We start from the raw sequence: 288,358 nt of genomic DNA, 5'->3' as shown, positions 1-288,358 counted from the left end.
CAGTTATTATCAGTATTGTTCAAAAATAAGAGTGGGGGGAGAGTGGGTGGGAAGATAGCAGCAATTTACCTTGGATCTGTCCTTTTGATTTATTTGTAAATCACAAATAAGCTTCAAGAGTGATCTGGAAAGGAATGGGCTGAAAGCATGTCATAAAAGAATCTTGCCTTTTATATAATGTTTGAATTTATTTCCTGTCTAGAAGATGCTATCCCCTGCTATGAAACCAACTGGAATATTCTTTTCCTCAACTGTTACCAAATGTGCTAGATTTATTTCCACATTGTTTAAAGAAGCAAATCCAATAAATGTCACCTCCATCACCACCTCCCATTTCTAAAGCTTCAGCTAATCTATAAAGTGATGTGCTTTATCTGCCTTACTAAACCAAAACCTGTGGAGCTGAAAACAACTAAGTCCAGATCAGTTTACTTCTGGACTTCAGAGATTATGGAAAGGAGGGGGCTACAAAATGCCAGATAGTTTTAGGTCGCCCCCCCCCCCCTTTGAAGATAAAACCAGCATCTATAACTGCTGAGTCCAGCTCTGGGTGTTCAACCCCAAGCCTTCACTAAAGCAGTTTTTTTTTTTAATGTGTCTTGTTCAGATATAATTCCCTGCATGTTCAGAGGATTACATACTGTTTATGCATCACGCAATCTCACTGAGTCCTGTTTCTTTACAGTACTTACTCCTGCTGCTAAAAGGAAAATAGGCTCTAACAATCTCTTTTGGTGCCAAAGCTGCTGTACTGAATGAACATATCCTGCCTGCAGTTGTCTGATTGATTCTTGTGATCCCTCTATCTAACATGAGTTCAAAAGCATGCTACAGCTCAAAAGGGCTAAAAATTGGTATTCATTTAAGATTTACTTGCAAACTAGGGCTTTCTTACATATCAGCAGATGCTATCTGGCCTTTCAAGAAGTAAACACAGAAGTAATTCAAACTTTGGATCCATTTTAAAAGCTGCCATCATTAAAAAGGGAAATGGGCATGCGTGGACATGTCGTGCCAAACTCCATCACTTCTCAAAAATACCCTCTGAAAATAGTGAAAAAATAAATAAAAAAGAGCAAATGAGAGGCATACTATATATATACAATTTAGTTTCCAACAATTCTAGCCATTAGCCAGCAAAGCAATTTATCAGTTCAACTAAACATGTGTTTTTATACCAGCCCTCCCCGTACATTTTTTTCCCCACAAAGATCTGAGTAAGACTTCACAAATAGGTATATTTTGCTGATTTAAAAGCTCTCTCATCAATGACTAACAAGTTAACATGGTTACCCAAAGCAAGTCAGGTCAGACTAATATGACTCTTTTTAGGACAGAAATGAGTGGAATGGCTTGCCTTCAGAATTTGTGCATGCTCCATCACTGGAGCTTTTAAAAAGAGATTGGACAACCATTTGTCCAAAATGCCATTAAGTCTCCTGCTTGAGCATGGGCCTAGAGTGCTCCATCTCTGTTATTCTGAATTTTATAGAGCAAAAGAGTGCTAAGACCTGGTCTTAGAAAATGTTTTTCATGATATACTTGTGAACAATATAGGTAAATATGAACTGTGGCCATGACAATCTAGAGGTTGAACAAGCATACTTATAAATATAATGCATTGATTGGTGCTCCAAGTTCTCTCCTCGGCCCTGTGAGACAAGATTACTCATGACTTGGGGAATGAAACAGAAGGAATGCCTACATGACATCAAGTTTGGAAGATTAATAAACTGGATTATTCTCAACTGTGATAAATATGCATTTTGTAAAACAATCAAAAATAAAGGTACAGAACTAACCTGGCTTAGCAACATTGTCTATAAGAAGAATCTTCGGATTTAGTGGATCTCTGGGTAAAAAGACCAATGCAATACAATGCATCAACAAAAATAGGGCATCCAGATCAAAGGAAATAATTCCATTACATTCTGAGATGGTGGAGGACAATATAGATAATGTTTTTTTCAGATCATAAGAGATTTGTAGCAGTTTTTAAAATCTTTCACCCATTTTTTTTTACAAAAACAACAGTAATAAAGACAGACTTTATGTTCTTTTATGTTACTGATGGCTGGGTGATACTATGAAGGTATTGTGAGGAAATGATCTTAGAATATTTTATCTGGTTTTGGCACTGCACTTTGAAGGGATCTAGAGAATTCAAAGCAAGCAAATAAAGAGCTACCAGGATGATAAGAAGTCTAACAATTAATTTATGGAGACCTGATCATATCCATCTTGCAAAAAAGAGAACATAATTTAAAAATATTTAAAAGGCTGTTACATATAAGAAGGCATGGACCTACATTTTGTTGAAATCAAAAGCAGAACAATAACTACAATTAAAATAAAAGACTTTTTGATTAAATATTGGAGTGAATTTCCTGATGCTAAGACCTATTAAGCAATTGAGCAGTTTGCCAAGAAAAATGCTTAGTTAGAATGCCACATTTTAGACAATTCCTGCAGAAAGCCAATGTTTGGAGTACATGATATGTAAGATGCCTTCCAACACATTACATGACACTACAGTATTATCTGCTTAAATATGAAAAATTGCAGTGTGTGAATACATATGCATGTGCACATATCTAAAAAAAATACATCTAAACCACTAAGATATGAATTTGGCATACAATAAGCATGTTTTAAATTAGAAATGTTATTATTTAGAAAAGTATAAAATTATAAGAAAGATGCCTAAATGGCTGTATTAGCTTCTAGCTTATCTAAAATAAACTCAAATTCAGATACATTGGTCACTGGGGAATTTACTGAGGAAATCCATAAGATCTTGTCAGAAAATATAAGACTAGGTTGTCTGATTTAGAGTTTAGAGTGTTCCTTAATGCTTCAATTGGTCCAAGACTTGAGCCATGAGTAAAATCTGGTTTCACACCTTGAAGTTTTCCTTGTGCCATCTGGTGACTTCAAAGGAAACACTTGTGTGTAGAACTGAACTCCTCTGCCTAATATTTTACTTCTTTTGGATTACTTTATTGCTGATTTTTTTTACTGATTTTGTGTCCTCCTAAATGATGATGGTAGTAGTGACAAACATTATGTCTTTGTTTGAACAAAGGTATAAGTACTCAAACATCAGAAATGACATGTGTAATCAATCCTATTCAGGGAATCAAAGCTCTGCCTTTTGTGGAGTTAAGTTTTTATCGCACTATTGTGACCACCATCTTGACTTTTTTCATCCTGTTTTGTGGACACTTCTGATATCAAATATTTGGCCATAGTAAAAATTAAAACACAATAAAAGAGTGAAGAAAAATAACATGTGCAACAAGGGCAAGGAAACAAAAACCACAGTGCAGGTAGAAGGCAATTCAAAGCTCTAGTATTAACAAACTAGGTTTAATAAAATTGTTAAAGAAGAGTTTTATTTATTTATCAACTCATACACGCATAAACACACACACTGTCACACTAACAATTGCTCATTGTTATTCTATTTTGAAGTATTGTGAAGTGCCGAGAGTCATGGACAAGATGGGCAGCCATATACATTCAATCAATCATTCAATCGATCAATGGTCCTGGACTTTTACCAAAGTTTTAAAAAAATCTATTTGTACAAATCAAGGCAACTATTTTATATTATTTGAGAATATGCTGGTCTATGGAATTTGAAGAAGCAGGATAGACTCATTATGTGAAAACCAGTCTCTTTGGAAAACTCCTATAGAGCTGAGGAAGGTGAAAGGTAAGAGAAAGAGGCAAACCATCACTATGGTTGATAGACTCAATAGTGGTGATAGAGACACCATTGGAAGACTTGAAGAGCTAGTTAGGAAACTCTCCATGGTTACTAAGAGTCCCCACTAATCTGATGCATGTAATCAATCAATCATGGTGGCCTGTGACTCTAATAAAGATCAATTTGATTTGCTTTTATATCTGAGGATACCTCTGGCATTCAAAATTTTAAAAACTAGAATATTCTGGTTCAGAAAATTCCACAGGGGAATGTACCTTTTCTTATATACATTAAATAGGCAAAATAGGATAGGGATTCAGTCATGGCATTACTGTTTCCCTCTTTCCACCCCCTTCCCAGCAGGAGTCCATCATCATTGCCTGAGAGAAGAAGGGTATAAAATCATAAAGTCAGTGAAAACTCCAGAAACCCTCTGAAGCAAAATTAGTTGTTCTGTTGAGAGTTAGATACTTTCTGAGTCACAGGGAAGACACACCTGTCCTAGTTACCAAAATTATTTAGAAATGCCCCAAAAAGTTATGTTTTCACAAATAAATGAAGGAAGAATGAGGAACCCAGAGTTTTGGCATATAAAATGAATGGGCAGCTATATAAATCAAATGAATGAATCATTCATCCATTCATTATATAGCTGCCCATTCATTTTATATGCCATAAATCTGGGTTCTTCATAGGAGTGATAAGGATTAAAATAATAATAACAAAAATAAAACCAACATCCAATTACACTCACTACCAACTTCCAGTGTCCTAAAATAACTCTCCCAAATATTAGATTAGAGCTAATTATTAGACAGATGAAGGGCGATAACTAGCATCTTGAACTGTACCCAGAAGGAAATTGGAAGCCATTGCAGTTACATAGTAGTGCTGTAATATGGGCAAACCAAAGGATAATATATTATTTTAACCTTGGAATTAAGCTATGGTAAGGCTGAAAATAAGAATAATCCTATCTCCTACATCCCAGGAAATTATATCCCTAAAATAAATAGACAGGTTGACCTAATATAATAGCCTAATTAAACAATTGTTTCAAATTAGGGTACATTTTCTTCCCAAAACTGATGCTAGCACTTATAACAGCAACCAGTATATTTTTCAGTCTCACAGCCTAACATCTTAACATGTTTTTTTTATGTAAATTGCGAAATGCTGTGAACAGTATCTTTGTTTTTAGGATTGATTCAATCAGTTTTATTATCCACTTTCAGTACTTTGCATAAAACACATATTCTGGTAGCAACAACAAAAAATGGCTTACTGCATTTGCAATTAATTTTGCAAACTTGGAAGTAGCATATTTCTTGTTTTATTTTGCTGGTTCTCCAACCCACTGTTTTCTGTAAGTTTGGTTATGTTAAGAAAATAGGCATCACATATACCATAATACTCTGAAATACTGACACCTTGTGGACAGTAAAACACCAATAGAAAAATGGCAGAAATTATTTTTCTGAACAAATCCTTCATTTTCTCAAAACAGTGAACTAAAATTTATGTAACCAATTTACATGTTGTAAACAACAAATCCATGACAAAATTTACCCTTTATTTCAATGTATCACTGTGGTCATAAATATTATTGAAATGTGATAAAATATTTTTCACACTGAGTGTTATGGTTCAGATAATAAAATCATCCTGGAAACCCAAATGTAACCCATAAATAAACAAACATGAAAAATTGTTTCATAATTTTTCTGAATTATGAATATAAAAATAAAAGAAATATCAATAATAAAGAGTGTTCTTCAGAAATAAGATTCAAAAGAAATCTGAAATCTGATGTCATGAAATAATTATTTTAATCTGGAATATATGTGAAATAATTCACAAATATATCTTTCCTTAGGAATTGCTAAGGCAGCTTGGTGGCTCAGTGGTTAAGATGCTGAGTTTGTCAGCTGGAAAGCTCAGGTTCAGTAACAGAGCACCATGTAACAGGATGAACTCCCCAACTCACTGCCTACCTAGCAATTCGAAAGCATGCAAATAGATAAACAGGTACCATTTTGATAGAAAAGTAACAGTGCTTCCTGATATCATGCTGGCCACATTATCATGGAAATGTCTTCCTTCAAGTGTGCTTAATGACCATGAAACAGAGATGAGCACTACCCCCTATGATCTGCAATGACTAGTGGAATAAAATCTGCATAGACTGTTTCCTAGGAACTGCTAGGAATGTAACTGTATTATTTCAATTGTAGGGGAATCAAAGATTAATTTATTGTCACCGAGATAGTCTACTTAATGAGGGCAACTGAGGAACTTATCCAAAGAGCCATGCAAAGTATAGAAATGGGGTTGGCTGATGCTTATGTAGGTCTTTCCATGTGATCTGATGTGCACATTCAAAATTTATTTAAGTAGAGTTTAAATATACATTAAATAACAAAAGAAAAGCCTGATCTAAGACATATGTTGACCAGTTGAATTAAAAGATGTTTAATTTTGTAATTTTGTTCTTTGAAGTCAGTATAACAAGCATTTACTATGGAATTAGATTTTACAGAGAACAAAAACATTTATTTTCTAGGTTATGCATAAAACAGAATGTAGAATCTTTGGAAATATGTCAAATATCTGTCCTCCAGATTTTAAGGAATTATATTTTTGAGTAAAACATGCAAACATTTTCCTTTTCTTCCAATTCTCTTTACTTTGTTTTAGAAAAGAATAATTTGTAGACCTAAGAACTTTGTTTGTATCAGTATTTTAAATAGTCTGTGTATAGTTTCTTCACTTGGTCTAGCAGATCATTGATTTCTATTCAGGAACCAATGGAAAGGGAGAAAAATCCAATATTCTATTAACAAAAAGAAGAGGAACAGTGAATCTGATTCCCAGCTGAAGTTGCAAAATAGTAAGACATAGAAATGAAAAGGTCACAGTCAAATAGAAATATCTAGTAACTTACAACTTCTCTACATGGAGGTGTTTACTATTTGTTCATAGCCAGTTTTCTCAATATTCAAAAAGATACTCATGTCTTGGTGGGAGAGGAAAGAATAGGAATGGCTCTGGTTGACTGAGATTTCTGTATAAGTATCAGTGTGCAATCTATGCTACTTGATCACATCAGGATCTATAGAGAATTACAAGATGCAGTTAATATCATAGCCTTATGTTTTTCAGAACAAGATTAGATTAGTAACAGATTAGGTATAATGCATATGAATATGGAATTTCATTCTCCCAAAGGTTAGATTGGTATACTTTTCCTTATAGCCTTTAAGAAGGGTATGGAAATTTGGCTCAGCCATTGGGTCAATCAGTAATGGTGAGCCTTGACATAGGCTACATTGAATGGAAGTATGATTTATATTCACTGGCTGACAGTGATTCTGTTTAATAGAATGTTTAATTGATGTTTTAGGATAGTATAAGATAGTAGGTAGGTAGGTAGGTAGGTAGGCAGGCAGGCAGGAAGGCAGGAAGGCAGGAAGGCAGGCAGGCAGGCAGGCCGACAGGCAGGCAGGCTGTCAGGCCAGCAGACAGACAGACAGACCATGGAATGGGAACATTTATATGACTAAATCTTTTCAAAGATGTAAAATTCAAAATATATTAACTAGGTCAAATAGGAAATTCCTGATGTGTGCTTAATTTTTGTATGCTAATGCATTTTTTGATAATATGTCCAAAATACTATATTATATACATTATAATATAGTATTAATATTATATTTACATTATATACATATAATGTGTATATATGCATGTATGTTTGCATACATATGCATGTATGTATCTCTATATATAGATAATACATATAAATACATATACATACAAACACAAACACATACACACACACACACACACACACATATATGGCCTCCACCCCAGCAAGGTCGAACGTGTGATTGTTGCTGGCCATATGGACCCATACCTGTAAGCATTGTTCATGTCATCTGTGAGCAACGCTCACAGGTGTGGGTCCATATGGCCAGCAACAATCACATGTTTGACCTTGCCAGGGCAGAGGCCATTGCACAGGATATCTCCAAGGGTGGCCGGAAGAAGGCTTGGCTGTTGGATGAACATTCAATTAATCACCACATAGAGTTACTGCCTGCCCATCAGGCACTAAGGAAGTGGGAACAACAATGTAACAACCCACAATGAGTGCAATGGGTGCAGCCTACGCAGACCAGAACCGCTGTCTCATGAACAGCAAAGAAATACGACCGGCAAAGGGGAGAAATCCCCAGCATGATTCATACAGGAGTCAATGATGGGAGGCGGGATGCCACACTCACAACAAGGGGTGGCCACAAGACAGGAGGCACTAGGGGATCATCCTATAGCAAAGTGTACCCAGATATGTCCAAAGCGGGCAAAGAGAGCGACAATAAGAGAGGCGGTGATCTCTGAACTTACAAATATACAGACAGATGAAAGACTATTAGAAGTAATACGGTCAACTGGGGCGGGTAGACCGGTGATGCGTTCTATGAGCAGAGCACACAAACTGCCAGTCTTATGAGCTTTCAAACCTCCGGCATTCCACTCTGATGATGTTGGCAGTTAGCCGATGAAAGCTAAGTTTATCAAATAGTTGTTAGTTTATTAAACAGTTGTTTTTATTTATCCCAGTGTTCTACTACTTTTCTCAACATGAATATACCCGGGATTTGCATTTTTAGTATAATTAGAGACATATATATATATATGTATGTATGTATGTATGTATGTATGTATGTATGTATGTATGTATATATGATTAAAAATAAAAACAAAAACGTGACTCTTGGGAGTATTCATATTGTCAAAATAATGATCACCAAGAGAATATCTATCCAAAAATAGAATTTAATCCACCAAGCTTTCGTCAAATACATTTGACATCGTCAGGGTTAAAAGGCAAACGCCAGGGGAAGTCTTATATACAGTTGCTTAATGCCTGTTTCTGGCTCCTGGAGCGTGTCATCGGCCCCAGCTGATCAAATTGAGTCCCAAGCACACTCCCCACATCAGCACCTATCCTCTTTCCATTGCTAATTTGCATTCTGTCATACGTTACTCCGTTAGCTATTTCAGGGTTGGTCAGGTTGGGGGTCAGGATCTTTTCTCCTCTCCTGCTCATAATTCCCCCACCATCCCACACACGACTTCCCTTAGGTGGGCAATTATTTAAATCGCTTCCAATATCCCTGCAAACCCCAAGACCACTTTGATCTTGTTTATCTATCCCTTGGGGTTGTAACGCAGGCTCATAGTCACAGTCCATGCTATTCCTCCTCCCCTCCTCCGTCCCGTGAGTTCTCCTGAATGACCTGCTGTTCGTTTTCATGCTCTGTCCCTCGCGCATACTCAGGATATTTTCTGCCATCGTCCCATTGTCAGTGCCTTGTTGTTCCGTCCATTGTCGGTAAGCACCATTCCCACTCATCCCCAATTCTCCATTCTCACTCCATATGGGGCTCTTCCCCTTTAATTGCAGTCGCTGTTTCACTGTGCAGCTTTGTGTTGAGAATGTCAGAGGGGGGTGCCTTCCTCTGCTCGACCGCGACCGGGTTATCATAATGTGCCTGGTAGTGTCCTCAGGGGGGGATTCATCCTTGTTCTCATCATCCTCGTTAGACTTTACTATATTCCGTTTTCCCTCCGGTTCCTCAAGCCCAACTCCATCTCCATTCCGTCCCAAAAAGAGTCTGCTAGTGACAAACCTAGCCACGGTTGTCCGCTGAAGTTAGTCTGTTGTCGGTTAGCTGGTAATCGCATGTCTGGGAGGGAGGAGCTGTCAATTGATTACGCAGGGAGGGAGGCCAGGCGGTATTTTTTTGATTACAAGTTTTTTGATTGGGTCCCCTCCACACATTAATACGGTTGCTGGCACCCCATATTTTCAGAGCTTGATGTGCTGCACATAAGTCCACACGCCGATTGATGGACTCCATTCCTGAAAACCATGCCTCTTTCAGCAGGTGACCTCCTTTTGTCGTGTCGTTGGCCAAGATTTGGGCATTCTCAAAATCAAAGCAATGATTGTATTCTGCTACATGGGCCCAAATCTGCAAATGTTGTTCACCTCGTCTAATAGCCAACCTATGCTCATGTAAACGAGTCTTAAGTCTTTTTGAGGTCTCGCTTACATAATTACTCTGGCACCCCGTGCAGTTGATCTTATAAACTATAGCTGATCTTTCGGCGGTAGGAAGCTGGTCCTTGGGGCACATCACTTTAGCTCGGAGGGTCTGAGTAGGTTTGTGGACTACCTGTATATTGTGGGGTGCCAGAAGCCTGGCTGTGGCTTCTGATACATTACTAATGTACGGTAGAGACACCCGTACGGTTCCTGTCAGGGGTTCCTCTCCTTGCTGTCCATTTCGGGGGTCTGATACCATACTGTGTCGCTTAATAAACCTTAGAGGTACCCATTCATCTGGCATATGCAGAATAGATATTTCCTTTCTTCTGCCTTAGACTCCATGGTGCTGCAGTGCGATTGCACCCATTTAAACAGGGTCTTAATGCAGCTGGCTTTATGGGAGGCTGGATGGTTGCTATGGTAGTGGAGGATTCGATCTGTATGAGTGGGCTTCCAATAGACCTTGGTGTTCAAAGATCCATCTAAGAACGTTGGACCAATACGTCCAAAAAGGCTATCGAGCCCCGGATCTCCTCCTCCACCATAAATTTAATGTCCGGATATATTGAGTTTAACACTCCCGTAAAGTCAGCTAGATAACATCATTTGACGACAGCAAAGGTGTCGTCAACATACCGTGCCCAAAACTTGGGCTGTTGACGGGTCATGCCCTCGTGTTCTAATTGTTGGAGAATATATATGCAGGAGTCTTGGCATATTCGGGTCTTTTCCCATGTAAGATTGAGAGTATCTTGGTGATGTTTCAACGAGGTCTCACTTGTCATCTTCAGGTTGGGGTCTTCGGCTTCATGCTTGTGCGAGAAAAGTGTGAGCTGCCGTCTCTCTATAAATATTGGTGTGGGTGTGTAGAGTGCTGGCTTAGTTGCTGTAGGAGTGTTGGTTGGCTGTGATGGAGTTATTGTTTGTGGATTGTTCAGCTGTTTTGTAACATCCCGAATAGTTGAGGTGCTGGCTGTGTGCCCATTAATGACCTGGGTAATGGGTTGTGTAATGACATCCTGAGATCTAGTGTAGTGATATCCTGAGTTCTGTGTTTCACCATCCTGGATGGTAGGCTGTGTTGTAACATCTGAGCATTGTAACCTCCTGAGTTCTGTGGTGTGATGTCCAGGGCAGAAGGCTGTGAAGTAACATATCAGTCTTTGGTTTGGCTCTGAGTTTGAGGTCTAGCTCTGTGTTCATGGCGTGTGTCCGTTTGCTTTGTGTGGGAGTCGGAGAGAGGTGCAGCAGCTGGTGATGTTGTCATGGTTTGGCTTCTGGATGGTGGTTGCATTTTGTCTGAGGGATGGGTTTGAGCTTGGGTTTGGGTCTGGTGAGGGTGAATGGTGGTAGCATACTGTGTTGTTCTGGGTCCAGAGTCAATTTTCATGTCTAGGACTCATTTGTTGATTAGGGCTAGTTTCCAGATGTCTGGTAGGTGGGAGTTATCGTCATGTTTATTCATGCTGTGGGGGTATTTTTCTCTTGTTGTGGTGTTCAGTTTTGGAGATTAAAAATCAATTTCATGTCCTGTGGCTTTAAGGTGCTGGAAGAGGGAGGAAGTTTTTTCTTCTTTTCTGACTGCGTTCTTGTGTTCTGCGATGTGTGCATTTATTCTCCTATTAGTTTGTCCAATGTATGTGGCTGGGCTGATTTTGCATGGTATTTCATAGACTCCTTGGTTTTCTAGCTGGATCATGTCTTTGGGGTTTCTTAAGATGTTGGCTATTTTTTGGTTGGTGCCGAAGGCTGTCTTGATATTGTGTTTGTGGAGAATTTTGCTGATTTTATCTGTGGTGCCTTTTATGTAGGAGAGGAGGGCGATGTCGTTGTACTGTTCTATGTCTCAGTTCTTGGGGGGTGTTTCCCTTTGGATTAGGTTGGCAATAGTATTTCTTTGGAATCCGTTGGAGATCAATACATTTGTGAGAGTGTGTAATTCAATTTTCAGGTGGTCTTTGTCAGCTAGGCATTTGGTTCTGGATATGAGGGTCTTGGCAATGGAGTTTATCTGTGCAGGGTGGTGATGGGATTGTGCATTTAAGTAGCGGTTAGTGTGTGTGTTTTTCTGGTAGATGGTGTGTCCTAGGGAGCCATTGTGTTTTTTGTAGACTAGGATGTCCAGGAAGGGGAGTTAGTTGTTAGCTTCTATTTCCATCGTGAATTGTATTTTGGGGTGTAGGCTATTGAGATGCATGAGGAAGTTGTCCAGTTTTTCTTTTCCATGTGGCCAAATTACAAAAGTGTCATCTACATATCTGAGCCAGAGTTTGGGTTTGTGTTCAGATTTGTCTAAGGTGTTGGCTTCGAAGTGTACCATGTATAAATTTGCAATGACGGGTAAGAGGGGTGATCCCATAGGTGCTCCTATCTGTTTGTATCTTTGACCATTGTGGATGAAGTATGTGTTGGTTAGGCAGTGGTTTGTCAGATCTAGGATGTGCTTAGGGGGCTTGTATTTGTTTTGGATAGCTGTCAAGGCTTCTTTGATAGGCACTTGGGTGAAAAGGGATGTGACATCGAAGCTCACAAGTAGGTCGCTGGGTTGTAGGTTTTGTTTTTTTATTGTTTCTATGAAGTGGAGTGAGGTTTTTTATTAAAAGTTTTACAAATTTAATACAATATAACCCCAACCCCTCCCACCCCTTTCCCCCTTCCCCCACTTCCCAGAGCTAATTACAGGGTAACAAATAGACAATCATAATCTAACTAACATTATCCGCCTGTACTATCAATCAAACCATAACATACTTTAACTCCTTTTCAAAACAAATATTAACAAAATGAGAAGAAAAATAGTAATATAATTAAACCATAACACTAAAAATAATATAAATTCAATCATATTAAACTATTAATAATAACCTAAAATCTACTCATAAGCAAGTCTCATATTTCTTTTGAAATATAATCAATCCATCTTCTCCAAACCGAAATGTATTTTTCTTGTGAATGGTCCTTCAAATAGGCGGAAATTTTCGCCATTTCTGCTAAATTAGACATCTTAAAGTATCCATTCTTCCATAGTAGGCAAAGAGATTTTCTTCCAATATTGTCCCACCAATAATCTTGCAGCTGTTATAAGATTCAGCATCAAATTAATTTATTTGACATCAAAATCAACCATAATACCCAACAAAAATAATTGTGGAGTAAACTTTATCTTTTTCTTAAAAATCTTTTGAATATTCCACCAAATCTTAATCCAAAAAGCTTTTATATCTCTACAAGTCCACCAAATATGAAAATAGCTTGCATCTAAGCTTCCACATCTCCAACATTTGGGCTGTAAATTAGGATACATGTGGGACAACTTTTGGGGATCCAAATGCCAAGTATAAAGCATTTTATAAAAAATTTCTCTTAAATTTTGCACTTGAGTAAATTTTACATTTCTAACCCAAATTGTCTCCCATGTATTCAATAAAATCGGTTCTTGAATATTTTGAGCCCATTTAACCATACAATCTTTAACTAACTCCATTTTGGAATCTATTTCTATTAAAACATTATAAATTCTCTTTATTTGAGCTCGAGTTTGATCTTTAATCTGTTTTACCAAATTCACATCCTCTAAGGTAATACCAACCTTTTGATTTAGACTCCACCTCACTAACAATTGATTATACTGAAACCAAGAGTATACAATATTCTCCAGCATGATTGGATGGAGAACCCACGGATGGGTTGTCTTAATCTATCTGCTCCAATTAGACTGTCTGAAATTTAGTACCGCCCCCTCTGTGCCAACTGCACCCCAGTTTTAGACTTAGTCTCTTTGCTCTAAGACGCGTTTTTTCTTCGCTCCTGGAGCAGAAGACTGTGTATTCCTATTTTATTTTATTCCCTTTAGCTTAGTGCTAACCATTTTTATTAATAGATTTGATAATTTAAAAAAAATTTTTTTCCAGTGATCATCCCAACCTGTAGCCTAGCAGGCTGACAGGCTGACAAACCTCCCTTTGGGGGGGGGGAACTTTCCCTTTCTCCCTTTGAGAGCCTTTCAGCTTCACAATCAGCTTGAAAATTGGATTCCCAGAAGCAAGAGAAATCTCCTACCAGGGGCCGTTCCTCTGCATCAGAGGCTCCGTTCTTCTAACCAGAGCCTGGAGGCCTTAGAGGCAGGGGTAAGCTTGCCAATTGACTGGGGGGCTCCACAAGCGACGACGAGGCTCGTCAGGCCTGGAGGGAACCTTTTCTAGGTCCCCTGGCCTCAGCAGACTGCCCCAGCAGCAGGAGAAAGTTTTTGACACCGATCCAATTTTCGGAGCCTGGAAGCCTTACTAGGCCTCGGCCTGCCTCGCCTCTCTCAGCTCACCTAATTCCGAGGCCTGGAGGCATTATCGGCCTCGGCCAGCCTCAGCGCCTCCCGGCTGACCATCCTAACACCCTCCGCTGCGCTAGGAGCCAAGGCGATTCTCAGGAACGAGGGCTCATCACAGTTTAGGCCTCAGGCCTCAAGGCCTCCTTTCTAACGGCCGTTTTTGGCGCGCAGAGCCTGCAGCCGCCATTTTGAATTACCTTCCGGCTGCCATTTTGGAACTTACAGAGGCCCAGACTGCCTGCAGGATCATTCCAGAAGGCAGTTTTCTGACAAGTTGAGACAGAGGCCTCTAGATTGATCAACCTTATCACCGGACAAGAGTGATTGGATTGGGGAGGGCCAGCTCGTTCCGGAAGGACGCAGTGCCTACCAACCCCCCATGGCCCACCCCCCTCACCGGGCCGGATCATCTCTGCTGGGCTCCCTTAGTAAGCTATAACGCCGAGGGGGGTCATTTTGCTGAAGCTGAGCGCAAAGCAGATTCATCATGGCAGAAAAATCTACCATCGCCGGCCAAGAGGAATCATCCTACTGAGGCAAGTGGAAAGAATAACTCCAAACGAGCCAAGTCACGCAGGGAAACCACTAATCCACAGAGGTTCCCCAGGTCATACAGGCACAACGGGAAGGCCCATATTTGAACCCCTTTCCTCACATTGTGCCTCAGCCCCAAGGCCTGGTCTTCCCCCCAGGGGCATTTCCCAACTAGAATCAGCCACAAGGGCGGCCCCAGGGACAGGCTTGACTAGCCAGGATACCCTTAATTTGGGCCCTCAGGCCACATTCACCCCCACTGCAGCAGGGCTTCGCCCTCCTGAGAACCAGACTCTAAACCCAGACTACCTTCAGTCCATGATAGCCCAGGCTGTGGCTCAATTCATGGCTTCCAATGCCCAACAGCCACCTCCACAATCCATGTATCATTCCCAATCTCCAGATATCATGGATGAACCTTCATCAGATCTAGAATCAACAGGGGCTGAACCATCGGGCCTGATTATGTCAGAGGACAAAGGTATCACTTCATCTGACCCCACCCCTCCTGTCGGTCTCTTTGACCATTCACTTTAATTCCCTGCTAATCAGGGTCTGCAAAACTGCAAACCTCTCTCAAGAGCAGGAGGCCCCACCTGCAACATCCAAGGGTCCCCATGCCATATATACCGAGCCCTCAGCCTCTCAGAATCATATCCCCTTTTTTTCTCAATATGGTTCAAAAACATGGGAGAATTTAGGACCCCTCTCAAGTCCTGGTACCATAGAGAAGACATTATTCAATGTTGCCCCTTCCCTGACCTCCCTATTGGAGATTCCTGAGACTGATGAACCATTGAACTCATTGTTTTCCAATGCTAACATCCTGAGGATATAGATGAGGCACTTGGGGCGGAGAATAAAATGATTGACTCCGCATTGCGTAGGTCCCATCTGGCATCAGCCTGGGCAACAAAGGCGGCAACATCCATGGCGTTCTTCGCCAGGGCTTCAGTCCTTGGGTTATGTGAGCTCTAGGACATGATCCCTCCGGACCAGCTCAGAGCTCATCAAAATCTGGGTAAGTTAGTGGCTACATCCCAGTTCCTAGCTGACGCTTCTCGGCACATGGCTAGATACACTGTCCGGACCATCGCTGCAGACATCTCAGTGCGAAGGCTCCCTTGGCCCAGGAATTGGCGAGCAGACACCAAGGCCAAGTGACGTCTGGCCTCTAAATCTTACACAGGTGGACATCTCTTTGGTAAGGCACTAGAACCATACTTAACTGAAGGTAAGGACAAATGTAAAACTCTGGTTAACTCATGTCACAGAACAATTACAGAAGACAGTCCTTTCGACCACCTCCATCCTGGGACTGGGCCCGGCCATCTCTCTATTCCTTTCAAGGATCGTTCAGCATATAGAAGCAGACCACAGATCCAGGCCAAGTGGCCCCTTCGAGGCACGGGGGGCCATTACTCTAAACAAGACAAGTGAACTCACAGTCTCACCTCCCTTAGGAGGCCAGCTGGCTCTTTATTCCAGCACTTGGGCAGCCACCACTGCAGATGCATGGTGTTAGACACCATCACCTAAGGTCTGAGACTAGAATTTGTTCTCAACCACCTGACAAATTCCGCTCTTGCCCTATTCCAATGAGCAGGTCTAGGGCTGATCTTATGTCAGAGGCCATAGCTCATTATTACAAATACAAGCAATTGAACCAGTACCACAAGACCATGAAGGACAAAGGTTTTACTCAAACCTCTTCGTCATCCCTAAGACTTCGGGGGGCTGGAGGGCAATCTTAGACTTGAAAAGTCTAAACCTTACTTGAGGTATAAGAAGTTTAAGATGCAATCACTTCAATCAATCCTGGCCAGCATCAGGCAAGGTGACTCTCGTACCTCAATAGACCTAAATGCGGCATATTTGCACATTCCCATTTATCTGACCACCGCAAATTCCTCAGATTCAGCTATGCCCAACGCCACTACCAGTACAGAGCCCTACCATTTGGCCTCTCATTGGCACTGAGGGTATTCACAAAGGTACTGGCGGTGTTCGCAGCTCACCTTAGACAAGTTCCAATTAGAATTCAATGCTATTTAGATGACATACTAATTCAGTCATCATCATTCCGAAACGCTCAGTCAGACCTCGCCCTAGCCATCAAGGTTTTTCAGGAGCACGGTTTTCTGTTAATTTCTAGAAGAGTCATACTGTACCAACAACCCGGCTCCTCCATTTGGGCGCTGTTATAGACATGGACAATTGTACGGTCTACCTATCTCAGGACCGATGGAACTCTATTCAGACCCTTGTATGTCGGATCCAAAGGGACAGAGTACGCACATTGGCCTCCCTATCACAGCTACTGGGGAGGATGGTCCTGCGTGCAAATTGTGCCATGGGCACGCCTCCAGGCCAGAGAATTACAGTGGCCTTTCCTTCCATTTCAGAGACTTCACACCAGCACATCCCAGCAGAAGGTCCAAGTTCCACGACTGGTGTTGAACTCCCTTTGATGGTGGGACTCCCAGGCGCTGTCACGGGGAGCAGAATTCAAAGAACCAGACAGGATTACCATTACCACAGACGCAAGCCTGCTTGGGTGGGGGGCACACCTCCACACCACTGGGCTCAAGGTCAGTGGTCCAACAGGACCTAAAGAACAAGACAAACTGGCTGGAACTCAGAGCCATACATATGGCCCTAAAGAGATTCAGTGATATAGTACAGGGCCAACATGTCCTGATTTTAACCGACAGCATTACAGCCAAGGTCCATGTCAACAGACAAGGGGGGACAAGGTCCAGGCCTCTCATGCAGGAGGCCAAATTGCTGGGGTCCTGGGCGGAACTGAATCTTGCCTCCATCAGGGCGGAGCACATATCCGGAGTGGCCAACCAGCAGGCGGACTCACTGAGCAGAGCAACCATGGACCATTCCAAATGGCAGCTGGATCCGAAGGTGTTCAGAGAGATCGTGGACAGGTTTGGTTCCCCAACCTTAGACCTTTTGCCTCCCCCACCAACTCACAACTTCCCAGATTCCTTTCCGGCTTCACATCTCCATCGGTGGACGGAACAGATGCGCTCCACAGTCCCTGGCCCAGGGAACTGCTCTATGCCTTCCCTCCTCTGCCGCTTCTTCCTGCCACGATCAGGAAGATCCTTTGCAAATGAGCAGAGGTCCTCCTGGTTGTGTCACATTGGCCGAGACGCTCTCGGTTCGCCGACCTAATGGAGCTCTCCTCATCCCCTCCAGGGAAGGTCCCAGCAAATCGCATTTCCCTCATTCAGGGGGAACTACGCCAACCAGTCCCTCAAAGGCTCCAGTTAACCGTCTGGCACTTGAGAGGCAGGACTTAGGCTGAGACTTATATTCGTTGAAAGTCATAGCTATGATTCAGCAATCCAGGAGACCGTCGACGAATAGAATATACCATGCCACGTGGAGAGGCTCCCGTAATTGTTGTTCGGTTCAAAATTGACCTTTTGGCGGTTTCAACGCCAGTTATCTTGGACTTCCTGAGGGATGGTCTAGACAAGGGGCTTTCTACAAGCACCATCCGCAGGCAGGTAGGAACACTTGCCACAGTTATTTCCTGCGGTAATGAATCCTTAACACATCACCCTATGATATGCTCCTTCCTAAAAGGAGCTAACAACGCCAGCCCATCAACTGTACACGGATACCCCTCATGGGATCTTAATCCGGTTTTATAGGCTCTTGTTTCACACCCTTTGAACCTATTGACACTTGTTTATTCAAACAGTTATCGATGAAGGTGGCACTTCCTGTTGCTGTAACTTCAACCAGAAGGATCTCTGGACTGGCTGCTCTTTCAGTGAGGAAGGACCTGTGTACTTTCCATAAGGACAGGGTAACCCTTAGGCTAGACCCCTCCTCCGTGACTAAGGTTAAGTCCTTGTATCATAGATCTCAGGAAATAGTTTTGCCAGACTTCTGTCCTAACCCATCTAATGACATAGAGGTTCAGTGGAAAAAATCGGATGTGCCCAGGGCTTTATGTTGTTATATACAGAGAACCTCATTCTTCCACAGAACAGAGGCTCTGTTTGTGTCCTATCACCCTTCATCACTAGGTCAGAGGGTTTCTTCACCCACAATACACAGGTGGATTAGAGCTTGTATTTCTCTGGCATACCAGACTCAGTCACTGTGAGCTCCCAGGCATATCACGGCCCATTCCACTGGGGCGCAGCTACTACAGCAGCCTGGTCTACTCAGGCCTCCGTAGAGGAAATTTGTAGAGCAGCAACATGGGCATCGCCCTCTTCCTTTGTCTGTCACTACAAGATGGATATATATGCATCTTCTACGGCTTCATTTGGCCGCAAGGTTCTAGAACACGCATTAACATCGGATGGGACCCAGGCCCAATCTAATTCCCCACCCTAGGGACACAGGGCTTTGGTATGTCCCATCGTGGGTTCTCCATCCAATCATGCTGGAGAAAAGGGCGTTGTCTTACCTGAATGCCTTTTCTCAGCATGATGATGGAGAATCCACTCCCTCCCATTAGGTCAGTTGGCCTGGTTCCCATATTGTTCAGATGCATCGGACTAAAGTCTGAGTATCGCCTTAGCCTAAAACTGGGGTGCAGTTGGCACAGAGGGAGCGGTACTAAATTTCAGACTTAGTCTAATTGGAGCAGATAGATTAAGACAACCCATCCGTGGATTCTCCATCATCATGCTGAGAAAAGGCATTCAGGTAAGACAACGCCTCTTTTTCTTGCTTCAGCTCAGTTAAAGACTTTAGTTGCCAATCCTTCCCTACCAAACTAAATAATTCCTTATAAGAAATCCTATCCAAATTCATCCCCCTAGATATTTCCTCTATCGCGTGTCCAGGAATTCCCCAAATTGGAATTTTATAATTTAACCTATAATAATACTTCTTCCAGACATGCAACAAAGCACTCCTCAAAATATGGGATTTAAAAACCTGATCCACTTTTTTATCATAAATTAAATAAGCATGCCATCCATATACTAAATCCCATCCTTCAAGAGAAAAGATATTTTTATTTGTTAAATTGAGCCAATCACTGATCAGTGTTAAAGCCACCGCATCATAGTACAATTTTAAATTAGGCGCCTTAAGTCCTCCTCTTTTCCATACATCTTGTATAACCTTAAACTTAACTCTTGGCTTTTTTCCCTGCCCAAATAAACATATTAATCCCCTTCTGCCATTCCTCCAAATTAATATCTTTTTTCAAAATAGGTATCATTTGAAACAAGAAAAGAAATAGTGAGAAAGATTAAATATTAGGAGTATATATTACAGCTTCTAATGTTAAATTGTATAAAAATAATTATGAGACACTATGGGCAAAAGTTCAAAAGGATTTAAATGATTGGAAAAATTACAGTTATCTTTGTTGGGGAGAATCTTAGCAATTAAAATGAATATTCTTCCAAAGTTTCTTTTCTTGTGTGAGGAGATAGATTCTGTGTAGGGCTGAAGTTTTTTTGGCAAGATTCTGTAGAGGTGAGCCTATGGAGTGTATTCACAACTTTGGATGCATATGGCGCAAGAGGGCCACCAATTTGACTTTGCTAATACCTATATCGTAGCTAGTGATGCCACGAAGGGAGGCCAGCTACTGAAAGAGGCCTGGTTCTCAAATGACAGCTCAATTAATCGTCAGATTGACTTGCATCCAGCTCAATTAATCGTCAGATTGACTTGCATCCAGCGCTGAGGAAATGGGACTCAAATTACCACTCATTACATCGCAAGCGATCATACCAACACTTGCGGCATTATGGACAGGAAGCCGCATGCCCCCCCGCCAGGAACGCCTGCATACAGACGTAAATAACTATACCATCGACACCCCCTTGCAAAGTGACCGGCGCCGGACCGTGCAGCAAGAGAGTCTCCCACCCCAACATGTGGATGCTGGAATAGAGGCTACGGACTCCCCACGCACGGAAAAAGAAAGGGAGGGGGTGCCCGATATGGATGATCTACACACTGCCCAACAACCCCATGTGAGGCTCACCCCCCCCCAGGAGGGAGGAAGCGATACCAGTGGAGCCGGAACACCTAAAAGACTTGTTAAAATCTCAGAGTGTGCGGTTGCCCATAGCAACGAGGAGGAGCGTCCCACATGGAGAGGGGAGAGAAAGCATAGAATGACAACCCACTCGATCAGTAAGGGGAGGAGTAATGAGAGCGGTTTGAGTGCCAAACAATGGGAGGGAACGGATGTAAGGAGGATTGGGGTGGGGAATAAAGACATGATTGCTGAGGCATGCCAAACTCAGATAAGAGCTGTTGACACGACAAAGGAGGAGAGAGGTATACAATTGGGAAAGGATATTAACCCACAGTTAATGGAACCCTATCCCCATCATAAGATACAAGAAAACATCAGATTGAATCCTCCCCCCGATACGGCAGGCGTTGGTATTATCGGAAGAGGAGGGGATGCAAGGTTACTAACGCCTCCAAAGACCAATAGTGGAGGGATAGGGAAGGGCATCCGAAGAAAAGAACATAACGTTATAGACACATCTTGGTTATCAGCTGGCCAATCAGGGCCAGTAACATGGTCTAGGAGCCGTGCGCAAACGTTACTTGAACCTACTTAAACCACCTTTATTGTAATGGCCTTTTAGCCCTGACGATGCTGGGGAGTTCCCCCAGCGAAAGCTTGGCAACTCTTTAGTATAAGTATATTTTTAGTAAAATATTCTTATTTTAACCCTCCCTGTGATCGTATTTTATTCTTTTATTCATACACACACACACACACACACACACACACACACACATATAAATTATATATTGCTAGAAATGTTTATAAAATTGTGGACATTAAATTGGATATTACTGTGAAAATTGTTTGTAAAAAGTGTATATGAAAATGTATACATTTGAAGAATTTTCATCAGGAATTGCAGGGGCAGATTTATTCATTTGGACTTTTGCTCTGATCCAATTATGTAGTTAAAGTTTCAGCTGCCCTATAACATACTAATTAAGTGATTGCTGATAACCTAGAAAAGAGACAAAGTAAACAGAGAAGAATTGGTTAAAACATTATTTGAACTCCCTCCTCTTTTTCTTTTCAGCTGAAAAAATGATTATCTGTTACATGGATATCCTATGTCATGTCAAACAAGCATCACTAATACTGAAAGAAGCTTCCTTAAAAGATTAATAAAGGGTCAAATCTAAAAAAAATCATCATAGTTTCCCCTGTGGTATAATTTCTACTAAGTGGCCTTTTCCAACAGGTGTAAGCTCTTAGTACAGAATAGAGTCTTCCCATCTAATCCTTTCAAAGTGGTGGGATAATGTGTCACTTATCAAATTTACATTAAAAGTGAATAAATTGTTTTGCAAAGTGCATCACAGTGTGAAGCCCTCTCTAGCTCAGCTTTGAATTATGAAATGCCACAGTCCATAAAAATAGTATGCAGTTGGGGACAATTGGTAAGTCATACACTTACATACAAAACACACAAAAGAAACTGGGAGGGAGGAGGATCCTATATACACCAAGACAAGCTTTGCCAGAAAGCAAGTGAAGCATATTCATGATGGGCACAATCTTAGAAAACTGGGTACTTATATTGTGTTCATTATAATTAAAAAGAAAAATCAGGCTGAATCCTGATCCTTGTTTGTAAAAGTCTTTATTCTTAATGGAAACATTATTTTGTATAAAGAGTAGAACAATCTATTTTAAAACTTATTTTTAACAATATTTTGTTTCCTTCCATTTTTAAAATATTGTTTTAATTATTCTTTATTATTATTTTAAGTATTTCTAAGCAGAATGTTAAGGATTGAAATCCATCAATCAGGAAATATTCTATGGAATATGATCAATATCCTCAACACCAATCACAGAACATGAAATCATCTGTTAAAAGCAAATGTAGAAGCCCCTGAAGTCTTATCAGCCATTTGATAGCATGGGTGGAACAGAACAAGGAGGGGAAAAACGATGGTAGGAACGGTTGTGTTTTCGGCTCATTGGCAATTGATGAAGACACATGGTGAAAACAACAAGCTCTTTATTACTCTCTCCTACAACCAAACAAACAATAAAAGGCACAGGCCTTTTATAGTGCCTGAAACCCAGACAGTGTGAACCAATAGGAATTGACCATTTTTGCACCTTGCGCATGCGTACAAGGCTGGCGCACTCTGTCTTGTCCCAGGCAGTTTTTGGAATGCCCGGGACCATTTGCAATAATTCTGAGCCTGCTTTCAGCTCTTGCAGGCTCAGGACACAATACCCTTCCCCCCTAGATGAAACACACCTAGCTTATGCACAGGTGCATTGTGCAATGCAGGGAGAGTGGAACATAGATACATTATTCAAATGCAAGGAGGATAAAAATGCTCTGGTCTGCACACAGGCAGACACCTTTCAGAATAATTATTTAACTCAGATAAAATATATCCAAAATCAAAATAGTATATGAAACTTTCTCTGAGTGTTACCCTCCTCATTCAGTGACCTCATAGCAAGATTCCTTATGTATTGACAGGAACCTCACATACTCTTCTAGATGTTTAGGCGGGCACTTTACCTGCTGCGATCTTCTAAGTGCCGGTGAGAGTACCTGGCCTAGGCAGGTCAGGACTTTGGTGCCCTAAATACCTAGATGACCTGGTGAGGGTGCCTGGCCTACCTGCTCACCTACCAGGCTAGGCAGGCCAGGGCTTTGATGGCCCAAATGTCCAGGTGACCCACCCAGCTGCCGACTGGCTGGACCGTCTGAGTCCAAGCCAGCATACCTTGTTGTTGTTGTTAATTGCGAAGTCGTGTCCGACCCATCGCGACCCCATGGACAATGTTCCTCCAGGTCTTCCTGTCCTCTACCATCTTCTGGAGTCCATTTAAATTCACACCTACTGCTTCAGTGACTCCATCCAGCCATCTCATTCTCTGTCGTCCCTTTCTTCTATTGCCCTCAATCTTTCCCAACATTAGGCTCTTCTCCAGTGAATCCTTCCTTCTCATTAGGTGGCAAAAGTACTTGAGTTTCAACTTCAGGATCTGGCCTTCTAAAGAGCAGTTGGGGTTGATCTCTTCTAGGACTGACCGGTTTGAACGCCTTGCAGTCCAAGGGACTCGCAGGAGTCTTCTCCAGCACCATAGTTCAAAGGCCTCAATTCTTTTGCGCTCAGCCTTTCTTATGGTCCAACTTTCACAGCCATACATTGCAACTGGAAAAAACATGGCCTGGACTATACGCACTTTTGTTGGCAGGGTGATGTCTCTGCTTTTTAGTATGCTGTCTAGATTTGCCATAGCTTTCCTCCCCAGGAGCAAGCGTCTTTTAATTTCTTGGCTGCAGTCCCCATCTGAGGTGATCTTGGAGCCCAGAAAAATAAAATCTGTCACTACCTCCATTTCTTCCCCATCTATTTGCCAGGAATTTAGAGGGCCGGATGCCATGATTTTGGTTTTCTTAATGTTGAGTTTCAAGCCAACTTTTGCACTCTCCTTCTTCACCCGCATCAAGAGGCTCTTTAGTTCCTCTTCACTTTCTGCCATTAGAGTGGTATCATCTGCATATCTTAGGTTGTTGATATTTCTCCCGGCAATCTTAATTCCAACTTTTGATTCATCTAGCCCTGCCTTTCTCATGATATGCTCTGCATATAAGTTAAATAGGCAGGGCGACAGTATACAGCCTTGCCGGACTCCTTTTCCAATTTTGAACCAATCAGTGGTTCCGTGTTCGGTTCTCACTGTTGCTTCTTGACCCGCATATAGGTTTCTCAGGAGACAAATGAGATGGTCTGGTACTCCCATCTCTTTAAGAACTTGCCACAATTTGTTGTGATCCCCACAATCAAAGGCTTTTGCATAGTCAATGAAGCAGAAGTAGATGTTTTTCTGGAACTCCCTAGCTTTCTCCATGATCCAGCGTATGTTGGCAATTTGATCTCTAGTTCCTCTGCCTCTTCGAAATCCTGCCTGTACTTCTGGTAGTTCTCGATCCACATACTGCTGGAGTCTAGCTTGTAGGATTTTAAGCATAACTTTACTAGCATGTGAAATGAGTGCAATGGTGCGATAGTTTGAACATTCTTTGGCATTGCCTTTCTTTGGAATTGGAATGTAAACTGACCTTTTCCAATCCTGTGGCCACTGTTGAGTTTTCCAAATTTGCTGGCAAATTGAGTGTAGCACTTTTACTGCATCGTCTTTTAAGATTTTGAATAGCTCAGCTGGAATACTGTCACCTCCACTAGCTTTGTTGTTGCTCAGATTTTCTAAGGCCCATTTCACTTCACATTCTAGGATGTCTGGTTCGAGGTCAGTGACCATCTCATTGTGGTTATCTGGGATGTTAAGCTCATTCTTGTATAGTTCTTCTGTGTAGTTTTGCCATCTCTTCTTAATCTCTTCTGCCTCTGTTAGGTCTCTGCCATTTTGGTCCTTTATCATGCCCATCTTTGCATGAAACGTTCCCTTCATATCTCCAATTTTCTTGAAGAGATCTCTGGTCCTCCCTATTCTGTTGTTTTCTTCTATTTCTTTGCACTGTTCATTTAAGAAGGCATTCTTATCTCTTCTAGCTATTCTCTGGAATTCTGCATTCAATTGGGTGTATCTTTCTCTTTCTCCTTTGCCTTTCGCTTCCCTTCTTTCCTCAGCTATTTGCAAAGCTTCCTCAGACAGCCATTTTGCTTTCTTGCATTTTTTTTCTTTGGGATGGTTTTAGTTGCTACCTCTTGTACAATGTTGCGAACTTCCATCCATAGTTCTTCAGGCACTCTGTCTATCAGATCCAGTTCCTTAAATCTATTTGTCACCTCTACTGTATATTCATCAGGAATATGATTTAGTTCATACCTGAGTGGCCTAGTGCTTTTCCCTACTTTTTTCAATTTAAGCCTAAATTTTGCAACGAGAAGCTCATGATCTGAGCCACAGTCAGCTCCTGGTCTTGTTTTTACTGACTGTATAGAGCTTCTCCATCTTTGGCTGCAGAGCACATAGTCAATCTGATTTCTATGTTGACCGTCTGGTGATGTCCATGTGTAGAGCCGTCTCTTGGGTTGTTGGAAAAGAGTGTTTGTTATGACCATCGTATTCTCTTGACAAAATTCTATTAGCCTGTGCCCTGCTTCATTTTGTACTCCAAGGCCAAACTTGCCTGTTATTCCGGTTATCTTTTGGCTTCCTACCTTAGCATTCCAATCCCCCATGATGATAAGGACATCATTTTTTGGTGTTAATTCTATAAGGTGCTGTAGGGCTTCATAGAACCGGTCAATTTCATCCTCTTCAGCACCAGTGGTTGGGGCATAGATTTGGACTATTGTGATATTGAATGGTTTGCCTTGGATTCGAATTGAGATCATTCTGTCATTTTGGGGATTGTATCCCAGTATTGCTTTTCCTATTCTTTTATTGACTATGAAGGCTACTCCATTTCTTCTGAGGGATTCTTGCCCACAGTAGTATACCTGATGGTCATCTGAGTTAAATTCACCCATTCCTATCCATTTTAGTTCGCTGATTCCTAAGATGTCGATGTCGACATACCTTAGAGGGGTGGAAGTCCCCGAGTCCAAATGGATTCCTCTTGGGAACACTGTCCCTCGAGCCCAAGGCCAGCAGATGGAGAGGGCTGGGTAGCAAAAGTGCCCCAGTACTCCATAGCCCCTGAGCACGTGCCAGAGGTGCCAGAGTCAGGAGCTGCCTCCATGGCAAATCCCCTTGCTACTGACTTCCTTTTCGGAGCAATAGCTGAATTATGAGAGTGCCCCTATTGGAATTCCCTTTCTATTGCTGTTTGTGATTTATGTGGATATCCCCAGTCTGTCTCCCTGTCTGGAGCACTATCTCACATGTTTGAATAATGTGGATACTCCTGGTGTGACTCCCTGTCTGGAGCAATAACGGATGTGTGGGGTGATCCCCTATCCTGGGAATTCCTGCTTGGAGCACTTGCAGAATCTTGGGATGACCCCCAAATAGCCTCAGCAGCTTGTGAGGCCCTGTTAGGTCTGACAACCTGTGATCCAGAATGTATATTATGGTCCTCTTCCCCCCCCCCCCCCCGAGCAGATCCAGGAGTAGAAACGTGGCTGTCCAGTCTCCAACGCAGTTGGTCTATGTGTCTGCGAAGAGTGCGGCCATCCTCCAAGGCAACTTTGTATGACCTTGCAGACCACAGCCGTGACCCAGAGATGTTCAGGTCCATAGTTCCTTGCCCAAACTGGATCACCCACCTGAAGTCTTCTAGGTGCCCACGGTTGTGACACCTGTGAAGCCACCTGGTCTGGGTGCAACCTGCCCAGTTTGGTGATGAGGCAGCAACCCCAGCGGAGTTCAGCAGGGCTCTTCCCTGTGGCTGTGCAAGGTGTGGTGCGGTGTGCAAGAAGGAAATCTGGTAACCTATGATGCCAGTTACCGTGAATCAGTTTCTTGAGAGCATCTTTGGTAGTGTGCACCATTCTCTCTGCCTGTCCATTGGAAGATGGGTGGAAGGGCGCAGAAGTTGCATGCTGGATCAAGTTGGCCTGAAGAAAAGCCTGGAACTCAAAAGAGGTAAATTGAGGGTCATTATCTGAAACCAGGACATTTGGAAGACCGTGTAATGCAAAAATTCCTCTCAACATCTGGATGGTTCTGGCAGTAGTAGTGGAGGAAACAGGAACAACCTCTAGCCACTTGGAATTGCTGTCAATGATTAGGAAGATTTGCCCCTGAAAGGTCCCAGCATAATCTATATGCACTTGTGACCATGGGGTTTGAGTTTCCTTTCACCTATGTACTGGGGCCTGAGGCATTTCAGGCCATGACTGTTAGCACACTTGGCACCCATGCACCTGAGCCTCGATGGCTTTATCGAGCCCTGGCCACCAAAGATGGCTGTGTGCAAGCACTTTCATCCTTACTATACCAGGATGTCCCTCATGCAGAGAGATCAAGATTCTAGACCTCAATGAGGCTGGGATTACTACCCTGCTACCTCATAACAGGCATCCCTTGAAAGTGGAAAGTTCATGCTTCTTGTGCCAGAAGCTTTGGAACTCAGTATCTGGGCATGTGTCAGGCCATCCAGACAATACTCTGGTCAGCACACGTGTAAGCGTGTGATCAGTGGCAGTTTCAGCAGCCACGTCCCTAGCATTTAGGGGATATTCCAGCAACTCCTGAATGGACAGAATATTAATTGCAGGAGCAGGATCTGCCTCTACCTGTTTAAGAGGTAATCTGCTGAGGCCATGAGCATGGCCCATTTCTTTTCCAGGTTTATGAATTAAGAGTATAGTCATATGCTGACAGGAAAATGGACCATCTCAGCATACATGGGGTAATAATATGTGGTGTCTGTTTGTTAGTGGTAAACAGACCCAGCAGAAGCTTATGGTCTGTATAGACCATAAAGTGGCGGCCATATAAGAAATCATGGAATTTCTTAATGCCAGTCACTATGGCCAAGGCTTCTCTGTCAATCTGAGTGTAATTCCGCTCTGCAGATGACAGAGTCCTTGAGTAGTAGGCCACAGGGACTTGTGTCCCATCAGCCTTCAGATGGCTAAGTACTGCAAGTTGTACAGCCCAGTTACTTGGATTCCCAGAGCCTTGAACCAATTGAGTCCAATAAGACTTTTACGTTCACCCCAACTACCATCACATCCAGGAAACCTTCAAAATCCTTATGCTGTACCTTGAGTGTGGCCTCCCCCTTTACAAAGACCTTAGAAGTGAGTATTAGATTCGATGGCTTGAGTTTAACTTGAAGGCCACTACTGCTGCAAATCCTTTTGAAGGTACTAAGTGAAATAATTGATAGAGCAGACCCTGTGTCCAACTCCATCAATAAGGGAACCCCTTGCAACTTCACGTCAATGCAAAGTTTTTTCTTAAGGGGCTTGTGTGTCCCTGTCCTAGGAATACTCCTGCATGATGCACAGAAATCCACCCTGTTTTGGTTGGGGACCCTGGTACCTTTCTGAAGCAATTCTTCCTGAGGTTGGACCTTCTGACGACCCAAACAGATGGAGGCAATGTGGCCTTGCCTGCCACACACTTGGTAAATGGTGGAGCGAAACCTGCAGTCAGCTCGCTTGTGGTGTCCTCTGCACCTGAAGCACTGAAGAGATGCTGGGGCCTTGTCTGGATGCCCCTTTGGCCTTCTTTCTGCTGGCTGGTGAAGTCTGTCCAGCTCCTCTTCAGGAGCCACTTCTGATTCTTCTTGAGTGTCCTCTTGATGGACGGTAGTGGTGGCTGGAGGGTTCTGGTGAGCCGCAAAGCCTTCACAGCACTGTCTGCTGCTTCTTCAGCTGCCACCTCTCATAATGCGTCTTGGAAGGAGACATCTTCTTTTGCAAAGATCTTTTGTTGTAGGTCTCTGCTTCTTAAGCCACACACGAAGCGATCGCGCAGCCTCTCTTTCAGATCCTTGAACTCACAAGGCCTGGCCCACAGCAGATTCACCCAGCCTCTGGTCTCTCTGCTCGAACGCGTGCCTCCAAACGATAACAGATAACTTTGGCTGGAAGTGTTCCTTCATCATCTTCTTCAAGTCAGCATATGTTACTGACTCCAGAACTCAGGGGCCACCAGATTTTCTATGATGTCAAAAGCGTCCTGTCCATAGGCACACAAAAGAGTTGCTGCCTTCAGGCTGTCTTCTCTTATCTGATTTACTCTAAAGTAGTTCTCCACCCATGCTACAAAAGAATTCCATCTCTCTGGGTGGGAGACATCAAAATCAATCAAGCGGCCAATCTTCGACAAACTTTACGACCTTTGCCAATTGCATCCTCTGCAAGCTGAACTTTGGGAAAGAGCTCTTTTACCAAGCTCACCTCCAGCGACGCTGTACTGGCAGGCTGAGTTGTGAACGCAGGATGCCATCTTCCCAATCACCAGGACTTCCTTGGTGAGTCCTTAATTCTTTTTATTGCTTGCAGGGATCCCACCTTTGTTGCCAGTGTTGTGTTTTTGGCTCATTGGCAAGTGGTGAAAACAACAAGCTCTTTATTACTCTCTCCTACAATCAAGCAAACACTAAAAGGTATGCAGGCCTTTTATAATGCCTGAAACCCGGACAGTGTGAACCAATAGGAATTGACCATTTTTGCGCCTTGCGTATGCGTACAAGGCTAGCACACTCTGTCTGGTCGCGGGCAGTTTTTGGAATGCCCGGGACCATTTGCAATAATTCTGAGCCTGCTTTCAGCTCTTGCAGGCTCAGGACACAACAGGAACAATATATCATTGCAGTGGAAGACCTCCTTTTTTGTATGCATCCCAAAAGCTTGTCACTTAACATCATAATAGTGCTTTTGTCATTCTGGAGAAAGGAGTGAGTCTTTATGGATGGTATTGCACTATAATTTGGGGCTGTGGTGATATGGAGCAAATGGTAACATCTCTAGACCTCCACAAAACTAAACTAGGGAGCTTTGTATACAACCATGTTGAAAATTGAAAAAAAATGGGATTTTTACTTGCAAATACTGTCAAGTTCAGTAACATAGTCTTTGGAAGAAGGGATAAGTTTACCTCAGGGCTGGATTGATACAAACTATTTTTCTACAGTAGTGATAGAAAGTGTGCCACATGAAAGTTGTCATTTTTTACTATATAAATCAATATATGACTGTCTTTATACCCAAACACATACACTCCATACTTACTTAAAACATGTAAGTTTTAGAGCACGGTGGACCTGGTATTCATGGTCTATTAAACAGGCACACCATACTTAAGGGAGAAAATATGAAAGATAGAGTGGGAACAGTCTTAAATGCAATTTCAGGCAACATAAGCATACAGGCAGAGCATAACCTTCTATATCTGTTTGTTTTCCTCTTTTCCAGGGTACAAATTGCACATATTCTCAGGTGGAAGAGGAACTACATATTGAAGCAAGAATTGAGCAGAAGGAAGTAATTATTCCTTTCAGCCTGCTAGCTATTTTCTCTACTCTATCCCTCCAGAGATGTTGCAATATTAAGAAATAAACAAAATTAGTTTTTTTAAAAATAAATCAGTTCTGTATTTCCTTTAAGACGTTTGTGCAAATATGATGTTCCAATTATCATTTGTAGCAAATATGTCACTTTTTATACTCTTATGACTATTGTGCTGGTACATTTAAAAAGTACAGTTGTCTATTAACCTTTCTTCTCTACAGTTGTGAATAGTTGACCCTTACAGATATGAAGACATAACTTCCACTTTATATCAATGGCTTCTAGCTCCCCTTTACTTAAATTTATGCCATCTTCAACTTAATATGAAAATCTCTCTGTAAGTAAAAAATGACATCTGCCCCTTCAATGCTGGAACTTTTCAAAAGAGAGAAGAGGAAGAGTAAAGAAGAGTTAGAAATAACTAATGGAAAGCAGGGAAAAAAGAGAAAGAAAAGCTCATGCCACAAAATGTTGGCTTAGGATTTAGTTGCCAAAAAATAAACATCACTGACATTTATGCATTTATAGTATTGCTTCTGTCATCTCCACTAAGTAAACCAGACCAAGTAATCAACCCCACAGAAAGAATAAAACCAATTTTTATTAAAATCAGATATATTACAATAAAGGAATCTTCCAAGGGTAACTGCAATGTATCTTTCTTGTACTCATGTAAATCAGGGTGATGTCTGCCTGAATCTCTTATATTTAATTTCTGTCTGTCTATCTGTAAGATATGCTTCACCCCTCATTGCTTTGATACATATTTCTATCAAGGTCATATTCTTTACTTTTTACATCAGCCTTTTCTCTTAGAGCTCGAAACAGCTGGCATGGAAACAGGTTCACTAATTTTACAGTATACCCACAGCAAGAATTCTGTAAAGATGCTTGCATTTAGAGATAATTGCTCCAAAGCTATCCAGTAAATTCTGTGATTAAGCCTCCCCAGCCCATATTTAATACATGAACCACTATATTACATAGTCTCTCAGAGAGAATTCCTAATCTCTGGGTATAACAAATGTAAGCCCACCCCCCAAACATCTCACCATCAAAACAAAAACTGGCTAATAATGAACTAAATAGTGAGGAAAATATATTCTCTAACTTTATCTTCCTTGGTGGCAACACTTGTCCATAACAAAGGCTTGCTGTATCATCAGATAACTAGATGAGATTCAGTTTCTCTGTCCCATGAATCAGCCTTATCAAAACCAATGCTGTGGCACTAACTATATGCACAATATAATTTGAAGAATGAGGTTTAAAAAATTGTGTCCTGGAATAATCTTGCTTTCATATTATTTTGTGGTACTTTAATCTGCAATAGTACTTTTAATTAGTAACTTTTTCCTGGCTGAGCATATGATGTTGACTGCACAATGACTGAAAACCAGTATTGATACAATACAAATTCTCCAACTTCCAGCTCTTCTCTACTTTTAAGACACAGATTTGATCTCCCTTAACTTTAGGAATGGATGAAGTTTATATTCTAACAGGTTTATCCTTTGTATGTGAACACTTGTTTCTCACAGGAAAAACTGCCTGTCATGCCCCCAATTCCTAGCTACTAGCTAGTGGTATGTTCAGTCTAGCTATAAAAGAAAATTCTCAAATATTATTTTTTAGCATGTAACATCCTTAGTATTTGTTAGAAAAGCACCATTCATAGTTTATTAATAGAAAATTAAAACAAATTATAAAAACATTATTTTTTATAAAATTATATTATTAAAATAATATTTCTTACAATTACCTCATAACACTCTATTAGAATTAAGATTTTGCAAAGCATAACACAGATGTTCTCCAAATGCATGGGCTTGATGGAATGCTTGAAGTGTATTTATGCCTCTTTTTGTATTAATTTACAGAGCATGGGTGGCCTTCGGACATTACAGTCAGCAACTGTCCTATTTTCAGTAGAAAGAATAAGCATTGATTGACTAGCAGTGATTGGCTGAAGGTGCTTTCTAAGAGTTCCAGATCACAAGTATATAGAGAACACTATGCTGAAAGTGCATAAAATTAACAGATGGTGAGGATAATGTGGAGAAATTGTGGGTTGTTTTTAAAGTACACTGGGAGTCATTAGCAAATAGAAAGGGTGATGGTGTGGCAGATCTCACTAAAATTTCATTTGCCACATTTTACTATCTTTTGCAATGATCCAGGAAGTCATATCACATCTCATTTAATTCTTTCTTGTAGCTGCTTCTTAATTCATGGCACATTTTTTCCCAGGGACTAGTTTCTTTTTAATGCAAGGAGAAGAAACTCAAAAACTGAAAACAATTTTCAAAAGAACTGTGCATCAATAGGCTGAAGTGGGGGTAAATAAGCATAAAAACATAATAAAGATTGGTGATTTGGGTATTTGCCAAAGATCAAAGAAACACATGCACATTAAAAATGCTGTTCATATTGCTGAACATTAGCTGCCTTTTCATTGTATTTGAGGAAATGTTTAAAGTAACATGACAGTCTCTGTGTAGTTAATAATGTGAAATACAACAAAGTAAGTGAGGTCTCATTGCAATTTATTCAATTTGAATATTTCCAAATCAGCTAAAACAATGTAAATACACTTAAAGGTGAAAAATCGAATCTCTCTGTCATTAGACTAAAAAAATCCTTTTTTTCCTTTCCAGATCCTGGATTTATATCCACCAGGCCTAAGAGGCCCATCTTATAGTGAGGAAACAATAATGATGTGATATTATGAGGAGATAATCAGAACAGTCATCTTACATTCATTATAATATAATGACACAAGGGTTCATTTAAATAATTAAGGCAATGTAATTCTATATGGTAAGTCATCCTTATAAGAATTCCATGAATCTCTGTTGATACTAGAACCTGAGAGAACTACTAGAGTAATTCTGAGAATGTGATATAAAACTTTTGTAAAACTTTTGCATTTTTTTTAAAAAAAGGAAATAGAAATTAAACAAAACAAAATCAGTTCTTATGCCACAAAATCCTGTGCCTAAATTACTAAACCCTATAATCTTTAAATGTCAGGGATGTATTTGTTGGTTTTAAAAATATTTTTTTTTTAAAAAAAAACAATTACTTGTAAGCAAAATTACTTTACTTTCTCAAAGCAAAATACAAAAAGAGAAAAAATTAAAGAAAATTACTTGTAGACAGATGATACCTAAAAAGATATTTGTCTGCTCTTCTAATATTAGTCAGAGATAGCCTTAAAAGTCATGTTAGAAGAGAAAAGAGAAGGCACAGGTTGATCGGAAGGAAGTTCTAAATATCCAGGCTCTTTACATTTTAAAGAAATGCTTCACAATTCAAATCAAATGCTTCTTCACATACATGTGACTATCTACTGAGCAAACTATTAGTAAAATGTATCAAAACAAAAATCATTTGCACACGGTTTTCACTATCTGATGACAGTTTTAGTGATACTTCAAGACTGGTAGATACCAAAGGCCACCACTGTTTCTTTATATATTAATGACTTGAGAAATACTGAACTTTCTGCATCTTCTCTCTACCCAGCCTGAAGAAAAGTTCTGGGTGTTATAAAGTGTATTTATTCTACATTTTCTATTAATGAAGGCATTATCCCAGTGGATTTTGGATTTCTCTTTTCTTATTGAACAATGTGAGACATGTACAGATCTATACATTGAAGAAATAAAACAACCACTTCACAAATGCATAGCACAACATAGGAGAATAAACCATCAGAACAATCCTGTTCTCCCATGTTGTGTCATGCATTTCTGAAGTGGTTGATTTGTTTCTTCAATGTACAGATTTGTACATGTCTCATTGCATTGTACTGCATATATCACATTGTTCAATTTGTGGCTGGGTGTTTTATCCTTGGGGATGGATAAGCTTCTGCCTTAGTGTATTTTTTGCATTTAAAGTGTGTATATGTATTGTGTTGGTTGAAAATCCTCCTGAGCTTTTCAGATATTCCTGCAATGTAAGGAATGACAATGTTGCTTCATTTGTTGTTCTCTTCTTTGTCTGTTATGGAAGAGTTCTTGCTGTCTTATTTATTTATTTGTTTGTTTGTTTGTTTGTTTGTTTATTTATTTATTTATTTATTTATTGGATTTGATGAAGGCCCAATTGGAATAACCACAAATTCTGAGGACTTCCTTGACGTACTTTTTTTTTTTTTTCCATCTTTGCCAGTAAAAGCTTCTTGGTTGAGAAGCAAAATGTCTTCAAGGAAAAACAAAGTCCTGTTGCCTTTTGAAAAAGACAACCATGACCTGGATTACTGAGAATTTCTATAGACGTAATACTGAGCTGTGAAAGAAAAATGTCTATTTTGGACTTCTTAACATCTGCTGAGATCCATTATCATACCCTAAGACCAGGCATTTTAAGAATATTTCTGAAACTGTAAGAAGATGACCTAGACATATAAAATGGAGGTTTAACCATGATTGTGAAAATATATCTTCAACTTTTTATTTCTCTCTGGTTTACAGGAATCACAAGATAAACAACGGGGAAACTTTTGTTAGAGAAAGAAAAGGCTTTTGTGGCTGTTAGAGCTGCCATTCACTGGCATGAAAAGGAAGTTGCAGCTTGCACAAGTGCCAATTAGAGCTAATTAGAAGCTGATGTCCTGTCTTGGCACAAACATGCTTATAAGAGCTCCCTTTGATTTTGTCAGAGGAAAAAGGAAGTTGCTCTTCTCATTTGCTTTACACCAACCCTGAAGAGGGATAAGTTCAAAAAGCCAGAGCTTTGCAACTCATGGAAACCCAATCAGAATAACATTTCTCTGCTTCTGTCAGATTGCAGTGGGGCAAACAATTTCTCTTAATTAACCACCTTCAGGCCTATTCATTAATACACCATATTTATCAAAATACTGTATCACATCACCCCATTCCTTTGCATGTCCTTCATGAAACATGTTTCATGTTTCAAACATGTCCCTTGTTTGAAACAAAACTCTCTTCATTACTGAATTCTCACTTGACCCTTGGTTCCATGGCAGTCTGGCTGGGTTTTTTTTTTTTTTTTTTTTTCTGTGCGATGGATGTTGGGGACTTTCTTGCTCTTTTGTAGTAGCTACAAAAGTTATCTTCCAGAAGATTAAGTAATGCCCTTCTACTTCCCTTATCATTATCTCCTGAAGCTAGTCATGATTCTGTCAAGGACTAAATAAACAAACAAACAAACAAATAAATAAATAAATTTTCTACTGTTAGGAATATAAGCCACTGTAGTAGATTTCTTTAGTTCAAGGGGGAAACTGAAGAAAATTTACATATTAGATTTCACTTACCTGGACTTCAATGCCATAAGCAGCCTGGGGAGGGGGGAATGATAATATAATATTAAATTCCTATTTGAATTAATCTCTTTTGTCTGATGGCATTCTTGCAATTCTTCAATAAAAGAGATTGAACTTTTTCATGCTAGCATCCTGGCTCGAGAGCAGTCTTCTTTAAACTTGATATTTGGCCAACTAACTATCCTTTAAAAAAAAAAAGAATACATGAAAAGCAGTCTTGCTACAGTGGCTTTTATTTCTTACATGAATGCACTCAGGATTGGTGTTTTTATTATGTCCTTTCTGCTTTGTGTTGTGTTAATTAATTATCTGCTCTTTTGTTCAATTTTAATACATGCTCATTGTTAATTATTTCCTTTGTATCTCGTTGAAGAGAAAAGTAGGATACAAATGTTATAATTAATGAATCAAGCAAAGCTTCTTTCCCTAGCTATTGTTTTGTTCCTACTGAGAACTAGATAAACATAATCTAGTCTGTACCATTTCCAGTGTGGATTCACATGGTGGGACTAAAGGTGCTCCAGCATTTAATTCATTTTTGTTTAACTAGTAGTGTCTGCAGTTTCAGATAGTAATGTAAATATAGTGAAAATATAAGAGATAAAGTTCTTTGAGATTATTGATATAGGAGTTTTCTGTCTTATTCTTTGTACTTCTCAGAGATCGTACTGTATGATTGGATGCTACCATATTTGTATTGCAAAAATCTAAAGTGTCACTAGATGGCATCAAAGAGCTCTAATAGGAATCATGGTGAAAGAGCAATTGGGAGGAAAAAAGGACAGCAAGCAAGGGGAGACCTGTGGCTGCTGGTGATGCTCTCTCCTCTGACTTTGTAAGCAACTACAGCAACAACAGATGGCTCAGTATTTTTCCTAGTGATTTAACTATCCTCTTCTTATTCTCTCTCTTCCCATTCTTTCTCTGTACCATAACTGGGCTACAGATATTCAGATGACCATTACATAGCAGCATCAAACTCACACTTTGCTATGCTTCTTTCTAATGACTGTCTTTAAATGTAGAAATAAGATTTCTTTTACTACAGGTTTACAAAACTATTAGTAATTTTTTCATGTAGTAAACGTTTACAAAACAAACAACAATATCAAAAAGTAGAGAGTAAGGGGAAAGAGAAAAGGGGACATGGTTACTTAATGGTTGTTCTGAATTGTTCAGCCAAGTTATAAATAGGATTAACAGAAAGAATTTAAGGCAGCGGAAGGAAGGTGTTATGAACACACATAATGCTGAAGAAATTCTTTAGATGGTTGAGCTTACTTGTGTTCATAGAAAGAAGATACAGCCTTTAGATCTTTAGATCTGACCTTTAGATCTTTTAAAACATTTTAAAGATTGGCCTTGGAGGCCAGAATCCGTTATTCAGACCCCTGATTTCAAGACTAATGCTTGTTTGATTCATATTAAAACAGATAAAGAAATGAATACATAATTTTATATTTTACATTAAAATGCAGGTAAGTTGTGTATGTTCAAGTTTGCATATATTTCGTTAAATATTAATTATTGTGATTTGTCATGTTTTTTGGATGGGAGACTGATGTTGAAACATGACCAAATGAATTAATACAGGGAAAAAAAAGAAAACTGGAAGGGCTATCTATTTCTAGAGCAGTCTCTCCCTCTCCCCCCCCTCTCTCTTTCCCTCCCTCCCTCCCTCTCTCTTCATTCCTACCAAGGAAGAAGTAATTAAACTTCAGAATTTTTGTATAAAAAGGTTTTGTAAAATTCACTATGGCCCTTCACCAGTATTTCTGACTATTCTTGAGCTCTGTTGCACTTGATTAGCACATACTTAAAAAGTACAAAGAGCAACATAGAAAGAACAACAACAACAACAATAATGACAATACAAGAAGAGTTCAGGAATTGTTATATCTTTAAAATATTTTCTGATATTGCTTCTAGAAGTTTCATCTAAGTCAGTGTTTTTCAACTTTGGCAATCTCTGACGGACTGAATGATAGGTTTATTAAAGTCAAAGAATCTAGGAACAAACAAAATAATAAAGTAAGAAAATAGCACACATTTTGGCTTTTCACAGAAAACAAATCCTTCAAAAAATAGTTTCTTCCTGCATTTAATCACTGCAGCCAAATATCCGGCTACCACCAGAGTGACTTTGGGCCAAAACAGTTTGGATTTTTAACTCCCAAAATTCAAACTATGTCTGGGAATTCTGGGTATTGAATTCCACACATCTGGAGGCCCAGGTTGGGAACCATAGATCAAAAAGAAAGAGATTGAAGTCCTAACCTATATCAAGAATGGTCCTGGTATTGTTAAAAATCAGTGATGTAGTGTAATATATATATATATATATATATATATATATATATATATATATATATATATATATATATATAGATTTGTTTTCTGAGGTTTTCGCGGGTATTTGTATATAGGTCTTTGGTTGTTCGGGTTTTCTCCCGCGTAAAATTGGAAGTGTCTTGGCAACGTTTCGACGAATTCACATTCGTCATCTTCAGGCTGGTGTTTTTAGCTTCTTGCTTTGAGCAGCAATGTGTGGTTTTAGCTGTTTCTTCCTTTTAAGCGGCCAGTGGAGGGTTGAACTGATTGGATGGGAGCTTGGCTGTGTTCTGATTGGTTGGAGTTGTGTTCTGAATTTGGGGCTTGGCTGTGCTCTGTTGGCTGGGGGGAGTGGTTTCTGTTGTTGTGCTCAGTTATTCTGAGTTGCAGAGGGTTTAGAGATTTTGGGGTTAGGGAGGCGTTTGTCAATAAGGCAAGGTTTCCCAAATGGCTGGTAGGCGGAGTATCATTCGCTTGTTCATAGCTGTGTGGCGTTTTTCTATCTCGATGGCTTCTCTGATTATTCTGTTATTAAAATGTTCACTTTTGGCAATGGTTTCTGGTATTTTTAAAGTCAATTTCGTGTCCTGTGGCTTTAAAGGTGTTGGCCAGGGAAGATGTTGGTTCCTCTTTTTGACTGAGTTCTATGTTCTTCAATGCGTGCACTTATTCTCATGTTGGTTTGGTCCGATGTATGTGTGGACAGTGGTGGCATGATTTCGTTATACTCCTTGATTTTCTAATTCAATTTTATCTTTGGGGTTTCTAGGATGGTGGATATTTTTCTGTTTGTGCAGAATGCTGTTTTGATGTTGTGTTTATGGAGGATCTTACTGATTCTGTCTGTGGTGCCTTTTATGTATGGGAGGAGGGCTTTGCCGTTTTCTTGTTCTTTGTCTTGGATTTTGGTGGGGGTTTTCTTTTTGGATTAGGTTTGTAATCTTATTTCTATGGAATCCATTGGATGTTAGTACATTGGTGAGAGTGTGTAGTTCGGGTTTTAGGTGTTGTTCGTCAGCTAAACGTTTTGTTCTGGAGATGAGTGTCTTGGCTACAGAGTTGATCTGTGTTGGGTGGTGGTGTGAGAGAGCGTGCAGATAGCGGATTGTGTGTGTTTTCTTCTGGTAGATGGTGTGTCTTAGGGAGCCATTGGATTTCTTGTAGACTAAGACATCCAGGAAGGGAAGTTGGTTGTTAGCTTCTGTTTCCATGGTGAACTGTATTTTGGGGTGTAGGCTGTTGAGGTGTGTGAGGAAGTTGTCCAGTTTTTCTTTCCCATTTGGCCAGATTATGAAGGTGTCGTCTACATATCTGAGCCAGAGTTTGGGTTTGTGATCCGATTTTTCTAGAGCTTGGTTTCAAAAGTGTGTCCAATGTAGAGGTTGGCAATGCAGGTGAGAGGGGTGATCCCATGGGGTGCTTCCTTCTGTTTGTTTTGTATTTTTGTTCCGTTATAGATGAGTATGTGGTTGATATGGCAGGGGTTGGTCAGAGTCTAAGATGTGTTTGGGGGGGGTTAATTGTTTTTGAATAGCTGTCAAGGCTTCTTTGATAGGCAACTTGGGTGAAGAGGGATATTGACATCGAATCTCACTATGTATGGAGGTCTCTGGGCTGTAAGCTTTGTTCTTTTATGACGCTATAAACTGGAAATTTTTTTACGTGTATGTGATGGATTCTCATACTGGATGTAGTTTGTTTGGCGAGAATTTGGCTAGGTTTTGTAGAGGTGAGCCTATGGTGAGCTGACTATAGGTTTTTTCTGATGGGGTTCCTTCTTTGTGTATCTTGGGGAGACATAAGCGTTTAGGGCATCTGGATGATTTCTCTCTGGGAATGATTCTTTGCTGGATCTCTTCGCTAATGGGGGATGCTTTTATCTTGGTTCTGGTGGTTTTTTCCAGGTAGGTGGTGGGATCTGTATTTAGGGGTTTGTATGTGGAGTCTTGGAGTAGGTTGGTTAATTTGGTTTGGTAGTCAGATTTGTTCATAACCACCGTGGCGTTGCCCTTGTCTGCTGGTAGGATTATTATGCTGGTGTCTTCTTTAAGGTTACGTAGTGCTGTCTGTTCCTCTTTGGGTAATTTGCTTTTGGGTGGCTTGCTGGTGCAGAGGATGTTGGTGATTTCGAGTCTGATTCTGTTGGCGTCGTCGGGGTTGATTTTAGTCAGGCTGGTTTCAACTCCACATATAATGGTTTCAGTGGGGATGTGTTTGGGAGCGACTGCACAGTTGAATCCTTTGGAAAGGACATTGGTTTCGGCTTTGGTGAGGATCCTTCTGAGATGTTAGGCCTGTTTTTGTGTCATGTGGGCTGTTTTGGGAAAAGGGGAAAGGGGAGGAGGGGTTTGTTTCTGGCGTTCTTGTAGTCTTCGGAGTTTGTTGGTGTCTGTATCTGTCTTGAGGGTGGTCTGTGTTTCGGCTCTCCAGACGGCGAGTTGTTTGGATTTGTCCCAAAGTGCGGGGTGGATCTTGTTGCTGAGTTTGAGGTGGAGTGTGAGGAGATCTTTGTTAATTCGGTCTAGGAGGAATCTTTTTGTGTGACGTTCATTTCTGATTAGGGCCAATTCTGTTCTTTTCAGGATCCGTTTGGTGGCTGCAGAGTTGGAGTGGAATTTCAGTTGGAAACATGTGGGGATTAGATTTTGATCTCGGCAGTTACGTAGGAATGCGAGGTCACATAAAATGGAAGCTCTTTGGACTTCAAGTTTTTCATAGGTCCGGGTCAGATGGTGGATTTCCTCCCCGTAGAGGTTCGATATTTGTTTTCTGAGGTTTTCGCGGGTATTTGTATATAGGTCTTTGGTTGTTCGGGTTTTCTCCCGCGTAAAATTGGAAGTGTCTTGGCAACGTTTCGACGAAGTCACATTCGTCATCTTCAGGCTGGTGTTTTTAGCTTCTTGCGTTGAGCAGCAATGTGTGGTTTTAGCTGTTTCTTCCTTTTAACTGCCAGTGAGGGTATGAACTGATTGGATGGGAGCTTGGCTGTGTTCTGATTGGGTGGAGGTGTGTTCTGAATGGTTAGGGGCTTGGCTGTGCTCTGATTGGCTGGGGGAGTGTTCTGTTTGGTTGTGCTCAGGTTAGTCTGAGTTGCAGAGGGTAAAGATTTGGGGTGTTATCGGGGCGCGTTTGTCACATAAGGGCGCCGTTTCCAAATGGTGGTAGGCAGGGAGGTATCATCTCGCTTGTGTTTCAGCTGGTGTGGCGGCGTTTTTCTATCTCGATGGCTTCTCTGATTATGTGTATTAAAATGATTCACTTTTTGGCAATGGTTCTGTATTTTTAAAGAAATTTCGTGTCCTGTGCGCTTAGGTGTTGGACCAGGGAAGATGTTGTTCCTCTTTTTGACTGAGTTCTTATGTTCTTCAATGCGTGCACTTATTCTTCTGTTGGTTTGTCCGATGTAGTGGTGGGAAAGTGGTGCAGGGATTTCGTATACTCCTTGATTTTCTAATTCAATTTTATCTTTGGGGTTTCTAAGGATGGTGGATATTTTTCTGTTTGTGCAGAATGCTGTTTTGATGTTGTGTTTATGAAGGATCTTACTGATTCTGTCTGTGGTGCATTTTATGTATGGGAGGAGGGCTTTGCCGTTTTCTTGTTCTTTGTCTTGGATTTTGGTGGGGGTTTCTTTTTGGATTAGGTTTGTAATCTTATTTCTATGGAATCCATTGGATGTTAGTACATTGGTGAGGGTGTGTAGTTCGGGTTTTAGGTGTTGTTCGTCAGCTAAGCGTTTGGTTCTGGAGATGAGTGTCTTGGCTACAGAGTTGATCTATGCTGGGTGGTGGTGTGAGAGAGCGTGCAGATAGCGGTTTGTGTGTGTTTTCTTCTGGTAGATGGTGTGTCCTAGGGAGCCATTGGATTTTTTGTAGACTAAGACATCCAGGAAGGGAAGTTGGTTGTTAGCTTCTGTTTCCATGGTGAACCGTATTTTGGGGTGTAGGCTGTTGAGGTGTGTGAGGAAGTTGTCCAGTTTTTCTTTCCCATGTGGCCAGATTATGAAGGTGTCGTCTACGTATCTGAGCCAGAGTTTGGGTTTGTGATCCGATTTTTCTAGAGCTTGGGTTTCAAAGTGTTCCATGTAGAGGTTGGCAATGACAGGTGAGAGGGGTGATCCCATGGGTGCTCCTTCTGTTTGTTTGTATTTTTGTCCATTATAGATGAAGTATGTGTTGGATAGGCAGTGGTTGGTCAGATCTAAGATGTGTTTGGGGGGGTTATATTTGTTTTGAATAGCTGTCAAGGCTTCTTTGATAGGCACTTGGGTGAAGAGGGATATGACATCGAAGCTCACTAGTAGGTCGCTGGGCTGTAAGTTTTGTTTCTTTATGATCTCTATAAACTGGAATGAGTTTTTTACGTGTGAGGTGATGGATTCTGCATAGGGCTGTAGTTGTTTGGCGAGAAATTTGGCTAGGTTTTGTAGAGGTGAGCCTATGGAGCTGACTATAGGTCTGAGTGGGGTTCCTTCTTTGTGTATCTTGGGGAGACCATAGAGTTTAGGGCATCTGGATGATTTCTCTCTGGGAATGATTCTTTGCTGGATCTCTTCGCTAATGGGGGAGGCTTTTATCTTGGTTCTGGTGGTTTTTTCCAGGTAGGTGGTGGGATCTGTATTTAGGGGTTTGTATGTGGAGTCTTGGAGTAGGTTGGTTAATTTGGTTTGGTAGTCAGATGTGTTCATAACCACCGTGGCGTTGCCCTTGTCTGCTGGTAGGATTATTATGCTGGTGTCTTCTTTCAGGTTACGTAGTGCTGTCTGTTCCTCTTTGGGTAAGTTGCTTTTGGGTGGCTTGCTGGTGCAGAGGATGTTGGTGATTTTGAGTCTGATTTTGTTAGCGTCATCGGGGTTGATTTTGGTCAGGCTGGTTTCAACTTCACATATAATGGTTTCAGTGGGGATGTGTTTGGGAGCGACTGCAAAGTTGAATCCTTTGGAAAGGACATTGGTTTCGGCTTTGGTGAGGATCCTATCTGAGATGTTATGCACTGTTTGTTTCATGTGTGGCTGTGAGGGAGGAGGGGTTTGTTTCTGGCGTTCTTGTAGTCTTCGGAGTTTGTTGGTGTGTGTATCTGTCTTGAGGGTGGTCTGTGTTTCGGCTCTCCAGACGGCGAGTTGTTTGGATTTGTCCCAAAGTGCGGGGTGGATCTTGTTGCTGAGTTTGAGGTGGAGTGTGAGGAGATCTTTGTTAATTCGGTCTAGGAGGAATCTTTTTGTGTGAAGTTCATTTCTGATTAGGGCCAATTCTGTTCTTTTCAGGATCCGTTTGGTGGCTGCAGAGTTGGAGTGGAATTTCAGTTGGAAACATGTGGGGATTAGATTTTGATCTCGGCAGTTACGTAGGAATGCGAGGTCACATAAAATGGAAGCTCTTTGGACTTCAAGTTTTTCATAGGTCCTGGTCAGATGGTGGATTTCCTCCCCGTAGAGGTTCGATATTTGTTTTCTGAGGTTTTCGCGGGTATTTGTATATAGGTCTTTGGTTGTTCGGGTTTTCTCCCGCGTAAAATTGGAAGTGTCTTGGCAACGTTTCGACGAAGTCACATTCGTCATCTTCAGGCTGGTGTTTTTAGCTTCTTGCTTTGAGCAGCAATGTGTGGTTTTAGCTGTTTCTTCCTTTTAACTGCCAGTGAGGGTATGAACTGATTGGGTTCCTTCCCAATTCCTCAGATTGTAAGGTAAATGCACTTTGCACATATTCAGAAGTATTTTCATTTCACATATAATTTTATACTTTTTACAGCAAAGTTCTGATATAATAAATAGATTTTAGAATGGAGCCTTATTGACTCTGTCCACAAATTAAGACTTGTGTCTTACCTCTTGATTCAGCTTTCTGATGTTCTGCTTTACCTCATCAGTTTCTGTAGCTAACACAAGATTGGTTGGTCCTGTCCCTGTGAGAAAATCCAAAGGAATGAGGGATGTAATTGTAAATTTTCACAGGTTGGTTTCTAACCTATCTCTAATATTAAATTCATACTATTTATGTATTGCTAAAAAAGAAATATGTAACCTAAACAAGAAAACCAAAAGATGAGGGTCAGATATCATTTATACTAAAATACAACATATCTCCCATTGCTTTATGTCTCACATAATGCAAAATACTGTGCCCCAGTGACCAAAGTGTCTGCTGACTACCAATAGACAACTTGAAGTCTCTTCCTGCTTTTCTTTTGGGCTTGAACTGGACATATTTCAAGCAGGTCAGCTTTGAACAAAGAACTAAAAGTAGATCCCTGGATTTCCTTCCTTATACTATAATGGATGTCTAAGCATAGTTCGTATATTGTTATATGTTATGTTATGTTTTATGCTGTGTTGTATATATAACTAATTCTTTTTAAATAAAAAAAAATGCCCCAAGAAAATATAATGCTTACAAAGAAGATAAGCCTGTTTTTTTTTGGGGGGGGGGGAATGGCATCATGTCAGCTTTGGAGGGAATTTAGAGGAATATACAAATCTAAATCTCTATGCAGGGAAGAGGAGGAGAATGTTACAGAACTAGTTTCATTTCTGATGAAAAATTGATATTTGGGTGGAACATAGAAGAGCTTTCAGTTACGTGAGCCTCCTCCAGCAGCAAAAAACTGGTACAGGCTGGACAGAACATCAAACATTTGCAAAGAAAAGTTGAATTTCACAATCCATCTATATATTTTTCTATATATTTTATAAGTTGTTGCACAAAGTAATCTTACAGGGGAAATGGGCGGCATAAAAATTTGATAAACAAATACATACTATAAAAATGTCAAGCAAGCAAGTCAAATTGCATACCTTGCTTTCACTTTTTTAATGAAGAAGAGTCAAAATCATGCTTGCACTCTTAGCAGCAGAAGACCAATATATTTAGAGAGCACCAGTTAGGGGAAAGCAAATTTAGCTTATAATGAAGTACTGTTATTTATATTCCCCATTTCTTCTGGTAGGAAATGATAGGTTAACTTGGCATTATATTCTATATTGTAGAAGGTAACCTTCTGCCTGATGACTTCTTCTGTTTCAAAGACAATTTAATCTAAATCCCATTTAAAGATAAAGAACCTAGAAAGAGAAACTAGGGCTGTTGAAGATGCTCATCAATATTGAAGACCTAAAGCATATGCTGAATATAGACTCATAGAACACACATTCATAGTTTTCCTTATTATGCACAGTAGTTCAGTTTAAAATTTTTATCATTTCAATTTGGTATATTATTTGGTATATCCATGTATTTATTTTGCAATTTTTGGGGACTGACTAGAGGTATAAAGAATTCAATTATGCTAGTCAAGAGTTCAGCAGCACTAGTCTGCAAAATAAAGAATATAAATAATTTATCCTTGTACAGGTACACTAGAAAATTGTGAAACAGACTCCCGACTATTTTATTAGCTATCTTCAAGCCATTGCTCTCCAACCCCATCTTGAACATATGAGATAATTCTTATCAATTAGCACTATCCATCAATGCTCATTTAAACATAAAATCTGCCAGTGCCATTCAGCCATTGAAAAGACATTGCTCAAGCTTCTTGTGTTCCAACTGACATCTAGTGCTAGAAACATCAATAGTCTATTAGTGCCAATTAGCAAGCAGGCTATATAACAGATACGTCATCTGACAACATTGCCCATTGCAATTTTGGTTATTATTTTTCTATTTAATTTAACAACAATAATTGAGAAAGCCAAAACAAAATCATCCATTAAAACCTTTTCTCACCAAAATATACAACAGGATAATATGAGATTTTTCCTGGTCTGCTATTTAAATCAAAACAGTTCATTCCAGAGCCTGGAATTTGACATAGCTTTCACAAAGCAACTGACAGGAAGGCAAGATTGAACAACCAGGGCAATATTCAAATTATATGGAAGAACATAGGACTTTCCTAAATAGAGGCCTTTTCTCAAAGTTTTCTCAAAATTCACAAATATACACACTCTACTCTGAGGATTCTTTAGGACAGCACAAACAATCAGAAAATGTTTCCCTAATGAGAAACCATAATCACAAGGAGATAGTAAAATATATTAATATACTATAAAATATTATGCAAATAATAAACTCTTTTACATTTATTTCTTAAAATATATAATTTCATCAACCATATGCCCTTTGATAGATCTGATAGATCAGATGATGCTGATTAAAAGGCTTTGGAGCTTAAATAAAAGTAAACATGGAAATAGAAGTATTATTTTTCTATGAGACCTGTCATAAAGAGTTACTGACCAGTATCAGTGAGTTCCATACATACAAAAGGAAGAGAAAGAGAACTATTTTTGGCTATTGCCATCTACAGTGACTAGAATGATTGAAGTCTAATTAATGGGTAAACATTGATGGAGGTTTGTGGCTATGTAATAGAGAATTGGATTATGTGATTTTTTTTATAAATTTATTTTCTACATGAATAGTTCATTTATAATCATCATTAATGAAAGCTATTTGACAAAAATAGTTCTCCAATTCACATTTTATATAAGATCCAAAAGGTTTTTGTTATGTCCCGAGCCTTGCAAATGGGCTCGGGGCATTTGCAGGCAGTCCCGGGCAGGTGCAAGCTACCCGGGACCAGACAGGCTGTCGCCAGCGCCTGTGCGCATGCGCGGGTGCTGGCGCGGGAAAAGTAACACATTGACCTGGGAATTGCCTATATAAGAGGCTGGGAGGTTTTGGGCATTGCTGAAGCCTTCACCTGTAAGCTGAACACAGAATAAAAGAAAACCTGAGAACTACAACTGCTTCTCGCGTCTGCTTTTCGCCAAGGACTCAACACTGGCGACGAGGATGGGATGCCTTACATCGCCTGGAAAGGAAGAGGTGTAAGCTTACCCAAGTGAGTCCTGAGCAGCGGAACGGCATTGACTCGGCACCTACCCGCCAATCCAGTGCGCATTCGGGGGTAGGCTGGCTGATAGACCCGTCTCCTGAAAATGGCAAAAGTCGGAAGGCTTTCGGAATTCGACGTCTCACATCCAGAGCGGTGGGAGTCCTACATAGCCAGGGTGGAAAATTACCTCAAGGTAAACCAAGTGAGGGAAGATAGCTTGAAGGCTGCCACCCTGCTTTGTGTCTGCGGTCAAGACGCCTTCGAAATCGCAGAGAACCTTGCAGCACCTGTCCCATTAGAGTCTGTCAGCTACGCAGATCTAAAGAAGCTATTGAAGGAGCACTTCCAGCCCAAGATGTCCGTCATCGCATGGCGCCACACCTTCGAGCAGAGGGATCAACGATCCGGAGAGTCGGCCAAAGAATACATCGCCGCATTGAGGAAGGCCGCCAAGCACTGCGAGTTCAAGGACCTCGAAGAACGACTGAGGGACCGATTCGTGTGCGGTTTAAGGCATCGAGATCTACAACAGAGGCTTTTCGCCAAAGAAGACTTGTCCTTCCAAGATGCCTTAAGAGAGGTCACCGCAGAAGAAGCAGCAGGCGGCGCCGTCAAAAACATGCGGCCGATCAGGAACAGTCCAGATGTTGCATCCGTGCACCAAGAGGACGTCCAAGGGAACTCCGAGGAGGATCCGGACGAGGAAGTCGACCGTCTCCACCCCACGAAGGAAGGGAATCAGAAAGGAAGCTCTGCAGTTCCCCTCAAGTGCATCGGCTGTGGAGGTCGCCACAGGAGAACCGACTGCAAGTTCCGCTCCGCTATCTGCCGGGCGTGCGGGAAACAAGGACATATTGCAGCTGTGTGTCTGGGCCGACGAAAGGTACAACCTCAGGAAGAACTGCGCCTGAAAGGTACCAGGGTCCCCAGCCAGAATAGGGTAGGTTTTTGCGCTTCGCGAAGAAGCATCTTCAGGACAGGCACACAAAAGCCCATCAAGAAAAAGCTGTCACTCAAGGTGAAGCTACAAGGGGTTCCATTAACTATGGAACTAGACACGGGGTCTGCCCTTTCAATCATATCCTTACATACATTTAGGAAGATTTGTTCCGGCAGTGGAACTCAGGCTAAATTAAGGCCTTCTGACATTGTGTTAACAGACTTTCAAAATTCGAGAGTGTGTGTTAAGGGGGAGGCCACCCTTAACGTACAGTATAAGAATTTTGAAGGTCCACTAGACCTATTAGTAGTAGGGGGTGAACGAACGAGTCTCATAGGACTCGATTGGTTTGAAGCCTTGGGGATACACGTCACGGGGCTCAACAGCTTACAAACACTCGACCTACAGGAAGTCTGCAAAGAATTTGCAGATGTCTTCAGCCCCCAGCTGGGCACATTCAAGGGACCCCCTGTGTCCTTAAAACTAGACCCCACTGTCACGCCCATTAGAATTAAAGCAAGAAGGGTCCCTTTTGCTTTAAAGAGTAAAATTGACACTGAGTTAGACAAACTGATCCAACAGGGAATCCTAGAACCTGTTGATTCCAGCCCTTGGGAGACCCCCATTGTCACGCCTCTAAAGGCAAATGGGGACATTCGCATTTGTGCTGACTACAAATGCACTCTTAATAAGGCATTGCAGCAACATGCCTATCCTGTTCCTGTGGTCAGTCATATTCTGGCCTCCCTCAAGGGGGGGCGCGTTTTTGCAAAGCTTGACCTAGCTCAAGCGTATCAACAGCTGCCTGTTGATGATGATGCTGCTATAGCTCAGACTATTGTGACCCACAGGGGAGCCTTTAAGGTAAAAAGGCTACAGTTTGGAGTGAATGTCGCTCCTGGGATTTTCCAAAGCGTAATGGAAAACACACTACGGGGCATACCGGGGGTTTGCCCCTACTTTGATGATGTCTTAATTGCAGGAGACTCCACACACATTCTAGCTGAAAGGCTAAGGGCTGTTCTGTTAAGATTCAGGAAAACAGGCCTCAAGCTCAAAAAAGACAAATGCAAAATTGGGGTGCCTTCTACTGAATTTCTGGGATTCAAAATTGATGCTGCTGGGATTTACCCTGCTGAATCCAAACTAATTGCCATTTTAGAAGCACCTAGGCCAAAGTCTAAGGCCGAACTTCAGGCCTTTCTGGGCCTCCTGAATTTCTACAATTCCTTTCTTCCACATAAAGCTAGTGTAGCTGAGCCTCTTCACAGGCTATTAGACAAACAAGCAGTGTGGCAATGGTCACAAACACATGAGGCTAGTTTCAATGAGGTCAAGGCTTTACTCACTTCTAACAGTGTACTTGCACACTTCAATGAGTCCCTTCCTGTGTGCATCGCTTGTGATGCTTCCCCTTACGGGGTAGGAGCCGTCCTGAGCCACCTCAGGTCTGATGGAACTCAGGTTCCTGTTGCATATTACTCCAGAACACTGTCTTCTGCTGAGCGCAACTACGCTCAGATAGACAGGGAGGCTCTGGCTGTTGTTGCTGGAATTAAAAAATTCCATGATTTCTTGTATGGCAGGCATTTCACGGTCTTCACTGACCATAAGCCTCTGCTGGGACTGTTTACCACATGTAAACAAACTCCCCAAATCATTTCCCCTAGAATGCTTAGGTGGTCTATTTTTCTGTCTGCATATGATTTTTCCTTACTCCACAAGCCTGGGAAAGAAATGGGCCATGCTGATGGCCTCAGTAGATTGCCCCTGCCAGTAGTAGAAGCTGACCCTGCGCCAGCTGTCAACATTCTATCCATCCAAGCCTTGCCCGAGTCCCCTCTGAATGCCAGGGATGTCGCCGCTGAAACAGGCACAGATCACACACTTTCACGTGTCCTTTCTTGGGATTTGTCTGGATGGCCTGAGCACTGCCCTAGTCCTGAGTTTCAGAGTTTCTGGTCCAAAAGGAACGAGTTGTCCACTTCTCAGGGTTGTCTGCTTTGGGGAAACAGAGTTGTCATTCCCACCTCAATGAGGACTAGGATCTTAGAGTCCCTCCACGAGGGTCATCCTGGCATTGTTCGCATGAAGGCCCTAGCGTGCAGCCACTTGTGGTGACCTGGCTTAGATAAGGACATTGAGGCTAAGGTGCATGCATGCCACCTGTGCCAGCGCTCTCGCCCAGAGATGCCCCAAGCTCCTGTGCATAGATGGGAGGATACACAGTCCCCATGGTCTAGGGTGCACATTGACTACGCTGGGCCCTTTCAGGGCCAGTTCTTCTTGGTCCTCGTTGACAGTCATTCAAAATGGCTTGAGGTTGTACCTGTCTCATCCACCACCACTGCAAAGACTATTCAGGTACTGAGGGGGATTTTTGCTGCACACGGGCTCCCAGATGTCATCGTGTCTGACAATGGCCCTCAATTTACTTCCTCCAAATTCCAAGCTTTCTTACAGGCTAACATGATTCGTCATGCCACGTCTGCAACCTTCCACCCGTCCACCAACGGTATGGCTGAACGCATGGTCCGCATCACAAAGGACGCCTTGAAAAGACTCACCTATGGGGACTGGCATCACAGGTTGGCTGACTTTCTCCTTTCTTACCGCACCACACCGTCCACTTCTACAGGGAGAAGCCCAGCTGAACTTCGCTGGGGGCGCAAACTTACTACGAAGCTTGACCGGTTGCATCCGGACAGACTGCCTTCATCTACCTCACATCCTAGAGCACCTAGACAACTACTTGTGGGTGCCCCGGTTTGGACTCGCAATTACGGGCCTGGTCATACATGGGTCCCCGCTTCTATTTCCAGGGTCACAGGTCCTCTATCCTACGAGGTAGCCCTGGACAACGGTCGTGTCCTGCGTCGGCACATCGACCAACTCCGCCCTAGGCGGGATCTTTCAGATGAGACTCCTGAATCTTTTCCAGGGGGGAGGGGGACCCTTTAGACCAAAGGGAGGAGCACGAGCTGCTGCCCACCTCCAATGATGGAGCCACAAACGGCCCATTCCAAGATTCCGCGAGTGCCCCAAACAGGAATTCTAAGAGCCTATCCAACTACCAGGCATTCACGCCTACTCCAGCCAGGGAGTCACCCCGGGGGTACAATCACTATTCACCTGCACAGCACAGTACTCCAGTCAGGGAGGATACCTGGGAGCATCCCAATAAATCATATCCCGCAAGAGAGCTGGCACATAATCCCCAGAGTTGGCCTGACCTTACCCCAAGTCCTACAGGGGGTCAAACATACAGGGAGGTGGTCGAGGAACCAAGTCCCGACCGCAACACCTCTAGCCCAAATCAGGGAGTAACTGAGTTTTGGGAAGGTACAGAAACCCACACGAGCCCGGACACAGAACGGGGTTTAGGGATTGGACAGCCTCCTGACAGGTCTTGGACGGACCTAGGAGGTTCTACAGAGACGCCCAGCAGTGGCTATCACTTCAAGGGGCCCGAGGGCCTACAGCTAGGCAGGTCAACCAGGTCACAAAGTGACAGAAGCCCTGGCCTGACGAGCCCGGTGGGCGAGCAAGCAGGCCAGGCATTGGGGCATAGTCCTTGGAAGGCACCAAGGCAAGATAAGGAGAACAGGTTCACGTCTCCCTTCAGTCAGGATACACCTGTCAGAAACCCAGAGCTGAGAAGGTCACAGAGAGCAAGGAAATCTCCTAAGTACTTAGAGGATTACATAACATTGCTGGCTAAACAAAAGCCAGTAAACAGTAGGAGCACTGGGGAGTAGAACACTGCATCAAGAAATAATTGTATGCTGGTAGTAGTCTTAGCCCGGGGGAAAGGGGTGTTATGTCCCGAGCCTTGCAAACGGGCTCGGGGCGTTTGCAGGCAGTCCCGGGCAGGTGCAAGCTGCCCGGGACCAGACAGGCTGTCGCCAGTGCCTGTGCGCATGTGTGGGTGCTGGCGCGGGAAAAGTAACACATTGACCCGGGAATTGCCTATATAAGAGGCTGGGAGGTTTTGGGCGTTGCTGAAGCCTTCACCTGTAAGCTGAACACAGAATAAAAGAAAACCTGAGAACTACAACTGCTTCTCGCGTCTGCTTTTCGCCAAGGACTCAACAGTTTTGGTCACATATTTGCTGCAGTAAGTTTAGATTCAGTTTCATCTGCATTTGTTTTGTAAGGATATTTACAAATATGTAGAACATATCTGGCTTTCTAGTTATCCCTCATTTTTAATATTAAAATTAAAAGTCTTTAACTTGTACTATTGTATTTTTAAATATGATTATAATTTTTCTTCTCTTTTTTGTTGTTTACAATAGCAGCAAACATAGAGAACTATCTGAGTAAGCAAAGTACAATTGGCTGTATATTCCTTGGGTTTCTCCCTTTCCAAACAAACAGAAAGTCTTCCGTTACCTATTGTTTTCTGTTTTATCAGATTTGTAAAGCAATGATGAAAAGATTTGAAATCAGCCAGATTCAGGTAACCCATTGTCCATCCAGTTCCATTTTTGTCCATTCTACCTTCAAGATTACACATCATAATTTGATGACAAATTGCTGCTTTTCATAAGATGATTTTTCATATTTGTAGAGACTAAATCGAGACTGTGGTCATGGACTTTTAGGGTCAAGTATCCACCCATATTCCTCACCTCTGATGTCAATATAAGATTAGTATTATGCTTCCTGAAAATATTGGAGGCCAAATTTTAGATAGAAAAAAAAAGATGCAAACCAAGTGTTATCCCACTCTAAATTTGCTTGTACCCTTATCAAAACATGGATGTTTCCAGATTTGGGGATCTTAGCATTGCTAATCAAAATTATCTTTATAGACAATTTGTCTTTTTCTTCTTAGGGGATTGGGAATGGAAAAAGTTAATAATAAAAAAGAAGGATGGTTGGAAAAATGTGGGAGATTTAAAAAGGAAATTATGTTTTCTAAGCTCAATTAGAAAATCTAGGTAAGAGCCTGGAAAATGATGATCATTTACTGGCTTAAAATGCATTTCTTTCCAGAGGGACTGTCCTTGTTAGTGCTGACTGACATCTTCCCTTCCTCCTGGAAGCAGGCAATAGATCATAAACTGAGCTCTTATGGGCTCTCTTCAGTATTCTTAATGTCTCTAGGCTTTGACCAAGCAAAGCAAGTAGTATTCAATAGAATGAAGGACATGGAGTTCCAAGAAGAACTAAATAGGTTGCCTCGCCACAGTAGGGGTAGAATCAAACAGGGTGTGTGGGAATCGGCAAGATATCTGAATGATCTGACCTTCCCAAAACAAAGAATAGCTTTCTTCAGAGACAAATTTAACATTTTTCCCTCAACACTCCTCCAGGGCAGGTATAAGAGACCACCAATAGCAGAACGAGTATGTATATGTGGTAAAGGAGAAGTCGAAGACATCTCACATGTTTTATTGTACTGTGAGTTATATCAAGTTTATAGGTCAGCATATATTCTCCCCTTATTAGAGAGATTGCCAGGGAGGGCAGACAATTTTTATGTAGGCTTTCTCCTCCAAGCCCTTCTATCACGCATGCAGTGGCAAAATACTGTATTGCGGCAATGTCTACAAGAAAATAATTGGTTACAGATTTATAGCTGTCAACTTGCGCCAATTTTTTGGAGATATCTCTAATAATTTTTGGAACATTATATTTACTCACACACTTATCGGCTTTCCACTCACGTAAACTAGGAGTGACCCCAACATTTTGAGATCATGTATTTTCTTAACAGGGATGTTATTATTTACTATTAATGTCAGTACTATTTTTATTTTATTTATTTTTTTCTTAATATATTGTAAAAAGTGATGTCTACTGCTGGTCTATGACCGTAATAAAATTATTATTTATTTATTTATAAGCTCAATTAAAATTCTATGATTGAGATAGGACAAAAGCATATTAAAAATCTAGTCCAGAAATGTTCCATATTTTAAGGATATTTTAATAATTAGGCTGTTTCCAAAGTTATTAACTGTAGTTTTTCAATTAGTTCAATTTACTTAATTGAGGAGTTTCTAATGGGTCCTCCCAGGAAAAGAAAAGGCAAAAAAAAAAACAATCAAATGATTTGTTCATATCTCAGTTTATATTTTTTTAATTTGAACTTGTCTAAAATATATACTGTACAACATTTCTTCATTATAGTAATATCCTGTTCTTTGCATGTAGGTTCATGTGTAATATTGCCCATTTTGAGATGCAATATGCAACATTTTTGCAAAATGGTATCCCAACATTACACTGAACCTTTACAAGTAAAGTATTAAAATACAACTATATAGAATGACTAGTTCAATCCAGGGAAGAAAGGCATGCAGAAAATGGCTCTGTAAATAATGGAGCCAACATTAGCAACTAAGAACAGGGAGCTGATGAGTAGATCATTGCTTCAACTTTCTCTGGATGAAGAGAGATCCATGGATCACCCAAGCTATGTTGCATACAGTTGTTTGTTTTGAGGACACTTGCAAAGCATGGGATAACCAGGAGGAGAGAGAATTTGCCATATTTACTCCAGCCTCGAATGTAGCCTTTTAAAGGACTCTGTTTTCGCAGTTCTCTTGATAATCATTTTTGGAAATTGCCTGTTAATTGCTTTAAAGAAGTTATGAACTTTCAAAATGACAAGTTTGGAAACACCAGGTGAGTGCCTTCAATCTCTAATTAATGTATGAGATATATCTTTGTAATCTTTAAAAATTTAAAATAAACAGCAAAAAGCAGGACAAGATTTTGGTTACAGAAACTTTTGAACAATGAAAATCTCAGAAACAATGGAATATTGGGTTTTGAATATTAAGACTTTGAAATTACTTTTAAAGAATAAATGCATTTTTATAGGAAAGAAAAACTTTTAGATATTGGAGACATAAAAAGACAAGCAACTTATAATGGTGTTCAGAGACATTTTTGAGGAACTGCATCAGGACACTGAATCAATAGTGTAAGCTGTGTTATGTCTTCTTAGGAACAGTCTATTCCCCATAGAAAATGCTTCAGAAAAAGATATGCAACAAAGTTTTGAGAACAATATGAACAAAACTTTAAACAAGAACTTGTCAATGGACATTAAAAAACATTGGATGCCTTAAAAATTAAGAAGGAAATACAATTGTCAATCACGGCAATTAGAATATTTGTTTTGCTGGTCTATTTAAAGTTTTGAAGAAATTTAAAACAAAAATCAATAATCATCTGAATGGATTAATGAGTAACATCATTTTATGTAAAAAGAAGGAACACAAACTTAGTTTATCTGATCAGGGTTGAAATGGGGCATATTGATTTGTTGGCATCTGGATTATAAAAATAATGTGATTTGCTTATAGTTAGTGTTTAAGCATTTTTTCTCTAACTTGCTTTATGCATCCTATTCTGATAGCATTTAAATTGGCTTTGTGTCTACAGTAACTGTCCTTTCATTTGAAGTAAGGAATTTTTGTGAGTTTGTTCTCTTTAAAGAGGAAATTATCCTTTCCTCTCATGTCAAATTTCAGTCTTTTGTTTATACTAGGACAGAGGTCCCCAATCTTTTGGGCACCAGGGACCGGTTAAAGGGAGAGAGGTTTTTCTGCCGACTGGGGGGAGGGGCGTGGTTTTGTGTTTTGCCTGCATCCCGCGGATAGGGTTTTGCTTGTTTGTGCAGCTCGGTTGCTGGAATGCTGCAGCCCGGTACTGATCCTGGACCAGGGGTTGGGGACTCCTGTACTAAGATATTGGGACTACTTTATGCCTTCTAAATATAGAATATTTATAGAATATAAGTATATTAAATAATCAGATTAAAATAAAATAAATATAAAATTAATTAATTAACTAATTAATAAAATATAAATATTTATAGAATATTTATTTGAATGGACATGTTATTGGAAATTCTATTGCAGCTGATAGCTGCAATAGAAGCATGTTGTCTATTGGATTTGCTTACAGTTAACATGGTGTTTAAGTCTATTTCTCTACAGTTATTTTATCCTAATTTCATAGCACTTAAATTGGCTTTGTATCTAATTGTTTTTCCATTTGAAGTAAGGGATATTTTTGAGCTTTTTCTCTTAAAAGGATAAACTGTCCCTCTTTATCATATTAAATTTTAGTCTTTTGTTTACACTAGGATACTTGGGACCACTTTATGCCTTCTAAATGTGAATTTGCTTACAGTGAGGAATAGAGATAGGGAATGGTGAGTTTTGTATGTGTTGATGTTATTATTTAGTTGCCTTGAAGCGTGAGATGGGTGGCAAATAAATTTGTTAATAATTATTATTATTTTAAAGCTCTGGTTGATCTTTTGCTGATACTTGGATTAGAGGAGACATTTCTACTGATTTGCTTATATATGTGTTTTATATCTGTTAATTAAGAGAAGGTGAAGAGATAGTGAAATTATTAATATTTACATTGATGACATTGGGAAATTGCTTTCTTAGGATTATTTTCTCTATCCCTCCCTTTCTATTTCTTTTTTGTATTCATGCATTTTTTCTTTCCTTTCTTCCCTTTTTCAGTTTGCATTATCTCTTACTATTGTAATTAAAATTTTAAATAAAATTATTTTTTAAAAAGAGGTGACTAATTTAAATTATTTGAAAATGAGCCATGTTGACCCTCTTTTGAGTTCAGAGGAAATAAGTAATACTCTACAATATTTTTTAATGAGTAATGATGGTTAATGTATAAGTAGCTTCTGATCTGTAAAGAACCTGTAAAGAACCTCTCTTCAGTTGTCTAGGTTACCTGTTATCATAGGATCCTGCACCAAAGTCTGCTGGGCTTGTTCCACATTAAAACTAAATGTTTGTGTCTCTGATGTTCCACTGTCATCTTCAATGCCATCAACAATTCTAGAGAGGTGGGAACAGGGAATCAGCCAAGAATTATGGGACAAAAAGTAAAGCCTCCACATTCAGAAACTTTCTCTCTATGAATAAGAAGTTGAGCATAAAGAATACAAGCCACCTTTCTCCATTATTTCCTTTGTGCCCCCTATGATAACTGGTGTTCTGCCCTTGTGTACAAAACACACATAATTGATTTGCAACTCAGATCTACATTGTTAATCAAATGGATAATGTATTATCCAAACCTGAATACCATATAACCCACTGAGAAAAATTACTCATTCATATGAAGATGGAAAGCAGACTTTGAATGGGGGCAGAGATATATATATCCACACAGATACCCACACAAAGAGATGAAAAATTATAATCTAGGCAATGCTGACCCAAGATATTTGGCACATGTGACAGAAAAGCCAAATGGCATAATCATTTTTGCTGGCTAATTAAAGTGGAGCATGACCTAAAGCAGACATGTCAAACTCATGATGTCACATGATGTCGTGCAACGAATCGGGACAGTTTTGCCATTGCCAGCAATGGGGTGGGCAAGGCTTCCACATGATGCATCCAGCCCATGGGCCGGCAGTTTGACACCCTGACCTTAAGGATATTATTTAAAAAAACATTACCATAAAGGGCCACCTGATCAAGAATGAGCTCAGTAGGAGCTACACAGAAGCACCCAATCATCTTTGACTGGTTTAAAAAAACTAAGTAAAACCAGAGATGGCTAATATTTGCCTTGGAAACCACCAGGGCTGTGGGTTAGACTGGGATGTTGGAAAAACATCCTTGTTAAAGTAAGTGGCAAACCACTTCTACCTTGCTGTCAAGAAAAGCACATAGATTTTTTTTCTTCCTAGCATTTTGCCTATTAGTGCAGGTCTGTTTTGGGGGAGTGGAGGTCAACTGAATGTTGATCCATTGGTTACACCAGCAACTGACTGACCTGCTTGTTGGCTGAGCCTGGTGTTTTAGGCTGAGAGTGACTGCCCAAAGTCACCCAGCCGGCTTTCATATCTAAGGTGGGACTAGAATTCACATCTGCTGATTTGACTCAAGAAAGTATTTATCTGTATCTTAAAGAACAACATACAAGAGTATGCATGCATTTGGCCAAATCCCAAAGTTTCTAGCTTTCCTGGTGCATTGTTAGTGATGTAGAAATTTGTACTAGAACAGATCTAAACAAATAATACCTTTTCTGCTAAACTGATCATATAAGGAAAATGTAAAATCAGAAGTAGAAGGAGGCAGTAGAGTAATATATTTCTAAGCCTTGAATAAACTAAGTTACAAAGAGGTTTATGGAGGCTCTCAGATAATGCTGACTTTCTTTATTAATTCTATCAGCCTGGAGCAAAAGTGTTAAAAGAATATTGCTGCAATCTATGGGATCCACACTAAATCATTAGCTTGCACAATGACATATGTTCAAATCAATAATCCCTACCCAATAGAACTTCTGATACATTACTAACTACAGAAAATAATTATTCATTATTCATTATCAGTTATCATAACTTCCAAAATTCCCACACATTCCCTTCTGAGATGCATGTCTAAGAGTTGTTCTGGAATTGGGTGATGCCAAATCTAAATAGATAGATAGATAGATAGCTAGATAGCTAGATAGCTAGATAGATAGATAGATAGATAGATAGATAGATAGATAGATAGATAGATAGAGTCATTTTCATACAAACTGCCAAACGAAACCATAGAAATAGAATGTGATAAAACCATCCCTGATGGTTTTCACAATTACATCATAATTAACCAACAAATCTGAAATTTTGAAGGCTTCCTAAGACTACTTCTCCCATATTCCATATTTATAACAATCTTTTCCCCAAGGTATTCTCTTTTGATAATCCTCGGTAAAACCTTCTTGTTCATAAAGATCTTGAATCTATCAAAATTAAATTTGACATGCTTGATCCTTGCTATAGGGGGCAGCTATGCCTGCAAATTTATCCCACTTCTGCTAAACAAATATAGGCAGCATTCGTGAAAAAAAAAATACAACAAAATCCAAAGCCCATTCACATATTTATCTGATATTTGGCATTCTATATCTCTGAAATAAATTTCCCTAGAAATTGAAATCAATTTGACCAAATTATTATTTTTTAAATCTTGGAAGTAATAGAATCATTTAGATCATGATTTGCATTTGGGCCAAAATTTCTAAAACTAAAGAAATGTAAGGTGCTAGTTAAGGTTAAAACAGAACTTTGTATTTGGATCGAATCTCTTCTATGTGTCCAATCCACACTAATGGAACAAATGCTCAAGAACATATGGTGTATTATATATACATATTTCATGAGTTAAATCAAGGATCATGATGAGGCCCTCTTACCTGGGGCTGAGGTCTGGAGGTCCGCAGTGTGCGAGAGAGGGAATGAGAAGTTTGCTAGGCTTCTGGCCAATGAGACCGTCACTGTCAAAATGTCGCTCCTCCTGACGGCATTGTGGAGAAGGACTGTGGACCCGGTTGCAGCGGACTGGAGACCGACAAGTTCTCCTCAGGGCAGAGAACTGACGCAAATCATCTCCCAGAAGACTGCTGAGTGAACCCCGCCTTACTGGGCTATTGAGGTTGGGCAACATGATTTTTCGACGTGTGATTGTGGCAGGTGAAGGCTGAAAGAAGTCCTCAGAGTCCTCACTGTACTCCTGGATGGAAGGTAGGGTCTTCTCAGCGGCAGTAGCACAACTTTGAAGATGAGGCTGGCCAGGTGGGAAGAAAAATGTGTAGATTAATGAAGCCTATTTTACTTTAAATTTTTCTCACACACTAGCTGGGTTCTTAGAACATGCTCAATTTTCTAATGTTCTAAAGATTGTGTTTGTTAACTTTGAATAGCTTAACATGCAGCATTATCTAAACACAAGCCCAATTGGATAATTTATGATTCAGTGTAAGATGGAAACCAGAAAATGATTACTTGTTCTGAGTAATCAGAATCCAGCATTGTGAATATATAAAGTGTTACTGTTGAAATATAAATGAACTCCAGTAAGCAATTTGTGCATGAATATGTCCTTAGTTTTCAAATGCTCATTTATCATCATATCCCACTTTTTATAACTTTCAGAGTATAGATATTGATTTTGGAAGGTTAGCCAATTTTTCCCCATTTTATAATTTTGTGGTAACCAAGATGAAGACAAATAATTGTATGAACAAAACTAAGAGTAGACATGAAATAAATTTATATGCTAACCCAACACTTGAAAAATAAATTTTATGAGAACAGAAGCAATTCTGGATCAAGATCTGAACTCAAATTCATACTAGTTCACAATCTAACACAAGAATTCAGTTCACTATAAAATATAGGGCTTTTAATGCCAACTTTGTCTTACAAATTTTTATTTTGGATGGAAGATAACAATTATAGGCAATGAAACTTGAAATATCATTACAGTACCCTGAAATAGGATAAGACCACATCAAATAACCAAACCCATGTCATTGTTTGATTAAAAAAAGATGCCATGTCTGAATGCCCTCATCTGGGTAGGTCATGATGAGAGGAAGTTTCCAGAATATCCTTATGTGTCACTGTTCATCGGTCCGGAAAATCTTCTATGTCATTCTTCTGCAACTGGGTACTCTTCAGATGCATTGAAACTTTAATATGGATTTCTACACTGACAAGGAGTTAAATTCAAAGGCCTAGACAGGATTATAAGTACAACTCTCTGAGCCACAAAGGAAACTTCTCAAATTACCCCTTGCCCCCAGTATTCAGGGCTAAATAATCCCATAGCTAATGCAACAGGCAAAGGAAATGGAAGAAAAAAGTCATACCATCTCCTCATCCATTCTGTCATCACAGCTATAATGGACTTGTCCTTATGAGGGTTTTTCCTCATGTTCCTAGTCCCCCAAAATATTACTCCCCCCCTTTTACTTGCTTTCTACCATCTAGTTAATGATAGCTGACTTTAGAACAAAAGCAGATGAGGTGATAGCTATGGTGTCTCTTCCATCACTTGTTTCCTCTTACCTACTGTACAGGGGCTCCAAGATGGTTATTTCTGCAGTTTCACTATATTTATGCCAATGATCCTAAATATCATTTCTGTAAATTTATTGGACTATAACTCTCAGTATTCCCAGTGCAGAATTTCATTCACATCCACACAACTCCTCAAAATTCACCATAATCCAATGAAAAAACTTTGCCTACTTTTTTTCCTCAGTATAAACATCAAGTTACCTGGGATAAACGTGGGGATCTGGAAAATCGGAGAAGCCCCTGGAAGAAAAACAAAAATAAGAACATGAAAAGATTTAATTAATTACTTTTTACAAACCAATCCTTTGTGTGTGGGGGGGTGTTTATGGGCTTTTTGGCACTAGTGTATTATGCAATCTCTTCTCTGAATTATCAAACAGCCAGTTTCTTCAACACAAACTACATCAAAGTCATTATCAAGAAATCAAATAACATAGCAATGATCTTCAGGAGAGATAATTTTCTGCACTGGTGATGCAATAATAACTGATACTATAAAAACTGAGGACCAGCATTCACAGGACAGAGATGTCATTTATGCCAACAACTATTTGGTTTCAAGGTTATGAAGCACAAGGTAAAGGACTCTATTGAACCATGTGAAAGATAGGAAGAAGAACAGGCTCCAACCCTGTTATTCCATGCTCTATGGTTAAACCACTGTAGATATAAGATGGGAATAGCAACCTCTACAAAAAAAAAAAAAAAAATGCTCTTCCATTTGGCTTCATGAACATTGTTATCTAGCTGCTCCATGTCATCTATTTAAGATAAGCAATCAAATTAAATGATTTGTGAAGCTTAGCAATCAAATTAAATGATTTGTGAAGTTAGGGGATTAAGATTTATTGTGAGTTTGGCCTAGGGAACCCAATAGCTACCAGCTGAACATAGAGACTGGATGGCATAACTGGCTAACAATACAACCATCAGATGCTAGAATATTGCTGCTTGAGGACTAGTGTCTTACAATATAATTTTCTCTTCTCTCACCAATTGCTCTCATTCCTACCAAACAGCCTAATAGGAATACATCATACATCTGGTATGATGACACAAAAGTGTCATCATACCAGACAGGTGAAGGCAGAGAGGGGTCCATAGGCTACATTAAAATATTAGAAGGAGTTAGAAAAAAGAAGTTATCAGTTATGAATTACATCATGTTAGTCCTATACAACTTGTGGGGGGGGCAAGGCCCCTCTAATAAATTAAAAATAATCACAGGTTTAAATCACTGCTACAGAGAAGTCTAAAAATATAAAACCTAGTTTTTGAGAAAGGAAAACTGACTGTTATAAAGCAAAGCAAAATAGGTTAGATTACTTTTGGTTGATTGGCTGGTCCTAGATGAACCTGCCTGCCTGTACTCTCCTGGCTGAGAAAGTAGTCTTGAGAGTTGTTCCCTTGAGTTGTTAGTGGGGAGCATTCTTGGAAAGAAGCCTTTTCAATAGCATAACTCCCTAAGGTAAGGACAGTACATGCTAGTACATGGGAGCATACTATGCCTTTCAGAAGACAGTGCAAAATGTTCTCTTCCAACAAGCCTTGGGAGAAGAGGGTCTGAAGATTTGGTGATAACTGTCTGGGGAAGTGTAGAATTAATAGAATTATTAGGTAATTCATCTTTTCTATTTTGATGTTGGTAGGATTTCATTATTTCCAGTTAAAGCTACCTAGAATCTGTGGAGTAAGTGACCTATAAAAGGAAGGAAGGAAGGAAGGAAGGAAGGAAGGAAGGAAGGAAGGAAGGAAGGAAGGAAGGAAGGAAGGAAGGAAGGAAGGAAGGGCAACATAGATAGCAAGTTTCCCAAATTCAAAATATGCTCATTAGCTGAAAACAGTTAAAAATTCTGTGCCTAGACATTTTGATGCAAAATAAAGCTATTAAAGATTGCTAGTCAAGATAAGAATAGATAGTCATCAGGACAACACACAGCACCACCACTTGGAATATCAATATACTGAAAGCAGCTGCAAGACAATTCTATTTACTTTATGTATAGCTTCAAACTAGCTGAATATATATTTCCAAATGCTTCCAACTAGCCCAGGGGTAGGCAACCTTTGCTCTTTTATGACTAGTGGACTTTAACTCCCAGAATTCCATGCTAGCTCAGGAATTCTGGGAGTTGAGGTCCACGAGTCATAAAAGAGCCAAGGTTGCCTCCCCCAGAACTAGCCCATATTTAAAACCCTCTAATTTATTTTCTGACCATCTATGTAAGACCTATTCCCATTGATTAGATAAGTGATTCTACTCTCAACAAAAGTCTTTTTAGACCATGGCATGCAGAGCTTAGGTATTTCCTAGAAATGAATTCTAAATTCTCCTGCTGCATGAGACATTTGAGATTTTAGATTTAGACTGAGTTCAGATATAGCCTTTGTCTGGGTATGTGCAAATGTTCCTGTAAGTAAAATCCTTGATCTTGCATCAAAAGTTAAATTGTCAAATTGATTTGGAAACCCTTAATGGCAAACCTTAAGGGCCTGAAGTCTCATTCCTAGATTGTCAGGAATTTAAAACTACCATTGCAGCTTTCATTAGGTGAAATTTGTATAAACTATATGGCCACTTTCAGATATAGCAGCAATATCAAATGTAACTATGCCAGACCTGTGGCATTATTGCGTCTCAGGAAGAGAAGAGAAGAGAAGAGAAGAGAAGAGAAGAGAAGAGAAGAGAAGAGAAGAGAAGAGAAGAGAAGAGAAGAGAAGATATGCTTAACATAGGAATCCTTGATTATAGCAGGTTCACTATGCATTTTCTTCCATGTAATGAAGTAATGTATAGTGGATGTTCCTAGTCTCTCTACATCTGATGTCTATCTCTATAAATTGTGCAATTGAGGAAACAGAGTGGGCTATACATCCTTTGCTCTGGATAACATAACCAAGAGGGAATGGGCTTATATACTGTATGTAATTTCTTTCCAACATTTTGTTGAATTGTGAGAACAGCAACCAAGAATATTAACTGGAGAATTTTGGGAGCTGAAGTCCACATATCACAAAGTTGTGAAAGCTGAGAAACACTGGTCTGCATAATTATGGTAAACACATAGAATATGGAATAAAATCAAATCCCCCTTTCCTGTTCTACTTGCATAAGGCTGTGGGATAGAGACAAAATGTAAAGGAAGCAGAGAACTTCCTTTCCATTATTACATAGAAGAGCTCTTCCAGAGCTGTCAGAGTGGAAGCATGGAGTTTAGTGGCTTGGACAAAGAAAATTCCTGCGGAAGTCAAATGATCTTCACTTAGAATGACTCACTCTGCCAGGATGAAGAGCTAGAGGCACAGGGCAATGTCATCCATATCTACCTACCTCAATCTCACTACCCTCACGTAAGTTGAAAGTGAGGTCCTGCTGGATATCTGCCATGAACTTGGCAGAATATTCAGGGTACAACTCCAGAACCTCAAAAAGTCCACGTAGGCTGATGTATTGCAGGTCACAGTAGGTCAGTGCCTTGACGTCTGCATTGGTCTTGATGACTTGGTCTTTACTGGGCAGGTCAGCACCAATGAGATCTCCTTTACCTACAAAAAGTTAAGGTTTGGGATATGTATGAATGGGATAGGAGGCAGAGGGGTTATTGCTGCCTTTGCCTTTGTATACTCAAACAATGTTTCAAAGTCATAGAATGAGTGGCTCACAAGTTATGCAAAGCCATCAAATAATTTGCTTGATTTTCGTTTAGAGTTTTGGGTTGTCCTCCGTAATATGTAAATCATGATTGATGACTTAATGGAATGTGTGAGCTTAGGCCACTCTTGCTAAATCATTCCATAGTTAAGTAAATCACAGTTTATCACAAAGTTCAAATGCAAACACTGTCTGGACCTTGGGACAAGACTTTTGCCTGCTGAAGATGGATTGTATTGTTATTCTTTCTTTGTTTTTGATTTTTATTATAATTATAATAACTCTAAATTGCCTGCTTTCTCTGTTCTTACCATTTTTTTCCACAGCTATGCTAAACAGATTTACATCTGGTATTTGCATTTAGTGAGAAATATTTATTACAATTTCACTTTGACAAAAAAGAGATAGAAAAAAACCGGAAACAAAAACAAGAAAGAAGGGTTCCTCAGACTGTATTAGGGGTTTTTTTTGTTCCATGTAGAAGATTCCCTAATCCACATGGAATATTTTGTATCAAAAGAAGTAAGAAACTGCTTCTAAATTGGAATAATGGAATGGACTTAGTAGATTTACAATGAGAGGGAAGCAATGTCATGAGGAAAATGCCCCTGGAAAATGTTTTGTAAAGTTTCTTTGTGCTAAAAGAAAATGAGCACAAGCTCCAAATCTGGACTACTGTTTAGTCCCCATTGTCCCCCGACCCAGCAACTATTACTCCCTGCCCAAATGGATGCTGTATTGCCTACTCTTCTTCCTGGGCCTTACCCAAAATGGCCAGCACAATGTTGTCCTTGAGGACTTCAAAGGATCCTGAGCACACAAAATAATTTGCTTGCAGGGCATCTCCCTGACGTAATAAATACTCGCCGGGTGCGCAGAATGAGGTCTTGATGTGCAGGGATAAAGCCCGTAGGCAGCCACGGCTGGCACTCTCAAACAACGGCAACTGCAGAATGTCCTTGTTCAAGTGCATAGTAATATCAGCTCGTAATTCATCTGGGAAATCATGCAGGAGCTACAGAGAAAAGGCAGGAAGGATGCTTTTGTATGGAGTTTGGTGCCAATTAAATTTACTGCTACACCAATGTTTTTCAGCTTTGGTAACTTTAAGATGTATGGACTTCAACTCCCCAAATTCCCTAGCCAGAGGGTTAGGAAATTCTGGAAGTTGTAGTCCACACATCTTAAAGTTGCCAAGCCTGAGAAACACTGCTACATTGTAATTTCCCATTGTGCCAAGATTTAACTTCCTTTACTTCCAGCCTGTTTAAACTACTCTCTCCCATCAGTTGAGGCCAACTCACTTATTTATCAACGAGATGAGCGATAGACAATTGTTATATTTTGTAGTCTCAGCTGGAATTAGATAAAGGTGATTCCATCATTCTTTTCAGAATATCAGTTAGATCAGACTCTTTCTTTCATTGAAGCATATCTAACTGATGATATTTTAAATCAACCTTCCCTTTCCCAGACTTCCGGTGGTTTCAGCGATGACGATGGCAGCTTTTTACAAAGCTGCCCGTTCCTGGTTCGTTTAAAAGCCGCGGGACTTTGACAATCAGCTGTCCCATGGCTTGAATCTCCTCCCTGGGAAAAAGGGAGGAGGAAAGCTCTCAGGTAAAGAGCTCTCCTGCATCCCTACAATTTTGGGGATCAGAGGGTAGAGCTCCCTCGGAGCCTGAGCATCTCCGCGTTCCAGGAAGCCTTCGTCCCGAAGTTCTGGGATGAAGCAAGCTGCTGCTTCCACATCTGCTTATTTTAGCCGCTTGTGAGTACTTAAAAGCAGATGGAGCAGACCAGGAGAAATTGCGCTTAAGATTGATGGTGTCTTTAACTCCAGCAAGTACCCTCTTCTTTTTTTTTATTGTTCACTCTCCCTTTTGAAGAAAGGGAAAGTGAAAGGCAAAATGGCGATTGTCTTTCTTCTTTGATTTGCGTTATAAAGTTAAAACCTGGATACAGATTAATGTTTTAAATATAGAAGCAAGAACTTGGCTTTTATTTTTTCCTTTCTTCTTTCCTTGTTATTTTTTTAAAGAACATTCAAAAGAACTGTGATTTTTTTAAAGACAAGAATCTTTCTTCTTGGAATTTAAGAAAATGGCTTCAAAACGCCTGCTTCCTGCTCTTAAAGCCACTATCTCTTCCCCAATGACTCAGACTGTTTCTCAGAAACCAAAATCACCTCCACCCTCTCCTCCTGCAATTTCTCTTAAAGATTTACAAGAACCTTTAAAAAAGCATGCTTTGGATATTAAGGAGGAAGTAAAAGATCTTATAACTGCAGAGAGGGCTATTACAGAAGAATTATTGGAGAAAAAAAACAAGCAAGTTAGGGAAGATATCCTTTTGGCTTTTCAGGGCCTTGCTCTGCATATAGAAAGGATTGACGACAGAATGGAGGAGATTACTGAAAATGCAACAAGATTGGAATCCAGAATGGAGGAGGTGGAGAACAAGATAGAAATTACACAGGATGAACAAATTATTTCACAATATAGAGAGATGGAATATGCATTGTGTATCAGGGGGTTGAGAGAAAATCTTCAGGAGGACTTAAAGATGCTTATTGTGAAAGATATTGCTCTTAATCTTGGCTGGAGGCCTGAAATAATTGGGAATGAGATAGGAAAATTTTTTAGAGTTAACTCACGGGTTGCTAGACAGAGAAATTTACCAAGAGATGTGGTCATCTATTTTTCCAGAAGATTTATTCGTAATGAAATTATACAGGCTTTTTATAAACAAAAGTTTCAAATTGCAGATCAAGATGTGATAATTCTAAAAGAAATACCTCCCAAAATTTTAAGAGGCAGAAAAGACTTTACTTTTCTGTCTGATGAGTTAAAACATCATCAAATTCAGTTTAGATGGGAGATTCCAAGAGGAATAGTAGTGAATTATGATGGGATACGTCATAGATTAACCACAGTTTCAAAGGCAAGAGATTTTCATCATTCTATCTTAAAGGCAAGATCGTCGTCACCCCCACAAACAAGGTTAATGGAAGAGCCTGTTGTGGCAGGAGCCTCATCAATGATGGTCATGGAACAACCTGTACAGAATCTTGAGATAAAAGAGTAAAAGATGACACGAGCTGCCCATAAACGTAAAGAAAAAGAGCAGCAGCAGAAGAGTGGTGATAAAGTTGAAGGTATGGTTACTACAGAGCCTGTGGGAGGGGAAAGACCAAAAAGATCTTCGACAGTTGATCTGCAGGCATGCTCCAGAGGCTCCAGGCCGGTGGAGATGGCCAGGTTTCTGACCTGGAATGTTAATGGCCTAAATGTGCCACAGAAACGAAGAAATGTTTTTCATTATTTGAAACAACATAACAATGATTTGATATGTCTGCAAGAGACTCATATAACACTGAAGGACTCTAAATTTTTGATGAATCCTCGCTTGGGTTCACATTTTATTGCTCCAGCTCCAGGGAAAAAAGGGGGTGTGGTAATTTATGTGAAGAAAAATTTTTCATCTAAATTAATTGAGACTGATTCTGAAGGAAGATATCTCTTTGTGGAACTATCATTACAAGGCAAAAAAGTTCTTATTGTTGGACTATGTGCTCCCAATCAACAACAGAAACAATTTTACAAGTTTTTGCATGGCAAGATATCCCAGTTGGATTACAAATCGGTAATTTTGATGGGTGATTGGAATAGGGTTTTAGATTCAACTATAGATAAAAGGAGCTCTTCTAAAACTTTTACCCAAACCAAATTACCTAAAAAATTTTTTAATTTGAAAGAAGAATTGGAGCTCATTGACATTTGGCGAGAAAGGAATATAAGTGATAGAGATTTTACTTTTTATTCGGATAGACATCAGTCATTTTCAAGGATTGACTTTTTTTTGATTACTAGTGATTTCCTTTCTAGAGTGAGGAAGGTGAAAATTTTCCCCAGGACTTTGTCAGATCACAGTCCGGTGTGGATGGAACTACATTTGGAAGATGGGAATAGAAGACCCTGGAGACTGAATGAGAATTTGTTTACTCGGGAAGAGTTTGTACATAAATGTAAAGAGCATTTAAAGGAGTTTTTTGCTATAAATATGAATAAGGGTATATCGATGTCCATGGTTTGGGATGCCAATAAGGCATATATGAGGGGAATTTTGATTCAATTGAATAAAGTTTTTAGGGAAAAAGGGTTACAAAGATGCAGAGAAATAGAAGAAGAGATTAAATTAAAAGAACAAGAGTTTGTTCTTAATCCAACTGATAATAACGTAAAGGTATCTATAAAGATGCTCAAGGAACAATTTAATATGCTGATGGCAGATCAGGTGGCTACCAATCTGTCGTATATGAGACATAATACTTTTTGTAATGCGAATAAGCCTGGGAGGTGGTTGGCTTATCAGTTACGAAAGAAACAGAAAGCTAGAATTATAGAGAAAGTAAAATACAAAGGTACTGAGGTTTTTCAGCAAAATTTGATTAAAAAGAGTTTTTTTAGATTTTTACACAAAATTATATTCAAGTGATAATATAAAGGGCTTGGATATAGATAAATATTTACAATCAGTGCATTTTCCTAAACTTTCTGAGGAACAACGAAATGGGATGTATTGTTTAATTACTGTGGAGGAAATTGGTTTAGCTATTAAGCAGTTAAAGGTTGGAAAGTCTCCGGGAACAGATGGACTGACTTCGAGGTATTACAAGACTTTATCTGAAGAAATGATAGGGCCATTAAAGGAACTTTTTAATAGTATTTTGTTGGGTACACAAGTTCCTCCTTCTTGGAAAAGAGCTTTTATATCACTGATTCCGAAGGAGGATCAGGATCTCACAGAGCCTAAGAATTATAGGCCAATTTCATTATTAAATGTTGATTATAAGATTTTTGCAAAAATTTTGGCAAATAGATTAATGCAGGTTATGAAGGGCTTGATTCATAGCGATCAAGCAGGATTTATAACAGGGCGATACATGAAATACAATGTTAGACAAATTATAAATATAATTGAGTATTTGGATAAGAACAACCAGATTCCTGTGGCTTTCATTTTTCTGGATGCTGAAAAAGCCTTTGATCAATTAGATTGGCAATTTTTATTCTCATTGGTAGAGAAAATGAATTTTGGGGATAATTTTTTACATGCACTTAAAGCTATACACCAGCAACAATCTTCACAAATTGTTGTAAATGGGGGATTGACTGAGAATTTTAATATTGAAAAAGGGACAAGACAAAGATGTCCATTATCCCCATTGTTATTTGTTTTAACGTTGGAAATTTTATTGATTCAGATTCGAGAATCAAAGGTAGTCAAGGGTGTAAAGATAAGGAAGAATGAGTACAAATTGTGGGCTTTTGCAGATGGTTTGGTTTTAATTTTGGAACAACCGAATCAAGCGATTGATTGTTTACTAGAACTTATAACACAGTATGGGAATGTTTCTGGTTTTAAAGTCAATAATTATAAGACTTAAGATATTATCTAAGAATATGTCAGTTAAGGATAAGGAAAATTTGGTTAAAGCTACAGGTTTCCAGATGGTAAAAAAGGTTAAATATTTGGGAGTATACTTAACTGCTTTAAATGGAAAATTGTATAAGAACAATTATGAACCATTATGGGTAAAAGTACAAAAGGACTTAAAAGATTGGAAAAAATTGCAATTGTCATTGTTGGGGAGAATTTCAGCTGTAAAAATGAACGTTCTACCAAAGTTCCTTTTTTTGTTTCAGATGATACCTATTTTTAAAAAAGAGGCAAATTTGTATGAATGGCAAAAGGGCATTAACAATTTTATATGGGCTGGGAAGAAACCAAGGGTTAAGTTTAAGATCTTACAGGATGCTCGAGAAAGAGGAGGACTTAAGGCACCTAACTTGAAATTATATTATGATGCAGTCGCCTTAACTTGGTTAAGTGACTGGCTTAATTTAACAAATAAGGATACTCTTTTTTTGGAAGGTTGGGATTTAATATATGGTTGGCATGCATACCTGATTTTCAATAAGAAAGTCGATCGGACTTTTAAATCACATATTTTGAGGAATGCCCTACTTCGTGTTTGGAAAAAGTATTATTATAGATTAAATTATAAAATATCTATCTGGGGGATTCCCAGACATGCAATTGAGGGAACTTCCAAAGGGACAAATTTTGATAAAATCTCGTATAAAGAATTGTTAATTTGGTCTGGTTCGAATTGGCATTTCAAATCCCTAGATGTACTAAGGCAAGAAAATATTCTACAGTCATGATTTCAATACCTACAAATAGTGGATAGATGGACTGTGGATAAGAAAGAGGGAATAACATTAGAAGATAAACAATTGGTTATTCAGATTAAAAATCAGAGTCAGGCTCATATAAAAAGAATTTATAATGTTTTATTAGAGTTAGACTCGGAAACAGAATTGGTTAAAGACTGTATGATTAAATGGGCTCAGAATATACAGGAACCGATTTCATTGGACTTATGGGAGACAATTTGGATTAGAAATGTTAAATTTACACAAGCTCAAAATTTGAGAGAAAATTTTTATAAAATGTTCTATAGATGGCATTTAAATCCTAAAAAATTATCTTGTATGTACCCTAATATACAGCCCAAATGTTGGAGGTGTGGTAATAAAGATGCGACATATTTCCATATTTGGTAGAATTGCAAAAAGGTAAAGGTTTTTTGGATTATGATTTGGTGGAACATTCAAAAGATTTTTAGAAGGAAGATAAAGTTTACTCCTCAACTATTTTTATTGGGTATTTTCGTGGACTTAAATGATAAAGAAACTATTTTGATGTTGAACTTATTAACTGCAGCAAGGCTATTAGTAGGTTTATACTGGAAGAAAGATTCTTTGCCTACTTTAGAAGAATGGATATTTAAACTATCTAGTTTTGCAGAAATGGCAAAAATTTCTGCTTATTTAAAGGATCATACACAAGAAAGATATATTACTGTATGGAGAAGATGGATAGATTATAGTCAGAAAAAGTATGGAACTAAAAAGTTTCATTTATTTTATGAATGAATATTATAGTAAATATTATAGATAATTGTTTTAGAGGTTATTGGAGTTAAAGGTTAAGTATGATATTTTCTTTTTTCTCTTCTTTTTCCTTTTTTTCTTTTTCTTTCTTTTTTTATTATTATAAATTTTCTTATTATTAACCCTATATTCTGCTCTGGGAAGTGAAGGGAGGGGGGTTGGGGGTGGGAGGAAGGAAAAGTGGGGGGCAAGTCTAATATAGATAATGGTTGCTTATAGGGGTGTGGCCTGGGCACTCCCCTTATGCTGCATTCATGGGTCTGATAGGGATGAGAGGAGAGAAGGTGTAGAGAGGAAGTAGGGCAGTGAGAGGAGAGGGGGAGGGGAAGAGAGTAGGATGGGAGGTGAGAAAGAGGAGGGAAGTAGGGAACGTTTTAAGAGAGGGTGGACGCAGCCTGGGGGGAGTGGGCAGGTCACACCAATGGTTATGAATTTATTTTATTTCAAAATTGTATTGTAATTTTTATAATGTATAAATGGAAAAAATAAAAAAAAATTACCGGTAATACAAAAAAAAAAACTCTTCCCTTTCCCTTCCTATGTGGCCATTGCTAAGAGTTGAACAAACGTGCATTGGGTGAGAAAATCTGATACACAAATCATTGTTATTCTTTAAGAACTTGTTCTTAAGCTTGATGGGTTCTATTTTTCATTTACTTCCACCATCATCTTCCTTTTATACAGAGAGGGAGCTTTTTTAAAAATATTTGCCTTTAATCCATTTTTCATATTTCAGATGGGAATGAAAGTGTTTTAAATAAATGAATAAGGAGCAGCTGATTTTATTCTCTCTTGTGTGGGGTTGATGAAAACTCAGGGAGAAAAGTCTAAGAAATGTAAAAATATGCTGTAGTCCAGAATCCAAAAAATGGGAGCTGGAAAAATGTGGGTGGGGTATAATTGTTGAAAGTCTAATAATTCATCATTAAAAAAATGACAGTAAAACTTGGGGCAAATAGATTAAATTTCTGAAGCCAAGAAGAGAATAACATGTCATCCATTCATCTCTTTATCTTGAAAATCTCTTTAAAAGAGATGTGAAGCAGGAATGATTAGATTTTGATTAGAAGAGACTTGGAAGGGTAAGGGCAAAGAATTTGGGAACTCTTGACTCCTCAAAAAAAAAAAAAAAGAACTCTGAACAGGTGTGCAAACAACTACTCTGGAAGAAAACCCTTTAATTCTTTTTGCTGTTTTTCTGATCTAAAATCCATCTCTCAAAAGATGCTTTTACTCCAGGAAAAAACATGCAACATTTCTTCCTCTACTACTATTGCTCTAAGCCAATGTTTCTCATTCTTGGCAGTTTGACGATGCATGAATTTCAACTCCAAGAACAGGGGTGTCAAACTCGCAATGTCACATGACATGTCGTGACATATCACGGATTTTTTTCCCATTGCTGGCAATAGGGTGGGTGTGGTTTTTCCATGACGCAGCCACCCCATGGGCCAGCAGTTTGTCACCCCTGTCCTAGATGTCCAGCCTGCATGCTGGCTAGGGAATTCTGGAAGCTGAAATCCACACATCGACTACCAAGGCTGAGAAACATTACTGTAAGCAAAATTAGAATCTACATTATATCTTTAATTTTGTCCTCTGCTTTTATTTTATCTCTCATGTTTCCAAAATTAGGGCTTTGTTTAAATTATGCTTACCTCAGACATTTTGTAAAAGCCAAGATTTGTTTCAGAGTTACTATAATGCGAATTGATACTAGAGTCTGGACACATTAAAAGAGGCTAAGATTGATGTGCTGATGTGGAAATGTTATTTTTGCGCAAGCTATATTAAAATAAACCAGTGATGCACAAGATAAGTAGTGCTTTTCTCTGAATTTGTATCGTTTCAATAGCAATCTTTTATATTCCTAAAGATTTCACAATTATGGACTCTTCCAATCTGTCAAGAGCTATTACACTGGCTTGATATTTGAAATTGTAAAGCCTGCTCCTTCTTGCAAATAAACAGATGACAAATTCAGGCCTCTTGAATTCATGCTGTCCTCTTTAGCCATTAGACAATGTTCCCTCCCAATCTCCCTCTAGGAAATTAAGGGAATGAGTTGACCCACCTCATTTGCATCAATGCCATTGTTGACAGACCATGTGGTCTGAAAGTATTCCAGCATACGCTGCTTGAGCTGCTGGGGCAGGCGGTGGACACGGATGAAATCCTTGAGATCCTTCATGCGGGTATGATACAGGGAGCGCCGTGAGTACATGCGTTGTATGATGGCTGTCACATTGCCAAAGACCACGGCATGCATCAGAGCTGAAGCAAAGAGGAAAAATGAGGACAAGCATTTCTTTGGATTAGTGAATGACACTTCTAATAGGAGCTGCTTTCAACAGTTACAAGAGCTGCTTCAAGGAAACCTGGCATGAAAGGAATAGCCCTTCCTTATTTTCTCTCTCTCTCTCTCTCTCTCTCTCTCTCTCTCTCTCTCTTCTTTTCTCTTTGCTAATATGGATTACAATTGAGCCCAAAATTTCTGCTGCTAAGTGAAACATTTATTAAGTGAATTTTGCCCCACTTTATGACTTTTGTTGCCACAGTTGTTAAGTGGATCACTGTGGTTATTAAATTAGTAACATGGTTGTTAAGTGAATCTGGCTTCCCCATTAACTTTGCTTCTAAGAAGGTTGCAAAAGATGATCACGTCACCCTCGGATACTGCAACCATCATAAATATGAGTCAGTGGCCAAGCATCCAAATTTTGATCATGTGGCCATGGGGATGCTACAATGGTTGTAAGTGTGAAAAACAGTCATCAGTCACTTTTTTTTACTGCTACTGTAACTTTGAAAGTCACTAAATGAACTGTTGTAAGTTGAGGACTACCTGTAGAATGTTTTGGATTACAGAGGCTTAATTTAATCATTTAGATGCAGGACTATGATGTAACTCAGTGTTTCTCAACCTTGACAATTTTAAGGCATGTGGACTTCAACTTCCAGAATTCCACAGCCAGCAATGCTGGCTGTGGAATTCTGGGAGTTGAAGTCCACATGCCTTAAAATTGTCAAGGTTGAGAAACACTGATGTAACTTAACAGAGCTTCCCTTTCTCATTGTCTTTTTTTTCCACAACTGCTCTTGCATAGTTGGAATCATATCTGAGACTTTGGAAGTTGTAGTCTAAACATCTAAGTTGGGAAAGATGGTTTTAGGTGCCAGTGCCAATTTTTCTCCTATTAGAGCAGACATGTCAAACTTGTGACATCACATGATGTCACGCAACATATCGGGATGGTTTTGCCATTGTCGGCAATGGGGTGGGCGTGGCTTCTGGATGATGCATCCAGCCCATAGGCCGGCAGTTTGATACCCTGTACTAGACCATAAGAGAAGAAAAATATTTACATACACAGGATGTACTTACCACCAATAAGCATGGTGCAGATAGAAAAGATTTTCTCAGCATCTGTGTTGGCGCAGACATTGCCAAAGCCTACACTGGTCAGGCTGCTGAGGGTGAAGTACAGGGAGGCAATGTAAGCACTGCGGATGGATGGTCCACCCACAGAGATGTTGACATAGGGGGCCTCAATTCGTTTGCCCAATTCATGGAGCCAGCCTGCTGGGCACAATGAAAGGTTAATCCTCTTGGGTAGACAAGAGTTCAGAGATTGTATAGCTAGTATCATTTTTAAAATTGAAATATAATTTGTTTGGCTTTACCTTAACATAATATTTTAATTTATTTTTGTTGACATCATCAAAGAAAGCTTCTGTTTTAAATTCTGGTTTATTTTTTACCATGGTTTGTAGAATTACCTACAATAACTAGCTTTACATATACCAGGCCATGATTCACTTGGTTGTGGCTTGTTAGAAAAATAAAAATTATTTGCATTCATACAACATGATAAGCTAAACAAACCATATTGATAAAGTCAACATGTGAACACATCCAAAAGTTATACTAAGTATAATAAGGCACCTTAGAACTTGAGATTCAGAGGATGAAAGTCTCAGAGTTCTGCCTAAACAATTTTCTTGTCAAAGCAGAATAGCAAGTTAAATGCTAGATCATCAATCATTTTTTTAATTCCATATTTCAGTTGATCAAAATGGATAGGACTTTCATCATAAGAAGAAGCTTGGCATGTGGCAGATTTTGACATACACCATGCAAAGTCCCATGTTACTCAGTGTATAGTAAGCTATATGGTAGATATAGTTATATAGTTAAAAAAATTCCCATCTCTCAAAGATTTTATCCCTATAATGTTGCTGATCATGAAATGATGGGTCATATTTTTATTGTATTGTAAATTTTTAAGAGTCTTCAGCAGGAAACTATCTGTCCTGTTTAATATTTAAACCAGGAATATATTTTAAAAAATCACTTGCAGATTAAAATATATTTACTTATTATATCTTTAAAAGCACTTTATTACTTTTTAAGTATCTTGGTGGTGAACTTGCATAATACTCCTTCCTTCTCCCATTTTCCCCACAACAACAACCCTGTGAAGTAGGTTAGACAGAGAGTGACTGACTGGCCCAAAGTCATCCAGTCAGTTTTCATGCTGAAGCGGGACTAGAACTCACAGCCTCCTGGTTTCTAGGCCAGCATTTCAACCATTATACCCAAATGGCTCTCTGTAATCCTAAGATTACAGCATCAACAGATCGTTGACTATAAAAACATGGTATTAGTAACAAATTAATGACCTGGGGTTTTAAGTGTATAATATATTATTTATTAAATATTTTACTTGTTATTCAATGTCAAGTTTAGATTATGTTTGTAATTTGGGTCCTTTTGACTGTAAATAAATAAATAATAATAAAAGTTGCATCACTATTCATGGGAGTCTATGTGCGAGCATGAAGTATTGTTGATGTTGCTGACATTAATGTTCTTATGCTCCAAAGCTGCTTTTCCCTAGATTAAATCAAATTAAGTTGGATACTTGTGCAACTAGGTTGCCACAGTTTGGCAAAAACTTGGCAAAGGTGGTTTCAACCCAGTGCCCTAAAAATGTTGCGTTTCATTCAAACTCTTTCAAAAGTTTAGATTCTATCTTGCTGAAATACTGACGGTCCTGGCTATGAATTCGGCGAAGAGATGTATCTGATTCTGTTTAGTGCAATGCACACAGGATTTGTATGACAAGGGCTTCCCAGTCATACCCTAAGCTCACCAATGTCCCAGGTCACAGGGTCGTTGCTCTCCTGCCGGCCGATGACATACCAGATGCAAGCCATCCAGTGAGCTAGCAGGGCAAACATTGACATGAGTAAGGTTAGGACCATGGCACTGTACTGGGAATAGCGGTCGAGTTTCTGGAGCAAGCGGAGCAAGCGCAGGAGACGAACAGTCTTTAACAGGTGTACCAGGTATGTCTGGGAAAAGCAGGAAGAGAAAAACAGATTGACATAAAGGAACAAGCCACTAGACCAGGGGTAGGCAACCTTGGCTCTTTTATGACTCGTGGACTTCAACTCCCAGAATACCTGAGTCAGCATGGCTGGCTCAGGATTCTAGGAGTTGAAGTCCACGAGTCATAAAAGAGCTGAGGTTGCCTACTTCTGTACTAGAACATTTAGCCAAAACTCCACCTGGTCACAAAGCTGAAGAAGTGGTCACAAGTCAGTAACCGCAAAGTTCATGCATAAGATTAAACATTAATGTGGTGATTTTGGGTTGATGTGTAAACTCAGCTACTATATTTTTAAACCATAATTTATTGCCTGTCTAAGAAATCATTGACTTGTGGGATCCAAATGCCACTTTTTACAATTTCCAACTCAATTTCATTTTAGGATGCCCCAAGCTCTTCTCAGGGGTGGGTGGGCATGATGAGTTTAATTCTGGACCATGGCCCTCACAGCTCTTCCTAGTGGTGTAGCACAAATGGTACCACTGGACTAAAGCCAGGTCACCGTCATCTGAAAGACAAGGTAAAACTGATAAGCCATGATTGGAGAGTAAGATACTGGACATTACTGATCCTCTTTTGTCCTCTGTGTTGTAAGGTTACCCAGCAATCTCATTAGCCAAGAGGTTGTATTGAAGGCTTCAAGTGCTTGGTCCTAATGGCATGCACACCTCAACATGCCCACCTAATGAGAACCCCAAAAAGAGATGAAAGGCAAGAAAAAGAAGGAGCTAGGAGATGTGGGATTTGCCAGAAGAAAAGACTCTAAATGGAGTTCAGCTGGAATCAGAACAATGTCTAGAGCTGCTCTGATATCCAGCTGGAAACATCTTGTCAGTTCAATGCTGAGTTTCAAAATGCTCAAATTCTCTGATTTTTTTCCGGGCTTTGAGGAACATACAAAACTTAGGCTGCAATCATGGTATAGATATATTATTAAAGAAGACAATGCCAATTTGCTGACTGGTTCTTGAGAAATTAAAAAAAAAAACACTTTAACACATTCTTTGATATGTGCCCAAAACTCACTATATTTCACAGATAGAAACAAGTGAAACAAGTAGATGGCTACATACAACATATAGACAATGATTTATTCTCCTGAGTACTAATCATTCTGTAACCCAGACAGCTGCACTTGTGAACAAGAAGGAAATATGAACACTTCAGAGGAATTCAATGATGCAGAAAAATGTTGAGCTAAAAGCTGACTAGTTTAGTGTGCATGAAACAATAATTGTCCCTTAACAAAATAAAATGGGTCAGCAGGAAGATTGAAGTTTTCTGAAAAAGTGGGCATGAGGGTGAGCCATTCATTATCACTTGAATCTCATTTCAAGAATCAAGTTTACATCTTATGTCCAATTATGTACATGTGCTTATTCATAAAGCACACTATGATCAAAGTAAGTCCACTTCTTGTTCAGATAATGTGCTGAGTTAGTATAAAAAGCCTCAGCCTCAACATTTCCCCTGAAAGCAAAATCACCTAAAGTGGGACAGATCTTTAGGTCGAGCGGGTATTAGAAAAGAGAGGGCTGCATAGTTAAAATCTAAGCTGGAGGTCTGGGATTTTGCAAGAGTAGTAATTACTCTTTCCAATAGGATAACTTCATGCGACAATTTTTATTTTATTTTCTTTCACAGTAATCTATCCCAAACCCAGTGGACTTGGGGCAGAACAATAACATCAAATGAGAGGAGAAGGAGGAGCCCAAATCTATACCAAACCTAAAACATAATTACGAAAAAGCAAGGATAAAGCCCTTATTAAATTATAAGGTAGGCATGAGCAGGCAGCTGTTACTGAAGGAACAGTGAAATAAAAGTTCCTGACAGACAGTATTCCATAAAGTGGGTGCCATTCCAGAAAAGACTACCATCTCTCATCTCTGCAGAGGTGAGAGACTTTCAGCAGGCCCTTTGTGCATCATGTCTGTCTAAGCAAATTCAGCTCTGGCAAGATGTTGAGAGGTTTAGGTCATTTTTCTCCACACCTGAGTTGGTGGTAAGGCTTTACCTTCGCCTTAATGGAAATAGATTTTTCAGCTACTTCTAATAGCAAAATAGCTGATGTATAAGAGATGCACCTCCCCCAGAACCTCACTTCCATATATACTAGCCTTATTTATGAGTCTTTAAAATATAGACTTATCTGTCACATAAACTAATGATTAACTGATTTTTCAACTGAGTTTTGACATAGTCAATTTATCATATTAAAAAGAATGTGTTGGTAAATTCAGGGGGCACAGAGATCTTCTGAATAATCTCTTTCTAAAGGGGACATGAAACCTATTGTGGAAGGACAAACAAAAAGCTATTGTTTCCAGTGAGGGGAGAATATGCCCAATGAGTATGAAATGCAGTGGGCTGAATGGTGGAGGAGAAGAATGAATGAAGTGGAATGCACTAAAATAAAAACTTGGCTGGCAAACTGAAAAAACACCTGAGTGAGAGCAGCTGCTTGGCTGCAGATTATCCCTGTGGTAAGAGCTAATAACATGATCTGTTCTTCAAGAGCATTGCAATTAATGTCTGTAAGTACAGTGTGTTTACTACTGTTGAAGCCTTTAACATGTTCCATGGATTTTCTTTTACTCATGGCTTACTAGATATTAGACACACTAATTCACACAACAGAAGAATGGATGGTAAAGGTAATGGAATTGGCAAAGAGGGCAAAATTGACTATTTTAATTAAAGAGAAGAATCCATCTAATTTTGTTTCTATTGGGAAACCATCTCTGGACTTTGTGCTTGAACTTGAAAAATAATGACACTTTAATTTTAGGTTATGATGACTACATTGACTTTGTTGTTTATAGAAATGGGTTGAAATAGATAGAAATGTAAAGCAAAAGATTGAGATTGTAACTTTTTTTTTAATTCTACTGCATTGAAAAAAGTTGGAAGTCACCACGTTCTTCTTTCTTTCTTTTTCTTTGTCCTCTTTTCTTTCTTCTTTATCTTTCCTGATTTTTTTATTTGCATCTCACCGGCTCAAGGTTGACTCAGCCTTCCATCCTTCTGGGGTAGGTAAAATGAGGACCCAGATTGTTGGGGGCAATGTAAATATATATATACATTGCTTACTGGTGTACACCGCTTAGAGAGTGCTTGCACTTAAAAGCGGTATATAAGTCTCATCAATAAAATTTTATCTCATAACAAATTTTAATAAAAATATAAAACATAAAAAAGGACTTACTAGATATTGATCCACCCTTCCTTATATATTTAGTTTAGCAGAGAAGATATTGGTATTTACCATTATTTTGGCACCTTATCATGTGAAGGCCACTTTACAGGAATAACATCTTTGACCTTGTACAATTATAAAGCATCTGCTTGGCCATGTAGCTTAAAAGCTGGTGCCTCTGAATGGGCTTCTCTTTTTGGAAATTCATCATTTGACTGTGACCTTTCTTATGGAGTGCTTTTGCTCATTGCCAGGAGCAGATGTAAAGCATTACTCACCACTGGAACATTGAAGGCATAGAGGAGGTCAAAGGGCAAGGCTGCGATTAAGTCCACGAAGAACCATGTCGCCACATAGTGGAGGCAAATTGAACGCTTATTATAAACCACCTGGCCTGATTCACTAACATATGTGGTCCGAAAATTCAAAATAATATCTGTCAAAAAAGAAAAGAGGGCGCTTAGACATTAGCCAGTATCAATTCTGCATAACAGCATGTTCTACAGGAAGGGACATTTGATATGCAGAATAGGAGTACATAGGGCTGTGTAGATTCAATACCACAAAGTGCTTTCGGGGTAGCTTTTTATATTAATTGCATTTTGCCCAGGATCTTATGGCTGTTCTACCGCATTGCCCAACTTGGTCTAGGAAACTCATAAGCAGTAGAAGATGGAGATTGTGTTTCGGTTTCTAGGAATCACAGATATATATCTTTGGAATATTAGAATTCTATTATTGGCATATTGAAATTTGTTTAACATACGTTTAATTCTCTATGAGGTAGAAAATACTGAAAACATGGAGAATTGTGAAAGTTTGAAGATTCTCTAAAATAAAAGCCTCACTAAGTCCAACACTCATATTCTATATAGGGACATCCTGGCTGTTTGGGGTAATACTTAAAAGCATTAGTCAGTGGTCAAACATTGTATATTCCATTACAATGTAGGTATAGGGCTGGTACAAGGCTGTGCTAGACACTTAACATTTGATAATAACAGTATTGTTCTGATCAGAGAATACTGCACAATTTAATGATCTAACTACTATTATTAAAAAGGTAATAATTACTCAATTACCAATTTTGTTTTTCTATTATATTTTATCCAGCATTACTGTACAGAGCAGATGCAGGATGGTTAAAAAGTATGGCTCTGAGTCAAAATGAAGTCTGCCATTATCTCTTTTGTGTCTGAAAAAAAGAAACACGCCAGATGAAAAATGTAGGGCTCTTTTTTATTCCTCAGGTTCGATCGCTTTTAGAGGCAATATAATTGTCTTAAGTCTTGAAAATGCTTAAGGCATCCATTTGAACCTTTACAATCTCTGCATCCAGATTTCCAAAAGAGATTCTGTCCCTCTCCATTTTTGAAAAGCACAGTAGCCTTTGACATGCCTCAAAAAGCTTGTTTTGATCCACTGCTGGGAGCTGACTGTTTCTTATTCTAGAACAGTGTTTCTCAAACTCAGCAACATTAAGCAAAATTAAGACTACAACGCTCAGAATTCCCATACCCAGTGGGTTGGGAGAATTATGGGAGCTAATTATGGGAGTTATTGAAGAATGTTCTAGAAATAAAGAATACTACATGATTTGATCTCTGTTCTAGGAATGTTGATGCCCATTTCAAATATCTGCTCAGATGTATCCTTTCATTCCATTGTTAATATATATTTGACTCCCCCCAACCCAGTCTTAAATCCTTACCAACAATGAAAAGCATCTCCACTACAATGTCACTGACGATGGTGCTGCGGGCAGCTGTTAAGCTGTCCTCAGCGTCAGTGAAGCAGACATTGTAGGGAACAGTTACTGCCACATAGAAAGTAGCCAGGAGGATGAGCCAGTCCCACAGGGCTTTGAAGATGCTATAGTGAAGAAGGATGAAGCGGGACTTCTGTACATAGGCCACTTTGTACTCTGGCACTGAGGGTTTGTTTTCAAAGACATCCTGAAAAGGACAAGAGAGGAAATGTAATTTCAGCTATCATCATCATCATCATCATCTCTTGAGAAGCCTCTGGGGGTTTTGCAATAGGCACTAGGCTGAAATCAGCAGTTTTTGCAGAGAAGACATCTTCCTAATCCTGCTGAAAAATAGCCCCTGGGAATGGCATTGTGTAATAATGTCATTCTCTGGAGTGGCTGGGGCCAGCTCTGCTTGATAAGATTTTGTGTGAGAGGGAAAATAGGAGAGAGAAGAGGAGGAATAGAAGGACAGGGTGGGATATAAAACAAATGGAACCCCCCCACACACACATTGTAGAATGAGGTTACCTAGTCTTCAGCCTCAGCATTCCTAAACATAGTTTTTGGAAAGCTTGGGAACAGCAGCCAGAGTTCCTGAAGAAGCTGTACCAAACTATAATTTCTATTGTATGAAAAAGTCAAAACATGTGATACATAGAATATAATCCTATTGTCTTTTGTGAATTTTATGTAATATAATTTAAATGAATTAACTTTAGTTTTTGTCTTGGATGTGTCCATTTCTTTGTCTTGTCGCCATTTCTTTTGTCATTAACATGCTACTCAAAGAGGGGGAAATGTAGCCTTCACTATGAAAAGTGTCATACCACATTAGAATGATTCCTCCCCAAATCTCTGAATTCTCTTCCTTTTATAGTGGCATGAGTGTTTGTAAGTCAATAGACTTACAATTAGTGGAGACACAAAGATGGACACTCATGATTCATATTATTAATTCATATATAGTAAGTTCTTCTTATGTTTCAGTAAAAACTGCTAAAGTAATAAACAATAAAAATTTGAAAACTAGACATATGCCCAACTCAGAAGATAAAATTATAGTGAAACAAAACATGAAATTATTAAAATCAGAACAAAGTTTAAAACATTTTGAGCATCTCAGGAAACAAAGCACTTGACATTAGTCCCTGACTTCCTCATTTTTTCATTTCAGTTGGGATAGCAGTCCATGCTGATTGCTACTGACCAGCTATTTGCTGAAAGATTGACAAAAGACCCTATCAGGGAAAAAAAAACAGAATAAAAATCTCAGGCAGCTTTAATTGAAATAGCATTTCATTCTTATTCTGAATTCATAGATCTAACATATAGGACAAAGAACTATTTTTTTCATATTTTTTCTATTAGCATTACAGCCAAGGAAGAGACAAAACTCAGTCCAAACAAACACTGAAAGGTTTTTCAAAAATTACCATGCTGATTTGTTGAACATCATTGAGCACAATATATACACTCTGAATAAGTTCCAGTGTTCTATTGATATAGATTTTTCAAAAATTTTTAAAATGAGGATTCATTTCATCTATTAAATCCTAAAACTAGACATCAGCAGGGCACACAGGAGCATGAACAGAGGGAACACACAACCTCAGCAAAACAACTCACACCAACATTTTACTGACAATCTTCGTACAGCTTCTAAGCACTGCCAGCACCTATGTTTGAAGCACAGCAATTCTCACACCTGCACACAACTTTGCATTTACATGCTTTTTTTACAGGCAAATATACTGGCAGTATGCATATTTGCAAGTGCATGCAAATACACTTCCATAAAGTTTAACTTCCCCATAGCAATTAGGAAAAAAAAAGTCTCTTACTTTCCAGGCAAACAGGAATGGCATGAAACAATTAAAGCAGTTTTCTTTTCTGTGGTCTGCTGGCCAGAGCATTCCTGCTATGCTGGATGTAGTGCTTATGATGTGCAGCCTCAGAGATAACACATTCTTTCTGACTTAGCTGAATTAGTGAGTAAGCCAAGCAACAGCAACACTGGACATGTGCAAAAGCAAGAGTGGTAGTGGCTGAATTCTACTGCAACCTAGCATGATTCAGAAGCCAACAGAAAGACATCTAGATGAGCCCCTTGAGGTCTTCATCCAGTGGGAGAATGATATAGATGCTCCGAGAAGGACTGGTAAAGATATATCTAAGCAAATCACATCAAGCCTCCTCCCTCTCCTATACATCTCTCGGATGACATGAGCCGTTGTTCAAATAAGCCAACAACTGGCTGTGAGTTTAACTCAAGTTAGTGTGTGTCTGCCTGTGCTTTGGAGGTGGGTGAAAAATACCAGCTCTCAGAAGTAAGTCAAGGAAGCCCAGCAATGGGAGTTTCATCTTAAGGAAGTCCACCTCTCAACTTAATGAATGACAGAGTGTCATTGCCTACCTTGAAGAAAACTTTACATCTTGCATTATTGATTGGTAAACAATAGATGTACAATGTGATACATTAATGCCAAGTTTGGTTACACAAAACAGGGATAGATCTATTATTTAGCTTTTCTTGGTTCATTTAGGCAGGACAGGACAGTTTATAATGTCAAAACTTAAGGAGACACATATATATGTGCCTTGCTAATTCATCTATGACCACTTGTTGTTCAAGTGGTCACATGACAGCTCACTGTGTCAGAGGAAGATTCCAGGACAGATGGAATCCAACTTATCTAGTCTAGCATCTCCCCTCACTTCATCTTCCACTGAAAATACTCAGCAGTCTAGCCCTGAATTCACCATTTAGCAAAATAACTGCATGCTTAGGGCACCAAAGGAAGGGGGCACCACAGAGTTTTTCCCTGGCTCTGATGCCTTTAATTCTTTTGCTGCCACAATTGACTTTAGTCTAAGTGTTTATAATTGTCCTTATTTGCTGTGTTCAACTTTAATTTGCATTGTTTTCTTTGGCATGGTGAGCAACTTAGTTTGAAGGTGTTTTAGGTATCATATTGGTTTCCCTCTTATGATATGAAAAGTTGCTTATGATATGAAAAGTTGCTTCTATCAAGAGTTACCATTGTTGATATGTGCTTAGGACAGTTGAACTTAGGCTGGCCCTGCAGTATTCATATGAGATTTATCTATAAGTGCTTTGTGACACCCTTCATGTCAGTAAGACCTTGAAAATGAAAAATCCCAAAACAAGTTATTCTGATAAACAGGTGTTCTTTAGGGGACCAGACAGGGTTGTCCTTTGTCCCCATTGCTGTTTGTTTTAACTTTGGAAATTTTATTGATCAAAATTCGGGAATCATCAAAAATAAAAGGAATAGAAATTAATAAAAAAGAATATAAACTAAGGGCCTTTGCAGATGATCTGGTTGTTACTTTATCTCAACCAATTCATTCCGTAACTGAGTTGTAACCATTGATAAATCAGTATGGACAAGTTTCAGGTTTTAAAATTAATAATAATAAGACTAAAATATTGCCTAAGAACATGACCAGCTTGGATAAGGAGACCTTGGTTAGATTGACAGGTTTTGAGGTCGTTAATAAGGTAAAATATTTGGGTGTTATTTTATCTGCTTCCAATGCAAAACTGTATAAAAATAATTATGAAACGCTGTGGGTTAGAATACAAAAGGATTTGGACAATTGGAAAAAGCTGCAATTGTCCCTTTTGGGGAGAATAGCAGCGATCAAAATGAATGTTCTGCCAAAATTTCTTTTTTTATTTCAAATGATACCTATTTTAAAGAAAGAAGCAAATTTAGATGAGTGGCAGAAAGGTATCAATAAATTTATCTGGGCAGGGAAAAAACCAAGAGTAAAACTTAAAATTTTACAAGATATACGAGAGAGAGGTGGACTTAAGGTACCGAATTTGAAATTGTATTATGATGCTGTAGTCTTTTTTTTTATTATTGAAAGTTTTTGAATTTTACAAAGCAAATCCCTTCCCCAACCCCCCCACCCTCCCATACCCTCCCCCATCTCCCCAAACCTCTCATACCCTCCCTCAACCTTCCCAGAGCTGAGTACAGGCTTAATTAAAATTTTTCAAAGAAAATAAAAAATAAAAAAACTTAAAACACATATAAATCCTAAACAAATCTAAATACATTAAATTAAACAAAATATCTTCTCTAAAAGATAATAATTGCAAACATTAAACACACATTATAATATACTCTAAACCTTTTCTAATATTATACTTATATTATTATCCATCATTCTATAAAGAATCCCCAAAACACAAATTTAAACATTACTTTCTTTAAATATCTATACCTACAATATAAAATCTAATCTCCCTCTTTCTTTACTCTAGAACACAAAAATAAGCATATAAACATTCATTATACCATCAAAACTGGATACTCATTTAAATAATTAAACTAAATACTTATATTAAAACTTCTTATCTAAAATTTTCATTCAATCTCCATGATCTTCTCTCCTATCAAAAAAAGGGACTTAAAAAACATATAAATCCTAAACAAATCTAAATACGTTTAATTAAACAAATTAATTTCTCTTAAAAATAATAATAATAATAGAAAAAATTATCCATCATTTTATAATATACTCTAAACCTTTTCATATCATACTTATATTATTACCCCAAAACACATATTTAAACATTACTTAAGACATTAAAATTCCCTTATACCTATTTAAATCTTTACCAATAACAAATTCCTCCACAATAAACACATTCCTTCTCTTATCCATAAGTCTCTTAAAGGTAATTCCAAAAAGTTTGTAAATCTTACTTCTCCCACAATTCAATAGTCTTCTGAATACTTAAACTAAGTACTTAAACTTAAACTTGTTTTCTAAAATTCATTCGATCTCCATAATCTTCTCTCCAATAGCCAGTTCCATCCACTATAAACACAATGATGCTGTAGTCTTAACATCAATCAATGATTGGGTTAACCTAACAAATGTAGATATACTCCTTTTGGAGGGATGGGATTTACTTTTTGGATGGCATGCCTATTTAATTTATAATAAAAAGGTTGATAGGGTTTTTAGATCTCATATCTTAAGAATTTCTTTACTTCGGGTTTGGAAGAAATATTATAGAAGTGATTCAAGAATTCCATTATGGGCTATTCCATGGCATGCAATAGAAGGAATAAGGAGAGGAGTTAAGATGGATACTATTTCTTATACACAATTACTTAAGTGGGATGGTAAAAATTGGCAATTAAAATCTATGGATGAATTAGCACAAGAAAATATTATTTATTCATGGATTCAGTATAGACAACTATTGGAAAGGTGGAAGATAGATTATAATGTGGGCTTGCTTAGAGAGGATGAGAATTTGTTAAAACAAATTAGAGATCAAAGTCGAACCCATATTAAAAGAATTTATGGTGTCTTGGTGGAATTGGATTCAGAAGCAGAGCTAGTTAAAGATTGTATGGTTAAGTGGGCACAAAATTTTGATGAACCGATCTTATTAGATACATGGGAGATTATTTGGGTGAGGAATGTTAAATTCACGCAAGCCCAAAACTTACGGGAAAATTTTTATAAAATGTTTTATAGATGGCACCTTGATACACAAAAAATGTCTCGTATGTATCCAAACTTGCAGCCTAAATGTTGGAGATGTGGTTGCTTGGATGCTACTTATTATCATATCTGGTGGTCATGTGAAAGTATAAAAGCTTTTTGGATTAAGATATGGTGGAATGTTCAAAGAATTTTTAAAAGAAGGATAAAATTTACTCCACAATTGTTTTTATTGGGTATTGTTCCGGATTGTGATGACAAAGAGATTATTTTAATGTTAAATTTAATTACTGTGGCTAGGTTGTTAATAGGGCAATATTGGAAGAAGGAATTTTTGCCTACTTTGCAAGAATGGTTTTTAAAAGTTTCTTACTTAGCGGAAATGGCAAAAATTTCGGCTTTCTTGAAAGATCAATCGCAAGAGAAGTATCTCTTGGTGTGGAAAAGATGAATAAATTTTATACAATATAAGTATGATATAAGAAAATATTATCTAGCTTTCGAATAACTTATATTTAAAGTTTAAGATATTATCTAGAAGTGTAATTATTATTATTCTTTAATCTTTTATTTTTTATTTTTTTTATCTTCTCTTTTTTTTTCCTCTTTTTGTTTTTTATATATAATGGAGTTAAAGTATTTTACAACTTGTTTATTGAGTGTAATTATATTTGCTTAAGGTTTATTTGGGCTTAAAACTTTTTTTTCTTTTAAGTTCTAGTTAAGCCTGTATTCAGCTCTGGGAAGAATGGGGGAGGGTTTTGGGGTGGGTTGGGAGGGATTGGGGAAGGGGTTTTTATTGTAAAATTTAAAAAAATTTTAATTAAAAAAAACAGGTGTTCTTTATAAGCAACGTTGCAGAAGATGATAAAACAGGAGTTAAGAGTACACTGCACTCTGCTGTCTCTTTTCAAAAATAAGACATTCAAAGCAATTGATACATCATGTTTTGGACATCCCAATTAAAAATAATGAGTGAGAATCCACATCAAAGCAGATCAGTTTAACTTTCTGTGCAATCCAACAGAACAAGATACATTTAATTCTAAACTGAGAAAGGGATTAAGATCCAACTCCTGAGTTAAAGCACTGTTGTCAACGAATCTGAATTTTTCTAAAGCTTGGAATATTAATATTAATAGAAGTGCATAAGATTCCTTAATAGTGGCCCAGCATGCCAATTTCCTCTATTGTTTAAAGAAATCACCGATGAATGGTCCAGAATATTTAGAACAGAGTTCCTTTTTTAAACAGAAGGAACAATTTATAGAAAATGCAATATATTTGCCCACACCTAGCTGGAAAGAGATGAGTGAGTGTCTGCAATAAAGAAATAAAAGACTAGAAACAGTCTGAGAATTACAAATAATGTTTTGTTCTGGAAATCTAAACCTTCTAAGTATTTTTAGCTGCTTCTTCTCTAGGAAATTTGATGGGGGCAGTATATTTCTTACTAGTGAGGAGAGTATATTATCTGTCTCTTAATTGTTCAGCTTGTATATATGTAAATAAAGTCAAATATAATAAGCTGTTTAGGCCACCAGAGAGCTCTCTTGTTACAAAAGAACAAAGGAAATGATGACTTGAGAGCATTCTGGAAAATTTAAATATTTTTAACTGCATATGTAATGTTTTTCCCTCATACACTTTTTGTCCCTTCTATCTTTTTCTCTTAATTTCTCAATTTCTTGCAATAAACATTTAAACAAGGAAAAAGAAAATGCAGTGGGTTATATGAGTTTGAAGTACTATAATTGCAGGTTACCATAACTCATCAAAATCTAATTACTGGCCATCATTCATCTGTGATAAGAAGGAAAACAAGGGGGCAGGAAAAGAAGGAAGGTGTAAATACCAAGAGGCTACTTCCATAGTAATAATGTTCAGCATTTCTTTTTTGTGTAGCTGCCAGTCATCTCACATTACAACAGGCATCTGAATACGTCTCTTATATGAAAATCAGAAGGAAACAGGATGTTGTTCTACTTTTTCTACTACCACTCTAATATTTGGAGGCCACTTTCTTTTTCAATATTCTCTTCCAAAACTCTTCAATGTGTGAAAACATGTGCACATCCCCTCACTGTGGATGAGGATCAGGACATCCCCTGCCCCAGAACAAAGATTAGCCACCATTATCAGCTTAGTATAAGTAAATACAGATTTTCTCATGGCAGAGAAGGGAGTTACCCAGCTTGTAGCTGGAATAGATAGCTGCCTGCACAGCTGCTTAGGCAGTTCTTCAACTAACTCTCCTCCCTCTCAACATCCAAACACCGCACTTCCCTCAAATAGATCAAAGCCTTTTAATCTGTCCTGGTCTTAGATCAGGAGGGAGCAGCTGTCAAGGCCTTCTGAGTAGGAAATGAGAAAAGCAAAAATCTGGTTTGTTAGGTACACAGGATGGTTTTCTAGCAGCTACCAGAATCTACCCCAGAACCTCCAGATATATCTGGGATGCATCCCAACTGCATGACCAGATAGCATGTCCATTTCTCTACATGCAACTTAGGAACAAGCAAGACCTTCTCCATTCTGCACAACAAACTCTGCTGAAAACAAGAAACGAGCAGCAGAAAGCTAAAAATGCTGACTTTGCAATTTGCAGAAGATTTTTAAGAGGAATCCCTATGAAGCTCCCTTTAATATTGAGAGGGACTGCTTCCCTTTACAATGAATTGCTTTAGCTGTACAGGTTTCAGATAAAACGTTAGCAGAGGTTAAAATGCTTTTTCAAAGTGAGTCTTACTGTTATTAACCACATAACAGACCTTGTGGTTACCTCAGTTTATATCTCTCAATTCATATCTCTTTGGGGATTAAGCTCTGCTTGGAGATAGTATGGGAGTGGCTCTACATTAAAAGCTGTTAAGTCTTTAAAGAGAATTGCCCTCCCCATCAAAATATCCTCTGTGCCAGATGATCTATAGTGCTAAACAGAGATTGCAAGCTATACTCTCATAAGCATCAAAATCTGCAAGATGGCAAGTGGTATGTTGTGATCAAAGTCCTGCCCCTATGTACATTCAGCACATTCATGAAAATGGTGGGGCTTGGATGGCAATGCCAAACATGCCATCCTGCAGATTTCTGATACCCACTGTTCCACAGACACTGCACTATCCTGGAATGTCCTGTCATTTTGGCAGTGGGTGATTCTAAAGAGTTGAACCACAAAGTCCACAAAGGAGTTTTGGATGTGCTAATGGAAAAACTATGTTACTATCATCATAGCTATAGTTGAAAAAGCTTGGTCTCAAGGAAGCCTTAATCCTCTCCCTTGCCCAGAAATAAGGGGTAAGAATGTAGGGGATATCTTTACACTGTTTATCTTCATCTCTGTCCCTTCCTTCTTGTTGAACTGCCTGGTGAGATGGTGCAAAGCATTCCGCCCTTGTTTCCTGGCCACCCACAAGTGGGAGCTCCTTGCCTTCTTGCAGTGATACTTTTCTGGAAAAAAAAAGAGTAAGACTAGAATCATGGTACCAATTATCAAACAGGAAGAGCTTGTATGTAGTGGTTCTTTCAACTTAGCCATTTTAACCTGCTTCCTTTTTCAGAGCTATCATTGTTGCTTGCTCTCACTACCTCTTTCTAAAATGCTGATTTCATAATTTTATCTGTCTATCTTGTATCTCCTGACCAGCTCTTCCTATTACTGAGAATTTCTATCAAGTGATTTGTGAAGGGTTCACACACCTGCTAGCCCTAGGGCATCTTTCTAAGTGAAAGAAACAATTCAGGAAAGAGAAGGATTATCATACAAGGTTTCTCAATAATTATCAATAGTTAAACTAGATCATCTTCTTAAAAAGAGATGGCTGAGAAAGAACATTTATTTTATGTATTACATACATAAAATAATTACATATTACATATGAGCTAATTACCATGTTTTTCATAGCAGAACTCTAAATCAAAAATAAGATAAATGTTACTATGTCTACTAAATCCAGTTTATTATTGAAAATAGGTATCTTCCTTGAAACTATTTTAGTTAATCCACCCTTGTTGTTAAAGACCTGTATGCTGATTATTGATGGTTTTACTTCTTCCTCTGATATAGGGACTTCTTTGATTTAATCTAATCAAATATTTATTTGGCTAGCATATTCTAATGGAGTTTCAGTAAACAAAAAACAAAAAAAACCCTGTTAACTAAGTTAGCTTTCCAAATTGTTCTTCTGACTAGCCAATCAAAAATATATTCTGAAACTAGAATTTCCACTATTACTTTCACTGGGGAGATGCATATAGTTCTGGACACTTAAGAATTTCAGTCTGAGAATATTTTTAGAAATGTGTATTTTAATGAAGCCTTTAAGAGCAGTTTCATGCCTTTTTGTTCAGTTGCAAAATAACAGGGAAATCAAATTAAATGATTTACCAGAAGCATTTGCAAAGGTTGCATGGACTGAAAACAGGCTGATTATTTCATTATATATTAATTCAATCCCCTGCTCCTTGAGCCTGTTGTTTTTCCTCCAAATACCCTCACCTTCCTTTTTTTCATTGAGATGGTTCTTTCCATGACTCTTGGTAATATCTTTGAAGGAGAAGAGGAAAAGGACCACCTCGCTTTTCTCATTCTTGATAGGGACAATGTCCAGCAGGCACCAAAAGGCTGTTCCTAAACCAAAGAGGAAAAGAAAAAAAAAGATCTCATACAAGTCTTCAAGGGTCTTTGTCCAGTCCACCAGATCTGACAAGGCAGGCACACTCCAGGTCCCCTCTGATAAATATTGTCATCTTGCAGGGCTGAGGAATCACGCCTTCTCGGTTATGGTGCCTACCTTATAGAACAGGGATTCCCCCTCAAATTCAGAGGCCTGAACCCTCTTCAACTTCCAGAAAGCAATTAAGATTTGACTTTTGCTTCAGGAAGTAGAGCCAGGAGGCAGTTAAGGGAATCTGATATAGATCTGATTGTGAAGTTGCAGTACCTTATAGGACCATGGTTTTTCTTCCAAATGTTGGATTTGTTTTTCTTTTGGAAATTGATATGATGAGATCAATTCCCATCATGTACTAAATATTGCTCTGAATTGTGATTATTCAAAGCAATCTTTAGTATATAAGACGGGCATCCATATCCATACTTCTGAATTTAAAAATATTGTAATTGCAACTGGTCTTATTTCAAACAGTGGAAAATAATCCAGTAGATAAATAGACACAATAACAATGATACATCTTTTTCTTTTAAGCATTTTTATTAAAGCAGCATTTTTTAACATCTATACATATATAATTTTATTAATGAGTTTTAAAAACAAAGATTAAAAACATACATGAGAAGAACTGGTGGCAGAGGTATATAGTTGTCAATGGCTCACTCATTTACAATTATTAGAAAGATTTAAAGTAGATGAAAAAATTATAGATTTGAATATTATAAGACTGAGTTTGAAATAGAATTGTGTAAATATGAAGAATATGTAATTGCTAAAATTTGAAACAGAAGAACAAGTGCAAGAATATATAATAAAGTGGGCTACAATGTTTGGTTATAATATACAAATGGAACAATAGGAAAACGGTTTAAATTTACACCGTCTTATAATCTTAAATAGAGTTTATATAAAATGATGTACCATTGGTCTATGTCTTCAGTGAAAATGTCTAGAATGTATAAAGGCACTTCAAATTTACACTGGAAATGTGTACCACAAGAAGGGACATTTTTCAGGTTTTATAGACATGAAAAAAGATAGAAAATTTTGGATTCAAATATATATGTTGATTGAGAGGATTGTATACAATTGAAACCAGAGGTTTTTATTTTGGGATTGATACAAAAATTGGAATTTGGAAAAAAAGCCAAGGAATTTTGCTGTTGTAGATGATAACTGCAGCTTGATTACTTCAAGCACAAAGAAAGATTCAACATTATGCACAATAGAAGAATGGTTGGTAAAGATAATGGAACTTGTTGGGCTAAATCAACTTTTTTGATCAGAGAAAAGACAATACTGTATCTGTGTTTATAGCTAACTGGATATTTTGGATAAATAAAAAAAATGAACTTATGATTTATGACTTTGATAGTCAGAACAGATTATAGAAAAAAGAGATGTGTGTTATCGTAATAGAGTAAGAGCTAAAATTACAATTGCACTTACAGCTGCTGCAAAAAAATGGAAACTATTTCATTGATTCTTTTTTCTTTCTTGTTTCTATTTTACTTTTTTTCCTTTCTTGAATTTTTAGCTTTCTTTTTTATTTCTTTAATTTTTCCCTTTTCCTTGCTTTTATTATTTTGTAGTTTTTGAGAGGGGGGGGGTAGACAGGGACAGGGACAGGGGGAGAGAGAGGGGGGAGAGGAAGAGGGGGGGTTAGGTCTCTGGAAACTTGTAGCTTCTTGGAAATCTAGTTGGAATCAATCTTTTAGCTACAGTTAAAGGTCTGTTTTATAGGCAGTTGATGACCTCATAAAATATAGATTACAGAATAATGGCTGCCAATAAAACTGAATCTCTGTCTGCCTTTCCAGATGTATTTTTGCCTGTAATTCCTTTCAAACCCAGCCAACACTCTAATGACAATGGATTATGGAAGCTGTGGTTAAAACATCTGGAGAGGGGCATCCTGCTGATCTTTTGCATATATCCTTCAACTCCAAATATAGCACAGAGGTGAAATAATCATTGCTTTTGGCACCAAGATGGATTAAGAACAGCCACACTGAGAATTCATTTCAGAGGTTTGCAAAGCCCAAGCTGCTTAGTGGCTTTGTCATTTAAGAAGCCACAAAACCCATCATCTCAAATTGCCTCTAAAGAATATGGGTATCCTAGGTTCACACTGGAACACTGTTTTGGCATTCCACTGGAAATACTTCCAATTGCTTTCTACTTTTGTGGGGAAAACCAATTAATTGTGCATTCTGCATTGCTCTATTATACTCCAGGACGCTGTGTATTCTTCAATTTAAATAATCCACTTACAGAGCATCTCTCCAATTCTGTCATCTAAAAGGATTTAGGTTCTACAGAAGCTTCCCAATACCAGTAGAAAGGAGCTCCATCACCAGGGATTTGTCTTCTGGCTTGCATTCCCAGGCGCACACATGGAAACTCCCATCAGCATGAATCAGAGAGCTGCTCTTTAATAGGATGTTCCAGAGGTGGGCAATGGTTACGGAGTTCCTGAAGGCAAGCTTATGATCTAGTGCAGCCTCAGTGGGAAAGGGAGGAAATTAAATTTTAAAATCCACCAAAAGGAAAAGAAAAGATCTGGAAACCTTACCTCCACCTCCAATTTTAGCAATCTATGTTCTGCTTTAGATGCACTGTAGTTTCCTTGACAATCCATCTTTTATAGCAAACCATCTTTAAATTGCTCTGCCCTTCAGTGTTTACAAATCATTTCCCTATCCATCTTCCCTCCCATTCTACAGTTCTACAACTTGTATAGATCATGTAAACTGAGTACTAAAACATTCTTCTTATTATTTTTTAATCTCTGGTAGGTTACCAGCAAAAACAGTAGATGGGCTTTCAGGCAGACCTACAGAGTTGAAACTTTCCCTTTAAAATGTGAAGGCTAATGTTCTGAGTATCCTGAGTTAGGTAAACACTAACTGTTTCTGCAGTTACAAAATTCATACAAAACAACATACTGGGCTCTTATTTTACATATAGTAAATAAGGAATTCTGCCCCTCTGGCAAAAGTGTAGGATTTATCAGATAAAACTTTGACCTGAATACCCTCAAGTTCTGTCCTGAAACCTGCTGTTGTCATATCCTCTGGAGTCACATTCTGAAGAAGAAAGTTACTTGAAAGGGCTTCCCAAAACTCACCGCCCTTCTTGTAGAAGCAGACTTCGGTCTGGTATTCCTGCTTTCCTTCCAATACTTTCTCAATGCGTTGCAGAACAGCCTCACTGGTCTCACTGCCACATAAGAAACGGCAGCTGCAGTTTTTCTGCATGACTTCTGTTCGGGCAAAACCAGTGAGGTCACAGAATCCATCTGAGCAATAGACAATGGGGAAGCCACGATGTACTTGAGCATTGGCCAGAAGGAAGTTGCTATCTGTGAAAGGCATAGAAGAAAGAATTTGGCCCTGAATTAATATGTCAAATTGCAAATAGCTGAGATATCAAATGTTAGTAGTAATTTCAGTCCTAGATTGTTTCATGGAATGCTTTCTTCCAACAGGAAGACACCTAAGGAACCCCATTTCCCAAAACCACCGCCAGCTATTGGCTAGGTAAAGAGTGCACATCCCATCATCAATATATCATTTCTGATGTTATTGTTTCAAAAGCCACAAAATTTTTGTGATGAGAAGAGATGAAAGACATTTATGGGTGCATGAAAGTGCCATAGGCAACTGCATCAAATGTCTTATGACTGCCTTCCAGAGGTGTTCTCCAGTTGTAGTCAACTTTTTTAATCCCTACCCTATACTTCTGAAGGGCAAAACATTAGAAAAGTCTATCTTAAGATCTGCTTCCAGCCATATATTTCATTAAAGTGCGTTAAAAAAAAAAAATCTTTGAGCACAAATCAGTGACCTTTGCCAAGGGTTTCCATGGGGAAGAGGCAAAGAAATCAAGAGGATGGCCACTAAAGACTGATCCCTTTTTTAAAATATGCATCATAAATTTTAAAAGTGGGGGCAAAGCTTCAGTTGTGTTGCTTCAGCTAGTATCTTGACTTTTTGTCCCCCTGCAGATCACCTTGATTTTTTTTATTGTCCCCTTCGAAATGTATAATTAAAAAAACCTATTTTTTTCCAACGCACAAGGCCAGGTTCTCATCCCATCTTTGCTCTTCAGTTCCTCCCTGGGTAATACAATGGGAACACAGTCCAAAAAATATTTGCCAAGTATTGAGACTTACTGCAATTCTGTATCAGAAACCTACATGTATGATGTGGCAACAACATCCCACTTTTCATTAGAGATCCTTTTCCCACTGAGTTACACATTTTTAAAGTCAGAATGAAGGAAAGTCTCTGCTGCTATTTCTTTCTTTCTCACGGAATTAGAATTCAGTCCTGTTTTTGTTGTGTCACCTGCTTAGTGGTACTCCCAGCTTAGAGAGTCTCCTCTGTACTTGTTGGTCTCTAGAGGGCTTTTGAAAGCTGACTAAATCTTTTTTGTTTACGTTGGACATTTTGTCTCTCTGCTACTTGATGATGTTGAGACTCTGCAGTAGTACACAGAACATTGTCAATGCCAGCTGAAGCTGTATCTTGAAAAATGGCACAGTGATGGGCAGCTGATATTTCCTAAAAGCCTTATAATTATACTTCAACAAGACATTGTGGAAATTAACAAGGTTGCTATTGCATGGTGTTTAGAATTTTAGTCTGTAGGAGTCATATTATAGAAATTAGTCCTGGCAAAGTATTTCAGAATGTATAAAGATTATATGTTCCTTTCAGAAAACCTCTCTTGGCATATAGAGATGCGGTCATGTCTACCATGTTTTATGTTATTTTGCCTGTCAAACTAGAGTCAACCAGTTCAGGGCTTCTAGCCTTGACAGACTTATTTAACAAGAAAAGAAACCACAGGGAAAGATTGTTGGGAGTTTGGGTGTGTGATGTCACCAGAACAGACATAATACCCAATGAAATTTCTCTCCAAGGAAAAGCTTTAATGTATAGCAAAGGCCACTGGCTTTGATAGAAACTGGTGTTATTACTCTTATAAGTTTCAGCTTGCATGCTATAATATGCTTTGATGGTTTAACAGACATGTTTTGCTACCAAAATGAAACAGGGCAGCAGACTTTTAATAGTATTAATGGCAGCCCAATGGCATGGAGATAGATAAGGGATCTATCTATAACTATGACAGTTCTCTCATTCTGGGGAAATAGCAATTATAGAAGGGATTATCATTCTCTGGAAAGTTTCTTATTTTCAGGGTGACTTCCAATCCTCACTCAGGAAATGTTCTTTACACACACACACACACACACACACACACACACACACACACACGTCCAAGGATACATCCTCCCAGGCATGCCTTGATGTAAGTGTGTTTGAATGTCATGGCTAACTGTACAGTTTGCTTCTGAAAAATGTAGGGATTGCTAGGATCAAATACTGTATACTTGTCCCTTCTGGCAATAAGGAGAGATGCACCATGACTTGATCCCTATCAGGCACTTGAAGAAAAATTGGAATAATGAATGAATTGGTATGCATGTGGATATATTATGTGCATCCAACATAAAGGGGAAGGTTCCTGCATGAGGCTTTCCTATCTTCTCTCTCTCTCTCTCTCTCTCTCTCTCTCTCTCTCTCTCTCTCTCTCTCTCTCTCTCTCTCTCTCTCTCTCTCTCTCTCTCTCTCTCTCTCCTGTCCCCCTTCCATTCAGCTTTCAAACAACATAGTAAGATGCAGGCTGAATGTTCAAACATTCAAGCAAACCCTTGAAAGTCACCACATATACTAAGAGTTATTTAGGGAAATATGTGTGTCTCAGCAGATTCGTATTACTTAAAAAAACTATGCACTCTGACGCTTGACGTTAATGCTTTATTCTACTGCAACAGGGGATGTCGGAAGTCAATCTCTTTTTTTTTCTTTTTCCTCCCTTTCCCTCCCTTTCTTCTCCCCTTTCCCTCCCCATTGTGGCCTACTATTTGCTTTGTATTTTGTGTTTTACTTTACAACTTAATAAAATGTTATTTTTTTTAAAAAAAAACTATGCACTCAAAGCAAGTTGCAATACAAAGAATAAGGCACATTCACAGAGGATTAAAAAATAAAATCAAGGTGGATGTTGGCAAAAACTTCCTTAACTTTTTTTTATGCCCCTCATAAAAACATTGTGACCTTGTTGGAATCATGCTGTAGTAGTGTTAAATTATTTTAGACTCTGGAATTCATGGTGTTATTGGGAGAAGGGCATTCCCAAGATGAAACTGTATATTCTTTTACTTCAAAAATTATCAAGCCAGCCTGCTACATTTTTGCCCCTACCTGTTCATTCTACTGATTGGAGTGCAAAGTTCTATCCTGATTATCAGTAAACTGAAAGTTTCATTAACTAACTGTAATAGTCAATGTGATTAGCTCTCCCCTGGATTATGTGAAAAACTCCCCTGCACTATGAATATCTCAAGTTATTATAAGTAATTTAGTTCAAGTTTCTTCCTGGGCCTATTTCAGAAATCAAAAAGGAGGAATAAACCAATAAGATAATAAAACAGGAAAGAAAGCATCTATAAGTCAAGAGTAGGAGGAGAGTTTGGGAATGCTAGGCTCTAAAATTGCAATTCTGTGGGATTTGTTCTAATAAGATTACAAAATTTGGCCTTAAATCTCTACTAACTTGATTCAATCAATTCCATTTATCTAAGAACTGATTTAGATACAGTGTCCCTTCAGCAGAATTCAGTTTGTCAAATTTCAAAATATCCAGAAAGCTCAGAAGTGGGAATAGAAAATGGATGACTTTCCCAATATTTCCACCCAATATGGCCAACAGTATGGTTGGTGGAAATAAAGTTTTGAACATAGAAATCACTGCCAAAAAGTATTTTATTTTTAATATTTAGTATATAGTAGTAAATCATAGCTCCAAATTTAGGGGCACATTGCATTACTAAAATCTAGAAGCATGGGAAGAGCAAGTTTCAGAAGCCAAAAACAGACATGCTTCGCTCCCCAATGCTCTAATGCTTAGCAATGGTAGAATAGAAGGGGTGTTGTCTTACCTGAATGCCTTTTCTCAGCATGGAGGTGGAGAATCCACCAATGGGTTAGCTCTGCCTTTCTGCCCAAGTCAGCCAAACTTGCCACGCCTGTCTTGGGATAAGCCACTCCCAGTCTTGATGAAGGCAAAAGCAGCTGACGACAGTCTGACGTGTTGGCTCCCAGATCCCTACTATGGCCTAACTGATCTTAAGGGTGGGAGTGGATTTTCCATCTCTGTGCTGAGAAAAGGCATTCAGGTAAGACAACGCCCCTTCTATTCTACCATTGCTAAGCATTAGAGCATTGGGGAGCGAAGCATGCCCAATGCCCCTTCTCCAACACCAGAGATGGAGAATCCACCAATGGGACATACCAAAGCCTTACTGTCCCAATGGGGGGGAAACAGCGGAAACCCTAGCCATGTCCCCAGTAGCCACTTGTTGAAGGACCCTCCTTCCAAAGGAAGCGTCCACCGATGCAAATCGGTCTATCTTATAATGCTGTACAAATGGGGTGGGTGATGACTATGTCACTGCCCTGCAAACCTCCTTGATAGAGGCCTGTGTGGCCCATGCTGTGGAGGTCACAGCACTGCGAGTAGAATGTGCCATGACATGGCATGGCACTGGCAGGGAAAGTGACCCATATGCCTCCACAATGTAAGCCTTGATCCACCTGCCTATGGTTGAGCAGACACCTTCTGCCTGCTAGAGGCATGGTGAAAGGAAATAAAGAGGGCTTCAGATTTGCGGAAGGGCACCGTTTGCTTGATATAGTAGCATAACACTCTGCGAACATCCAGTGTGTGCCACTGCCGTTCCAAGGCGTGAGACGGATTAGGGCATAAATCTGGTAAAATGATTTCTTGGGCCCTATGAAAAAGGGTGTTGACCTTAGGGATGAAGGTAGGATCCAATCAGAGGACCACCCAGTTTTGGTGGAAGGTGCAGAGGTCCTCTCTGACTGACAGTGCTGCGAGCTCAGAAATGAGCCTGGCTGAGGTGATAGCGATCAGGAAAGTGATCTTCAGGGACAGAGACCTCAGGGAACAAGATCTGATGGGCTCAAACGGTGATTTGGTGAGGGCAGGACCTGTGGCAGTTCCCAGGAGGGGTATCTATGTACCGCGGGTGGTTTAGTGTTGGTGGCACCCTTGAGAAAGGAGTGTATCCTGGGATGCTGTGTCAAAGGCACTGAATTGGCGCAGGTAAGTAAGGTGGACAGGGCCGTGACCTGCCTGCGGATGATGTTAGGTGCTAGGGAGCCAAATTTGTCACATCCATCTGGGCTGAAGACAAAGTCAAGACTGGGAGTGGCTTATCCCAAGACAGGCGTGGCAAGTTTGGCTGACTTGGTCTAATGGGTGGGAAGGCAGAGCTAATCCATTGGTGGATTCTCCATGCTGGAGAATAGATCTGTTCTACCACCATTATACTAGAATTAAAGTAGAACCAGAGTCCAGCCCTGTATTCTGTCTTCTATGCTAGCCTCATAATTGGGGGCAAGGAATACCCATAAAAAGGCCAGGATGTATTCTGTGCACATTTTCAGCTTTTGCACATTTCCTCCCCACAAAGGGCTTGGGAATGTATTTGAAATGATAGGCGGAACTTTTCAACTGAGCAGAACTCAGATTTGTGATTTTTCTTCTGCAGTGGGCAAAAAGGTTTCCCTCCCCATTCTACGTTAACCCAGTTGGAGTTTTACTCAAGGTCACCTCAGGTCATGGCTTGGATTAATTTGGGAGGGGCAAAGTATATCTGTGTGTCTGTCAAAACATAGTTTGCATCTGTAGCTAAGTCTAGTATTTGGCTTCGAGACTGCAGGATTAGGGGATACTTAAATGGTTCCGTATTAAAATATCCACTCTCCATGGTCCTGAACATCATGCTTCCATTCTCTCACTCTTTTGCTCTCTCTCCACACTGAAAGACTAACTTCCCGTGTAAGTACAAGAACTGCAGCCCATAAGCTTTGCTTTCAAGAGAATCCTAATGAACCTTTGGGCTGAATAACTAACACTGGAGTTCTCCCAATAGTCTAGAAATATTTTTTGGGAACAATCAAAAAATTATTTACCATGACTGGTCTGTTCAAGTTCTAATTCTTTGTTCAAATTGCATTTTCAGCTGTAATAATGAACTAGAATACAAATAAGGAATTAGCAACTATTCAGTTTTGTCTGAGGCATGAGATAACACTGCAAGTCCTTAAAAACAGTAACTTCTGCGCACTTAAATAATATTTTATGCTTCAGATTTGTAGAATTGATAGCAGACTTGTAAGTAGTTAAGGCACATGTTTTTTCCTTTATGTTTTATAACCTTGTAACAAATGAAAACACAGAAAACTCCTTAGAGTTCACCTATAGGTGAAAACTGAATGGAAGAATGAGGATGAGAAATAGGATGGATGAAATTATAGGATGGATGAATTTATAAGTGAAATATCTTCATTTTAGTTGGCCTTAGTTAGATTTATGCATCAGATTCTATATAGAGCACAGAGACCAATAATGTTTGGAATACAGGGTGCTATGTTGCAGAAAATAGAAAAAAACCCCAGATCAACTAACTTGATCTTATCTAATAGAGAAATGTTCACTAGTGAAATGAAAGTAATAGAACTTTGGGGGAAACTGCCTATATCATCCTGGTATTCATTATTTCATGAAAATACAGAGATATAGAACTATAAATATCTGATTTAACAATAATACATGTGAAAACAGTGGCCTCAGCAGGGTAAAAAAAGGCAGAATGTCAAAAGCAGCACTGCAACAGAAACTGTCCTTGTATACATGCAGTGTGACGTGACACACATGTACAAAAGGAGTGGAGCATGATGACATCAGGAAGCTTCTGCAGAAGCCCATGTATGAAAGGGTTCTTGGTGATCACAAACTCAACATCAGAGTTTCTTAACCTCAGAAACTTTAAGATGTGTGGGTTTCAACTACCAAAATTCCTCAGCTAGGAAGAACAGCTGGGGAATTCTGGAGTTGCTGAGATTAAAAACTCTACATTAGCAGCGAAGAACATGAGACAGCTGTCAAAAAAGGGAAGTAGAATCTTTAGGTTGCTTTATGATAATTTAGAAGTTAGTTTTCGGTTTATTGGAAATAACCGCACCAAACTGATCTCCATAGTCAAACCTCATGGGAGTATTGTAACCCATATTAAAAGGATGTAGACAAAGTGAAATATGTTTGGGAGGGCGGAGATCTGTGAGGAAAGTTTGAAGGACCCGAGTAATTTTTATTCAGAGAATAGAGATTAAAGGAAAACATGATTTTTCTTCCAACAGAGTATATGAAAAGTATGGATATTAGTTAAATATTAGGAAGCAGGTCATAGTTGAAAAGAAGGATGATAGGTTCATGTTAAACTTTCTCAAGCAGAAGCTGGTTTACCATTGGTTTGGTCCTTGCTCTAGATCAGTGTTACTGTATTGAAACTTGGCAACTCAAAGATTTGTGGACATCAACTCCCAGAATTCACCCCTCTCAGCATGCTGGCTCAGGAATTCTGGAGTTGAATCCCACAATCTTCAAGTTGCCAAGGTTGAGAAACACTGCTCCAGATTAAAAAGAATTGGAAGTAAAGATTACGCAGAACCCAGCCAGGTAACAATTATCTACAAGTGAGATAACTATGCTCACTCTACACAGATTTACAGTAGTTTCAGTAACTTAGAACAGAGTGTTTTCTAGATATATCTGGAAAGACCATGATTTGAGCCAGGAATATTTTGCATGGAAATAAATACCTTAATGCTGAATTATTACCCTTTTCAGATAATCTCTCAGCTAGAGGACTTGATCTTCAGCAATGGCATCAGAGGGCAGAATGGATGATATTTTGTCATAAAATGCAAAATCTTTGGCCAAATGTATGAGCAATAGTTCCTTTCTCCACGCCTAAACTTCTATGGTTCTGAAATCTTTCCATTCTTTGGAGAACCTGGATGTTTTTGATTTTTATATTCATTTTTCCAACTTAGATAACTTAGATCTAATATTGTTTTTATTTACTTTGCATCTCTTTTTAAGATCCATACAGTTCTTCTAATGGAAAAAATAAGAAAGAGAGAACTTGCCATAAACAGGAGTAATATATTTAGATGCCAGACTTTATAACATTGGATAGGTCATGAGGACACAGCATTTCTATGGATGGGAGATAATCCAACAAAAGCCATTCATGTCGGAGGGAATGAAATTTGTGAATTGAAAATCCTAAGCAATTGAGCCTCAGGATGAATGAATTTCACGGACTCTGTGAAATGAATATTAATCTCTCAATATGCAGCAGCCCTGTATGATCCTTGAAACAGCTCCCCAATTACAGTGCATTTGAACAGTCAGTTTCTGACATTCATCAGTTAAATTGTTTTAACAATTTAACCATTCCATTATTTTCTGCTTTAACCAAAATGGATAAGTTGGATATAGAAATGAAAAGTCTTACTCTACCTTTACTCTAATTCATTGAACTCTTCATTCCTATATCCAACTTACCTATTTTGGTTAAAGCAGAAAATGATGGAATGATTAAATTTTTAAAATATAATTTTTTTGTAGTCTAAACAGAAATTCAGAATTCCTGGCTTAGTTCCCAAATTTAGGAGTAACCATATCTCACATAGAACCAAGAACTTTCTCTCCTAATCTTAGATGTATGATGGCAAATATTTTATACATCACCAGCATTATTTTCATTATTGATTTCTGTGTTCCTAACCATGAAAAGATATTTGCTTAGATCTCTGTCTGAGTTTCCATTCCCATACATTTTCAAATACAAGAGTCATCCGAAAAGTACCAGACATAAAGTGAGTATAATTGGGAACATATACACTTTTTCTTGCACCATATTGCAAGAAGGCACACAAAACCCTTCAAATTGCATTTAGGAACTGTCCAAGCTGGGAGATCCTTTTTTTGCATATTTTTATTTAATATTCTGGCTTTTGTGTGAGAACTCAAGACACTTTCCCCTATCTTTTCATAATAACCAAGTCAAATTGAGACAGAGTCACCTTCCATAGCCAAAATGGATTAGAAACTGGATCTAGCTCCTATTGGAATAGCTCCTATTCCAACAATTTAACCACAATACTATACTTGCTCTCGTTCTCTTTAAATAATAAGAATTTAGGTTCTTTTGATAGCCAGAAGAATATGAAAACTAGATAGTGAAGGAATTTACAAATAGCAACCATCCCAGTGCAGTTCAGTCAAAGACACTTCAATTATAGTCTTATACAATGAAATATTCCAAATATTTGTGAAAAATGCACATTATTATGTGTTCTCTGATTTGCCCAAATTGTACAGGGCATTTTTTAGCCCTGACCAAACATTCTGTGCCCAGTTCTAGGTAAGTGATATAATTAAGATGTATATTATCATGACCTCCATGCTCTTCTACAAAATTTAATTATGATACCTCTTTTTCAAAGTAGTTGAACCAGATCATTGATGGTTTAGTGAAGAACAAAGAGATGGGTTATGAAAAATGTAGGATTTGGAGTTAGGAGTGAGGATATCCAGATACCTTTGCTTAGAGAAGCCATTTCTAAGTTAGTCTCCTTAACAAAATGCTGAATTAGTTTTCACTGATCTTTTTGAAAGCATTTAAATCCTTCCCTTACACCCCAACCATTCCACACCATCAGAATCCTCTTAAGTCAAAATCCTCTAACCACAATATGGCATTTTAGTTGTTTCTTTCAAATCATGCATGATTACTACACCTTTCCTTTCTATTCACATCTTTCTATCTAGCCAAAGTGTGTTGAAAGAAAGGGAAAGAAAAGAGACTAACCTATGCTTAATTTAAACCAATGTCCCAAACTAAGAATTTATGGATATAAAATAAGAACAGAAAACCATTTATAGCGCATGTAAAATTAAATTTATTTACTAGATCCCACACAAACCCATCTAGAATAACTTTCATGTGACATAGTTTTAATCCTTACATTTTCATACCTTGGGTTTTTTAAAAAAAATTAATTTAATTTTAATATAAACCAGACTTTGCTGTCAGGGGTTGCCTAATAATTCCTCATATTAACTAGAAATACAGAGAAAAATGACTGTGTTAATGCTAATTAATGTGAATAAAAATTAACTTTGCATAGAGGCAAAGTGATATTGATTTATACATCACTTTTTTTCCTTCAAAGACTCTGTATGTACTGGATATGCTACTTCTTATTCCACATATCAGCATTTACCTAGCAGTGGAGGTATAATTATAATAATAATAAAGTTGAAAGGGATCTTGGAGGTCATCTAGTCCAACCCCCTGCTCAGGCAGGAAACCCTATACCATTTCAGACAAATGGCCATCCAGTCTCTTCTTAAAAACTTCCAGTGTTGGAGTATTCACTGCTTCTGGAGGCAGGTTGTTCCACTGGTTAATTGTTCTAACTGTCAGGAAGTTTCTCCTTAGTTCTAGGTTGCTTCTCCAAACCATTTTTAAGGATGGAGTTTTGGTAAATTGTTTCAGTTAAATAAACCTTCATAAGTATTGATCTAACTGCGCATTTCCTTGTAAATAGGGAAAAAAAGAGGAAAAGTACAGTTACTGGACTGCCTGGAAAATAAAAGCTAGAAAGACGAAAACAGAATGAGAAAAAAAATGGAAAAACTATTCAACCAGAGCATGCTTTCCACTGTTGATTCCAGAAGTACTGTTATATAAAGCCCACATACTCATAGTTGCTAAAGACATAGGTCTACCATATCTGGGCTGCAGAAATATGGATCACTACTAGATGGCATGCAAGGATCCAGATTTGTGACCCAAATATGTTGGCCTAAAATAAGGACCAACATAGTAATAATAATAAAGTTGGAAGGGACCTTGGAGGTCATCTAGTTTCTCCTTAGTTCTAGGTTGCTTCTCTCCTTGATTAGTTTCCATCCGTTGCTTCTTGTCCTGCCTTCAGGCACTTTGGAGAATAGCTTGACTTCCTTTTCTTTGTGGCAGCCCCTGAGATATTGTAACACTGCAATCATGTCCCCCCTCGTCCTTCTATTCATTAAACTAGACATACCCAATTCCAGCAGCCTTTAAGAGATTATTAAGTTTATTATTAAGAGATTGAAACTCTAAATCGATTCTAATGGACCAATTCTAATGATCCATTTTAATGATTGTAGTACGAACTACAACCCCCATACTGTGCACAATAATTTAAAAGTTTAGTTTTCATTTTCAGAGAGATAATCCCTAGACATGGATATAGAAGACATGGGTGGTCCAAAGAGTTCACTGGCATTTAAACTTAGGTCCCTGAAATTGTAACAGAAGTTGTCAGCATTGTATAATTTAATCAAGCAAGCATATATACACTTAAGAGTTCCACTGAGTTTTATAGTTCTTATTTCCATTCAGACTAAGAAAAAAGAAATTTAGTACACTTATCATCATTAAAAGTATTTTTCTAAGAAGAAATAATAATGTCCTGGATCATGGACTGAAAGACTGAGGATGTAATCATATATAAATAAAATACACTGGGTGTATTATACTGTGGTGGAAGAGAAAGCAGTTTCATGACAAAGATCCTATATAACATTTATCATATTCCATTTCCTACCTTTAATTCAAGTACCAAGTATTTGTTAATGAGATCCGAGGTTTTGAAATGCATAATCAGCCTTTTAACCAGGACACAACATTTCTGGGAAGTTCCATTAGTTAATTTTTCCTGAAACCTAGAACCATCTGCTTAGAAATCAAAAGAAAGGGGGTTCACATTTTCATGGACTGATGTTCTGTATGGATGGTGATCCCTGATCTATGGATTCTATGCGTATTTACCTGTTCCACTGAGGACAGGAAAACAGGTACTAATCATTTTTCTCGAGGAGGGGGCATTTTCAAGAACATGTGATTTCCATTGACAGACTTGTTTCCCCACCTGTTCACTTCTGTCAATCCTTAATATTGATATCAAGATAGCAGTACTTGATAGAATGCTAGTTTGATCTAATGGTTAAGGCACCAGGCTAGATAGCAGGAAACCATGAGTTCAAATCCTGCATTAGCATGAAAGCCAGCAAGGTGACTTTGGGCCAGTCTCTCTCTCTCTCTCTCTCTCTCTCTCTCTCTCTCTCTCTCTCTCTCTCTCTCTCTCTCTCAGCCCAGTCAACCTTACAGGGCTGTTGTTATGGGGAAACCAGGAGGAGGAAGGTGTTGGATATGTTTATCACCTTGAGTTATTTGTAAAAATGATAAAGGTGGGATATAAATAAATAAAAAATAAAAATGCATCCATCAATGAGAAAGAAGGAAGGAAGGAAGGAAGGAAGGAAGGAAGGAAGGAAGGAAGGAAGGAAGGAAGGAAGGAAGGAAGGAAGGAAGGAAGAAGGGAGGGAGGGAAGGGGGAGGATCTTTCTATCAATAAACTTTTTTTAAAAAGCAAAGTCCAATCTTTCACTGTTCCATCCATAAACTGGTAAGTCCAGCCCAACTACTTCCTTGTTAGTTAAATCCAGTGACCCTTCTGAAATTATACTGTTTGGAGGATCTCCTGATGCATCCACTGAATGGGGTTTCCCACATTCTGTTTCAATGGCATTACAGTATTGCAGCCAAAATATTTGGTGGCTTATTGTGGGCTTGGCACCCTCCCACAATGTAACCTATGTCACAAGGCAAAGGCTGATGGTCAGCCTCATTTGCTCCAACAAATGAGCAAAAGAAGCAAGAAATCTTCCTCTATGAGCAAAACTACTTTACCTTAGTAGTGTAAATAAGTGAAAAAATGTCCATCACTATTTGACACATAACATCCCATAAGACTATTAAACTGAAATGTAATAGTATCTTTCTGTATCCTGATTATGCCATTTTAGCAGGAATTGTGCAGCAATACTATAGTGTGAAAAGGGACAGCAGTCAGCTTATCTACAAATTTTAATACTCTTAACACACCTAGAAACCCAGAATCTGAGCTTCTAAAACAGTCATTCTCAACCTGTGGGTCGGGACCCCATTTGGAGTTGAACGACCATTTCACGGGGGTCACCAAACAACGCAGTCTGCCATTTTTTCCCCCTTTTCCTTAGCTCTGCTACTCCCTTTTATTCTATTGGCTTTTGAAAGCCAATAGAATAGACTCTCTTGAATAGAGTCTAATTCTATTGGCTTTCAAAAGCCAATAGGAATTGTCCAGGCTGTCTCTGCCCTGCTGAGCCCGCCAAAAGTCCCATTCTGCAAACAGTGCTGCACCAGTTGAGTAGTCCTCGACTTACGACCGGTTGAGGGTCGCGGCATTAAAAAGGTTGAGAACCACTGTTCTCAATGAGAAGGAAGGAAGGAAGTTCAAGAACAAAGTCAAGGAAGATCAACAAGAACAACAACTTGAAAAGTTCTTAAACTAAATGATGTGTACAACTCATGGTCCCTTATTGACAGATTGCCCCTCCCTCTGCAGCTTTGGGCTATTGTTTCACAACCTATGTACCAAAAAGAGGTGAATGGGTCCCATCCCCTCCCCCAGAAACTTACAACTTAACATATTGCAATGACAGAGGGGGAGGGGAAAAGAGAGGCAAAATATTTTTAATTCAGGAGGAGAGATCATTTTTCATATCATCATATATCAGGAAAGAAAAATTACTTTGCACATACTCAGAGGCATTCTCCTACACAGATCCACATTTCCTGGCTTTGAAAAGAATAGGATTGGCCTCATATCAAAATGTTGGGGCAGAATCCCTCACTCGATCCCAACTAAATAAGGCTGGCTCCCTTTTTAGAGTGAAATTTTGGAGGCTAGCTAGTGGTTCAACTGCTTTGTTGAAAGACAGATTCCCACCTCATGGGAGGGGGGAGAAGATTAAAATGTTCCCTCTCCCCTCCCCAAACTAGGCTTGCCTACCATTACTTGGGTCTCCTTTCACACATCTAAACAAGCATAGTTTAAAGGAGAGAGCAGGTAAATGACTCCTAATGTTTAAAGCATGACCCCTAAAAATGCCAATCTGAATAGCCAAAGGAAAGAGTTCATCAATTCATCTGAACAGCCAAAACTGGGCTCAGGGAGGAATTTTTCCTACTACTGCTGAGGGGTGTCCGCCCCCGAAAATATCGACCTTTTCCCTGATGGGGGAGGGAGAATGAGTCTCAGGTTGCCTCTCGGATAAAGACAAAGAGGGTTTATCGGTTCTTTGTTAACTCGGGAGCGGGGATGACGGGGGAAGAAGAGGCGCCGCACAAAGCGGGACGGGAGGACGCAGGAAGAAACGGCGCGGAGAGCCTGACATTGTTCCTGGGGTTGGGCACATATCTCGTACCTCCCTCCCCATCCCAAAAATCTCTTTCCCCTCCGCGCTCCAAGAAACGAAGGGGGGGGGGTAATCTTGAGATGGCCTCGCATCCCCACCTGCCTGTCTCCTTCTCAAGTGGAGTTTTAAGTTTCCAACCGGGAATAGGGATGGCGCGCCGGCGAGAGAGGGGAGAGAAGACTCTCTGGGTGCGGAGGAAAGCAGGGGAATCCAAATCCAAGAGTTTGCCCCGATCCCTCCAGTGAACTCCGCGAGGGACCAGGGCGGTGCCGCGGAGTTCTTCTGCCCGCCTTCCAAACACAAAACCCCGGCCGACGAAGTCTCTTCCCAGTGAAAGAGAATTCTAGGGGCCACTTACGTGTCCCGTCGAACCTGTTGGCGATGTTGTCCAGGAAGGTATTCTGTGGGGCTAGCAAGCCTTTCATCACCGGCATCGCGGCGGTGGCACCACCATCGGCGCCTTCCTGCCCCTGCGGGGTCCGCTGGCCAGCGGCGAGATCCCAAGCGCAGCCGGACTGAAAGGGCGCAAGATGGGGCGGCGGGGTGTGTGTGTGGACTCGCTATGTCCTGACTGGGGTTGGCGCGAGGGGAACTGCGAGGCGAAACAGCTGCCTGGGAGCTCACCGCCTCCCTCCCTCCCGGCTGTCATTTCCCTCCCTGCTAATCCCAGCCGTGCAATTAGCGGACTGGCGCGGACGGCGGGACTGGGGAGGGATCCAGAGGGATCCCGCCCAGATCTCAGCGCCTGCTGTAGCTCGCGCGGGTTCCCACGAGCGGCATTTCAAGCGCTTAGTTCAGTGCACCGCGTACAAACAACGCGGAAACTCTTTGGGCAGAATGACCTTGATTTGCAACCAAAAAGAGCGGGCATCGGGTGATTAATTGATGGGATTTCTTCTTTCTTGGAAATCTACAGAAAATGTTAAGATAAAGTACAAATAAGAGGCAACATGTGAACCAATAGACCCACTGACTAGAGCAGACTTAACCTGGTTACTGAATTAATCCATTTTCTGAGTTTTCACAATAAACTAATCCAAGGTGCTGAATTCACACAATAGGAAAAAAGTTAAGTTTCATGTGTTGTGAGAATATACTTTTTAGGTTTGTAAGTGACCTATTTGTTCTGTGATCACAATCATATGCTCACCCATCACCAATCAAAGATTGTAAATTAGGTTCCATTTCTATTTGCAATTTAAGAAAACAGAAGGACAGTAAGTTCTGATGCTGAATTTTTACAACTGAAATTGTGCCACCACTAAGAAGTGTCTTTTTCTGTCTCTTTTTTCTTTTTCTGAAATTGGAATCTGGAACTCAGTATGTTATATGTTATATACACATGTCACAATCTTTTGGTTTTATTTGTTGTATGAAAATTCTGACTTTATGATTAGTTTTTACTAAAGGGCCTCACAGAATGCTAAAACCAGACTAACAAACACATTCATTGCATCCCTATTTAACCCAAACCTGATCCTCCTTTAGGAAAACTCAAAACTGACCATCCAGAGGATTTCCTATTTCAAAGGTATCTTTTTCAAATATTTGCAGCCCTCTCTAGCCCTCTGGATGTCCCACCCTCCCTTCATTAAATTAGCTCAAAGACTCTATTAAATTGATTGGGAACCCCATGCATATCTCAGAGTACAGATAGCTCAATTCAGCAGTAATATAATTGAGTGCTTGCCCTAATGCAGTGGTGGCAAACCTATGGCACGGGTGCCAGAGGCAGCACTCAGAGCCCCCTGTGTGGGCATGCGCACCATCGCCCCAGTTCTAGGTCTTCAGCTGGGTTTTATAAAACCTTTTCGCTTTAGGCTTCTGCTGCCATGTGCAAAAAAAAAAAAAGGTTCAATCAATTAGTCAATTTCAACTTCTCATGGGAAAAAAAATCTTGCAAAGTTGGAATTGATTGATTGAACTTTTTAGTCCCACCCAGTCTGCCGTTACCACTGCAGCCATGCCCAGCCAATGGGCCACACCCACCCGGCACCTGATGATGCATAAGTGGGTTTTGGGTTGCAGTTTAGGCACTTGGTCTCTAAAAGTTTCACCATCACTGCCCTAATGAATCTGCGAATTATGATGCCTGCTTCTGTACAGAGGATGCTATTGGACTGAATTATATTTAATGCTGGCTGTAAGCAAGTTACTGCTCAATTTGTAAAAAGTAAAGAAGATGAAAAAGGAAAGAACCTTCTATTTAGATATACATTGGTTAGCTTCATTTGGGCTAGGATTCTGTGGGACAAGGAAGCCCCAAATAAGAAGTGTTCCTGAGCCAACTTTGTACTAACCACAAAGATTTCTTACATAGTTTGAATTATAGATTCCAGATCAGACTGCCTAGCCTAGTGATGGCAAACCTTTTAGAGATTGAATGCCCAAACTGCAACCCCAAACTCACTTATGCATCAAGTGCTGGCTGGGTGTGGCCCATTGGCTGGGTGTGGCCCATTGGGTGGGCGTGGCCCATTAGGTGGGCGTGGCTGCAGTGGTAATGGCAGACAGGGTGGGACTAAAAAGTTCAATCAATCAATTCCAACTTCGCACGATCTTTTTTTTTCCGGGAGAAGTTGAAATTGCTTGATTGAACCTTTTTTTTTTTTTTTTTGCACATGGCAGCGGAGGCCTAAAGGAAAAGATTTTATAAAACCAGGCTGAAGGCCTAGGACTGGGGTGATGGCACCCGTGCCCACAGAGAGGGCTCTGAGTGCCACCTCTGGCACCCATGCCATAGGTTTGCCACCATTGCCTTAGATGGTCAATCAAACATCTGTCAGCACACAAAAGAATCTAGCACACAAAGAGTAGCCAGCTTTCTTTGCCAACACTGCCCTCTGGCTGCCAACTGCTGCCAACCCCATGAAATCATACAAAAGCAACAGATCTGGTCAGGCAGTGTTGGATAGGCAGAAGCAGTTATTGTAGAGATAGATCAGTAGAGCTCAAACAGTTTGGAAGCACGGAGATTATGGCAGTGGAATTTGCCTTTTTAAAAAAGCTTTAAAACTGTGGTATGAACCATATCTGGCAGAAAATGGGATCGGCACTCCTGCTGGGTTAACATTCATGATTGACAAGGAAAATGTCAAGGAAATTCTGCCTGGATGTTTGGCTTGCTGAAGGTTCATTGGTAGTTTTATAGACAATTGGAGGCAATATAGACTAGGCAATTTGAGCTTTCCTATTCAGAGGTGTTGTGGCTCTGAGCAGCAGAAGGGGTGGGGGAGTCTTACATATCCTGCTTTCTATATAAAAGAGTTTGAGAGGTAGAAAGCTGGTAGAGATGGGTCTTTAGTTGATCCATCAAGGGTTTCTGGGTTGAATTCACACAGATCTTTTCAGTTATTAAACACAAGAGGCTTTATTTGGAAGAGAATGTGGTGACAGATAAATGAAAGAACTATTTACAGAATGAAAGAACTGCACCGCTGCTATCTTTGGGCAGCACCTAGCACCTGGCTGGTGTAAAATAGCAACTAACAGCAGTGATGATAGAAAGCAGGAAGGACTTGTGCAAACTCTTGAAAAGGGTTTCCTTATTTGTAATTTTTTAGTAATTGTGATTTATGGCACTGGTCTTCTGGGGAATCAGGCATCCCATGACTGGGTCAGGCTCTGCAGCACAGGAGTTGGCATCATCTGGGAGATGCTGGGCGCATTCTTGTTGAGGCGCAAGGGTATCCCACTTGCTCTCTTGCCCATTGTGAGAATCCCAGCAGCCTGGTTTTCTGACCCATGCAAAAGGCGGTAAAGGCGGCTCTGGAAACCCTTAGTAGTCGTGGTACTGCCACGTTTGCCAATGGTCAGGATGCCGGCGGCATGGTTGCCCATCCCATGGAGCAGATCAAAGATGCGGCATGAACAGCTTTTTTGCTGGCAACAGTCTGGCACAGCTTGCTTGGCCCTGGCAAAGGAGCACAGCAGCAAGAGCAGGAGAACTGAGGTGGCCCTCTGAACCTGTAAAGACATGATGTAAGTGAGTACATTTCAAAGGTAGGTCGAAGTTGGAGAAAGTGCAATATTCCAGAACTACGTGTCCCAGCATGCTTCATTATTATAAAACCTGATCCTCGTGGATGGAAGATGTAATTTCCACCAGAGAAATGGTTAATAAAACAAGGAACTTCCTCGTTTCTGCCTTAAAAATATATTCTGTTGTGGAGATTATATCACCAAGGTTCCCCTGGCATGACTTTCATGAATATAATTAAAAAGATAAATTGGGGTCACCAAGGTTTATTTTAAAGTATGCTTTGTTGAATAGTGGGTGGGTTCAAACATTACTCTGTTAGAAACAAAAAGGTACATTATGGCTAGATATGATGTGTGAATCAAAAACACTGACAGTCTATGAATGAGGAATCAATCTCTGGAACAGCACAGATACCAAAGATATAAGGAAATTTAGCTGAGAGGGTAAGAAAGGCAAATTTAGTTTACTAGGTGGGAAGAGATATCGAACCTCCTTCAAGGTAACTTTTTTTTTTTAAATCTGCAGAGAGATGTCACAGCAAAGCCATCAGTTTCAACTGAGCAATGACCCAAGACATTGATGGTTGCCTGAAATAGACTTGCTTTCACTGTTAGTGTAAAGCCAACTGCTGATTTTGTATTGAAAAGCAAGTGAGTAAATGGTTATGTTATTCTGCCATCATTAAGAGTTGTATTCAGAGACAGAGAGAGGGATCTGAGACTTTACTTCTAGTTTAAAAAGTAACTTGAGCAATCCTGGGTATTATGATCAGCTCTGCATAGCATCCAAGGCAGCTCTTGGTGTCCCTGAGGCAGAAAATCCTATAAACATCTCTAATAATCAAGAAGATAGCTAGCCATTTGCTTCCTGTTCATGATACTGAAAATGATTGACTACCTCACTCTGCCTAATAGATAGGCTAGGGTACTGGCCACGGAGAAGAAAGTAATCTCAGTGGAGGAAGGAGAGAATTGAATTTGATGCCTCCTGAATGTGTGTTTGTACACTGCATATATATTTATTTGCAAGGTAGTTTTTACATTAGGGATTCTAGCATGAGCATCCTTGGGCTAAAATGTGGTTCTGGTTGTGTTGATGACATATTGGCCAAAATAAACAGGAAATATTGGTGCCTGTTCTTGCTTTCAGCAGAGAATATTGCAAGTAGCATAAGTGTAAACCAGTCTGCTAGCCTTGTCTAATTCTTGTGCAAAAAACCTTGATTGATTAAAACTAGGATAGCATTAAGAGGTCAAGGCCTATGGGTCCATCTGATGATTTCCTATATGAAAAATTGAGTTTTAAAACATGAGGAATAAATTAAAAAGAATATGAATTAGGAAATGAATGAAATAAAAGTAGATCAGAATAGAATAGAGCTGGAGGGGACCTTGAAGGTCTTCTAGTCCAGCCCTCTGCTCAAGCAGGAGAACCTATACCATTTCAGACAAGTGACTGTCTAGTCTCTTCTTAAAAATCTCAGTGATGGAGTGCCCACAATTTCTGAAGGCAAGCTCTTCCACTGGTTAATTGTGTTTACTTTTAGGAAGTTTCTCTTTAGTTCCAGGTTGCTTTTCTCTTTGGTCAGTTTCCAACCATTGTTTATTTTCCTGCCCTCTGGTGCTTTGGAGAATAATTTGACCCCTCTTCTTTGTGGCAGCCCCTTAAATACTGGAATACTGCTATCATGTCACCCCTTTATGACTGTGAAATTAAGAAAAAGACGAAAGATGTAATAGACCTAAATGAAGGTGGGTTCATCATGGAAAAATGGATAAAAAACATGTATGGGAGGTAAAATGCAGACTTAAATTATGAATCAAAGGACTAAAATTATGTCACAAAATATGAATTGGTGCTATTTTGGCTGTGGATATATTTGAAAATAGGATTTTATAGTTCCATGCTGTACCCCAGAGAATGGGGATAATGAAACCACCAGGGAACAATTGTACGGAAACCATACAATATTCTCAATGAATCTGACCTAGAGGAAAATGTTTTTCCACTAGGTTATACAAAGTGATGGGTGAAAATGTGAGGCGAGAGCGGAGAAAAAGTGGAGATCCAGAAAGGGATGCCAATTACCATTCAGAACTGAAAATAATAGCTTTATTCTAAATAGAACTAAATCTGTAACTAGTAAGATGTGCAAATTATTCTCATTATACTATTTTGAATGGCATGAGTGACTAGAAATAAATAACAAGCTTTTTAAAGCAATTAAATTGTAAATTAAAAGTTCAGAATAGTTTTTTAGTGGATACACAGGTAGTCCTCGATTTATGACCACAATTCAGCCTAAAATTTATGTTGCTAAGCAAGGCAGTTAAGTGATTTTTTGCGCCATTTTATGACATTTTGCCACAGTTGATAAGTGAATTACTGCAGTTGTTAAGCGAATCGTGCAGTCATTAAGTGAACCTGACTTCCCCCATTGACTGCTCATAGAATCCTGGCATGCTGCTGTAACAAACATTAGGTCATACAAGCTGGCCTTGCAGTGAGTGAGAATGCCAAGCCCCCTTGGTCTCCTTCCCGATATTCCCATTCATTAGGTCATACAAGCTGGCCTTGCAGTGGGTGAGAATGCCAAGCCCTCTTGGTCTCCTTTCCGATATTCCCATTCATTTTCTCAGCACTCAGTTTTCTATCCAATAACACAAACAGCCATCTTATACTCCATGCCCCACCCCAAGTATTTATTTTATTTTTAATTGTTTATTTATTTATCTTTTTTCAGTACTTCCCATCTCACTTGCACATCTCTGAGCAATTTAAAATAAAACCACAGAATCATATAAAATTCATAGTACGCCTGGTTTACATTTGCGGTCTTTGAATCACTCTTCTCCACAAACACCCTTAGAAAAAATTTCAGTCCTTCCCCCCCTCTTTTGTTGAATGATCCATTTAGGCTATCAAAGAGCAACTGTAGCAATTTTTATTAAGGACTTAATAGAAGTTGCAATCTGTTAATCTGTTAGCAGTTGATCTGTTAATCTGATTTTGTGAATTCACACAGCCCACTAAACCAGTGCTTCCTCAACCTTAGCAAACTTTAAGATTTGCGGACTTCAGTCCTAGAACTGATTAACTGAACAATCTGGGAATTAAACTCCACACATTTGGAAGTTTCCAAGATTGAGAAATATTGCACTTAAACCATGAATTTGTCATTCAGACCAGGTTTGCTGACATAAAAAGATGACTGGCTACTTTGTGATGCAGTATGTTGCATGTGAACCAAGTCTATGTTAATAATAAGGATGTTCTATGCTAAAGCATACCATTTTCCCTGAGAAGCTGAAATTAATTCTGACAAAGAAACTTAAGAATGCACCAAGGACACCAGAGAATATAATATTATAATAAGGTTGCTTTCTTAATAATAATACCCTCCAGATATGCTGCACTGTAATTCCCATAATTCCAGCCAACATTTCAATTATCCTTCCTTTGGTTAAATTAATATGCATTCAGATTGTAACAAAGAGATACTTCTAAATAGGAGGAATTGGGGAGGGGGAGCAGAAAAAAAGATCTGGATTAATAACAAAACTTTTTTGTTTTTCTAATATAAATGAGAAAAAAAGGGAGGAGGCTTGCACTAATGATGCACTTCTTTTCAAGCCTCAAGGTAGCTCACATAATTTTTTCTTTGCTGCTTCCCAGTTCTTTGATCAGGGTTACAACAGGTGCATTATGCAAAGCAACCACTGGGGTTATTTTATGCAGTGTGAACCCAGAGAATTGGGATGATTGAAAAAAAATCATGGGTAGGATAGCCATAAGTGTGTTCTGGGAACTAAGCCATTTTTTGCACTTTATATGCAAAATAACTGATGTTTCAAAATGCAGATGGCATTAACTAGTAAGAGACATGGGGATCTATAACCCCTTTCTTCTTGATACTGGGAAAACATTCCTTATTGAGACTAATTTCAGGAATTGGAGAAATTCAGTAAACCACGACCATTTTGTGTAATGGCTAATGAGATGCTTCAAGCAAGTTCATGAGCAGGATCAAAAACCTGTAATCCCTCCAGTTTGCATTCTCCAGTGTTTTGAGTCATACCGTTCAGTGATTACATATAAACGGCAAAACTAGTGGCCATCAATAGCTCCCATCAATTTGTGTGATCCCTTTTTTAAAGTGACCTAGCCAGTGGCTAGAAGGAAAACAAAAACTCTCATTCATTTTCCTCCATATCGTGCATAATTTCATCCACTGATGCTATGCACTGTAACTGTAACTTGTAACTTTGACCATTTATTTTTTGAAACTAGCAAACCTAGTTTGTAAACCTTCTTTGCATCAAAAGTGCTTTAACTCACCACTCCATTTTCAATCATTTGGGCTCCTTTTTTGCCATTTTCTCAGCCCCAATTTAGTATTTTCTTTCTGATACCAAGAAGTCAGAACTCTTTTTCCACCAGTGAATATCTGCAGTGCTTGCAGCTTTATTTATATATATATATATAATTAAATATTTTTAAAAGGAAGCTAAAAACTAATTCAGTTGAATATGAAGTAAGAAAAAGAGAAGAAAATAAGTCGAAGAGAAAGGTAAAAGTAGAAGAAGAAAAAGTAGAAGAAAAATAGGAAGAAAAAGGAAGATAAAAATACACAGACGTAGGTTCTAATCTTTACAGCAGTTATACCTACAGTCATAAATTTATCTGTTTCTCTGATTATAACATAAATCTCTTCTTTTACAATCTACCCTGGCTAATCATCTAAACCATAAATCATAAATTCATCTTTTTTTCTGTTTTAAGCAAAAAATCCATAAAGTGTTTGCAGTCATTTACTTGCAGCTTCTTTTCCAGATGGCTTCATTTAAAATCTGGTATGGAATGCATCAGTGGCACTTAAATTATTCAGCACCCTCTCCTTCTCCAGATCAAGAAAGACAATTCTTACTGGTCTCTTTTTCCATCTTCCATCTCTCTCTTACTCTATTCAAGCACATTTACTGTTGCCCCTTTGATTGTTTCTTCATGCAGCACAATTTCAATTTTTCTGCTAGGAATCTTGCTTCCCAGGGTCCTCCCCCACAAGGTCTTTGCTTAATGAGGGTTACTTGACTCAACTTTTCATCCATTTAATCCAAGGTTAACATCAACATCCTCAATGTGCATTTATTCAAGGGGGACATTTCTTGTACCTAAGGTCTCTAAAATAATCTGACCAGAGATAATAGTATTGCTTTTCTTCTCCATACCCTTCTTAGTGCTCTGATGCAACCGAGACATGACAGCATGGTAGAAATCAAGAGTAACAAAGAAAAATCGGTTACTTTTAAGCATAGTACAAGTTTATATATCTACTGCATCAATTTTAAATTGATTCATATATTTGAATTTCATAAGATTCTATACAATCAGCAGGATTGCAGTCTGCCATATAAACCCAAGCCTGTTGAAATAACTATTTTCAACATACAGATTTAATTTCAAATTGTATAGTAACATTAGATTGGTCAATTATTTTCCATTCTTTTCTAAATTAGTCCTCTGCACTTTCTGAGAGGTTTTCAGCTTGCATCTCTCTTCAATTGCTGTTTTAAAGTCAACATAAACCTCTCTTTATACATTTTGGCCAATTACAAAGGGGCATAACCGTTACCTTAATACTGTGGTTCATCATAGTCTTGGTCTCTTCAAGGCCACAAGAGGGCTTGTGATATAACCTTCCAGGGCAAAGCTCTAATCAAATGCTGGAATAAGATGCCGTTTTATAAGGTCAGGTTATGTGCAACCACATTGTTCCCATTTATGTCTGCCTCCCGCCCAAAGTAAAATTTTCCCCACCATCCCTCAAGATAGGGTCAAGAAAAAAAGAGCCAAATAACCTTTTTGTGTATCGTCTCTTAGAGACAAGGGGAGACATCTACTTGCTTTGTCATTTCTCCTCAACTAACAAAACCTACAACCGTCTGCAGAACCAAGCAACCATTTAGAAACCTACAAAAGGAGCTGTAGGCTAGCCAGAGATAATGAGACAGGCTGCATTCGTACGCATGGCCCCATTAGACTAATTGCCTCAAAAACACAGACCAAGAAGCTAGTCATACCCTTTTCTTTTCCCAGTCTGGCACGTGGCATCAGCATACTTCCACAGAGGCACACGGCTCCTGAGGGAAGAGAATCGAGAGCCCCCCAAATTAGTCTGGGTAGAATGCATTATCCAACAGAGTCTTATACTTTTCACTTGAAAGGGATACTAAGAATGAAATAGCGAACTCTCTTTCTAACGAAGATAGAATCCTAAAAGTACGCTGTCTCTGTGACCATCTCTTTGTGCATTGTGATAAGCGAGCCCTAATATGGTTCATTTGGTTCTGGCTTAATGTGTTTTATGTATTTATAACACTAGTCATTGTGAACATGTGAACGTAGACCATTCTAATTTATTAAACCCACAGTTAAACAATTCATCAAAACCATCAGTTTCCCTAGCTTCAAATCCTTAAAAATGAAAAAAAAAACCAACCTTGATATTAAAAGAGTTGCATTCATGTGATATTCAAACCTAAAAACCATAACTTACCTAGGACAAAAACAAGCCCAGAATTTTTATTCTTACTTTGTTACAAGTAGTTACACTAAAACTGCAGTATTCACTGATCAGGAGTTACTTCTCCATGAAAGTTCTTCTCAATATTTCTGTTGTAATTATATTTCATGCTCAACAATTCAATCTGTTTTCCCCAAAATTAACTTTTATTGTGACCAAATTCACTTTAGTTGATAGCTGCTTGATTGGCTTTTTTAGTAAAAGACTTATTGCACAAATCTGATGAACAGGTTTTGCAAAAAGTACAGTTAAAATTGAGAAATTGTATTGTGGGAGGAAGGATTCAGCCTTTCTGACCCTCTTCTCAAAGTTTTCTTTTCTTTTCATAAACAGAAAAAAGATTTCAAAAAAGAAAAGGCTCAGGAAAGAAAAAAGTGAAAGTGCAAGCAAGATAGAGGAAAATGAGAAAAAGAATGGCTTCCATGTGTGGGCATGTGTGTGTATGTACAAATGCATTAAAGTCTTTATTTAAAATTAACATTTGTTTATATTATTTCTATACATTCATGCAATTCTAAGCAACAGATCCCAAAATCAAGTTTTCATTTCTTTCAGTTTTTCACAGAACGTCCAAAAATGGTTTCCCAGTAGAAATAAAACTTGTCAAAGTCTTTCCTTTCATCAAAGCTGCCCCATCCCTGTCAATTCCACCAGCTTCACCTCCAATCTTCCATTGTAGGTATTTCTAAATCCTTCCACCTTCCATTCCTATTTATTCTTGCGACACTCTCACCACACAAACCTGTTCTTCTCTTCCATCTCTCTTTCACACATTGTCCTTAGTGGACAACCAGAGTCTGAGAGCTCTGCCCAAAAACTTGAAATGACTTTCTGCTAGTACTCTACAAGGACTGCCTTACTTTGTAATGCTTTCCTTTGAGATGCCTTGTGAATCTCCCTAGTTGGGAGCAAAACTAAATGGAAAACGCTAAGCTTTTGCAGCTTATCTAGCAGCTATCCAGATTTTTGCAGCATGGAACTGATGTCCCCAGAGGACAAGGAAGAACATAACCACCACCATCCCAAGGAGGTTTAAAGTATCCTTTTGAAGAAGTGGACAAGATTGATAGAGGAAAGAGAGCTTCCGGTGGTCAGCGACGATGATGGCGGCTACTCTGTAGCCGTCCTCCTGGGACGGCGTTAGATCTGCGGAGCACAGCGCACACCAGCTGGCCCGTGGCTCGAAATTCCCTTCCCGGGCGAAGGGAAGGGATAGAGACCACACGAGGTAGAACCTCTTAACGCCCCCTGGATTTCTTTTTTTGGGGGGTAGAAAGAGTGTTCCCTCGGAGTTCGTGCTTTCTCCGCCTCCCAGCTGTCTTTGTTTCTTCGGAAACAAAGTGAAATGCCGCTACCATCTCCGCGCTTAAAGTTTTCTGGTGAGTGACTTTTAAAGCAGACAGAACTGTTTAAAGGATTTTACTTAGAGTGTAGAGTTTTATTTCTTTTTATTTCTCTTTTAGTTTATGTAGATTCTTTTTCTTTTGTTTTTTTTGTGGTGGAGAGTGAGAGTGAAAGTAAGATGGTGTTTTGAAAGTACTTTTTTTCGGAAAGAAAGAACGGATTTAAATGAAACGTATGGACAGCACAGTCCTTTTTTTCTTTTAAGTTTTCTTTTTCTTTTAAAGTGTTTTTGAGGTTTTGAAGTTCTTTTCTTGCACTCTCCCTGTTTTTCTTTTTTAATTTTAAGGATTTTAGTATTTTTCTTTTTTTTTTTAAGAAGAAAGAGAGAATAAGATTTTTTAAAAATGGCTTCAAAGAGACAACCAGCTTCTATAGTTTCTAAGGTGGTTTCCTCTCCTGCAATTGCAATCATACAACAACAACTTAAAGCTACACTACCAGTGCTGCAACCTAAGGTTACACCTCCACCTTCTCCTCCCTTGCCAGGCTTATCTGCACAAGACATTAAAGATATAATGGGAAATGCTGTATCTCAAATCAGGGAGGAAATGAAGCAACTTCTTGAACAGAGCAAGTCTGAAAGCAAAGAGGAAATGAAGGATCTTTTTGAACAGAATAAATCTGAAACTAAAGAGGAAATGAAGGAGCTTTTAATGGAGAATAATATTATTTTGAGGCAAGACATAGTTACAGCTATATCAGGTTTGGCTTCTGTGGTTGTGAAGTTGGATTCCAGAGTGGAAGAGGTTGCAGAAAAAGTAGACCTCCTTGAGGACAAATTTCAAGATATGGAAAAAAAGATGGAAATCTCACAAGAGGATATTCTTATCTCTCAGTATAGGCAAATGGAATATGCTTTGAGACTTAGGGGTCTTAAAGAAGACATGAATCAAGATCTGATGGAGATGGTGATTAATGATCTAGCTCTTGTTCTGAATAGGGATAAAGATGGATTACGTAGAGAAGTGGAAAAAATTTACAGAGTTAATTCCTGGATTGCGAAACAAAAGAACCTGCCAAGAGATGTGGTGATCTACTTTGCAAAGAGATCTCTGCGTAATGAAATTATACAAGCTTTTTATAACAAGAGATTCCAGATTGCTGCCCAAGATGTTATCATTTTAAAGGAAATCCCATCTAAAATTTTAAGAAATAGAAAAGACTTTGCTTTTCTAGCTAATGATGCCATTTAGATGGGAGATCCCGATGGGTATTGTTTTGAGCCATGTGGGGACACGTTACAGACTTAATACAGTTGTTAAAGCCAAAGAGTTCTATAATACGGTCCTGGGAGCAGGCTCATCTTCATCTATGACTCAGAAAGCTCTGGGCGGCAAGGAGGTGGAACAGCAGTCTGAAGGATTAGGTTTGATGGTTGCTGGAAAATCACAGGTGGAATGGCTGCGCCAAAGAGAGGTTAAAGAGCAAAGAGTGACTCGTGCAGCATATAGACGTAAGGAAAAGGAACAACAGAAGAAAGAAGTTAAAGAATCTTCTCATGAAAGTGTCTCAATGCCGGTGGGAGGAGCAAGACCCAAGAGTTCTGCAACACATTCCTCAATGGCAGAGCTTCAGGCAGTCTTCTCCAGGCTTTTGGTTAAGGGAGATGGCAAAGTTCCTGACCTGGAATGTTAACGGCCTTAATTCCCCTCAGAAAAGAAAGAAAATCTTTTACTATTTAAAGCAACATAATAATGACATTATTTGTTTGCAGGAAACTCATATTCAACTTAAAGATCAAAAATATTTAGTCAATGCTCATTTGGGATCTCACTTTGTATCTCCTGCTCCTGGGAAAAAAGGGGGTGTGGTTATTTATGTTAAGCAAAATCTACCAGTTCGTCTGGTAGAATCAGATCTTCAAGGAAGATATGTTATGATTGAACTGGGTTTATATGGTAAGAAAATACTTATAGTGGGACTGTATGCACCAAACCATCAACAGGAACAATTTTACAGACTGTTACATCAGAAAATAATTTCGTTGGATTATAGATCTGTGATATTAATGGGAGATTGGAATGGTGTTTTAGATACACAAAGGGACAAAAAAGGTTCTTCCATTTTTCTTAAACAGGTTAAATTACCCAAAGCTTTTTTTGATTTGAAAGAGGACTGGGAGCTGAGGGATTACTGGCGTGAACGTAACCAAGAGGAGACAGACTTTACCTTTTTCTCAGATAGACATCAATCTTTTTCAAAAATTGACTTTTTCCTGATTACAACTGATTTATATAACAGGGTAAACAATGTAAAAATCTTTCCTAGGTCATTGACGGATCATAGTCCAGTCTGGATGGAACTAGTTCATGAAAAAGAGGAGAGGAGATCCTGGAGGCTGAATGAGAACTTATTTTGACAAGAAAGGAATGTTCAAAAATTAAAGGAGTGTTTAAAGGATTATTTTGCTTTAAATATGCATAAGGGAACATCAATATCAATGGTATGGGATGCAGGTAAAGCTTTTATGCATGGGATTCTGATAAAAATGAATAATGTCCATAGACAAAAGCAGATTCAGAAACGTAAGGAATTGGAAGATGAGATTAAATTAAAAGAAAAATCTCTGATTCTAAATCCTACAGATGAAAAGATTAAAGAATCTATAAAGTTGTTAAAAACACAATTTAACATGCTGATAGCTGATCAAACTGCAACTAACTTATTGTTTATGAAACAAAATACATTTTGTAATGCTAATAAACCAGGGAGATGGTTGGCCTATCAATTAAGAAACAGAGACAGAGAACTATAGACAAAATAAATTATAATGGTAAATTAGTGTATCAGAAGGAGTTGATTAAGAAATCTTTTTTAGATTATTATCAAAAACTATATAAGAGTACTAATGTACAAATTTTAGATATAAACAATTATTTAAGTGAGGCTAATTTTCCTAAATTAACAGAAGATCAGAAACAAGAAATTAATGATTTAATTACTAATGAGGAAATTGTGACAGTTATTAAATAATTAAAACTAGGTAAAGTGCCGGGTACGGATGGTTTGACATCTATTTATTATAAAACTTTAGTAGAAGAGATGACCCAACCTTTATGTGAGCTTTTTAATAACATATTACAGGGTTCAGAGATTCCTCCGTCATGGTGCAGCGCTTTTATATCCTTGATTCCAAAAGAGGATCAAGATCTTACCTTACCAAAGAATTATAGGCCTATATCCCTCTTAAATGTAGATTATAAGATTTTTACAAAAATTTTAGCGAATAGGCTTATGAAGGTTTTGCATCAGCTTATACATAAGGATCAATCGGGTTTTATAACTGGTAGGTATATGAAAAATAATGTTAGACAAGTTATTAATTTATTAGAATATTTAGATAAAAATAACCAAATTTCTGCTGGGCTGATATTTTTAGATGCTGAAAAAGCTTTTGACCAATTGAATTGGCAGTTTATGCTAAGAGTAATTGAGGAGATGAATTTTGGAGAAAAAATATTACAAGCTTTTGGTTCTATATATCAAAAACAAACAGCACAAATTATTGTTAATGGAGGCTTGTCAGAGGTTTTTGCAATAGAAAAAGGTACAAGACAGGGATGTCCATTGTCACCGTTATTGTTTGTTTTAACATTGGAAATTTTGTTGATTAAAATTCGAGAGTCACAGGAAATAAAAGGAATAGAAATAAACAAAAAAGAATATAAGTTAAGAGCTTTTGCAGATGACTTGGTGGTTACTTTGTCTCAACCTACCTATTCTGCAGTAAAGTTATTACAATTGATTTATCAATATGGACGGGTTTCGGGTTTTAAAATTAATAATAATAAGACTAAAATATTACCTAAAAATATGACTAATCTGGATAAGCAGACTTTGGTTAATTTGACTGACTTTGAGGTTGTTGATAAGATAAAATATTTGGGGGTCACTCTGTCTGTTTCTAATGCAAAATTGTATAAATATAATTATGAAAGGCTGTGGGTCAGGGTACAGAAAGACTTGAAGAATTGGGAGAAGTTACAGTTATCTCTTCTGGGAAGAATTGCAGTGATTAAAATGAATGTTTTACCAAAATTTCTTTTCTTGTTTCAAATGCTACCCATTTTAAAGAATGAGGTTAATTTAAATGAATGGCAGAAAGGTATTAATAAATTTATTTGGGCAGGGAAGAAACCAAGGGTAAAGCTCAAAATTTTGCAGGACTTCCGTGAGAGAGGTGGACTCAAGGTACCAAATCTGAAATTATATTATGATGCTGTGGTTTTAACATTAATTAGTGATTGGGTAAACTTAACAAATATAGAAATACTCCATTTGGAGGGTTGGGATTTACTTTTTGGATGGCATGCCTATTTAATTTTTAATAAAAAAGTTGACAGGGTTTTTAAATCTCATATTATAAGGATTCCTCTACTTCGGGTTTTGAGGAAATATTATAAAAGTGATTTTAAAATACCATTATGGGCTATACCCGGGCATGCGATAGAGGGGATAAGGAGAGGAGTTAAAATGGATAGGGTCTCTTATACACAATTACTTAAATGGGATGGTCAAAATTGGCAGTTAAAATCTTTGGAAGATTTAGTACATGAAAATATTACCTATTCATGGTTTCAATATAGACAAATAATGGATAGATGGAAGATGGATAGCAATATAGGCTTGCTTAGAGAAGATGAGAATCTCTTTAAACAAGTAAAAGATCAAAGGCGAACTTATGTTAAGAGAATTTACGGGGTTCTAGTGGAACTGGATTCAGAATCAGAATTAATCAAAGATTGTATGATTAAATGGGCACAAAATTTTGGTGAACCAGTTCTATTGGATACCTGGGAAATTATCTGAGTGAGAAATGTTAAATTTACGCAAGCCCAGAACTTAAGGGAGAATTTTTATAAAATGTTTTATAGATGGCACCTTGATCCAGAAAAAATGTCTCGTATGTATCCTGACTTACAGCCTAAATGTTGGAGATGTGGATGTTTGGATGCTACCTAGTATCATATCTGGTGGTCATGTAGAAATATAAAAACTTTTTGGATTAAGATATGGTGGAATATTCAAAGAATTTTTAGAAGGAGGGTAAAATTTACCCCACAATTATTTTTGTTAGGTATTGTTACTGATTGTGATACTAAAGAGATTATATTGATGTTAAATTTAATTACAGCCGCAAGGCTGTTAGTAGGGCAATATTGGAAGAAGGAATCTTTGCCTACCTTGCAAGAGTGGTTTTTTAAAGTTTCTTATCTGGCGGAAATGGCAAAGATTTCGGCTTTTTTAAAGGAGCAATCACAAGAGAAATTTTTTGCCGTATGGGAAAAATGGATAAATTTCATACAATATAAATTGGATATAAAAAAATACCATTTAGCTTTTTCATAACTTGTATTTAAATTTGATGTTTTATAGATTGTATTCTTTCTTTCTTTTTTTTCCTTTATTTCTTTTTTCTTTTTCTTTTCTCTTTCTTTTCTAAGTATTTTTTAATGTATATGTTTTTATTGTTATATATATTTTATTGTTAATTACCTTATAAGTTGATTAATTTTTTTTAGAATTTTTAAAATTTTAATTAAGCCTATATTCAGCTCTGGGAAGCTCGGGGGGGGGATGGAGGGGGGTGGTTTGGGAGAGTTTGGGGGAGGGTTGTTTTATTTTTTGTTGTTGTTTTTTCTTGTTTTTTGTAAAACTTTTAAAAAATTTTCAATAAAAAAAAAGATTGATAGAGGAAAATACTCATAATAGAGGAATAATTAGTGAAGATGATGGAATTTGTGGAGATGGTAAATTCTTTGATCAGAGAAAAAAAACCAACCACTTAATATTTATGGCTGACTGGAATGCTTTAGAGATTTTTTGCATGAAGTGGGGAAAATGCACCTATTTGTGGTTTTGCTAAATAGATAAAAATTGGGTAATAGAAAAAAATGAGGTTTTCTTTTTTGTAATCAGAATGAAAGATAATTTTGTAACTGTGCTTCCATTATATTTGCTGCACAGGAGATATGAAGCTTCTTTCAGTTTCATTTTATTCTTTCTTTTCACTTTTTTTTCTTTTCTCTTCTTTTACTTTCTACTATTTGTGTTAGTTTTTATGTTCTTTTTATCTAAAAACATTGACAGGAGAAAACCCATATGTACTACATACACATGACATACTAATCCTGAGTTTAGTTAACCATGGTTTATTGAATTACCACCAATGACCTGGATTTGCATAACATACTGAACCATTCACTAACTATAGTAGTTCTGTTTGTGCTAACACAGCCAATGGCACTAAAAAATAAAATTAAAAAGAAAACTACTTTAAAATCTAGTAAACCCAGTGAGGAAGAATAGTTATCCTTTCTCTACTTAGGTGTAGTATTCACTGCTGTAAATAGAACAGAATAAAATACATGGAGCAGGAAAATGTGTTGCATCCTAAGGACATCTGGCTTGGAACTTGGGAAATGGAGAAATTACAGCAGTACTAAGGAAAATTAACAACCATCTCCTATTTCCTTTTCTATATTTGCACTTTTAGGCTTCATGGTAGAGCTACCACATCTGGAGTGAAAAATTCAGATATCCAGTCTTCTCCTTCTCCTTCTTCCTTTAGACTACCAATCATTGACCAAAAATAAGACATTATTGGTACATGTTTTTGGTAGTAGTCGACATATCAGCAGATGGCTGGGTTCTGTGTCTCTCCACGTTCTCATATTATGTTGTTATCTACTAAGAGCCTCCACTTGAGTATACTGGTTTTACATTTAAAAACTCCAAATCTCAACCGTTTCAGGGTCCTCCAAGTAGTATAAGGGAGGTCAGATCCTCCAGCCATTTCCTCCTTTCCTAGTGTTGCAGCTCTGATATGGTGGCACTACATTTACAAAAGAACAGCTTGTTTATCTAAATAGGCTGTTTATCTGGACCTTTTAAGTGGTTCATTCAGTCTTGTCCAGGTATAAGTGATGCATATGCATAGAGCTTATATCAGGATTCTTCATGCATACAGGCTATTAACAAGCTATTAACAGGTGAAGAGAAACAGCAAATGGTCAGACTAGGTGTAGATGCAGCACAGTATAGCAAAAGGAATCTTACCAATTGCCTATACAATAGTGGCTGGTGAAAGTTAAGGACTGGGACCAAGTAAAGGCCTTACAAACCTCCAGCACTCAAAGATTCCTAAATAAAGCAATAGCTTTCATAGAATATCCTTTGATGTCTACTGAGATGGATTTAGCTTGTACATGTTAAGTCCCTAAGAATTGATTAAAAGAAAAAGAAGTATCTAAAGGGATAACTGCAGCTAAGTCTTGAATGACTAGAAGAATCATAATATTGGCCACAACCAAAGGATAAAGAGCAATGACATAATTTCTGGACAAGTCTTCTGATGTTGAATGGTGGGAAGTATGCAACTAGACACTTGTCCCATTTGGGAAGAAACAGAGCACATCCCCTTCTGAGACAACAGCATACAGCATATATACCTTGGCAAGTGGCACATATTTATAACAGTTGCATTGTCCTGGAATCATGTGAGGGCACCATTTCTAACCTTCTTAGCCAGCTTCTGACAAGCCAATTCAATGGGAGATGATTTGCTTAATGACCGCATGATTCACTTAACTGCAGTGATTCGCTAAACAACTATGGCAAAAGGTCATAAAATGGGGCAAAACTCACTTAGCAACTGCCTTGCTTAGCAACAGAAATGTTGGACTCACTTGTGGATGTAAATCAAGGACTATCTGTAATTGGACCTGGTACAAAATTCTAACAAGTGTTTAAACTGGATGCCAAAAAGTCAATCCTTCAAATATAGAAAATATTGAGTACTGCTGCCTGGTGAAACCATTATTTGGTTTGATGGCCCCAAAAGCACTTTGACCACAGGAAGAAATCCCGTGTAGCTGAAATGTATGTTTGGTATTGTAATGGAATATTCAGATATCACTCGTGTATTTTGATATCATTATGAGCCACCCAATTTGTCCAGGAGGCACTTGCCATCATTCATGTAAAAGGAGATTTTGATTTGTCATGTATCAAAACAAAACATTTCACAGGTTCTTCATGCTGAGTCATATAAATGCTTAATCTGCGGAACTTGCTAGAAGACACAAATATAAAAGACTGAAGAAAGCCCTGAAGCAATTTAGCAAGAGAGGCAGGGTAATAGTTCTTGTTAACCTTTCTAAAAATGAAGGCAGGAAGTGCTTTATATAGAATGTTATGGCTTGTGTACAGTTGTTGAACTTACAAAGATCAAAAGAAGACAGAGAAAGGAATATAAAATTCTTTTTTAAAAAAAGAATGCCAGAGTAGGATGATTACTTTTTATAGATTCTAGATTTCATTGTAATTTCTTTTCTTTCTCAGAAGTCTTGGAGTGGAACACCATGGCAAGTAATTTTACACTGATGTTGTTAGGACTAGAAAGGATTATGGAAAGCATTTATTAGTCTATTATGTTCTTCCAAAGAGGTACCATGAGATATCAAATGTATGCTGAAGGAAAGGTCTGTACTATCACTGCGGAATCAAAGACATTGTTTTTATCTCTGATTCACAGAGTAGAATTCCAGGTCTTGGAGTTGAGACGAGAACCCTCATGAATGTAGCACAGCCACATATATGCATGCATGGATGAACATTAGATTAGATGAATGGAACAAAACTGCCTCTTTACTGAGGGTGGAATGTATTTCTGAAATCAGTATAATAGACTGAAGTGCTCCCTCGCACAATAAGGCCCAAAGGTGGGAAGATCTATTCTGCCTTTCCTATTTAATAAATTGTTGTCAATGAGAGCAAACATCCAACATCTCTCTCCCCCCAAACCACAAAGGCAAAGAGAGTTACCCTCCTAGGGCAGGAACGTAATGCTCAATTTTATGTGTTTGTGAAATGTTGTTCTAATAAGCTTAAACTAGAAGGTCAAAGTGAAAGGCTAAGCCTCCATAATTCTTGATTCCAAGCATCTCAAGAAGTTTAGTTTTGTCTGTGCCTCACTGTAGATTTTTGAAATATAAGGAAATGCACAGCAAAAAAAGGGAAGAAATTTGCCTGAAAGAGCATGTCCTCAATGCTGCTGTTCACTCAGAAGCTGAAAGAGAACTGAAGGGAAAGGTAGGACTTGCTTTGCACAAGTGCAGTAGATGATGGGCTTCTTCTTTACTTCCTCTTTTACTGCTTCAGGTGTTGAGGGACATAAAAAGTTCTGGTTCTTGCTCTTCTGGCAGCCTCAACCATTGCTAATTAATGCTGTTGTAGTGTGTCCTTGATATTGTCTCTCCATCTAAATCAGTGGTTTCCAACCTTTTCTATACCCCGCATCCCTAGAATGCTTCTGATTTATTCTCACACCCCTTACAAGTGTTCGAAATAAAGGCAATGAATTATGCATATACACCAGGGGTGTCAAACTCAATTTCACTGAGGGCCGCATCAGCATTGCGGTTGCCCTTGGGGGGGGGCTGGGTAGGTGTGGCCAGAGTGGGTGCAGCCTACTGGGTGGGCGTGGAAGGAGGGGTGTGGTCTACTGGATGGGCATGACTAGTTCTACATCATTCGCATCAAGGGTGCCTGTGGGGGACTGGGCAGGAGCGGGACAGATCTGAGGGTCTCTGGCAGAAGGGGGTGGGACTGGGGCAAATGCCAAAGCATGGTCCACCAGGACAAGTGCCAAGATGGCCACCATAAAATTGTACATTGGCTCCCGGCTGTCCTGGGCCAGGGCCAAGGCAGTCGGGGCTGTTCCCACACTGTTTCAAGGATGGCTTCGCGGGCCACATGAAACCACTTTGCAGGCCGCATCCAGCCCCCGGCCTTATGTTTTACATGTCTGATATACACTATAATTTTGAAATTTCTAAACCCAAGTTTTCACACCCCCTGGAATATCATCTTGCACCCCCGGTTGGGAACCCCTGATCTAGATGATGGTTACCCCCCCCCCCGTCTTCTGTTTTAGAAAGTTCCAATATGTACTCTGTGCAGGTATTTAACCAATATACCTGAATGTTTAACACAGAAGTACCATGTTGGTAATTCTTTGTCTAGGAGCCATGCGGTGGCTATTATTAATAAACTAGTTTGAATTCTGTTGCATTAGTACAGGGTTCTAACATCAAGGACGATCATTAGTACAAGGAACAGCCAAAAGAGAAGGTCAGGCTTTATTGAAAACAAAATCCAGCCCATCAATTCCAAAACAAGTCTTCTACGGTAGACAAGAAAAAAGTAGTGCAACCTTACTTCCTCCTCCCAAGTCCCAAAGAAAAATGAAAAAGTAGAGCCCAAGATACACAACCAAAGCCCTGCTTTGCACAAAGTCAGAGCATAGCAATTTTCATCTCTACAATTCCAAATCTTGAAAAACCTTGAAAAGTATCCAAATTTTTAAAGAGTTGTGAATAATTTCTCAAGATAATGTTAAGCATTAGCTTCTTTTAACTGAATTTCCTAAAGAAAATGGCGTGAATGCAATGAGAATACAATTGAAGAAACAGAAACAGTTTAAAATTTGGATTTTATATTTATACTGATTTATGATCAACATAAATCTTTGCAAGATTAACTGGTTTTATTTCCCCAGTCTGACTACCCTTCCTTTTTTCCCCTTGATTTTTTAAAGGGGAAATGGAAAGGGCAACCCTAAACTTTGAATTAGAAGAATAACCAAATTCAACCTAGGAAATCTTAAGAATTCTCCATCGCCATTCACCCTGCACCCTTCATTTCAGCACTGAGGAAGGAAACAAAACATAAACACAAAACGTGAAGACCTTACTTTTAACCCAGCAGTTCTCTGTCTTGCCTCTCTCAGATGTTGTTGGACTGCATTTCCATTATCCTCAACCATCGTAGCCAGTGTTCTATGGATTGTGGGAGATGTAGTCCAACATCATTTGGAACCACTCCTATTTCTGCTGCTAAACTGTTCTGAGGAAAGCTACAGATAACACTTCAGGCAGGGGGAGAGTGGATGAGAAAGAGAAATTGTTAATATTGCCATCTCAAGAAGATCCAAATAGCAGCCCTCTCTCACTCATTAGAGGATTTGCAACAACTCATAACCAAAAAGGCTAATGTTTGCAATAGATCTTCAACCAAGAATCCTTAAGCAATATTAAACAGGAACTCAATCTAGGCCAGTGGTTCTCAACCTGTGGATCGGGACCCCATTTGGGGTCGAACGACCATTTCACAGGGGTCGCCAAACAACGCAGTCTGCCATTTTTCCCCCCTTTTCCTTAGCCAATAGGAATTGTCCAGGCTGTCTCTGCCCTGCTAAGCCCACCAAAAGTCCCATTCTGCAAACGGTGCTGCAGCAGTTGAGTAGTCCTCAACTTACGACCGGTTGAGTAGTCCTCGACTTACGACCAGTTGGGGGTCGCGGCATTAAAAAGGTTGAGAATCACTGATCTAGGCAATACCATCAGAGTCTATCATTATTCTTGCTAGGAGACTTAAGCAAAGTACTCCAGAACATCCCAGTTGCTATAACCCAAATTCCCTTCAGAGGATTTGCATCAGCCTTACTTGCTGGCTCTGGCCATTAGGAGATCTGTTTGTTGTTAGCTATTGGCTACTGAAGGCCTGCTGAAATGTACACAGAGGTTTCTGTTAATTTTAGTGTGGCTTGAGTCAAAAATCTGTAACTTCCACATAAGCTATTTCCCAGGTAAAAGCCATATTTTCTGTCACCTAAAATTTTCTCCTTGGGGTGGTTGTTTATCTTGCAATAAGGGACCCCTACATGTTGTTACAGACACAAATAATTTGCAAATTGATTGACATTTTTTCATTTGCCTCCCCAGTGTTGAAGACAATCCTTATGCCATGTCTCTTTAAGCACCTGCCACATTGTCTAAGTCTTTATATGACAATTTGTGTCCACAAATCCCACTGGTCCCCGTAGTCTTAGCCATTTCCAGTCAGAAAGAGCCCGGCTCACAGGCTCCTTCAGCTTCTGGGATGGGGTCAAGAACAGCTCGGTTGCGGAAGAGGTCAGGAGAGGCAGCGCCATTCCTTCCAATGCCACACGACTGGGCTGCATTGTGGATTTGCCATAGTATATCTAGTGCTTCAGCCTTGGAGTGCTTGAGCAAATCAGCTTGGCCCTATGGGTGAGGAAAGGTATGAGAAAAGAAAGATGGTTAGAAAGCTTAGGAAAGAAAATGTGAAGTTAAAAAATGCAGAACACCAAATTTTTAATTACATTTCTGCTAACTTGAGAAATCAGCAAGAATATCAGCAAGAAACGAATGAAAAATATTTATGGTTGGGAATGGAACATTGTTCAAATATAATATTGCTCAATGCAGGTGCTCCTCAAATAAGTTTTTGTTAAAATCCTTCCCCTCCAATCTGGAGGGGAATAGTTTGGTCTAGTGCAGTGATGGCGAACCTTTTAGAGACCGAATGCCCAAAAACCCCTACCCCCCCCCATCCTGCCCCTGCTCCGCCCCATCCTGCCCGCTCTGCCCCCACCCTGCCCGCCCGCAGGGCCATTCACCGCCTCCACAGCCTGCCGCACATCGCCCAGGCGACCCAGCAGCGCCATGGTGGCCATGCCCTCTGCCCACACCACGCAGCATCAACTGCGTGTGACAGGGCATGAGGGCGGAGTCTTGTCCCTGTTGCCTGGCTGCCATGTCCTTGGCTGTGCTGCTTTGTGCGGGCTGCGCTCAGGGGTGACTCTCCTCCAGGGGGGCTATTGGTGAGGAGGGGTCTGCAGGGGGAAGCGAGGCTGGGGCAATGGTGTGTGTGCCCATAGAGATTGCTCTGAGTGCCGCCTCTGGCAAACGTGCTATAGGTTCACCACCACTGGTCTAGTGTCTAAGACATCAGGATAGAAACCAGGAGGCCTGCTTTAGGCATAAAAACCAGCTAAGTGACCTTGGACCTGTCACTGTCTCTCAACCCCACTCACATCAAAGGGTTGTTGTTGAGGGGAAATTTGGAGGAGGAAGGAGAATTAAATATGTTCATTGCTTTCAGCTGTTTTCAAAAATAATAAAAGTGGGATATAAATTAAATAAATGAATAAATATGCACATAGTAGAAAAAACAGTAACTGTGAGAGGAAGCTTAGAGTCCTAGTAGATGATCACTTAAACATGAGTCAGCAGTGTGCGGCAGCATCCAAAAAAGCCAATACCATCCTTGGTTGTATAAGCAGAGGCATATAATCAAAATCACATGAAATATTAGTACCACTTTATAAAGCCTTAGTAAGGTCACATCTAGAATACTGCATCCAGTTTTGGTCACCAGATTACAAAAAAGATGTTGAGACTCTGAAAAAAAAAAGTGCAAAGAAGAGCAACTAAGATGATTAAAGACTTGGAGACTAAAATATAAGAAGAATGGTTGCAGGATTTGGAAATGGCTAGTCTAGAGAAAAGAAGGATTAGGGGGGACATGATAGAAGTATTTCAGTATTTGAGAGGCTGCCACAAGGAGGAGGGGGTCAATTTATTTTCCAAAGCACCAATGGCAGGACAAGAGACAATGGATGGAAACTAATCAAGGAGAGAAGCAACCTGGAATCAAGGAGAAACTTCCTAACAGTGAGGACAATTAACCAGTGGAACGGTTTGCCTTCAGAAGTTGTGGATGCTTCCTCACTCGAGGTTTTTTAATAAGAGACTGGACAGCCACTTGTCTGAAATGATATAGGGACTCCTGCTTGAATATGGGGCTGGATTAGAAGACCTCAAAGGTCCCTTCCAGCTCTACTCTGATTGATTGATTGATTGGATAAATACTTGTATATTTCTTCAAAGAAGAAAAAGCAAATACTGCAAGGAATAATTCTCAGGTACAGCCCTAAAATGTGTGCATTTATAATGAAGAGTACGCTTCTGGCCTGTATTAGCATTTGAAGTCTGCAGCTTGCATTTCATTACAGACATACAGACATATCAGCAAGTTAAATACTGCTTTAGCTTTTCATTTTGGCTCTGTTGCCTGCTTTTAATGATTTGCTTAATAGAACTGCTTAAAAGAATTAACTTACAAATGTATCTTTTAAACTTAATCTTCAGTCTTGCATATTTAACAATCTGGATATAATTTAAATTGCAAACCTGTTCTGTGCATTGGGAAGAGAAATTATGTAAGGAGCATCAATATACTGGCAAACAGAATTGTTCAAGGCTACAAAAAATGACACCCAAATGATTAAACATATGAAATCATGAGACAAGATCCATGGCATTATTGCATATATGTATATAAAGGGAAAACTTCTAATTGCAACATATTAATCACTTCCACCACCATCTGCCCATATCCCATGTATATCCTTCTCCAACATAACAACTTATTTATCTTTGAGTAATATTTGTATGCTATCTCCATCAGGAAAATAATTCTAGGCAACATACATATTATACTTCTAAAAGCTGCTGAACATGTTTTTCAACTTTCAGCCCCGAAGATAAGGTGGTAGACTTAGATTCAGTACAGCAAGCCTGTTTTTCACCTGCTTTCAATACAATAGGCTTTATGCTGAAATATAGGTCTCTATTACATGCAGTGAATGCTGCTGGGAAAACTCAGAAAAGGAAAAACACACACACACAAAAATCAATCAATAACCCTCTCTCTCATAAAAAGAGAAATCCATGCAGTACAGTAATAAAAAATGTGAGGAGTGCTGCTGAAGAAAACTATTGATTTATTTCAATGTTCATTTGTTCCTTCCTTTTTGACTCTGATTTTAATATTTGCTATAGGTGAATTGTTTGTCCTGTTTTGGTAGTGCACATTATTCAGTTAGCACTATAAAATTGTTCTAAACTGTTCATTTTTTGTTTAATTAGTGCATTATATTTACTTTTAGCATAAACATAATTAAAACAGAATTATCTTTATTGCTTTAAATCTTGGCCTATGTTTTAGATAGCACTAGAAAAGGAAAAGCAGCTGACAACAACAGTAAGTATTGCCAAACATCAGTTAAGGGTTTGATACTTGATTTTTGTAAATTAATATGAGAAAATAATCAAAACATGTAATGATGACAAACTCTTTACATTGGTTGGAATTGCATGGAATCGTAATTCTATACAAAAATAAACAACTCCCTCCCACTATAACGCTTGTATAAATTTTGTGACACTCCTGAAGAAACATACATTGTCTGCTCCTCACTTTTGATATAAAAAGCAATTTTAAATTCTAATTTGATTGCTGGGAGAGAAAACAAAAGATTCTAGTGGGAAATGTGTTTTAAACATCTACTTCTTACATCAAAAACGTGGCCCACAGAACAAAATCACTTTTTACTCTCTTCCTCAAATGAATACATAAGTATCCAGTAACCACTGGATGGCAGTATGTGCCAGCTTTAGATTTTAGGAAAAGCAGCTTGCAAGAGAGATTGCAATGTTTCAATACATTCAAAATGTTTGTTGTCATTTATCTAAAGGACAACCACAGGAGGCCCAATTAGAATCAAGGCATGACAAAGGAGAGATTAGTCTTTTCCAGGACTGCTGTAAATCTGGAGAAAATCCCCCCTCCTAATCCTATGAGCCCCACCACCGCTATCACCACTCTGTATAAAGAGAGGCATAGAATCAAGATCATGCGAGGTATTAGTACCACTTTATAAAACCTTAGTAAGAAAGACCACACCTGGAATACTGCAGCCAGTTTTGGTCACCATACCACAAAAAAGATGTTGAGACCTTGGAAAAAGTTCAAAGAGCAACTAAAATGATCAAAGGCCTAGAGACTAAAACAGGACTTGGGTTTGGCTAGTCTAAAGAAAAGAAGAAACAGGGGAGACATGATAGCAGTATTCCAGTATTTGAAGGGCTGCCATAAATAAGAGGGGGTCACATTATTCACTGAAGCACCAGAGGGCAGGACAAGAGACAATGGATGGAAACTAATCAAAGAGAGAAGAAACCTGGAATTAAGGAGAAACTTCCTGACAGTGAGGACAATTAACCAGTGGAAGAGCTTGCCTTCAGAAATCATGGGTACTCCATCACTGGAGATTTTTAAGAAGAGGCTAGACAGTCACTTGTCTGAGATGGTGTAGGTTTTCCTGCTTGAGCGGGGGGGGGGGGCTGGACTAGAAGACCTCCAAGGTCCCTTCCAGCTCTATTCTATTCTATCAAAAACAACTTCTCCCTAGGTGAGCCGTAGAATTTTCCTGTGTGAAAGTCAGTTTGCCTTTCTTTTTAATCCTGTCCATGATGCATCTATAGTTAACAATGCAGTTGCCCCTTCTCATGTCACCATTCTTATTATTTAAGTTCATTATTTATTACTATTTATTTTTTAAAAATTATATGGATGCTCATATTACAATACATAAAACAACCTTAATTAGCTAACAACCAATGCTACGGCATTCTGGATTACAGTTTTGGGATGGCATTTCAGGGCAGCCTCATGTACGGCATGTTGCAATAGTCTAAATGGAAAGTGACCAAGGCATGGGTGACCATGTACAGAGTTTTCCAGTCTGGAAATGGGAGCAATTGGCATACAAGTTGAATTTATACAAAAGAACCCTAAGGCTAAAACTGCCGCCTTCTTCTTAAGCAGGAGCTGTGAGTCCAGGAAAACTCCCAAATTGTGCACCAGTTCTACTCAAGAGAGTGCTATCTTGTCAAGAGTTAAAACCAACAATTCTCCAGCTCTAGAGGACCCCAAAACTCAGAGACACTTCATCTTGACTCCTGCCAATTCAGCATCTCATACCCTCTAGGTACTGGGTAAGAGTAGTATCACTTGTCTGACCTGGGAGAAAGGTGTAAAACTGCACTTGCTTCCTATGCTGTTCAATGATATCACCCAGTGATTTCCTGCAGATTATAAATAGGAAGGATATCCTGAGCAGGATTTGGGAGGAACATCTAGGAATGTGTTCTTATCTCTTTTCTAGATTTTGGTAGGCATGTTCTGGAAAGCATGCTTGGTTATGCAGCTTGTTAATTATTCCAAGACTTGCCAGAGTATTCTTACGGATATATAATTTCTAACCTGAAAAAGCCTATGTCACCCCAGTCCAATGCTTCATCTACCTTGAGAGTAGTGCAGATCCATGCACACAATTGGTACACAACCATTTACCATATTGTCACTGATTCATAAAATTTCCATGACACTTCTAACAGCTGTGAGGCACACAATGAAATGTGCAGACTTGTCGTGAAGGGCAGAATTCCATGCACTGGATTTTGCAAAATATTATGAGCCAGAATGAGGATGGTTTGCAAATATATCCCTGTTATATTTAAGTTACCTTTTTTTTTTTAATCCTGGTGGATTATGTTTTAATTAGAAATGCTTCCTATTTTACCAACAGGCTGTGGAGTGTACCTTAGTTCAGGTATTTTGTACATGCCTCGAAATATTTGTTCCTCTACTTTATTTCTCACAATTAAAGTCTTAATAAACTACAGCTTCAAATTACCTTGAGAACAGTGATGTTCCAGGCAAAACTTTCCAGAGCTTTTTGTAACTTCCGTCCTTTCAGACCTTCTTTTGCCTCCAAACGGTGCAATTCTTTATGAAACCCCATCCCTGGAGAAATTCAGGTGAGGAGACAAGAGCAGCACAAGGAATGAAGGAGAGACAAAGCAGACAGTGTCAGAGGCTGCTGCCATCTCCCAATCAAATGACAAATCTTTGATTCAGGCTTGAAATTTTCTTGTTCCAAGAATGCTAGCAACAGAATAAAAGTTAACATTGCCCAATTATGTACTCTCACCTCACTTTAGATCTATATAGGCTCTGTATTTTTTTTTTTGCAGTATTTTTAAAAAGTATGCTTTTTGTCCAATGTAAATGGAATACTAGGTTGTACCATACTATAATGCAAAATATCTTTTTAATGAAAATGTCTTTTCATTAAACATTGTGGATATTCTTCTACTCATCAATTTAAATTGTATTAATTGTTTTTCCTTATCCTGGCCTGCTTTGTCCCCTACATACAAATTGATTAAGGAAGCTTGAACTGCTTATTCAAAACAAAGGAAACCAGAGAGTCTTAAAATACTAGAAAACATGGAACCAAGGAAGTCTATTTACTTAAATATTATGCCGTCACTTACCTGCTTGTTGCACTTGAATAATTTTGGCATGAACAGTATCAGCTGATTCAATTAATGTCCGGCTGGTTTGGATCATCTGGAGATTAAATGAGGAAGAAAGAGAGAATGTGTCATAGTTGGATGGATTTAGAATAGCCGGTAAAGTGTCCCAACCTCTCAGAGGCCTTTGGATCAGCCTTCCCCTTGCATTTTAGCATCTATAACAGGATAGACAATATAATATTTTTTAACAGCTTCACTATCCCTCTGAACCAGTGTTTCTCAGATTTGAGGACATCAACTCCCAGAATTCTCCAGGCTGGTAGTTGAAGTCCATATATCTTCAGTTGCCAAGTTGCCAAGATTGAGGAACACTTCTATTACTTAGAGCCCTTATTATCCAAGAGAAGATAAATGTGGGCTTTAATTGTACCATTAAATGGCTCTTCCATAAGGACACTCCAACTATCTCCTTTTGTGAACTATCTCTGTTCACACAAGTTAGTCTCTTTGTTAATTGTCTATGTATTGTTGTTTTGGGATTGAGGATTATTGTTATTGTTGGTTTTTTATATTTTGCTAATTTGAAGAAATGTTCTGTTATAGCAATCCCTTCTTTATGGACAGTGTTAGTAAGCCCAAACATGGGCTTGCCATGTGAATGGAAATACAAACAAACCCTTCCATATTTTTTTTTAAGTACTTCAAACAAAAGACAAAACTCCCCAGCTATTTCCAGCCTAGATTGCTGAGAATGATGGAAAATATATTCCAAGAATGGCTGGATTCATATACGGTAGCACACTATATCACATTTTCTTAAACATGCCACATTGACTTATTTCTCTCATAACAGTAAGACATAAATGGTAGTTCACAATTTCTGGGTTCAAACAAATATTATTATGAGTAATATGATATATGAAAGTATCTAATGTCTGAGGATCCAAAAATGGGAACTATGATTTTCAGATTCTGGACAAGAAACCAGAGGTTTGTGAGTTCTGGAGTCCCTTACACATGAAAGCTGGCTGGGTGGCTCTATTCCAGTCACTTTCTCTTGGCCCAATCATACTAATTAGATTAAAATTTTTGTAGGGAAATTAGAAGATGAGAGCATTATATATGTTGCCTTGAGTCATATAAAATAAACATGGGAGGAGGACGGCATAGTTTTTGAAGCTTGTATATGTGTAAGAGTGTGCTCTCTCACACATACTTTAAACTATACTTATTTTTACATAATAATTTAGTGTCTTTCTCATAACTTAGCACCATTTCTCCAAACCATCATACATATTTTCCCATTCTACTCACCCCCTTTTTTATATTTACAACAGCCATGTGAGGGAGATCAGGATAAGAAAGAAAGACTAGTGAGTAACAAATGGAATTCAAGAATGGGAAGAGACAAAAAATGTGCTGTTTTTTCTAATCCAGGAAGAGACTGTTTTCTGGGCTTGATTTGGAGAGGTGTGGATATTTTAAACTCCCAATGAATGGTTGACAAGTGTCTGGAATTGCTCAAAAAAAGCAGTCTCACCCTCCATTCTTGTGCTAGATAAATGTTCTAAAGACCAGTGTTCCATGCTTGCCTGGGTCTACTACAAAATGACTTCAATTACAAAGGTGAATTTGCCGGATTATCAGAATAGAAAGCAATTCACTAAGAAGAAGCAGCCAGCATTCACTGCAGTGGCCAGGGCGACATCAGCACAATCACCAGTTGCACTCACAGTATCATAGGCAGCAAGTACTTTTCTCAAGAGTTCAGGAACGGGCCCCTGGGTCTCCATGGAAGGATACTCTTCACCCAGGTTGAGGGTGACAGCTGGGGGATTGTCCTTCTCGCTGGGCTGAAGCCATGTGGCCAGCTTCAAGATGCATTGTTTGATGTTGGCAGCTGGTGTTAGGCCACACAGTTCTTTGAAGGAGACCAAGGCATTCTAGGAAAAGAGGATGAGGGGGAAAAAACCAACTCAGAAGAACATCACTCTGCTCCATTCATTTCTGTTTACTCTTTTCTACTGCAACTTGTAATGACCCCATCCCGAAGGATTTAGAAATATGAAAGTCATGACCTTACCCCTCTTTTGGGGGAGAAATTTCTGATGCATACTGAATATCAGAGTCATTCTGTACAATTCTTTTTTAGCATAGTCACACCTATCATGAAAGCAGTGAGGGGTGGAGGTGGGAGGCAGGCATCTAATCTGGCGGTCCAATGAATTGAGACCACAGATAGATCAACAGAACTGAAACTGTTTGGGTTTTTACTTCATTTCTCCCAGTCTATAAAATGAAAATACAGGTGATTCTCAGTTAATAACTACTAATTCAGCAACTGTTCAAACTTGCAACAATGCTGAATGAGTGGTACTCACAATCTGTCCTCAGAGGTCTGGCCATTGCAATGGCCCATGGATACGAACATTGGCTAGGTGGCCTGTTCTGCTAGCTTCTGAAAAGCAAAGTTAATGGGGAAACTGGCAGGAGGGCACAAATGGCAACCAATGACATCCTCGCTTAATGACCTGCAGTGATTCACTTAACAATGGCAACCGTATCAGAATTGCCATTGCTAAGTGTTACAGTAGCATTACACGGCATTTTTATGACCATGCTGCTTAGCAATGGAAATTCTGGACACAACTGCCGTCCTTAACTGAGAACTACTTGTAGAGTCAAAAATACCAGCAGGGGCAAAAGGGAAACTACTGAGCATTCAAACAGAATTAGAAAAGAAGAGTTACTTATATTCAGTTTTAATCACAGAGAAGGATCACTGATTTCAAGTATGGCTAAATTTAGATCTGATATACATATTTTTATATGAACTTTCCTGTATGTTCAGGTTTATGCACGTACACATTTGCTTGTATTTTTATTATTTAACATATTTCTATACCACAAAGAACTTATTACTAATGTAATTGATAATTTTATATACATACACACAAACACACATATATAATGAAATTGTTATTATGTAAAAGTTTAGTGATTTATCAAGTTATTTAATTTGCTGGAAAAAGTCTCAAACTTCTCTATAGGTTTTAAAATTTCTGTAAAAAGTGGGATTTCATTTGTTGCTTCAATTCTTTTAAATATCTGGAAATAACTATTCTAAAAAAGGTTATTTGTGGATAAAAATATATCAATATTATAATGAAAAATCAACAAATAGTTAAAACCTAGTTATGGAAAAAGAAAAATGACTATTACTCAAGATTTATGTATTTACTCAGAGGTATTCATCTGCTAATAGCTGCAAGTTATTTTAAGCAGATTGATAAGATATTCGGATTTTTTTCTATGACAAGGACAACAAACACACTTTATTTAATTTATGGCTATCATGTGATGATGGGGAGGGAGGTCTTAACTTTTCAGACCTTCAACTTTATGACTGAGCATATATTTTGACTCCAATTTCTCCATGGAACATAAATGACCATGTTAAAAAAAAACTACAGAGGGCTAGATTAGAAAGTTATTATGTGACTCTTCTGATACCATAGCAGGGCTTCCTTCTACATTTAGCAATAGGTGTGTTGTATTTCTGTGCTGCACTAGAGGCTGCAGAAGACACATTTGGAAGCTGTAGTGACTCAAACATAATGTCAGTCCTTATTTGCATGACAAATTTAGACTCTGAAATCACCCCCATTTTAAAATTGTATGTAAATAAACCATTTATTGTTGCTTCCCAAAGCCATGGGTATTTAGGGATATGAATATTCTAGCTCATCTTACTGACAATCAATTTTTAAACAATATATATTATTGCAAGAGAAATCTGTATTGTTTACAGCTATATAAGGGCTGATTATTCAATTAAAAACATTTCTTGATTTCATAATTCAATCCAAATGATTTAAGTCTAAGCAATATCTAGAGCTCCCAAAATAATGTCAGAAGGAAAATGTGTTTGAATGATTTGCAGAATTTTAAAATAAAACAATTAAAGGGTACTGAGGTCAATATTAGTTATTTGCAAGAATTCTGGAATAAACAATCAGAATATCCCAAATTAGCAAATCAATGCCTAAAGGTTTTAAAGAATATTAAATATGTTCTTTGTGATTTTAAGACAAAATAATTCAATAAAAGATTTTCTTTCATATTTGTCAGACACTTCAAAGAATGTTTAAGAAGAAAGTTCACTGTTCTCTTTACTTTATTAGAAGAATAAAATGGATGAAAGAATCTTTACTCTTATGACAAGGGTTTGTCACACTATTATACCTTTTGGTTTTATGTCAATAAGTTCATTAATATAATATTATAAAGAAGAGATACGTTTAAAAAGGTGAATGTAGTTTACATGCTGGAAAGACTGATCAACATATTCTATATGATCAAAGTTTAATGTGCTTAAAATGGGCTAAATAGCTTTTTATATGCAATATAATGTTTGTGCAAGTTTTTAAAAAAATTTTATTCATTTTTTTCTTTTTTTACATTAAAGCAATCAGAGTACTTTTTGCAAAAAAAAAAAATCAGATCTATATTCAAAAGATTTCCCCAAAACCTCAAAAAGCGTCAGTCTCCATCATCTTTGTGCAGACCAGGAGAAAAGAGAGGTCTTGCCTTTAAGTCATTTTCCTAAAGGAAATTCATTTTTAAAATTATTTTTCGTTTTCATATGTTTCATCTTTACCATTTTGAAATCTTTCAGAATACAAACGTGGTACAGAAAATAGATTACTAGATGATTTTCCAGAAAACTTCAAATTCCAGGGGCCACATTAACTCAGGAGCCTAAGTTATTGTATCCCACTAACTGGATACCTGCATGTTCTCCCGCAAGTCTGTTGCTTCCCGCAATGGCTGAGTAGCTGTGCGAAATACTTCATCAATGGCCTTGATTCCCATGGCCTTAGTGGATGTGTACTCCCGCAAGTGCCGTCCCTTACGCCCTGAAAGCCCCCGTCGCTGTGCTTTGCCTCCTCCCCGCCGGTTGGTGATGGCCATATGCACGAACAAAGTAGCATTGGGGAGTGGCTCACCGGCCACAGATTGAAGAGGCACGTGACGATAGCCTGTCTGGAGACACTCAAAGGGGATGGTATATTGAGCAATGAACTCATCTCCAATATAATCATCATCAAGCACCATGAACCGGAGAATGGCTAGCTCAGGGAGATTAACCTGGAAGTCCAGGGTCTCCTCAAAAATAGGGTTATCTCCACTCTGCAGCACTGTTTTGGTGCGCTTTTCTGCACAGTCAGCAGGAATGCCATGCATCTCAACGCAGACGTATGGCTCTACCACATCTCCCTTGGCTCCAGATCCTTTGGGTTTAGGCAGATTCTGACCACTAATGACTTTGAGATGCAATAACTGGGCTGAAATGCCAGGTAAGGTATCCTTGGTATTTGCACTGAAGTAAGAGATCTCCTCACGCATAATTGCTGGGCGAAGCACATAGCCACAACCCCCATTCTGACGGAACCAGCCGGCATTCAGATCTATCATGAGACCAGGTGTCTGGTAGTTCATGGCCACCATCTGGCAGCCACATTTCCAGAAGTCCTGAGGGTTCATGTTGCTGGCATCAATGCGCATGGGGCTGGGATAAACTCGCGATAGGAAGCGCTTGTTGTAGGCCACAAAGTCCTCTGGCTCCTCATTGGCATAACGTCCAGCCTCCACCTCACTGAAAGAGCACACCTCCCAATAACACTGGCTCCGCCTAGAGGTCTCAAAGCTTTGGAAAGACACAGTCTGGCACAGGCTGACGAGATCTGAAAGTTCACGGCACAAGATGCGCTGAGAGCGGGGATGCTCTCTGTCCCCTTCAGAAAGTGGGAGGCCTAGCTCTGAGGCCTCATCATCATCAGATACATCTCCCTCACTTGACTGACAGTTTGGAAGAAGCTTCCGGCTTTTTATGAGGATGTATCCCTTGAGTCTTTCTGGAGATGGCAAATAGGTTTCATTTGGGTTTGGAGGTGTCAAGTACAGCTTATCCCCAAAAGTCTTCCTCAGATACTCAGCCATGAGCCTCTGCTGAGCAACACAACAGTGCACTGAGAGACACAGGATAAGTGGAAACTTGGAGGACTCAAAGGCATGCTCAGCAACAGCAACCACCACTCTAGAGAAGGCCAAACGGCTCCCTGCACCAACCACAGGCTCACCAGATGAACCATCGCAAACTACAAGTTCCAAGCTACGGCAACCAGCCTTAAGGGCTGCCACATAACCCCCAATGTCTGAAGTGGAGCCTCCCCAGAAGCAGCTGTCCTCAGCCAAGCATGCTCCATGTGCAGAGCTAATAAAGTAATGGGAAAGTGGCTGATTCATGTCCTGGCACACCTCCCGGTGCTGTGGGTCAAATATGTCACAATCAGCTGAAAGGAGGTAGCGAGTGAAGCCATCAATGGCCAAGTAGCCCTTTTCCCGACCCTCCTTGGATGGCTCATATTTGGCAATGATTTCCATGCACATCTCTTCGGTTACTTCTTCCATACCCTGCTCTGCCTCTAAGAAACTCATCAGATCCCTCAGACCCATGTATTCTTTATTGCTGGAAAACTGAACCAAAAGGAAAAATACGTCAGGCCTGGTACATAGCTCACAATATGCCTTTATGAAGATTTGACAATTCACCTCCTCTCCAAGTTGCTTACTGTCTGCTTTCTGGAGCTCTTTGAATTTCAGCTCAATTGTTGAGGCCTTCATGCCAGGGTTGAGAGCACGAATGAGCTGCACAGCACGAGAAACTGGGATTTGACCCTCTTTTTCTAGATCTGCAATGTCAAAGACAGAAGAGATCCAGGAGGTATGGGGATTTGGATAACCAGTCTCAGGAGCCTCATCCGGGGTGTGCTTCCCATATGAGGCCAAATATCGCAGCCCCATCACCCAAGCATTCACCACATCAGCAGAGCTTGCCACCAGGTCAAGGGATTCATAGTTCTCTCCATAGATTATGGAGAATGCACATTCATCTGGGAACTGGTCTGAAAGGCCATTGGAACGCAGCACAGGAGTTTTTTTCCCAACTCGCACTTCCCTGATTGACTTGATTTCGATTTTGGCTTTCTCAGAGTCCTTCTTGGATGGTTCCCAGTGCATGAAACGTAGGTCTGGGTCCAGCACAAAGAATCGGCTGTACATGCGGGAGTTAGAACGCACTTTTTTCATCTCACAGCCCTCCAGCATGAAAGAGATGCAGGCTGCTGTGCTGTTGAGCTTGCGATTGCTAGGCATGGTGCTGAAGGAGACTGTCTTCTTCTTCTGGGGCTGCATACGGCGCTGGCGGGATACATCCTGCAAGAATAGGAAGGAGAACAGATAAATCAGGAAATGCAATGGAGGGTAATGCCTCATTTTTTTTAAAGGGGCAAAATAATAAAAAAAAGATGAGGAAGAAAGGAAGAAATATTTGGCTTCATTCTGAATTCCACCATCCACTATGGCTTCCTATTATAGCAATCTGACTTGGAAGGTAGAGAAAGGCCTTAAGCCAGAGTGAAGAGATTACCTCAAGGAAAACAATACAGGACATGCAAACCATGTAAGAAGAAGAAACAAGGAGACTGTGAATAGTTTTTTTTTTTAAAAAAAAATCTCAGTATTGATCTACATTACAAATGAAGACAAAATGACTGGCATATTTTTTTTAATTGTTGCTTCATTCAGGTTGAGAGAACCATGGAAGAGACCCCCATTAAGCAGGAAAGGAGAAACAGGTTTTTTCTCAATGTGATCATGTTTAACGTTACCTCATTAGATAAGGCCCACTCCCAAAGTACAGGGGCCAAATAAAGCCCATTCCTGGTGCTAAATATACCTACATCCGACTATTCTGCTCTTTCCTTCCCCTCTTCCTTCCTGATGGTTCAACCGGAAGACCAGTTTGGGGACTATGGCTGGAATTGACAGAATGGAGTGAAAAATAACAGACAGTATGGAAGAAGAGGAGAGGGATGACAAATCTGATAGTTGATTTCTCAAAAAATTCTACTGAGGCCTAAATCCTAAATATATTAAATGTTGTATATTATGTGGACAGAGCAACACCAATCTTGATTTTGGATCTACCCTACTGGGAGGACTATTTTAGCTCATTGCTCAGTTTTTTGATATATGATTAGAATTATGCTATGCTATGCTATGCTATGCTATTATATTATATTATATTACATTACATTACATTATTTTTTTCAGTTTTGCTTCCTGAAGACCTTTCAGTGATTATGACAGACCCCTTCAAATTGAATATAAATATAATTTCAGAAATGTTTGCATCAGACGGGAATCTTGAGAAATATGAAATTAACTTTTTTAAATAAATGTTTTATTGAGTTTTATAAAGGTAATAAAGGAATAGGGTCAAAAAGGATAAGACAAAGGGAAACATATCAAAAGGTTAGACCAGGGAAAAGAGGTAACAAAAAAGTGGGATTAATCCCCCAAAATAACATCGCTTCAGCAAGTCTACCAATCCGGGTATACATATTAAATCTTAATAATTACTCTATTATTAAACAACTTTCAATATAATCATTTAAATAACAAATTAATCAATAAATCTCATTCATTTCACTACTTAACAATGCTTAATACTAATTAATTATATCTTTAAAATAATAATATATTACATATTAATTATAGTTTACCATATTATTTAAGATCACAAATATACAAAGAGGAAGAAGAAGAAAAAAGAACAAGTTCATATAAATGATCATGGAATATAAATACAAATTATCAATTATCTCTTTAAATTTCATAACCTTTTCTCATTCTAGCATGTTTCTAACCAATAATAAAATTTTCCGCATGTTTTAAAGTAAATTGTCTCTTCTTTCTCTTTCATTTCTAAAGTTAATCTATTCATTTCTGCACATTCGAGTATTTTTGTTATTGTAGTCTGGTCAGATGGTAAGTTTTCATTTTTCCAAAATTGGGCAAATATTATTCTTGCGGCTGTCAACACATGCAATATTAAATACTCATTCTCTTTTCCATAATTCAAACCTAATATTCCTAACAAACAGAGTTCTGGTTTAAATTCTATCTGTATTTTAATCATCTTTTCTAGCCACATGTGGATCTTAGCATTAGGACATATCCACCAGAGATGGTAATAAATGCCTGATTGTTGTTTACATTTCCAACACATATTTGATACATTTTTAAACATTTTCTCTAATCTAACTGGTGTCATGTGCCATCTATAAAACATTTTATATAAATTTTCCTTATATACAGCTGCTTTAGTAAGTTTAATATTTTGGTCCCATAGTTTTTGCCAATCTTCTAAATCAATAGAATAACCAAAATTCTTTGCCCACACTATCATTGTTTCTTTCACTTGTTTTTCTTCCATCTTCCAATTTAGCAGGAATTTATAAAGTTTCTTCATCAGATTTTCATCTGTTTTCAAAAGTACTTTGTCTAGTGATGTCTGTTCTTTGTAAAATCCCATTACTTTTACATCTTTTTCATATCTTTTTTGAATTTGCAAGTATGACCACCATGTTAGATCAATGCCATTTTGTTGAAGTTCTTGCCTATCTTTTAAGTTTTCCTTCTTTATCTAAAATGTCTTTATAGGCCACAAGTTTATCATAGTTAATTAAATTCAGATATGCAAATGCTTCCATTGTGGAAAGCCACTCAGGTATTTTCATATAAACTTTCTTTTTAACTGTCTCCCACTCAGAGAGTAATACATTCCTTATGGCATGGGTTTGAAAGTATTTATATACTTTATACCATGCTTTCCTTTGTACCAAAGGAAAGCATGCCAACCCAGTTGCAAATCATGTCCCTCTAAATAAAGAAGTTGTTTAGTGTGATCAATTCTTTAAGCCACAACAAAATAGTGGATTGGTAATAAAGTCTCCAGTCTGGAAGCCCAAAGCCCCCTCTGCCTTTTGATTCTTGCTTTTTTCCCTTGCCATATAAATCTCATTATTGTTGCATTTAAGTCATCAAAAAACTTTCTGGCTTAGTTTAACAGGAACCGTCTGAAATAAAAATAACAATTTAGGTAGAATATTCATCTTAATAGTCGCTATCCTTCCTAGTAGTGATAACGGTTTTTCCACTTCTCCAAATCTATTTTTATTGATTCAACAATCTTCCATAGTTATCTTCTTTTATTGTTATACATTTTGATGTTAAATAAATACCTAAGTATTTAACTTTTTTAACTATCTGGAGATTCGTTTTTTCCACAAATTGAGCTTTCTGTTTTTCTGTTAAATTTCTTGTAAGTACTTTAGTCTTTTCCCTATTTATTTTCAACTCAGCCACTTCTCCAAATTCTTCTATTTTCTGCAATAATTTAGTGGCTGTTTCCAAAGGGTCCTCCAAGATAAAGGCCAAATCATCTGCAAAAGCTTGTAATTTATATTTCTGATCTTTTATCTCCAGTCCTTTGATCTCCCCATCTTGTCTAATATTCCTGGCCAACACTTCCAGTGTAAGAATAAATAACAAGGGAGACAGTGGACATCCCTGTCTTGTACCTTTCCTAATCTCAAAATTATCTGTATAGTCTCCAGTAACTTTGCAGATTGTTTATTGTAGATTGCTTGGATTGCATTTATAAAATTTTCACCAAAGTCCATCACTCGCAATTGATGAAACATAAATTGCCAGTTAAGATTATCAAAGGCTTTTTGTGCATCCAAAAATATCAATGCCATTTGTTTCCCCGGATGTTTTTCACATTTAAAATAATTCTTAAGTTATTCTTTATCTGTCTTTTAGGCAGATAGACATTTTGATCTGAATGGATAAATTCATTCAAAAATTTCTTCATTCTTTCCGCTATTATTGCTGTAAATATTTTGTAGTCCACATTTAATAATGATATTGGCCTATAGTTTTTAATTTGTGTGAGATCAGTATCATCTTTAGGAATCAGAGAAAGATACCAGAGAACATGCAACATATGTTGAATGAGAAAATAACAATGATGGAAATTACTGAGGCTATAAAAAGACAAAAAAAAAAAGATAAAACTCCGGGATCTGATGGTTTACCAGAGGAATTTTATGTAGCTTTACAAGACATAATAAGTCCGATATTGAAAGATCTTTGTATTGAAACTTTTTGGGGGATGAAAATACCAAAATCCTGGACAGAAGCTAACATTTCTCTGAAATTAACTTTTAATGACTCTAATGTATTTAATCACATAATGTTTCTGACATGCTGCATGAGTTCAACAGAGCTAAAAGTGTTTTGATGCTGGTTTACATTTATATTCAATGTCTGATGAATTTCACTGCTGTGGCCAATAACAGTCAGCCAGCACTGATGGATTGTTCTGATACAGTTTTTCCATTGTGGCAATGTCTTGATAAAACTTTTCAATATGTTCATCACTGACTGTACCTAGATTTTAGGAAAGAAGTACAGTGTGAATGCAGAAAATGAACCTTCAGTGAACATTGCATGTGATTTTGTATGCTGTAAGAAATTTGTAATGGATGTTCAGTTCCATGTCTTTGTATGTTCTTTCCTGTGTACAGCATAGCCAACAGGTACTGAAGGATGTACATTGGCATTGCGTAAAAACAGAATATTTCTATAAAACAGCATGTGATAGGTTAAATTACAGGTTATTTTCATAATTAGCAGCCAAAAATCTATAAGATACACCCAAAAATGTCCAGGAAGCATAATCTTTGTTGTCCAATACTATATTATTATAGTATTTTATTGTTATTTTTTAGCAGCTTTGAACTTTTTTAAAAGAAGCCCCAGGTACATTTTAATAATGGTTAAACAATTTCTCCACATGGGTGCTTCAAGCTACACGTTGAAGGATTTTGAACCTCTCTCGCTAAACACTGCAAAGAGAGTAACAAAACATAACAGAATTGGAGGGGGTGTGTGAGGGTCTTTTGCCATTTTTGCTAAAGTTACATTTAAATGCGACAGGATTTGTCTGCATGACACACTAAAATTTTTCCCCACATTTCAACTAAAGTACTATAGACTCCATTCTTCAGCCATCAGAAAAAATGTCAGCATAAAATCAACTGTTCCACTGTTAAACTCTATCTTGCCATTGTAACTGCAGTTCTGGCCTATTCTTATTTTAGGTTTCCAGAATGTATTAAACAGACCTATTGGTTAAACCCTCTGGCTTAGCTGTGAGACACTTTTCTGAACATCACCAGTTGGGGGAAACCACCCACCAATCATACTGTTGTGATTGGCAAATAGTTTTGAAAGATAGCCAGACCTGCATGATTTAATATCTTTCAAGCCAAGGATCTTTGCAAGCCCACATATCAGATAATGAGTGCTGTGGGGGGTGGGTGGGTGGGTGGATGGGTGGTGATGCCTGATAAAGTGGGAATGCACAGGCCCCACGGATCAGTTATTTGGAGGGTTTGCTTTGAACATGGGTTTAGTGTTTAAAGTAAAACTGCACACAGATAAACAAACTATGAGCCAGTTCTTTCAAATCCAGAGAAAGATTTTTAACTCTTCCTCCCAATTTACCCATATAATGAGTCAACAGATTGCACTGAGTTGCCAGAGGAGATGATCAGAACCAAGGGGCAGAGGCTTATAAGCACCAGCCTGAAGTGACTGATAAGTACAGAGCTCATCCCATCCCTCAAACTGACTATACCACCACAAAGTTTGGCAGATCGTACACACCATAAACTGCCAGATGCTATCAAGGGGAAAACAGTAGTTTAACTCTAGTAAAGCTTACCAGGCTTAAAGCTGCTCACGTCATGGGCACATGGAAGAATAAAAATATTGCCAGAGGATGTTTATAGCATCATAAGGTAGAAGTGGGAAAGACTTTAAGCTACAGTTGGCATTAATTAGGCTGGGCAATGAATCTGCCTTTCATTGCCCAGACCCCTCAAGTTAACTACTGAGTCATTGGATTTTGCTCCTTCGTTGTGGAAACCAGATATCCCAGCAAACTGAGCCCATGACAGTCCAATGGGCTCCGAATCACTGTGTGTGTGTGTGTTTTGTGTGTGTACGTGTGTGTGTGTGTAGGTGTTCTTTTTCTTCTTTTTCACCAAATAAAGTGAGCCTCTAAGAAGTGAAAAATGTAAGTGAAGCTACAGAAGCTGTGATACATAAGAAATTTCTACTTTGTAGCCACTTTGACTTCCCTTTATATTTCACAGAAATTACATTTTGTTTTGTTTTATATTTTAAAGTAAAAGCTAGAGTATAATAGCAAATGAGGCAGAAATAAAATGTGGCATCAGCTGAATACCCATCTAATTGTAAATTTAAAAGATAACTTTTTTTAAAAAACTGACTCAAATCCAGTGGGAGACAAACCTATTTTGTAAAAGGAAAATACAACAAATCAACACATTTCAAGGACAGAGATAAGCTGTTCAAATAATTCAGTCCAAGGAATTGTGATTCAATCACCAACTAGACCAATTGGAGATGGATGGGTTTAAGGCACAATCAACTGTTGCAAGTTAGACTATGTTTGTATATATATCCTATCTGAGGTAAAAAAAAATGCATTGAGGACAAAGCTAAAGCATCATTCATATTTAAAAAATGGTCTAAAATTCAAGTTCAGTTAGCTCAGGGTGCATATATTTTCCTTCCATGTAGTTTCTTAAGGTTATTGAGCTTGCTCCCCACTTTCCAAATTATTTTGTTTTCTGACCCACTCTGAAGATTAACAAGAAACTACTCAAATGTGCAAAGGTCATAGGGAAGCACTAATTCAAACAGTGGATTTGTTTGTCTAGAGCAGGGGTAGGCAACCTTGGCTCTTTTATGACTCGTGGACTTCAACTCCCAGAATTCCTGAGCCAGTAATGCTGGCTCAGGAATTCTGGGAGTTGAAGTCCACGAGTCATAAAAGAGCCAAGGTTGCCTACCCGTGGTCTAGAGGATATCCAAGTGTCTCCTTTACACACACTGTTGTAAACTGATTACAATCTTGCAAAGAGTTGCAATAAATATCTCAGTGCTCAGGATTGAGGTAATGGAATGTAAGAAAGAAGCAATCACACCCAGCCATTTCAATCTGAATCTTTTGTGAGCATTCACTCCACTTACTCATGCCTTGACCAGCAGAGAGAAAAAAATCCTATTTACTTTAGAGTTAAATTGATGCTAAAAAGCCATGCTTCAATCCAAGATCTGCACATCCACCAAGGCAATAAAGGGCTTTTGACCAGCATGTCAAACATACCTGGGCATCTCTAGACTGGACTGCAAAAACTCTGGCCTCAAGCTTACACAAGCTGTTAACAATCAGTGTTAATGTTGCTTGGATATATGGATTTATTTTAATTATTAATTCAATTTCTAAGACTACCCAGTTGCAAAATGATTCAAGGCAGTATACAACTGGGACTGAAAACACCATAATAGCAAAGAAAAAGAAATGACAAAACAACTATTCAAAGGGATGAGAAACAGAACAATTTGCTAACATTCCAATGGGGCCACAAACTGTCTTGGCCCAATGCCTGCCAAATCACCTGGGTTTTTAAGGCCTTCCTAAATAACAGCAGACTCAGGGCAATACAGACTTTGGTTTGGATTGGACTGAATATAAGGTTGCAGATGGTTGATACAGTAATAGGTAACATACATCCATGGGCTTCCATAGGTTGTCATTGTTTTGTTGACAGGACTCATAGTATGTTAATCCTGTCTGATCTTATACAAAAGGCAGAAATTATTGAAGAAGGTGATCCTGCAAAAACATCCAGGCCCAAAGTCTTAGCTCAATAGTCTGAATCATTAAAAGGCAATGTTTTATTTTCTTTAATTTTTTTAAAAATCAGTATTTATACACATATAGAAGATAAGTTGTTTTAACATCTTATCTTCAAGGGCATCACAAGATGGTTAAGGTTACCCCTGATTTCATCTGGGTATCTGAAAATTAATGGTATTTTTTCTCCGTCATATTTTGGACAGCTGGGCAGCATTTTCTCATTGTGCAATATCATTGTCGGTAAAATGGGAACACTTGCAAATTCAAATCAAGGTGCTGGTCATGGCTTATAAAGCCCAACATGGCCTAGGGCTGGAATATTTGAGAGACTGCCTTACTCTGATTTCATCCACCCATCCCCTCAATCTAGCAGAAAAAAAACATGTTGTAGATCAACATGTTCCTGATGGGACTCAGGAAAAGAGCTTTTTCTATCACAGAGCATCCTCTCCCCTGAGGTGAGACTGAGACTACTTTGCTGACCTTTTGGAAGAACCTAAAGATATGGCTTTGCCAAATAATCTTGGGATTCAGTGACATTACTAGAGAGCCAGCTAAATTGCTGCCATTTTAGGAAAATGAATGAGGTCTCTCACAGGTTACATTTTTATTGTTTTAATAGTTTTATTGCTTTTAATAATTTAGCAATTCTTGTATTGTTTTGTGGATGTTTAACTTTGAAAGAGTTATGGCTGTCTAATGGGTGGCTATATAAATTTAATAAACAAACACTATGATACATCCATGCCACAGGACTTGCACAAAGGCCAACTTAATAAAGTATTTGAAAACCATCGCTTATTAAAAATGCTCTATGAATGAAGCTTTTCTTCTTCATACAGCATATGGAGCCAATGTTCAACTATGATTAATAAGCAAAAGGACAAGATTGGCTGCTGTCCCAGATTGCAGTTGGCTGCTGAGAGGGGAAATTTATTAACAGGAAAACCAGAGAGCCAGTGCTGAGGGCCACCAGAAGCAATGGCCACCCTCCCTCATTTTCTCAAGTCACTGTGATTGCAGCCACCCAGGAACCCACCAAACCTGTTCTAACTATTGGCAGCCAGACACCAGCGATGTCAATGGGGCAGAAAGCCAAGCTGATTTTTTTAGATGACATTTCACTTTGCCACCCTGGGAAAGAAGCACATGAATATTTGTAGAGAAAAATCACATATCTCTAAATAGGCACTTCGGATCTATTGTTTGATGTGCTAGACACAGGAAAGATCTAGGTTTGAAATACCCATTTAGCAATTTAGTTTACTACAGTAGGTAATTTCCATCCAATCTTTCTTTCTTAGCCTAACTTGCCCCACAAGACTCTTGTAAGGGTAAAATGGGGACATATGGAAATGTAGAGTTCTTGGAAGAAAGGATGGAAATAAAATAAAAAATACATAATAAAGTATTTCTGGATGAGAGCTAATTTGATATAGTAGTTAAAGCATCTAGTTAGAAAATGGGAGCCATGAGTTCCAGTCCCTTCTTAGGCACTAAGTCAATTTGGTGACCTTAGTTAGGATAGCTTCTCTCTCTCAGCCCTAGAAAGGAGGCAAAGGCAAACTACTTCCTAAAAATCTTGTAAAGGCAGTAATCAGGAATCAACAATGACTCTAAGGTGCATATGTAAATGCATACTTACCGGTACTTACTTACACACAACACAAAGACCCCAATGTAGCTAGACTGTGCCCTAAAATCAACTCTGTAATGCCTTACTTGGTTGGTGTTTAAGGCACAGAACTGGTATCTGCTATACCTTCTTTTCTCATCACATCACAAGTCTTTACTGTACTGGGACCAGTTTACTTCCTGCCTCCCTCATGCACTGTGATTATGACTGTGTTCCCAAACATACCAATCCATCAATCTAAGAATCTGAGTTCATGAATGCACAGTCATTGCTGCTTCATCTGAAACATCTCATGTTCATGCCCAAATAGTTAGAAAGTTGGCTTGTTCATTCTAATGCACATCTAGCACTCTCCCTTGAATTAGCCTTTACAGTTTTAAAAGTAAGCTTGAAGTGTGAGAAAACCAGCTTTCCCAAAATGTTAACATACGGTTCCTGTCATCCTGATTGATGATGGGAAGAGCAGAGCAATACATCAGTGTGTGTGTGTGTGTGTGTGTGTGTGTGTTGTGTTGTGTATGTTGTGTATGTAAAATGTTAGGCTACAAAAGACTGTTGTAAGTCTAAGATTCCTATATGCAACTAAGAGGTACTGCATGTTTCCTGCAGTTGTGAAATGCAAAACAGATATGGAAAAGTGAGAAGGCAAGCATCATTTTATCACTGCAGAGGTATCTATAATGTATTCAAGTGAAGAAAAGAACTCTATACGTGGCCACATGTTCCAAACAGAATACATACTGCTGAATCTGGCTCACACAGAACAATTGTTCCTCAGATAAACTGGTGATTCTGGAATCCAGAGGTTTGAGGTTTCAATCAATGGCAATAAAAATCGTGAAAACCAGAAGGAGTAGCAAGGGTATAATTTGAGAAAGAAAGAAGAAAAAGCTGCATTGTGTCCTTGACCCACAACTGGAATGATGCCAGCCTAGGGCCTTTTCCAGGCCACCTGGAGATGTTTATGAATCCCATATCTTAGGAGGGGAAGATGGTACCATCCTGAGAAAGGGAAAGACAAAATTGAGAGAGAAGGGGAGGAAGAGATGAGTCAGGCATCATAACAGTTGCATAACATGCCATCTCTACGGTTACCACAGGAAGGAGGAGAAATGGATGGTTTCTAAACTGACAGAGATCAATGGATGGTGATGGAGGAAGGGAGATGCTATTTCCACCTCATCAACTTTTGGCAGTAATAATGGGAAAGAGAAAAGGGTTTGACTCTCAATGTGTGGATGAATATTTCTGGAGCTATTTGGCTCCCACACATTAAAAAAACATTGACTAGAGAATGCTCTCTGAAGTGAAGATTCTATTTTTGGAGAATGATGAGAGTTTGTACTTCAATCATAGATGGAGTACACTATGTTAATTTTTTTATTTGATAAGAAAAATCTGTTCATAAGCTCTAATTTTGTTTGCTCTAATTGTAGGAGCTCCCTAAGCCCTTTGATAGTTATTTAAATCTACTGTACAATCTTTTGTTTTTGCTTTTTAAACCAGAGTTGAACCTAGGGTGAGTTTAACTCTGAAAGTTTTAATATTCAGATAGAAACCACAAAGAGTAATTGAGTTGAAATGCCTGAACATCATAAAAATTCAAGATCATCATTTGATTCATTGCCTTTTGTCTCAAACAGTTATGGAAACTTAGCGCAGCCTTCTGCAATTTAGTATCCTCCAGAAGGGATGGGACTGCAACTCCCGGAATTCCAAACTCAAGGAACTCTGATATCAATATATCTGAAGAGCGAACTTCCGGTGGATCTGCGCGCGTGATGGCGGCTACTTTGTAGCCGTCCTCCTGGGTAAGTGTTTGAATCGCTATGAACAGCGGCCATCAGCTGTTCAACGGTTCAAAATCCCCCTCCCGGGCTAAGGGGGGGGAAGAGGGTTGTCTGAATAGTGGTAGAGCCACTCTCATGCACCCCCAAGGCTTTTTTTGGGGGGTGAGAGGAGTGCTCCCACGGAGTTCAGACTGTCTCCGCTTCCCAGCTGCTTTTGTCCCTAGGGACCAAACAAGCCGCTGCAACCACCCCCGCGATTAAAGTGATCTGGTGAGTTTTTTTTAGAGGCGGACAGAGCTGAGTAGAGGATTTAGCTTTTGCTTTCTTTGATTTTATTTGGATTTTAAGTTTAAAGATTTACTTTTACTTTTATATTCCCTCTTTTTATTTTTTTCCTTTTGTTGAAAGGGAAAGTAAAATGGCGATCGGCAAGCCTTTCAGGTTTTTTTTTTTCTCTTTGGGAAGGTAGAATGGCGATCGGCAGGCTTTTTGGTGTTTTTTTTTATCCTTTTCCTTTTTTTAATGATTGGAACGGAATGTGGATTTGATTTTGATGTTGGGTTTGGATTTTAGAAGCATTATTATTTTTGTTTAACTTCTTTGTTTTGTTTTTTGTACTTTTAAAAAAATGGAATGGATTTTTTCTATTTAATTATTTTTCTCTTCTTCCCTTTTCTTTTTTTAATTCCTTTCTTTTTATTATAATGATCTCCTTTTGAAGGATTTTTTGATTTTTTGGAGTTAATCTCTCTTTTTCTTTTGTTTAATTTTTGTAACTTTTAAGAAGGAGTAAAGATTTTTTTAAGATGGCTCCAAAGCGTTCAGTATCTTTTTGTTATAATGATCTCCTTTTGAAGGATTTTTTGAATTTTTTTGGACTTAATCTCTCTTTTTCTTTTGCTTAATTTTTGTAATTTTTAAGAAGGAGTAAAGATTTTTTTTAAGATGGCTCCAAAGCGTCCAGTAATTCCTACAGCTCCTAAGGTGGTTTCTTCTTCGGTGTTATCATCAGTGCAACAACCTAAATCAATAGCTTCACCCTCTTCCTTGGTACAGCCAATAATTGTGAAGGATTTGCAAGATATGATGGGAAATGTTATATCTCAAATTAGGGCAGAAATGAAAGAGATTTTAGAGGAAAATAATAAGATTTTGAGGCAAGAGATAGTTTTGGCTCTAAAAGGAGTTGCCTCTGTTCTTGAAAAGCTGAACTCTCGTGTAGAAGAGGTAGAAGAAAAAGTGGAATTGATGGAGGGAAAATTTGAAAGCATGGAAAAAGAAATGGAAAATGAGATTCTTATGCTTCAATATAGACAAATGGAATATGCCTTAAGAATCAGAGGTTTGGGAGAGTCTGTGCAAGGAGATCTGAGAGAGATGGTTGCAAAGGACTTTGCTGTGATTTTGAATAAAGAAAAAGAGGAAATACTTAGTGAAATTGAAAAATTATTTAGAGTTAATTCTGTGGTGGCAGTGCAAAAGAATTTGCCAAGAGATGTGGTAATTTACTTTGGGAAAAGATCCCTGCGCAACAAAATTATACAAGCTTTTTATAAGAAGAGATTTCAAATTGCTTCACAAGATGTTATAATCCTAAAAGAGATCCCATCTAAAATTTTAAGAAGAAGAAAGGAGTTTGCTTTTTTAGCAGATGAACTTAAAAAGAGACGAATCTTGTTCAGATGGGATGTTCCGATTGGAATGGTGGTGAACTACCTGGGGATATGTTATAGACTTAATACTGTTTCTCAAGCAAAAGACTTTTATACTTCGGTCCTGGGGGTACGTTCATCGCCATCTATTAAATTTAAAGTTTTGGAAGAAAAGAAGGTAGAATTGCAGTCTGAAGAGCCTATACTTATGAAAATTGAGAAACCTCAGTCTGAGGGGCCTCAACAAGTTGAGATGGAGGAGCAGAGGATAACCTGTGCAACATATAACTGTAAAGAAAAAGAGCAACAGAAGAAGGTTAAGAAAGCCTCACAACTATTGGTTTCTGAATCTGCGGTAGAAGTAGGATTTATAAATTTTTTGGAGCAACCTTTAAGGGTAGAATTGCAGTCTGAAGAGCCTATATTAATGAAAAATGGGAAATCTCAGTTGGAGGGGCCTCAACAAGTCGAGATGAAGGAGCAGAGGACAACTCGTGCAACATATAATCGTAAAGAAAAAGAGCAACAGAAGAAGAAGTTTAAGGAAGCCTCACAAGGAGTTTAAGGAAGCCTCACAAGCCTGAGTCTGTGGGAGAAGCAGGATTTATAAACTTTTTGGAGCTACCTTTAAGGGCAGATTTCAAAGCACTTCTTTCGAGATTTATGGATAAAAGAGACTGACAAGGATTTAAGTACTTAGTTTAAGTATTCAAAAGAGTACTGAGTCTGTGGGAGAAGCAAGATTTACAAACTTTTTGGAGTTAGCTTTAAGGGCAGTTTTCAAAGCACTTCTTTTGAGGTTTATGGACAAGAGAGACTGATAAGGAATGTGTTTATTGTGGATGGAATTTGTTATTGGTAAAGATTTAAATGTGTATAAGGGAATTTTAATGGTTTATGGACAAGAGAGACTGATAAGGAATGTGGTTATTGTGGATGGAATTTGTTATTGATAAAGATTTAAATGTGTATAAGGGAATTCTAATGTTTTAAGTAATGTTCAAATTTGTGTTTTGGAGGGAGTTTATAAAGAATGATGGATAATAACATAAGTATGATATGAAAAGGTTCAGAGTATATTATAATGTGTTTAATGATTGGGGTTTTTTTATTATTATTATTATTATTTTTAAGAGAAGATAACTTGTTTAATTAAATGTACCTAGATTTGTTCAGGATTTATATGTCTTTTAAGTTTTTTTTTTTGATAGGAGAGAAGATTATGGAGATTGAATGAAAATCTTAGATAAGAAGTTTAAGTTTAAGTATTAGGTTTAAGTATTCAAAGAGTATTTAGTTTTAATGGTATAATGAAGGTTTATATGTTTATTTTTGTGTTCTAGGATAAAGAAAGAGGGAGAGATTAGATTTTATATTGTAGGTATAGATATTCAAAGAAAGTAATGTTTAAATTTGTGTTTTGGAGGGAGTTTATACAGAATGATGGATAATAATATAAGTATGATACTAGAAAATGTTTAGAGTATATTATAATGTGTTTAATGATTGCAATTATTATTTTTTTAGAGAAGATAACCTATTTAATTTAATGTATTTAGATTTGTTTAGGATTTATATGTGTTTTAATTTTTTCTTTTCTTTTTCTGAAAAATTTTAATTAAGCCTGTACTCAGCTCTGGGAAGGTTGGGGGAGGGTATGGGAGGGTGGGGGGGTTGGGGAGGGGATTTGTTTTGTAAAATTTAAAAAACTTTCAATAAAAAAAATATATATCTGAAGAGCACTAGGTTAGCAAAGGAAGATTTCACGCAAGGGATGTTGAGGATTTTGAAAGTAAAGATGGGGGAGCAGGGCAGCTGTTGGTGAAAATGCTTCTACTGCATACTCAGTTCTCTCCTTATTCACATCCCTCTCTATTGCTGTACCATTCAAATTTGGCAACTTAAAAGTGCATGGACTTCAGCTTCCAGAATTTCCCAGCTAGCAGGCTGACTGGAGAATTCTGGGAGTTGGAAGTCCATATATCTTAAAGTTGCCAAATTTGAAAAATATTGCTCTATTGGTTTTTACTCTCGTTAAACACCATATTTTTATTTAATTTGCTTATATATTTAAACCATTTATTGGGCCACCAATCTCAATTGCACAACCTGGGAAGCTAGCAGAAAGAAAACAAAAGCAACAATGAAAAACTGTTATAATAACAACCAGCTACCGTACTGTAAAAGCTCTGTAAAAGCAAACCAAAAGGTTTAATACCCTTGCTATTAAGAAACAGAATTTGCTTTCAGCTATACATGCACTAATTTTTAGTCTTACATTTATATTTATAAGATGCTGACTTACTTCCTCCTCCTCTTCTTATCATCATCATCATCGTCATGGCATGTTTCAGGTCTGTCCATTAAACAATGCCATCTGACAGGACACAAGTGGTATGTTTTTGTTGTTGTTTTTTGTAAATACACTTATATTCTGGAACCTATTTCCTTTAAGATCTGCATGTCCCCAAATATGCCTGTTTTTTTGTTTTTTAAAAAAAGCTTTGAAGACCTGGTTCTTCCCATAAGCAACGGCATCCCATCCTTTGAGTAATAATAATAATAATAGTAGTAAAGTTGGAAGGGACCTTGGAGGTCATCTAATCCTACCCCCTGCTCAGGCAGGAAACCCTACACCATTTCGGACAAATGGCTGTCCAGTCTCTTCTTAAAAACTTCCAGTGTTGGAGCATTTACTGCTTATGGAGGCAAGCTGTTCCACTGATTAATTGTTCTCACTGTCAGGAAGTTTCTCCTTAGTTCTAGGTTGCTTCTCTCCTTGATTAGTTTCCACCCGTTGCTTCTTGTCCTGCCTTCAGGTGCTTTGGAAAATAGCTTAATTCCCTCTTCTTTATGGCAGCCCCTGAGATATTGGAATACTGCTATCATGTCCCCCCTTGTCCTTCTCTTCGTTAAACTAGACATTGGACATTTGTATAAATTTATGATGATTTCTTTCTTGTTAAGCTCTTTTTATTCATGTTTTATTTTGTTTTAATTTACTGTACAGTTTTTAAACTTGTTAAAATACCCAGAGTTTTTTTTTAATGGGAAAACAAGCAAATATCTTTTTTTTTTTTTTTACCTGTGATGGTCTGGCATTCCTCAGCAACTGTCTTGGCTAAACATGCTCAATAGAAATGACAGATATTTAGATCAACAGTTCTCAAAGTGAGGTCTGGGGGCTCCTGGGGGCCCCAAATCTTTTTTAAGAGGCCCAGGAAGGCAAATAAATATTTCAACATTTCTCAGATTTAGTTTCAAATAAAGTACAGTAAATAGTACATGTAGCCCTATCAGTAATAATAGATAGAGGTTCTTTAGGGTCCTCAATCATTTTAAACAACGCAAAGACCCAAATGTTTGACAACCACTAATTTAGGTGATACAGGTCATCATCTGTATCTTCACCCTTGCCATTATCATTATTATCTAAAAGTAAAGGTAAAGGTTTCCCACATTGTTGTCTGACTCTAGGGGGAGCTGCTCATCTCTGTTTCTTGGCTGAGGGAGCCAGTGTTGCCTGGAAACACTTCCGTAGCCACTATATGTCAAGGCACACCAAACGCTGTAACCTTCCCACTGAAGTGGTACCTATTTATTACTCTCATTTGTTTGCTTTCAAACTGTTAGGTTTGCATTATTTTCCAGTTTTGCTAAAAAAACAAAACAAAACCAGGACTTGACTCTCAGGGCTTAATGGACTGAGATAAGATTACAATTACACTGTGTGTGAATCCCTTGCTTGCCATTTTTGTAAATGTTAAGTCAATTTTAATGTTAATTTAATATTTTACTTAATGTTTTATTTTATTTTATATTTTATCTTGCTGTTTTTCACTTGGTTGTAAGCTGCCTAGAGTCAGATCTTGTTGAGATGGGCGGAATATAAATGTAATAAACGAACAAACTAACTGCTGGGCTGAAGGACTTGGCAAGGCCTCCTAGCAGAGAAGGGGCGTTGGTCTTACCTGAACGCCTTTTCTCAGTACGGAGATGGATAATCCACGGATGGGTTTTCTCTGTCTGCCTGCTCTTGAGATCAAGTAGCCAAAGCTTGACACGCCCCCACTTCCTGTGGAGTCCATTCTTAACGAGGGCGAATTGGCTGATGATTGACGAGGTATTGGCTCTCAGCTCCCTACTAGCGGCCTGCTGGCCTTGGGGTGGGTGTGGATTATCCATCTCCGTACTGAGAAAAGGCGTTGTGTCCTGTGAAAGAGTGAATTCACCTTCGGTATGAAGGCAGGATCTAACCTAAGGACCACCCTGTCCTTGTGGAAAATGCATAGGTCGTTTCTGACTGACAGTGCGGCCAGTTCCGAAATTCGTCTGTCCGATGTGATGGCAATCAGGAACGCCACCTTTAGCGACAGGTGTCGCAAGGAAACGGTCGCCAATGGTTCAAATGGTGACCGAATGAGTGCGTGAAGGACTCGCGGTAGTTCCCAGGACGGGTACCTGTGAATTACTGGAGGTCTGGTGTTATAGGCGCCCTTGATAAGGGCGCGGATCCTGGGGTGGTGAGCTAAGGGAACCGAATCCGTGCAAGTGAGGAGGGTGGACAAGGCCGCCACTTGCCTGCGGATGGTCACGGGGGCGAGGCCTCTGTCTAGTCCCTCCAAGAGGTAATCTACTATCTGAGGGATGTAGAGTTTGTGTAAGTCAAACTGCCGTTCCCTGCACCAAAGGCAAAAATTTTTCCAAGTGGAGTCATAAATGCGGTTTGTTGCCAGACGGCGTGAAGCTTGAATTATGGTAATGGCCCCGGGAGAGAATAGTTCCTGTGCCATTATCTGGCGCTCAAGTGCCAGGCGGTCAGTTGTAACCATTGGGGTTCCGGGTGACTGATGGTTCCCTGGTGTAGGGACACTTGATGAGGGGGAATGTTCCATGGGGGCGACTGAGACAGGTTCATCAGGTCGGCGAACCACGGTCTCTGTGGCCAATATGATGCTACTAGGATCACTTCTGCCCGCTCCTGAATCAGCTTTGCGGATGACCGCCAGTATGAGTGGTAGTGGGGGAAAGGCATAAAGCAGACCCTGAGGCCACTGAGTTCTCAGAGCGTCCGTCCCCTCTGCTCGCGGGTTGAAGTAACGAGAGTAAAATCTGGGGAGCTGGGCATTGTCTGATGATGCGAACAGATCGAGGATCAGGTACCCGAACTTGCGGGAGATGTCTAGGAACAAGTTCGGGTGTAGCCCCCACTCCAAAGGGTCCACTGTGGTGCGGCTTAGGAAGTCCGCTTGCTGGTTGTTGACCCCCGATATGTGTTCCGCTTTTAGTGACTTCAGATTGGGCTCTACCCAGCTGAATAGGAGTTGTGACTCTGTCATCAGGGTTTCTGATCTGGTCCCCCCCGCTGATTGATGTGTGCCTTGGCTGCTACGTTGTTCTGTTAGGACTAGAACGTGGTGGCCTCTGATTCTGTCTTTGAATTGTTGCAAGGCTAGGTGGATAGCCCTGAGTTCTAGCCAGTTGATGTTGTTTCTCAGATCCGTGGCGGACCAACGTCCCTGTACAAACTAGGAGTCCAGATGGACTCCCCAACCATACAGACTGGCGTCTGTAGTGATGGTAACTCTGACTGGTTCCTTGAAGGGTGACCCCTTGGTCATGGCCCGAGAGCACCACCAGCGTAGCGCCCTGCGGATTTGTGCCGTGACCCTGACTAGGTGGTTGGATGCGCTGGTGTTCTGCCGTTGGTAAGGGAGCAGAAACCACTGTAGTTCCCGTAGGTGGAGCCTGGCCCAGGGTACAATGGCTATGGCCGATACCATCTTGCCCAATAATTGGGAAAGTGTTAGTATCGGAACTGAACGTTGCCTGTGAACCCAGCGAGCCAGTTCCCTGATGCCGGCCACCCGGTCTTGGGAGAGATAGACCATACAGTTGGTTGTGTCTATCGTGGCCCCCAGATGCAGCAGCCTGGACGAGGGAACTGTCTGGCTCTTCTGAAAGTTTACTGAGAATCCGTGTAATTGGAGGACGCGAATGACGGTCCTTACGTCCGCCTGAGCTGTCTGTAGGGATGTTGCTTGGATTAGTATGTCGTCTAGGTAACATTGGACGCGTATTGGGATTTTTCTCAGTTTGGCGGCTACCACTGCTAGTATCTTGGTAAATACCCTGGGTGCCGAAGATAGACCAAAGGGGAGAGCTCTGTATTGGAAGTGTTTTCCCCCGTAACAGAAATGTAGGAACCGGCGGTGGTTTGGGTGGATGGGGATGTGAAGGTAGGCTTCCGTGAGGTCTATCGATGCCAGGAAGTCTCCTTCTCTGATGCTTCCCAGGCTTGAATGTCCAACAGGTGTTGGATGGCCTCCTGCATGAGTTTGCGTTTGGTGGGGTTCCTGGAGACCGAGCAGTTGATGAGTCGGTCTGGGGGTGTGACCAGGAACTCCAGGGACAGCCCGGACTGGATGGTTTGTAGTACCCAGTTGTCCGTGGAGGTCTGCTCCCACTGGTGGAAGAAGTGAGCTAGTCTTCCTCCAATGGGTAGGTCTATGTAGGAGTCATTTTGTCTTCCGGTACGGACGACCCGTTCCACGAAAGGGTCGTCTCGACTGGTTTTGTTGTCTGGGCTGGAACCCCGGTCTGTCGTAGGGGCGGCCGTACGGTTTGTTCTGCCTGGGAGTGAATGGCTTGGGTGCCTGACTGATAGGCGTGGTTGTCGGTTGGCGAAAGGACTGCCTACGAAAGTAAGGTGTGGTACGTTTGTCTGACCTTTTGTTCAAGTGTGCCATGACCTTCTGCTTGTCTTTGTTCTCTACAAGATAGGGGTCCAAGGCCTCCCCAAACAGACCGTTGCTTGAGTAAGGGGCGGTCGCTAGCCGCCACTTAGCCTTGGTGTCAGCTTGCCAGTGTTTTAGCCATAGCATTCTCCTGGCAATTATGTTGGATGCTATGGATCTGGATGAAAAAATGGCCGATTGGAGCATTGCGTCTGCAGCATATTCCGTGGCTGCTACCATCTTAGCCAGGTCCTGGTGTGTTCGTATGTCCTCCATAGGAACTATGGTTTGTAGTTGTTGCAACCAGATCAGGGTGGCCCGGACAAAAAAGGAGGCCGAGGTGGCTGCTTTGATGGCCCATGCCACTGTCTGGTGGGTTTTGCGAAAGGCTTGTTCCACTTTTTGTCATCTGCCTTAAGGGCCTCCACTAGGTCCCCAGCCATGGCTGTCTGGGAGACCAAGGGGGTCCAGGCTTCATCTATTTTAGGTATTTCTAAGGCCTCATTGAGGTCTGTGGCAGTGCTGTATAATTTTTTGTCCGTACCACTCACTGATGGGAAGGAAGTGGGAGAGTCCCATGGCTTCTTGATCCCTTTCAGGAAAATGGCGGGGCAAGGTATATGGTGTTGCGTTGTCACCTTTTCTACGAATACGGGTCTGGATGTGGTGGCCGGTGTCGCTTGCGACTGAGAAAACTGATCCGTCCCCATGTCCGCAATGGCTGTGGCCTTGCGTAGTATCGTGAGGAAGCGGTTGTGATTAAATAATCTCCCTGAGGGGGGCTCAGAGGGAAGTTCCTCATCCTCTGACATAGAGATCCCAGGTTGATCCTCCTCTTGTGGTGAAGAATAACCACTCATGGAGGACTGGGCCGGGGAGACGGGTTCCTGAATGCCTGAGGACTCTGAGGGGAGTTCCGAGTGTGGCATGGCTGAGGTGGAGGGCCCCTGGTCGTGGTGGGCGGAGTGCTGTGCTAGGGCTCGGTCCACCACTTTGGTTAATAGGGCCTCTAGCCGTCCATCTGCCCAGATGTCCCCTATGTCATTATCTTTGGGTGTGGTGACCGCAGGTTGAGAGGTGGACTCAGTGGTTGTGCCTGCCACCGTGGTTGTTTGTTGGGCTGATGTAGATGGCAGATCCAGTGGTTGCGGTGTTCCTGGAATGGACCACGCGCTCTGGGTTGATGTGGATGGACCCAATGGTAATTCCATCTCGGTGGCCGCTATTTGAACCAATTCCAATTGGGCCTGCCTCTGCGCTCTGGAGAACTCCTTCTCCAGGGCCTGGTGCCTACGGCTGGCTTGCTTTTCCGCCAACTTGGAGGGCCTCTTGAGCGAGTGTTTTGTCTTCGCTTTGCACTTGCCTGCCGCCTTCTGGTCAGAAGGTGTGTTGCAGCCGTAATTGGGAGATGGAGGGGTCGTGCTCATGGATTGAGGCAACGAGGGTCCCTCCATTCCGCTTGAGCAGTCCCAGAAAAACTGAGAAGACGCTCAGGCAGGCAAGTATTGGCGGGAGCGAAATTGGAACAAGTACCAGGACTGTTCCCCTGATCACCCGACCACAACAAAAATATTCTCTCTGGGCTAAGGTCACGGTAGCTGAGGGAGGTACCGAAGGCACGTTTGGAACCACTCTTTGGGTTCCGCCCGGAGGCCTTAGGTGACCAGGCAACGTGCACCAGTAGAAAAAGGAAAAGGGAGGCAAAAAATATCAGTGGCGACCTCAAAAGGGTCTGTAGGCCTGACTTAATACACAACAAGGTATCAAATGGCGATCACCTAGAGCAGAATTTATTCTTATTAATATTATTACTATTATACTAATAATAGGAACAATAATAATAAAATAATAATAATAACAACAACAACAACAATAATGGTGATGATGATAATATTGTGTGTTTTGCCTTTAGGCCTGTTGGCCCTGCAGTCGCTTAATTTTTAGCTTTTTAAAAAAAAAATTTAAATTATTATTATTATTATTATTAAAATTTATTTATTTATTTTTATTATTATTATATTTTGTCCTATTATTATATGTGTGTATCGGGGGTGGAGCGCTGGCTGTGCGCTCCTATTCCGCCTCTATCAGTACTTCCAGATATGATGTGGAGCTTCCTTAAGCTCGGTTTGCCTTCCTCTGGCAAGAGATGGCAGCCGCAGCTCGTTTCTCCCTGAAAACGGTCTTTGCGGATCCCAGGAGGGTTCTCTAGCCTCCGTTTCTTGGTTGGGGCTTACTCCCTTCCTGTGCTTCGGCTTTTTAAAAAGGAGGGTGGCCGTGGCTCGTTTCCCTCTGAAAATAAGCTCCGCAGCCTCCCAGAAGCTGCTTGTGCCCGGGGATTTAAATTTGGTGCGCTGGTGACGTTTTAAGGGAATCCCAGTCAGGGATTGCCTTTGTTGCCTGAAAACGGCAACTAAAATGGCGCCCGCGGTTGCCCTGGGCTGCTAGGGAATCTCCGATGATCCGAATTCAAGTTTGAATCCGGACCTGGAGATTGTTATTTTTTTCCCCCAATTTGAGGAAAAAAATTCCTTGGAAGGTTGGGGAGAAAAGCTCAGCAAGTGGTCTCTGCTGATGCCTTTCCCCCCACCCTTTCCACCTCCAGAGCCCTGGGGCTGGCTGGGATCCGTGGGGAGTTTCCCCCCCCCCACACCCCCTTTTTCAATTTTAATATAGGATCAGGGATGATCCCAAGGAAAACTTAGTGGTTGGGGAAAAGGTTCAGCAAGTAGTCTCTGCTGATGCCTTCTTCTCCCCCTTTCCACCCCCCAGAGCCCTGGGGCTGGCTGATATCTGTGGGGAAGTTTCCCTCCCCACCAATCCCCTTTTTAATTTTAGGTTTGAGATCAGGACTGATCCCCAGAAAATTTTGTGGTTAAATTCCTATAGGTGGCAATTTTTTTGGAAGGGGAAGCCAATTATCAAGGGATAATCAATCAATGGATTTCTTGTCTAACCTGATAAGCTGAGAGCCACGCCAAAACGAGTCTTCTCGAGCAGAGACCAAGTTAAGAATGGACTCCACAGGAAGTGGGGGCGTGTCAAGCTTTGGCTACTTGGTCTCAAGAGCAGGCAGACAGAGAAAACCCATCCGTGGATTATCCATCTCCTGTACTGGAGAACTGAAGATTGCTTCTCCTTCCCATCATCCTAACAATGGTTGGACTCTGGTTCAAGTTTTGGCTTCTCTAGTTAAAAAGAATCCCAGGAAACTTTGCTTCTATATTTATATAAGACAATGTAAACTTGTTAAAATACCCAATTACATTGCCCATTTGTTGACTATTCTTTTCCCAATTCATTAATTAAATCCTATCCCTATCTCATTTCTGGGTTAAGATAAAGCTTAAGTCATAGAATGTGGATTTTCTCCATCCTTCCCATTTTGATCTCCATGTTACCATAGTTTAGCCTTGCAATTTCCACCTTTTTTTTTTTTGAAAATGCACTTTCTCTCTAAAGTGCTAGAAATTGTGTTGCATCATCATCATCATGTTTAGCATTAAGAAGCCAACTATCCCATACAGAGGCAAGTTAACCACTGAGGCACTGGCTTCCACCTCCTCTAATGCAGAGATTACATAATCCAGCAATCTTCAAACTAATAGAACCTCTAGTGTTCTCTCCCTTAAAATTATTGCCATTTTGCAAACAATAGACAAGACCACAAACATCTATTTGAGTTCCGAGTCACTGTCTGCAAGTTAGTCTTTGCTAAATCTTTCCTCAATCCTTGTCTCCCAAAAGAAATCCACGTTAGACTGTAGGAAATAAAAATAATATGAAGCTTAGCTGCAAATGGGTCTTAATTTTGCACGTTATTTTTAACTTCAAGTTGTTGTTATTAACGTATTCAGGGTAATCAAGTAATCATAAACTAACTATTAATCTGGATTCAGATTAATACATGCTGAACAAGATTAAAACAAGTTAGTTATGTATGTAAAGTTTTCTTTGAGTAGAGTTCAATGCCTGGTGATTAGGTTATCCACGTGATTTTCTTAGAAATGCTAAAGAAAAGGTTTGCCATTGCTCCCTGCCAAGATGATTTTTTTCTTTAGTTTTCCAGATCACCCTACAGCCCCTATGTTTCCCCTCCAAATACATTTGGGCCCTGATCTGTTTAGTTCCCAAGCCCAAGGCAAGGTCAGCCAAGTGATACCCTGTGCAAAAGCTATAATAAACTGGTTATTAAAGCTTTATTCTTAACCAGTCCATATCACACAATAAACCAAATCACAATACAGTATGGCTTAGCATGTCATGCAAACAACCTAGGAAACATATTTGAACCTACCCCCAGCCAGCGATGCTACATTATGCTGCTTTGTTAAAATCCAAGCTGCTCCTCAATCACACAGTTGGGGATGAAAAAACAGCAACTTTGCCACTTCCTAAAGAGAGACCCCTTCCTATACATTTGTTCATCAACAAGCCCAGCTGAAAGGCTAGATACGGACTTCCTCAGGAAGTTTGTACAAGAGAAATAACTTTTCCTGCCTTTAAAACCAGAACAGGTGCTTTAGCCTGAAGTGTGGTAATGAAACAGTGAAGGAGAAAGAACACAAAGTAAAGTAAAATTAGAGCCAGGAAAGCATGATTACCAATAAAAAAAGGCTCGACAAGCAACTTGCTTGGCAAAGGCTTAATTTAGAACAGATCTCACTGGAATTTGGCTTTTTATTGATCTTGGCAACTGGCACCAGTAAGATAATTATCAAGAAAATCCCCATGCTGGGGATACAAAGTTGGGTATCTAACTTATGGTGCTCTAATAGGGACATGGCTTGGCTATTCACAGGGGATTAAAAGGAGCATTGCCAAACAATTCTTATGTAAGTGTCTTCCACACCATTTGTGTACTCTTGGCTGCAGCTGTTGCATCAGACTTACAACAGCAGGAGTGATGGAACATGAAGGCTGCAAGATTATCTCAGCTAAAAAGCAACCTCCATCAAGCACCCCTTCTATCAAACATCATCTAGTAGTAACTTTCGAGCAGCCAGAGGAGTAGAAGAGATGGAAAACAAAGTCACCATATCTACTTTAAGAAGATGTAACAACACTGAACTCATGCTTCTACATATTACAGCAAGAGCAATGGACACCAATGAAAACTTTTAGAAAGGGATGATGCCACAGTGATGCAAGCCATGTCATGAACATGTGATGGACATCCCTTTTTGGTGAAAGCACTGTTTTTCTTCTCCTTGCCTTTGGTATGGGGCCTTTTTTCAGAGCTCACACTATATAGGTTTCATGTGTTTACCTCCTCAGAATGGTGGGAAAATCAGTTTTCCAGTAGCAAAAAGGTCATTCACAGGTCTGAACTGAAACTTCTAGGATCCAGTAGCAGCATATTCTACAAATGATCTGCTAGATAATTGCCATTTTATTTTATTCATTTATTAAATTCCAGAGAAAAGGGCCCTCCAAGACACATGCACATACACACACATACATCTTTTGGGGCAAAACTCAGCAATTAAGCAACCAGCTCAACCAGGCTTTACTCTCAAAAATCAGAATGTGCTTATCTGCTGTGGAGTAGAATTAATTTTGCAGTGGGATTCTGGAGAAAACTTGATCATTTCCTGTTTTATCCAATCTAGACTCTAGCTCTGGCTGATATCTTCAGAGCATACCTGAAAAGGGAGATAAAGTGGACAGGGAATACCCACTTTAGGAGCAAGGTCCAGCACTTGGATACTGAAACAACTGAAGTGCCATATCGGTCTTAGCTGCCTTTCTCTGCAGTCTTTCAGATCTATCCAGACCTTCTCTTACTGGCAGGATACATCCCAAGTCAAAGGCTCATTTGAAATTCAATTGAGGGCCCAGCTGGAAAGCAGCCTTTTGCTCCTGCTGAATGCCCAAAATAGTTTACCAGCCACCTGTGAATTCTCTCTGAAGTGCAGCCTCTGCCGGTTCCCTGCCACCAACCTTTCCAAAGAGTCACATCTTTTGGCAGCAGGAACACAGTCCCAGCCTCTCCTGTGACAGCTGCAGGTGGGGATTGCTGCAACAGGGCTTCAGCTGTCACTTGTGCACAGATAATACAGTAATCGCTGCGTCAATCAGCCAGTGTAATGACGACAATGACTATAAAGCAAATTTGTGGAGAGGGAGAGCATTTTCGTTAAAATCACACTTTAAAGATTAATCATGATGCTTGAACTACAGGTATCTGCAGGTCTCCATTGATGTGCCATACTCTTCTCTTAGTATTTGACAAAGATTGCACTATAGTTAAAAATTCATTTGTGCTGCCCTTTTCCATGCTACTGTATAATAAACCCTTATTTTGGGGAAGATCAAAATGCTGTCAGAAGCACCTGGATTGCTAGATTTAGTTTAAAGATTGCCAAAAGCCTTCAGATTTGGTAGTTTAAATGAAAAATAAATTTGGTATGGTGACCCTAGGTGAAAAAGTCTGAATGGACAGAATTCAAAAATGTGTATCCCTTCTAATTAATTTTACACAATGGTATTTATAGTGAAGATTAATCCCTGTCTTCATCATTTAATTACAGGGACCTTAGAAAGATAAGTTCAGGCACCAGATTTTTTTTTCATTTGAAGGTTACACTTACAACATTAGAAATTGAGATTTTTCCTTCTCTTGGGGAAGAAACAGTGAGTTTGCTTTTTTTATTGTCCACATTCTATAAAACAGGGGAACTGCTGCTTGAATGACAAGAAAAAGCAAACACAAACAAACAATATTTTGTTCAGCCAGTTTGGTCTAGTGATTAAGACACTAGGCTAGAAAGTGCAAGAACATGAGTTCAAGTCCCACCTTAGCCATGAAAACCAACTGGGTGACTTTGGAGCAGTCGCTCTCTCTCAGCCCCACAATCTTTCAGGATTACTGTTATGGGGAAACTAGGAGGAGGAAGGTGAGTTAGATATGTTTGCCGCCTTGTGTTATTTGTAAAAACAAAAAACAAATAAATAAAAATAAATAAATGATATTCAAGATCTCTGATCTCCAGTGAACTCTATACATGTATAATCCAAGATCTTATTTAAGCAGGAGGATACGAAAAAAGGGAGACTGTATGATTTTATTTGGAATTCTATTTATGTAGCTGATACCGTCCTTTGTTTTTAATGTATTGTTTGTTTCCCCAGTATATTCTTAATAATAATAATAATAATAATAATAATAATAAATCATAGAAAATGATAAAATTAAACTGCTCTGGGACTTCAGAATTGAAACAGACAAGCACCTGCAACATAACACCCCAGACTTAACAATTGTCGATAAGAAAGACAAAAAGTCTGGATAGTGGACGTGGCAGTGCCTGGAGACAGCAGAATAGACGAGAAAGAACTGGAGAAGATAACAAAATACAAAGACCTACAAATAGAAATAGAAAGACTGTGGCAAAAGCAAGCAAGGGTAGTACCAATATTAATAGGCTCCTTGGGTGCAATCCCAAAACAACTGGAGCACCACTTGAACACCATTGGCATTGACAAATTCGCTATAGTCAATTGCAAAAGGCAGCCTTATTAGGAACTGCTTCCATCCTGCGACGATATCTGTAATACCATCAAACATCCACATCTGCCTATCCCAGGTCCTGGGTAAGGACTCAACAGGTAGACAAAATGCCAAATCCAGTCTGAACATCTGGCTGACTGTGTGATGATCGATAATAATAATAATAATAATAATAATAATAATAATAATAATAATAATCAAGTGCCTAGAAATAACAGGAGTCAGTAGAAACATCAGAAAATTTGTGCAAAGATAGATGGCACAATGGAAGACACAGTTGCAGATCAATGGTGAGAGACTGGGAGAGGTTAATATCAAGAGAGGAATATTTCAAGGAGATTCATTGTCACCATTACTATTTGTTATTGCACTGTTTCCTCTGTCAACAATACTGAATAACTCAGGACATGGCTATCAAACATCTACCAGACTATCCCATCTCCTTTACATGGATGAGCTGAAGCTGTATGGAAAAACATCATCTGAAATAGAATCGCTGCTCAACACTGTCCGTATATATAGCCAAGATATTGTTATGGAGTTTGGCTTGGACAAATGTGCCACACTTACTATCAAACAAGGAAAAGTAGTGAAAACTGAAGGAATCAAGATGCCCCACGAAAATAACATTAAGAGTCTGGATGAGGAAGATTACTACAAATACTGGGTATCCTTCAAGCTGACAACATCAAGCACACTGAAGTCAAGAAAAAGATTAGAGGTGAATACATCAAGAGAGTGAAGAAGATCTTAAAGTCCAAACTCAATGGAGGAAATACCATAAAGGCAATCAACACTTGGGCAATTCCAGTCATTAGGTACACAGCTGGAATAGTGGACTGAACTCAAGCAGAACTAAAAGCAATGGATAGGAAGACCAGAAAAATAATGACAATGAATCATGCCCTTCATCCACGCGGTGACATTGACAGACTTTATCTACCAAGGCAAATAGGTGGGCGTGGAATGCTGCAAGTACATCAGATGGTTGAAGAAGAAAAAATGGCTTTGAAAGAATATCTGAAGGACAGTGATGAAGATGCACTGAAATTAGTATATCAGGAAGGCTTACTGACTACTGGAGAGACCAAACTGGCCTACAAGAAAGAACAAATGAAGAACAGAAGAGAGGCATGGGAAGACAAAGCACTACATGGCCAATACATGAAAAAAATAGCTGGGAAAGCAGATAATAATAAAACCTGGCAATGGCTAAGAGCAGGAAAATTGAAGAAATAGACCGAGGGACTAATTCTGGCTGCACAAGACCAAGCCTTAAGGACAAATGCATACAAAGTCAAAATTGAGAAGACAGCAACAGACAGTAAGTGCCGCCTATGCAAAGAAGCTGAAGAAACAGTGGACCACCTGGTAAGCTGTTGCAAGAAGATTGCACAGACTGACTACAAGCAGCAGAATGACAAAGTAGCAACAATGGTGCATTGGAAGATCTGCAAAAAATATCATTTGCCTGTAAGCAAAAACTGGTGAGATCATAAAATAGAGAAAGTCATAGAAAATGATAAAATTAAACTGCTCTGGGACTTCAGAATTCAAACAGACAAGCATCTGCAACATAACACCCCAGACTTAACAACTGTCGATAAGAAAGACAAAAAAGTCTGGATAGTGGATGTGGCAGTGCCTGGAGACAGCAGAATAGACGAGAAAGAACTGGAGAAGATAACAAAATACAAAGACTACAAATAGAAATAGAAAGACTGTGGCAAAAGCAAGCAAGGGTAGTACCAATAGTAATAGGCTCCTTGGGTGCAATCCCAAAACAACTGGAGCACCACTTGAACACTATTGGCATTGACAAATTCGCTATTAGTCAATTGCAAAAGGTGGCCTTACTAGGAACTGCTTCCATCCTGAATACAGAGCTAAAAAAAAACAGGAAAAAAAACATAAAAATTAAATAAACATCAATCAACTATACATAAATCCTAAAAAATTAAGAAAACACTTTAACTCCAATACAATAAAATCAGCAAATCTAACCATAACAACTTTACACTATAAATTATTCAAAAGCTAAATAATACTTTCTAATCCCATATTTGTTCTGAACAAAATTTACCCATCTTTTCCACACAGAATTATATCTCTCTTGTGAATGGTCTTTCAGATAAGCCGAAATTTTAGCCATTTCTGATAAATAAGAAACTTTAAGAAACCATTCCTCTAAGGTAGGCAAGGAATCTTTCTTCCAATATTGCCCAATCAATAACCTTGCCGCCATAATAAAATTCAACATTAAAATAATCTCTTTACTATCACAATCTTCAATAATACCTAACAAAAATAATTGTGGTGTAAATGTTATCCTTCTATTAAAATTTGTTTGAATGATCCACCAAATCTTAATCCAAAAAGCTTTTATGTTTCTACATGACCACCAAATATGATAATACATTGCATCCAAACTGCCACATCTCCAACATTTGGGCTGTAAATTGGAATATATGCGAGACATCTTTGTGGATCAAGGTGCCATCTATAAAGCATTTTATAAAAATTTTCTCACAAATTTTGAGCTTGGGTAAACTTAACATTCCTCACCCAAATTATCTCCCATGTGTCTAATGGAATCGGCTCTTCAAAGTTTTGAGCCCACTTAACCATACAATCCTTAACTAATTCTGTTTCTGAATCCAATTCCACTAAAACATTATAAACTCTTTTTATATGGGCTCGATTTTGGTCTTTAATTTGTTTCACCAAATTCACATCTTCCGTAATAAAACCCACTTTTTGGATTAAGATTTGGTGGAACATTCAAAAAATTTTTAATAGAAGGATAACATTTACACCACAATTATTTTTGTTAGGTATTATTGAAGATTGTGATAGTAAAGAGATTATTTTAATGTTGAATTTTATTATGGCGGCAAGGTTATTGATTGGGCAATATTGGAAGAAAGATTCCTTGCCTACCTTAGAGGATTTATGTATAGTTGATTGATGTTTATTTAATTTTTATGTTTTTTTCCTGTTTTTTTTAGCTCTGTATTCAGCTCTGGGAAGGGGGGGAGGGTTAAGGGGGGGATGGGGGGAGGGGGGGAGGGATTTTATTGTAAAAGTTTATAAAAATTTCAATTAAAAAAAAAGAGTTCAGAGCAATAAAACTACCACAATGGCCTTGATTATTTTGTTACGGACATTTATTTAACGGCCTAGGCCAGGGGTAGGCAACCTTGGCTCTTTTATGACTCGTTGACCTCAACTCCCAGAATTCCTGAGCCAGCATTGTTGAAGTCCACGAGTCATAAAAGAGCCAAGGTTGCCTATCCCTGGCCTAGGCCTATCTTTCAACCAACTCTGGGCAGCTCTAAATCAAAAATCAAAAGACACATAAAATATTTTTTAAAACAACTATTTAATACATATATTCTATTCTTATCATACTTATTATCATATTGTACGATATAAACGTAGTCCAGCATATACCTTCTTGTTACATAGTTGTAACTAGTTTATATTCAGGTAGTTCAATTACCAAGAAGCTCCTTGGTAAATTAACAAATTGATTAGGGCCATGAATTAGAGTCTCCTGGACCAATGGGGCTACTAGTATCAGATGAGTCAGTTTACCACTATGTTTTGGATCTCCTGTATATTTCACTGAGTACCATTGTCTGTAAGGAGGACATGCTTGCCTTATATGAGATTCTAGATCTTATTCAGTAGTGGATGACTTTAGGACTCATGTGTCTGATATTAACCTTGGATTTTAAGTAGGCAAATTCCATTTGCTTCCAACCCACAGGAATTCTGATGCTATGTTCATTACTGAATTTCCACTTTAGCAGGAGAAGATGTATCTCTGGTTTGGGGCTAGTATGACCTGTTTTAGGATCTCTGATACTCCCTCAGAGTTTGTGACCCTTGCCTTCATGCTTTTGTTGGTTAATGGCAGGAATTTCTTCTTCCCGTTGTCTGGAGTAAGACCTTTCTGTACATTTTGCTCCCCCTCCCTTCAATAGACTTGATAGAAGGAAGAATGTGGATTTAGAATTCACATTTAGTATTCCAATTCTTCAGTCACAATTGTCTCCCAATGATCATGTTAGCTACAGTGAGGGAGGGAAATTATTTGATCCCCTGCTGATTTTGTATGTTTGCCCACTGACAATGAAATGATCAGTCTATAATTTTAATGATACGTTTATTTTAACAGTGAGAGACAGAGTAACAAGAAAAAAAAATCCAGAAAAACACATTCAAAAAAGTTATAAATTGAGTTGCATTTTAATGAGAGAAATAAGTACTTGACCCCTTCGCAAAACAGAACTTAGTACTTGGTGGCAAAACCCTTGTTGGCAATCACAGAGGTCAGACATTTCTTGTAGTTGACCACCAGGATTGCACACATCTCAGAAAGGATTTTGTCCCACTTCTTTTTGCAGAGCCTCTCCAAGTCATTAAGGTTTTGAGGCTGACATTTGGCAGCTCGAACCTTCAGCTCCCTCCACAGATTCTCTATGGCAGCGGTTCTCAACCTATGGGCTGCGACCCCATTTGGGGTCGATCGACCATTTCACGGGGGTCGCCAAGCAAGGCTGTCCACCATTTTTTCCCCCTTTTCTGGCGGGTGCCTTACCTCCCTTGGGCTGGGCCAGCTGGTGGCCCAGCCAGTGGTCGGCCTGCTCTGTCTCTGCCGCTTGCCAGCTACGCCTTGGCCGGCGCAGGGGACGGCACCACGCACGCGCGGCGCTCCCGGGCAGGGAAAGTCCTCGACTTACGACCGGTTGGGTAGTCTTCAACTTACGACCAGTTTAGTCCTCGACTTACAATCAGTTTAGTCCTCGATTTACGACCGGTTGGGGGTCACGGCATTAAAAAGGTTGAGAACCACTGCTCTAAGGGATTAAGGTCTGGAGACTAGCTAGGTCACTCCAGGACCTTAATGTGCTTCTTCTTAAGTCACTCCTTTGTTGCCTTGGCTGTGTGTTTTGGGTCATTGTCATTCTGGAATACCCATCCATGACCCATTTTCAATGCCCTGGCTGAGGGAAGGAGGTTCTCACCCAATATTTGATGGTACCTGTCCATCGTCCCTTTGATGAGGTGAAGTTGGTCTGTCCCCTTAGCAGAAAAACACCCCCAAAGCATAATATTTCCACCTCCATGTTTGATGGTGGGAATGGTGTTGTTGGGGTCACAGGCAGCCTTCCACTTCCTCCAAACATGGAGAATTGAGTTGATGCCAAAGAGCTCGATTTTGATCTCATCTGACCACAACACTTTCACCCGGTTCTCCTCTAAATCATTCAGATGTTCATTGGCAAACTTCAGATGGGCCTATACATGTGCTCCTTGAGCAGGGGGACCTTGCAGGCACTGCAGGATTTCAGTCCTTCACGGCATAGTGTGTTACCAATTGTTTTCTTGGTGACTATAGTTCCAGCTGCCTTGAGATCATTGGCAAGATCCGCTCCTGTAGTTCAGGGCTGATTCCTCACCATTCTTATGATCACTGAAACTCCACGAGGTGAGATCTTGCATGGAGTCCCGAGGGAGATTGACAGTTATCTTGTGTTTCTTCCATTTGTGAATAATTGCGCCAATTGTTGTCACCTTCTAACCAAGCTGCTTGGTGATAGTCTTGTAGCCCATTCCATGCTTGTGTAGGTCTACAATCTTGTCCCTGACATCCTTGAACAGCTCTTTGGTCTTAGCCATGGTGGAGAGTTTGGAATCTGATTGATTGATTACTTCCATGGACAGGTGTCTTTTATACAGGTAACAAGCTGAGATCCCTTTAAAAGAATGCTCCTAATCTCAGATCATTATCTGTATAAAAGACACCTGGGAGCCAGAAATCTTGCTGATTAATAGGAGATCAAATACTAATTTCACTCATTAAAATGCAAATCAATTTAACTTTTTTGAAATGCATTTTTCTTGATTTTTTTTTTATTATTCTGTCACTGTTAAAATAAACCCACCATTAAAATTATAGACTGATTATTCCGTTGTCAGGGGGCAAACATACAAAATCAGCAGGGGATTGAACAATTTTTTCCCTCATTGTACCAAGCCTCTGGTTATGAATTGAATACTGTCCAAACTAGAGTCTCCATGAAGCTTGGCTAGCATGTTCACACTCTGTTTAAGCTCCCTATGATCTGGAGGAATAAGTTGATTTAGATTGTTTGGTCCAAAGGATGGGCCCTTGACAAAACTGAGATTCTTGAAGATAAAGTTGTTGCTTCATACACTCTGAATAGCAAGATCTCCATTTTTTTGTCCTTTGGGATTTCTTCTTCATTTTTGTCTATTGGGGTCCCTAAATCTAGGGCTACCAGGGGGTAACTAATAGATGAGAGTATTGACCTGATCTAGGGCTGCCTGAAGGAATGTTTAGATTGTCAAAGAAAAGTTCATTCCTCACCATTTCTAAGTCTTCCACTTTGTGGTCTTCTCTCCTTCTTCTCTCATTAGACCACAGTATAGCAGATATGGCCAAAGAAGGCTATTGTAGAGAGTCACGGAGATTGTCTTCAGAAGCCATTAAAGAAAAATGAAAAGGGCGTTGTCTGACCTGAACGCCTTTTCTCAGCATGAAGAATGGAGAATCCACAGATGGGTTTTAGAAGTCCTCTAGCCCAATTAGACCAATCAATCAAAGTTGCCATGCCCCTGCTGGACTGGACCATGTCCCAGTTTCAAAAAATGGTGAAGCCAATGATTGTGTGACGTGTTGGCTCCCAGACTACTGACACTGACCTGATTGCGAATTTCAAAAGGGAGGGGGTGGATTCTCCATTCTTCATGCTGAGAAAAGGCGTTCAGGTAAGACAACGCCCCTTCTCCAGCATGGAAAGAATGGAGAATCCACAGATGGGACATGCCAAAGCCCATGTGACCCTACAGGTGGGACGCAGGCTGGTCAAGTGTCGGCACTGCTTGGACCAGAGGCAAATTTGTCAAGTTTGTAATGACGGATGAAGGGGAAGGCGATGACCACGTCGCCACCCTACAAATGTCAATAGAAGCTTGAGTCTGCCACGTAGCCGATGTAGAAGCACTGCGCGTGGAATGTGCCATCAGACGGCTTGGAACTGGCAAGGATTGAATCTGATACGACTCTGCAATACAGGCCTTAATCCACTGGGTAATAGTAGAAGAAGAGACCTTCTGACCCTTAGAAGCTGGATGGAAGGAAACAAAAAGTGCCTCAGATCTATGAAATGCGGCAGTCCGCCTAGAGTAATATCGCAGTGCCCTGCAAACATCCAGAGAATGCCATTGCCACTCCAAGACATGTGACGGGTTGGGACAAAAGTCCGGCAACACAATCTCCTGTGCCCGATGAAACAAGGTATTAATCTTGGGAATGAACGAAGGGTCCAGCCGAAGGACCACTCTGTCCTGGTGAAAAGTGCATAGGTCTTCCCGAACCGAAAGAGTTGACAGTTCCGAAACACACCTTGCCAATGTAATTGCAATCAAGAAGGCCACCTTATGAGACAAGAGGCGCAGAGTGCAAGATCTAATGGGTTCAAAGGGTGATCCTGTAAGAGCCTGGAGTACCCGAGGTAACTCCCAAGTGGGGTAATGGTGTACTACAGGAGGCTTGCTGTTTGTGACCCCCTTGATAAAGGACCAAACCCTCAAGTGCTGAGACAACGGTGCAGAATTGGCACAGGTGAAAACCATGGAGAGTGCCACCACTTGCCTACGGATAGTGCTGGGTGCTAGGCCTTTATCCACTCCCTCCAAGAGATATTTGAGTATCCTCAGAACAGCAACAGAGGAGATGGGCAAACTATTGTGATCACATCAGTGACAGAAGTTTTCCAAGTAAATCCGATTTGTTGCCAGCCGCCTAGAGGCCTAAATCATTAAAATCACTCTTGAAGAGTACGAACCTTGTGTCAGGAACTGGCGTTCAGATGCCAGGCAGCTAGTTGGAGCCACTGTGGGTCTGGGTGTTCTAGGACTCCTTGCGTTAGAATTATCCGATCTGGAGGGATCCTCCATAGAGGAGCTATGGCGAGGTTCATGAGATCCGTGAACCATGGTCGCCTCGGCCAGTAAGGGGCCACAAATATCAGCTCCACTTGTTCCTGCAACAGTTTTCTGATGACAGCCGGAATCAGGGGAAAAAGTGGGAAAGCATATAGTAGCCCCTCTGGGCAAGGACTGTGGAGGGCATCTGCTCCCTCTGACCCCTGAGAGGGGAAATGGGAGAAAAACCGGAGGAGTTGGGCATTCGCTGGAGAGGCGAATAGGTCGACCCTCGGCTGGCCGAACTGATGTGTGATCTCCCGAAAGAGATGGGGATGTAGACGCCACTCTGAATGGTCCACCGTAGAGCGACTCAGGTAATCCTCCTGCCAGTTCACCTCTCCCGAAATGTGCTCCGCCTTCAGAGAAAGGAGACTTCGCTCTGCCCATGACCCCAGCAACATGGCCTCAGACATCAGGGCCCGAGATCGAATGCCATCTGGCCTGTTTACATGGGCCTTCACCGCCACATTGTCTGTCAGGACTAACACGTGACATCCCGCAATCGTGTTCCGGAAGTGGCAGAGTGCCAGGTGTATGGCACGGAGTTCTAGCCAATTGATGTTTTGTTTGAGGTCCCACTGGAATCACCGGCCCTGAGTGAACTGAAGTTGAAGGTGTGCCCCCCAGCCAAATAGGCTGGTGTCCGTGGTTAAAGTCACTCAAACAGGCTCTTTGAAAAGGGATCCCTTGGATAAAGCCGGGGATAGCCATCAGAGAAGGGAACTGAGTGTCTGCACTGGGACCCGTACCCTCTGGGGAAAAGAGCTTATGCTCCGCCTCTGGTAGGGGAGTAAGAACCACTGGAGCTGCCTCGTGTGGAGTCTGGCCCAGGGCACTATGGCAATGCAGGAAATCAGTTTTCCCAACAGCTGTGAGAGCAGGGCTAGGGTCACCCGTCACTCCCTGCGGACCTTGAGAACCAGAGTACGGATGCTAACCTGATGCTCCTGAGATAAGAATACTTGACAAAGGTTGGTATCCATTATTGCGCCTAAGTGCAACAGTCGGTTGACTGGAGTCAAGTGGCTCTTTTGGAAGTTGATCAAAAACCCACAATCCTGAAGCGTTTCGATTGTCAGTGCCAGGTCCAGCAATGCGTTCGGTGCAGAGAACGACTGGATTAGGATATCATCCAAGTAACACTGAATGCGAATTGGTACCAACCTGAGGTGTGTGGCAAGAACCGCCAGGACTTTGGTAAATACCCTGGGGGCCGATGATAGGCTGAACGGCAGAGCCTTGTATTGGTAGTGATGTTTGGAATACCTGAATCTGAGGAACTGTCTGTGACCTGGATGTATGGGGAAATGGAGGTAAACGTCTGTAAGATCTATTGAGTCAGGAAATCCCCCTGACGAATGCTGGCCAAGATGGATTGAAGAGTTTGCATCTTGAACTTGTGATACGCTAGGTACGAATTTAGGACTTTGAGATTGAATATTGCTCTCCATCCCCCCCAAGGCTTTCGGAACCACGAAGAGGATGGAGTAAAACCCCTGCCCCAATTGATCTGATGGTACCTGCTCTATGGCCTCTATGTGTAGCAGATGTTGAATGGCTTCCCTCATGAGACCCTGCTTTACGGGATTCCACAAGGGGCAGGCAATAAAACGTCAAGGGGGGGGGGTGTTAAGAACTCCAGGGACAGACCGTCCCTGATGGTGATGAGAACCCAAGTGTCTGTGGTGGTGTCTTCCCATTTGTGAAAATAATGAGTTAGTCTGCCGCCTATGGGAGGAGTCCATCCCAAGTCACTTTGACTTACGGAAGGGACAACCTCCCCTACCACGAAAGGGCTGCCTGTTTTGAAATTGTTGTCTGGGTCTGTCTCTGTAGACGGACCAGCCCGAGGAATGGTCCGGTCCTGCTGGAAAGGACTGGGATACGTTCTCCGAAGTCTGGTCAGAACCGTACCGAAAGGAAGGACGGCAGTTGTATGGAATGAAATGCCTGCCTGTTCTTTTGGAAAGATAAGAGAGTACTCTCTTCTTTTCCCTGTTTTCCACCAGGTAAGGAGTGAATGTCTCTCCAAATAAACGACCGCTGTGATATGGGGCAGCAGCCACTCTCCATTTATGCTTGGTGTCAGCACACCAGTTCTTAAGCCAGAACAATCTATGTACAGCAACGTTAGAGGCTATGGCACAGGCCGAAAATCTGGCTGACTGCAAAGACACATCCGCCATATATTCCAGTGCTGCCTGTACTTTGGTCACATCCTGGTGCACTCTTACCTCGTCTGGGGAGATCTTGGACTGAAGTTCGCGCAGCCAGATCAGTGAAATCCTGGCGAAGAAGGAGTTCGAGGTGGAAGCTCTAATCGCCCATGCTGAAGCCTGGTGTGTTCTGCGGAACGAAACCTCGGACTTTTTGTTCTCAGCTTTCAGGGCTTCAGGCATATCCCCTGGGATCTTGGAATCAGACAAAATGGGGAAAAAGGACTTGTCTACTCCTGGAACCTCCAGCGCGTCATTGAGAGTAGAAACCGTATCCAAAAGCTTGCGGTCTATTCCTCCAAGGGCCGAAAAGGTGCCAGGGGATCCCCACTGATCCTGTACGGATTTCAAAAACATGGGGGGCAAGAGATTTGCTGGTTGTTTACAACTGGTTCTAAAAACAGTGGTCCAGAGCCTTGACCAGGAACCTGATCGACCACTTGGGGTTTCACCGGTTCGATCTTTCCGGTGGCGCAGGCCTTGCGTAAGAGCAAAGGGAAAGAGGTGGGATTGAACACGCCAACCAAGGGAGTGGTCTCCATGTGCATCTCCTCATCGTCTGGCCACTGACCCTCGAGGGCCTGTTCGGAATATTCAGACACCTCGCTATCACATGCGAATGTGGAGGCAAGTCCATATCTGGATACTGATAATCCCTGGCCCGGGATGTCCCCATGGATGGGGGGGGGTGTTGGACGGCCCTGGGGCCAAAAGAGCCTGCACTGAAGACGCCATAGCCTGAGCAACTGCCTGAGAAATCATGGCCTGGAGTTGGTCAGTAAATGACGGCTGTTCCGGGGGGCGAAGCCCCACTGCCGTAAGGGTGAATGAAGCCAACGGAACCTGAGGTGGCCCCGCAAGGAAGAAAATCCCCGAGGTTCTATAAGCTGCTGAGGGAGAGTTGAATTCGTGGCTGGCACGAGATCCTGGATCCGCCCTCTCAGATCCTGTTCAAAAAGAGAAAGATGATCCTGGCTAAATCCGAGAGAGGGACCTTGCTCCAGAGCCTGTTCCGGAGACCAAGCTTGCACCAAGGACAAGGGGCACGGACCCTCTGTTGTGGATGTAAGGAGGAAGAGTTGAGGTAGCTGGGACCTCTACTGTACGCTGTTGGGCTTTGGAAAATTGCCTTTCTAAAGCTCTATGCCTGCTACCAGCCTGCTTTTTGACCACCATAGAAGTCCGCTTGGTTTTGGCCTTGATTTTTGCGGCCGCTTCTTGATTGGACGACTTATATTTCTTATTTCCACTGGAAGTGGAAGCCTGTGGAACAGTGTTATCCCCATAATTAAAAAAACAGGAGTTTTCCAGCAGATCGCTGAAGCTGTCCTGGTCTGCAAGAGATGTGGCTACAGCCCATCTGGGTGGTACAGGCCTACACGAGGGTCTGTGAAGTCCGGCCCACTGTTAAGCACGGAGTCACGTTGCACAATGGATGTCATGTGCCACCAAGGGAGCTGTCTTCTCCCCTTTTAATTGAATATAATTGTTGATTATTATTATGATAAATAATTTGCGTGATAGGGACCCTCGTGTCTTACTTAGTGGCAGCTATAACAGTAATTGCCAGACCACTAGATGCAGACAGGCAGAAGGAAACAGCCCAAATGAGTTTAACTCAACAGCTGGAGCAGTCTGCAGTAAGAATGTAAGAAAGGTGCTTATGACTGAATACTCCAAGGGGAGAATGTTATAATATAACAGTTGAGGAAGATGATTAAACTGCACGATGTACAAATGGATTTGCAATGGCTGGTCCCTGTCGCCAGCCATGTGGCGATCCAAAATGGCGTCCGCAGCCAGGGGAGGAGAAGAGCCTAGAAATCCCTCACAGATATAGGAGCCCCTATACCAGGCAAAAGAACTCAGAGAAAAAGATCTCCGACGTTCTGATATTAATAAAGCCAAAAAGGAAAGTAAAAGGGTGACAGGGAAGTAAAGACGATCATGCGGCGAGCCCCAAAATGGCAGCCGTGACTACCGAGGAGGGAAAGTAAAAGGTAAAAAAACTGTTTTGAGGGAAAAACAAATGAAACGCTGGCAGAATTCAACAAAAATAAAGGATTTCTGTGAGTCAGGGACCCGATCGAAAACACTGCGCAGGAAGCAACTATCGCGACGATCAGCCAGAAAAACAGCCGAAGGCAAACAGCTAATTTGCAAACTAGGACAGCGCTGATCCCAGCGCTGCCTAGCTGGCAAGCAAGAATAGAAGAATCCACAGAATCAAGTTAAGAGTATACAACCTGTCCTCCTAAATTCTTTTCTGGGAGCCAAATCACACATCTCTTCTGGGCTGAGACCAAAAAGAAACTGGGGCATGGTCCAGTCCAGCAGGGGCGTGGCAACTTTGATTGATTGGTCTAATTGGGCTAGAGGACTTCTAAAACCCATCTGTGGATTCTCCATTCTTTCCAAGCTGGAGAAAAGCATTCTTTAAGCCCTAGGAAAGGGAATCATGTTAGGAAGAAATTCAGATTGGCTTCTCCTTGATTCAATGGCATATAACTAATCAACTAACTACCAACTATCACCACCACCTCTATCACAGATACACCAATAACAGCCAAGTCTCCTACAACTGACCCCATCCCTTTGGGCCCCCCATCTCTGGTGATCACAGAAAAATATTGCAAGATCTATTTCACAGACAAAAGCCTGGAAAAGCACCAGGCCCAAACACGGTAACTCCTTTTTGCTTGAAAGCTTGAGCTGACCAACTGACCAAACATCTTCACCCGCATCTTTAACACAGAAATGTGTTATGTTCCTTCTTGCTTCAAACTCTCTACTATCATCCCAGTGCGAAAGAAACCCTCCATCAAGGAACTGAATGACTATAGACCAGTTGCTCTGACATCCGTAGTTATTACAACCTTTGAAAGGCTAGTGCTGGCCTACCTGAAAACCATCATGGATCCACTGTTAGACCTCTTGCAACTTGCCTACTGAGCAAATAGGTCAGCAGATAATGCTGTTAATATGGTTCAGCACTACATCCTACAACATCTTAAATCTCCAAGGACCTATGCAAGGGTTCTTTTTGTAGAGTTCAGCTTAGCATTCAATACCATCATTCCAGATATTCTTCTAACTCAGTGGTTCTCATCCTATGGGTCGGGACCCCATTTGGGGTCAAACGACCATTTCACGGGGTCGCCAAACAACGCAGTCCACCATTTTTTCCCCCTTTTCCTTAGCTGTGCTACTCCCTTTTATTCTATTGGCTTTTGAAAGCCAATAGAATAGACTCTCTTGAATAGAGTCTAATTCTATTGGCTTTCAAAAGCCAATAGGAATTGTCCAGGCTGTCTCTGCCCTGCTGAGCCCGCCAAAAGTCCCATTCTGCAAACGGTGCTGCACCAGTTGAGTAGTCCTCGACTTACGACCGGTTGAGTAGTCCTCGACTTACGACCGGTTGGGGGTCGCGGCATTAAAAAGGTTGAGAACCACTGTTCTAACTAAACTGATCCAACTAGCCATGCCTGATCACACTTGTAAGTGGGTCATAAGCTTTCTAAAAGCAGAAAGCAGCAGGTGAAGCTAGGCAAAATCATACCAGATACTATACAATTAACACAGGGCCCCCCAGGTCTGTATGCTCTCTTCTCTCTATATACCAATGACACCCATCACTGTTGTATCATCTGCAAACTTCAGTACTTTAACAGAGGGATTGCAGATGATACAACAGTGATGGGTGTCATTCAAGACAATAACGAATCTGCATGCAGAGAGGAAGTTGAACAACTACCTTATGGTGCAGCCAAAATAATCTTGAACTGAACACACTCAAAACAGTAGAAATGATAGTAGATTTTAGAAGAAGCCTTCCTATGCTACCTCTTACAATACTAGACAATACTAGTATCAACAGTAGAGACCTTCAATACTAGTATCAACAGTAGAGACCTTCAAGTTTCTAGGTTCTATAATATCTCAAAATTTAAAATGGACACCTAATATCAAAAATGTCATCAAAAAAGGACAACAAATAATGTTCTTCCTGTGCCAACTCAGAATGCTCAGGTTGCCCAAAGAGCTGCTGAGGAATTGCCACGTCTGTCATTTGTACCTCTATAACTGTCTGATTTGGCACTGCAACCAAACAAGACAGACACGGACTTCAACAGATAGTTAGAACTTCAGAAAAAACAATTGCTACCAGCCTTTCTTCCATTGACTCCCTATATACTGCACCAGCCAGAATGAGGGCTGTGAAAATATCTACAGACCCCTCACATCTTGGACATAAACTGTTTCAACTTCTTCCTTCAAGACGATGGTATAGAGCATTACACACCAGAACAACTAGACACAAGAACAGTTTTTCCCCCATGCCATGACTCTGCTAAACAACTAATTCCCACAACATTGTCCAACTACCTAGTAGGGTTGTATTACTATTATCCTTCTCATCTTTCCAATTACCTATTTCCATATCTTATGACTATAACTTTGTTGCTTGTATCGTATGATTTACATTGTTTTATTTAGTATCCTGATATGATTTATGTTGATTATTTTAGTATCATATGGTTATGACTGAGTGTTATATCTTGTGATTTATGATGAATGTATTTTATGATGATTAAGATCATGATTTTTCACTTGTTGCTTGTATGTACACTGAGAGCTTATGCACCGGAGACAAATTCCTTATGCAACTTATCACTCTTGGCCAACAAAGAATTCTAATATATGAGAGAAAGATGTAAAACATAAGCAGACTTGCAAGATTCTATTATTATAGTCTATCTCAATAAAGTATAGTTCTGCTCTTCCTATGGAGTCAGTTTCCTGATCTGGGCTACCTCTTAGGGCTGACAACAATGCCCTTAGGATATCTGGAGAACAACAAATCACTGGGCTTCCAGGAATTAATATTATCTGATAAAATCAATTTAAAGCATATTGGTATAATGATTAAGGCACCAGGCTAGAAACTGAGAGATTGAATTACCTGAGCCACAAAACCAGTTGGTTGGTTTTGGGCCAGTCATTCTTTTTTCAGCCTTAGGAGGAGGGCAATGGGAAACCATTTCTGAAAATCTTATCAAGAACACTGCAGGTAGCAGTCCAGGCAGTTACCAAGAATCAAGACCAATTCAAAGGCACACCAAGCTAGTTTTATAGCTTGAATATTTTTTTTCCCTCAGTGAAGAGCATGGGGGATGATCAGCACCTGCTGCTGCTTGTTTGCTTCTATCTTCTCCTCAGCCTGGGCTACCTAGTTGCCACTGGGAACAGCAATGAGTAACTGTGAAGTATGTAGCAGGTGGTCAGCAACTTGGGAGTTGCAGTACTGATAATATTTTATTTAGAAGATCATGGTGCAGAGTTAAAGATGCTTGTTGCTGCACAATGAGAGGTTAATCCCCCTTGCTCATTGCCTGTCATTGAAAAGATCTTCCAAGATATCCTTGGAATAAAATTAAATTAAATTAAAAAAAACTTAAGTACAATAACCACGGTGCAGTTGAGATACTCATGACCTAGAGAATGGCACTGGAGTTCATAGGAAAGCATGTTCTCTAGAACAAGGAAGGACAGAAAGTGGAGACCAGAGTTATCTCCCCATACTTGAATTGACATTAGGGTTTTTTCTAATCCTCTGCCTCTGGGGCGAAATGGAGGGAGACATCTATTTCAGAGTGGCCTGCCTCCAGCATAGTAAAATCAGATGGTATCACAACTTAGATTGATTGGCAAGCTAAGCTATGAGTTTAATCATGATATGTAGTCACATTTATCATTAAGCCATACTTTTATCAATCAAAATGGATGCTTAGCAAAGACCAAATAAATCAGATTATGACTTAGTGTATAAATCCTGTAAGTAAATTTCATTCATGCAAAAAGATGTAATTCATCAAACCCCACTACAGGTGATTGTTCCATAATAGATTTCATTTTGGGTTTTTAGGAATAGAGTTTGGATCCTTCAAAGCAACTTAACTTAGAAATTTTTCTGCATGTTTTTTTTCTGGATTTCTCTACTGTCTGCCCCTACTCATTGGAAAAAGGTTATTAGTCACACCATTCCTCACACAACACTTCCCAGGACCTCCCCCCCTTCCTCCAGCTACTGGGAACAATAAGCTTCCTCTCCCACCCCTACTCTCAAGTGTAAGCATTCATTTAGCCTTTAAAAGCACACCATCACTAGCCTGAAAGACAAGCTAATTCCTCCTTCTTCTCTAAGGTGCAGGAGAAAGCCTGGCAAGGGAGGGGAGGGCTGGAACACAGCCCACACACCCTTTATTAATAGCACTGGAGCATCAATGCTTAAAATAGGCTGCAAGGAGCAAAGAGGCGGGTCTCGGGTGACAGGCACCTATTCTGGAGATGAGCATCTATGATGCAAGAACAGTAAAAGCCAATTTTAGAAACACACACCTAACCGGGGCATCTCCCCATAGGCAGTGGCGGATACCCCAGAATTGATCTGAAATTGTTTGGGGTAGAAGAAAAGAAGAACAGTTATAACAAGATGCCTTAAGGGAAAAGAGAGCTGGAGAGGAAGGGATGTAGCCTGCAGATTTCCCCTCATAACTTATCATCCACAAACAGAAGGGTTTCTAGTTAAAGCTCAGCTAGATGCTGTTACCTAAGCAGCCTTAGCTACTCTGAAAAGTTAAGCTGGGATGAAGCTGGTTAGTATTTGGGAGGAAATCCCAGATTATAGGCTAGACTAAGAAGCTGAAATAATATCTCTGAAGAAGGCAATGGCTGTCTTTTTCTGTCCTGTTAGCAAGAGGATTGCATGGATCTATTCACAGAGTTGAGTTTTATCTACTTAAAAAGATTTAGAGAGAGAGAGAGAGACCACAGTTTAGGGTTTGAACTCCAAGCTTTGAATGCCGAAGGTCAGTGATGGACCTTGCCACTGCAGGATCAAGGAACAGAAAACTCTGTGCCCAAGATCCTGCAGAAATGCTGTCAGCTCAGGAGGCAAAAATGAACTAGATGGGCAAACAGACTGAGATGGTATGCTGTGAGAAAGCTTCTTTCCTCAGTCCAAGGAAAATTTGTGCCCCAAAATTTGCAAGCTACCAGTTAAAGAAGCGGCAGGGGTGACATCTACTTTCTCTGTTCAGGTCTGATAAAGTTCTGGATGTTGAATTTAAATTTCATATTAAAATGACATTTGAGAGGTCATTTAAAACAATAATGCTGCAGTGATGGAAAGATAGCTTTGTATGCATAAAATTCCCAAAAATCTGTAGCTAAAAGGCCCACCTGGTTGAATGGACCAATGAGTCAGTATGAAGGCGGCTTCATCTGCTCATAAATTTTGTCAATATATTTTAGATAGTTAACTATAAACTTAATTTAATTTTTACACCCAGTCTTTTTTGTATGTGCTCATTTCTTCACAATTTCTAAAACAGAAACTGTAGATACTGCCAAAAATAAAAATAAAAATCCATTTAGAACATAAATCTGGCAGAGGGAGGGGGGAGAAGGACAGAATTAAGAACATTTGTTTAAGAATATTCCCACAATCCATTTATTTCACTGAGCAATATGAACACTGTATCTGATGCACAATTAGAATATCAATATGTATAATTTTATTAAACTCGATAACATCTAAAAAGAAGTTTTTGACAAAGTTGACCTTTTTGAATCTTTTTTCATGTACATGCAGAATCTAAAATAGTGACATTTGATTTCATACATTTGGTTCCAAAATCCTAAACCATGTGAACAATGCCAAATGGGACCTAATATAAAGCTATTTATTTCTGAGTTTTTGTCTTACCACAAACATTAATTATCATTCTATGCATCCTGAGCATGCTGGATCTCACTAGTTTGTTTTCAGATCTTTCTCCTTAGAATCAAATCAAACAGTAACAAAACTAGCTAGACTCAAGGATCTTCTACAAACTTGAATGTCCTTTTAATCTGCTACCTTTTTTTCATGTATGGATATTATAGTTTACTACACAAAGATCTATCTCAGAGAATAAACTAATTACAATTTAGTATTTATTTATCTCAGAATAAACTTGCTATTTTTATTTATTAATTCAATTTCTAAAGCTACCCATCAAAGCAGTGAACTCTGGAAACAGACAATATTAAAAACAATTAAAATATGATACAAAAAGAAACCAAATACGAATACCAGCCAAAAGGTGGTATAATCCATTGGAGTCAGTATAACCAGGAAAAGGGGCCTTCACACTCTCAGGATCCCAGGTATGGGCATATAACCAGATTTTCAAAGCCTTCCAAAAAACCAGTAGGGCTTCCTAATCTCAGGAAGGAGGATAATCAAGAGGGCAGCTACTATAGCAAAGAAGGAATCCCTCCTAGTACCCAACAGCTGGCACCCCTTGGCTGATAGAACCTGAGAATGAGAATGCCCATTTTGCTGGACCAGATTGGACAGGTAGAAATGACTGGAAGAAGACTGTCCTTTAGGTAACCCAGTCCTAAACCATGAAGGGCTTTAAAGGTGATAACCTGTACCTTGAATTGCACCCAGAAACACATTTGCAATAATGGTGTTACATGTGCCGAATAGCCAACACTATTTGCAACCCAATCACCAGCATTCTGTACCAGCTGAAGCTTCTGAATGTGTCTCAAGGGCAGCCCTATGTAGAGTGCATTGTACTAGTCCAAGCAAGAGATCACAAGGACATGAATGACAGTAAGCAGAGCCTCCCAGAGCATTAATGAGTGCAACTGGCACATAATTTGAAGGTGTGCAAAGACCCTCTAGCGGCAACTATCACCAACTCTTCCAGCAGGAGTTTTGAGTTCAACAGGACCCCCAGATTGTGTTACCAGGCCCTTCTGAGGCAGTGACACCCCATTCCAGGGCCAAAGGTAGAAAAAACTTTGTAGTAGAAAGGCTAAACACCCAAAGCTACCCCAGTCTTGTTTGGGTTGAGCCAATGTCCATTGTGTCTCATCCATACCCCCCACAGCCTCCAGGCACAGAGTAGACGAAGGTGGAGATATAAATCTGGATATCATCAGCATATTGATGATGCTTCACCCCAAACTGTCAACTCACCTCATCCAACTCATGTAGTTGTTAAATAAGAGGGGGGGGGGAGAACTGAGCCATGTAATACCCCCAAAAAACAGGGGCCATGGATTGGATCTCTCCTCTGCTATCAACATCTGCTGGAACCAACAGTGGAAGAAGGAAGAGAACCAGTACCACAACAGTGCTGCCAGGATGCCATAATTGACAATGTTGAAGACCACTGATATGTCAAGAAGAGCAAGGATGTATGCACTGCCCACATCTTGTTGTTGCCAGATGCCATCCAAGAGTTTGTTTAATGCCATCTCATATGCTAGCCTGAATCCCGATTGAAAGGGATCCAGATAATCTACTTCTTCCAGAGTCCTTGAAACTGCCATACAACCACTTTCTCTACAACCTAAAAAGAGAAAATTGGAAGCTAACAAAAGCTCTCCAGATTAGTTGGGTCTAGTGATGGCCCCTTGACATATTAAGTCATAAATTAGTACTAGTATGTGAAATAATAACAAATAATGGTATCATATTGGGTGACTTCAATAAAAACATCTTCTTTACTATTGAAAAACTAATCTATCACATCTGCACAATACAGCAGAGAGGCAGAATAAAGTTAAGAGCGGATCCAGCCATTGCATCTACAGGTGGCAATATGGTGGAACACGTGGCTTTGATAGTATGCAGTTTAAGAAATAAAGTGGGAGATCACGTGGAAGTTCATAATCTGAGATTAATTTTGGAAGCTATCTTAGTCAAAGTCCTTTTATCGAGATCCAAAATACATGGGGAAGTAAAGCTAATGGAGAAGGATAACAGGAATACTTCAATAATATTGAAAAGGTCATAGGTCTGCCAACATTCATTTGTTACTTTCTATCAATGATGCCATTCCATCTGGTCTTATCTACATATTAGCACCAGAAATTCATAAACAGTTAAAAAGGGACATTTAGAATTGCTCAGTACAGAAATGTTGATTGCAGGAATCTCTGCATCACATTCAGAATTCTTTTTGAACTCATTCCTCCCTCCAAAAAAAGTGTAAACATTGGTTCACTTTTGAATTGCTGTTTCTGTTAAAAAGACTTTCCTAACATTTCCTGTAATAGGAATCCATGATTCAATATTCTATTTCTAGTATAATGGCCATCTTCTGACATTCCTAGATATATAAAAGGGGGAATTGTATTCCTCTTCAGACAATTTTTTAAAAGGATAAATATATCCAGTTCTTTTACTTTCTCATCATGAAAGCAGTCGCCTAGCCATTTGCATTGGTCTTGTTTGTACCTTTCCCAATCCTGTTAAACAAACTTACTTTTTATAGTGGTGCCCAAAATTGGATATAGTACTCAAGACCAATGCAGAATATAATGGATCTCTTACATATGATTTGGGAATTATACTTCCACTGGTGCAGCCTAAAGTCACACCTACATTTTTTGCAACCACATCACATTGTTGACTCATATTTACCTCATGATCAGCTACAATTTTAAAATTCTTCTCATAGATACTATTTTTACAGTACAGATCTATTTTTCTAATTGACAAAGATCCTGTTTAATTACGTTTTTGTTTTCTAGCACAGTTAATTGTTATCTGATTTAATTTCTGTATTATCTGCAAATAGGAGGGAGGTTTAAAGTTAATCTTAGCTAGGATCAGACACCAAAAACAAAGCTTTTTTTTAATCTCCTGCCTTCCTCTGCCTTTACATCCTTTCCTTCTTTGGCTAAAGGCTATAAAGAAAGGGGTGCTCTTGCCAGAGATGTGAAAATAGCACTAGCAAAGGGCTTTTAAAGGTCATCGTGTTTTGTGGAAATCTATACTACTTTTCCTAGATTTTCCTAGAGAATTCCATAACTGTCCATAAGCCTCTGATGCAGCAATTTCTTCTAAAACTTATAGTATCTCGGCACATTTTTTATTCACAAATATTCCAAAGAATCACAAAATCTTCCTTCTTTTTACCTGAGAATATTGATATTTTCAATTTCAGCAATATGGAATCCACAAAGTTTTCTCAGTTGGTGGGAAAAACTGTTAGGAAGGCTTGAGTCACGGCATTCCCATGTGTTTGCTTTAAAGTGAACACTATCATCCCAGCACTCAAAGAGTAGCAGGAAGGCCTTTTTGCTCAAACAAGCAACAGATTCTCTGCATGCCCTCAGCAACACCTTAGGAGCTTCTAATCAAAGATAGACAATCTGGCTCTCTCCAGATGTTTGGACTTTAGCTCCCATTAACCTCAACCATCATAGTCAATAGGAAAGGCCTGTGGGAGCTGTGGTCCAAAATATCTCTTTCAAAAATGAAGGTATGCAAATGTTACTTCCAAAGGTAATGCTAACTCAAAGTGGGCAATGTTAACAGAGCCTGGTTAATCCACAGTAGTAAAACATCAGGAAGTAGCAGTTTTTTTCATTAGAAAGTGTAAGGGATATGAGTTGCAGGTCACTTCATCCAGTTTATAATTTGATTAGGATTTAAAGTAACTTTTACTCAATGCACTCTGCACTGACTTTACCTTTAATAATGCTTTAAAGATTACTAGTTTTACTCATTTTTGTTAGCTCAGGCTGCTTTTATTGTTATGGATTTGGCTTCTTTCAATCAGTTCTTTTGTGAAAATATGGCATTAAAATTGATTTAAGGCTTGTTAATCTCTTATAAGAGATATAGGTTTCTACCTTAAGAAGCCATGGGAAGGCTGCAATCATGAAAGACAATTATTCATTGCATTGAATAAAACCAACATATAACATGTCAAGTTGTGAAGGTGCACTAATGCCCCAAACACATCCAATAACATTGACAGCCCTTCTTTATTCAGACTCATCTGTCATAGAATGAAACCAGCAGAACCTCTAGGAAGAGATTTTTCACAGAGCTGAGACCCACAGGATTACAAACTCCCACCAATTCATAATGATCACAATAAACTCAAACTTGTGACCTTGACCCTTTGTTTCCTTGGCTCCAGCAAAATGAAATGGCCTTGATCGGTCAGTTTGAATAAACAAGACATAAATAGCTCAAGGGAATCTGAGACCACTTCACAAAAGGGAAGGGGGTTCAAGGACAGAAAACAATTTTTGTCTTCCTACAAGGCTTTGGCTAATTTGCAGAAGATATCTCCTGTTATCTGATAGGCTAGCACCTTTATGGCTGACCACCTGATCATGTGGAAGAATGACAGTGATTCAGCTCACGCTCTGGCTCTTCCAGTTGAATGGATCACGCCTAGACTGGAAAACCGGAGGGGGGGAATCTCATCACCATATGCAGCCAGAGATGACAACTCCCTCAGGAGATTGAGTTGATTCATACATTGTGCAGCAGTGTGGGGCTCTCACTTCTGCTGAAGAAGCTGGCCTTCATGACTTTCAGTTGAATTATTTTTTGGGTGGTCTGATGTCTTGGGGTTCCCCCCTTCCTAATGAATATGGTTCAGGGATCTAGTAACATGCTAACACCCTGGTATGAGAAACAATATTAAAGAATATGATATGAAAAAGTAAACCAGGTTTGTTAAAGTAGAATAATGATCATCCTTAATTCCTTACAAACAGACTGGAAATCTCATGTTAGCTATGGAGATGAACTCGTAATGAGCCAATTCATAGATCTATGTTCTTTATTTATTGTATACCATATGCACCTCGTTCATTAAAAAAACACTCACAACCATCAGCAAGACTTGAATTCAATGTGCTTCTTGCCATTGGAAATAATTCAGGTGTTGGACTGCTGATTGCCATGTGCTTTCCACAAACTTGTAGAAATATAAACATGTGAAAGATACCCACTAAATTATACAAGTTCAAGACTGCAGATAAAATGGCAGGGATTGCACCAATTCCCATATGGAGAGCCATGTTACAGGTAGTCCTTAACTTACAACTGTTCATTTAATGATGGTTCAACATTACAACAGTATTCACCATTACACACCATCCCTGCAGTCATGTGATTGCAATTCAAGCACCTGGCAATCAGCTTTCATTTAAAACCAGCTGCAGTTTCCTCCAATCATGTGATTGTGTTTGTGACCCTTTTTGCTGATTTCTGGCAAAAAAAAAATGTCCATTGGAAACACTGAATTCACTTAACAACTATGTGATTTGCTTAACAGCCATGAAGATTTGCTTAACAGCAGCTGTAAAAATTGTTGTAAAATTGGGTCCAACTTGACTTATGGCTGCAAGAACTTACGATGGAGATTCCAGTTCCAATTGTAGTCATAAGTTGAAGACTACTTGTGTAAGTGACTTGAATATGTGATTCCCACATAAGATAATCCTGCAAGGCAGCACTAATAGGGATAATTACAGAAGGGTTACCCAAAAAAAGTAAAGTGGATGCAAAAAATCTTCCACTTGAATTACTTTTTGGTCTTTTATTACTTAAAAGATTACAATAGCAGAATACTATGGCATGTGGATCTGCAACCAATATAATGACAGTCACAATATGCATACCAGTTCAAATCCATTAGTTTTTTTGAGGTGGGCTCAGAGGCTCAACTTAGCTCAGCCATAACCACTGAACTAACACAGAAAAATCAAACAACATTTATACATATAGGAACCAGACTTCCAAATGCATCTCTAGTAGAACTTCAAAACAGCAGGATAAAAGTATGTGAAATGACTTTTCACATAAACATTCTGAATGAGCTAAGGAGATTACAGGAGGGAGAAAGAAAAATTATGAGGGGTTCAAAGCAGTCTTCTGCAGGAGAGAGTGAGAAAGAGTAGCAATCCAGCTTCAGGTAACAAAGAAGCTGGGTTCACCTAACACACTTAACTTGGTTACTGACTTTACCCATTTTAGGAATTTGGCTAATACATGTGACTTTGAATTAACCAAATAGACTGGATTTGTACATGTCAAAAAAAAAAAAACAACAACAACCAACAACCCAAGCCCAAGACTGAATTAAACAAACATAGCATACTCTTTAAATGGATTACCTAGATTGCAACTGACCTGGTTAAGTCCATCATATGAACTAATGTGAATGTTCAGACTGGGTTGAGCATATGAAATAAAGAATAGTTAGGAAATTTCCCAGAGAGAGATTGTATTAATCAGAAGTAGGGTTGAATCCCCAATCTCTTTCTTGATCACACACCACTCACATCCACATTGATCTTCAGAATATCAGACAAGAATGAGGAGACAGCACCTTTGTGCACATGCAGAGTGCCTTTTCCTTTCTCTTTAGCAAACAAAGTTAAAAAACCAAAGAATTTCCCACACACACACACACACACACCCAGACACACGCATCTACTCATAGCAAGAGTCTCAGAACCTGTTGTTTTAGAAATGCGAGGAAGTTAAGTAAAGGGCATTCAGAATAAAGGACGCTGCTGCATGGAAGGAAAAAAAATCGGTTAGGAATCTCTGGTGGGTCCCTCGGTTAATTTAGAAGGTCAGATGAGGGCAGAACCGGAGATATTCAGGTTGCGGGCTGGAGATTGGCTTAAGTTCAGGTAGGTTGCCCTTGTGGATTGGGGTGGTGGGAAATCCCAGTGGGATCCCTTATTCTGTAGTGAGGCAAGAGCCTCACTACAGAAGGGTCGGGGCGGGAGGAGGCGCAAGCGATCGGGACCCACCTTCATAATGCCAGCGGCAGGGGCAGGCTTGGCCACGCCGGGGGGCTCCCTCTCGGCCGAGTTGTCGCGGCTGGTACCCGCGGAGCTGCCCGAAACGGAACATGGCGAGCTCAGGTCGTCCAGAGGTTCCACAGCGGCCGCAGCACCTTCTCCTTCCTGGGGGACGCGGGGGGGGCCGGGCCGGGGCGATCCCGAAGGAGGAATACAAGGAGTCCCGTCCGCCATCCCCCGCAGGGGCTCCCAGCAGCCGCACCGGCCCGGCCCGGCAAGAGTACTCAGCGGCTGCCCCAGTGGCGCCCTCCGCCTTGTGCGTCTCCAGCCACCAAGCGCTCCCGCTCCTGCTCCGGCGTCAGCGTGCCTTGCTCGCTTCGATTTGCTATGCTTTGCCGGCGAAGGAAGGAGGGTCGGACGCAGGGAACGATCGAGGAGACGCTACCGCTGATGGGGTAGAGGGATGGCCGAGGCGGGGCCAGGCAAAGCACGGCCGCCCCTCTCAATCTCTGCGGCCCCGCGTGGTGGAGCCGCGCGCGCCTGTGCAAGCGCTACGCCACGTCTCGCCGCGGTTGTGCCGGGCTTTAAATTCGAACGTGCGCTTAGAAAGGCGACACCCCTCCCCTCCCCATTCTCCGCCGCCGCATTAGTCTTGTTCCATATACAGACCCGCTTCTCGATTGGAAAATCAAGCCATGATTTAGGGAACGCCAGGCTAAAATATATACAAGCACACCTTTCTTTTATGTAGTTCGAATGCAATTCTTTTCAGTTACAACAGTTCATAAGCTCAGCCAGCAGCTGCTATCAGGATCAAATGACCTGCATGTCACTGGGAATAAACCAGAGACACCGCAGGCGATCTAACCTAAAGCTGCCAAGAGGAGATAAGTGTATCCGTGTAAGAATCGGGCCTTCTAACAATACTGGGTTGGAGTTCCGCTCTCGTCATCGATTTTTGGCGTTCTATAGAATGATATTCATTCTTCTGAAACAAAGCCAGAGACTCCTTCCCCGTATTACACACGCTTCGTGGGGCAGATGCATAGAATTGCGGATATCCTTTCTCCTATTTCACTGCGTTTATTGTTTTTTTTTTTTTTAATTAATAGGGTTGCCAGTTAAGTTAGGCTTATATAGTCGCAGTAGACAAAAGTTTTTAAAGAATTTCCCTGGAGCAGTTTCTTAATTTAACATTTTTATCCACAAAGGAGGTGTGTATTTTCAGGAAAAATGTACAGATATCCACTCACAGACAATCCCATTGTTTCTAAATTGATTCTCTCTAGGAAGGCAGGAAAATAACTCCCATAGTTCCCAAAGTAGTATGACAAGCACCCATAACAACTGGGAACTATGGGAGATGCAATCTGACACAATGGAGCATGGCACCATGGAAAGATTGCCCTATAATTATCTGGCACCATAAACTCATATTCTGGCTTAGTATTGAGTCAACAGTCTTAATGCAATTTCCTATACAAACTACTACTACCTACTTTAATCTTGTGAAACCCCAGATTTTGAATTCAGTATCTTCCTTATCATTAACCATAGCTACTGTTCAATGTATCTGGGGAGGATAGGTTAGCATAAAGGCACTATGAAGCATAATTATCTTAAGTTTGGTTTCTTGACAATCACAATGATTTCGACTCACCCTAATCCCAGATCAAATCAAGCATATTTTATTTCCCATTTCCCACTGCAAATATGATTTGTAATATTTGATTGACACCTGAATACATTGTGTGGGCCACAATAATTATTCAGCACATCATAGCTTAGCACAATGTGTTAACCAAATTGTCTTAAGTCCTTGTACATAATCAACCCTCCCCTCAACATCTATCATCTTGAATACACAATGTCAAATTTGCCATATCCTTTCTTGAGAGTTAATTCCTCAAAAGTAAGTAGCTGGGATCACAGCAGCATCTTTCAAACAGATGGTCTGTGACTTGAGAAGGGCAGTTCCCTTAACAAGGCTGTTTTGTGTTTGGAGTCCTTGGACAAAGTGTCTTCAGTTGGTCCCCGTCTCTGCTGGTGAGCCCTCATAAGCTATACTGGGAGATGAGCAGTTTCTTCATCAAAAGATCTTCATCAAGACTCTCACTTCCATTTAAGATCCTGTGATGGCCCCCAAATTATGACTACCTAAGGATACAGTCTTTTCTCCAGACTCCGTACCCTGGGGCTTATCTGGCTAACTGCTGAATGTTATTTTTAGACTGGCAACAGGACTAAATTTTCCACAGCATCAGTTTAGTGGCAGCAAGGTAGACCGTGTGGCACATATAATGCTATTCTATTGTGCTGCTTTTCCCAAAGCCTTCTGCCTGAAGCATCTGTTTCACTATTGAAGGAGATTATAATTATGACAGTCCAGTTAGACATAGCTACCTTATTATTTTGGGATGCCAGAGGGCCCATGATGGGAAACCTCTGTAAACTTAGCGGTTGCCCAAGAATTCCAGATGGCAGGTAGTTCCATTCAAAGCATTTTAGTAAAGGATGCAATGCTGGCATTTAAAATCAAATCTAGAGCTGAACTATGAGGAGGCTATTATTGATTCTCTTCTGCCCAATTATTCTAAATGTTCTGTACTCCATCCATATCTCCTATCTCATTTTCTGTTTTATAACCACAACAAATTCTATATAACTTCAAAGCCTACATCTGGGATGTTAGGTATGCTTTGAATCATAGCATCTGTGCATATAATATTAAATCATTATATATGATTTATTCATCCTGGATAAAGTCTATCAGAGCATTCATTAAGGGCTGACACTGACTTGATGGCATTGATAAATCATGATTTATATGAAAGAGAATTAAGGCAAACCAAAAAAGAAAAAACATTAATCCACAAGCTATCTCATAGCACTTCACCTTTACTAGGTAGAATCATCTTCAAATAAATCCATTTTACCAGCCCATAAAATATTTTGACCATTATTAAATAACGGTCAAAATGAGAAAATAAATGCTTTTGCATGACACACAAAGTCTGAACTGGTAAAAACCAGGATTGAGCAATTCTGGTCTGTTGGAAAGCAATTGCTACAGAATATCATCCTGTGAAGCCCAGAACTTGAGGGAATTTTTTTATAAAATGTTTTATAGATGGCATCTAGATCCTAAAAAGCTCTCCTATATGTACCCGAACCTGCAACCTAAATGTTGGAGATGTGGTTGCTTGGATGCAACCTATTTTCATGTTTGGTGGACTTGTAAAGTTATTAAAACCTTCTGGATTATGATTTGGTGGAACATTCAAAAGGTTTTTAAAAGAAAGATTAAGTTTACTCCCCAACTGTTTCTTTTGGGAATTTTTGTGGATTTTAATGTTAAAGAAACTATTTTAATGTTGAATTTAATAACAGCAGCAAGATTACTGGTGGGTCAATATTGGAAGAAGGATACTCTGCCTTCTTTAGAAGAATGGGTATTTAAGGTTTCTAATTTAGCAGAAATGGCTAAAATTTCTGCTTATTTAAAGGACCATTCACAAGAGAGATATTTTAACGTATGGAGAAGATGGATAGAATATGTTCAGAAGAAATATGGAACTACAAAGTTTCACTTATTCTATGAGTAATGATTTTGTTTATAAATTTATGATGTTAAAGTTTGAAGAGAGTTAAGGTTTTTTATGATTTTGTTTATTGTATAATTAGTAAACTTAAATAGATCATGTTTAATATGTTTGTATAATCCTGTATTTTGCTCTGGGAAGTCGGGGGGGGGTGGAGGGGGTGGATGGGTTGAAGTTTAAGTAGTTCAGATAAAGTAGAAATAGTTTTATTGTATATAATATTAATGTTTTAATTTTGAGAGAGGAACTGCTCGGGCATTTCCCCTGGACCGCATCAAAAGGGAGGAGAAGAAGATGAGAAGTAAGTAGGAAGGTGGAGGTGAAGGAGGAGAGGGGGTGAGTGAAGAAAAAGAGGGAAAGAAGTAAGTTGGTTTGAGGTGGGATGCGGTTTGGGGGGAAATGGGCGGGCAAGACCGAATGTGGTGTGTATCAATTTGTTTTGTTTTTTATCTGAAGTATTTGTAAGATCGTTATGTATTGTAAAATTGAAAATAAAAATTTTTACAAGAAAAAAAAAAGAATATCCTCCTGTGCTCAGCTTTCTTTTTTGCCTGTCACTTGTAATAAAAAATTTCTACCTGACTATGGATAAATTTATATAGGCAGTTTCTGCAAACTTTTATTAATCAATGACTCAATTACCTAAATATTAAGAAAATTACATAAATATTGAATAATTATATCATGGAGAATGCATCCAAAGATAATTGTGTCATTATAGCATAGTTACATACTATATTTGCAAGAGTCAGTCTGATGCAGTAGTTAAGGCATCAGGCTAGAATTCTAGTTCTATTTTAGGTATCAAATTAACTGGATGATTTTGGGCCACTCTCTGTCTGTCTGTTAGCCCTAAGAAAGAGGCAGAGGCAAACCACTTCCAAGAAAACTGCAGGGACTTGTCCAGTCAGTTGCCAAAAGTCAACTCCGACTAAAAGAGTCCAGATTATACATACATTTGCAGAAGCAACAGCCAAAACAAATGGCTGAAACTTACTAGTGGGCAAAAAAAGGAGCAAAAAGCTCTTTTGTTTTTGTTCTTGTGTAGGACATTTTACAATTAAAATAAAATCACTGCTGACCTTAGGAATTTTCACTTCCAAGCATGTACAAAATAAGGAACTAAAAGTTTGGGATATATATTATCTAAGAACAAACACTAGATACAAAGTGTAGCTGAGATGTTACACTCAAGGTTTGATCAACATGCTATTCTTTTAAATAAGGAACTAAAGTTCCTTATTTAACATGCTATTCTTTTAAACAACTTAATAGGTTAAACAAGCAAGACTATTGACTAAATTTACCCATCACTAAAGAAGATTTGTTTTAAGGATACTAAAGCTGGGATGCAAAAAATCCAAAAGACCATGAGATAACAGGAAAGAGAGAAAATTCTAATTCTTTGCTGCCCTCTAGAAGTCATTTATATGTTTGCAACCTATACCTGATAGTTTTAGTTTATATAATAAAGTACCCTTGGCTGAATTTGTCTAATATGCCATGTAATAAATCATGATTTCAAATGGCAGTGGTGTTGGAAATTATACAACATGCTAAATCAAAAAAGCAGAAAACCACATTATGCAGTATATGAACCTATTATCTTTCAATTTATTAGAAAATTTTCGTTTGGTCACAGAGATCATTCATATTTGCCACATACTGTTCGAAAATGTATGAACACCAGCTATGGTATCTATCAAAGCTGGAACAGTAGCTCCATGCTTGCAGATACATACAAGAAAGTCTACCTGAAAAAAATCAAGTCCCTCTTCCCCCTCCCCCCCCCACACCTATAACCAGCAACTGCCATTTCATCAAGTGGCAGCAGCTGAAGGAGATAAGGTAGGAAATAGGTCCAGTCCATTACTCCTGTCAGATTTCTTATTTTCTTGAATTATAAGTAGTTGCCTATTACTTAAGAATCAAGACTTAATTTTAAGAGGTGGTGCTCAAGATTGAGATTTTTTTCACCTTTCAGTCCCATTCTCTCTGTTGTTTTTTTTAAATACTACCTCATTTGGAATGTTCAGCGTATTAAGCCATTGTTTGTGTAATTCTAGCTTACTCAATGAAACACTGTTGGTTCGGTTCATACAACATATTAGGTCTACTGAAGTCTGCTGTAAAGGCCTTTTTGGCCCAATAGCAGGTTAAAAACCACTGGGAGCAAATACCAACCACTTTTCAAATTGTTTCAGTTCTCCTGATAAGGAGTGGGAAGAAGTTTTTTCAATTAATAGAAAAATAGCATTACAGTATACTGTATGTTGTGAATGCAACAATGAAGTGCACTGGTGGGTAACATGGGTTCCTCAAATGTAGCTAAACCATAGTTCCCAACAGCATCTCTCAAGATGGCCGATGGGGAGGGATATTGTGATCTATAGTTCTCCAGATGTTTTAGAAAAGAATTTGACTTTGCAAGCCAATAGCCTAAATGATTGTTTGGACTATTTAATAAACCATTTAACCACTCTCTAGCTTAAGCAAGCATTTCAGGGACCCAGAATTGAACAGTATCCTGACAATACAAGTTAAGGCAACCTTCCATTCTTCATGCTGCCAGAGATAATCTGAGAGTTGTGATACCAGTACATCCAGAGGGCAACAGGTTGAAGAAGATTAAGTTAAAGCAGTATCACTTCCAGTTTCCCAAGATGTAACTCTTCTTGCATGTTCCTTGCCAGGTGAAACCGCTTTTCTGTCTTCCTTCCTTCCTTCCTGCAGATGGCTGGGACTCAAGAGCCATTTTAGTGCAGCTTCAGACAAAGGACTCTTTGTGAAATTGCCAGCTAAGATGTTTAGACTTAAATGGCACAAAGAGACTTATCATGCCGAACTGGATGGGAAGTATAGTTGAGACCTTTGCACAGCCTTATTTGCCTGATTGTGTAGACCAGTGTTTTCCAACCTGGCACCTTTAGACTTCAACTCCCAGAATTCCCCAGCCAGCTGATGTCCTCACATCTTAACTATCACCAAGGCTGAAAAACACTAATATAGCTGATTTAAAACAATTGAAGAAAAAATAAGGAAAAATTATTTCAAAAACTTTTTCTTTGAGAGAATTTTTGCAGGTTTGCCTATATAATTACTGTGATTAAGACTGTCCAGCATAGAGAGACAATTGAGGTAACAGGTTCTTGCTTGCTCTATAGCTGACTCCTTTGGGGATAGATGCTCTCCCCTCATGAGAGTTCAGTCTCCTTATTCAGGGCTTTCATTGCTCATTTAGGAGATCATAGCTTGATTTTGCACTTAAGAAAGACTGCTGCTCCCAGTTAGACACAGAGGTCTTTGCAGGCTCTTATAGGTGTCGCTAGAAACCAATGTATAATGCAAATAACATTTGTTTTTCAATCAAAGCAAGCTGGCTGCTCATCCTCTTCCCCCTCTACCCCTACCCCAGCCACCCTTCATCTTTGGACACTTTTTTTAAAGACTCGGACATGCAAATATCGAGGTCAGTAAACATAGCCTATATAGAAATCATCTGTGCCTGAGAAAACAAACAGGTTTTGGTGGAACTTATAGAGGGCAATGTCAGCATTGGATGGTCTGAACTGTGTGCTCTGCTGTGAGGACTCTTTTGGACACATTTGAAATTGCAGAAAGGGTTGGAGATCTCACCGTTGTAGGTTAGAGAGAACGAACCACCTGGCTATAGGTTGCCCAGATGCCTGTCCAAGGTGAAAAAAGAAAAACATTTGAGTGCTCTCTGCTGACTGCATTGTTTAACATATAAGATGGCAGGGATGAATTTTTTTTTGCCTTCTGTTGCAAGGAATGGGAAACGAGTAGAAATAGAGATACACATCTGATGTGAGCATAGTTTTGGCTTGCAATACACCAGGCATTATATAGCCACTGTCAGAATGCCCTTCTCATAAAGCAAAATGAAAGCAAGTTGTTAAAATGAATGCAAGTGGCTGCTTTCAACTTATTTTCAATGTGTGTTAGTGCCCGGTCCAATGCTCTAAGGCAAAATGCTTAAAAGAATACAAGTGAAGAATGTTAGCCTGTTTTTCATTCTTCTTCCAACTTGTCCCAGAGAATAGAGAAACTGCGAATCATGAGGCAGAATGTCCAAAGACATTCCAAATTGTTCCAAATGTCCAAAAATGGCTGTCAGAAATATCAGAAATGATTTGCTTTGGGAAGGGCCATATTCTTTACTAATCAAAGGATGCAGCAATATGTGTTACTGTGGCACGATTCTGCCCCATTTATCAACCAACCAAGCAACCCACCAGCCCACCCACCCACTAATATATTTCCATTTATAAAACCTCATTCATTTTTTTCTAAGTCAAATGCTTTCCTCTCCACTTACTGAAAATTGGTGGCAACGGAATAGGGAACTGGAACACAGAAAGGGGTCATGCAGGTTCAGTAAGCTCTACAAATCTATGTGTGGCTATTCAAAAATAAGCCACGGTGTCTTATAACACTACAGAATTGTTTGAATTATTGTCTTAAAACACAAACCTATAAAATGCATAGGCACCATTTTTTTCTGTAATGTAGTTGAATTTTCACATGTAAAGGACAAAGTTACCAAAAAATTAAAATGTATTAAAAAGTAATAGTTTTAACTGCTTTCTGTGTGGCACAATATGTATCAACACAACTTTCATATGTAAAACATCATGTGCTCATATTCAAAAAAATTCAGCTGCAGCCTGAAAAAAGCAGCAAAATGAAAAAAGAAAAACATAGTTGCTGTTTGGGAAAAATGACATTATCAGCTGGTTGTTTCTTAAATAGTCCACAAATAATGCTAATAGTGGTATAACTTTGAAATACATTGTATTTTACAGTACACAAAAGTTGAAATGGCCCAAAGTCCTATATTAAAATTACTCAAGGAGGAAAAAAAACCCAAATTGCATTTAGACAGATGTGTGAAGTGTATCACTTTTTTGACAAGTGAAACAGCCATACTGATATGATGTAATACCTATACAGATCTGCCTTATTGTGTCTCCCACTTGTCTCAAGGACTCCTTTTGCATATATTTATTAGCACATAAACTCTGTAGCTCTTGTTTCTTGTTATGAGCATTTCAACCAAATTGTTATTGTATTTGTTCAGTTACAGGCACAATATTTTTCCCTCTGGGTGTACTGGGTATCTGGAGTTAGAAACTACATTAGTCATTACTACCCTGACAATACTTTATTGTAGCACAAAGATAACAACATTTTTTCAAAACATGGATATTTCAGCAAAAAAGGATATTTTTTCACATAAATGGCTTTTGTGTCAAAAAAAAAAACCCTTTAAAAGCATTTAAGCAATATATCTTGAGGCTGTTCTAAAACAAAAATGAATACATTAGCTTCATAAGTTTTTTTCAAACACAAACAATATATTTAGCAGAAAATTTTACTCTGTATACCATTTAAACATTTGGCAAAACAATTCTTTAAAATAGTGCAATGTTTGTATGTCTCATTTTTATGGATATCTTCCTCTACACTATGAAACAATAGCCAGACCCATTTGGACTAATGAAAATGAAGTAGGCACAGTCCACCAAGAATATGTGTGCAATTTATACTAAACTAAACAGAAGCACCATTAACATTAACAACATACTTCTGTTGCAGATATTTTTTCATTTTGAGTGGGCATACCAAACTGTATAGCAGAAAACATCCCTATGGGTCAGTTCTATGTGCTGATCTTGAACAGCCACCAATGGCATTTGAACACAACTTAGTTAAGGTGGGAGTTATTCTTGTTATGGAGGAAAGGGCTCAATAAAACCTCAGGTTTCTAAAAGTCATGTAAATGATGGGCAGTAGGGAGCCTCTGTAGATGTGTGAGATTTTGAAACCTATTGTGAGCAGGCTCAGCAAAGTAGATGCAAAGTAGACTTGCTCATGTACAAACAGCCTCTTACAAATATTATCAATCCAAGACTAAATGGTGATTGTTTAGCACCTTAACTTAGGCATTTGATTTTTTTCTGGAGAGATGTACATATTTCCAGAGCATTGGGGCCAGCCACTCATCATCTCTAAGAATTGTCTCTGTGGCCGTGTGAGTCCAGAATTACTTCCAGCAATAAAGGTAATGTTAGAGCACTCTGGTGTCTTATTTCTCTTTCTTTTTAAAAATAAACGTCAAATGGTATAGTAAGTTTAACAAATATCAGGGGAGAGAGATTGATGAGCACATTGGTAATTACAGGTACTGTATGCAGTCTATTAAAAAATGCAAATTAAAATTTGTGGAAAATGCCACTAAAGGGCCTTAACTCAGGAGTAGAATGTATCATTTTTGTGCAGAAATCCAAAATTTAATTTCTGAAATGGAGACTCCTCTGCTGGAGACAGTTTTCTACTATAGACACAACAGAACCAGTAAATATATTAAAACTGGGGTCCACACATTGTGCTAAATCATAACCTGATTGATTTGGCTTTGGACAAGTACAACCTTCACAGTTATGATTCGTTGACCATACTTTATGGCTTAACACAGTGTGTGAACCAGGCTACTATGGCTTATCATTAAAATAAGATGGGAAAATATCAATTATGTAATTCATATGTAGTTCAGAAAACTGCAAGTCTCATCCTTCCCTTTCCACTGATCATGATGGTTCAAAATGTTGGAAACTGCAACCAGAAAATCTGGGAGACTGCAAATTCACCATGTCTGCAAATTCACCATCTCTACTCTGTATTTTTATTTGGAAGTGAATCCCATTGATTACTGACTTAAGAATAGACTTTGTAAGATTGTGCTGATACAATAACTACATAAAATTATTAATATTTGCTTAAAGGACAGTAAGGATGTTTGTGTGCAACCTCAAAAGAATCTTGAGACAGGAAACTAGTTTGAAAGAAAGTCAGCTAACATATAAGGATGATAAAATAAGGAAGTTGAGGCTAGATCAGCCACCCCTATAAATTGCTAGCTGGAATGATAAGTATTAGTGTCCATTACATCTGGAGGGCACCAGTTTGGCCTAAGATATGAAAATATTTTGAACTGGGTATAAATAATACTTCCCAGGAACATTCTATCCCAGTTTAGAAAGTGGTATTTGAGAAGCATTATTGCCCACAGTCATTCAAATAAAGGCAATGAAAAGACTAATCAAAAATGAGAGGAAAAAAAGTAATGTATCAGGAGAAGGATTTCAAAACTATGAATGAAAAAATTGAAATCAATGTAAATAAAGTTCAAAGATTTAATTTGTGCTAGAGACTAAATTATTACTGTAGCATAACTGTATGGTCCTGGGACATGTCCTCAGGACTTTCTTATAACTATACTAAAGATACTGTAAGATACTACTGCTGACTGCAACAATGACTGTATCACTGCACAGTGAAAGAAGATGAAAATAAATGTATTATTATAAGAAGGAATCTTTAAAAATACTGTAGTAAGTAGTATAATAAGCTTATGCAGAAGAAAAAGCTTTATATATATATATATATATATATATATATATATATATATATATATATATATATATATAAATTTTAACTACCAGTTTTTCAAAATAATGCAGGGAGTTCAGAGAGAAATTTACTTATGTTGCAGGTATTAGCAAGAGAAGTGAGTTACAGTAGTGAAGCAACTAACCCTATTTTGGGTGGGGAAAATTCATTTTCCAAAGACAATAGCTATTGATGCATTTGCTGATGATTCCACTATAATGAATATACTATCCTAAAGAGTATCATAGTTATTCCTAGAAATGACTTGTTTGAGGACAGAATATTAGCAGAAAGCAAGAAATCGTTTCAACAATATCTGATCTTTAAGGATGACTTCCAAGTGACTAGACTTTGTTTACCCTAAAGATATATATTTTCTAACCTTCAAACAGTTGTTATAAGAGTTACCGCAGGGCAAAGTACATATAACATGCTTTTTCTTAGCTCAATCAGCAGTTGGGGGAGTTCCTGAGGAGTAAAAAGTAGTCAAGCTCCTCTGTTGCAAAATTTTTTGCTTAGATAAAATTACCTAATGTTTATATTTTAAAATAAGCTCTCCCATGCCCCATATGACTTTTGTTGGGTAGTTTGTAAATCCCAACAAAAATATAATTGTGGCTGGACTAGAAATTGGGCCATTTTTCTAAATATAGCACCTGGCCCACAGATATATATGTAAAATCTGTAACTGTTAAAATAATCTGAGCTTTACTGAATACTAGGTATAAAAATAGTGCATATATGAATCTGTTTTCCCAGTTGTTCAGCCTAATGAGGAGGCAGTGGAGGGAGAGAAGAGAAATATAAAAGTTTGTTGGGACATTTAGAAGTCAGAAGGTCTTTTTTCCTCTGTACTTATCAGTTAAATCCTTGGAACTGCTCTCCAGTCACTGCCCTCAAATTCAAGAAGAGGGAAACCATTATTCTAAGTGTAATTCTGTATTTTAATGAAAGCCTCCTCCACAATCTGCTGTATTTGTGATTCGTAGGAAAAAAGCATCTGACATGTCAAAAGCCAATAGCACTAAATTACTTAGAGGTAAGTAAGCATCTTGCAACAAGGCAAATTGAAAAAGCTGGAAGTGGGTTTTAGGCCTGCAAAAAAAGGGCTCCAGAGCACTAAGGCAGGGGTGGGCTGCACTGCATCAAAGGCTCCCAAAAAAAAAAAAAAAAAGCAACGCTCCCAGACTGAATGCCTTTTTTACACAGAAAGCTGCACACAGGCATGTACCCTGGAAGCGTAAGTCAAATGCAGGCACAAGCATACTGTTTATCTTGGAAGGAGCAAAGAATAGAAATAAATCATTAAATGACAAGACTTTGAATAAGGCTAACTCTACCTAACTCTACTCACTTCTTGTCCCAGATACCAAAAGGCTTCTAGACAAGAAGGGCAGTGTGTATTACATTCTGGGAGGAGGAGGAGGAGGAAAGAGAAGGGTTCCCAGCATAAATGAAATGATAGCTTGGCAGAAGGAGTCGGTGTGCAGAAGCGGAAAGCCTGAGGCAAGCTTCTCAGAAGAGCAGATAGAAAATCAAGCAAAACACTCTACTGCCTTCCCCACATGGGTGAGGGGAGAAACAGCACCCACTGTCCCTTTGGTACCTTACCCTCTCAGCCAGAGATTCCCCACAGGGTGAGGAAACCCATTCTTGCAGCAGCTACAAACTCCCTCAGGGAAGTGCTTCTAATATTTCACAGTTGCCTCATGGTCTCTCCAGGGAAGGGGCAGGATCAAGACTGATTATGGGAGATCCACTGGTTGTCAATGGGGCGCCTCAGCAACTCCTCCACATGTCGTGCCACATCCATTGAATCATCCAAGTCGAAGTCTCCTTCTGGATCCAGCACTGAGTCAGGACTGAGAAAGAGAGAAAAACTGTGAATTCCAAAAAAGCTGTTTCTGAAATCTATTTTGGAAAACTTTCTCAAGAGGCTGTTTGGAAGACATTCTAATGATCTGGCTTTAGAAAAATATGTAGTCCTTTCAAATTCATTCATTTCCCCCCTCCAATTTAGAGAGGGGAGGGCTATGACTTTTCCTAATTCTTTACATTTTTAAAAATCTTTATAGACATGATTTCTGAGGTTTTCATCTTTGTTCTTACTAGGGAAATACTGAGGAGTGGGATATCCAACTCCACAGGTAAAGTGAAATTTAAACATTGCCCATAGAGTTAAGGTAACATGCTATATTTGCAACAAAAGCAGATGGGGAAAACCTGAATTGAATGAATTTACTATTTTAGACTGTGGTAAGTGCATATAGGATCACTTTATAAAGATGTCACCTTTTGCATTAAAAAGAAGTCTCTGTGTAAATTAAAAAAAATATTTCAGTAGGAAATGATAAGGTATAGTGCAGAACCTTTGTTGATTGAAGGAGTGCAAAAGGATTTGTGTAGAATGCTGAAGGACACACTCCCTAAAACAGGAAACGTTTGGGGAAGGCATTGCAAGAGTAAATGGGTGTCTTAAGAACCTGTAAAGCTTAAGGTACATTATTATCACTCCCCAAATGGCAAAATATCCTCTCCATAGGGCTCAAATTTAAGTTCCATGCATTCTGGGGAAATTCTGAGGATCATAAGCGAGATGTTGGTGTGCCACACTTTTTGTGCCTCTTCATTTTCTCCCGGTTTATTATTTTTTCTTTCTGTATAGGGACAGCATTCAAAAATAGAACACTCATTATAAGACTATACAAGCTCTCTCCATGAGTGGCAGTAACCAGCTGGAGATTTGAGGAGTTGGCAGAACTAGCATTACAATGTTTGCCACTGTGGTGTCCAGGAACATTCCCATGCTATGTCCTTTTCATAAATCACTCTGTTCTCCAAATAGTTGTTTAGTGGCAATTTAAATGAGGTGGTGTCCCAGAGGGAACAGGGCACTTGTCAAAATGATGCAAACAGCACTTCAATTCAGGTATAGTCCCTTTTCTGAGTGCATCAAGAAAGGGGTGACACCCAGCACAATGCTCTGAGACTTCTTTTATTATTCCGATGAAAGCTGCAAGAGCCCAAAGACACTACTGTCTCTTCTCAAATACCATTCTTCTTATTAAGAATATTAATATTCTTAATATTATTCTTATTTTTATGTACTCCGTTCCCCATCCAGGGGGCTGATGAACTCCTCAGTCTCTTCCAACGTCAGTTAACTGGGCAGTGATATGACAGCAACCTCTTTCTTAAAGCAGATGGAGGAACATGCAAACGGAATATTTACAGTATGTTGCAAGATTAGTATGTTTTCAGCTATACAACGCAAGACACTACAATAGCAGAAAACTTTCAATGGCAAAGGTCTTGCCTCACTTACTTTTGTGTGTACATGTTGTAGTGAGGAGCAGGAGGGCAAACAGCTGGTGAGGATGCTTGTTCCATGTAGGAAGTCCCTGCACCAATAGAGTCTCCTGATGAGGCAGCAAACCTACAACAGATGGAGCAGAAACAGAGAAAGATTTTCGCCTGACACCAATGGATTCCTCAGTGGTAAGAAGAACATAAACTGTTTGGGGATGATTTTATGGAAAGCAGGAATACACATTTCAGATTCCTTCCTTGAAATAAATATCCACAATCGCCCTGGTCTGAAAAGAATCAGAAAGCAGAGACATAATTGCACAGAGAACCCAAACTCCTTTTTTTTTTTAGAAAGTGCAACCATCAAGCTACAACACCTTAATATCAACTTTTTCTCATTCCTATCTTTGCACTGAAGCTAGCAAAATGGAAACTCAAAAATTTGCTTGCTTCAAATTTTTAAAATTATAAATCCCGTTGGGAGATGGAATAACTAAATCTGAAGATGGGTTGTTAGGACAATTCTGGCACTCCTAGCTGAAAAGATAACTCTGAAAAAAGAGCTGGGAAAAAAAAGAATTGCAATTGAAAGTAAATAGCTACCACTTCTTCCTTATTTCTCCCTCCCTTTAAAAAATCAAAATGCATTTTCTCAACCCACAGTACTTACTCTGGTACAACTTGCTTGATCTGTGGCTTTACGTATCCATCTATAGCCTTTGCTACAAAACCAAGGAGATGGGGTGTGTGAGAGAGAAGCGTATATAGTTACTGTATAAGACAAACTTTACATAGGAATCCTTTTTGGAAATAGTAGTAATGCATGCTGAAACTCTTCCCAAGGAGGAAAGAATGAATTTGGTTTGTCTGTTTTGTTTGTACAATATTCATTCTGAAAGCTACACCATTCCTTTTCCTTGTGGCTCTGCAAATCTTTTCTTGAGAAAAATCCATGTTGAAGATTTGCATATAAGTATATTTTGAAACTGCTCAAAATAAGTAAGTAAATTGAAACACATTTTATTCTTCTCAACTATTCAACTGACATGGACATTAAGAGAACCTTTCCTTCCTCACCAAAAAACAAAAACTAGTCGTGAAAAATACCTGTTTTACTTTAATTGTCTTTATCACTATTTCCATCTTTTAGAAAAAATATGCAGCTCCAATGTAGCTGTACCACTGCCTTCTCCCTTTGCACTAGCATTTACCTCTCTTTTTAATAGTGCATTTTTAAACATTTTTGGTAATATTTTCCGTAATACCAAGGATGTTTCTAAAACTATGTATATCATTGTAATACAGTTTATATGGCCAAAGGAGAAAGGATTTGAAATTGTCTACGTTCCTCTGCTGGGAATGAAAGTATTATATATATATATGTATCCATTGGAAAAGGCAATGGTCAGGAAAAAATTAGGCACTTTCCTGCAAATACCTGAAGTGATTGGCATATAATATTTGGAGAAAACATCTTCCTTGGGTCTGTCAGGATACACATAAGTGAGATATGGGAGATCACCAAGGCGGTCTGCCAGGGAGCGGATGGAGAAGTCACGGGTGGTGAAAGGCATTAAGTTCCAGAACATTCTCTCAGCTGCAAAAAACCCCAGATCATAATCAGATAAAATAATATAGGCTCAATATGCAGAGACTATCCTTCAGACTTCAAAGGTATTTCTATGGATTGCAGGAAATACAGGATATTCTTACAATAGATACAGCAGGAGAGGCCTAGCATTCCAGCAACAATGGGTAACAACTGTGTACTGTTTATGCCACATCTGTTTAGAAAAGTTCTTATGGTGATCAAAATAGGTATTAATGTTGTTGAAAAAGAACTTACCATTTTCAAACTTCCAGGCAACTGTAATCCCTCCAATTTCAGAGTCACTGAACCTCAAGAGGAAAGTTCCATCTGGTTTGCTGATTAGCAAATCATGTGCTTGCTGCTTGTTGATAAAACCTAGAATAGCCCTAGAGAAGCGGAAGTGATAGAGAGAAATTAGCCAGCTAAGTATCTAGACAGGGAAAAGTAAGTTGAAGGGGAATGGGGAATAGGACTTTTACCCATCATTCCAGTGAGGCTTCAGATGTTTCTTCAGGACCTCCATCACTCCATCAAACCACTGCCAGAATGTATAATTTCGTCCTGGAAGATTCTCCTAGTTAAATGAAAAGAAAGAAAAATATGGATCTGAAATCTTTCTATGGTTATTGGAGGTGTTTATATTTTCTCTGATCCTGTACTAATATATTAGAGAAAGAACAGATTTATAGCAAACTACACAGGCAATCGTATTCATCAGAAACATAATACATATTCTTTTAAGGCTAAGTGACTCCAAACTGATGGAACAATAGTTGGGGAAAAAATCGCACCTTCATGGATTTGAATGATTAACTACGGGAGACTTTTATTTTATTTTTATTATTTATTTCTGCACTGTTGAGTGACTCTCAATTTTTAAAAGGAATTCAATTAGTCTGTACAATTGATTAAGTTGTACAAAATGTATGCATGTAGTAAACTTTATATTTTATATACAGTCCCCAAATATATTTCTGCTGATGCAAGAAGACAGTTCATATGGTGATATTATGAGACAGTGTTTAAACTATTTCAAGAAGGATTTTGATGTATGTCTAATGAACTAATAAACTGAAGTTGTTCTGTAAGGAGGAATGTGCTAATCTTCCTCCAAGCTTATAATCAACAGTTACCAGAAATGTTTAATCAAGGTTATTTCTGTTCAAAGTGGGTACACCAGTTACTGAAAGCAAAGGTTCGCATACTACACAAACATGTAGCTTTAGATCATTTTTCTCAATAAATAAATGAACATTTTTTTATTAAAATATATTTTTAAATCATTTATTTAAATGGATTTTCTTTATCTAATTTTAAGACTTATGTGGAGAATAAATTGTGTTTTAGGCCACATTTATGCAGAAATGGTGAAAGTTCAAAAAGTCTCACAAACTTTTAAGCATCATTTTTTATGTTTCTTTTCACTGTGGGCATCTTTTATTTTGTTACATTTTGTGCAACTTTTGTATTATCTGTAAATCCTAATCTGTTCTCCCCTCAGAGTCACTTAGCAAATGATTTAATTCTGAGACAGTCTTGAAAACAAGCAACCTCCAAGTTTAATGGGAGCCTATTTAATGTTAAGAATGAGATCTAAGAAATTAGGAGTTCAAAATTCACTGTCTGATTAATACATCTTTAGTTTATATTATGCAAGAAATAACTCAATATTCCTGAGCTGTTATCAAAGTTATATATATGAATTTATTCATTTGGTTTTTAATCTTGTCAAAACAGATTTCTTCTCACTAGTTGCATGAATGAACTCTTCTAGCATAGTTAGGATTATCATTAAGTTTAATAGTAAAACTGTTTTATTGTTCTCCTCCTTTCTGTGAAGTAAATTAATGTTATTCCCTTTTGCAGGTCAAGGACTGAGATGAAGAGATTACCAAAGAGCCCAAGAGAAAGCAACTCCAATACTTAGGTTTTTCTTCTCTTTATAAGAACAAAAATTTTCCTGTACTTATAAAGAAAAGTTTCTCAGTAGACCATCAGCAGATTAAGTTCTTTTAATCATCTGATGGTTTGGTGATTTTAAAGACGGAGATGTTCTTTTGAAAAAGGCATGAAATAAATCTGCATTTACATGACTAGCTATTTATTGTATCAGCTGCAGGTGTAGCTCCAAGACAGTTCAGGATTACATTTACAAACTGAATTGTCCCTTTTTTATCCCAAAAGCAGATTGAGCAGCAGAGAGATAAAGAGAACACATGACAGTGATGCAGATGGGAAATGAAAAAAAAAAACCCTGGGGAGAAAGTTATGGTGATGGAAAGGCCTGTAGGCCAAACTACTTCCCACAAAGTGGTTTTCTGGAAAATCTAATTGTTAATTGGTTTCTTATTTACCCTGTTGAACTGAGCCCAGGAGACAGTCATATTGTTATAATCTTCCAAATGATTCATGCTGCTATTGAAGAGCTTTTGGGCAAGAAAGAGGAAGTTCTCTTTGGTGAGTCCACGACTGCTCTGGACTTCAGACTTGAACTTCATGTTGAGAGCTTCACACAACTGGGACCACATCACTTTGTCTGGCACAGCAAAGGGCACGCGTCCTGGCTCTGCAAAAGCGTTGTCCCACAGCACTGTGGCAGTGGCATTATTATCCTGGCTGCCATGCACAATTACCACCACAGGCAGAGATAATGTCTTCACCTGGAATACCAGCTCATTGCCACCTACACTGAAGTGAGACTCAAAAAGAATGGTGAACTTCTCCTCAGTCACTGACTCAGCACCACGACGATCTGAACGCTTGATCCGCTTCAGGGACTGCGGATGGATGAGATAATAAAGGCAGACACAAGATACAGGAGACAGAGCACAGATTGTCAAAAAAGTCTACATAACACTCAAGAATAAAAACCTTAAGCATGAGTTCAGCTATATACTCAGATCATCCAGAGGAAATTTACTTTGTAATTTTACTTTCCACACCAAGTTATTAAAGGCTAAATCTAGAGTCAATCTTTAGAAGATGTTGGACTACAATAGTGATGAGGCTTTCTTCCTTAGTTATATTTTCAAGAGGAAAATAAACAGTGGGGTAGATAATGTGAATCAGTGAAGGCATCTCTCACCATGTTGCGGAAATGAGCACTCAGTGTTCCAGTTGCCTGATGATATTCCATAACACAGGAATTGTTCAAGATATCACCGCTGGACTCACTGCCAAAAAAAAGAAATGGCAGCTAGTTGAATGCAAGCCAACATACCACTGGTGATTCACTATCATCCCACTGAAAGTGTTAATTTTGCACCAGGGGGATACCGATGATATGGCTCCATCCAATGGACATTTTAGATTGGTTATCATGGCTTAATAAAATCTGCTTTTCAGAATTCTGAGACATCTATTATAAGCAAATGAATATATAATGTACACTGAATTACTTAAAACAAAACAATCACCTTTTCCTCTGTTGCCCTTGCCTTAATCTTTTAGGTAAGCTTAAATGTTTCCTATAATGTTCACCAAATTTCTACCTTCTCAGGTGAAAGTTTTCTCCAACCAAATACTGACAAACTGTGACAAGGATATAAGTAATGAAAGCTGGCTTAGTCACAGGTTGTAAGAGTGGCAAAGAAGCAATCAAATAAGAAGGCTTAAAGCTTCTAGCCCTGAAAGTTAGGTTGAAATTCAGACTAACTTTCTTGCTTTTAATACTTTAGCATCTTGGGTAAACAGTGAAAGTTACTAGATACCTTGCCAATGATTATATTCTTGTTTAAGAATATTAATGGCAAATTTCTATTTATTAATTTATCCTCTTCACATCATCTTCTGACAGCTTTTCTTAGAGCAGCATCCTTCAGAAGTGTTGGGATTGGAAAGCCACACTTATGGAGGATAGCAAGTAGTAAGAAAGCAGGTTAAGGAGAAATGAATATTGTCCTCCTTTCCTTTGCTTCCTTAGCCTGTAAGAAACATACATACTTGCGGGTACTCTCATTCTTCAGTAGAGCTTTGGCTTGCTGCTCACTGATGATGGTGGCTTTTACTTGTGGGGGGTTCATATGAACATTTAACTTTCCTCCAACCAGTAGTCGTACTGTTGCTGCAAACTTAGTCTGAGTCTTTAGCACCTGTGGAGGCTGCTTTTCTATTATGAATGTGCTATAAGGAGAGAAGGTGGAGGGGGGGGGGAGATCAAGTCAATTGTTACAGAAGGTGAAAGACTGCAAAAGAAGTTCTAGCTTTTGTGACTCAGTATATACATCTCTTCAGCAAAAAAAAAAACAATGGCAAACTACAAACCCCAATGAAGCAAAAAACAACCCACATCTATAAACTACAAGTATACCTTGACTTATGATCACAATCAGGGCTGGATTTTTGGCCATTAAGTGATATGGCCTTTCAGCAAGTCACCACATGACCAGGCCCAATTTTACCACCATTTTTACTGAGGTCATTAAGTGAATGAAGGAAATGCCAGCTTCCCCAATTGATTTTACTTGTCAGAAGCTGGCTGAGAAGGTTGTAAATTGCAATTATATGACTGCTAGATACTGCAACTGTCATAAAAAAGAGCCCAAATTGTGATCACATGACTTCGGGGGTGGTCGAATGGTTGTAATTGCGAAGATGGGTCATAGATCACTTTTTCTGAGGCCATAACTTTGAACTCTCATTAAAGAAATGGTCCTAAGTCAAGGACTAGTTGTACTCAAATATCACAGTAACAACCCACAACTGGCAAAAGACATTGGGTAATAATAACACATATTAGACAAGCAAAAAAGCATTGAAATAACAATTCATTCTAATAATAAAAGGTCTCTGTAGAAAGCAAGTATGTCTAACAACGCAATCCTACCTAGTGACTAGAGCAGAAATTATGTCTGTGACGGTGCCATTAACATCTGAGAGCAATTCCTCAATGGGTCCTGGAATAGGCAGCTGCTGGTATAAGTGTTCAGCACGGCGTACTTGTTGGCGGTTCTGGCAAATGAACTCAGCCAGTTTTTCACACCTAGGGAAGAAACTCATTATATTCTAGTTGGTCAGAAACTAGATGCTAGAAAGTAGTGCCACAGAATCTTGTGGTACCTGAAAAACTAACATATTCATTCTTGAAAGACTAACAACTTTAGAATTAGGAAAAGAAGAGGGAGCATATGTAGGGTTAGTTAGGTCTAGGAAAAATAGTATGTGATGAGGAGCACAAAAAGCCTTAGGGAAAATGATCCCAACACAATATATATTTCTTAATGATGCCAAAACACGCTATCTCCAACCATTATGCTGACAAAGCTCAAATTGCTTAAAACCACTATCTGACAGCTATTTCAGATTAGAAATTCAAAAGAAGTATTGGATTATACACAGACTATGGGCTACCTTTTGCATTTTTTTTCCATTATCCATCATTGTTATTTATTATTATTTGGGTTCAATTAAGTTAGGATACTGGATCAATTCTACATTAATGTTGTTTTGCATTTCAAGAGATAATCATATAAAAATAAATGGCCCTGTTGTGTAGTAGCCATGTATGGTTGTTAAGTATGGTTTTTAATTTAATTATTTCATTTTGCTTGTGGATTGTTAATGTTATGGATATGCTGCACAATGTAATTGTTGGATCAACCATAAATTTAATTTGAATTAGCCCTGAGCCTGAAGACATAAAGCGGAGGCAAAGATGAAGGTTATTTTAAAAAGCGTTCCAAATTGAGATTAATAGTAATCTTCTTTTCTGATTTTTATTTCTGTCAATCTATAGGCCAGGATGCAATCCTGAAAATTCTACAGGAAAGATATCAAGAAGTAGGGACTAGTTATAGCAGCTACTATTTTAAGCTGAATGCAAGCACTCTTATGACATACTATAGGCAGTATAATCTTCTCATAGAGAGGAGTGCAAAATATTATATATAATGGGATTAGTGAAAATCATTTACAGATACAACTTGCAAGTAGTCCTCATTTAATTATCATTTATTCAGTGACTATTTGAAGTTACAATGGTGCTAAATGAGTTGTAGTTAAGATTGCTGCTCAAAGTTACAGCCATTGAAGCACATAATCAAAATTTGGGTGCTTGCCCACATTTATGACTGCAGCATGTGCTTCGACTCTCCCCACCTGACTATCTGCCCCCACCCTTTTGATTGTCCTACACTCTGCTGTTGTGAGAGCAGTGGGAGGAAGAAGATGGTGAAGGTGAACTGGGGGCAGAATGGGATAGTGGTGGGCAGCAGGAGTAGGCATTGCAATGCAGGGTGACCAAAAGCACAGAGTGGGGGAAGAGATAGCTGAGTGGAGGAAATTAAAGCAGAGATGAACACAAGACAAAGAAGCATGAATTCAGGAGGGCTGGACTTAGATCATTTGTGGTAACATAATGACTCTAAGCTGATGACGTGCTTAATTCCCCACTCCCCACAGCTCTGCCTGCTCTTCTTCTACATCTTCTTTCCTCTCTAATCCCTGCTCCCTCTCATGCTATCTACCATGCTTGCAGGCCATCTAAAGGCCCCTCAGGAGGGCCACCATTTCCTGCTAGTTGCTGCCTCCTCTTCCACTGGATCAACTCATCATCCAAGATTATAGTCTGCTGCTTGCGAAGCAAAGCCAGTGTCTGCTGGTGCTTTTCAGCCAGTTCCTGAGGAGTACAAAAAGCATTTTGAATATGGTATTAACAACAACAACAGCAACAAAGCCTAATAGGAAAGAAAATAGAAAGTCAGAATTAGGACTTGGGAGGCTGGGACTTACTACACGATACTGTTGCAGTGTCTGAGCCTCCCGGTGTAGCCAAGCTTCCAGAGATGACTTTTTTTGCTGCAGAGTAGGCTCACGGACCATACGTTCCTGTGGGCTTAGCTGAGAGAGCTGAGTGAATTGGGCTAGAAAGGAAGCATAAAATTAGGCCTTGCCTTGAATAACCTCAAATTACCTGTCAGTTCCCACCTACCAGAAGGGAGCTCCTTGCATTCAATTTTATCTGTGTGACCACTTTATAAGTGGTCCTTGGCATACTGCCCGTTATGGCTGTATGTCGTAATGGTAAAACATGTTGATCACACAGGACCTCCCCGATCCTACAACATATTTTGTGGCAGCCATTAAGTGAATACCATAGTTGTAATGTGAACATGGTGATTGTTAGGTGAATTCCAGTCATTAAGCGGACTGATGGTTCACTATGGACGCAGTTTTGAAAAAAAAAAACAGAAATGCCAGTTTTCAGCAAAACCATTGTAAAATATGGTTATATGATGCTGCCTATGAGTGCCCTAAATTCAGTCCCATGACCATGGAAGGGGGCCTGATCATCAGAATCCAGGTTGTAAGTCCCATTTTTTAGGTTGGTTGTAACTCTGATCAATCACTAAGTGACTGGCTATAAGTCAAGGGCTACCTGTACAACTTCCTTTAAAAATCCAGTTGAAGAACATAGGAAAGAATACCATCCATCCAGCTCACTTCACTTTAAACTGATTCTGCAGGATTTTCAACAGAGGTCTGTTCTAGTCCTACTAGGAGATGCCAGAGTTGAGAGTGGAATGTTTCATATTCAAATGTAGGTTCTATTACTTCATCATTATATGTTAATATTCATATTACGAAGGCTAGATATTAGTATTAGAATTTCAATTTTGTTAATGAGATACTATTCCTCCTCTATTCCCATAGATATACCTTGTAGATGAAGGCTCTCTTGGTACTGGATGATGAAATATTCCTGATGCTGCTGAAGCTTTTTCAGTTGGTTCTCAGTGTCCTGGGTGATCAGGCGTAATTCATCAAAAGTCTGGTTGATCTGAAGATGCTTCTGAGTCACGGCATCAGCCATGCTGCTAGCTAGTAATGGGCTCTGTGCATATAGAAAAAGTACGGATATTATTGCCAAAGAAATATATTTGGCCACACTGATACAGGAAGGAGAAACATTTATGCAAAAGGAAATAAATCATACTCACATTTCTAGCTTCTCGAACTAGTCGTTGCTCGTGGTATAGGATGTGTCTAATACAGCGTACTAACTCCAGAGGGCAGTGTTTATATGTATTCTATAAAGAAAGAGTGAACAACCTAAGAATGGGTAGAAAGAGTGGGGAACTAGCCTTTCACTCACAGCAAAGTTTGAAAACTCCTTCTTTTACCTTCCAAACTCCCAGCCTCTGTAACTCACCTGTAGCTGAGTAGCGTAATGACCTAGTTTGATCTTTAGAAGGAAGCCATCCTCGCCCACTTGGTGCTCTGCCTTTTTTTGAAGTTCCTGGATCAGTCCGTCCAACAACTGTGCAGCTCTGACACCCTCCTGAGGATTGTCAAGGTCTATAGAATCCCTGAAAATTAGATCACAGAGCAGAGGTGGGTATGTGCAGAAAAGTGGGTACTCTCACCTGAGAACAACAAAGGCACCTTTGATATAACCTGGTCAAAATGAGAAGGCAAAGGCAGCATATGTTGCCATTTCTGGATGTTCATACAATGGGCAGAAACTCTGGAACAGGTAGTCCTCGAATTATGGCCACAACTGGAACCATAATTTTCACCAATAAGCAACACAGTTGTATAATGTGATGTTATGTGATCGCATTGCCTAATGATGGTTATCATTGCAGTACGGTAATCTGAGGGGAGTAAACCGATGTTCAAGACCAGAACAATACAGCTAAAATAATATGCTTCCTGTATAATGCAGGACAAAAGTTTGTTTCAGTCATAAAAGATAAATATCCCATTCCATATCATCCCTCTGCAAGGCTGAAAATGCTGCTGGATAACCTGGTTTCACTTTTACTTACCATGGCTGTGCCTCAATCCACTGGGAGAGGTAATGGCGAACCTCTATAGGGAAATGTTGTCCGTATAAGGCCTGCATTTGTCTTAGAGCGTCTCCTTGAAGTTGTTGAGCTTGGATCCACACGGCCATAATTTAGCACCTCCTAATGAAAACAAGATGGGAAAAGCATAAAAGCATTGCTTCTGGAATTCTTTCCAATGCCTTAGCCACAGGTCTTGTGGCTAAGAGTGAGGAAGAAACATTATTAGAATAAAAAAACCCAGTAGCATTCTTAGCTGTTGCATAAAATTCACAGGGATGTTTTTTTTAAAACCTGGTCATTTCTCCAAAGTTGGTCCTGCCAACTTTTTTGTTGTTCTCGCCCCAATCAAATATGTGGTCCAGATCTGCTCTGGTTTTGGAAAACTAACCTGCTGATCAACAGGCAATTCTGACCCATTTTACATAATATATTTCAGGGATTCCATTGTGCTGCAAAATTTGATATAGGTTAGGCATAAACTATTATATACACATTTAAACATATATCAATAATAAGATTGTACAATCATTCAGATTTAAAAAAGAAAAGCCATTTTGGAATACACATTGGTCTATGCATAGCACCTGCCTACAATTCTTTTAAGCTTTTTCCTAGGCTTGTAAAATGCACACTCTGAATCACTCTTTCCCCTTTAAATTTGGACAGCTGCCCAATCCCTCACCAATAAGACTTTTCTAAAAAGCAATTCCCCCCCCCTCCACTCTCAATCTAAAATTTTAATCCAACTGCAACGTTATACCATACATTCTTGGGCGATCTGGGCAAGGTCTTTTACATATCATTCATCTCTCATGTTGACATATATCTTTGGATTTAGTACCTGTCTAACAGAGGTTTCATCAAACATCAGACAGACTGGTGTATTGCATTAGTGATTCACAAGGCCTTAATACAAGTAGTTGTATTAAGTAGTTACATTTCTATAATAGCAACTTGGGCCTATAGCTTTTGTGGCTGTTTCCCAGCTGCCCTGACAGGAAGGAACAGTTTCCTTCTAGAACATCAGCTGTCTCCAGCAGCCTGTTCCCCCCCCCCCCAAATCATTCAACAGCAACACTCACCCACACACTTTTAGGTGTCTAGCAAGAATGCCAGAAACTACTGGATATGTTACTGAAAGATTGAATTAAAAAAAAAAAAAACACTTGATATTTATTGTAAAGGCAAGAAAAACCCCAGGAATGAATAAAGTACTACTGATGAAAAAAGAGAAAACCTCCTAAAATAGTCTCAAGTTTTGAAAATATTTATCTTTAACATTCTGGGTCATTTTAAGTCCAGTATACTTTCTAAATTTCTTGCAAATTTATAATATCTAAGTATTTCTTAAGAAGCAAGTATTTCTTGCTTCTTAAAATACCTGATTAACATGCTACTATCATCTACTGTTGTGCTGATGAAATGACTCTGAAGAAAGTGAGCTTCTCAACTTTACACCTCTTTCCCAAGGTAGCTCCTAAGTACCCTCTCTGAAAGCTCCTCAAATATCTTTAAGACCTTTCTGAGGAGGAAGAAATATGAATAGATCTCTATTAAACCTATTAATCAGGGGACAGAACTTAACAGAGATGTTTTCAGTGGTCTCAGAAGACTAATGCCAGAGTAGAGTTGGAAAAATCAGCTCTTGCTGACTTCCTTCTAGTGCTGCGTCTCTGTTTCAAAGTTAGTGATTGTATTCCTGAAACTAAAAATTGAAGATAACATATTAAAAAAGAATTGAACAACTGATTTGACAAGAGTATAACAACAGTTATTTGCTATACTCTAAAAGCCAAACATACACAGGTAAACTACCTACCTATCTCCATAATATTAAGCTTTTTGAGGAGAAGAGGACAGGAGAGAATTAAAGAGAATAGCATATTCTACAAAATGTTTTCCAAAAGCAAAGCCAAGGAAAAGTTTTTCAAAGTTTCAGTTCCTAAAAATTAGACCCAGTTCCATCAAAGTTGGAGGAAACTGTCTTGTATACCAGAGTGAATGCTTCTTTTCCTTATTAGCAAATTCACCTGAAAAACAAACACTGAGATTGTAAATATATTCCTTTAATAAGAATACAATGCTGTCCAAAGCTGAATCTGAATGAGAAACAAGAAATCAAACTTTACTTACATATTGGTGATATTTCCTCCCTTTGGAGGTACCTGAATCAATTGAAGTTGACCAGTTATTAGTCACTCTGCAGCAGCTGTTGCAGTAAGACCTTTCCCTCTTCGTTTCTTCTCAGCCAATATATGGCCAAAGATTGAGCACATAGGCAGTAGAAGAGTGCTGCACCAGCCAAGTCCCTTGCACCCAACTAAGTCCGTAGCTCTCGCCCTCTGCCTTATAAGCTGAAATTTGTCCTTCAGAAGAACAGTCTTTTTGCAAACATGTACTTTCAAGGATTCTTGAAGAGCTAAGACAGATTAAATTCGAAATTACAGTACTAGGAAAAACTTGTCTGGGCAATATTCCAAGGCTACAATGGTGACAAAACAATCTTTCCTTACTATCCTAATACAGAATAGACATGATCATGTATTTTGTTTTGAGTTTAGATATATGAACATTAATTTTTTTTTTTTTGCCAATCCTTCCTAAAATCTGGGCCATAAGCCACAGAGGCTACAGAGTTACTGTTGAAGATCCATGGACCTTTTGCCTGTAATGAGATGGAAAGGAGAGAAATACTGTCTAAGAGAACAGTAGACAACAGTATCAGCTCCTATTTCCTCTAGGCTGCCTGTATTTGCCACTATATACATTATTTACTGGCACAAAGTTTGCCAAGAAGACTATATGGGGTTACTTATCATCAACTCTCACCTTCCTTGGCAGAGTCTACCCTGTAAACCCCTCTCTCACTATGCTCAGCACAGTGCCCGTTTTTTAAGGTCCTATTTGTTGGCTCACAGGCCTTTTAGCTCTTGGATCTTTGCAGAGAAGAAGGGAGAAATGCCCATTCACCTAAAGGCAAGCAAGAATTTACAAGTAGTCCTAGTTTAGCAACCAGAACTGGAACCAACAACTCAGTTGTTAAACAAAGCAGTCATTAAGTGAAATTGCAACCATGCTCATATTCTTACTTCAGTTGTCTTTGGTTTTACAATCCTATAAAGGATGTAAATGTGATTATTGTTATAAAATTACTTTTTCATCAATGTCATAACTGTGACACAATTGCTAAATGAGGTGGTTTCTAAACAAGAACTATCTGTAATTAGTTCTACTATTGCTGCAATCCTGATATAAATAGGTAGATCAGACCCAGCAGTCATTATTTTTCAAAGCAAACATCACCATCAGAGGAGGGATTTTCTTTAAGGCTAATGGGGAAGGAAAAACTGGGCAATTTATGGCTTTAATAACAAATTTTTGTATGCAAGGGGGACTTCCTGTGGATCAAGCAGCTACGATGGCTGCTTTTCACAAAGCAGCCCGTTCCTGGGTTGTGTAAAAGCCGCAGGAGTTTTACAATCAGCTGTCCTGCAGCTTGAATCTCTTCCCTGGAGAAAGAGAGGAGAAGAGCTGCTCAGGTAGAGGTAAGAGCTCCCCTGGATCCCCATAATTTCAGGGATCAGAGGGTAGAGCTCCCTCGGAGCCTGAGCCAACTCCGCACTCCAGGACGTCTTTGTCCCGAAGTTCTGGGATGAAGCAAGGCGCCGCTCCCACATCTGGTTTTTTTGGAGGCTTGTGAGTATTCAAATGCAGACGGAGCAGACCAGGAGAAAGTGGATTTAAGATTTATTGTGACTTTAACTCCTGCAAGCATCTTCCCCCCCTATTTTTGTTTACTTTCCCTTTTGAAGAAAGGGAAAGTGAAAGGCAAAATGGCGACTGTCTTTCTTGTTTGACTTTGTAACAAAGTTAAAAGTTCACGTTTTAAATATAGGGGCAAGAATTTTGTTCCTCTTTCTTTTTTTTTTCTTCCTTCTTTCTTTTTTTTTATTACTTAAAGAACTGTGATATTATAGAGGCAAGAATTTTTCTCCTTTGAACTTAACAGAATGGCTTCAAAACATTTGGTCTCTGTCCCTAAAGCTTCCATCTCTTCCCCAATGACTCAGCCTGCTTCTCAGCCTAAACCAAAATCACTCTCACCCTCTCCTCCTGCAATCTCTCTCAAAGACTTACAAGAGGCTTTAAAAATGAAAGCTTTGGATATTAAAGAGGAGGTAAAGGATCTTATAATTGCAGAGAGGGCTATTACAGAAGAATTATTGGAGAAAAAGAACAAGCAAGTCAGAGAAGACATACTATTTGCGTTTTCTGGTCTTGCCCTGCATTTTGAAAGGATTGACGATAAAATGGAAGAGATTACTGAAAATGCAGCAAAACTGGAATTTAGAATGGAGGAAGTGGAGAATAAGATAGAAGTTACACAGGATGAACAAACTATTTCACAATACAGAGAAATGGAGTTCGCATTGCGTATCCGAGGATTGAAAGAAAATTCCCAGGAAGATTTGAAGATGCTTATTGTTAGAGATATTGCTTTTAATCTTGGATGGAGACCAGAAGAAGTTGGGAATGAGATAGAAAAAATCTTCAGAGTCAACTCACGGGTTGCTAGACAGAGAAATTTACCAAGATATGTGGTTATTTACTTTTCCAGAAGATCTATTCATAATGAAATTATACAGGCTTTTTATAAAAAGAGGTTTCAAATTGCAGCTCAAGATATGATAATTTTAAAAGAAATACCTCCAAAAATTTTAAGAGGTAGAAAAGATTTTACTTTTCTGTCTGATGAGTTAAAATGTCGTCAAATCCAGTTCAGATGGGAGATTCCAAGAGGAATAGTAGTGAATTATGATGGAATACATTACAGATTAACTACAGTTTTAAAGGCAAGAAATTTCTATCACTCTATTCTAAAGGCAAGACCGTCTTCACCTCCACAAATAAGGATAATTGAAGAGCCCGTTATGGCAGGAGCTTCCTCATTGATGGTCATGGAACAAGTGGTATTGCCTGTACAGAATCTTGAGATAAAAGATCAAAGGATGACACGAGCTACCCATAAACGCAAAGAAAAAGAGCAGCAGCAGAAGAGTGGCGATAAAGTAGAAGGAATGGTTACTACAGAGCCTATGGGAGGGGCAAGACCTAAAAGATCTTCGACAGTTGATCTTCAGGCTATGCTTCAAAGGCTTCAGGCTGGTGTAGATGGCCAAGTTCCTGACCTGGAATGTTAATGGCTTAAACTCACCTCAGAAACGGAGAAAGGTCTTCTACTATTTGAAACAACATAATAATGACTTGATATGTTTGCAAGAGACTCATATAACTTCAAAAGACTCAAAATATCTGACAAATTCTCGTTTGGGATCACATTTTATAGCTCCAGCTCCAGGGAAAAAAGGGGTTTTGTAATTTATGTGAAGAAAAATTTATCGGCTAAATTAATTGAGGTTGATCTTGAAGGAAGATATGTCTTTGTGGAACTACTGTTACAAGGCAAGAAAGTTCTTATTGTTGGATTATATGCCCCTAATCAACAACAGAAGCAATTTTATAAGCTTTTGCACGGGAAGATATCCCAGTTGGATTATAAATCTGTAATTTTGATGGGTGACTGGAATGGAGTTTTGGATATAACTATAGATAAAAAGAGCTCTTCAAAAATTTCATTCAAACTAAATTACCCAAAACTTTTTTTGATTTGAAAGAAGAGTTGGAACTTATTGACATTTGGCGAGAAAGGAACACAAGTGATAGAGATTTTACCTTCTATTCGGATAGACACCAGTCATTTTCAAGGATTGACTTCTTTTTGATTACTAGTGATTTTTTTTCTAGGGTGAGAAAGGTAAAAATCTTTCCCAGGACTCTTTCAGACCATAGTCCTATGTGGATGGAGCTATACCTGGAAGATGGGAACAGAAGGCCTTGGAGACTGAATGAGAATTTGTTTATCTGTGGAGAGTTTGTACAAAAATGTAAAGAGTATTTAAAGGAGTTTTTTGCTTTAAATATGAATAAGGGTACATCGATGCCCATGGTCTAGGACGCCAGTAAGGCGTATATGAGAGGAATTTTAATTGATTTAAATAAAGTTTTTAGGGATAAAAGGATACAAAGACGTAGAGAAATAGAAGATGAGATTAAAATAAAAGAAGAAGCGCTTGCTCTTAACCCAACTGATAATAACTTAAAGGTTCCTATAAAGATGCTTAGGGAACAATTTAATATGTTGATGGCAGATCAGATGGCTACCAATTTGCGTTATATGAGACATAATACTTTTTGTAATGCGAATAAGCCTGGGAGGTGGTTGGCTTATCAGTTACGAAAGAAACAGAAGGCTAGGATTATAGACAAAGTAAAATATAAAGGTACTAAGGTTTTTCAGCAAAATTTGATTAAAAAGAGTTTTTTAGATTTTTACACAAAACTATACTCAAGTGATAATATAAAGGGAATGGATATAGAGAAATATTTACAATCAGTACATTTTCCTAAACTTTCTGAGGAACAGCAAAATGGGATGAATTGTTTAATTACTGTGGAGGAAATTGGCTTAGCTATCAAGCAGTTAAAAGTGGGAAAGTCTCCAGGAACAGAAGGATTGACGTCGACGTATTATAAAAATTTATATGAAGAAATGTTAGAGCCATTAAAGGAGCTTTTTAATAGTATCTTGCTGGGAGCACAAGTTCCTCCTTCTTGGAAAAGAGCGTTTATATCATTGATTCCGAAGGAGGATCAAAATCTTACAGAGCCTAAGAATTATAGGCCGATATCATTATTAAATGTAGATTACAAGATTTTTACAAAAATTTTGGCAAATAGATTAATGCAGGTTATGAAGGATTTGATTCACAGTGATCAATCAGGATTCATAACAGGGCGATACATGAAATATAATGTTAGACAAATTATTAATTGAGTATTTGGATAAGAACAACCAGATTCCTGTGGCTTTTATATTTTTGGATGCTGAAAAAGCCTTTGATCAATTAGATTGGCAATTCTTATTCTCATTGGTAGAGAAAATGAATTTTGGGGATAATTTTTTACATGCACTTAAAGCTATATATCAGCAACAATCAGCTCAAATTGTTAATGGGGGATTGACTGAGACTTTTAATATTGAAAAAGGGACAAGACAATGTTTTAACATTGGAGATTTTGTTGATCCAGATTCGAGAATCAACGGTAATCAAGGGCATAAAGATAAGAAAAAATGAGTATAAATTACGGGCTTTTGCGGATGATTTGGTTTTGATTTTGGAACAACCGATTAGAGCGGTTGATTGTTTATTAGAACTTATAACACAGTATGAAAAGTTTCTGGTTTTAAAGTCAATAACCATAAGACTAAGATATTATCTAAGAATATGTTAGCCAACGACAAGGAAAGTTTGGTTAAAGCTACAGGTTTTCAGATGGTGAAAAAGGTTAAATATCTGGGAGTATATTTAACTGCCTCAAATGGAAAATTGTATAAAAATAATTATGAATTACTATGGGCAAAAGTGCAAAAGGATTTAAATGACTGGAAAAAATTGCAATTGTCACTGTTAGGGAGATAAAGTTCACCCCTCAATTATTCCTATTGGGTATCTTTGTGGATTTAAATGACAAAGAAACTACTTTAATGTTGAATTTATTAACTGCAGCAAGGTTATTAGTAGGCTCGTATTGGAAGAAGGACTCGTTGCCTACTTTAGAAGAATGGATATTTAAAGTTTCTAACTTTGCAGAAATGGCAAAAATTTCTGCTTATTTGAAGGATCATACACAAGAAAGATATATTATTGTATGGAGAAGATGGATAGATTATATTCAGAAAAAATATGGTACTATAAAGTTTCATTTATTTTATGAGTAAATTTTATAGTAACTGTTGTAGAGATTTGTTTATATGTCTTAATTTAAGGGGAGTTAAAGGTTAAGTATGATTTTTTTTTTCTTTTTTCTTTCTTTTTTTTCCTTTTTTTATTATTGTTAACCTTCTTATTAATAACCCTGTACTCTGCTCTGGGAAGCGAGGGGGGGAGGGTTGAGGGTGGGTGGGTGGGTGAGTGGGTGGGTAATGATAATATAGTCATGGCAAATGGTTGGGCATTTCCCCTATGCTGCGTTCATGTGTGTGAGAGGGATGAGAGGGGAGGAAGGAGTAGGGAGGAAGTAGGATGGTTAGAGGAGATGGGGAGGGGAAGAGAGTAGGAGGGGAGGAGAGAAAGAGGAGGGAAGTAGGGAAGGTTTAGAGAGGGTGGACGCAGCCTGGGGGGAATGGGCAGGCGGTACCAATGGTTAATTGTATTTTGTATGAATAAATGGAAAATAAAAACTTTTTTAATTAAAAAAAAATTTGTATGCAAAATCTGTTTTTTTATGACTTCAACAAGAAATATAAATAAAAACTTAGATCTGCTGTAGAGACAATCACAGCACAATGAAAAGGCCAGCATTAACAAGATGTGTTCTAATTAAATATTGTAGTATAATAAATAAGAAAATATATTTCTCAGACTGAAAAATATCCCCATGATTCAATTAGTATTGTGATTAATAAAATACAAATTAAAGTATTATTCAGTTTGTTATAGCTTTGGTCATTGTGTTTTATTTCAATCACCAAATACTAAAAGTAAAAGGGAAACATTAGGAGGCAAGGGGGTCTATCTGCATTTTTTTTTGTCAAAAAAGGCATCTTATTCAAATACTTGGGAAGCCTAGTTACATGTTACTATAGCTGCCTTATTTCTTGCTTCCTCATTCCATCATTCTGTAAATGAGACACATACATCCAATCCTTCGAGACAGTCCATCAAAAAGTACCAATTATGAAAATTGAGATCGGCTTTATTGTAAAGTTACTGTAACAAAATTCTGCAAGTCTAAAAGTATCTTTTCTTACCTTTACTTTTATTCCCCTGAAAACTGGCGAAAGGCCTTTCTTAGAAGCTTCATTCCTACCTGTTCATCGGGCTCAGATTTTTACCAGACTGTTGGCTCTTCCCCGTCTCCCAAGGTGATTCCCACATAGCATTAGACTTTTATTTAGAATTCTGAAAATATACTGTGGATATCCTCACAAAAATGTAGAAGGCTTGTCATTCATAAAATACCTATCGTGTTGTGGATTGCCTCCTATAAAACGTCAGTTATCAAGAGATCCTCCAAGATTCTGATTCTTACTTTCATCTTACATTTTTTCCCCCTACAAACAGTTACACATATTTTTGGACACATCATATATCCATAGTAGGAACTGGGTACAAGATAGATTTGGGCAAAGGCATTCTTAGCCACAGATGCAATTTGTTCTTCAAGCAGGAGCTGTGAGTCCAAGAAGACCTTCAAATTGTGCAACTGTTGTTAGAGGAGGAAGTGCAACTGCACTCAGGCCTAAAGATGCAACTTATTTATTTATATCACATTTAGAAATTGTCATCTCCCTCACCGAGTGACTCTGTGAATAGAACATCTCCAAGTTCCAGGGATCCAAATCATCTTGTCAGGGTTCTACTTGAGGCCATTTCTCTCCATCCAGATATTATGAGCTTTGAGGGACCACACATACAATAGAAGCTTCAGACTTGATTTCCCTTCAATTCTGATCACTACTGACTGGATCTGACCATAAATAAATAAAATGACCTTAACATGAACCTTTCTATTTCTAATTCTAACAGGAAAACATTCACTGGAAAACATTGTTTTGTTCAATAACTATCATGATCATGACAATAGCCAAACACCTACCTATAACATCAGAGATCATCGTAATGCCTCTAGAAGATTTTCAAGTACAGTCATAAAGATACGCATCTGTTGCTACTTCTCAACAGCTCATATTTAAAGCATAATTTGCTGCCTTTCAAAATACAGGCCTGCAGGTAGCAAGATGAATATCTATGTTTAGAGACATTATTCTTTATGAAATTGTCTTATCCTCTTTCAAAACTATCTAAACTAGTGGCCATCAGTACATCTAAAATTGTACAATAAAGAACACATGTCTTTTTAAAAATGCAGTAGCTAGAACAGAAGAACATTTTAGCCTTAGTTTTTCTGTCCTGAAGTAGGAAATGTCAGTGTACAGTTGTTACAGATGAAATGAACCCCCCCCCCCAAAAAACCCTGATGAGTTGTACAACTGTTGCATCTCCTATAAGCATGCAACACAAAATAAAGTTAGGCAAGTTATAGTTGTGTTACAGGCTTGGATAACACCCACGTTTTACAAAAAGGTCAAATTAACATGATACATATTTTAGTTACACAATTAGCATATTCATAGATAAAAATGTATGTTTTTAAAAAAGAAGCTAACCACTTTTCCACCTTATGTCATGGCATTCTTCTCCTTTATGCAAAATTCTCTCTAACCCAGCTCTATGTAACTCTTTTTAACAATCATTTCATCATGTGAATGAATGTAATTACTTCCTTTTTAAAACAAAATACAGAGAAAACCCTATCATTAAAAAGGAACTTGAAAGTGTAGCATGCAAATACTAGAACTATGGGTTCATCCCAAACAAACTTAAATTAAGATCCTAACATACAAGTGGTCCTAGGCTTATGACCACAATTAGGACCAAAATTTCCGTTGTTAAGCAAGGTAGTTGTTACATGAGTTGTGCCCAATTTTATGATCTTTTTTGCCATGGCTATTAAGCATATCATTGCAGTTGTTAAGTGACCTACACACTTGTTGGCTTCCCTTATTGATTTTGCTTGTTGGAAACTGGCTGGGAAAGTTGCAGATGTCAATCACAAGATCCCAGAACACTGCAACCATGGCAAATATATGCTGATTGCCAAGTGCCTGAGTTTTGATCATGTGACCATGGAAATGGTGCAAAAGTTATATGTGTAAGGACTGGTCATAAGTCACTTTCTTCAGTGCCATTGTAACTTTGAATGGTAACTAAATGAATACTTGTAAATTTAGGATTACCTGTACATGCATATTAAAGCACATTCAGAGATAATCTTATTTTCACATTCTGCATTGCATTAAATGCCTTTGTAAAATTAGTATGCCTTACCATTAATTTTAAGATCCAGTAGCTCTAGCTATAGATGCTGGGGAATTTGCAACCTTTTATTAGCTGCTCTGTGTAACTTAATCCAACCATGCCATACAAGCAAAAGGCTTCGGCCCATTTTGTTGTCCCCACCCCCCACACCTTTGACTGGACTTATTGCACAATCAGTATGTGGCTTATGGAGCATCCTGCTTTGAGTGTGGACACATATAGGGTGGAGAGAGAGAAGTGAGATGGCAGAAAGGTATTAGACTATGTCTATCCTCATAGTTGTGGGATACAAATAATGTGAGAAGTGATTCCGCTGCATCTGTTTTCAAACCAAATAGTGTTAAATTTGGTTAGGTTTTGCAATGTAATGCCAAAGTTATCAAAAAAACCCCTAGTTGCTGCCCTCCTTCAAACCCCTTCAACTTCTTATATAAGAGGAAAAGGAGAATTGGGAGGTTCAAGATTGTCAGAACAACCCCCTATCCCAAGATTGCCAGAACAATCCCCTACCCCTGTCCCAAATAAAATAACCTGCCCTTTAAAACCCGTCCTTAACATCTGTACAGATATAGAAGAAATGCTGAAAAAGAAAGGATGTAAAAAGGGGAGATAATAAGTGCAGAGCTTGCATAAGCAGGCATGTTTGGCCGCCAAGGAAGGTCACAGCTTATTTAATTTTCAAAGCAGGATAACTATTTGGGAATTGTTTTAAAAACCATTCTATCTGTTTGTGTACGGATGTAAAAGTAGGCAACAATTCATTGGCCTTCTTTGTCTAATTGAATATATATTTATTGGGAAAACAAGCAAAACGCTTATCAACTGGGGAAAAGAAATATGAAAATACTGACTCCCACACAAAATGTTTAAAATAAAAACATATTCCCTCGCACCTAAGATATTGAAGAGTTTGTTGAAAGCAGTGGCTATAAACAGGATTTAAAATACTGCATGCATGCATGCAATTAAAAGGAGAGGGGTCATTTTGTCAGATTATAAACCAAGATCAAATTAAGGCGGTATTATTGGCTTTAGTGTACCATGAGAAACAGAATTGTAAAGCCAACCTGTTTTGCCAAAGGTACAAATGTCAAGTGGCAGATTAAAATAAGCAGGGAATAAGCCTTCTAGTATATTAAATTGTGGCATGGGTATTTATGCTTTTGCCAATGAATGTAGGACACATGTTATTCTACTGCTTGGGTCAGTCAGATGGGAGAACCTGTATTATCAGCAATCTGACTCCAGCCGTATCATACAGGAAGTGGTGCTTGCAAGAAGTCGCCGCCTTCAACACTTCCCTTACAGGAAGAAACAGTTAAAAGGTGACACACCTTCTGTCAATTGACAGATGCTTATAGCTGTCCTAACACAAGCAAGCAAGCATTTATTAAACCCAGTGGTTCTCAACCTTTTTAATGCCGCGATCCCCAACCGGTCGTAAGTTGAGGACTACTCAACTGTTGCAGCACCGTTTGCAGAATGTGACTTTTGGCGGGCTCAGCAGGGCAGAGACAGCCTGGACAATTCCTATTGGCTTTTGAAAGCCAATAGAATTAGACTCTATTCAAGAGAGTCTATTCTATTGGCTTTCAAAAGCCAATAGAATAAAAGGGAATAGCACAGCTAAGGAAAAGAGGAAAAAAATGGCGGACTGTGTTGTTTGGCGACCCCCGTGAAATGGTCGTTCGACCCCAAATGGGGTCCCGATCCACAGGTTGAGAACCACTGATTAAAGCCCTATTCTCTTACCAAATTGTCTTTCTTTGACCTCTTCCAGAAGTGGCTGACCTATTTCTGTCCTACAACAAAGGCTAGAAAAAGACTGGACAAGGTTGGAGTTAGAAAAATAAAAGTGAAACATTTCTAAATTTCAAAATCTGAGGATGAAATTAAAAATTGAACTGAAACTAGTACCAAAAGACAAATTTGGAAAGCACTAGAAAGTATCAGGCAGTACTGTATTTTTTCCTACTTATAGATTCAGCATGATTGGATAACCCTAGACCAAAAGATTCCTTTTGTCTCTTTTGTCTCTTTCAATAATATTTGAAAACACATGAAGTTAGGATTCAAGGAACTGCCATTTAGCTTAGAAATCACTACCTCAAAGTAATTCCTTTACCCGGTAACAGAAAAAAATTGTTTCCTACATATATCACAATAATACTTACTACCAAGTCCAGACATGAAAAAAAATTTCTGAAAAAAAGCTTATGAATATGAAAACCCACTATTATACCTATGGGGCAAGGGAATTGTTAGTCAAGTCTTTGAACCAGAAACTCCGAACCAGACCAAGTGCCTATGAATGAATCTTTGGTGTACCTGGAACATTGTCATTTTCCTTGAAGCATCAGAACTTAAAATTGATAGCAACAGTAGCAAAAGTACCGTAAATGCCGGAGTATAAGGCGACTTCCGCGAGCACTGAAATCGGCGCCAAAGACGGGGGTCATCTTATACGCCAAGTCGTCTTATACGCCGGAAATACTGGTAAGTTTCCGGCGTATAAGACGACGTTCTAGGAATGCGGCCCGGCTATAAAGACGGGGGGTCGTCTTATACGCCGGGTCGCCTTGTACGCTGGCATTTACGGTAAGTAGCCAAATAATTTAGAATAAAGGGGCTTGCCCTGTACTCCACAGAAATTTATCTGGGAACACATAGGCTGTAGCAAGACAAAGGCCCAAACTAGCAACTTTTTTTTAAAAAAAGTTGTACAATATCTAGTATAAATGTTCATATTCAAAACACACCAGTGTTTTGACATTTGAAAATTAACAATCTAGATTCTTCTAGTGCAACAATAGAAGACAAAAGAAGAAACATCCTCTTAGCTGCTTCTCTTCCAAATCCTAAATGCTTCTGTGTTGTTCATTTAGAACACTCAAGACTGAAATTCAATGCACTGATACCCATAGTATATGTAAAGAAATCAGAGAGATCTCAGTACTTCTAGTATATTTTCTCAGTATATTTCCACATACAGATGATAAATATATCATGCTTGCGCAAATCTATAAGGGCAGTTGTACAATCACTGCAACATATATCAACTCCTAAAACACAGAGCACATTCTCCCAATGCTTTTCTATGTTAAAATGTCAGCTTTTCCACTAATTTTATCACAGATTATATATCTGCAGACTTTATTGCTGCCTTAAGGCAAGCAGCGAGGCCTTGTGAATTCAAGGACCTGGAAAAGAGGCTGCAGGATCGTTTCGTTTGTGGTCTAAGGAGTCGTGAGTTGCAGCAGAAGATCTTCGCCAAAGAAGATGTTTCGTTCCAAGACACCTTGAGAGAGGTTGCAGCTGAAGAAGCAGTGGGTGGCGCTGTGAAGGCTTTGCGGCTCACCAGAACCCCGCTAGCCACCGTGATCAGCCATCAAGAGGTTGCTCGAGAAGATCCAGAACAGGATCCTGAAGAGGAGGATCCTACACCAGCCAGCAGAGAGGAGGCCGAAGGAAAGTCCAGACAGGGCCTCAGCATCTCTTCAGTGTTTCGGGTGCGGAGGACGTCACAAGCGAGCTGACTGCAGGTTCCGCTCCGCCATTTGCCGGGCATGAGGTAGGCAAGGCCACATTGCCTCCATCTGTTTGGGTCACCAGAAGATTCAACCTTGGGAAGAATTGCTTCAGAAAGGTACCAGGGTCCCCAGCCAACACAGGATGGGTTTCTGCATGTTGAAGAATTTTGAGGACAGGGACACACAGGCACCTTAAGAAAAAGCTTCGCATTGACATGAAGCTGCAAGGGGTTCCCTTGTCAATGGAGTTGGACACAAGGTCCACTCTGTCGATCATTTCACATGACACCTTCAAAAGGATTTGCAGCAGTAGTGGCCTTCAAGTCAAACTCAGGCCATCGAACTTAATTCTCACTGACTTCCAGAATTCCAGAGTCAATGGAAGAGGGAGGCTACGCTCAAAGTGCAGCAAAAGGCTTTTGAGGGCCTACTAGATGACGTGGTAGTTGGGGGTGATCACACGAGTAACTGGGCTTCACAGCCTGCAAACGTTAGGCCTTGCAGAAGTCTGCAAGGAGTTTGCTGATGTGTTTAGCATAGAGCTTGGTTCATACAAGGGGCCTCCCATTGCCCTACGCTTAGACGCAGCTATCACACCTATTAGGATTAAGCCTAGAAGGGTGCCTTTTGCTCTCAAAGCAAAATCGATACAAAGCTGGACAAGCTGCTCCAGCAGGACATCTTAGAACCTGTGGACTCTAGTACATGGGAAACCCCCACTGTAACGCCTCTAAAGACAAATGGAGAAGTCCGAATTTGCACGGACTATAGTACATTGAACAAAGTGCTGCAACAACATCCATATCCAGTGCCTGTAATAAGCCACATTCTGGCCTCCCTGAAGGGGGCCTTAATTTTTGCAAAGCTTGATTTGGCACAGGCCTACCAACAGTTACCTGTTGATGAGGCAACTGCTGAGGCGCAAACAATTGTAACAGGGGAGCCTTTAAGATCAAAAGACTGTGGTTTGAGGTCAATGTAGCCCCTGGTATATTCCAAAGTGTAGTGGAGCACACGCTCCATGGTATTCCTGGAGTCTGTCCCTACTTCGATGACGTCCTCATTGCTGGGGAGTCATCTCTAAACTTAGCTGAAAGATTAAGGGCTGTCTTGCTTCATTTCCGCCAAGCGGGTCTGAAGTTGAAGCAAGAGAAATGCAAAATTGGAGTCACTTCCACTGAATTCATAGGCTTCAGAATTGATGCTCAAGGCATCCATCCTGTGGAATCCAAGCTTCAAGCAATCTAGCAGGCCCCAAGTCCCAAAGCAAGTTTCAGGCTTTTCTGGGACTTTTAAATTTCTATCCTGCATTCCTTCCCCACAAGGCTGCAGTGGCTGAGCCGTTACACGAGCTCTTGGATAAACAGGCTCCATGGCAGTGGACTAAGGTCCATGGAAGGAGTTTCAATGAGGTTAAGGCCTTGCTCTCTTCAAATGTGGTCTTAGCGCATTTCAATGAGCAATTGCCAGTGTGCATCGCATGTGATGCATCCTCTTATGGGGTGGGAGCAGTATTTAGTCACCTGAAGGCTGATGGGACACAAGTCCCTGTGGCCTACTACTCAAAGACTCTGTCATCTGCAGAGCGTAATTACGCTCAGATTGACAGAGAAGCCTTGGCCATAGTGGCTGACAAAAAGAAATTTCATGATTTCTTATATGGCTGCCACTTCACGGTCTATACAGACCATAAGCCTCTGCTGGGGTTGTTTACTACAAACAAGCAAGCCCCTCACATACTATCTCCCAGAATGCTGAGATGGTCAATTTTCCTGTCAGCATATGACTACACATTAGTTCACAAATCAGGAAAAGAAATGGTCATGCAGATGGCCTGAGCAGATTACCCCTGAACCAATTAGAGCCAGATCCTGCTCCAGCCATTAATATTCTTTCCATTCAGGAATTGCCTGAGTCTCCCCTCAATGCTAGGGATGTGGCTGCAGAAACTGCCACTGATCACACGTTTACACGCATGCTGACATGGGTGTTGACAGGATGGCCTGACAAATGCCCAGATACTGAGTTTCAAAGCTTCTGGCAAAGGAAGCACGAGCTTTCCACATTCAAAGGGTCCCTGTCATGGGGTAGTAGGGTAGTCATCCCAACCTCATTGAGGTCTAGAATCTTGCTCTCTCTGCATGAGGGTCATCCGGGTATAGTCCAGATGAAAGCGCTTGCGTGCAGCCATCTCTGGTGGCCTGGGCTTGATAAAGCCATCGAGGCCAAGGTGTACGGGTGTCAAGTGTGCCAACAGTGAAGGCCTGAAATGCCTCAGGCCCCTGTACGCAGGTGGGAGGAAACACAAGCCCCTTGGTCAAGAGTACATATAGATTACGGTGGGCCCTTTCAGGGGCAATTCTTCCTTCTCCTCGTTGACAGCCATTCCAAGTGGCTAGAGATTGTACCTGTTTCCTCCACTACTACTGCTAGTACCATCCCGGTGTTGAGAGGAATCTTCGCTTCTCATGGACTTCCAGATGTCCTGGTCTCAGATAACATCCCCCAATTTATCTCTTTTGAGTTCCAGGCATTTCTACAAGCCAACTTGATCCGGCACAAGACTTCAGCTCTCTTCCACCCATCTTCCAATGGCCAGGCTTAGACAATGATGCGCACTACCAAAGATGCTCTCCAAAGACTCACTTATGGCTGCTGGCATCACAGGTTAGCTGATTTCCTTCTTGCACAACGAACCACACCTTGCACAGCCACAGGAAAGAGCCCAGCAGAACTCCGCTGGGGTCGCCGTCTCATCACAAAACTGGACAGGTTGCACCTAGACCGGGTGACTTCACAGGTGTCACAGCCGTGGACACTACGAGACTACAGGTGGGCAATCTGGTCTATGCAAGGAACTACGGTCCTGGACATCTCTGCATCACAGCAGTAGTATGCAAGGTCTCTGGGCTGCTGTCATACGAAGTGGCCTTGGACGATGGGCGTGTTATCCGACAGCACATAGACCAACTGCGCTGGAGGTTGCCTAGCAACGCTTCGTCTCCTGGCTCTGGTCTCAGAGGAGGACCATAATCTTTATTCTGGACCACAGTCTTTCAGCTCCAGTGGGTTTTCACACGCTACCGCACATGTTCCCGTGGCAGAACAGGGGCATTCACAGGATTCAGTTATTACTCCAGAATAGGGGTCATATCAGGCTTCAGCAAGTGCTCCAAACAGGAAGTTTCCAGAAAGGAGGTTTGCCATGGAGGCGGCTCCTGGCTCTGGCACCTCTGGCCCGCACACGGGGCCAATGGGATATTGGGGCACATCAGCCACTCAGGCCACTCCAGCTGCTGGTCTTGGGCTTGAGGGACAGTGCTCTCAAGAGGAGTCCGTGGTGGATTTGGGGAATTCCACCCCACCACTGGACTTGGGGAATTCCACCCCACCAAGGAACCCTGGCTTGGATTCAGATGATCCAGCCAGTCAGCAGCTGGGTGGGTTACCTGGGTTTTTGGGGCATCAGAGTCCTGGTCTGCCTAGCCTGGCAGGCGAGCTGGCAGGCCAGGCACACTCACCGGCCATCAGAGGGTCACAGTGGGCCAAGGGCCCACCCAAACATCTTGGGACTATGTGAGGTTTCTGTCAAGTCAAGGGAACCTTACTAGTCCTTAAACAAATGCAGAACAAACACTCTGTAAAGCAGTGGTTCTCAACCTTTTTAATGCCGTGACCCCCAACCGGTCGTAAGTTGAGGACTACTCAACCGGTCGTAAGTCGAGGACTACTCAACTGGTGCAGCACCGTTTGCAGAATGGGACTTTTGGTGGGCTCAGCAGGGCAGAGACAGCTGGACAATTCCTATTGGCTTTTGAAAGCCAATAGAATTAGACTCTATTCAAGAGAGTCTATTCTATTGGCTTTCAAAAGCCAATAGAATAAAAGGGAGTAGCACAGCTAAGGAAAAGGGGGAAAAAATGGCGGACTGTGTTGTTTGGCGACCCCCATGAAATGGTCGTTCGACCCCAAATGGGGTCCCGACCCACAGGTTGAGAACCACTGCTGTAAAGGGTGTTCTTCCCAGCATATTATTTTGTTGTATTTTTTTTGTGAAAAAATTATAAATGTTAAGAGTGCTCTGCCTGTGTGCAGGCATATTGTGCTTCACAATAACATCCAATCCATTGAACTCATGTACCTGTGCTGCTACATAGTCAAATGTTATTGTTTCATCCAGGGGGGAGGGGTGTTATGTCTGAGCCTGCTGAAGCATTCAGCAGGCTCAGAAATGTTGCAAAGAGTCCCGGGCAGACCAAAAGCTGCCCGGGACCAGACTGGCTGTCTCCAGCATGCGCAAGGCAGGAAACAGCCTCTGAAATCATTGGTTGACGTTGTCCAGGGATAGGACATTATAAAAGGCCTGTGCGCCATTTTGGCTGTTGTTGGTTGTGGATGAGAACAATAAAGAAAGGCTTGTTGTTACATGATGCATCTCCTCTTAATGCCTCCAACCCGCGAACTTAAGAGGGTGCAAGTGAGAGAGAGAGTGAAAAATAAAAATAACTTCTTGATTCAGCAGAGTTAGGGTTTGAATCAGAAGAAATTTTATGGAGGCAAGTCAAATTAGGATTTCAGAACTATTTGTGATCAATAGACATATCTGAAAATGTGAGAGCAGATTACAGTGTATAGGTACTATTGCAACATTACTGCTATGATCAGTATTGTCATTCACAAAGCATCCCTGTGCCAGAAGGCAAGCCAGCTGCTGGGCTGCAGTTAACCACAATGTTATTTTCTAAGGATGCTTTTAGAATCTATGTGATACCCAGAAACATACTTATAGTGCATACTATGCTTGAAGCCAGGATTCTGCTTCACAATACCTCCCAACACTTTTTTTTAAAAGAGAATATTAAATATTAAATAGACCAGAAAAGGGCAGATGCCAAGGAATGTTAAAAGTGTTACTGGACACAATATTAAGGTACCTTCTTAGAAATTTAGATATTAGGAAGTAACTCTGTGCTGTACTTCAGACTTGAAGGGAAAATGTTCATGAGTGCTTTTAGGAGTTGCTAACAGATGGCACATTAGCACCCCTGTTTGCTCCAAATCAATTTTTCTCCTCTGAATTCAGACTGCTATAAACACTTATTAGGAAGTCAATGGACTGTGAATTGTCCTGCAGGAAAGGGCTTATATGTAGGAAAACGATGAAGATGGGATGTTTTTGTTCTAGAAATTTGCTGTTACTTAACATGTAGTAATGATCTTGTGAAGATAATACATAAATGACTGGGGTGAATATTTGTCTGCCGAAGTACATAGCCTACTAACAGATACAGAAAAGTGACAGGTTAGTAATTGGAGTCCAGATTGACATAGGTTGCAAAATACAAATGACCTTTAACACGCCACTTACTTCTCCCAATTTAGAATACTACACACTAGCATGTTCCTCATATTAGCATTGTAACAAATATACTGTACTCTACTCACTGTCAAACCTTACTGAGCAAGTACAATAAGAACAAGTCCTGCCACCACAATTATTTACAAAATATCTGTTAGTGTAGATTTTGTTCCAGGGGAAGGGGGAAAAGCATGCTATTAATATCCATCTAATAGTGAAGAATTATACTTTGGGCATGGAATAATATTCTAGATCAGTGTTTCTCAACCTTGACAATTTTAAGGCATGTGGACTTCAACTCCCAGAATTCCACAGCCAGCAATGCTGGCTGTGGAATTCTGGGAGTTGAAGTCCACATGCCTTACAATTGTCAAGGTTGAGAAACACTGTTCTAGATGATATGTTAAAGGAAAATAAAACATATCTAAAATATGGATTTTGTTAAAGCTAGGTGATTACCAGCTTTACTCTAGAAGAGTAAAAGGGATAGCATTGAGAATACAAATATAATACTGAAGTCTAAATATAACATACTAGTTAAATATTATTCAAAAATGAAAAAAATCATATGGCATGAATACCTAATTGAAAAAACTATAGAAATTACATAACAATTCTAAAAGTATGTGTATATTACATACTAAAGAAACTTTAGCAAAGATGGCAGGCAATTTAAGACCTTTAAGTCCTAGTACTTTATTCTGAATTTTGCAATGACTCAATTCAGTCCCTTCTGTCAAGTGAGACGTAGGCACTTGCGATACAGGCCCTGATCCACCTACCTATGGTGGAAGCTGACACCTTTTGACCCATTGAAGAAGGTTGAAAGGACACAAACAGGGCTTCAGATTTACGGAAAGGCACTGTGCGCTTGATATAACGGCATAAGGCTCTCCTTACATCAAGGGTGTACCATTGCCGTTCCAATTCATGTGACGGATGAGGACAGAAATCTGGAAGAATGACCTCTTGTGCTCTATGGAATATTGTATTTATTTTTGGAATAAATGAAGGGTCTAGCCAGAGAACCACCCTGTCCTCATGAAATGTGCACAGGTCCTTCCTGACCGACAAGGCAGCCAATTCTGAAATGCGCCTAGCCGAAGTAATTGCAATCAGGAAGGAGACTTTGAGTGACAAGTGTCGTAAGGAACATGTTTTAAGTGGTTCAAAGGGAGGTGAGGTTGGTGCCTGAAGAACCCGAGGTAAGTTCCAAGAAGGATATCTGTCAACCACAGGGGGTCTACTATTAGTGACTCTCTTGAGGAAAGACCGTATGGCGGGGTGCCTTGATAAGGACTCTGAGGAGTCCCACGAGAGCACAGAGGAAAGTGCCGCTAACTGTCTGCGGATAGTGTTGGGCGCCAACCTCTTTTTGATGCCCTCCATCAAATATTCTAGCACCCTAGGAATGATTATCTGTGGCAGACTCACGTGATTCCTGTTGCACCAGCGACAGAAGCTCTTCCATGTATGGTCGTAAATACGGTTAGTCGCCAGTCTCCTGGCCACCTGGATCATATCGATCACCTCCGCCAAATATGATTCCCTGATCATGGTGCGGCGTTCAAGTGCCAGGTGGTCAATTGAAGCCATTGGGAGTCTAGATGCTGAAGATCCCCCTGCGTCAACCGTATCCGGTCATCTGGAATCCTCCACGGGGCTGAGAATGAGAGACTCACTAGGTCTGTGAACCATGGTCTTCTGGGCCAATGAGGAGCTATAAATTTCACTTCCGCCTGTTCCTCAAGGATCTTCCTGATAATTGTGGAAGTAGAGGCAGTGGGGGAAAGGCGTACAACAGGCCTTGCAGCCACCGGCTGCGCAGGGCATCTGCCTCCTCTGCTCCCCAGGAGGGGAACCAAGAAAAGAATCTGGGCAGCTGGGCATTCCCCGGTGAGGCGAACAGGTCCACGATCAGACGACCAAATCTGTCCGAGATCTCCCTGAAGATATCTGGATGTAGCATCCACTCCGAATGATCTACTATCGACCTGTTGAGGAAGACTGCCTGCCAATTTGCCTCTCCTGAGATATGCTCGGCCCTGAGGGAGAGCAGGTGTTTCTCTGCCCAGGAGCTCAATGCCTGAGCCTCTGTCATGAGGGACTTGGACCGGGTGCCTCTTGCTGGTTCACGTGAGCTTTCGCAGCCAAGTTGTCCGTCAGGACCAGCACATTTGCCCCTTGACTACTGAGTGAAAATGTTTGAGAGCCAGGTGGATTGCTCTTAGCTCCAACCAATTTATGCTGTGCCTCAGGTCTGTCTGTGACCACTAACCTTGAGTCATCAGGGTTTGGAGGTGTGCACCCCAACCAAAGACGCTTGCGTCCATGGTCACACTGATGCGACTGGGCTCTTTGAATAGAGTCCCCCTGTGAATGGCCGATGAAGTCCACCAGCTGAGAGATAGACATACCTGATGAGGAACGTGCACCAACTGGTTGGATGTACTAGTGTGCTGTCTCTGGTATGGGAGCAGGAACCACTGAAGGTCCCGTGCATGTAACCTGGCCCACGGCACTATTGCTATACATGATATTAACTTCCCCAGGAGTTGAGAGAGTGTGGCCAATGACACAGTCCTGCTTCTGTGCATCCTGAATGCCATGTCTCTGATGCTCCTGCACCGCTCTTCTGATAGGTACACGTGACAAGTTTCCGTGTCTATCACCGCAGCCAGATGTAACAGGTGGGTAGAGGGAGTCAGTTGGCTCTTTTTGAAATTTATCAATTACCGTGCTTCTGTAGGGATCTTATTGTGAGGGCCAAATCCAACTGGGCAGTTGACACTGACAGAAACTGGACCAGGATGTCGTCCAGATAGCACTGGACCCGAACTAACCTTAAATGAGCTGCCAACATTGCCAGGTTCTTGGTAAAGACTCTGGGTGCTGAGGAGACGCCAAATGGTAGAGCCTTGTATTGAAAGTGGTGGTTGAAGTAGCAGAATCGCAGATACCTGCGATGGACTGGGAGGATGGGGATGTGCAGGTATGCCTCCTTTAGATCTATGGAAATCAATAGATCCCCCCATCTTATGCTGGATAAGATGGAGTATAACGTCTGCATTTTGAACCTCCAATATTGAAGGTGGAGGTTCAGTCCCTTGAGATCAAAGATTGCCCTCCATCCCCCTGAAGATTTTGGGACCACAAATAGAATGGAGCAATACCCCCATCCTGCCTGGTTCAGGGGGACCTCCTCTATAGCCTTGGTGGTGAGTAAGTGTTGGATGGTGTCTTCCATGAGCCCTCTTTTTACAGAGTTTCTCATGGCTGGGCAAGACACGAAATGATCTACTGGCCTGGATTTGAACTCCAGGGACAGGCCCTCTCTTATGGTGCACAGAACCCAGGAGTCTGTCGTCGTGTTTTCCCATTGGCGGATAAAGAAAGTAAGTCTGCCACCAATGGGGGGAGTCCCCTCTGAGTCACTTGGTGCAACGGAAGGGGCGACCCCCTATGCCACGAAAGGACTGTTTGTTTTGGGGTTGGTACTGGGTTCTGTCCCTATAGCTTGCCCTGTCAAAGGAGCGCTCAATCTTAGGGGCTGGGGATCGGTATGGTTGTGCAGACTCCATCACTGTCCCAGTAAGGGAGGAAGCGTCTGTTAGTTCTCCTTGCCAAATGAGAAATAACCTTTTGTTTTTGTTTGTTTTTGATGAGATATGGCGTTAGGGCCTCCCCAAATAATCTGCCACCCGTGAAGGGGGCAGTGGCCGCACGCCACTTATGTTTGCTCTCAGCCCTCCAGTTTTTGAGCCATAGAAGCCTCCTAGTGACTACACTGGAAGCCATTGCTCAGGCTGAGTGCTTGGCCGAATACAGAGAGACATCCGCCATATACTCGGATGTGGCTATTAGCTTAGTTAAATCCTGATGGATTCTGACCCCTTCCAACGGAATCCTATCCTGCAATTGATGAAGCCAGGTAATTGAAATCCTGGCAAAGAAAGAAGTAGCAGTTGCCACCTTTGCAGCCCATGCAGATGCCAAATGGACCTTACGTAAGGCCATCTCAGATTTTTTATCTTCCTCCTTAAGGGTGTCCGAGACATCTGCCGGGAGACTGGCAGTCAAAAAAAGTGGAGCCAGTGACTCATCTACTTTTGGTACCTCCAATAAATCTGCCAAATTCTTAGCCACATCCACTATCTTGCGCTCAGCCGTTCCCTGGGTCGGTTGAGCAGCCGGTGACTCCCACTGCCCCTGAATATTTTTGAGGAATAATAGGGGACAGGGAATTTGTAGGTCAGTGGTTCTCAACCTGTGGGTCGGGACCCCATTTGGGGTCGAACAACCATTTCACGGGGGTCACCAAACAAGGCTGTCCACCATTTTTTCCCCTTTTCTTTGGCCATGCCCCTGGCACCTGGTGATGTATAAGTGGTTGGGGGTCACCACAACATGGGGAACTGTATTATGGAGTCGCGGCATTAGAAAGGTTGAGAACCACTGTTGTAGGTGTTCATCTACAGGCACGGCAAACAGGGGATTAGCGTCCTGATCAGAAGAAGGCTGAAGGGTTGGAACTGGATTGGAGGAAAGCTTGCCCGCTGCACAGGCTCTGCGCAGCAATGAAGGAAACAGTGAAGCGTTGAAGAGCTCTGCCATGGGCTGAGATTCATGGGTAGGTTCCTCACAATCCGACCAACTGTCCCTACCTCCCTCATAATCCGAAACATTTGAAGAATCGGATTCAGGAGAATGGGATGGGGAGACCATACCTGACTGATCCAGTGGAGGTCGTGCGGAGGTGGTCGGTGCAGAAGAAGACCCTGGAATGGGAGATGCCTGCTGTTGACCCGCAGATGCCATGGCTTGGAACACAGCCTGCGATATCCACACTTGGTGCTGGTCAGAGAAGGACTGCTCTAGCGGAGGCCCGCAGCAGATGGTGTGATAGCAGCGGTGGGTGCTGTTAATGGGCTGGCAAAATCAAGGTCCTCCCCAAACAGAGGTGGTCCTCCCTGACCAAAAGTCTGAGTCGAGACCTGCTGAAGCACATTCTCAGGTGACCAAGCTCTCGATGTGGATGGTAGGGGCACTCCCATGTCAGGTGTTGTGGAGGTTGACAGTATATGATCTCTTTCAGCATACAAGTGTTGGGCCCGGGAGAATTGCTTCTCCAGGGCTCTATGTGTATGGTCGGCCTGCTTATCGCTTGCCTTGCCAGCCTTCCTGCCGTACTTCGATTTGGCTTTGGCCTTACCTCCAGGTGCCTCGGGTGCCAGCTCAACTTGGATGGGGTTGTTGTCAGTGTCCAAAGATTGTGACTCAGTGGTTTCTGCCATATCAGTCGAGATGCAACCCAGAGGTGACTCTGGGACTGACTCATTCTGCAAGGGACGTCAGGAACCCCCCTGAAGAGGGACTGACTTCACGTGGATTAGCGTGAGTCGGCCCACTGGCTAACCTGAACTCAAACTTGGCGCTGAAGTGTTCATCACCCGGCAATGGATCTGAGATCAAGTTGGTGACAAAATCACACATGTCCCACAATAGTGGCGATGGTCAGGATCTTGAAGCAACCACTAGATGCAGAGGGGCAGATATAGGCAATGTGGCGAAGAGGGCCTGAAGGACCGTTGCTTCTGCTGATTCCACATTCTTGTTGATAATAGATTTCCTCAATAGGAATGATAATTTCTGAAACACTTAAGCTCAAGGACAAAGTTAATGCAAATGATGCAAAGGCATATGCAAAATCTATGTAATTATACTAGTGAAACTATGTAGAACAATTATATATAACTGCAGCAAGTTGTTTAGCAATCACAAAATGGCATCCTGGCCAGGGTGTGAATGGGTGTTTCCCTGTGGGAATATGCCTTAAAAATGGCGGACGCCCTGAGCTCCATAAGGAAGGAAGAGAGGGATGAGGAGGAGGAGAATTGAGGCTCTTAAGATAGTCAAAGCGTACCCAAAAGGTAAGGAAGCAAGTTTCTAGGCTTTTCTGTAATGAAGAGATCATTTGGGAAATCCGCCTAACAGCTGTTAGGTGCGAAACAGCTCGCCGCTGTAAAACGAGGCTTCCTCCTCTTCAGCGTCAGCCAGAGGGCAAACAAAAAGGCTGGACAAATTTCCCCCTGTCACTTGCTCCAATCAATCCACACAGCTGTGCTTCAGCCGAAAAGAAACTTTGGCAAAGCTGTGCTCCGCAGATTCAAAATGGCGGCCGCTATAGGAATCCCTGACCGGGCCCGGTCAGAGAAGAAGCCACGAGGCTTCAAAATGGCGGCCACCAGCCAGAAACATGCGCGCTTACTAGGGAAGTGTGAATACTCAATCCCCTCCTCACTACAACGAAGGGAAACTCCCCCCGCTTCTATCAGGTAAAGTTTTGGGATAGTTCAGCAAACTGCTGAATTCAGGGAAGGAAAACCACCACCCAGTCCTGGAGAGGAGTGCTACTCTAGCCCTGAAGGAAAGGGGAAAGGGATTCAGATTTAAGAGAAGGTAATAATCTCCACTAATTTTTCCAATCTCAAAAAAGAATCCACCAATGGATTAATAATATCTAGTCTGACCTGCTCCAAATGACTGAGAGTCAAGTTATCACATCGTCATGGGCGAAAGACCAAGATGAAACTGGGAGGTCCCAGATAATGAGGAGGCATGACTACTTGACAACTTGGTCTGATTGGGCAGGAGGACTGAAATAACCCATTGGTGGATTCTTCAGTCATCATGCTGGAGAAAGGGGAAAGGGACTCCCTGTTAATTATTATTTTAAGCAAGAGGTAAAATATTAAGTTTTTAAAGGGATTGGCAAATCTGTCAATTTTCTTTGGAGTTTAATTTCCAGATTTTCAATTATATTGAAATGGGCCAGTATTTTGAAGTCAGTTTCTTTTAAGACTTCAAGTTACGCTTGTTAAAAAACATTATGATACAATGGCCCTTTTCATATCTTTGGCAAGGACTTGATTCCTCATTTTATTTAGAAGTTGTTCTTTTCCAGTTTTAAAGGCTGGAAGATTGGGGATAGAAATCATATGAAAAATTTATATTTGGAATAAGTCCAATTTGAAGATTTTGTGGGTGTGCACGTTTATCATCATCATCATCATTTCAAAAAAAACTGTGGAAAGGAGTATTAATATTTTAAAGCAGAATGCAGTAATAAGTAGGTTGCGGCACCTAAATGACTCAGAAGCTAATCAGAGTTGGGTTAGTCAATTCTAAGCAATTCAGACAAAAAAAAAATTATCTGGAAGAAGGTAATATAAAGTACTTCCATACTGTTGCCAAGATTATCACACGGCCATGTCACTGAAGTTGTCAGAAGGTGAGCTTAACTAAAGAGAGACTCTTTTTTTATTAAAAATTTTTAAGTTTTACAAAACAATTCCCTTCCCCAACCCCCCCCCAACCCTCCCATACCCTCCCCCGACCTTCCCAGAGCTGAATACAGGCTTAGTTCAAATTTTTTCAAAAAATCTTAGAACACATATAAACTATAAACAAATCTAAATACATTAATTAAACAAGTTATAAAATACTTAACAATAATATATAAAAAGAAAATACAAGAAGGAAGGAAAAAAGAAACAGAAAAAAAGAAGAATCAAATAAAAAATAAAAACAAAAAAAATAAAAAGAATTAAAAAAAAGAAAAATCTATAAAATATCTTAAGTTTTAAATGTAAATTATTGAAAAACTAAATAATATTTTTATATCCAACTTATATTGTATAAAATCTATCCATTTTTTCCATACCAAAAAATACTTCTCTTGCGATTGATCTTTCAAGAAAGCCAAAATCTTTGCCATTTCCGCCAAGTAAGAAACTTTAAGAAACCACTCTTACAAAGTAGGCAAAGATTCCTTCTTCCAACATTGCCCTATTAACAACCTTGCCGCTGTAATTAAATTTAACATCAATGTAGTCTCTTTACTATCACAATCAGAAACAATACCTAACAAAAACAATTGTGGGGTAAATTTTACCCTTCTTCTAAAAATTCTTTGGATATTCCACCATATCTTAATCCAAAAAACTTTTATATTTTTACATGACCACCAGATGTGATAATAGGTAGCATCCAAACATCCACATCTCCAACATTTAGGCTGCAGGTCAGGATACATACAAGACATTTTTTGTGGATCAAGGTGCCATCTATAAAACATTTTATAAAAATTTTCCCTTAAATTTTGGACTTGTGTAAATTTAACATTCCTCACCCAAATAATTTCCCAGGTATCTAATGGAACTGGTTCATCAAAATTTTGTGCCCATTTAACCATACATTCTTTAACTAATTCTGCTTCTGAATCCAATTCTACTAACACCCCATAAATTCTCTTAATATGAGTTCGTCTTTGATCTTTTATTTGTTTTAATAAATTCTCATCTTCTCTGAGCAAACCCACATTACGATCTATCTTCCACCTCTCCACTATTTGTCTATAATGAAACCATGAATAGATAATATTTTCTTGTATTAAATCTTCCAATGATTTTAATTGCCAATTTTTACCATCCCATTTAAGTAATTGTGCATAAGAAACACTATCCATCTTGACTCCTCTCCTTATCCCTTCTATCGCATGCCCCGGTATAGCCCATAATAGAATTTTAAAATCACCTCTATAATATTTCTTCCAAACCCGAAGTAAAGAAATCCTTATAATATGAGATTTAAAAAACCTATCAACCCTTTTATTAAAAATTAAATAGGCATGCCATCCAAAAAGTAAATCCCAACCCTCCAAGAGGAGTATTTCTACATTTGTTAAATTAACCCAATCACTGATTAATGTTAAAACCACAGCATCATAATACAGTTTCAAGTTCGGTACCTTGAGTCCACCTCTCTCACGAGTATCTTGTATAATTTTAAGTTTTACTCTTGGTTTTTTCCCTGCCCAAATAAATTTATTGATACCTTTCTGCCATTCATTTAAATTAATCTCATTCTTTAAAATAGTTATCATTTGAAATAGAAAAAGAAACTTTGGCAGAACATTCATTTTAATCGCCGCAATTCTTCCCAAAAGAGATAATTGCAACTTCTCCCAATTTTCCAAATCTCTTTGTATTTTGACCCACAGCCTTTCATAATTATTTTTGTACAATTTTGCATTAGAAACAGATAAAATAACCCCCAAATATTTTACCTTATTGACAACCTCAAAATCTGTCAACTTAACCAAAATCTCCTTATCCAAATTAGTCATGTTTTTGGGCAGTATTTTAGTCTTATTGTTATTAATTTTAAAACCCAAAACCTGTCCATACTGATATATCAATTGTAATAATTCTATTACAGAATGAGTAGGTTGAGATAAAGTAACAACCAAGTCATCTGCAAAAGCCCTTAATTTATATTCTTTTTTATTAACTTCTATTCCTTTTATTTGCTGTGATTCTCGAATTTTAATCAGCAAAATTTCCAAAGTTAAAACAAACAGCAATGGTGACAATGGACAACCCTGTCTAGTCCCTTTTTCTATTGTAAAAACCTCTGACAAACCCCCATTAACTATAAGTTGTGCCGTTTGCTTTTGATAAATAACATCAAGAGCTTGTGAAATTTTTTCTCCAAAGTTCATTTTCTCAATTAATCTTAACATAAATTGCCAATTCAACTGATCAAAAGCTTTTTCAGCATCTAAAAATATCAATCCTGCAGAAACCTGATTGTTTTTGTCTAAATATTCTAATAAATTAATAATTTGTCTAACATTATTCTTCATATACCTTCCAGTTATTAAAACCCGTTTGATCCAAATGTATTACATGATGCAAGACCCTCATAAGCCTGTTAGCTAAAATTTTCGAAAAAATCTTATAGTCTACATTCAAGAGAGATATAGGTCTATAATTCTTTGGTAAAGTAAGATCTTGATCTTCTTTTGGAATCAAAGATATAAAAGCTCTACCCCATGACGGGGGAATCTCTGAACCCTGTAATATATTATTAAAAAGCTCACTTAAAGGTTGAATCATCTCTTGTGCCAAGGTTTTATAATAAATAGATGTCAAACCATCCATACCCGGTGCTTTACCTAATTTTAATTCTTTAATTACTGTCTCAATTTCCTCACTAGTAATCAAACCATTAATTTCTTGTTTCTGATCTTCTGTTAATTTAGGAAAGTTAGCGTCATTTAAATAATTATCTATATCTGAAACCTGTACTTTAGTACTCATATATAATTTTTGGTAATAATCTAAAAAAGATTTCTTAATCAACTCCTTCTGGTATACCAATTTACCATTATAATTTATTTTATCTATAGTTCTCTGTCTCTGCTTCTTTCTCAATTGGTAAGCCAACCATCTCCCTGGTTTATTGGCATTACAAAATATATTTTGTTTCATATACAATAAATTAGTTGCAGTTTGATCAGCCATCAACATATTAAATTGTGATTTAAGCAATTTTATAGATTCCTTAATCTTCTCATCTGTAAAATTTAAAATCAAAGCTTTTTCTTTTAGTTTAATCTCATCTTCCAACTCCTTACATTTCTGCATCTGCTTCTGTCTATGAACCTTATTCATTTGTATCAAAATCCCCCGCATGTAGGCTTTGCCAGCATCCCAGACCATTGACATTGAAGTTCCCTTATGCATATTTAAAACAAAATAATCCTTTAATTGCTCCTTTAATTTTTGAATGTTCTTTTCTTGTCTAAATAAATTTTCATTCATTCTCCACGATCTCCTCTCCTCTTTTTCATCAACCAATTCCATCCAAACTGGACTATGATCTGTCAATGTCCTGGGAAAATTTTTAACATTCTTTACCCTAGAATATAAATCCATTGTAATCAAGAAAAAGTCAATTCTTGAAAAAGATTGATGTCTATCCGAAAAGAAAGTGAAATCTCTCTCCTCCAGGTTATGTTCACGCCAACAATCTCGTAGCTCCCAGTCCTCTTTCAAATCAAAAAAAGCTTTAGGTAATTTAGCCTGTTTAAAAGAAATGGACGATCCTTTTTTATCTCTTTGTGTATCTAAAACACCATTCCAATCTCCCATTAATATAACAGATCTATAATCCAACAAAATTAATTTTTGATGTAACAGTCTGTAAAATTGTTCCTGTTGTTGATTTGGTGCATACAGTCCCACTATAAGTACTTTCTTACCATACAAACCAACTTCAATCATAACATATCTCCCTTGAGGATCAGATTCTACCAAACAGGCTGATAAATTTTGCTTAACATAAATAACTACTCCCCCTTTTTTCCCAGGAGCAAAAGATACAAAATGAGATCCCAGACGAGCATTAACTAAATATTTTTGATCTTTAGATATAATATGTGTTTCCTACAAGCAAATAATATCATTGTTATGTTGCTTTAAGTAATGAAAATTTTTCTTTCTCTTTTGAGGGGAGTTGAGGCCATTAGCATTCCATGTCAGGAGCTTTACCATCTCCCTTAACCAAAAGCCTGGAGAAGACTGCTTGAAGATCTGCCATTGAGGAATGTACTGCAGAACTCTTGGGTCTTGCTCCTCCCACAGGCACCGAAGCAACTTCTTGAAGAGCTTCTTTAATTTCTTTCTTCTGTTGTTCCTTTTCCTTACGTCTATTTGCTGTGCGGGTCATTCTTTGCTCTTTGATCTCTGCTTGTTGCAGCCACTCCACCTGTGACTTTCCAGCATCCATCAATACTACTTTTTCAGACTGCTGTTCCACCTCTTTACCATCCAAGACTTTCTGCATCACAGGTGATGGTGAGCCTGCTCCCAGGACCGACTTGTAAAACTCCTTTGCTTTAGAAACTGTGTTAAGTCTATAACGCGTCCTCGCATGGCTCACAACAATACCCATCAGAATCTCCCATCTGAATGGCATCAATCTTTTTTTAAGTTCATTAGCTAAGAAAGCAAACTCTTTTCTCCTTCTTAAAATTTTGGATGGAATCTCCTTTAAAATAATAACATCTTGAGCAGCAATCTGGAACCTCTTATTATAAAAAGCTTGTATGATTTCATTACGCAGAGATCTCTTCCCAAAATAAATCACCACATCTCTTGGTAAGTTTCTTTGCTTTGCAACCCAAGAGTTAACTCTAAATATTTTTTCAACTTCTCTGAGTATTTCCTCTTTCTCTCTATTCAGAATAGCAGCAAAGTCATTTACTACAATCTCTCTCAAGTCTTGCTGCATATCTTCTTTCAAGCCTCTGATTCTTAAAGCATACTCCATTTCTCTGTACTGAGACATAACAATATCATCTTGTGAAATTTCCATCTTTTTTCCATTCCTTCAAATTTATCTTCCAAAATTTCTGCCTTATCTGCCACTTCTTCCACTCTAGAGTCCAACTTCTCAACCACAGAAGCAAGTCCTGTTAAAGCCATGACTATATCTTGCCTCAAAATAGTATTATTCTGCTCTAAAAGCTCCTTCATTTCCCCTCTGATTTGAGATACAGCATTTCCCATTATGTCTTTCATATCTTGTACCGTTATTGCTGGCAAAGGAGGAGAGGGTGGTGGTGTAGCTTTAGGTTGTTGTGCTGGTAAGATCGCAGGAGAAGAAGCCACCTTAGGTACTATAGATGTTGCTTGCCGCTTTGAAGCCATTTTCAAAAAAAAAAATCTTGTTTCTTCTTTCCTCCTTCTTTGAAAAAAAGGAAAAGATAAAAAATCCCTTAAAAGGGAAAAAAAATAACAAAGGAGAGTTTAACAAAAAAAATCTTCCCAAAACACAAATCCACCTTAAGAAAAAAAATTTTTTAAAAAACCATCAAATCCATTACATTCCGTTTCACTCACTTTTTTTTTCAAGAAAAAAAAACTTTCCGATCGCCATTTTACTTTCACTCTCCACAAAAGAAGCAAAAAAAAAGAAAGGAAAAAATAAAAATCAACCTTTCATACTAAAGTCCAGATAAAATCCAATAAAAAGAATCCTTTATCCAACTCTGTCTACTTTTTATAAGTAACTCACCCGGTCCCTTTAAGCGCGGAGATGGTAGCGGCGTTTAGCTTTGTTCCCGAGGGAACAAAGACAGCTGGGAGGCAGAGGCAACCCGAACTCCGAGGGAGCTCTCTTTTCACCCCCCAAAGAAAAATTCCTGGGGGGTCCAAGAGGCTCTACCTCTATTCAGGTGATACTCCCCTCGCCCCCTTCGCCCGGGAGGGAGGTTTTGAGCCGTGGAACAGCTGGTGCCTGCTGTTCTCCGCGGTTCTCATGCTTTCCCAGGAGGACGGCTACAAAGTAGCCACCATCACCGACGCTAAACCACCAGAAGTCCACTAAAGAGAGACTTTAAAATATATCAGCAAAACAGATTTTAGATTAGGGAATAGTGAAATACATAAAAAAAAGGTTAGTACTGAGTGTCAAATGATGAGTTGAACAAGCCAGCCAAATCTTTGGAGTCCTTAAAAACTAGTTACTTTTATTACAGTAAATCTGGAAGGAAACTACAAAACCATTAAAAAAAAGTTGCTACTTTGCAGTGCATCTGTATTCTAAGAGAAAATTAACATTATTTAAGGAATATACAATTATAAATGAAAATGTATTTTGGCTGCCAAGTCAAATTGGCCTGAGAACTATCAAATAAATTGGATCTCATAATTATGTATAAAGTTGTTCTACTGACAATCCTAGATTTTAATAGGCCAATATCTCTCTTATTATGAGATATTCAAGATTAACAGTACAGCAGTTGTTTCCTACAATAATTTGAAATAATAGTAGCACTCTGGAATCTACAAAAAATTAACTAATTTTCCAATGTTGGAGAACTAAGATTTGCACCTGTGGTATGTGTGTGTGTGTGTGTGTGTGTGTGTGTGTGTGTGTGTGTGTGTTTGGAATTACTGACTAAATCAAATATCTTCATTACTTTCTCACAGTAGTGCATATACACTATACCAAAAGAGTTACAAATTGTACATATGTATGTTTATAAACATTTCAGACAAAATGCCTGTTAGTGTAGGAGAAGAGCAGGCAGAACTGAGGAATGGGGTTAAGCATGTCATTGGTTAGAGTCATTACATTACCAGAAAAGTCCAAACCTCTTGAATTCCATTGACCCTTATTTGGCATCAATTTAGTACTGAACTTTAGTTGACTATATTAAGGTGACCAACTTTTTTGCAATGAAAAGGAGGACACAAATAAATTGCAGAAAAAATTATCGTAAATAAAAGAACCATTTTATTCATTGCAACAATAATACAGACAACTTGCACGTGCAAAGTTTGCCAGCTGGGTGTTTTGGCGTGCTCAGCAGCAATTCCTATTGGCTTTCGAAAGCCAATAATGGGAGTAGCACAGCTCATGCAGAAGTTGGAAAAATAAAAATAAAAAAAGGTGCCCGAACTCCGTTCTGAGTGTTCTATGAGGAAAAAAAAAAAGCCCTGTAGATTTGTCTTCAAATATTGAAAAGGAGGACATGTAGGAGGACACTTTTTGAGGGAGGACAGAACTTACAAAAGGAGGACTGTCCTCCCTAAAGGAGGACGGTTGGTCACCTTAACTATATTATTATGTATAGACTTGAGCAATAAATCTTCTGAACTGCAATTTAATGTATAGTCCTGATCCTTTGTGCCTGACATTTAGCTAAGTATAATACTATACGTTCCCAGATATCAACTAGAAATTAAGACATATGTTGTTATAAGTCATGTTATTTTTTTAAACTAAACAGATATCACAGCTAATTTAGATAAATTCAGATACATGTTGGAACAATTTTCTCCCTCAAGAAAAAGTGCAATACAAATACCCCTCGACTTATGACCATAACAGAACTAACCCATTATGATTCTAAGTTGTGACTGTCATAAAAAAGACTGAGCAGATTTTACGACCTTTATTGCAGAAGTCATTATGAAAATACCATAGTCATTAAGCGAGTCTACAGTCGTTAAGCAAAGCCATTGTTCACTATGGGCATTTTTGCCAAAACCCAAAAGTAAATGCTGGGTTTTGGTTAAAAAAAATCGTAAACCATGGTCATGTGACTGTGGGATGTTGCATTAATTTGGGCCAGTTGCTGAGCACCCAAGCTGCAGTTTTGTGATCACGGGTGGGGAGGCATCAGAACTTTCATTTGCATTCCTTCTGCTTGGCCATAAGATGCAGAACATACCTTGTCTGAAAAGCTAAAGGGAATATCATCCAATATCATCCCTCTGAATCAAACCTCAACTTCTTAGAAACAAAAAGACTTGGGAACAGACCCTACTATAATCACTCCAGTAGAATATATTTTGTCATCAATTTCTTCCTAATGGTAATCATAATACATTACACAATAATATGTTGACTAGATAAATAGTAATCCTGGAATGTTAAATGAGGCACATGCCTACCTTGGTACAGCATTGATTCGTTCTGGCAAAGAATTCCTCAAGACCAGTTTTCTCTGTATAACCAGCATTAAGGATGTAATATCACATCCTAAAAATGCATGGAAAGTTGGAAGAGCACATGAAACTTCAAACATAAGGCCAGAATGAATTTCATGAATGGACAGGCTACAGATTTTTTTTTCTGCTATCTAAAGGCAATCACAGTTCAGCAGCAATAGGAATAGAATAACTCACCAGTATCATAAATATCTATGATTATCTGATAATGATTGTATTCTATACATGCAATAATGTAATAAATCTTGGCTCCTTCATGGCTTTATGAAGAAAATCGTGACAATCATACTGCGGTAGCATATCAAGTACTCCCTTTTATGATAACCAGTGCCATATCTGTCTCATCAAATGACTGGATGATTGCCCAGGAAGAAGTATAATAATTCTCATTATGATTTTGTATAGGTTATAGTGTGCTTAGACAGCAATACATGTATACATGCATATATGTATGTCTTGTCATTCTTTAAAAAATATTAATCATGCATTAACCCAGAAATTGTATAAAACTTTTGCCTTTTGAAAAAAATGAATTACTGTTTGGCCTCAATGAATTAGCTGTCTCATTAACATAACTACATAGTTCATGGGATAGAAACAGCTCTTATTTTCAGTAAAGACAGAATCCATCTATAATTATCAAACAAATTTTAGTTTTTAGAAATGTGCAACAGCTCCACTTCAGGTATTATGAGGAGCAAGGAAAAGGGGCAAAAATATATCAAATCTGTGACATAATATTTTATTTTCAAATGTCAGAAGAGAGTGAAAACGGCAATATATAGCATCAGAAAATGCATCAGCAGCCTTTGAGATGTGCTAAGATTAGAACAAAAATCTTTAAAAACGACCTAGAGATAGATGGGAAAAAAGGAGGAAGAATCCCTAAAATATATTTATGTGAATGATGTGGAATATAGATCAACTGAGAAGAAGGGGAAAAAAAGAACTGGCAAGGAGGAAAGAGGAAAAAATGAAGGGGGGGGGCTAAAAACAAAGGAAGGAAGTTACATACCATTAAGACGCTAGTGAGATATACAGATACACACACACACACACACACACACACACACGCATACACAAACCCAGATTGAAAGGTAAGAAAGCTGACTGAAACCTGAAAAATTATGTTAAAGTGTCCTAAAGATAAAAACAAAACTGCATGCCAAAATCAATGAAGAAATTTAAGATTTTGGGACACCTGGCTCTAAACACTTCTTTCAACACAATGTCAAAAGACAAAAAAAATGAGCCATGAATAACAAAATGGATATCCATACAACTTTATCAAAAACTTCCTTAGTTTTTCTCAACTTACTACAGCACAACCAATGCAAACTACTGCCACACATCAAAAACATCTCAGAAATAATTAACAAACTATTACAACCACTATATCTTTGTAGTGCACAAACCAACTAAATCCTTCCAAAGTATCTTGAATATACCAAAAGACTTAGTAGTCCAAGAAGAAAAAAGAGGAGTCATGTACAATAGTCACTATACAAGAAAAGATTGGCTGAAAACTAGCAGAGTGCATTCTCAAACACTAACCAGTGGCCAGAAGACACAATGAAAAACACCTTAATTTCACAACATGTGGACAGTCTTAATCATAGTTTCAACTGGGAAACCATGAGAATCCTAGATCAAGCTAAATTAAAAATGCAGGGAAATTCCTGTAAGCTTGGCACTCAGACAAATCAGCAATCAATAGGCACATAGAAATAAACAACATGTACACACCATTCAAAAGAAACAATAAAAAAGCTAAAAGGGAAACAAAAAGGCCAGAACATCTCTTCACCTGCAATCAACATCCAGATAATCATGGATTAATACCAGGATTAACACCAAACCAATGATCAAGCAGTAAACAATACTTTAATTAAGGAACTACCATGGAGAAAATAATTGCCCATCAACCCAGACAGGTCAAGCTACAGCATATAAACAGAGAACAAACTCGCTTCTTTCTAGCACTGAAGATGTTACCTAGTCTGGAAACAAATGTCTACACAGGCAAGCAACCAGACTCAAAAAGCACCCAAGATTCCACTGGAGGAGATTTGCTTCAAGCAAGACTTGCCCCTATGTCTTTCATATTACTGCAGTATGTTCTACATACAGCTCATGCTGTATTTCCACCCATTGTCTTGAACAAGGAAAACAAGCTGCCCTGCTACTTTGCTAAATCACGAAGCTTTGGCACTCCATTTCCAAATGCCTCTTCCTGCACAATAATGTACTTAGCCAATAACACCTCTCAAATGTAATGATCTAGCAGCTGGCTGGACACATAAAACATGAGAACAACAGAACATTTTTAAATAAAAGGAGCGGGAGAGCTTAGCAAAGCAAAGCTGTTACTTTTCCAACAAAGATTTTTTTAGTGCTTTACTTTTTATCACCATCCAAAGAGCAGGCTACTTTGCACATTCTTTCAATCATTCTTAATTGATACTGTTATGTCCTGGGCCTGCTGAATTATTCAGCAGGCTCAGAAATGTTACAAAGGGTCCCGGGCAAGCCACAAGGCTGCCCGGGACCAGACTGGCTGTCTCCAGCCTTGCGCGCATGCACAAGATGCGAAAACAGCCTTGCATTCATTGGCTGATGCTGGCCTTTGCAAGGACACTATAAAAGGCCTGCTCACCATTTTTTTCTGTTGCTGTTTGTTGGTAACTGAATAAAGAAGACTTGCTATTCACACTACTCGTTTCCTTGCAATGCCTTTAACCCATGAATTTAACAGTGGTGACGAGGATGGGATCGCTGCAAGCAAGATTACCAACAGAAGAAGATAGTACTCACCAAGGAAGTGCTGAAGCCCTGGGGAAAGTTCGGCATCCAGAATCGCGACTCTGCCTGCCAGTACAGAAACGCTGGAGATGAGCTCGGCAGAAGGACCTCTTTCCAACAAAAGGTTTGCAGTGAAGGCGTTGACGAGGGTTGTAGAAGGTTAAGATGTCTAAGATAGGCCGGTTGTCAGACTTTGATATTTCCCACCCAGAACTCGTACATGGCGTGGGTGGAGAATTACTTCAGAGTCAATCAGATAAGACAAGATGGCCTTAAAGCGGCTACCTTGTTGTGTGTTTGTGGACAAGAAACATTTGACATAGCAGTGAATCTGGTGGCCCCGGCGCTTTTGGAGTCAGTGTCTTATACAGATTTGAAGAAGATGCTGAAAGAACATTTCCAACTTAAACTTTCAGTGATTGCTTGGTGACACGCGTTCGAGCAGAGGTGAGTCTGCTGCGGTGAGTCTGCTACGGACTTTATTGCTGCCTTAAGGCAAGCAGTGAGGCCTTGTGAATTCAAGGATCTGGAAGAGAGGCTGCGGGATCGTTTCACTTGTGGCCTAAGAAGTCATGAGCTGCAGCAGAAGATCTTTGCCAAGGAAGATGTTTCGTTCCAAGATTCCTTGAGAGAGGTTGCAGCTGAAGAAGCAGCGGATGGTGCTGTGAAGGCCTTGCGGCTTGCCAGAAATCTTCCAGCCATTGTTACCATCCATCAAGAGATCGCTCGAGAAGTTCCAGAACAGGATCCTGAAGAGGAGGTGGATAGGCTGCACCAGTCAGCAGCGAGGAGGCCAAAGGAGCATCCAGACAAGGCCCCAGCATCTCCCCGGTGTTTCGGGTGTGGAGGACACCACAAGCGCACTGACTGCAGATTCTGCTCCGCCATTTGCTGGGCATGTGGCAGGCAAGGCCACATTGCCTCTGTCTGTTTGGGTCACCAAAAGGTCCAGCCTCAGGAAGAATTGCTTCAGAAAGGTACCAGGGTCTCCAGCCAACACAGGATGGGTTTCTGCACACCATGCAGGAGCATTTTAAGGACAGGAACACATAAGCCACTTTAAAAAAAGCTTCACGTTGACGTGAAGTTGCAGGAGGTTCCTTTATCGATGGAGTTGGACACAGGGTCTGCTCTAGCGATCATTTCTCATGACACCTTCAAAAGGATTTGCAGCAGTAGTGGCCTTCGAGTAAAACTCAGGCCATCAAACTTAATTCTCACTGACTCCCAGAATTCCAGAGTCAGCGTGAAGGGGGAGGCCACACTCAGAGTGCAGTGTAAGGCTATTTAAGGCCTACTAGATGTGGTGGTAGTTGGGGGTGATCACACGAGTCTCATTGGACTCGATTGGTTCGAGGCCCTTGGAATCCAAGTAACTGAGCTTCACAGCATGCAAACGTCAGGCCTTGCAGAAGTCTGCAAGGAGTTTGTTGATGTGTTTAGCCCAGAGTTTGGCTCATACAAGGGGCCTCCCATTGCCTTATGTTTAGACCAGCTAACACACCCATTAGGATTAAGCCCAGAAGGGTGCCTTTTGCTCTCAAAAGCAAAATTGATGCAGAGCTGGACAAGCTGCTCCAGCAGGGCATCTTAGAACCTGTGGACAATAGTCCATAGGAAACCCCCATTGTAACGCCTCTGAATGCTAACGGAGAAGTCCGAATTTGTGCGGACTATAAATGTAGACTGAACAAAGCACTGCAACAGCATGCATATCCAATGCCTGTGCTGAGCCACATTCTGGCCTCTCTCAAAGGGGGGCAAATTTTTGCAAAACTTGATTTGGCATAGACCTACCAACAGTTACCTGTTGATGAGGCAACGACTGAGGCTCAAACAATTGCAACGCATCGGGGAGCCTTTACGGTCAAAATCTGCAGTTTGGGGTTAATGTAGCCCCTGGTATATTCCAAAGTGTAATGGAGCGCACGCTCCGTGATATTCCGGGAGTCTGCCCCTACTTCGATGATGTCCTAATGCTGTGGAGTCATCTCTAAACTTAGCTGAAAGATTAAGGGCTGTCTTGCTTCATTTCCGCCAAGCAGGTCTGAAGCTGAAGCAAGATAAATTAAAATTGGAGTCACTTCCATTGAATTCTTAGGCTTCAGAATTGATGCTCAAGACATCCATCCTGCAGAATCTAAGCTCCAAGCAATTAAGCATGCCCCAAGTCCCAAGTCCAAAAGCGAACTTCAGGCTTTTCTGGGACTTTTAAATTTCTATCCTGCATTCCTTCCTCACAAGGCTGCAGTGGCTGAGCCATTACACCAGCTCTTGGATAAACAGCTCCATGGCAGTGGACTAAGGTCCATGGAAGGAATTTCAATGAGGTTAAGGCTTTGCTCTCTTCAAATGCGGTCTTAGCACATTTCAATGAGCAATTGCCAGTGTGCATCGCATGTGATGCATCCTCTTATGGGGTGGGAGCAGTACTCAGTCACCTGAAGGCTGATGGGACACAAGTCCCTGTGGCCTACTATTCAAGGACTCTGTCATCTGCAGAGCATAATTACGCCCAGATTGACAGAGAAACCTTGGCCATAGTGGCTGGCATAGAGAAATTTCATGATTTCTTATATGGCCGCCACTTCATGGTCTATACAGACCATAAGCCTCTGCTGGGTTTGTTTACCACAAACAAACAAACCCCTCACATAATATCTCCTAGAATGTTGAGATGGTCAATTTTCCTGTCAGCATATGACTATACACTGATTCACAAACCTGGGAAAGGAATGGGCCATGCAGATGGCCTCAGCAGATTACCTCTACAAAAGATAGAGGCGGATCCTGCCCTTGCTATTCACATCCTCTCCATTCAGGAGTTGCCTGAATCTCCCCTCAATGCTAGGGACATGGCTGCAGAAACTGCCACTGATCACACGCTTACACACGTGCTGACATGGGTGTTGTCAGAAAGGCCTGACATGTGTCCAGGTACTGAGTTTCAAAGCTTCTGGCAAAGGAAGCATGAACTTTCCACTTTCAAAGGGTGCCTTTTATGGAGTAGCAGGGTAGTCATCCCAGCCTCATTGATCTCTCTGCATGAGGAACATCCATGTATAGTCCAGATGAAAGCGCTTGTGCGCAGCCATCTCTGGTAGCCTGGGCTCAATAAAGCCATCGAGGCCCAGGTTCACAGGTGCCAATTGTACCAACAGTCCAGGCCTGAAGTGCCTCAGGCCCATGTACACAGGTGGGAGGAAACACAAGCCCCTTGGTCAAGGGTACATATAGATTCTTCCTTCTCCTCGTTGACAGCCATTCCAAGTGGCTAGAGGTTGTTCCTATTTCCTCCACTACTACTGCTAGGAACATCCAGGTGTTGAGAGGAATCTTCGCCTCCCATGGACTTCCAGATGTCCTGGTCTCAGACAATGGTCCCCAATTCACTTCTTCTGAGTTTCAGGCTTTTCTACAGGCCAACTTGATCCAGCGTGCAACTTCAGCACCGTTTCATCCATCTTCCAACAGCCAGGCAGAGAGGATGTTGCGCACTATCAAAGATGGTCTCAAGAGAATCACTTATGGCAGCTAACATCACAGGTTAGCTGATTTCTTTCTTGCACAATGAACCATACCTTGCACAGCCACAGGAAAGAGCCCAGATGAACTCTGCTGGGGTCGCCGCCTCATCACAAAACTGGACAGGTTGCACCCAGACCAGGTGGCTTCACAGGTGTCACAACTGTGGGCACCTACTAGACTACAGGTGGCGATCTGGTCTGGGCAAGGAACTATGGACCTGGACATCTCTCGGTCACAGCAGTGTTATGCAAGGTCTTTGGGCCACTGTCATACGAAGTAGCCTTGGACGATGGACGCGTCATCCAATGTCACATAGACCAATTGCGCTGGAGGCTTCCCAGTAACACTTCCTCTCCTGGCTCTGCTCTCGGGGGGGAGGAGGACCATAATCACAATTCTGGACCACAGTCTCCCTGCTCTAGTGGTTCTTCACACGCTGCCGCACATGTTCCAGTGGCAGAAAGGCGGCATTTCCACCTTTCAGCTATTGCTCCAGACAGGGAGTCTCCAGAAAGGGGGTTTGCCATGGAGGCGGCTCCTGACTCTGGCATCTCCGGCACATATCCGGGGGCCATGGGTTATTGGGGCACATCAGCCACTCAGGCTACTCCAGCTGCTAGGCTCAAGAGACAATGCTCCCAATAGGAGCCCATTGTGGACTTGGGGAATTCCGCTCCACCACTGGACCTGGGGAATTCCATCCCCCAAGGAACCCTGGCTTGGATTTAGAGGATCCAGCAAGTCAGCAGCTGGGTGGATCACCTGGGTCTTTGGGGCATCAAAGTCCTGGTTTGCCTAGCCTGGCAGGCGAGCTGGCAGGCCAGGCACACACACCGGCCATAAGAAGATCACAGCGGGCCAAGGGTCCAACTAAACATCTTAAAGACTATGTGAGGTTTCTATCTAGCACAGTGGTTCTCAACCTTTCTAATGCCGCGACCCCATAATACAGTTCCCCATGTTGTGGTGACCCCCAACCACTTACACATCACCGGGTGCCAGGGGCGTGGCCAAAGAAAAGGGGAAAAACATGGTGGACAGCCTTGTTTGGCGACCCCTGTGAAATGGTCATTCGACCCCAAATGGGGTCCCGACCCACAGGTTGAGAACCACTGGTCTAGCACAAGGGAATCTTACTAGTTCTTCAAATTGCAGAGCAAACACTCAAACAAAGGGGTGCTACACCTCAAGGTATTAAGCACTGTAATTATATTCTTGTACATATTAAACAATGGATGAGTGATCTGCCAGTGTGCAGGTATGATGTATAACAACAACAACAACCTGCCAATTGAACACATGTATGTGTACTGCTATAAGGATACTTGTTGTTTTATCTAGGGGGGAGGGGTGTTATGTCCTGGGCCTGCTGAATCATTCAGCAGGCTCAGAAATGTTGCAAAGGGTCCCGGGCAAACCACAAAGCTGCCCAGGACCAGACTGGCTGTCTCCAGCCTTGCGCACATGCAAAAGGTGCGAAAACAGCCTTGCATTCATTGGCTGATGCTGGCCTTTGCAAGGGCACTATAAAAGGCCTGCGCACCATTTTTTTCTGTTGCTGTTTGTTGGTAAATGAATAAAGAAGACTTGCTGTTCACAATACTCATTTCCTTGTAATGCCTTTAACCCGCGAATTTAACAGATTCATTGGCTTATAAAAACTTCATCTCATAATTGGCAGAAATTGTTTAAAAAGAAAAACTGCACAAGAGTAGTAATTCTTCAGAGCACTTCTTGCTGAAAAATAACAAATTAGAATGCCTTTTAAAAGAGGACCCTGTATCTCCAATTATGCTTATGCATGTATTTTTATGGTTTCTTATTTTTTTAATGTGCATGTTTGGCTTGGCTGCTGGTTTAATATTTCATTCCTTCAAAGAAAAAGGAAAAAATAAAATGTACATTTTCCAGCTTGCAAGCCCACATATTACACAATGTCTTGAGTTATTGCATAATGAAGTAATAGTCACAAATATTTACCCAATACAGAAAGACAACCATTTGTCATATTTGTTGGCATAAATGAAATGCAATCTGATACCTTACCCAATACTGCATGCTAACATGCCATAAAAGCTGAGACATTATCAAATGATAAGGTCTCCTCAAATTTGTCACCCATTTGTGATCAATAATTGTGCAATTTAGTCTGATTTATCTTTTCCTCCTTAACAGTCTGTTTTGTTTTCTGTAAAAGAAAAGGGACATATTAATTTTAGCAGTAGAAGCAGCATCATTTGGACCCTGTATAAAATGTGTGAAGGGAGAGGGGCCTTGTACAGGAAAGGTTCTTACATAGGGAACATCTTGAAATATCACAGGAGTTGTCATCTTTTAAGAACAGGCTTCGTTCTTGATTTTTTTTCCATTTTTCCATTTGTTTTCATTTTTATAATTAATTTTAAGAACCAAATTCTTCCTGCCGTCAACTTTATACTATGACACTATGTACAGTTTTTAAACTGTAAATAACAGGCATGAATACAGAGATTATAATTAGAAACAACATCAGGTGGGTTATTTTTTCATCCCATGCTCTTATTCTGACAAAAATAATTGCATTGGCATTAGTTTCTCTCTGGGGTGCATGGATGTAAACTTTACCAGGATTGCAATAATGAAGAAAAGGACTGAAAAAGTATGTAATTTGCCACTGCATGTGACAATAAATTGTTATAATTTCCCTAATACTTAAGATGTCTTTTTAAACATGTAACTAAAAGTACAATTTATTGCTTAATGATTGGAATATGTATTGGGAATATATTTAACACAAACTAGACAGAATAGGAAAAGGGGAATTTATTTTCACTAAGTGCAGATTGAACAGCCTAATAGTTGCTAAAACTATTCTTATATGTTTATAATTTACATATATTACATTACATTTTGTCTTCTTCTACCCCCACTTTTCATATTTGATTCTCTAACGTATGTTTGCCTTCATTAACTACAGCATTAGCTATCAGGGCTGCACCCAGTTTCGCGTCCAGGTTCAAACAGATGTTTTGGATTGTGCAGGACCACTACTACGGTACCTTTCTGCAATCCTTTTGAAGCAGCCAGATGTTTCCAAGAAAAGGCACAGCTGCTTTAAGGTGCTGCAGGCAGATGCTGTAATGGCATCTTGACACAATCCAGAGCACAACTTGTATGTTTTAGGAATTACATTAGTATATAATATAAATGTCATATATATTCATGAAATGTATATGGCATTTATATTACACGCTAGTAATTTAATGATAAAGAAATTATCATTGTAATGAATATATCAAACAAGAACAAAAGTAGAAAGTAAGACATAGAAAAAAGTTTTTTTAAAAAAATTATCTATCATAACAGAGTTAATCTGCAGCTAGTTTCACAGATCACGCTCAATCAAAATAAACTACATTATGACTTACTCCAATGTGTATTACTCAACAAACAGTTAGAGGCACAGCAGTAATAATAATAAAATAATGCAAAAACAGCAACTCTTACTGATATTGTTGGATTTCTCCAATTGTCGCTCACTAAATTAGTTCCTCTATTCATCCATTCTATTAACTCAGGATCAACAAATGTGTGAAGGTGTGGTCAAGAAATGTGGCTAAAACTGAAAATCTGTCACAAATTTTCATGCAATTGGATTTGCTCATACACTAAAATGAGCTTCTCCAGAGCAAAACAGGAACATAGAACAATCCACCAACACGTTTATATCTCTTGTCAAAAGTCTGCTTAAAAAATAACAATGTATGTTTTTTATCAACAACCTAAGATATGCAGATGATACCACGCTAATGGCAGAAAGTGAAGAGGAACTAAAGAGCCTCTTGATGCGGGTGAAGAAGGAGAGTGCAAAAGTTGGCTTGAAACTCAACATTAAGAAAACCAAAATCATTTGGCATCCGGCCCTCTCAATTCCTGGCAAATAGATGGGGAAGAAATGGAGGTAGTGACAGATTTTATTTTTCTGGGCTCCAAGATCATCTCAGATGGGGACTGCAGCCAAGAAATTAAAAGACGCTTGCTCCTGGGGAGGAAAGCTATGGCAAATCTAGACAGCATACTAAAAAGCAGAGACATCACCCTGCCAACAAAAGTGCGTATAGTCCAGGCCATGGTTTTCCCAATTGCAATGTATGGCTGTGAAAGTTGGACCATAAGAAAGGCTGAGCGCCAAAGAATTGAGGCCTTTGAACTATGGTGCTGGAGAAGACTCCTGCGAGTCCCTTGGACTGCAAGGCGTTCAAACCGGTCAGTCCTAGAAGAGATCAACCCGACTGCTCTTTAGAAGGCCAGATCCTGAAGTTGAAACTCAAATACTTTGGCCATCTAATGAGAAGGAAGGACTCACTGGAGAAGGGCATAATGCTGGGAAAGATTGAGGGCAATAGAAGAAGGGGACGACAGAGAATGAGATGGCTGGATGGAGTCACTGAAGCAGTAGGTGTGAACTTAAATGGACTCCAGAAGATGGTAGAGGACAGGAAGACCTGGAGGAACATTGTCCATGGGGTTGCGATGGGTTGGACACGACTTCGCAATTAACAACAACAACAACAATGTTTTTTAAAGTTCTCTACCAGAAGATGGTAGAGGACAGGAAGACCTGGAGGAACATTGTCCATGGGGTTGCGATGGGTCGGACACGACTTCGCAATTAACAACAACAACAACAATGTTTTTTAAAGTTCTCACCAAATGGATTAGCTATTTTTTTAAAAAAGGAGTTTATTTATATTTTTATGGGCAAGGTGACTGAGAGTATCTTCAAGTAGTAATTATAGTTAGTTCTTGACTTATGACCACAATGGAGCCTGGAATTATACATTGTAAGTTAATGCAGTCATATGCCAAAGCACTATGTAAGCAGAGTTAATTTTATGATTGTTGTAAAAATGGTTGTAAAGCAAGTCAGTATAGTGAAGTGAACCACATGGTCATTACATGAATCACATGTTCATTGAACAAATACGGGACACTACAACTGATTTTAAATGTGAATTGGTTGCCAAGAACTCTTAATGCAATCACATAGCTGGAGGGTAGGGGAGTCGTAATTTCAGTAGCAGGTCAGAGGTAACTTTTTAAAGTCTGAGATAACTTTGAATTGTTATTAAGCAACTGATGGTAAATTGAGGACTATCTTTACTGATGTTTTGCATATTCTGTGTTTCTCTTTAGGAGAGACATAAGTTGATGAAGATGACCAGAGAGCATCCTCAAAAGGTGGTATAACTGTTGGACATTTAATTTTATGCTTTAAAAAGCTGCACTGGAAAATATACATAAGAAAAAAAGAGAAAGAAATATGCATGAAGCAAAGGCTTTTTCAGATGTGTATTGCGATGTAAGGAGACTGTAAACATTCTGTATTGTAAAAAAAATCTCAGTTTGCATGGGGTAGTTGTCAATCCATTAAAAATCTTTGAAGAACAATATTTATACGGATCTCTACATCCTTACTTACAGGAACTTCAAAGAAAAATCTGGGGTGAAGGAAACAGTGCTGGAAAGTTATATGAAAAGAGAGTTCAACTAGCAGATAATCGAAAGGGTAAGGACATTACTTTTCAGAATAGCTGAAAATTAGAAACTGTATTGAAGGATAAGTGATGGAGAAGACTAAAAGCCACATAACCTCCACAACAACCCCCCCCCAAAAGACACAAAACAGATTGCTCTTACTGAGGGCAGATCATGTCACATCAATCTGATTTTTTTTAATTATGTCACCAATGTTTGGATGAAATTGGTGCTGTAGATTTGGGTTTTAGCAAAGCATTTGATACAGTTCCACATGATGAGTTCATTGTACAGGCTAGGGCTTAACCATTGGGTGGTTCAGTGGATAGGAAGTTGATTGTTAATGGGGCACTGTCTGAACAGAAACCAGTTGTAAGAGGTGTACTTACAAGGTGCAGGCCTAGGCCCTGTCCTGTTTAATGTATTTGTAAGTAATATAACAGAAGGATTTCTAGGTAAGGTTTTTGCTGATGACACAAAGGTGTGTAATAATAAAGGTATGTATGATGTTCCTGGAGGTATTCATTTCATGGCATTTCTGGGAAATTGGTCAAGTGTGGAAACTGCAGTTCAATGTTTCTAAGTGTAATTTTGGGAAAAAGAATCCTCTGGCTGAGCACAGTATTGGGGTATAGTGTCAGACAGAACAGCAGAAGAAAAAGATTTAGGTGTGTTCATGGCAGATGGCTGCAAAAAAAGCAAAAAAAGATGGCCAAGCATCTGTGAAGGCAAACAAAACTATGGGATAGATCCCTAGAGCAGTGGTTCTCAACCTTTTTAATGCCGCGACCCCCAACCGGTCGTAAGTTGAGGACTACTCAACCAGTCATAAGTCGAGGACTACTCAACTGGTGCAGCACCATTTGCAGAATGGGACTTTTGGCAGGCTCAGCAGGGCAGAGACAGCCTGGAAAATTCCTATTGGCTTTTGAAAGCCAATAGAATTAGACTCTATTCAAGAGAGTCTATTCTATTGGCTTTCAAAAGCCAATAGAATAAAAGGGAGTAGCACAGCTAAGGAAAAGGGGAAAAAATGGCGGACTGCGTTATTTGGCGACCCCCGTGAAATGGTCGTTCGACCCCAAATGGGGTCCCGACCCACAGGTTGAGAACTACTGCCCTAGAGGGATCATCAGCAGGAAAAAAAAAAAAGAGGTCCTAATCCTGCTATACAGGGTTTTTATAGACCCCATTTGAATCCTGTGTCCTGTTCTGGAGACCTCACTTAAAAAAAGATATTGATAAGATTGAGGGAGTTATGGGCAACAAAAATGCTGCAAGATACGAGACAAAATATATTAGGAGAGATTGGAGGAACTGAATATGTAGAGCCTGGAGGACAGAATGGAAAAAGGAAGTTCTCTGATTTCATTTTTCCACTGCAGAATGGGTTTTTTTCCCTAGACCTCCTACAATGAGATCTGGCCTTCTGAAATTGTCTTGACTGATTGATTAATTACGTACTATCAAGTCAGTGTCAATTCTTAGTCATACAAATTTTCTCCAGTCCCCAACTTGGTCCCAACAATGCATCTATTGCTACTGTATTTGAGTCTACCCACTTGCTGCAGATAATCTTTTTACTGTATTTCCCAATATTATAGAGTTCTCAAGAACGTTAGGTCTTCACATGTGCCCAAATATGAACAAAGGTGTCCTACTATGAGTTAAAGTCCCTCTCTTTACACTTGGGGCAAGACAAGGCAACACTGATGAACTCTTCCTCAAGGCTGAATTATTTCCCTCTTCCTAGAAATAAGTCTAATTATAAAAGTAATAAAAAGTACTTTTACTTGACATAAGACATGGTAACTGACATGAAACTGCCCTATAATCAAACATAGGATAAACTTGATTATTTTTCTAATACTCTTTGATTTATTCTCTAGGGGGAAAACAATATAACCCTTCAACACAAAATATCCTATATTAAAAAAAATAATTTTATGGTTCTACTTTCCTGCTTTTTAAAAAGGAATTTACAATGATTACAGGATGATACAGTATAAGGATACCTCAATGACATATGCTGCACTGACTGACATTGAATTACTTATGTAGCTAAAAGTGTATTACCTGTGCTTATAAAAATAATGCAGTTAGAAATCTAAAGGACACTTCGCAAAAGAAACAAGAAAGAAAATGTGCACACATTTATATAAGGAAACAGTATTTGTAAATTATTCACTTAATAGCAGGAGGAATCAACTTACCAACTAATGGAAATATCTGTTTTATCTAAGAACAGCTGCTGAAAGTATGCTGTAGATTGAAATGTTCCTCAAGAATTGCCAGTATAAGGGAACAGAAAAACTATTTTTCATTCAATACTTGCATACAGAATCTTCAGCCATAACGCACTGATATAATACCAAAATGCCCACTATTGTGATAGGCAGAAGAAGGGAAGGAAGAAACATATTAACCATATTATTTTAGATGTTCCAGTATCTGGAACGTGAGGCAGATGTTTGTGTACATCAGCTATTTCAGGTGATGGACTGGGTATGAAAGTATTTATTTTCAGTGTAGATAGGTATATCCATTTTTTTTAGCCTGATGCTGAGTATAATTTAATACTAAATCTATACCTATATTCAGTCCATAGTCTTTATGTTGGGAATGACTTTAAATTTCATACTTCATAACCTGAACTTTTGGTATAATTTTTTAAATTTTCTTTTTTCCTTATAATTGGTCTCACAAAGAGTTGTAGAGAATTAGAAGGTTGCCCATTTTTATTTATTTCAGAATGTCCAATTGCATTAAAAATAATTTAAAAAACATAAACAGGAAACTGGCATACTACAAAGGAAATCATCAGCCTCTAGCATTTTATTTATTTGCCACAAAGTATTTGGTACTTCACAAAGGTGCCAATGGGATGATAGAAATTATCCTAGAGGGATAGTTGGACTTCCAGTAAATTGGCATTTGTGACTGACTATGTTCAGACTCCATTTTGTTAATAAGCAAGTATTCCATTGTGGCCATTTTATATAATACAACCAGTTATAATTGCATATATGTCCCAGACCCCAAAGTTTGCATTTCCCTGCCAGAGACTGCCCAAATAACTTTTCCTCACCTAACTCAGGGCATTGCAAAATAATATGAAAACTTGCTAAAAATAAATAATAAATAAGACCTGAATTAGTCAAGGAAATTAGAACTGGATGACTTCCCACAGTATTTTAGTGGCCTTTGAAAATGAATACTCCATATCTATATAGATATAGAAATGGATATAGATATAGATGTAGACATAGATTTAGGATATAGCAACAAATTTACTAAATGGGAGTGATTTTTTTTGTACAAAAATGCTACTTATCATTGTTAAAAATTTCCTAAGTGAGATAAAAACCAAACTAAAGTAACCATATGAAATTACAGAAATTAAAATACACATAGACCTTACCGTATGAAAATAATAATACAAAATAAAAGAAACACAGCAACAATAAATTTTATCTAAAGCTTATATTAGCAAAATTGTATAAAACAGATTATGAGGTTATCCTTCCCTTTTGTTCAAAATGTAAGGACTTCCCATAAGCCCTTACATGTTCTTAGACCTACATACCCAAAGAATTGGGATTCCTCCATATTGCCAAATCCATGGATCATATCTAAGCACTCTCTTCCATGCAAAAGAACTTCTTGACAGGTCAGATGAATGTAGCACTATTTATGAAAGTGAACTTCTGTCACGTGGACTTTTTTGAATCAGACAATGCATTTTATTTGTTTAGGCTTTCAAAATAGTTAATTATCTAACTATTACTTTTACTGATAACTTTGCCTCTAAGGATGGACCAGCATAAACTATCTGTAAATACTGTTTGGAAAGCAGTGTATACATTTAAATAAAGTATATGAGAAAAAAATAGACAAACACTGCAAATTAAATCATGCTCACATTTGGTCCTGTGAAAATAAATCTTGTAAGAATACTGGGAAAGTTATTATTTATTTCATTATTGTTTCAGTTCAGGTTTTAAAAGCAGACTTTTTTAAAAAAAGAAAAGAAATGTATAATATGCTTAGTGTTACCTCACACTGTGAGATAGGCGACATATAAATTTGATAAATAAATAAAAAATAATTAAGAAAGTTGTATGCTGTTCAGTAGAGGCCACATCATAGTCACAGTGAAAAGAAATATAGTGATGTCAACACCTAAGTGCAACTATTTTAACAACAAGCAGCAAAAAATTTCAGTGGCTGAATTTAAGAATTTGAGAAATAATTCTTGCTTCTTGAATTAGCTAGCACCTTAACTACCAAAAGCCACAGCAAAAGGCAGACACCAAATCCTTAGGCAGGCAAGAAAAAAGGCCCATTCCTTAACGCTTGCCCAAATGACACTGCTTTGAAATTGAAACTGACCATAACAACTTGGGGAAGAGGGAGAGAAGGGAGTCTGCATGCAGATTTATTGCTTCTGGAACTAAAAGGTAAACATTCCCTTTCTCTAGCCTACATATTCTGTTTACAGCTCAACAGGAAAAACAGACAACAACAACAAAAAGTAAACTAAACTAATTAACAAAAGTTGTAATCTTCATCCAACCTAAGATTTAAAAAGTTGATAAGCCCAAGAATTTATCTTGAACCAAAGGTTACATATCAACCTATTTTCAATGCAAAAACAAAATAATAGTTTTGAGCTTATGCAATTTAGCTCTTATAGATGGGGTTGTCTCTACGGACGGGCTAGAAGATAGACAACAGTCCAGCCAATTTGTGCCACCAAATCCAGCATTATGCCCATGTTATATTTTAAAACGCCATGGAAATCTGTCTCTGCTTCCTGTTGGGGGCTGAATAGCTTTTTCCTTCTCTCTTTGCAAAGAGGGCGCCGAGCGCGTGTTTGTAAATGGAACCCTGAAAGCACCTTCCCTTAAATCGCCCTAGGCTACCATCAGTTCTTTAGAAAGTGATTCGTCGATTTGATAAACAACATTTTTCCTGTCGCATTGATGGTGTGTTAGACCTTTACGTGTAGAGTCGGAGATATACAACTGCTTTGTGAAAACTGCACCCCGTTAATTCTGCCGTCTCAAATAACTTTCACAAGAAAACAGAGCAACCCTTATCTCGTTCATAACACACATAACATTCAACCCCTGCACGTGTCACTCAGTGGCAAGTATTTACCACCATTTGCGTATACACACAGGGAGCCAATCACGTTAAGATTACAGCCATACGTATCTAAATGACACACACATACAAGGAAACACGGGTTCGCCGCGCGCGCGCGCGGGTTAACTGTTCCCAGGTAAACATAAAGCGTTTTGCACGTGCCTGAACTAAAATATTACTATTGGGCTAAACGGCCTTTTCGGGTTCGGCTCATAAAGGGGCATGCACATCTTTTAATTTATTGAGTGGGGGAAAAGGAAATATACACCCGTCTCCTTCGCAGGATATTTGATTTCCACTATATGGAAGCGGCATGGTGTCCCGGCCGCGGCGCGGGTATGTTTTTCGTCGCCCTTTTCACTTCCTGCACCCACAACTCCGGTCTCTTACCTGGGCCGGCACGGCCCAGCCCGGTTCCGCAGTCAGGATCCTCCTTTCTTTCCGGGCCTCGCTCGGTCCCACAGCCCTGCCCCCGTCACAGCCTTGGTTCCAGCCACAGCCCTTCCTGCCTTTGTGACCCGCCTCCCTCCTTCTCTCTCCCACGACCAGACCCGCCTCCGTTGCCGCCCGAAAGTGGGGGCCGGTGTGACTAGCCGAAGCTCCCCTAGTCACAGCCTGTGCTGTGGTTTGTAGAGATAGAGAAGTGGTGGGAGCCTCTAGCAGGCTGCGAGCAACCGCCCGCCACCCCCTTTCCCTTCTTTAGGAGCGCCGCGTGTGCCAACCTTACCCCGGACGAGAGGCACAACTTCCCCATTAGCCCCTCTCCAAAGCGCGCCAACCCAACTCGCACACTATACCTTCGGCCCACAAACAGTGAATCGACCGCGCACACACGCACTTCCCCGTCCGGAACCGTACACTCTCACATTCACTTTTGTAGCAGAAAGGGCCCCACCTCCAACCCAATGAATGTACTTTCTTTCAGCCTCGGGAGTCTTTGACTACAGCCCGCGATTCTGTCACAAATTCTTTGGTCTTCAGAATAGTAGTAGTACGGTACGCTTAGCCTAGCCCGGTGGATTTTTTGAAGGGCTGGATGCTGCATTCGAATCCTTGAATACTTTTAAGTTGTTTTGTTCGTTTTGTTTCTGGTTAGATTGTTGCAGGAGTTCAGCCTGTTTGCTTCGATTGAATTCAGAAAATGGGTCAGTTCAATAAACAAGTCAGCATTACTGTATCACCCCAATCTTACAGCCTTCACACTTTTAATTATTTTTTTCCTTTGTGCTGCTGCTGTTTGGAATAGTCCTTCTCATCCAACACACCCAGCTTTCATGGGGTATGTAAGTTATGGGGGTGGGGGCAAAAACATGGCCTCATTTTGGTTCTGGTTTGCTCAACACACAATTAGCATTGCCATTGCTAAACACAACCCTGTTTTCTGAGTTCACATGCTGTAACCTACTGAGCAGGTACTGAATCTCATCCTATAATGCTGAGTTCTTGCCACCACATGCTAAGGCACACATGTGTGTGTGCGCGCACACATACACACACACACACACACACAAACACAAAGATCTAACTTTTTAAATCTCTACTTTTCTCCTACATCTTTCCCTTGAAAGACCTTCCCAAAACTTACTGGTTCATGGAAAACTTTGGCACAAAAACCCTGCCATGCGTAGACAGCTTGTATCTTATAGTGAAACGTGTGATGACACGAACATGTCTTTTATATGCTTCTAGGCAGATAATTCGTAACAGATAATTTGTAACTATTCAATCTCTCTTAACAGTTTTTCATTGTGTTTGTAATGTTATTTCTATTAAAATACAATAATGTATTGAAAATATGAGCAAACTAATGAGGAAGATTTGTGCTCCCTAGCTACATTAGAATTCTTTGTGTAAAACAGGAAAATTGGACAATAAAAATCCTATGAGAAACAATGTTGGTCTCTCCTGTAGCAAATTTGCAAGTCTCTGAAGCCCAAAACAGAGTTCTTGAAGTTACTCAGTAATAACAATAATAATATTAGTAAACTGTAGTACCGTACTAGTAAACCGAAACATGTGTCAGGTTTTCAGCCATTTTCTATTTTTTCATGTTATGTGCCTACACAAACCTACAAAGCAGTTACAATGTAGCAGTCAATACAGAACATTATTTCATTGATCAAACAATTTATGAATTTATGAAACAGTTCTAGTAAGCTAAAGTAACCAATAACTACAGAGGAGGAATGCAGTTTTTGAGAACGTGAACAGGGAGTCCAAAGTAGCTTCCAGAAATAGATAACCTGCTTGGAAACCTGTTTTTCCAAGTCTCCAGGTTCCTAGCTTTCCAGTGAGTTAAAATAGAATAGAAGAATCTTGGAATAAAACTTAATGTTGTAATTAATTAATTTAAATTAATAAAGTTCACATAGTGATTTGTATTAGGGAGGTAATGTACTGTAATGGTATGTGGGAATGAACTTGGGAGACAAGTTGAAAGCTGTAGACTATACAACTGTTAGACAAGCAGCAGTTGAGTCTGCAGAAGAAATTTTGACATGCCAAACATCTCAGAAAAGACCCTCCCTAGTTTCTCAGACATAAAAGTGAAAGGCAAGGAAATGTATTTTCAGACTTTCAACATTCTGTTAATGTAACCTTACAATAAAGTTAAAGTAATATTTCTGGCTGTGCTTCTTCTGACATCAATCTTGCAAGTCTGGAAGTCCCCTCTGGGTCATTTGCCCTGTTCACATTCCATAGGCAGATTCAGTTGCTGCTTGACTGATCCATTGTCTAGGTTGTGGCTTTTCCACCTGCCATGACACGTGTCTGCTTGAGTCACTTGTTATACCTTCTTTTTGTTTTGGACTTGATTCATCTTTTCCCTCTTGTCACTTTGGGAACTGATGTGGCCTATTTCTGTCAAGATCATCTTCCTTAGCCCGCAAACAGGGGCTTCGGGCTCAATCACTCTGCTTCTGATCACGGAGGAAGGAGGAGAATCACCTCAGCACCATGCCTCCCATTTCTAATTACAATATTTGGGCCAGAGGGATATAATGGATGGTCAATGATATTGAAAGCCACTTAGATCAAAACTTTACGCAGTCTTAATTGCTTCTGCCAGTTGCTTCTATTTTTATTAATTTTGTTTCTTCCTCTTGTTATTGCAGTTTTTGATCTCTAATTACTTTGAATTGGTCATTCATCCTTATATTAAAAGGCTGATAAAAATAAACTCATATAGTTCCAGCTACTTTAACTCCACACAGTGTGTGCTGAGGTAAAAGCAGAGCATTGTCTAAAGCTTATGTTAAATAATACCAGTAAATGACAGCATTTTTTTTTATCTTCCCTACATTATGGCAAACAATACTGAGTTCTTTACCAGGTGATGCCACTTGCTGATGTCTCTATAATGAGTGGAAGTAATTTTGCAGTATTTAAGCTGATATGGTGCAAAACCATAAGCTGTGTTATGATAATATGACAGGATGCATAACCTGGGCTTTCAAGACTAGTACAACCATTTTCATAGTCTCCACCTGTCCAGTTCACCTCATAAGAGGTTAACTATCAGCATGGCTGTTCCTGCTTCTATTACAAAGGAACCAAGGGAAGCATTTGTCCTGACCTCATACAAAGTTCTTGTTTGAGTTCCTGTTGTTTTTATTAGCATATTTCCTCCTCCTTTTTCCCAGAATATATTTACTTATATTTATTGTTCAATAAAAAGGCCCCCAACAGCATCATATATAGATAGTCCTCACTTATTGACCATTTTTCAGTTACCATTAGGAATCATGACAATGCTGAAAAGAGTGATTTATAGCCAGTCCTTGAAGTTGTGCCCATCATAGTATGCCAGTAGTCCTGTAATCACAAGTTGGGCATTTGGTATCAGTGCACAATTATGAAAGTTGCAGTGTCTCATGGTCATGTGAATCATTTACAACCTTCACTGTCCATTTCCAAGAAGCAAAGTCAATGGGGAAGCCGGCAGTAAGTTGAAAGTTGCAATCACTTGACGTTGCATTTAATAACTGAAGGTGATTAATGTTAGTAAGAACAATGATGATTCATAAAGCATGTTAGAATAACAGAATTCTGTAGAGTTAAAGTTTTTTCACAAAACTTTCATGGCTGTTTCAAAAATTGTCTCCATATACATGCCCTTGCATAGTTTTGTGCTTCACTGATGGGTCCAGCAGAAGTGTTTTTTTGCATATGCGAATGAATAGACAACTGGAGAATATTTTCAGTTTTCCAAAGGATGTGGCTGTTTTAACAGAAAAAAAGTGATGGTTGAATGCTTGTTGTAAAGCAACACTTTTAATGTTTAGCATGGCCTTCTTAGATATTATTCATGATAAGCAGTAGCATAATTATTTTCATCTCCAATATAAAAAATAAAAAGACTGCTTTGCTCTAGTATCACTGTTATATAAAAATTGGGCTATAGTTTTGACTCAAGCCCTGAAACATGGAGAAAAGCTGCATTTTAGATGTTAGTTTGAAAAGAAATGGAAATGAAAATGCAGGGAATCTGGAGTTGTGTAATCTTGTCAATTCAAGTAACATCTGTGTTTAATACATTAAAATGATGCTAGTAAATCAAATCACTTTAATGGAATTTATGAAATGTGATATGATAATAAATTATGTCCCTTTCTATGAAGATCTCTGTTCTAAATAAATAAAAAAGGCAAATTCTTTTTTTATTTTCTATCTTTTGGTGAATCACACTTCAAATCATTGTTCTAACAACTTTAAGAGTTACTATCAACTCTCTCTAGGTAACCCATGTGCTCGTCTCCTTTTCCCAGTTGTGAATACAGAACAATGAGGCAGAAGTTATACTGGTTTTGCTACTTTTTCATAATGTGTTATCATGTTATGTGTTATCCCCATTGTTTATATGTTCTGTGATTAATTACCCATTCTTTTATTTATTTGTTTGTTTATGTGTTGTATTTCTAACCCCCCATGTCCCTCAAAGAGGGGGCTCTTTGATTATCCTTAATTCAGCATGGTCATGATTAGAGTTGAAATCTAATGCATCTGAGAGGCACCAGATAAGGAAGGTTGAAATTATTTCGTCTTTCTTTCCCTCTCTTTTTAAAATAATTTCAGGGTAGGATCCCTTCTTCCAGAGTCAGAGAATGTAATGTAATAATAATTTTGCAATAAAAAGTTGTGGTATGGTGACTTATATCATTCCCTCTTCAACTTACAAGAACAAGGAGTCCTTCCAAGAAAGACAGTGCTCACCATACAAGCAACTAACAGATAAGTCATCTGCAGAACACTTCACTGAAGACTCACCAAAACTTCACCGGTATGCAAATCAAATTAGTAATATAATAAGAAACTAATCTAGTGGTAAGCAGTATAATAATTAGAAATGGAAACTAATTTTTAATGCTTTCTAAATGTAATTGGTTCTGGATTATGAAAATCACACCTAGAGTGTCTCCTTGACATCAGTTGTCTGCTTTACCTTTCTGTGATAATAACTGCAGGATTTAATCTCAGCCAAGCTTCCTGAGATGTCATTGTCCACTTTCAGTGCTTATTTACAGTAAAATAAATAAATAAATATGTATCCCTGGGAATATCTCTCAGTATTTGCAGGATTTGTTTTTTAGTTATATTGACAATATTTGTATTGCTACTTTAAAACTTTTGGCAATTAAATCAATTAAGTCAATTGAAGTCAATTAAATCAAGATTTTTTTTAAAAAAAATCCAAATGCATAAAAACTATTGTGCTATACAACTATCATTTCACTTTGGTACCTACATTTTTAGAACTATATAAGTCTGCCTTATCTGTTCTCCTAAAAGCCATCAGGATGGGTCCCATTCTCTCATCATTTATAGGCAGCTCCCATCATCTATATCAGGAAAAGAAAAGAAAGATCTTACACCAAGATTCAACTACTTGCAGATACTGTGCATCAGGACTTTGGTTCCAGTTTTTATAAAACATTGTATCTCCAATGTATCTATTTAAGAATGATTGTGAGAACCATAACTGGGAGTCTTCACTTATTCAGGCAGTTTCTTATGGGACTCCAGACAGAATGGTTGCTTTATGTAATATTATAAGGAAATTAATATTTGGTAGTAAGTAGTAAGTTATAAATTAAATTGTCCAGTTGCCATTGCAGAAAGGAGAAGCAGATACTTTCCCTTCAAATGTGAATACTTTGCCTGCTTTTTTTTCCTCAAAGGCTGATGTTAACTTCAGAAATGTCCAGGTAGTTTAGCAATGCTTGACACTACAGCTTCTGGAATTACATAAAGTTAATTAAACAATGTTCTACCATTCAAGTACTTTTTAAATCTTATCACTCATTTATTTCTCATTGAAAACTTCACTGTGTTGCTTGACTGGGAAAAAAATATAAAATGCTTTGATTTTATATTAAAAGGATAAATGTATATAAAGTTGTCTTTTAGTTATTTTTAACATATTAATTAATCTTTCAAAGAACATAATTATTCACACTCAGGTTCCTTCTAAAATGAAAGTATGACACTGGCCTTTCCTTGCTACCAACAAAAGAAGATGGTCAGTTCTCTTTTTTAAAAAAATGTGTGGCACAATCAAAGACAGTAAAAATAATGTTTCAGAAAAGATAATATTTCTGAATTATTTCTTGAATGATTGAGATGTAGACTGAACTCTCATGTATGCTGTGTACTTTTCAATAATCAGAGAGGAAAAGAGTATATTTCAGATACAAGTTCATAATCCAAAACGACAGGACTGAAACCAAGAGTGACACGTGACAGTTCTTCCAAAATGAGTTCTTCATTGTTTATTCTGGCAGCACATTATATATATATTTATTCATCCAGAAAATGTATATGTTGCTCAGCTAATTGTGTGAGATGACTGAATGGTTATAATCAGATTAACATTGTCAAAACCCACCATTTTGAGAATACATCACCACCTTCTTTCTCTATTTTTAGTTAACTTGAACCCTTGTGCTAGCAAAGTGTTGTAAGGTTTATTGATAGAATTAGTCCATGCCCACTGGCTGTGGCTAGCTGAGGAATTCTGGGAGTTGAAGTAGATGCATTTTAAAGTTACCAAGGTTGAATAACATTGGTTTAGAAGATTTATATTGTGCTGACAAAACTTTGCAATCATTTCTGTAATGAGTCTGTTTCAGTCTTTTTTCTCTGCAGTCTTTTTTCTTGGTAGACCAAGAAGACAGGTTAATTAATTAGTTTTTAGTTGCTCCCATAATATGCTTGACTTGGTGGAGTTACTTTAACTCTATGCAAGTCTGGGTCAAACTGCTGGCCCATGGTCCGGTTGCATCATGTGGAGGCCATGCCCACCCCAGCTCCAGCAATGCAAAAAAAGTCGCAATACATCGCAGACACGTCACTGCGAGTTTAACACCTGTGCAGTAGAGGTTAATTTACTAGGTCAAACATCCCCTTTTTGGTGTTTCCACAACACTTAAAACACATTGTCTCACTTAAGCTTATATGGGAACAGGGCTATAAAGTAATTTAGTGCTGGATTCTGGAGCATGCCCTTCCTTACTTTCCCAGGAATCTTAATGCTTAAAAAAAAAAAGCACTGCAATCATTTTGCAAAATGAAAATATTTTATGGAAATGATTAGCAAATGGTAAATTCTAGAGCAGGGGTGTCAAACTGTCGGCCCACGGGCCAGATGCATCATGCAGAACCCATGCCTATCCCATTGCCGGCAATGGCAAAACCATCCCAATACATTGCGCAATGTCACGTGATGTTGTGAGTTTGACATGTCTGTTCTAGAGAAATTATAACCTTTTGGAATACCCAGAGAATGCAGAGTTTTCAGAGAAAACAGAAGCAGAAAAAAACATTTAGGGGCATTTCTACTTTTGAAAAGAAAGAATATATCAAGGGAGCCATCTTCCGGAAAGCAGTTCCCATGAATCTTGTGTGTTCTAACCAGACAGATGCAGGAAGCAACATAGACAGTGGTTGTCAATATTTCAGTGCTTTAGGTGGCCACTTGGGAGTTTCCTGCACTTTCACTTTCAGTCGTAGATGACAGACTCCACACAACCATTTTCAAGAATCTAGCATGCTCTTGTTGGAATTGAAGTTATGTAGTATTTATTTCTGCCAAACATACTAATTTATTCAAGACAAATTTATTTAAGTATTTGATACTTGGACTAAAATATTTTAACTAGTTCATACAATTACAGTTAATAACAGAATGAATAGTCATTGCAACTCTGGTTTTTTAAATTGTATTTTTCCTATTGTTTTATATACAAGCTTGTGATCTACTTAGTTTTCACTACGTTTGGCAATAATATAACAGAAATGGCAGAAGGAAGTAATGCTTTCATGAACATGTTCCTTTGAATCCTACACTAAAAAGCAATCATCAGTTGATCAACATAAACATTCCACTTAATAGTGTTTAAGGAGCCATCTAGAGCTCATTGAAATAGTCCAAACTGTGAGGTGACAAAATCACGAATGACCATCTGAATGGCCTCTAGGTTGAGGAAAGGATACAATTGGTACATAAGGCAAATCAATGCAAAGACTCTTCTGGCCACAACTGCCACCTGCTTTGTGATCAGTTGCTGCAAGTCCAAGAAAACCCCCAAGTTGTACACCAATCTTGAACAGGGACGTGCAGTGGTCTTGCACCATCCAAAACCAATAGAGAAAACATCCTAAAGCTGGGGGTCTCCAACAGGATTATTGAGCCAAAATCTGTTTTTCCTCTTCCAGACTCAAACCTCCTCCAGACACTGAGCCAGAACATTGGAAGCTTCGCCTACACAGCCCAGGGTTGAGATTTATGGTTGGGTATTATCCAAACACTGATGATACCAAACTTTAAATTAATAGATGACCTACTCAGCAGTTTCATGTAGATATTAAACAGGAAGGGAGAAAGTGTAAACCTTGAGGCACCCCACAAATGAGGATCATGGGTATAATCTCCCCCTACTGACTGGAGAGGAAGATGACAAAACACATTGCCCCTCCCCCACTTCAAAACTTGCAACTGGTCTAGAAATATGAGAGTCTGAAACATTGTTTGAGACAGGCCAATTGAGCAGACTTTATCTCTTTTCAGGGATAGGTGCACCTTTGGACCAGAGGGTGATCAAAGACTGATTTTCCTGTGACAGCGGACTGATAGCAGTAATCCTCCAAATTCAGATCACATTACAATTACCCCAAGGAAAACCTAGATCAAATGTGCAATCTCCAGTGTGCACTGAGTCCTTCATTATTCGAGACAGGTCTATGATTGTCATGAAGGCCATGAATTCCTGAGCCACTCCATACTCAACATCCCCACAAAGCAGCCCCCCCAAGAGTCATCAACTTCATGGTTTCCACCACCAGCCCAGCAACCAAATCTAGCACCTTAAGCAGGGATGATGCTGTGCAGCACAGTAGTCAGTATGGCAGAAGCAACCCTAACAGTTCTCAAAGGCCCAGCTTCAGCCAGAGAATCTTACATCTGCTGATCAGAGCCTCTATAAGAGCTATTTGGAGGTACCAATTATACTCCCTCCAATGTTGTTTCAGGTGATGCAAAACCCAAAACCTAAGTGGGCTTATTTCCAAGAGGGAAACACTTTTATCTCTAAGCCCACCCAGATCTTAGTTACACACACCAGATCAGGTCCCTCATCCAGAGAGATTATTGGATTAGTGTGACCAAGTTAGAAAACATAATCTGTTCATTCTCATTTCCTGCAAGATTTATAAACAACGTTATAAAGTTCCCAAATAATCATTATTTTATGGGTCATGAAGCTATGATTAATAAAGTACAAATAATCAATTGTGGTTTTGGCATATAAAAAGAGTTTGCAGTCAGGTTCTACAGTTCAGATGAAATATGATGCTATCACTTATAGAATGAACAAGCTGCATGCAGTGTAGATAACTCATTTATTCTCAGTCACCATGGCCCATAACAATTTGTCTTACCATTTTGTGCAAACGTGGCTAGACCCCTGCCAAAGGTCTCAGTTGCAACCTAATGTCAACAAAAGCACTGCCAAGATGGACAGTTAACTTTGTTTTGGAGGTTATAGAAGATAAGACCTCCCACTTTGAGAGAAGCAAGGAACCAGGCTTTAATTTATGCCAGGGTTCATACTGAAATGGCAAGGAATCAATTCTGATTTTGTTATGAAAATGTAAAACATAAACAATATAAAAGAGCAAAGCTAACTAGAACCTTACTCTGGAGATTATGTGTAATTTTCTTAATATTAAGCAAGAAAGGAAAGAACATGGGTCCAATTCTTTCTCTTCTATCTGAAAGATAGTTTTAAAAGACTAGGGAGTCCATTTCTTACAACTAATGAAAGTCAAGTAGTGGAGCAGTAGGGTAAATGTGCCATACTTTCTGTTGCTATCTTTATCAAATGGAAGTATAGAGGGCTAAGAGCAGGAAACTATTCGATTTCTCTTAAAAGAAACTTGAAATGAGAATTGGAATATTGGGGGGAAAGCGAAAAAAAACATGCCCGGGACTGAAAGAAAAAAAACACCTTTCCTTTCTCTCCTTATTGATGAAAGATTGTTTAACTTGGACATTGTTCTTATAAACCAAAATCTGAACTGAAATCAGTATTACAGTTCAATATTACAAATTGTACCCCTCAGTACTTTGGATGCAAAAGTAGAAACGTTATACAGTATCTTCTACAGTGCAGCCTTCAAAATTTGATGATTTCAACCTCATTTAATCTTATCTTCTAAATGAATGCCAGAAGTCACTTAGACCAGTAAATAATCTATTGTTGAGAAATAAGCAATCATTATCTGAACCCAGAAATTCAAGGAATAGGAATTGTCAAGAAGGGTCGAGTTTAGAGTCCTTGCATTGCAGAAAGCGGGAAGCCTGACCTTCCACAGAATCCCAGAAACCCTATCTGACTGTTCCTAAGAGAACGCAGACAGTTAGACGAGATTTTTGTAACATAGGTGTTGTTGTGTCCTGAGCCTGCAAAAGCAGGCTCGGGACATTGCATTGGTCCCGGGCATTCCAAAAGCTGCCCAGGACCAGACAGAGCAGCGCCGGCCTTCTGCGCATGCGCAAGGCACAAAAACGCTCTGTTCCTATGGGTTGACACTGTCTGGGCTTCTGGCCATATAAAAAGGCCTGCGTGCCATTTGCTTTTGCTTGGTTGTTGTAGAAGGAGAATAAAGTGTTTGTTCAGCATTGCCATGTGTCTTCATCATTCACACGCGAACGAAGTATATAACATTGGCGACGAAGGTGGGATCCTTTGCAAGCTGAAACAAAAGATTTAAGGATTTACTCAGGAAGTCCTGAAGAGGGGAAGACGGCGTCTGAATCAGTGTCCCAGCCTGCCAGTACAGCGTCGCTGGAGGGTGAGCTCGGCTAAAGGACCCTTTCCCCAAACAGCAGCTTGCAGAGGAAGTGAGTGGTGAAGGTCTGACTGATTTTGATGTCTCCCACACAGAGAGATGGAATTCCTACATAGCTTTTGACATCGCAGAAAATCTGGTGACCCCTGCACCTCTGGAGTCAGTAACATATGCTGACTTGAAGAAAATGTTGAAGGAACATTTCCAGCCAGTTATCCATCATTGCTTGGAGGCACGCGTTCGAGCAGAGAGACCAGAGGCCGGGTGAATCTGCTGCAGACTTTATTCCGGCCTTAAGGCAAGCAGCCAGACCTTGTGAGTTCAAGGATCTGGAAGAGAGGTTGCAAGATCGTTTTGTCTGTGGCTTAAGGAGCAGAGACTTACAACAAAAGATTTTTGCAAAAGAAGATTTCTCCTTCCAAGATGTGTTGCGAGAGGTGGCAGCTGAGGAAGCAGCAAGTGGGGCTGTGAAGGCCTTGCCCCTTGCCAGGAATCCTCCAGACACAGCTACCGTCCATCAAGAGGTCGCTCGAGAAGGATCAGAAGTGGATCCTGAAGAGGAGATCGACAGACTTCACCAGCCAGCTGAGAGGAGGCAGAAGGGACGTCCGGTCAAGGCCCCAGCATCTCTTCAATGCTTCGGGTGCAGAGGACACTACAAGCGAGCTGACTGCAGGTTTTGCTCTGCCATTTGCAGGGCATGTGGCAGGCACGGCCACATTGCATCCGTCTCTTTGGGTCACCAGAAGGTTCAACCTCAGGAAGAATTGCTTCAGAAAGGTACCAGGGTCCCCAGCCAAAACAGCGTGGGTTTCTGCGCATTACGCAGGAGCATTCTAAAAAAAGGGACATACAAGCCCCTTAAGAAGAAACTTTCCATTAACGTAAGGTTGCAAGGGGTTCCCTTACTGATGGAGTTGGACACAGGGTCCACTCTTTCCATTATTTCAATTAATATCTTTAAAAGGATTTGCAGCAGTAGTGACCTTCGAGTTAAATTCAGGCCATCAACTCTAATACTCACTGATTTTCAAAATTCTATGGTGTGTGTTAAGGGGGAGGCCACTTTTAGGGTACAGTATAAGAATTTTGAAGGTTCCCTAGTGATGGTGGTTGGGGGTGAATGTACAAGTCTTATTGGACTCGATTGGTTCGAGGCTCTGGGAATCCAGGTAACTGGGCTGCACAGCTTGCGAAGGCTGGGCCTTGCAGAGGTTCACAAGGAGTTTGCAGATGTGTTTAGTTCAGAGCTAGGATCCTACAAGGGGCCTCCCATTTTGCTACGGTTAGACCCAACCATCATGCCCATCAGGGTTAAGCCTAGGAGGGTACCTTTTTCCCTCAAAGGTAAGATTGATGCTGAGCTGGACAAATTGCTCCAGCAGGGCATTCTAGAACCTGTGAATTCTAGTCCATGGGAAACCCCCATAGTATCGCCTCTAAAAGCTAATGGGGACATATGTATATGTGCAGACTATAAATGCACACTGAATAAGGCGCTGCATCAGCACGCTTATCCAGTGCCTGTGGTAAGTCACATTCTGGCCTCCTTCAAGGGGGGCGGCACATTTTTGCAAAGCTTGACCTGGCACAGGCCTATCAATAGCTACCTGTTGATGAGGCAGCTGCAGAGGCCCAGACTATTGCAACTCACAGGGGGGCCTTCAAGGTCAAAAGACTGCAATTTGGGGTAAATGTAGCCCCTGGCATATTA

General features: G+C 39.5%; 4 protein-coding genes and 1 long non-coding RNA gene across 11 annotated transcripts; 1 reads left to right on the top strand and 4 right to left on the bottom strand.

The window, feature by feature from the left end:
* Positions 1–43,877: 43,877 nt before the first annotated feature.
* On the bottom strand, positions 43,878–110,131 carry KCNH4 (potassium voltage-gated channel subfamily H member 4). 3 transcript variants are annotated; one of them, XM_039347248.1, is made up of 15 exons: positions 109,721–110,131; positions 95,189–95,422; positions 91,884–92,015; positions 90,708–90,835; positions 81,848–82,091; positions 80,415–80,572; positions 76,698–76,899; positions 74,927–75,121; positions 73,616–73,815; positions 65,285–65,534; positions 64,199–64,413; positions 61,069–61,107; positions 59,199–59,569; positions 56,727–56,833; positions 43,879–44,119 (listed from the first exon to the last, which is right to left on the bottom strand). In XM_039347248.1, exons 1-15 carry the CDS (start codon positions 109,794–109,796, stop codon positions 44,025–44,027), a joined length of 2,646 nt encoding a protein of 881 aa, XP_039203182.1. In that variant the 5' UTR covers positions 109,797–110,131; the 3' UTR covers positions 43,879–44,024. The 3 variants fall into 3 exon arrangements, with proteins under 3 accessions (XP_039203184.1, XP_039203182.1, XP_039203183.1); XM_039347249.1 differs by lacking the exon at positions 43,879–44,119 and adding an exon at positions 54,067–54,983; XM_039347250.1 differs by lacking the exons at positions 90,708–90,835; positions 109,721–110,131 and having other exon boundaries at positions 43,878–44,119; positions 95,189–95,361.
* Positions 110,132–112,686: 2,555 nt separating this feature from the next.
* Positions 112,687–118,997, bottom strand: HCRT (hypocretin neuropeptide precursor). The gene is made up of 2 exons (XM_039347225.1): positions 118,977–118,997; positions 112,687–113,328 (listed from the first exon to the last, which is right to left on the bottom strand). The coding sequence occupies exons 1-2, from the start codon at positions 118,995–118,997 to the stop codon at positions 112,960–112,962; spliced, it is 390 nt and encodes a 129-aa protein (XP_039203159.1). The 3' UTR covers positions 112,687–112,959.
* A 13,604-nt stretch (positions 118,998–132,601) lies between these two features.
* LOC120309724 (inactive phospholipase C-like protein 2) lies at positions 132,602–198,895 on the bottom strand. Of its 2 annotated transcripts, none has more exons than XM_039347246.1 (6): positions 198,283–198,895; positions 144,158–146,644; positions 141,100–141,309; positions 139,385–139,460; positions 138,742–138,851; positions 132,602–133,420 (listed from the first exon to the last, which is right to left on the bottom strand). In XM_039347246.1, exons 1-6 carry the CDS (start codon positions 198,505–198,507, stop codon positions 133,235–133,237), a joined length of 3,294 nt encoding a protein of 1,097 aa, XP_039203180.1. In that variant the 5' UTR covers positions 198,508–198,895; the 3' UTR covers positions 132,602–133,234. The 2 variants fall into 2 exon arrangements, with proteins under 2 accessions (XP_039203180.1, XP_039203181.1); XM_039347247.1 differs by lacking the exon at positions 198,283–198,895 and adding an exon at positions 177,133–177,469.
* A 10,487-nt stretch (positions 198,896–209,382) lies between these two features.
* Positions 209,383–276,175, bottom strand: LOC120309721 (signal transducer and activator of transcription 5B). 4 transcript variants are annotated; one of them, XM_039347240.1, is made up of 17 exons: positions 276,093–276,175; positions 223,017–223,157; positions 222,398–222,554; positions 222,186–222,275; positions 221,905–222,079; positions 220,978–221,108; positions 220,713–220,864; positions 219,074–219,229; positions 218,191–218,370; positions 217,334–217,421; positions 216,603–217,025; positions 214,728–214,822; positions 214,504–214,634; positions 214,096–214,254; positions 213,328–213,379; positions 212,674–212,784; positions 209,383–211,210 (listed from the first exon to the last, which is right to left on the bottom strand). In XM_039347240.1, the coding sequence occupies exons 2-17, from the start codon at positions 223,142–223,144 to the stop codon at positions 211,084–211,086; spliced, it is 2,355 nt and encodes a 784-aa protein (XP_039203174.1). In that variant the 5' UTR covers positions 223,145–223,157; positions 276,093–276,175; the 3' UTR covers positions 209,383–211,083. The 4 variants fall into 4 exon arrangements, with proteins under 4 accessions (XP_039203174.1, XP_039203173.1, XP_039203175.1 ...); XM_039347239.1 differs by lacking the exon at positions 276,093–276,175 and adding an exon at positions 275,686–275,836; XM_039347241.1 differs by lacking the exon at positions 276,093–276,175 and adding an exon at positions 225,171–225,839.
* LOC120309723 lies at positions 271,266–286,358 on the top strand. The gene is made up of 3 exons (XR_005557168.1): positions 271,266–275,431; positions 280,476–280,576; positions 284,363–286,358. It is a non-coding gene; the product is annotated as an uncharacterized LOC120309723 (long non-coding RNA).
* The last annotated feature ends 2,000 nt before the right edge of the window (positions 286,359–288,358 follow it).

This window comes from Crotalus tigris, unplaced genomic scaffold, assembly GCF_016545835.1.
Source record: "Crotalus tigris isolate CLP2741 ecotype Arizona unplaced genomic scaffold, ASM1654583v1 scf7180000018057.1800818, whole genome shotgun sequence".
Classification (NCBI taxonomy): domain Eukaryota; kingdom Metazoa; phylum Chordata; class Lepidosauria; order Squamata; family Viperidae; genus Crotalus; species Crotalus tigris.
The sequence above is the reverse complement of the archived record's forward strand: the minus strand, read 5'-3'. Positions and strand labels throughout refer to the sequence as shown.

Bases quoted from the DNA above. Each gene is read 5' to 3' on its own strand.
- LOC120309721 (XM_039347240.1), bottom strand. From the start codon at position 223,144: ATGGCCGTGTGGATCCAAGCTCAACAACTTCAAGGAGACGCTCTAAGA. The intron at 219,230-220,712 runs GTAGATAGCATG...TTTCTTCCCTAG, and splicing joins TTAGATGGCCTGCAAGCATG to GTGTGAAAAACTGGCTGAGT. The intron at 213,380-214,095 runs GTATTTGCAGGA...TTGGTTTTGTAG, and splicing joins TTATATGCCAATCACTTCAG to CAAAGGCTATAGATGGATAC.
- KCNH4 (XM_039347248.1), bottom strand. From the start codon at position 109,796: ATGCCGGTGATGAAAGGCTTGCTAGCCCCACAGAATACCTTCCTGGAC. The intron at 92,016-95,188 runs GTGAGTTTTGGG...TCTTTGGTTTAG, and splicing joins CTGCTTCTACAAGAAGGGCG to GAACAGCCTTTTGGTGCCTG. The intron at 65,535-73,615 runs GTGGGTCAACTC...TTTTCTCTGTAG, and splicing joins ATGGCATTGATGCAAATGAG to CTCCTGCATGATTTCCCAGA.
- LOC120309724 (XM_039347246.1), bottom strand. From the start codon at position 198,507: ATGGCGGACGGGACTCCTTGTATTCCTCCTTCGGGATCGCCCCGGCCC. The intron at 141,310-144,157 runs GTATCCAGTTAG...CTCTTTTCCTAG, and splicing joins ACTTGCGGGAGAACATGCAG to AATGCCTTGGTCTCCTTCAA. The intron at 138,852-139,384 runs GTAAGTGACGGC...GAATTTCTCCAG, and splicing joins TATTCAAGTGCAACAAGCAG to GGATGGGGTTTCATAAAGAA.
- HCRT (XM_039347225.1), bottom strand. From the start codon at position 118,997: ATGATGAACCACAGTATTAAG. The intron at 113,329-118,976 runs GTAACGGTTATG...ATGTCTTTACAG, and splicing joins TGATGAACCACAGTATTAAG to GTTCAGAGGGCCACCTCAGT.